General features: G+C 40.8%; 1 protein-coding gene and 1 long non-coding RNA gene across 7 annotated transcripts; one reads left to right on the top strand and one right to left on the bottom strand.

Moving 5' to 3' along the window:
* Nucleotides 1–58,569: 58,569 nt before the first annotated feature.
* On the top strand, nt 58,570–65,898 carry LOC148356548 (uncharacterized). Its single transcript, XR_015852043.1, has 3 exons — nt 58,570–58,745; nt 62,408–62,444; nt 65,548–65,898. It is a non-coding gene; the product is annotated as an uncharacterized LOC148356548 (long non-coding RNA).
* Nucleotides 65,899–131,118: 65,220 nt separating this feature from the next.
* Nucleotides 131,119–254,828, bottom strand: pcdh7b (protocadherin 7b). Of its 6 annotated transcripts, XM_088347587.1 has the most exons (4): nt 251,113–254,828; nt 190,387–190,582; nt 135,658–135,676; nt 133,859–134,006 (listed from the first exon to the last, which is right to left on the bottom strand). In XM_088347587.1, the coding sequence occupies exons 1-3, from the start codon at nt 254,179–254,181 to the stop codon at nt 135,660–135,662; spliced, it is 3,282 nt and encodes a 1,093-aa protein (XP_088203713.1). In that variant the 5' UTR covers nt 254,182–254,828; the 3' UTR covers nt 133,859–134,006; nt 135,658–135,659. The 6 variants fall into 6 exon arrangements, 5 of the variants coding, with proteins under 5 accessions (XP_088203710.1, XP_088203711.1, XP_088203712.1 ...); XM_088347584.1 differs by lacking the exon at nt 135,658–135,676 and having other exon boundaries at nt 131,119–134,006; nt 190,363–190,582; XM_088347585.1 differs by lacking the exon at nt 135,658–135,676 and having other exon boundaries at nt 131,119–134,006.
* Between the last annotated feature and the right edge of the window lie 33,530 nt (nt 254,829–288,358).

Genomic DNA, 288,358 nt, shown 5'->3' with positions numbered 1-288,358 from the left:
TTTACCTGCGCTTAGTTACAGTCTCCGTGCAAGTGACGTCAAGGAAGGGAGAGGAGGAAATGCAGTGTTGATACTGTCGCATCAGGAGTGGCTAACAACATAACCGCGGTAAGTATAAAAACCAAGATTTAATATGTGGTCTGTTGAGTTTTTGATAAAATAAAGAAAAATATTTTTCTTCTTTCTTATTTCTTTTGATTGCTTTTTCACAACATGTAAGCTGGTGTACATCATAACAACACCTGTTTAGGAAACAGCGGGAAGCAACAAGCATGCATGCTTTTCTCCTAGCTGCGCTCATGTTCAACCTTTTCCAAGGTTAATCTGTCACTCTTGCTGTGTATTTGCATCCATTCTTATCTAAGGCCCACCACTCAACCCGCTCACTATCTGGCCCAGCCTCTACTCAAACTTAATCGTCTTTGTCCGCCACGGATGAGTCAAGCGGCATTGCTAAGATGGCCGACAAGCCATTTCCCGCCCTTCAAATGGAGGTTTCGGTTTAATGTCAGACAAGATGTGGACTTTTGTGTCGGTGGATGATTATTGTGCTCTCCACGACGAAATCCCAATGCCAAAACTTGAATTTAAATAAAACGCTTCATCGATGTGTCAGTTGGTCGCTCATTTGGTTAGGGTGGGGGAGCAGTGATTTTAAGAGGGAATCCTTTATGTCCTCTTCCCCTAACACTTTGTCGAGATTCTCCAAAAGTTATCTTGATTACTTGGATCACCTGATCCTACCCTTGATACCTTGGATTGGCCGCTTGCATCCAGAATATTTTATGAGCAAGAGACCTTCCTTTGCCAAAACATGGTTTACCACTCTTCAATAGGTCGAAGGGGTTGAGAGCTTAGTGTCTCAAGAAAATACCTCTTCTAGCAACCACTATGAGATGAAATATTTCTCATTCATAGTCATTCATTGTGTAATTCACAGCCATATTTACAAATTATCTCCGTTCTTGTAAATTATTCTGCAGATTACATATTTCAAACAAGGTCAGTAACCTCAATCCACTAAAGGGGGTTGTTGAGGTTTCTCCAGCGTGGCTGCTATCTTACTGCATAGTGGTGTCAAGGTGTCACAATTTCACTTGTGCAGGTTGACTCTGGATGAAGCAAAATGTCCAGCAAAAACAAGTAGAGATGGACACAATTCCTTCAATTGTGCACTACTTGGCCGGGCCAAAGACCTGCAGGACGTTTATGCTGACATGTGAGCAATTGAGCATGCTGACATTGACTGCTAGGTGTCATCTTCCTTCGTCTCCATCCATTGGGGCGAGCTCAGAGAAGTTGACAAGTTGAAGGATTGAAACTCGGCTCATTCTTGTCCTGGCTTAGCCAAAGCAGTCAACCGTGCCCACGCAAGTCAATCACTGACAGACAAGGCTGTCTGAGACTTGCTGCTATGTATCCTGTTAGCAATATATCTAAACGCAACGGGGGCGGGACCAAGTTAAGCTGGTGTATGGTCGGATTTTACGCTTAGTATTTTCTAAAGAACCGTATGGAAATGTTCCTTTCATGTTGACCGTACCAAGTCAAGATTTAATGTGAAACGATTTAAAAATATTGTAACATTAAAACAACAGCTGATCATCCTTTGCAAAACGGCCCACGCCCATGCAAGATCTATTAAGAATTATGAAAAATAATTCTACTCAAGTACCATATTTTACAGACTATTAGGCGCACCTAAAAAACCCAAATCGGCCTTATAACCGCAGCATTTGCTGGATAACATTAGAAATGCATACAGTATTTGTAGATGTATGTTACTACACAAGCTTTTGCGGTATACATGAGTATTTGAGCTCGAACTGCAATACATAGTAAGCAACAGGATTCCAAGCTGGGTTGTGTTGGTGAGGGCACCAACATGTTACCATTAGGTCATCAGTGGTGCTGATGACACATAAAAAGGCATTCGAGCCTATCATCACACAATTTTTACTTCTGATGCCAGAAACACAATGTGTTTAGTGTATTTTAATCTTTTTTTCTAACCTGTGTGTCAGCAACATTGCAAAAGAGAAATAGAAAACAGAAAGTCTTTCAACAAAATACTATAAGAGCTTTTTTACATATGAATACATATTAAACCGAGATGTTATTGACGTACAGGTGCAGAGGTGAAAAAACTGTTTAACCTATCAGAATGCACTGTGCAAATCATTGTTTCTGGCAACGAGAGTAAAAATAGTGTGATAAGCAATGTTCCCTCTAAGCTGCACGCGTGCGCAATCGCGCACTGCCTGCACATTCTCAGCGCACAAGAAAATCTATCCAGCGCAATGTTCCCTCTAAGCTGCGTGTGTGCGTAATTTCGCACTACCCAGAGCTTTTCCGTGCACAAGAAAATCGAGCCAACTCACAAAAATCAGGGCTCGAAATTGCTAATTAAGAAGGGAATTAAGTCAAAGTTACAGTGGATGAAGGTAAAAGTACACGGGTTCCCCTAACGTTGTATTCTAATTGCGGTATTTGGAAGTCAACGTCGAAGTACAAGGAAGTTGAGTAAAGTCAGTCGAGTTTTTCAAGAACCGGCTTCTTCGGCTCAGTTCTTTTGGTCCTAAACGGCTCTTCAGGTTGTTTTTGCTTCTTTATCCCTATATGACCAAATATTATGTAAAATTATGCACAAAATGACTTAAGGGAAGGGGGAATAGAACAAAAGATAAAAATATACCTAAATGAAAAAGTAGAGAAAAGCTGAGAAAAAAAGAAACAAAAGGAAGTGAAAAAAGAAGGAACAATTCAGAAAAAAAGCCAGAAAAAAAAGAAAAATAAACAAAGGAAAAAAAGGAAATAAAGAACAAAAAGAAAAAATTAACAGCTAGGAAAAAATAAACATAATGAGATTTAAAAAAAAAAAAAAAAAAAAAATGGAAACAAATGGGAAACAGAAGAAAAAGTTTGTGTTGCATTCAAATAATTTCCAATTATACCAAGTCAATCTTGTTGCCAACATTGTACTTCCACTAAAAAATGTGATTAAATACAGTTGTGTATCATGCAACCGACTAAATAAGCATGTTAGCATTATGCGACAAAAGATACCAGGAAAAAAAAATTGAAATCTTGTGGTATAATTGTTGTAAAAACAAATGACATTCATTCATTCATTCGATTCATTCAAAAATGAAAAACATTTTTGCATTGCTGGAAACTCAGCAAAATGTAACGTGATGTCAAGTTTTGGACATGTTTGGTAATGATTTAGTTGCCACATTTGGAGTTTCTGTTGCTCACTGTTGTTTCAAGCGTTGCTCACCGACTTTGTGTGAACGCTCAGACCCGTGGAAAATTAGAGGGAACATTGGTGATAAGCTCAAATGCCATTTCTTATGTCATCTGTACCATAGGTGCTCTGGTGGTTTAAATGTAGGTGCCTTCACCGCCGCAATTCTGGTTCGATTCCCTTTACAAACAATGTTTGTTGATTTTGAATAGTGATTTTCTCATCGAATAATTAATCTATTGAGTGATCAATCAATGCACTATATGCACTGTTACATCCTGTAAACGTATGAAAGCGCACGACTAAACACAGTAGCTCTTACTGTAGTGTCAATTTACTTCGCCTTAGAGTCTGGTACGCTTCGTGTATGAAAATTATATAACAAAAAATACTATTTTTGAAGGTGTGCCTTATAGTGCGGAACATAAAAAATGTTTAATACTTTGCTTCTAAACCTATGTATTTTAAAACCATTGGTTTTCTTTTATAAGAAGCTGCTGTGAGATATTGATCAGTGACCCTCAGCATTGTAAAACATAAAGCCACAAGGCCCATGCGATACAATACAGCAGTTGAATGTGAAGTGATTCTTTCTTTTCCCTGCTAATTTTTCTTTTCTAATGGACGCACCTCTGGCCTCATTGGTATTTTTTCATACTGTATGGAAAGCTGGTGGAGCTCTCTTAGCACAGATTCTACTTCTTCCACATAGCCTTGGGCAAAAAAAAGGCCATTGCCTGTTTGGCCTTTATTGATTCTACCCGCTTGCCTGAATGCCATTAAGGCAAATTAAACGGCAGACTGCTGACGCAAATGACGACCAGAGGTAATATCGTGTCCAGATGAAGTGGAGCACTCTCAGCCAATGCGGAGGTGGCACTTTGTGACCCCGCGTGGGCTCAGGCAATTACAATTGACAAAAGTGCAAAATCTCCAAAATGGCCCAAGTGCTTGCGCCGCACATCCCTCCCATCCTGGGAGCCCTGCCTCCCCCCTTCCATTTCTATGAGACCGCCGGGAAGCAGGTCAGGGATCTTGAAGAGGCAGAGTTGCCGTCAGTTTGGAAATTGCAAACGTCTGGACTACTCCCAAGCTCAAAATTATCCTGATGTTGACAACGTGATCATTGTTCTTCGACATATGTTCCTTCACTTGTAGAGTAAATTGTTTTTGACCCACTACCCATGGGTATATTTTTACTACCATTGGTTACGCTACTGTTTCCATCAATAGCGTTAGTGAAAACTTGGGAAGTGAATGCAGTAATTAACATAAGAAAATATTATATGATCTCATAAAGCAGAGGTTGGGAATCTTTTTGACTCAACGAGCCATGAAAGCAAATTCTTTATATATTTTTTGAGACCCACACCATATATTTTAAGGCAAAGTTAAAAAAAACCACCAAACCTGCTCTTCAGACAAAAAGTAATTCTTCAGTGCAATTTATGTAATTCTTTGTAACGTTTGATGATTCGATCGAATCTATTAAACAATAATCCTGCCAGAGCCTGTGTTCCATATCAACATATTTACCACTTAAAATTTGTCCCCTTTCCGCAGTTACTTACGATTGTTGAGGCTCGTTTAGATCGTCATTTTTGTAATGAATAATGGTTTCAAAACAAGGTGTAAGCGGCGTTCTCTGTAAAAATGTCACAAAATACTGCAAATGAGAATGATACGATAATAATGTATTCAGAGGAGTGCACTATGTGGGCAGAGTGCTCTGTGTTATGGTCTGCACGCAACCGGGTGTGGGCCCAAATCTCTAGCTACATTCATTTTCAGGGATAGTTGATTTGACAGTTGGGTTGTTTCACACTCTTTGGCGGGTTCTGACTTCCCTGGGGACCGTCCTACTGTTTATATTGACCAACACCTTCACTGGGGTTTGAGGACTTTTGGCATCAGGCGCCCTAACTTCTCGATTGGCCAAACCGGGAGCTTGCACTCCACGCCAGGCTTCATGCCAGCAAGCCAGGGTCTTTACCCATTCAGTTTGAGAACAGGTTGAGATATTTTATGCCCCAAGGCCTCTATTGCAGTGATTTTGAACCACTGTGCCGTGACACACTAGTTTGTCGTGAGAGATTGTCAGGTGTGCCGTGAGAAATGATCTAATGTCACTTTTTAAAATTCAAAATTGTATAAAACATTTACTAATCATTTTCTGCAAATTATTATTATGTCATTGTCAAGTGTCTGTGCTGTGAAAACTGGGTGTATTATAAATTATATTGTAATTAAACATACTGTTCAGTGTCATTTTATGACATTGTTGGTTTGTGGTGTGCCGCAAACTTTCTCCAATGTAAAAAACATGCCCTGGCTCAAAAACGTTTGAAAAACACTGCTCTATTTGTTGGCTCTACTGAATAAAACTGCTTCCTTTGCAAGTACCAGCTATCCTGAAGGAAACTTTGGAGGGAACCAGCAACCAGATGGTTAGATTAGTCTTTTACCCCTAAACACAGGTCGGTCAACCGATTTGCATGCCAGGACTGCTGCAGTCCTCCACCAGATTTTCCATGGTTTTGTCCTGCCCGGGTACAGTACCCCATCTTTTGTGTCCTATTGCGCACTTCGGCTCAACCTTTCCAACACCGTGGGCATGGTGTGCCGGTCGTGCGCCCTGTAGGGCCCACCTGTGCGTGTAAGACTCCTGGTTCCTTTTACAAGACGGATTGGGTGATCAGCAAACTTTGACGCGGACCCCTGGCACCTGCTTCAGAGATTCGAGTCCTTCTCTGACCCTAAACTGCGAACATTGTCACGAAACAGCTGTGGGGGCGAGGGGGCAAGCCCACTTTATGAGCTCACCCATCAAATTGCTCTGGGTGCTTGATTAGCGTTTTTGGGTGTTTACAGTTGTTTATAAAATGTCTCTACAATGTACATAGATTGTTTAATGATCTTCCATACAAAGTATTCCTTGGAGACATAGAGCAAAAGCAGGGTATGTTTGTGTAACACTGTGAGTGTAAACTGCAGTTCAAACTTTGCACATTATATTTTGGAAATAACTCAAACACTATGGTGTCGCTTTGACTTCCGTAAACACCAAAGTAGGAGACTCACAGGAACAATTGCTTAGCTTGTTTTTCTCCAAGCCAGCTGGATCTACTTAGGGTAGATCTATATCCGAGCCGTAATTTCCCGACCCGTCATAAAGTGTTGAAATACAACTTTATTTTTTTCTGAAATGTAACCGAAACACCAGTCGAGAAGTAACTAAAGGATCAACAGGTCAAAACTCATCTTTATGAGAATTATGTATTGTTCTTTTCTGGGGAAAGAATGACCGGAAACAGCTTCCGTAAAATCCGGACTATAGAGCGCACCTGATTATAAGCCGCACGCACCACATTTTGCGGACATTATTGGTTTTGTCCTTACACAACCCGCACCTGTATATTAGCCGCATGTAACACAGTCACAAGTTTATCCCAAACCTGACCTTAGGTGCCATGATTGTAACTGCAAATATAGTATACAATCCATCCACCACAATCGGCAACATGAACGGAAAATGATATTGGTAGTTAGAATTTAATGCAAACCTTTAAAGTCCAGGTCCCGTTGAAATAATAATAATAAGTAATCCAACGAAAAAAATGTATATTTCCAAAGTTAAGTGAACCGTCTTCGTCTTTCTCCTCATATCTGTCGCCATCAAAGGCGTTTTCCTCATAACCGGAATGAACCTCTGTCCTCTGTCATACGGACAATTCGAACATAAACTAAGAGGATGCAATCTACCTCGGCGCACAATTCCACCGGTCTAAATTTTACCTTTTGTGCTCCAGTGCCGCTGGTGGCCGTTAGAAAAAATTACATAAATTGGCCGCTTCACTGAATAAGCCGCAGGGCTGAACATTTGGGAAAAAAGTAGCGGCTTATAGTCCGGAATTTACGGTAATTAAAATTCATAAAACCAATTATTTATTCAGCCCTGCTTCCCAAATACTTTACAGAAGGACAGTGAGTTTCTGCTCAGGACAATGCGTTGACCATGCGCTGGGCTAATTGGAAGGAATGTTCGGTGCGAATAGAACCCTCACGATCCATTATCTGCACCACTTATCCTCACTAAGTCGCAGGGGTCCTGGAACTCATCCTAGCTGTCTCCTGGAAGTGGCCATGGGGACATCCTGAACCGGTTGCCAGCCAGTTGTAGGGCACACAGAGACACACAACTATACATACGCTCACTAACACCTAGAGAGGATTTGAAGTCAACTATTTACCTGAAATGCATGTTTTAGTAACGCGGGATGCAAATGCAGTAGCCAGAGGCAACCCACACAGGCATTGGGGAAAAAAGGAAGGCTGAACGCTGGATTTGAACACATGACCTCAGGACTGTGCCGCATCACGCTAACCACTCACACACCATGCCGCCCCAATTCAGTTAAAATGTAATTGCTGAGGTAAGAAGAAATTCAAATGAGCCCTGTCACGCACTCTGCTTGACAATTCATCACAAGCTTTTATGCAGGAGAACAATTCAGCGATAATACGTAATTATGCACAATCTTACCCGCTTAGCAATCTTTTGACCTGGCCCGATGCCGGCAGGCAGAGAAAATGTCGTTTAGCTGGTGTGTCAGGTGGGTCGAGCTCCTTTCGGGTTCGTGCATTCACCGCCGGCAGCCGTTTCTATTTTATCAGCCACGTCTGCAGGGACCGGACCATCGGAACCCGGTTGACACCGAGCCGTGACAGCCCGACTTCTCCCTGACATCGGCTGACATGACTTCTGTTGGCGGCGGCCTGCCCCGTGACACTAATCGGATTGCAGTCTATAGGGCCTGTTTTGCGCCCGCAGGCCGCCACGAAAAATAGAAGTGACCAGCAGAACTGCCTTCATGCGCGACTCGCTGCTATTTCAGTAGAAACTTAAGAATATTTATTTTTCTGCATTCTAGATCGCAGTCAAACAACATGTAATGCAAGGGTCCTTTTTGATAGCACTCTACAGACATGGGACCAAGTCACACATGTGCAAGTCTCAAGTAAGTCTCAAGTCTTCACCTTCAAGTCCCAAGTAAGTCCCAAGTATTTTTTTCTTGGGCAAGTCAAGTCACAAGTCAAGTCCCGAGTCTTAGATTGCCAAGTCCAAGTCAAGTCACAAGTCATAAAAACAGCGACTCGAGTCGACTCGAGTCCAAGTCACTAAGTCTCAAGTCCCCATGTCTGGCACTCTACATTGAAATTTTCTCTCAAAGTAAAACTTTATATCTTAGGAATGCACGATAATTATCGAGTGTGATAACACCACGAAAGAAATCACAGTTATTGGCCCGATAGAGAAAAAAAAAGTGATAATTAGTCACCTGAAGCCATTTTAAATCAACTTTCCAAGCATTTATGTTCCTCTTAATATTGGTTAGGGTCTGGTGCACATCCTTCCACCAAGGAACGTTGAGCGAGTTTGGAACTGGGCATACGTCTGTCCAAAATCCACGCACCTGTCCATAACTATCCTCACCCTTTATAAGTATATTTGGAGGGAACAGGTCATTTTCATCTTGCTGCTCTGCCAGCTGTATTTCCTTTTCTTCCTGCTTTATTGTCTGGACATTTTGGGAGTTTGTTAGTTCATGCCTTATATTTAAAACTTCTGGTTTGGACTTTGTCTGGCTTGGTTTTGCTTGGACATTTTTTTGTTTTGTGACACATTTTTGTTTGTTACTTTGTACATCCTTTTGTTTTTAAATACCATCTCTCCGTTTTGAGCACCCCTGCCTCCAGTTCCTGTTTCCCCACCCAGGGTCCTTCACCTAAAAACAAATTTTCATGTAGTGGCAGCACAGCTTGGCCGTGCCTCCTCTTTACCTCTCGGAGAGCCAGCCCAAGATCAGTTCCATGCCTCAGGCTTCTGTGATGTTACGGGATTCTGAACTTAAGTGAGTAAATTGAGTATTTCTTTTTCCATTTAGAACGTTTTCCCCCCGACATCTGTGTGTTCCACAAGTTATAGAAGGGATTTTTCTATCAGTGCTCACAACATAATTTTAAGGTACTTAATAATCGTGTTCATTTAACACTCAAGCATGTTGTAAAATTTCTTAGCAAAAATGTATTCTTTATCTACAAAGTATTACATTATTATTGGTTATTTAACTGTGGATACTGTGTAGATACAACCATATGTACCATATGTTTGTGTACAACATTACTCTTAAAGTTTTATATCAAATACCTTAAAATAGTGCTAAATTAACACTAGAAGAGTAACATTTAAACACTACCTCAGTGAACATATGGTCTTTATCTAAGAGTGTTATTTTAGCACTGTTTATTTGTGTACCAATATCATCTGATACGGTTTCTGTTCCTTTTAATATCTTGCTCACTGGAATCTGTATATTTTACGTTTAAAATCAATCTATGTAATCCATGTGAAGATTATTTAACACCCTTTAAAAGTAATCTGATCTTTATCCTCGCTGAAGAATTACAATACTATTGTCTAACTTTTTTTTTTTGTTTTTCAATTCACCAAAGATCATTTTGACTAACATCTTCCCAATGCCTATCCGTCCAGTCGTATTTGCTTCCTCTCCTCCTAAAGAACACAAATAAAAGGTATAATTCAAAAAAGTATTGGACCTGATCTCATGAAACCGTTTCTACTCATGGTGCCAGAAATACTGATTTGGTTGGTACAGTTTGATATGTTGAACAGTCTCTCCACGACTTTACCTGTGCATCAATATTGTTACAAAAGACATAAATAGAAAGCAAAAGTCAAAATACTATACAACACATTTTATACACATATATTGGAACCAGAGGTTATTTGCATACAAGTGAAGAAGTGCGTAGACTGTTTAACCTATCAGATTGCCCTATTTGAATCAGTGCTTGTACTCAAACTAAATTGAATGCTGTTTTTAAACCATTTGGAGAATATGGACAATTTTGGTCTCTTTTGAAAGGTAACACTCTGAAGTTCTGTTCTAAACTGAAATAATCCCTGCAAGTTCTACTATCATTGAGGAATAAATGCCTGCAAAAGAGTGTAAAGTGAGCATCTTAGCTGGGAAACGTGACACAATAGCTTGAAGCCTTACCTAGTACATTGTCAAATTGAAAACCTATACATTTATCTAATATTTGGGGTAGGCATTTCCAATAGTGGTCATTTAGAGACAACCACTTCAGAGCCCTTAAAATATATATTCTTGTATTTTGCTTTGTCCAATTTTTAGAAACTGTGTAAGAGTTTCTAGATGTTTGACTTCTCTTTCTAACTATAAATCCATGATTTTGCACACTTGCGCATAAAAATGGAGCATAAAAATGATTCATGATTGGCTTTGCGCATGTTTACCTTCAGCCCGAATTTGAATACACACCGTCAATGTGTACATATTTATGTTGGGAAATTCTTGGCTAAACAATATGTCAATCCACATTTGAATTGGTTATTATTGCCTGAGATTTTTAAAGCTGAATTGGTCATGACTTTTTTTCAATACAGGTCCTCAAACTTTGTCAGATGGTAAGTACAGTGAAAGAAAGGTCGCAATTGGCTAGAGATGGCGCCAATCAAAATATCATAGGCCAATGGCTATGCCGGAATTCATCTAGCAAGTCTGTTTACATTCAAAGGGATGTTATGAAGCCATTCAGAGGGATACAACGTAGCTCACTAAACATTGCAGGAATGCTTTTAGGTGGATTTTTTTCTTTTTTTATTAACTATTATCATGTGTTTTGGAGAAAAAATATGGTTGGATTTTTGTGAATGTAACTACAGCATATTTGTCGGGGATCGTTATAGGTGAGAAACACTGGCTTTATAGTTTTTGGGTATCATGTTTCAGACTGATCAATATATTTCTGCGTAATGGTCATCATATTTAAAATCCCAAAAGTTTAAGCTTTCCAATGATTTGTGGCATGACTTATTTCAGTCACTGGTGACATCGGGCCGTCGGAAGGTTAGGGCCCGGTCACACAGCCGTTTGCCTCTGTATCGAGGCTGAATCACGGCCAGAAATTTCTGCCTGTGAAGCGGACGCTATTGGACGCTTTGAGATCGCCATATAGACGAGATACAGCAGTGCTTTACACGCGGTCGGAAATTCACACACGGTTGGCAGCGCGAAAAAGTTTTGCGCTGCTCAAAACTTTAGGGCCCGGTCACACAGCCTTTCACGGGCATATCGAGGCTGAATCACGGGCAGAAATTTCTGCCTGTGAAACAGACGCTGTTGGACGCTTTGAGATCGCCATATAGATGAGATACAGCAGTGCTTTACTCGCGGTCGGAAATTCACACGCGGTTGGCTTTAGACCACGTGTTAACCGCGGGCGGCACACGTGGTACACACGAGGTAATGACGCAGGAATGACGCGGAACGACGTGCTATGGCCACGGCCAGGGCGTGGGTAGGACGCGAAATTTCAGCGGGTAATCGTGGGTGGAGCAAGGTCATAGCATGTTCTGCGCTTGTATCGCGGTGTTATTACGTGAAATTAGCGTGTTACGCGTGTGACGGTCAAACGCCTTTCTCCGCGTATATACAGCGCGATTTGCCGAGCACACGTCAGTTGTGCTCGAGACGTCAAGGGGTGGACATGGATCCCCGTCACCGTAGTGACCTCGTCTTAATCCATTTTTTATTTCTTGACATTTATTTTTATTTCATAACAAGATAATAAAATAAAAATGAAAAACTATTACAATAATAACATATTGGCTTCTTCGGTGCCATAGCTTGAAATCTTGATCTTCACGGGACTGTGTCTTGAGCGGTTATGATTTCTACAGCCCGGTGTTATGCCGAGAAATACATCCCTGCCGAGATTTGTATCCCCTCGCTACTACAACCACTTTTACCTCGTTTTATCTCACTTTTATATCACTTTTAGGGAATGTAATGGTGAACATATAACCAAATCCACTTTGTCTTGCATTTGTTGGGAATGTAATACAACTTAAACCATTCCGTCTTTGTTTTTGTTGTGAACATAATCGAACGGTAATGCACCCCGTATATAAATCACTTTTGAGAACTGTTATGCACTCTACCGTAAAGCTTATTATGCAGAAATAAGCTTTATGGTAGAGTGCATAACAGTTTCAATACGAGCGATTTGAATAGAAAAAGGCAAAATAAACATGTTACCTGCTCAAAAGTGAATTGTATATGGCGTGCATTACCGTTCAAATACATTCACAACAAATACAAAGACGGAATGGTTTAAGTTGTATTACATTCCCAACAAATGCAAGACGAAGTGGTTTTGGTTATATGTTTGCCATTAAATTCCCTAAAAGTGATATAAAAGTTAGATAAAACGAGGTAAAAGTGGTTGTAGTAGCAAGGGGATGCAAATCTCGGCAAGGATGCATTTCTCGGCATAACGCCGGCTCGGTAGCTTTTATACCCGTGGTCCACACGAGAAAATGACGCGGAAATGACGCGATGAGGAAGCGGAACAGTCGCCGGCATCTGATTTGCGGGCATACCACCGATGAACAGCGGGTTGGCCAATTTTGCGCATTTTCCATCGCGGGCAACCACGGGCAAAAAAAAACCCGCAAAATTTTACCCGCGATACAGACACAAACGGCTGTGTGACCGGGCCCTTAAGGGGATAATCAGTGGCACATATTGACTGATTAATCATTGCTTTCCATAAGTGAATAACGGTCGTAAACAGATACATATGGTAGCTCGTACCATAGTCTCAATTTCATGCGCCTTATGTATGACACTAAATGACAAAAGACTACTTTTGGGGGTTAGCTTTAGAATTGGGCGCACTTCATAGTGCAGAAAGTACAATACTTGAATCTTGGACTCTCTTGAATGAGGGAATTGTCCGGTCCTTTGCCTCCGTCCCTTCCAATGGAAGCTGGCAAGGTGACTATGCATCGCAGGCTCCTAATTGGATATCATCTCTTTCCGCTAATTAACACTGATACAAGATGCAGGAGTGATGATCATTAGAAAAAAGGTTATTTTGTGGCATGCTTGCATGTGTTTTTTCCTCTGTGACGCCATGTTCTACACAGAAAATTTATAGGGTTTAGCATCTTTTAATTAGTTCTTTGTGTGTCAAATTATGCAGGCAAGCAAACAGAAGCTAGAGTGCATTTGCGGAAAACAAAACTTCTGACCCTTTGTTTTTTCTCTTTCTACTGAGCCATTTATTACATTGCCAAGGTAGAGTGCGTGCGGCTTATGTGGGCAGCCAAGAACCAGCCCAGATTAGAAAGTTCCGCCGCAATTTCACCTGACACTGATTATCACTTGTCCTCACCCAAGGCGCACAAGCGGCAAAGAGCTCGTGCCCCGAGCTCGGTGACATCCAAGAGATTTGCGAGACTCTCAAACGCTGTGCAAATTGCCTGCAATTCAGTTTGTCTTTCCAGTCTGAAATTACCATCAACCATTCAAATAAATGGAAATGCCTTTGGGCCATTCCAGCCTATGAAAAAGCGATGACATTTCTGTCTGCTTTTTTGGACGATGTAACTCAGAGCCTCATCCATCTGTATTGTTAAAAAAAATGAAAGCGATTTTCTGCCTTCCTTCAGTGGAATTATTTTTTGTGCATTACACACAGTGGATGGTTAGCAGGATTTCCTCATGCTTCATAGGTCCCAGGTTTGATTCTAGCTATGGTCCTCACTGCAGTTTGCATAACTGTGCAAGTTTTTAATACTTGTTAAAAGCAAATCATGAAATACAACATGCTCTGATTGCCAATCGCTCACAATGAAAGATACAGCTCTTAGTCCCCTACCAATACATTTAAAAGGGAGGGCGTGTTTGTATTTAACTACAGACTACAACTGAATATAGTTATGCTGGCATTGTTTCTAGCACAGAGACTGATATATTATCCTTACCGTATATACTTGCATCTAAACCGTATTTTCAGGGTTGCATAGGGTTACTTTAACTGGATTACTTTCAATTACTTTTGGATTACTCCAATACCAAATATGCTAATAAAAGACAATGAAACTAAATATGAATAAAATGACTAAATTTTGCGCAGGCTTGGGGAGTAACGGAATACATGGAACAGCAAAAATGATGTTGGCAAGCTGTTTGGATTTATTTTCATTTTGTTTCTGTCGTATTTTATGTTAGTTTTGCCGGAGATCAAAGAGATCAAAGCCAGGAGAGAAAGCTTACCAACGTGTTGTGAGTCATAATTTTATTCATATTTAGTTTATTTTGTCTTTTATTAGCATAATTGGTATTGGAGTAATCCAAAAGTAATTGAAAGTAATCCAGTTAAAGTAACCCTACCCAACCCTGCGTATTTTCAACTTTAAAATAAAATACTGACATAAGGGTGTTATGATTTGCGGTGGGCCTAAACTCAGCAAAGCAGGAAACAATGCAAAGTACTCCGAATTTATGGTATTTACCGTATTTTCACAACCGTAAAGAGCGCATAAGAGTCTCAGATTTTCCTTCACATTCACCAATCTGCACCCTGTCTCTAATGCAGAACAGCAGACGTAGACCAGCTTTGTGGCCTTAGGGTTGGGTATCCGCTCTCAAAACTAGGAGGTTACAGGTTCGAGCCTTGGCTGAGTCAAGACTGGCATCATTTTGGGATGAAATTCAATGTTTTTTGTGAGATTGTTAACATTTCCAACTTAATGCCACTTTTATCCATCCCCTTGACTTTTAAGCGTTTTTTGTTTGATTGCCATCATATCATGGTTGCACGGAAGAGGACGTGTGACATCACAATGCATTGTTAGCTGAAGTTCTTATACGCCGCAGGGTGTCTAGGATTTTCAAAGTTATTGTGCTACCGGAGGCTGAAGAGAGTTGTCCCCTCAAGTATAAAATAAATCCAAAACATCATTTTCCTTCCATTGAATGCTTTTTGTGTCTTTGTCCGGCATGAAGTGTTGATTTCTACACCACGCGGATAAAAATGAAAACAGAGATTGATGATACTAATTTGAAGGTTCACAAGTGGAGGAAGCTGAATAACAAACTCAGAAAGGTTTTTATCCATCTGTTTTTCTTTAAAATCAATCCTTAAAACCCCAAACAAACTCAGTTTTTAAACAAGTACACTTGTATGCTTGTATTTGTTGTGCCGAACCCCCCCATCCTCTGCAAGAAATGCCCCCCCTGCGCAAAAATTACTAAATTGTCTTTGTATCTAATTTTTGGGGGAATGTAATAGAACAGTCAAGCATGAAGCATTTGGGCAGCAGTAGGACAGGAAGTAAAGCGCTCGTCTTCGAATCAAGAGATCGCAGGTTCGATTCCCGGCTCCTCTGAAGTATATGTCTAAGTGTCCTTGGGCAGGACGGTGAATCCCTAATGCCCCCGATGAGCAGGTAGTTGGCTTGCATCCGTGAGTTAGTGTGTAAAAAAAGGGTAAATGTGAAGCACATTGTGAAGTGCTTTGGGAGGTCTTCATTTGTAGTTGCCTTGCACCATTTAATGTGTAAAAAAAGGGAAAGTATGAAGCACATTTGGGAGGTTTTCATTTACTTGAAAAGCACTAAATAAATGCAGAACATTTACATTTCACCTTGTATGCGCGAAGGGAAACATTTTAAGCAAGCCGCCTTCCAGTAAATTAAAAAATAGAACCAGCTACTGGGACTGCGCCCTTTCACCTGGTGCGCCCTAAGCTCGTGAAAATACAGTAATCACAAAATCATCAACAAGGTAACAAAACAATGATCTATGTCAGTGACATTGGACCATTCCATATAACTGTAATGGTGGTATGGACGGTTATATTGATGGAGATGACCCGACAATGGGTGCTGTCCAAAGTGTCCCTATAGAAGAAAATTATGAACATGTGTGGAAAGAAGCACACCAGGCCCTGACAAAAGGGCCAGTTAATTTGCACATATTTGGTTGTGTGTCACCAGCAGCGAATAGTAGAACAACTCTCAATGGGTTAAAAGTGAGCATGTAATTTAGATTAAGTGTGCTGAATTTTTTGTCTTTTCATGTGTAAAAATAGTTTTGCAATACAGCAAACCTGAGGAAAAAACAACAACATTTTTATGGCGCATTTCTGATTTCATAATGTCCCCATTACAGTGACAAAAAAAAAATAAAATAAGGATAGTGTCCTGAAATCATTTTCAACGTAATAGTGAAATGCAGTAGCCTATAGCAGAAAATGGTTTTATACATTTTGACTATAAAGGATTTTATACGATTGACTCAGTTTAAAGTTTTCACTGAGTGGGCTTTAGTTCAATAACGGAAGCTGTTCGAAATGCCTAATATTTTGTCTAGTTCTGTTGATAACAGGACGCGTGAGTGTACTGACACAGAATGTTCCAGACATCTAGGTGCTCGTTTATGAGATTGTGAAGCCCCACGCTGGGCTTCCTTGGCACGCCGATGGGAGGAGCCGGCACACTATCTTGCGGGGAGACGTGGGCCAGTAAGAAAAAGCTAAAGGATTTCAGAATAAGGCTTCCCACAAACCCCAACGTCACTTCGGCCGTCTTCGAGTTCACTTAGTTCTTTAGTTAGGGAAAATAAATCTGCCCCTGTGTGAAAATGTCGGCTTTCCTGTTCATTTTTCTCTCAATAAACGAGCGAGCATAAATTGTTGGGTGAATGTAGGTTGTGTTTGGTTAATGGAGTCAGAAAACTAATTAAAACAATTTGGTAAACGGTACATTTTGATAATTAATTCCTAACAGCGGCAAGATTACTTTCAAAATCATAATTTTACAGTACAGAAACTATGTCCAAAAAGTGTATAAAGTACAATACTTTCATTTGTTAAATGCATGCTTGATCTATTTGGAACGTAACCCTTACCAAAACAGGATTACTGTATACCATCAACATTTAGGACTGTTCATATTCACTCAAATCAACTATAAACCGTGCAGATGACAAACACAAAACATTGATACGGTCATTCAACATAACACTGGTCCTAAAATGAAAACTATTTGATGGAGCAATACGGCATAAAAATGGGATATAGCCTAGGAGTAAGCTGAAGCCGCTGTTTCCTCTTTCCACTTTCTCCTCCGTCCTCTGCTGCAACAGCGCTCAGGTGGTAGTTGCAGTTTTGCCCTCAACCAAAAGGGGACAGTGCGGAACACGCCATCTCGGTGAATTAGTGATTCAAATTCTGGTTCCTTCAGCTCCCAAACGGTTCTTCAGCATCTTTTTTAAATGGTGTCTTACCAATATTAATGAAACATTGTGTACCCAATGAATGACTTTAAAAATGCATATGCTACAGTATTTTAAAAGCATTTAATGTTTCAATATGCCGTGATTTTTTAATAATTCATACTTTCAAATTATTTTTACAAAGAAAAAAAAACTGCGATATTGACCAATCACAAGCACATTCAAGAGAGAGAGGGACATAAAAAGAGAGATATAATGAGGGAAAGATAAAGAAGGAGCCAGAGAAAGTTAGAGAAACGGGGAAAGAAGGAAAGTAAGAAATATGAAACAGAAAGGAAAAGACAAAGGGAGAAATAAAGTAAAAGCGTAAGAAAGATTGAGACAAGGTAAAAGAGAGAGAAAGAGAGAGAATAAGAGCGGAAGAAAGAAGGGTGAGCTAGATAAAGACAGACATAAGCAGGATAGAACAGAAAAGAAGAGAGAAATAATTTTAAAGAGAGAAAAAGAGAAGGGAAGAAAGAAAGTGAAGGAGAGAATAAAAGACAGTGAAAATGAATAGCGAGAAAGATGGAGAGAGAAAGAGCTAAAGAAAGAGAGATGAATAAGTAATTGGAGAGAGATCAAAATGAAAAAGTAAATAGAGAAAAAACTGGGAAAACAGAATGATAAAGAAAGAAATGAAGTCCAAAAAGAGAAATGATAGAGAAAGATAGAAAAGAAAGAAAGAAATAGGGGAATAAAGGGAAATAGTGTGAGAAAGAGAGAGAGAGAAGGCTACAGAAAAGGGGAGATAGAAAAAAAGAAAAACAGTAACAAAGAAAAAGACAAAAGGAAAAAGGAGGAAACAGAGAGAGAGATAGTGAGAAAGAAAGAGAAAGAGAGAGAGAAAGCGTAAGAAAAAGAGAGCGTTTTGAGAGGAGCCATCCGTCGTCACTGACTACTCAGAGCTTGCTCATGGAGCCGTTTTATTTCCGAACTATCTATCACTATGGAGGGTGGAGGGGTGCTTATTAAAGAAGCAAACTTTTAGTTATGCCTCATTTTTACCTACACTGCACTTGCCATATAAACTGTTTAACAACAAGATGAATCCTCAGGACCGTTGAGGGTCTCTGTGATTGAGAGAACACGCAGGGCCGATGGACCTCGCGAAGGAGGGATGCAGAAGGGATGGGGGGTGTGCAGGAAGGATGCGGGAGGGATGGGGGTGAGCCAGAAAGAGCTTGATGGCAAAAGACAAAGTGCGAGGGGAGAGGAGGCGACGCAGGAGGCCGCGGGAAGCCGAACGGACAGCTGCGTGAGTCTCAGCCGAAGAGGCAGCAGCCAGGGGAGACACGACGGCGAGTGCCCAAGTGAGGCGATCTGACGCGTGGCTAGCCGAGCGTAGGGTGGGGGTTGTGGGGCGAGGGGCGCCGCCGGGCATCCTCGTGTACAGTACGAGCTCGCTTCTTCAGGTCGACGGCCCCCCGCCTCGGCGCTCGCTGAGCTGAGCTCAGTGCGGTCTTCTTGACAACCCCGCCCCGCAAACATTCATCTGCGCCCCCACCACCATCTGTCCACTCTGTTCTAGGGTCAGATCGCAGGAGCGAAAAGAAACTAGAGTTCACAGATGACGTCTACAGTCTCTATTACGCACCCAAAGTCAACACAGTACTGAAAAACTACATGACTAATTATTTGAAACAAGATCTCAGGCCCGGAAGATCTGCTGAATTTATAGTATAAAGAGGGGTCGGGAACCTTTTCGACATGAAAGCAAATTATACAGATTATTTTTTTCAGCCGAGCCACACTGTGCCAGAGTGGCTAATTGGAAAGAACGGGATATTTCCCGAAGGGTCGACTCATGTCAAGGTGAAGTTTGGGCTGGCTAAGTGAGAAAAATAATTTCAGCATGTATCACTTGCACGATTTCCCCTTATATCGAGCATTCCTTCTCTAGTCAGCTAATTGGCCACATTCAGCGCAACAGATGAGGTGAGTTTTACCATATTAAACCATAATTTACTTCGCGGACTGCGCAAAGTTATTCAAGTTGCACCGGGATACAACGTACAAGTTACCCACCAGAAAAACAGTTATGTCCTAAATCCAGAACCTTTATGACAAGAAAAAAGCATAAGAAATGCATTGCACAAGGTACTTTATGTTACAATTATCGGAAAACTGCTTCTTAAATTATTTCATTCACAAGGAATATCTACATAAGCTATTTTTGGCAGCTTTACAGCAAAGTCTACGGTTCTTCAATGGTTACATAAAGAACTTGAATATTTTGTTTATGGAAGCTTGACACTACAATGTTTATGCACTTTTACTTTACTTGGTATCCATTTTCTGTTAAAAGAATTATAACAGCTTTCCCAAAAAATTAAGGTTAAACAATGTTTATATAAAGTACTTGAATATATTTGTTATGAAAGCTGTCTTTGGCATTTTAATCCATATGCATTTACTGTAATTTTGGCATAACAAATAAAACCTTATTTTTCCATAATTGTTTTCATATTCACTGCCATTTGTAAAATATGGATTTAATTGATTAACCGCAATGAATCACAATTATTTTATTCCAAAATCGAGATTAACGAGATACTTTGTTTTCATCGATTCCCAGGCCTATTATTGTAATGCCCTGCTCGATGGTCTTCCTAAAAAAGTATTAAAAGCTTGTAGCTATTACAAAAATAGCTGCATTGGCATTTAAGGTGCTTTTACTTGTTTTTACAGGTTTAAATGGTTTTGGACCATCCTATCAGTCTGATTTGTTTTATTATATCAGCCCTCACGGTCCCTGATGTTCTCTGGAAGCAGCTTGTTGACTGCTCCCAGGGTGAGGATCAAAACCTACGGTGAAGCAGCATTCAGCCAATTTTGGTCCTCATCTATGAACAGTCTGGCAGAAGACATCAGGTCTGCAGGGACCCTTGATATTTTTTTTAAGAGGAGACTCAATACCCAAGACCTTTTTTAATATGGCTTTTTATTGATCGTTTTTATTTATTTATTTTTTGGATCTGTTTAACTTCTAATTTTGTTCTGCAGTTGCTTTTATTTTTCATTTGTATTTTAAAATTTCAGTGTTTCCATATTTGGGGTACCACACTGGTAGGGTGCGGTTCATAGGCTTAAAATCCAAAGGCCATCAGCTGCCATTGCTATCAGTGTGGATAAGCCTCCCTCAGGTCCCTTTCATCACATGGCTAGTCTGTGCCTAATCCTATTTTATCTCTATCACAATTATTTTGCTTCTGTTTACCCGTCTACATGCAGCTGAGAATGTATTTTTTCCAAAACTACCAGAATGCGGGATTTGACATGCAGGTCTGACGAGGCAATGAATTGGACACTAGCTCCTTGGACATGGCGAACCAAGCTTCTGTACTCTCTCAAACGTGTTCTGTGTTGTTGGCAGGCAAGTCACGTGCCCATAATGCGCTCATCATGCAGCTCTCGCTGCACTTTAAAGGCTAATCAAGCAACTAAAGACATCTTTAAGCGGCGCCGTTGTCACTATGGCAACAGCAAGCCCGGCGATCCCCCGACTGTAGGCCTTTTATCCTCGAAGGTATCCAATGTTTGGTCATTTGATGTTCCGTGTGGTGTCGTTCCCTTCAGAGAAAATGCAAAGCAGACTTGGACTTGAACGGGAAACGTGTTGACGTTGGCACAGCGTCCGGCAGATATTAGCTCAGCAAAAGAGTTCATCTAAACATGTGTGCTTTGGCCCTCAGCCGAGGGCCGACCATTAAGATGACTGCCGAGCAACCAACTGAAGTGAGAAACCGTCGCCGATCCCAACACAGTCGTTTCCACAAAAGCTTCCGCGATAGTCAAAACCCACGAAGTAGGAAGCTTTATCTATTAAGTATTCAATTATACATTGAAACAAAAGAACAAGGGTGAAGCATTCGTTAAACAATAAATATATATATATATATATATATATATATATATATATATATATATATATATATATATATATATATATATATATATATATATATATATATATATATACGCAGACTGGTACAGAGTCTGCACCCATCCATTTGAGATCTCCGGTTACACCCTAGCCTGTGAACAAAAACCTGAGACATTTGAACTCCTCCACATCGGGCAGGATCTCATCTCCAACTTGAAGAGGGCAAGGTACTCTTTTCTTTTTCCCATTTCATTGGGACACAATTCCCCTCGGGTTACGGGGGCCCCCCTCTGGTGCCAAGCATGGAGGTGGGGTCCGCTGTCGAGAGTCTGTTGGCCCATTCTGCATTCCGCTCCAGGATGTAAAATATTATAAATTGAAACAAGCAGATTTACAAAATTACAGATAAAAAAAAAAAACGTTATAAACTAATAAAACACATTATCATGACTTAATATGGGCAGTGACATACTTCAGCATTACAACATAGGCATTGAAGCGCTTGCTTGCTTATCTTCAAATATCATGATGTTCCTTGGGCACTGTGGTGTCATCGATATGACACCGAGCTAAACAACCAAAGCAGGACAGTTACTACGGAGGACTTGTCATTGAAGGTTTAATTCCTTCTTGGGTTGGTGAACAATGGAAAGTACAATAAATTGCATTGCAATATATTGAGACCATGTGCCAATAATTCACGAAAATAACCTTCATAAACTTTACATCAGTCTGAACTGGTACAGTTGTTTATACATCCTATAACACATTTAAAAACATAATACATTGCCTTTTTAATACTTCAACATGGATGATGACGAATTGGACTGTCAACTATTGTCTTAGTCTCTGTTTACCAGACATGGGACCAAGTCACACATGTGCAAGTCTCAAGTAAGTCTCAAGTCTTCACCTTCAAGTCCCAAGTAAGTCCCAAGTATTTTTTTCTTGGGCAAGTCAAGTCACAAGTCAAGTCCCGAGTCTTAGATTGCCAAGTCCAAGTCAAGTCACAAGTCATAAAAACAGCGACTCGAGTCGACTCGAGTCCAAGTCACTAAGTCTCAAGTCCCCATGTCTGCTGTTTACGATAAGAAGTGACACTGGAAACCTGAAAGTAGGAATATTTTGAAACACTTTTTAGCTCAAAAAGTACAGATATATATAAAACACTTTTAAATGATTTTTTTTTCTCATTTTTAGCCTTGAATTAACGTAACTTATTGCTGCAAGGACGACACAGGCACAATTCTGTATGACTTTTGGTTTTCAGAGCACAATTGGCAGAAAGCGACTGAGTGGCATTTACCTGCTGCAGAGACTTTTATTTTCTTCCCAACTATTTGGGACTAAAGTAGCCACATTTCATTTGAAAGTTCCGTGCTCTGCGCAAAGTCATGAACTATAACATAATTGCGCTTTCGCGAGCACATTTTTCCTTTCAACTTAATAAGCAGCCAGCGGTGACTTGTAAATGTTAAAATGATAAGCTTCTCCCCGAGAACAAACACCGAATCCTTCCGCCTGGCATCTGTTGGAAAATTAGGAGATGCAGGCTCAAAACGTCTGCAGTGTGACGAGTCATTTTCAAATATGAAGAGTCACCTGCTTTGCTACCCAGCAGGGCTCTTGGCAAGCTCATAACTTCTCCCCCTCTGGTGCCACGTTAGACATCAACTGAACTCTTGCACTCGGGGCGAGGCCGGTGCTCTACAATGATAACGTCCACCCGCCTTCCTCCTCCAAATGATTTCTCCTTGGCTTCTCTAAGGGGTGAGGAGACGTTTAAAAGGGGCCTACTCGGCTCCATTTCAACCTTTAATTAGACTCCTTTTGTGCAGGCACTCACGCCAACATTATCCTTTGACAATTTTTAATTAACAGCCGCCTCCGGCTTTTTTGCCGCATCAAAAGAACAAGTGTGTGTTGCGAGTAACTGTGCCCTTCCTGAGCAAAGGTGCCAAGGCGTGCAGATTGTCATGCAAAGTAGTCTGAGTCAGATCATCATTGTCGGTTGTGCTCTTTAGCTTTGGATAGGATGCCCAAAATTTGGCTATTTCAAACTTTTTTTTTTACCTCGATTGCCTGTAGTTTGACTAGTTTACTTAATGTACACAAACTCCAGAATGGTTGCAGTCTAGAGGTAAGATCAGGCCTAAAAAAATTCTAGCCGAACCCAACCAGGCTTGTGGGTATGTTAAAACTAAATATTATATAAACTCTTTGGTGGCAGTATTACTCAAGTAAAAGTAGACATTAAGTTAAATAAATTTCCCTAGCGGAGGAGGCCATCTCGCCAAATGTACTCGACAGAACTGGCTCTTACCGGTCGGGGGTGTGGTTTATTTCTCGTCAGTAGAAAACAGGAAAAGGAACACACACACGAGCGCGACTTCACAATAAAAGGTTACAAGATAGAGAACCGTATAAAAGAGGAAATTAGACTGATGTTTGAAACGTGACTATATGTGTGTGTGTGAGAGAGATTGTGTTTATATTTAGGAATATAAAAACTGGTGCATTGAAGTCTGAGAAATGCACATATCAACTTTACAGGGTATTACAGCCCGGCCCAGCCCGAACTCGACAAATTGACTTGATTTAAGGAGCCAAGACCGAAGCAAACCCAAATGGTATTTTTATCTTCTGTGAGGAGAAGAATTTTAGCCAAATTAAACATCGTATACTGGCTGCGAGAGTGACATGGAATCCATTGCACGGATCGCCAACAAAGAAAAAAAAACAGAACAGAACAATGATAGTTGTGTCAGGAATTCATCGATTTATGGAAGATGGACACTTTTGAAACTTCCAACATGGCATCACGTACAACTGGATTTCAATAACATGTCACTGTCGTAAACAAGCATTGGTGCTCATTCCTAAAGCGATAGCTACATTTAGTGGTAGTTAACAATACTTACATTAAATCACACCACACAGAGGATAATTAATTTTTTCGTATACTTCACTTAGTCTAACAGATTCAATTTAAGTGATTTCTTGACTAGACACAGGTAGTGGCACTCAATTTAGGGTGAATTTAAACTCAGTTTTCCCAAAACTGGGGTTAGTTTACAGAAACTTTGTTTTTGCGCCCTAATGAATGGAATCAACATTTCAAAACTGCACTTTGTATTTACTTTGTTTGTCTCTGTTTTGTATTAAAATTGATTTGATGATTTGAAACCTCTGTGAGTGATAAATATGCAAAAAACACAGTAATCGGTAATCGAGCAAATACATTTTCACAGCACTATATGAGCACAACAGAGCCAAATTGTTTAAATTCAGATTCACATTTACATATGCATTTTGCAATCCCTTCCCCTGACAAGGGTCAGTGAGCAGAGTACAGTTTCACACCATATGCAAGCCTTACTCCTGATTAACACAGCCAACTCACGCCCACCCAAGCGCTTTTTTGTCGTTTCTGTGAGCAAATGGGACTAAAAAAAATATCAGCCATAATTCCCCAGCTGATGTGCAACATTGTCTGCTTTTGACACGTGAATACATCTGCCGTGTGATAAGGCATTTTTTTCATCGGGAAGAACGAAACAAAAGAAGCAAAAGCGTTCACATTCGTCACAGGAAAGAGCGCGTAAAAATTGCTTCCAACCAATAATATGCTTTGGATTAACATTCTTTAATCTCAACAACTGCGTGCCAGACAAGGGAATATATTCAAAATCATTCTAACTTCATTTTTATTGTGTTTTTTATCTTTTTTTGAACATACAAAAACAAAAACAAAAAACACAAGTTAAACAACATTGCAGTATAGGGGAATATCCTTCATGCTCAAGTCATTATTCAAAGTACAGTCCCTATTGTTTTGAGGTGGTGTCCTTATTTTTCCTATAGTCTATCCGTTTCTCCCATTTGTCCATGAAGTGGGTCTCCTGTATTCTTATTTGGAAGGTCGTCCTTTTCCATAACAAATAAGTTGTCCACAGTGTATACCCACTGCTCCTCGTTGGAAAGCTGTTCACACCATCCATTATCTCATAATATATATATATATATATATATATATATATATATATATGAATTCCCCCTCTATGAAAGGTTTGCAGTGCTTGCCGATCAGCATCGCAACGTCTTAGTTTTGCCTTTCTAGCATTGTCTTTTGAGTTGCAGAGTATCGTGAACGGGAGTGCCAATAAGACAGCTACCGGTTGCTTCACCTTTTTACAGCGTTCGTTTTCTGTCACCGTTTTTGGTCTGCATTTTTTGTCTGGCAGTGCGGCTAGAGTCTTTTGGCAAATTAGGCAGACGCAGTTTTTCGTATTTCAGTGAAAACAAATACTCACATTTTTACTTGTTCATGAAGCTGCATCCCTGAAAGCCAACTTTCCTTTTTTATTTACATTAGCCATGTTGTAAATTTCCAAAGAAAGCCAAGGGCAAGGTGGCTGAAGGGCTACTGTCATGATCTAGTGAACTGGTGATTGGCTGTACAGTGAATACAAAGACATCAGCAACATCAAAAATAAGCAATAACAGAGTGACTTTATCATCAAATAATATCAGTCCTTAATTTAGCTACATTGAATCAAATGCACCAATGATCAGCCTAGGTCAACATTACTGGTGGGCCACTGTAAGGGAAAATATAGTTTGATTATAGTTTGAATGTGCCTTTGTATGATGTTATCCTCAAAAGTGGCTTAACGAAGCCAAATTTATATCGAAGTGCTGTTTGTATTCTTGCAACAATTGTATCTTCTTGTGGCCTCCTAACCATTAATCAAGATGGCCTTTGTTTTGGTGCGGGAAGAGCTTACAATTGTATCCTGTTGGGGCCTGCTAATTGCTATTAAAGATGGCCTTCGCTTAGGTGCCGGGAAATCTGCTTAAGAGCTTTCCTCCCCACATTCCTTTTCTTTTTAAAGTGTACCTTTTGTGTTACAACGTTTCACTTTCCTTACTGCTCATCACACGCCATCTGGCGGCCAGCATTATTCACTTCATTTAAACATGTGTTTTCTGTCTAAACCAATCAGATTATTTTTCTTGTATTCATAAGACCTCACTTAAGCCAATCAGATGTGTTGTGCTAGGCCTGTGCTTTCCAATAAATGAGGCTCTTTACCATAGGTTGAGCATGTTTTTCCTTCCTTAGGGGCCGGTCACACAGACATTTGCGGCTGAATCACGGCCAGAAATTTCTGCCTTTGAGGCGGACGCTATTGGACGCATTGAGATCGCCATTCAGACGAGATACAGCGGTGCTTAACACGAGGTCGGAAATTCGCGCGCGGGCGGCAGCGCGAAGCTGTTTGGCGCTGCTCAATACTTCAGAGCGCGGGTACACAGCCTTTCACGAGTGTATTGAGGCTGAACCACGGCTAGAAATTTCTGGCCGTGAATCAGATGCTGTTGGGCGCTGTTGGACGTTTTGAGACCGCCATATAGACGAGATAGAGCAGTGCTTTACTCACGGTCGGAAATTTTCACGTGGTTGGCCGCGCTCAAAACTTTTGAGCTGCTCAAAAGTTTGAGCACGTGTTAAACCGCGTGCCGCACACGTGGTCAACACGAGGAAATGACGCGGAAATGACGCGGAACGACGTGCTCTGGCCGCGGCCAGGGCGTGCTTACACATGGGTAGGACGGGAAATTTCAGCGGGTAATCGTGGGTGGAGCATGGTAATAGCATGTTCTGCGCCTGTATCGCGGTGTTATTACGTGAAATTAGCGTGTTACGCGTGTGACAGTCAAACGCCTTTCTCCGCGTATAAACAGCGCGAATACCGAGCACACGTCAGTTGTGCTCGTGACGTCAAGGGGGTGAACATGGATCCCCGTCAGCGTAGTTTTTCTTCATTTCGAATAAATCTTTCGGTGCATTCGCAATGGTCGCAGCAAGGCTTTAATGCTAGGACCTTAGCTTGGCCTTTTGGCTGAGAGTAAGCGTCCCGGATCCTAAGCTTTGTAGCGAATCATGAACTGATCGATAATGAATAAAGAAGATAGACCAATAACACCTAAACCCCCCCCCCCCGTCAGCGTAGTGACCTCGTCTTAATCCACTTTAATTTCTTGACATTTCTTTTCAAGATAATAAAATAAAAATGATGCCATAGCTTGAAATCTTGATCTTCACGGGACTGTGTCTTGTGCGGTCATGATTTCTACAGCCCGGTGCCGAGATTTGCATCCCCTCGCTACTACAACCACTTCTACCTTGTTTCATATCACTTTTAGGGAATGTAATGGCGAATATATAACCAAAACCACTTCGTCTTGCATTTTTTGGAAATGTAATACAACTTAAACCATTCGGTCTTTGTTTTAGTTGTGAACGTAATCGAACGGTAAATCCTCCCCCCCTCGCGTGAACGCGCATTCTGCTGCGCTTCCAACGAAAGCGATCGTGTTCTGTATAAAACGCTTATTAAAACTATAAAGCGAGCTAATTATAACAATTGGGAGATCCTAGTCTATATAACGCGTTTATTTAAACAATAAAGTGCGATCGTATTCTACAAAATGCGTTTGTTAACGTGGATGAAAAAGTCACGCGAGGGGGTGGGGCGGTGTGGGTGTTGCGTAGGAGTCGGATTTGGGCACAACACCGGCTCGGGAGCTTTTATACCCGTGGTCCACACGAGAAAATGACGCAGAAATGACGCGATGAGGAAGTGGAACAGTCGCCGGCGTCTGTTTTGCGGGCATACCACCGATGAACAGCGGGTTGGCCAATTTTGCGCATTTTCCATCCCGGGCAACCACGGGGAAAAAAAAACGCAAAATTTTAGCCGTGATTCAGCCGCAAACGGCTGTGTGACCGGCCCCTTAGCCGATTCTGGAAGCACGCGCCCCTGATGGAAGGGCTATCAAAAATATATCCCCCCCCCCAAAAAAAAAAAAAAAAAAAAAAAAAATATATATATATATATATATATATATATATATATATATATATATATATATATATATATATATATATATATATATATATATATATATATATATATATATATGAATTCACCCTCCATGAAAGGTCAGGGTCGCCACCACAGTATATAAATAATGTATATGTATAAAAACAATATTGAACTTTCTACATAAACAAAACTTGGCTTAACCGCGGCCAGAAGAATTGTTTGTGTGTTCTTTTGACAACATGACAAATTTCTGTGCAGGCCAAAGAAATCGGGATCATTTGGTTCGCAGCGGCTTCCTTGATGCTTCTGCTACAGCTTCGTTTTTATTGCATTCTTCTTTGTTTTGCCAGCGTCAAAGCTTAACGCCAGATTGGCTTAGCGCAACGCTAGCATCTCTGTGGCGCCCGCACAGCAAACCTTTCAAAACGCATGACATCATTGATCTGCCCATGCACTTTGGACCACGTGTCGCATTGAAGGCGAAAAGCCTTCAATTGCCATCGCCCTGTTTGTGATGATCATGCCGTGTGAAGGCTTCAGTCGGGAGAGTCAGAGGGGGGCATATTGAGGGGTTACAATCACTAATATTATGCTACTATGCCGTTGGCTGACCACATTCACCCTCGTTAGCCTTCTCCAATTGGGCAGCGTCCTGAGAAACCATGACGGGACAAGCTTTCACCGCTTTTATGCAGTTGAAAATGTTTGGGAATGCCAATGATGCTGCTTTGGATCTGGTGAAGGAAAATGTTTTTTTTTTTGTGTTTGTTTCCATCCATTATCTGCTCCGCTTATCTCCAGTAGGGTCACTGAGGTGCTGGAGCCGATCTCAGCTATCTTTTGGCAGTAGGCATGGGTCACCTTGAACTGGTTGCCAGCCAGTCGCAGGGTACACAGGGACAGACCACTCACTTGCTCATTGACACCAAGGGAAAATTTGAACCGGCAAATCAACCTGACATGCATGTTTTTGGAATGTGGGAGGAAACCAGAATGCCCAGAGGAAACCCACGCAAGCACGGGTAGAACATGCAAACTCTGCACAGAAAGGCTGGTGGCTGGATTTGATCCACTGACCTCAGAACTGTGCCGCCTATGTGCTAACCACTCATCCGCCGTGCCGCCCGTGTTTGTTTCCTTTTCTCTTTGAACACTGAGCCAAAATGCTGCCCTTAGTATAAAGAGTTGCTTTCGTCCCGTTTGTATGGAAGTGAAATATGAATCATTAAAAAAAAACTCTCCTATTTTTCCGACTACTTTTTACATGGTCTGTTTTATTGAATTAGTGTTTTTTTCAAATAGTTTTTGTTTGTTTTTACTAATTGAAAAAGTGTTACAAAAAACTATTCAAAAAGCAGAATATTCACATTTGTTTTCGTCACTTATAGTTTCTTTTTTTCATTTTAGCACTCATTTTCAAAAAAAAAAAAATCATTTTGAAAACAGAAAGAAAATATTCCATAAAACAGAACCCCCAAAAGAAAATTGGTCAGAAAAAACAAAGTTTTTAGTTTTTCAGGTGAATGCAATACACTACCGTACTTTTGAGCAGTGTAAATGTCCTTCCCATAGCAAAATCAGCTGGAACTGTTTTCCGACTACCTTTTACATGGTCTGTTTTATTGAATTAGTGTTTTTCCAAATGTTTTTTGTTTGTTTTTACTAATTGAAAAAGTGTTACAAAAAATATTCAAAAAGCAGAATATTCACGTTTGTTTTTCGGAGTACTGTAATCCCTCGCTGTAGCGCGGTTTACCTTCTGGCGTTTCGCTACTTTGTGGATTTTTATCGTGCGTTTTGTTCTGCATTCTGATTGCCCCTTGCCCCTTTTCTGCCTGTGTCTTCCTGTGTGTCAATAATGTTGCGGTCTAAGTTGTACACAAAGAGCTCGATGAATCAACATTATGCACCAGCAAATCGCTTTCTATTTCGATGAAGTTGGACTTCCCAACATGCTAAAAGGAACGTAAAAAGCTTCTTAATGCTACATTTTTGTTTTCCCAATGATGTCCACATGATGGCGAGAAAATATCATCGACCATAATCCGTTCCAGAACCCTGTTCGAAAAACGATTTGATCACTGAAATCATTTTTCCCATTAAAAATAATCGTTTTAATTCGTTCCAACACCCTGAATGTTTACCCTGAATGTTTAATGTAAACTTAAAGCTAACCCAGGCTAAACGTACGTCCGCGTTATCGTAATCTTTGAATAGGATTTCTTACCTTTGTGGTGGTCAGCAGAAGGCGCTCGCACATTTCCTTCATATTTGGCTATTATTTCTTTCTTAAATGCAATAGTTGTATGCACTACTTTTCTTTTTTCACCTGTAGCCACTTTGCTGCTTGCACTGACTTTCCTCGGAGGCATAATAAGGGGCTAAAACACCCGTACGCCGCTCAGCATCGCACCCTAGCGTACGCACTCACGCATTACCGGCGTTAGATCTCCGATTTTTGGGACCGAACAGCGAAGCAAGAATTTCTCGAAATTTTTGGTCGGACACCGATTTGTTCGAACTGAGAGGCGTTCAAAAACCAAGGTTCCACTGTACTTCAAATCTCTTGTGTTACTTAAGACAATGCTGTTTATGAATAAGGAATACCAAAATGTCTGTTGCGTCTTACCCAAACTTTTGAAGAGAAGGCAAACGGTGAGCAAAAATGAGAAAAAAAGGAACTTGCGGCAGCAGCCTAATAGGCAAGACATTTTCCAGGCAGTACTTCTCACTTTTATTGTACATTTATCCGTCTTTAAAGATCCCGGGAGAGGAGAGAGTACACTAATTGGCAGCATGAGGCATTCATGCAAAGTTCACAAGCACTTTTCCCAAACATGGGAAGGAGAGCACCTTGTTATTGAAATGATCAAGTGCGCGCTCCCAAAATAATTTTAGGATATGAAAGTCATAGAAAGAAAGACGGCACCACACTCAAACTCACCTATACTGCGTTTTTTTTTCTCCCTGCTTTATTTAGGCTTCACTGTTGCTTGACTATGGCAGAATTGCGAACGGTGCTGCCCAAGATGTTGGCAGGACAATAAACTTGAATTTACTTTAATATACAAATCTTGCTAAAATATTTAAACACAAACATGCTAACAGAAGGAAAATGATTTTCAGTTAACAGAATCCACCCAGTGTAAAGTTATTCTTGTTCATAAACTTACTGTTCATTTAAGAGACAACATGGCGCTGTCCCTTTAAACACGCGCAATGTTCATTTGTGGAAATTGTGACACGAGTGCGACAGCACATCTCAGCCTTGCTGCTTTAACTCTTTTGTAATTTTGTAATTGACTTTGTAAGTATGTTTTTCATCTCATTGTTTGTATATTATTTTCAGCTGAGTTTCAGCCTTTGTTGTGTCCCTTTGGCTTTGTTAATATTATTGCACGTTCTGTGTTAAATGTCCTTGCAGCTAAAGTTCGACCAGGCTTATTTAAAACATAACTGTAAACAATAGAGACTACTGTTTTAAGTTTAATCCGAATATCTTGAATTTATGTTTCGGTTCATGCTTTATTTGATCTCGTTATAATCAGTGAAAGAAAACCTCACACACTTACAAACTTGATGTCAGTGTTTTATCCTATTTTTTTATCTTATTGCCTTAACTCATCTTGAGTTAATCTTGTATGTTTTATCTTTTTAATATTCGTAACTTTCTTTTATGTATACATGTATGTAGTTTCTTAGTTCTATTACGCTGGCAAGTGTGTGGACAGCAAAGTAAGAATTTAACTGTGCATATGACAATAAACACATTGAATTATAATTGAATTGAATTAAAGTGCTGCAACTCAGTTCAACAGTGACTTGTAAGACAAATATGTCATTTTATGGTGTACATAGTGTAGAGTACAATGGTTTTTGCAGATGAAAATTCAAGCACCAAACCTTTTCAGGACCTTTATTCTCACACATATTTCAAAGAATCGCCTTTTTTAGCCCGACTTTTTTCGACATTTTAGTCACTCAGGTTTGACATACATCCACATCCCCTTTTTTCGCTCATCTCCTCAGTGTGGTTTTTCGAGGGCACTGTCATCGTTTTTGTGACCTGGCTTAAACCGCAACTGGCTCCTGATAAATTGCTTCCTTACACCAGTTTTTTTTCCAGTTTAAACTGCCTCCAGTAGACAATTTAAAGCCAAATTAGGCTAATTAATAGTTTGCAAGCGTAGTGTTGCATTCTGTGGGTATTGGAAATTGTTACCTGATTTCCTGCTTATCAACGCAGCCAGCTTGTGCTGTTTTCCCCCGATAAGCCTCTAATTGCATTCCACGTGTTTCTAATGACAACTGTCATAAAGCAAAGCATTTCTTTAATAATAATAAAAAAAAAGGAAAAATCTCAGCAATACTCAAGCAAAGATATTTAACCAGCAGGAAAAAAAGATATTTACCAAGAGAAAGGGAATGCTTCAATATACTGACTGCAGAACATTTAACTCATTCAATGCCAGCCATTTGTCTCCAATGGAGAGTGCGGTTGGTAGCAGATTTTTGAGGGCCTACGGGACATTTAGTTCTTTAGCTGTAGAGGCATAAGAAATATCAAAAGAAAGCTTCAAACCTCAACCTTTATTAGAAAACACATATATGTTTACAGCTTTTTCTATTGTTTGATAGACAACAGTCAAACATTGCTAAGTTTCTTAAAAATACTCTCAAAAACTTCTGAGAAAAACAGCTTTTAGTAAAAGGACACATTTTAAGCAGAAGTTTCACTTTGGTGGTTTTTGTTTGCATTTGTGATACTTCCAATATCTAAACAACACTTTCCATAAAAACAAGGGCACTTTGCTTGCAAATTAATATTTTCTTGCAAGAGCACTGAACTTATGCAAGAATGATGCATAAACTTTTCGAGAGCTTATCAACGCCCGGTGTTTTAAGTGACGTGATCAAACGATTTTGGTCACTTGGGGAAGGCTCACACACTCTCATTTGCTGGATAGAGGAAGCAACACGAGGAATTCGGGGGCTTCTTGATGTTCGGACAAAGATCTTATAAGTCATTCCTGCCATCTAGTGGTAAGTTATCGTACTGAAATTATTCCCAAATTAATACTTACTGATCAGCATCAACAAAGTCTGTAGAATATATATTTTTAAAACAAATACTACTAACACACACAAATTATATATACATATATATACATATATATACAATATATATATATATATATATATATATATATATATATATATATATATATATATATATATAATATATATATATATATATATATATATATATATATATATATATATATATATATATATATATATATATATATATATATATATATATATATATATATATATATATATATATATATATATATATATATATATACATACATACTAGAAAGGACGGCACGGCAGCTGAGTGGCTAGCGCGTCTGTGACACTGTTCTGAGGTACAAATCCAGCTGACTACCTTCCTGTGCAGAGTTTGCATGGTCTCCCCGTGCTTGTGTGCTTTTCCACAGGGCACTCAGCTTTCTTCCTGCATTCCAAAAAGAAAACATGCATGGCAGGTTAATATATGACTCAAATGTGTCCTTTGTTATAGGTGAGCGTATGAAATGTTGTCTAAAAAAGGTTTGTTTTACCTTAAATTAAAAAAAAGAAAAGCTTAATGATTCTCTGTGAAAAAGTACTAGCATCATGCATCTATGTAGGTGAGCCATTTTCAGCGAAGCATGAATAAAATAATTTTAAAAATCTCAAATTTGTCTTTTGTAAAGATTTATCAAACAACTGCTCAATGATTGTTTACTGACCCTAAAGAGCATAGCAGGCCTGAATATAATAGCAGTGTTCATTTTACCTCTGAAAAGTGATGGGTCCCGGGGACTCACATGCTCAAAAATCTATGGGTCCCAACAGAGATCTATGGGTCCCCAAAATGTAGTGTTATCGAGGTTGAAATTGTAAATCGGCGACAAATATATAAATAAATCTATAAATCTATATACTCATTCAGTTTTAATCATCACACTTAATTGGTAATACAAAGCAGTTATCACTTCAGACTTTTCAGTTCACAAAAATATTGTACATTATACAAAATAATTATGCTGAAATATTAGTCTATATATTCATAGAGTTTTAATCACTTCAGATTTTTCAGTTCATATATGCTTCGTGGTTTGCTGTCCCGCCACAGTTGTAATGCCTTCTCAAGGTCCAATTGCAGCCATGGAATTTCCATAGCTAATTTGTGGTTTTCATTGCCGATCCAATGTTCTTTTCTGAAAGTTCGCATTGCGAAATGATTTATGCAATCCAGTTTTTTTGTCACGCTGGGTGCACACATCACAGAACATGTAGCCTCCATTATCATCCTCCTCATAGCGTAACCAGGAATATAATTGAGTCAATTTTGGCAGAAGAGTCCTTTTCTTGCTCAGAGTATTCTTTTGTTTATCTTTCGTCGAATCGTTCGCTTCAAAACACGTGTTTTCCTTGCTTTCGCGGTCTTCTGAAGAATTTCTCCGCCGTTTTTTCGTGCCGGAATTATTGCCGTTTTTACCACTTTCTGTATTATGTTTTGACTTATTACCGACACTGAAGAAATTACCATTTTTTTGTCAATTTGCACCTAATTCCAACTATTTTTATGTAGGGATACTTCTCTTTCACTCGACAACCACCAAAATAACGACGTCATCTCGAAGCAACGAGATCTCGTTTGCCGAGATCGGCGCGAGACCAAAACAACAATGGTGCGTCTGCCTGACGAAAAGTTTGGAGTGCGGTAAATCTTTCTTAAAAAAAAATAATTGGGTAATAATGACAATTTGGTCTTTTGACAAAATGCGTCCCCAGCAAAAATGATGCGTCTAGGACGAGAACAATGTAATTGTAATATTTTTGTTGATGATTTTTGGAAATAACTATTTTAGGCCACATCTTATCACACAAGTTGTGGGACAGTGTATCCTTTATCTTGTTAGTCCATTACAAACAAGGTTTAAAATAAGACTTTTCATTTGGAGTGGTTGGTGACACATTTCGCTTTGGAATGCTCCAACAATTTCTATTTTTGCCTCAGTTTTGGAGCCCTGAACACCATAGGGTGCATTTGATGGAGCTGGATTAGAACCGGCGACTAGAGGACCAAATTATACATCTATAGTTTCATATACACTCACAATAAAGAGAAAATACATCAATTTATTTTGAGTTTGGAAGGAGAACAAGACAGGCCTGTGTAAGAACACTCATGCTACAAAAATCTCAATCGGTTATGAGGCTTTCATTTTTATGACATTTCCTAGCTTAAGAAAAACAGATCAAAACGAGAATCAAAAAGATGCAGTATAATATGCTAATAACAACAACGGTGAAAACAGTGCATACTAGTCAAATTAGTCAACAACAGCTCAGTTTTGTGTTTTTCCCTAAAAGCACCTCCAGTTTTGCCCCGTCTCCGGCTCCTTTCCGTGTCACACCGGATTTAGATAGATAGATAGATAGATAGATAGATAGATAGATAGATAGATAGATAGATAGATAGATAGATAGATAGATAGATAGATAGAAAGATAGATCGATACTGTATTCATCCCTGAAGGGAAATTCACATTTCCAGCAGCATCCCTGAGCTGAGAACAATACAAACAATACAATAATAAATTTGACTTTCTTATTCATTTACTCAGCTGGTGAGATGTTGCGTCACAATTGTCTTCCATTAAAAAAGTGAGGGAAGCCTGGCACGCTAGCATGTGTGAGAAATTTGGCTCAGTATGCTGAATCATTTTGTTAGTTATCTCAGTACATTGTGCATTGGGGGTATGAATTGGAGGGTGAGCAGAATTTACTAAATTGTGAGCAGCATTGTCGGCAAGAAATATTCTTTCTTTCTCTCACTTTCTCCTTCTTTGAACTTTGTTTGATTGTTTATTTTGTTCTTTTTTGTGTCTTTCTTACTAAAAAAAACCCTAAAAACTACAGTAATACTTAAAAAGTAAATAATAAATGAAATGCTTAAAACAGGGACTTAATATACTATGTTGCTCTAACTGTGGTCGTTTCAAAACAAATATGATGAAACAAATCTATTTGAAAAGATGGACAACATGGCTCATCCAGCCCCTGACTCCAAATAGTTGCCCACCCCTGGAGTAGAACATGGAATGAGTTCTCGAAGGTATAAAAATGATCAAGTAATAGAGGGTTCCAAATCTAATTTTGCTTAGTGCCCCCTGAAAGCTTGGGCCAGTCCTGCCCGTATTGTGCCCAATAGCTTAATCAGAGGTTGGTAGAGTAGCCAAAAAATGTACTCAAGTAAAAGTACTGTTACTTCAGATTAATATTACTCAAGTAGAAGTAAAAGTAGTCATCTAAATACTTACTTGAGTCAAAGTAAAAAAGTACTCGGCGAAAATGGCACTGAGTGACTGTAGCAACGTAGTAGATCTTTTTAAAATAAAATATATTTAATTATGTGATGTGAGAATGGCTACAATATAAAATACATCCATCCATCCATTATCAGCACCGCTTATCCTCAATGTTGCCCAATGTATCTGAGTAAATCAACCCTTTTTCTTAAAAAAAAAATTAACCCAAGTGAAACTAAAAGTGTAGGGATTAAAAATACTCATAGAAGTACAAAACTTACTTGAGTAAATGTAACAGAGTAAATGTACTCCGTTACTACCCACCTCTGAACTTAATACATAGAAGGAAAAGTCAAACATGGATGGAAACCTGATGAATACATGCCAACAACTCTTCTTAATGAATGTCATGGGTTGGGAAAAGTTGGCTTTGTTGTGGATTAGTAGAGGTTTGACTCGCCTATGTCCCGACAAGGCTTCCAAACAAGGGTAAAGATGGAGCTTATCTGCAAAAAGTGAAGGATGACAGTTTGTGACCTAGCTGTCCAATATGATGTAGTGTGGCTGCAAAAGACTTGCATGAGTGGCAGGTGTATCAGAGACAAGTGACAGCCATTTTTGGGCTACATTGTGACAACAAAAATGCTGGTTTGAGCACAGTAAATAAACACGTGTTGGCATCTCCTACTTTGGAGAACTGAAGGTTAGTGTGTCCTGTCAGGAATCGGCTTCCTCAGTATCAACAGAGATGCCTCGCTACTTAACTTTTCGGTTATTGCTGGTTCGCCGTTTCGCAGATTTTGAATCAAATTGAATTTTCTTTATTGTCATTGATATCAACGTTTCGTGCATTGTGTTTTGCAGTGGACAGCACAGAGTAAATGCTATCATAGAGGCAGGTTGTATGTCTGTTTGTTGAGTGGGCATGACTGTCATTGTGCACGACTGTGAAAGTCAGAAGACTGCAAAAAAATGTTGATCACCAGTGGGTGCTCCATGGATTATTATCGGGTTCGGGAAGAGACTGAAGCAGTGTTGGGAGAGCTCCGGGCTCCTCAAGCTTGGCTACGTAACAACTCTCACAAGCTCCCCCCTGCTTTTTATTCCCCATTAACCGTGATAATCGAGTGATTATTTTTTTCTCCGATTGATTTTCTCGTCTTGTGTTCACAATTTGCAGATCCGTCAATCGCATGGGTCGTACTGGCCCTAATGAGGACACAACTCTGACAGCCTTCTCCACTGTTGATGGTCCCTAGCCCGTTTTTGGGTCGTGGCAAAGTTGGCACCAGTCCATTCCTTGATGTTCCTTTTTGGTGTTCCTCTTGTCCTGCCTTCTAGTTGGAGGTTAATCCCGCCGCTAATTGTAGCATATTTTTTATGTGGACCTACTTGGCTCTAATGGCTATGTTAAGTTAGGTCTCATTTGCATTTTGGTCTGAAAAAATATCAATTCATGAGGCTCTGTGGTGAATGCCGTCGTCACGCTTTCCTCTGCAACTTGAATAAAAGCAAAAGCACTTTGATCACTTCAACAGAAGGGAAGCAAATGAGGAGGAAAATGGAGAGATGGCAATTGGGACAAATGGCTTCGAAAATTGAACATGACAAGCGTCTGATTGTAATCTCCGTGTGGACTTTTGGGGCCGGCGGGCGTGTCTATGATGGCAGGGAATATGAATAAATATGAAAAAAAAATTACAAGGAACCGGGTTCACGTTTGACTAAAGCGGCCGTCCTGGTTGTGGCAGGGGATGATCCTGGCCTAAGCCTTTTGCTTTTGGGATCATGCACGTTTAAGTGCCAACTTTTTGCACACACTGGGGTAGCAAGGTGAACTGACTTAATCCAAAGGTATGACCCCTTAGATGACATTTGCAATATGAGGTCGTTGACTCCACCTCTGGTTTTGGAAGGCACTTCATTCCTTCCCTGCAGTTTCAAAGGGAACAAATTGTGGAAAACTTTGCACTTGCTCAAAGTCAAACTGAAAAGACCAATTTCGCTCCTTTTGAGCTTGGTTCTTATATAAGTGCATACGGTAGCTCGGAAACAAATGCATTTTGGTGCTGCTAAATAATTACTGTATAAGTATTTATCACAGGTTTGCAGTGCTTTCCAAATGTTTTAACTCCCCAAGAATTTTTCGACATGTTGCTATATTTTAGGCTTCAAAGATGAAAAGATCAAAACATTTTCTAGGAATCAACAACGTGTGAGACACAATCGTGAAATAAAATAAAATAAAATAAAATGAAATAAAATTATCATCCAACATTTTATATTGTGCTAACAATTAAAAAATTGAAAAGTTGGAGTTGCAAAAACATTGGCCCCATTTGAGTTAATGCTTTGGACACCATCCTTTTGATGCCATTACAGCCACTCCTCTTTTGGCGTATGTCTCTCAGGTTTTGCACAATTTGAATGATAAATATTTGCCCATTCTTCTTTACAAAACAGCTCAAGTACCTTAAAGGTTTGATGATCGTTAGTGCACAGCATTTTTCAGATCCCTCTACAAATGAATTTAGGTTTGGAATTAAGCTTGGCCATACTAACACCTTTATGTTGTTCGTTTTAAACCATTCCATTATATATTTTTCTTTATGTTAAGGGTCTTTGTCCTGTTGGAAGGTGAACCTGCGCCCCATTTTCAGATTTCGTACAAACTTCAAATAATGTTCTGCCTTAATCACCCTGTATTTGGCTCCATTCCTCTTTCCATCAACTTTAACAATCTTCCCTGTCCCTATTTATGGTATTCCTTCAGTAAGGACTTTCTTATTGCCACTATTCCGTGAATGGCAGAATAATAGTTAATAACTAACAGTTGTCTTATGGATAGATGGTCCCATGTCAGCTGTGTATGCCTGCAAGTCCTCCAATGTAATAAATACCTCTTGGTTGCCCCTCTGAATAGTTTTTTCCTTGTTTGGTCCGTAGGTTGACTGTCTTTAGGCACTGTATGTGATATGAGTTGTTGACAACATTTTCAGGTGTTTATGCCATGCTGGTCAGTTTGACAAACCATCTTCTTTGTCAAATGATGCTAATGTCTGCTCTACTTGGCTATTGGAATATTTCTCAATTCTTTTACCCATGTTTAATATTATTCATATTATTTTAGCACCTTTTCAATGTCAGTGGCTGTTGTTTCACCACCCGTATATCTTGAGCTCTAATTTGTGGGTCATCATGCCATTTTTTAGTTTTTAGGCCAATTAAATTGTGCGTTCAACCTTTATTTTTTTGTCGCCAAGTAAGATCTTACTCATAGTTACTGTTGTTGCCGTGTGATCGTGTGTGATTTTTGACTGGCACTCCCCAAATTAGCACCTCCATTTTGGTTGTACCATTCTCATGCTTCTGTTTCCCCATCGTTTTAAGACTCCGTCTGTCAGATAAGTGAGCACCTATTTCAATATTCCACTGATCTTGTAACAAAATATTTATTTATGTCATGTTTTCATTTTGATAAATTATCAAATCCTTTGAGATTTTATAAATTTTACTGATTTTATACAAACAATACATAAATAATTTCCATTTTATATGTCAGAATTATTCAAAATGTCTGATCTCTCAATTTACCAGTAAAGCTACATTTATAGAATCACCTACGGTCACCAGGTGCCAGTTGTGACCGAAAGATCAAGATCCCGGATGCAGGTGGCTGAAAATAATTTCCTCTGCTGTCTATCCTATAAAGAAAGTATTAGAAGCCCAGTCACACGTAAAGGTCTCAATGAAGAACCACTGCTTTTCTATATTGAAAGGAGCCAGTTGAGGTGGCTCTGGCATCAGGGCCAGATGTCCCCTGGATGTCTCCCTAGAAAGGTGCGCTGGGCATGTCCCACGGGCATGACAACTAAGGACACACCGAAGAGACTGTCTCTTCGATGGGTTTGGCACGCCTTTGGGTCTTTCAGTGGTTTGGGACAAAAAGTAGAAGGTTGCAGGTTCTCCCCTTCTTATTTTCTACGTTTGCTTCCATTTAATCATTTAATAGGAACAATAGAATGTATTTTAAGAAGAGGGCATACAGGAGTCAAATACAGTTATTAATAATCTCAATGCTGCCTTTGTCCCAATTAAGGAGCCGCAGATGAAACTGTCTGGTTTCTATGAAGGAGCCTCTGTGGTTGGCTTCCGCAAGGAGCGCACTTGCTTCTTCTCATTCTCTCTAATAGATCAAAAACAATTCATATCCCTTATGTGACTCTGCGCATAGGCTGACACAAATCTGAAAGTGGAAGCTGTTTCCATATTTTCCATGTCTGTTGGGGTGATCATAACCCAGATAACGTTAACAACATCTTTGTTTTTAGCTCATAAGAACAACTAAAATCAGGACTTGTCATCTATCCATTACGTGCACTGCTCATCCTCAGTGAGGTCACAGAGGTGCTGGAGCCCATCCCAGCTATCTTTGGGCAATTGGCGGGGAAACCCTGAACTGGTTGCCAGGCAGTTACAGGGCCCACACGGTCACAAGATTCACTCGCTCATTCACACCTAGGTAAAATCTGGATTGGCCAATTAACCTAAAATGCATGTTTTTTTAATGTGGGATGAAACCGCAGTAAACCCATGCAAGCATGGGGAGAACATGCAATCTCTGCACAGCAAGGCTGGTAGCTGGATTTGAACCTATGACCTGTGGACTATGCCGTATGCACCCAGGACTTGTCTATTACATTATGTTTTAATTTTTTTCAAAAATAGTAGAACACTGACCATTACGAAGTTGTTTGGAAAGCTTAAACAAAACAAAAAAAATGTCACTTAGTATCGACTGTAAGTTGTAAATTTAATTTAGCTAGAAAAGCTCTGTTTGTTTCTTTTGTCCTGTTTTTTTTCCCAAGCAAAGAAAGAGGATTTGGTTTCCAAGCGACATGAAGGCAACGAGCGACATGACTGCACAAACTGCACGAGCCACCCCTGAGGGCTGGCTTTTCTTCTTGCCCGCTAATATCCTGTGAAATCCAGCAAACTTCATTTGAAGGAGAAGAGCTGAACCTGAACTAAGCCGATTGAACTAATAAATGTATTTTCCATTTAACGCTTTCATTTTTCCCAAAGCCTGTTTACAACCGACGAATGATCTGCCTCTAAGTCAGCCCCCGGGCCAAATCTGCTTACAGTTGCTAAATCTATTATCTGTGCTCCACCTTATGGTGAGTGGCTGCATCCGTCTCGCAGAATAATATTGAACCAAACTGATGCTTGTTACTTCCTCAAAATGTAAAAATTAGGATGGAACTAACTAGTTTTGGAAAGTCCAACAATTGTAATTTGCATCCTTAATGTGAGAACTAAAACATTGAAGTATTCTGAATTAGTTGTTACTAGGTAGGTTAGCTGATCTCATTAGTACATTTCAAGGATGGTGGAACATTTGAGATTCATTTGATCAAAAAAAAAAAAAAACTCAAAAAACAGCCTGTACTTTAAAGTCTTTTGTGAAATCAGAGGGCGATTGTCGTGTATTTGTGCAGTCATGTGCCTAATCCGCTTAATTCCTCAATTTTCCATTGCCTTTTAAAAAAATATATATATTTTAATTTCATCCTGGAGGGGGGGTTACCTCATGTGCAGTGCCTTCTCAAGGTTTCTTCATTTTCCTCATGTTGAGGTTTTTGAGTTTTTCCTTGCCCTCGTGTAGGTTTTGAATCAGGGGATGGTGTAATAATAGTCTGTGGTTTGCATTAATTTGTGTTCTGTGCTGCCCTTTGAGACTCTAAAGGCTATAAAATTAAACATGGGTTGACTTGACTCAAATTGACTTCACTTCATCCATCCATCCATTATCTGCATCGCTTATCCTCTGTTTCGTTGCGTTGGTGCTGAAGCCCATTACAGCCATCTTCAGGCAATAGGTAGGGGACACCCTGAACTGTTTGCCAGCCAGTCGCAGGGCACAAAAAGACAGACAAGTCACTTGCTCATTCACACCTAGGGACAATTTAAAACGGTGAATTAACCCGACATGCATGTTTTTGGAATGTGGGAGATAACACGTGCAAGCACAGGAGAACACGCAAACCCCACACAGGAGAGCTGGTAGCTGGATTTGCACCCATGACCTCAGAACTGTGCTGCGGATGCGCTAACCACTCATCTGCCGCTTACTTCACTTCAAAACATTTTTTTTTGAACTAGTTAAAGATAAGCTTGAAGAAAATACAAGTATGGCACCAGTCAAGAACTACGCTTCACTCTTGTTATTCTTCCCCTTGACTGCAACCACCTTTCCTCCAATTTTGTCCTTTTCCTAGTCCCACGGCACTCTTTTCAGGAATATATGTTCCACAACAAAGCACAATATAAACACATCTAATTGGCTCGTTCTCCCCAGATTGCTTCCAACTGGTCTGTAATGCCGAGGGGGCGTGGCTAAGAAGAAACATGCGCCCTTGGAAACATATTCTTGAAAAGGGGCTTTACACTATGCTTTGCAGAGGAGTTCGATTCTCTCACCTTTATTGTTAGTGTGCGTTGCTGGAGTATAGCATACAATTGGTAGGAAGGAGGGGGTACAGGGTAATATTGTGGTGATGGAAAAGTAAACGGATTGAGCCTTAGTGTTTAAGCTTAGTAAATGAGCATCACAACGAGGATATTTGGCAGATCAACGTAGAAAGTGCCGCATCAGCTCACAAGAAAAAAACATGCCCTAAGTCTGTCCCATAATAAACTCAGCATTTCCTTGCACCTGGGTCGGTCCTTGTGGACACGTCACCTTTAAATTGGACATCCCTGAATTTTGATTAGAAGTTGAGAAGACAGCAAGTTTTTCAATCAGGCAAGAATGTCCATAAAACCCTAACATTATCACCCCAATTGCTTCCTGAGTTGCATTAAACTCAAAGTGTTTTATCTATTAGCGCCTTTATCATCCCTAGTGGCAAACTCGCCCTTCGAAATCCGTTTGTGACAAATGTGGCTGCACTTTTACACGTACTAAAGCATCGTCCAGCCTTGTTAACACAAGCGGCTACTCAACTATGTTTTGGAGAAGGGTACTTACACTTGCTTGGATTATGATTTGTTTATTTCCTTCCACCGTTTTCTCCTTTGTTGCCGTAGCAAGGACATGTTGATCAAGTTCAATTTGCTTGAACTCCTTATCGTTACTGTAATTTTTTTGACTCTTCAGCCGTCCTTGTGTATATAGTATTACATTGGTGCTAAAATGTTTTCTTTCTCCTCAGTTTGACTTTTTGAACGTGTCGGCAAGATTTGGAACAAACATGCTTTGCAGAAAAACACACACACAAAAAAGACATTTTGGTCAAAATCTATTCACGATAGATGAATAAAGTTTCTCCATGCTCATTTCCTCAATACATTGCTCAAAGGTGAGCCCTGACACTTTGGCTCTAACAGATTAAAATTCTTCCATTTTAAGACGTATCCAGAGATTTAAGTTAGAGAATTGAATCCTCGTTTTACAATGCCAACGGTGTTCTTGGGGAGTACCATATTTTCCGCACCCCCAAAATAGTTTTTTGTCATATATTTTCCATACATAAGGCACACCCGACTATAAAGCGATACAGTAGGAACATCAACAAAACAGTAGGATAGTTCACTCAAACTTGTTAACCCCTTAACATTCCGACAGCTTGCAAAGAAGCAAATACGTGTCTTTGACACATACAAGCGCGGTGTCTGTATGATGTCCCCAATCACTGAAACGCGTCATTCCACATATCATTAGGAAGGTTAAACTCTGAGGATTCAAGAAATGCCAACCATTTCTTAGCTTCCATTTTAGTTTTCACTGGCAAATGTGTGGACAACAAAGTAAGAATTTAATTGCGCAGGGAAACGTGGTTATTTACTGTGCATATGACAATAAACACTTTGAAAATAATTGAATGTAAAAATAGACTCATCACAGAGACATCCAGATCAGTCTGAAACAAGATGGGAAAATATAAAGCCGGGCTAGCTCACTAGCTGTCTGTTTAGCCCCTGTTTACAAATACAGACTTGTAAAAAATGTTTTCTCCAGGCCATAGAGCAACCTAACAGTGATTCACATATTTTTCGGCCAATTGCAGGCTTTGTTTTCCCCTGCTTTAGCCTATGCAAGCCTGTAAATGCTAAAAAGGACCCGCCTCCTTTACCTACAAATAACTTTAGCCAATAGTGACTGATTCAAATGAGGATTGACACATTGGTTAGGAAATGAAAGGACGGTATATAGATCCCTGCATACACCGCGGACTACTTTGCCAACAGGGGAAAATCTAGGGGGCGGCAACTTAATTGCGAGACCTTGCGACTCAATATTGATCCATTTATAAGTCAAGTCAAGTCAAGTCAAATTTATTTATATAGCCCTTAATCACAAAAATGTCTCAAAGGACTGCACAGGATTACAGTTACAAAATTACACAATTACCTGATCTTAAACCAGCATAAGGTGTACTGTATTATAAAGCGCAAGGTCAGCTTTAAAAAGAAAAGGCTTTTGGGTGCACCTTATAGTGCAAAAATTACGGTACATGTTTTTCCTGTGACGATTTTGAGTTTGCGTGTTATAAATTCTTTGTTGGTGATTGGAAGGAGTGGAGAGGTGATGTGAAAGGATAGTGGGGTTGTGGACGCGTTCTTAAGGATGGGCTGGGCACCCGTATGATGTGGCAGGGGTAAACCAGTGAAAGCTGTCTGGCCCTGCTGTGTGTTGTGTCACCTTAACCCGAGTGACATGGACGCTTTCTTGTGTCCCATTTCATCTGGAGGGACGAAAGCATGATTAACTTAGGTGCCGAGGTGCCTAACTTGTTTGGGTGTTTGGGCAATTGGGTTGGCCATGGCCCAAAAATATTTGTATTTTTGTATTTTAGTTATTTGTATTTTTTTCCCCTTTTATTTTCTTTGTTATTGTATGTGTTTGTCTTGCTGTCGGTCACCCCTCTTGAGGGATATGACCAAGGTAGACAGATAGATAGAGTGCTATACATTCTGGACTGCAGTCATGTGAACCAGTATAAGGTTCGGAACAGCTCTCAGGTTTTTAGCTGGGCGAGCCCTAAAAATGGTCGGTTTAAGATGAGGGCCAAAAGGTGTAGGAAGGGTCTGTACCAGCATTTGCTCCCCACATCTATTAGATCTCACTATAATCTCCAAAGCGCTAATCCTTCTGGCCGATTAGGAAGCTTCCATCCTTCCATATCGCTAGCGTCGCTCAGCAGCAACTCAATGATAGCACTCGGCACTGGCACTCACTCTAGGTTTATAGAAGAAATTCATTTCTATCGCAGCTGCAGAAATGTTCACATCTGGTAAAATGATAAAACACAGACTCTTGTCTCACAACCAACACCAGCTATCTGCCTGCATGTGTTTGTTTGCCCAGACTGTTTGATTAAGAGGCCGATGCTCTCGACTGAAAACGCTACTTTCTGCCCGTCTCTTTCAATTGAAAGCACAAATAAATGTATTCTGTATATGATAGGCTGGCAATGGCAATTTCCATTCCTCTTTTAAATTTGATATGATGCAGAAAATATGTACCCTGTACACTCGTTATGACTTTTGTACATTTTATTCTTCACTGTTTTTACTCCCAATGTAGGACCTTTTTTATCTGACGTGAAAATGTGTTCTTATCAAGTAGAATGCAACCGCATTGTCCCAAAAACATATATATTACTCAAGTATTGGATACTACCTCATACTGAGATAATCTGTAACCAAGAGCATTACGCTCACACCGTTCTGATATAAGAAGATGCATTTCACAAATCAAACAACAAATGGCTTGTAAATAAGACAAAAAACGCGCTTACATTTTGTATGTGAAAATAAATTATTCTGCCACCACAAACCCTTTGCCCGTATTTTTCGATATGCCTCAAAGTTACTCTTCTTCTTGATGTGAGCTTTTGCTCAAAGTCACCTTTTTCTGCTACAGATAGCTTAGGAATATAAATAACTACAAACAATCTTCCTGAAAAAAGAGAATATTTTCTTTCTTCTTTTAGTCTTGGTGCTTACACTTTCTAGGACTTCAAATCATCCCTTGAAGAACATTAAAAAAAACGCAAAGTATTGCAAAGTCGTTTTAAAGGATTGGCCATGAATGAGTAACATTCAATTTAAAAACAAGTAGTGGATATAGTTAAACAGCAAAGTTAATGATATTTGACTGACTGTCACTAAATTGTGTGCAGGAAGAATATTTGGCTTTGTTGTGTTTGTGTGAGTGCTCGTGTTACAGAAAGACTGCATGTAGGGTTTGGAAAACAGATGGGATGTCAGGGATTGTGATTTCCATCTTTTGCCTCCACTTGTTTCATGCTCAACTCGCCACAGTGAAAGCAAACAGTCCAGGATAATTAGCAGCAAGTTCACATCTGTCTCAGCCCTTACATTTGGCAACACTGCTTTATTTCCATAACGCACACAGTTACTTGTGAGTAGTCATTTGGTCAAGGGCTACCGGCGGCATTTGTGAATTGTTCACAATATTTTTTCCCGAAATTGTCCAGTCAGGTGTCCACATTTGCACCGTCAGCATTATTTTGCCTACTGGCGGCTTGATAGTCTGGGTCAAAGCCAGACGGGTTTGCTTAGGTACCGGCAACAAAGAAAAAATGGTAATCTAGTGTGAATGCCGCCTCAGCACTATGCCCCTGGATCTAAGTCAGGACTTTTGCATGCTGGCCCTGGCGCTCTTAGAACTGCAGGAGAAACGGGATCAGCGTTTGTGAAGAGAGATGTGTGGCTAAAGCTCTCTCAGCCACCGCCGCAGTCTGCAGTTTCTTTTATTGTTTGTTTATGCTTGCCTGGTGTTTATTGCTGAATTCTCTTTGGAAAGGTTGCCCTCCAACTCGCCTATCATGTCCTATCTGAGCACCCTCCCCACGTTACTGATTGCAGATTTAGGAAAAAGAAAGTGAGACAGGCATACTAAGACATCAACAAAACGTTTTGTGCTTGGCCCCAAATCCTTCTATCTTCCCTCGCCGAGCTTTCTCCTTCTCCAAGTGTTCTGCGGAAATTCAGGCTGCCTCCACGGGGCAATTCTGCTGTTCCTCTTCATCATGAGCAATTATGCAAAGCCTTTTTGTTGCTGCAAATAAATACAAACAGGGTTTTAAAGTAAAATGTGAATGCAAGCCACATAACAAATGTGAACGCTGAGGCCGTGAGCGAAGTGGCAGTCTGACTCAGCACCACGTTTAATTGCTCTTTACCTGGGCCAAAGCCTAATGGAAGGCTTGGAAGCAAGCCCAGACAAACAATGTTCCGCTTGGCATTGACCGACAGAAAATCTTGGGCCTGACTGGTACTGGCTTGTTTATGCTACAATGAAACGTTACAAGCGTCTGCAGGTGGTGGCGCAAATACTCCACTTTGACCAAGCATTTAATTTCAGCTGATCGTCTTTTGGGCTTCGATTCCAGACATGTTTAATCTTCATCTTTGATTCTACCATCTTTGATCTGAGAGTGCCAGTAATCTTCTGTTATCTTGCTTGCCAAACAGCATTATATTACTTTGCTAATTTTGTTTGGTCTTGCAGTTCCATTTGCGTTTTTGACCTCACCTTTGGTTCTACGATGCCATTCATCTCTGTTCCTACACTTTCAGTCGTAACTATCCTTGGGTCTACAGTGCCAGTCATTTTTATTCCAACAGTACCAGACTTAAAAAATATGTCATCTTGAGTGATGCAGTAGTCTTTGGCAACGCAGTTGCATTTGTTATATTTGACTACAGTGGCATTCCTCTCTTACCCAACAGTAGCAATAATGCTACTTTAGACCCTTTCTTATGTCCTTCTATACTTGTTTCCCACCACAAGAATGTGTTTCAATACTATATCTTTCTATACGATCCTTCAAGTGCCACTCAACTTTGGTTCTTTGGGACATATTATTTTCCATAAGTGATATGATTCCAATACCAGTGAAGGACAATTCATTTAATTAAGATAGCAGACTAGCAATGCCAATTGCATTTAGCGCGAAAAGGCACCAGTGGCTTCTTAATTGAAAGTGTGTGTGTTAGCATAGTATAGTGTAAGTTTCACTTCTTCTGCTTTGCCAGTTATTAATTGAATTAGAACGTTCTCTATATGCTTTTCAAACATTGCTGCCTGCCTGATTAGAATTCTAGCAAGTGGTGGTGACAGATATCAAACAGAGTCAGCATTCCAGTCTTTCATTTAGAGTCTGTCCTATTGATTTGTCCCATTAAGTCTTGATTGAAATTACAGGGAAGGCGGCTGCTATAAAATACTTGATAGCCCTGCGCCCATCAATTACAACGACTAGAGATTGTGGAGGGAAAAGGCTGCCTGTGAGAGGACTGATAATTCCTATGCTATAAAATGACAGTATTTTTTCTAAGAGGAATGGGAGCTTTATTCTGCAATGTCCAATGCATAATCACAATCGATGAGAAAAAGAAGGACCTTTAATGGAAGTAGTACAAACACAATTCATGATATATTGCTGCAGATTGAACTCACAGAAAAATAATCGAGTCCACAGTTCCAATTCTGTTGTCTGTGGCTCTACTAGGTACACAACATAATGGGAGAAGTCGCTGGCACTCAGTTAATTTCCAATGGAGGAGGTGTAACGAAGCGAAAATCACCAAGCCTCCTCCAGCACTGTGACAGGCAACATCTATGCATATAATGCAAATCTAGGAGGATGGAAAATGTTCAACTTCCATCACTGTCGCCAGTGCCTACAACCAATCACGAAAGGTTTCATTGATGAGCCAATGTATGAAGAGCATACTTGGGTGTGCTCCACAACAAGTAATGCATGTATTTCCCTGGGGAAAAGAGTGGAGTCTGTGTGGTGCAACAAGGGTTGCTGACTAGTTAAAATGTTATATTTTGGGATTTTGGTGTTGTTTTGTAAAGCAGAAAAAGTGAAGTACCAGGATCACCACTAAATGACATAGTCTCACAGGTCAGAGAAGGGTGTTTTGGGGCAAGTCTCACAAGAACTCACATGATTTAATGAGACTTGTTCAATAAATCACTCTTAATGTCAACAAGTAAATGGTGTCGTGTGAGACTGACATTTACCATCTATTTTGCAGGTGAAATGTTTATACTGGTAAAACACTTACTGTGAGGATGATAATATGTGAAACTATGTTTGTAAAGGTTGTCTGTGATGTCTGTAAAGTTTACTAAAAGTGAAATAGTACGAGTGAGTCGTCCGTTAGCATAAGCAACAGAGTGAGGTATGCTACGTTATGCGGGGCTGGGTTAAGAGTGTACTGTGATGTTAATATGTATATTTGGTTACCATATAACACAAAGTGAGTTGTTTTGGAAGGTACAGTTATGGTGTTTTGGTTAAATGATTCTTGAAAAGTACCAATTGATGGCAATGTTATTTTGTATTTATATGTTAAAAGGGAACTAACGTGATTTAATGAGACGTGTTCAATAAATCACTCTTAATATGAACAAGTAAATGGTGTCGTGTGAGACTGACATTTACCATCTATTTTGCAGGTTAGGTAAAAGAACAACAAACCCAAAAGAAAAAAAAACACAAATATATAAAACAAATCTGTAACACCAGCTGGAGCTAGACCATCCACCTGTGTCCCGTTACATCTGCAGGTAACAAACATGTGACACAAATATACGCACCTTGTCGGTTTGGTTTCTCAACTTGCAGACTGGGACCAATGCTGCGGTTCTAATTGAGTTTGACCTAAGCTCTATGCTGCTTTTATGAATCAGTTGAAGAGATATTCAGTCCAGACGTGCGCTTGACAGGACGGAAGCGATAGGTTTTATAAGTACACCTCCTGCCAGATGGTGCTCGCACAACCGTGATCATTTGGCATTTTTTTCACAAAAGGTCTCTGGGGCAAAAAACAAATGAAGAAATGGTTTAAAACAAATTTACCAACACCAATACTTGGATGTGAAATGGGTGCCCTGAGTAGTGTAGACCTTCCAATTGCATTAAACACATAAAGGACATTCTATGTAGATAAGATCACAACAAAAAATTGGAATTTTTAACCCTGTGCCATACGTATAATAACAGATACAGCAACTGTGAATACTCAATTTTGGTGCTGTATTATCATGTTATGTTTTTAGTAGGGGTTAAAGGATCAGTTAAAATGTTGATATTATCAATACTAACCACTTAATGTTCATGCCGTTGGGATGTTGGTAAAAAAAAAGTTGTGTCTTCACAATGTCATCAGTCCCTGCAATACGTCATGGCACATAGAATTGAAAAGCTTAAACTCTTTGGGTCCAAGATATGAGGACCATTTCAAAACATACTTATCATAAAAACATCACGATCAGTGTAAAACAAGATACTCCAAAACTTTAAAGTCAGCATAGCTCACCTATAATGTCTCTTTAGAGTCAGCTCGTGATATGATTCCCAGCAAATAAGATAAAGTCCAATGAATCAAACCGTACAAAATTTTGACTCTAAAACACACTACAATGCTGACAGATTTTAAAGAAAAAAAGTGCCTGAAAGCAATTTTGCAGTGTTTTACGATCCTTATTTCATATGTATAGTTGGCACAATCACACCCCTTTAAAAAAGCAGCCAATGAATTCCCAACCTAAATATGTACACATTTATAGTGTGTATTCAAATCAGATCCGAAGGTGAACTTGGGCAAAGCCAAAAGTGATTCGTTTTTTGCATCGTTATTACATGCAAGTGTGTACAATCATGGATTCACTTCTAGAAAGAGAAGTCATACATTTACGACTCTTTCACAATGTCTAAACAATGGCTTCAAAATGCACAAATGGAAAGTTTTAAGGTCTGTAAATTGGTCGTCTCCAAATGGCCACTTTTGGAAACGCCTAGACCTACCATTATAAATATGTGTAAAATGCAGTGTTTTGTTTTTCAGATTGTGATACAATTTGACAAGGCACCAGGTCAGGCTTCAAGCTATTGTCCCACCTGTTTTTCAGCCAGGATGTCCCTGCTAAACTCATCTGCAGGGATTGAATTGTGAAAAGAAAAGAAAAGAATCAGCCAAGAATAAAAACCTATTTCCAACTCAGATTACGCAATGTTAGTAGCACTTGCAGTGATTATTTCAGTTTATGACAAAACGTTACATTTCAAAGGTAACGCAAAAACATCCATATTGCCAAAATGGTTCAACAACAGCATTCAATTTACTTTGGGTATATCTTGGATTGGGCTTTTAGGCACAATTTACAGAAACGATGAGGGGCTGAGCAAGTTCTTGGATCTGATTGACATTATTGCCCTGGGATCAATACTTTGCTAATTTCCCCAAAACACCATTGTTTTTCATACATAGTGCAGTCCTTCTGTCTCTCCCCCAGTGCCAGTGGCCACTATAGGTTTATTCCCGACAAATACACCTTTTGCACCTCTCCCTACCTCGCCTGCTGGTGCATCCTGTCTGCAAAACAGAGCAGACCTAAGCAGCCTCCCTTCCCAGAAGCTAAAAATGACAGAAGCAAATATAAGCACGCTGCAAACTTTTTTTCAACTCATGCAAAATAAAATACCAGGTGTAGTATGTAATTTCAAGTGTGGCAACACCACAATTGTACATTAACACACAAAACTGTAACCCAATTTGTTAACATGTTACTGTTCCTGAACAAAAACCTTGGAAATCCATTGTGACCAAGGCGATGGAGCCAATGGGTGACAATTGACAGTTTATTTGCATTACTCACTTTATTTTCAAAATATTGTTCAATTGAAAGTACAGTATTTAAGTTTCAAATATGGTATTGTTATACAATATTTGTGTTTTCAATTACATTTATGCTCATGGTTTGACTCTCTTGGCTTACGTTCTAAAACAGTTGCAATATAAATGCTTTTTATATTTGAACTTTTAATGAAACAATGTACCATGTTTAGTGCACATACGTTTTTTGTAATTATAAACTAACTCGAGCGAGGCAGTATTCAATTATTAAATGATCATGGCATATCCAAGCAAAAAGTATCGGATCAATATTGATCAATACTCCGATAAATTTACTTGGCTTGGGTCGAGAGGAAATACCCAGTATTATCCTAACCCCAGTTTTTACTGCATGGCAAAAACCTTGATTTTTATCAATAGTATGTACAGGGTTGGGTAGGGTTACTTTAACTGGATTACTTTCCATTACTTTTGCATTACTCCAATACCAAATATGCTAATAAAAGACAAAATAAACTAAATATGAATACAATTATGACTCCCAACACATGGTAAGCTTTCTCTCCTGGCTTTGATCTCTTTGATCTCCGGCAAGATAACATAAACATAAAATGCAACAGAAACAAAATGAAAATAAATCCAAACAGCTTGCCAACATCATTTTCGCCGTTCCATGTATTCTGTTACTCCCCAAGCCTGCACACAATTTAGTATTTTTTTTCATATTTAGTTTATTTTGTCTTTTATTAGCATATTTGGTATTGGAGTAATCCAAAAGTAATTGAAAGTAATCCAGTTAAAGTAACCCTACCTACCCCTGAGTATGGATAATTATTATAGTTTCTCATTCCACGCAGCTACTGTCCACAATTACTCATGAAGGTAACCACAAACCGGTGCAGCCCCAATTTTTTCATTTTTTTCAAAAGTTAAGGCTATCGCCAAAATCATTTACATAAAAAAAAACGTTTGATTAGATACAAAATAGATGTAATACGTTTTGAATTGAGCAGGAAGAAATGGATTGCCCTCTACCCAGTAATAAGCAATGTGAGCTATAATTACAGATTTGGGTCAGCATTGCACAGCCGGCTTTCTGTATTCCCCTCAAGGTAGTTGCAGCTACCCTTAATTCTTAGCAGGGAGAAAAAAAAAAACAGTGATCAACATAATCTTGAGCAGTCGGCAGGAAAAAACAAAAAGTGCATTTGTTGCTCAAGGCTTCGTTCGCTTCCCATCATGCAATTATTATTAATGTATGCCTTATGGTTAATCCGAAGCAAAGCGTCCTTTATTCGGTGGACCCTTTTTCCCCATTCAATTTTTGCCCCTGTTTTCATTCGTTCTTTGGCCTCAAGTAAAAGGAGGAGGTCAAGGTCTGGAAAACCGTTCCTCCTCGGGCTATAATTAGTGCTGCGTACAATGCGGCGGTCGGTACAAGAAAAAAAAAAAAAACTGCAACTTCCCCATGAGGGGGAGTGATGCCAGACGAATATTAGCTGTTATTAAAAAAGAAATCAATAAACACACGGTTATCCGATGTTAAATGGGCATTGCCACATGCCCATCCCAATTAGGAAGGAAATAACAAACTGGAGCTGGTCTTCTTCAAAATCTGATTATGTATGAACTGGGGGGAAAGTGGGAAAGATGGAGGATGGAGGATATGGCGCAGAGCACCCCTCGTCTTCAATAATTCTTCTCTGTGGAGATTGAAGACGCACGCAAGTAATTCTACTTGATGGAACAAGGGGCTCCTTTTGGAAGCAATTGGAAACGGAACCAAAGTCGCTTACAGGGAAGTTAATCCCCGTTAATGGGTTTGTTTAAATTCAATAAAATGGAGAATATGCACGAAAAACGATTAATGAATGCTTCAGCTAGTAATCATCTTCTGCAGAAATATGCATATGCATATTCATATCCACTCCCACCTTCAACCGCCATCCCATTTCGGCGTTACACCAGCCTCGTCAGATTTTTGTCCCTGTAGCCTATAGTAGTGTGTGTGTATGCGTGTGTGTGTGTGCATATACACATATATATACATTATATATATATATATATATATATATATATATATATATATATATATATATATATATATATATATATATATATATATATATATATATATATATATATATATATATATATAATCCGCAAAGTAGCGGCGCACCTTCCAAAAAAAAATTATTATTATTATTTAGACCCTGTCAAGAGCTTTGTGTATCTGGGGTCCATGATGACACACAATGGGGACCTAAAACCAGAGATTCTCCGCAGAAGAGCCCTGGCAGCATCTGCTCTGCAGTCTCTCTGGAAACCACTCTGGCGGCACCAGACCATCGCACGCAAGACGAAGCTCCGCATTTACAACCTCGCCGTACTCTCTATCCTGCTTTATGGCTCAGAAACATGGCCCCTGAACGACACCCTGGCCACAAGAATCGACGGTTTTGATAGCAGGGCTCTCAGAACCATCGAGAACATCAGGTGGCCCCAACGAGTCTCCAATAAAGAGCACAGAGCCCGCACGTGCCAGCCCCGAGCATCTTCCTTGGTCGCACAACGCCGCACCCGCTGGTTTGGCCATGTCCTTCGTCTACCACCAGACCATCCGACACGAGCCATTCTCCAGTTTGACCCAAAGGCAGCAGGCTGGAGACGACCACGAGGGAAACCCCGCACTCGATGGCTCGACGTCGTTGCGGGCGACCTCCAACAACACGCAGTTGCTGTAGAGGATGCAGAACAGCTGGCACAAGACCGCCAGCATTGGAAAAACCTGGTTCATCTGGTCGGCTCAACGCACAGGGACGGGACCCCCCGACCTTCGCTGGAGCAATAATCAATCAATCAATCAATCATTTAGACCCGGGTAATGGAGAACAAAACCACCCGAGAAGAGTGAAAATCTGCGAAGTAGCGACGACCCTTCATCTCATTATCTGCACCACTTATCCTTATTAGGGTCACGGGGGGGCTGGAGCCCATTCCAGCCATCTCCGGGCAGTGGGCAGGGGACACCCTGAACTGATTGCCAGCCAATCACAGCTGCAAATCACATTAGTTCTCGCAGCTAGCGAGACACACGAGCCGAGTGATCCACCGCTAAGAGTCGTACAGCTGGGCGATTTTACGTCCGCCCGGGACGATCGGAGACAAATTCACGACAGGGTTTTTATTTACGCCGCACCGCGGGCGCCGTTCGGTCGCTCCCGCGAGCGAGCCCCTAACCCGCGGCGCGGGTACTTTCGGGCGCGATACGCACGACAACGACACAGTTACGGGGGTCCCGCGCACGTCCGCCGCCTGTCGTCGCGCCGCGCTACTGGGGTCGTCGGACGAGCGGGCTCCCCCCAGTTACGGGGGTAGCCCGATCACGCCCGCCGCCTTTTCTCGTGTCGCACCGTGTGACACAGCGTCCGCCGAACTCGCTCCGTCGCGCAGCCCGGGAGTGACCTCCGCCGACTCCCCCCTCCTCCCCTCTTATTGTTGCCCTCAAAAAACTCAAAATATAGCCATTAGTAGCTAAACCGCTGGTAGGAAAAGGAGTATACCCTCAAGTAGAAGTTCCTGAAGTTCAATATTTTGTGTGGCCACCATGTTTTTGCAGAAAAAACTTTCATCATCCTGGCCATGGATTTCACCAGAGCCGCACAAATTGCGTCTGGAATGCGCTTCCTCTCCTCCATGACCACCTGACTAAGCTGGAGGATATTCTACATCTTGTGCTTCTCCACCTCCCGCTTGAGCATTCCCCAAATGTGGTTTAGTGGATTTAGATCTGGAGACATACTTGGCCAGTCCATCCTCTTTACCCTTTGCCCCTTTAGAAAAGCCTTGGTCATCTTAAAGGTGAGTTAAGGGTCATTGTCAGGCTGGAACATTGCCCTGTGAACCAGTTTCTGGAGGAAGGCGATCGCTCTCTGCTCCAGTATTTCAGAGTACATGCTAGAGTTTATGTTTCCCTGAAATGCAACTACTCAATTCCAGTTTCACTCATGCAGCCTCAAACCATGACATTCCCAACACCATGCTTAACAAACCTGTTTATTCTTGTCACTTGGTTGCTGCCACACATGCTTCATACCATCTGAGCCAAATAAATGAATATTTGTCTCATCAGACCAGAGGATATATTCCCAGTAATCCATTGCCTTTGTTTATATACATTTTTATTATTGTGTCAAAGTGATGTTTCTTGAAACATTATAGTGAAATCTCTGCGGAAATGTGATGAGTGAACTCACTTTTGTGGCATAATGCATTTTGTCTTAATTTTCTTTAGTTGTTTCCTCATTTAAATTCACAATTCTTGGATTTCCTTTTTCAACGTTATATTGTGAGTATTAATAATATAATGAGTGCTGAGCTCCTGCAGATGTAGAGTGAGGCATGCAATTATCTTGCCTCCTGGCAGAGGGCGATAGTGCAACATGGGGTTTCAGATTAAACCCCAAACAATATAATTAGTGATCGAACTAGCAAGTTAACAACAAGTCAAACATCCCGTTTTTCTAGTTTCATGCACCTAAAGGAGGGTTACCTATAACTTGTAGCTTTTGTTTAAAAGGAGCATCACATAGACTTTATTTAAAACTTAAGGCAATACAATGTTTTTTTTTCTATGCTACAGTTTATACATTGCCTCCTTGCCCTGCCTATCAATTCATGAATATGGAGTTTCATCTATCTGTAAATGTGACTATTCCTCACCAGATCCTAAAGTTACTGCATGTCACTGGTTTACAAGTATTCATACATTATTTTTTTAACACATGTTTGGGCCTGTAGAAAGGTGCTTTCTTTGTTTTCAATGTTTTGATCATTTTTCTTTTATTGTTTAAAAATGTGGGCATTACTTCATGGAATTTACCCATCATGTTTTTAATGAACCCCTGAAACAATAGGGATTACTCTCTCTTCTCTGTCTATTTATCTATAGAAATGTAATATATTATAGTTTGGTAGACCACTAACAACCACAATATTGCAATTTTCTTCATAACAAGTTGTGTACACGGCAATAGTGAGCAGCGGTGCCTCCAGTAAGCAAGCCAAGCATTTTTTCAGTGTTCCTGTATCAAGGGAAATCTCTCCTGCGCTGTCAATTCAAACACAACCCGTTCCTTCTAGATCAGCACTTCCATTGGCCTTTATCATTATTCCCATGCATCATATTTACAAAAATAACACTCAAACAACACGGTGGCTCCAATGAGTATCTATTTTCACAATGTGCGAGGGTTGCACTTTCACTTTTTCATTTTAACCGAGGGCCATTTCGCACAAGTGGCTGCAAAACAGAGCACGGTCGTTTATGGATTTTTACATGCCTTTAAATCTCTGAAATCAAATGTGGTCTTCTATCCTTAGAAATTACACAACATTAATTATTAATGGGCTACTAGTTTTCTGAATCACAATTCAAAGTTTGTACAGGTGTTTGAAATCTTTGAAAATTCTTGACTTTACTGTTGTGTTACCAATGATTGGAAGGTGCTCAAATTTTAAAGTGCAGTGGAACCTCGGTTTTCGAACGCCTCTCATTTCGAAGAAATCGGTTCTCGACCAAAAATTTCGAGAAATCCTTGCTTCGCTTTTTGTTCAAAAAAATCGGAGCTCGAACGCCGGTACGCTAGAGGCGATGCTGAGCGGCGTACGGGTGTAGATTGCCCCCACCCCTTGTGAAGAACTGTTGTCACGTGAGCGCGCACTCCTTTTTGCTTTCGTTATTAATATTGGTGAACGGAGTGTTTTAGCCCCTAATTATGCCTCCGAAGAAGGTTGGTGCAAGCAGCAAAGTTGCTACAGGTGAAAAAAGAAGAGTAATGCGTACAACTATTGCATTTAAGAAAGAAATAATAGCAAAATATGAAGAAGATGTGCGAGTTTCCCTTCTTTCGAGGGAATAGAGCATGGCTTCTGCAGACCACCACAAAGGTAAGAAATCCTATTCATAAATATTTTCTTTATCCTTTAACCGCTCACCGCTTGTTTTGGAGACTCGGGTGCTAAATGACGTGTAAACGACCTGATTTTTTTTATTTTTACACATTCATGTTAGAGTAATCTTTCGTACGGAAGATTACGCTAACGCGAACGTACGATTAGCCTGGGTTAGCTTCATGTTTACGTTCTTGGTAAACATTTAGGGTGTTGGAACGGATTAAAACGATTTTACATTACTATTTAGTGCGAAAAACGATTTTCCGTGATCGACCAAATTGGTTTTCGAACAGGGTTCTGGAACGGATTATGGTCGAGAACCGAGGTTCCACTGTACATGTAAATGTTTTCCATGTTTACACAGGTCTGCTTAAATATGACAGCGGCACTGCCCTCTGTTGTCTTTTCATTGCCATTGCATTTCTTCCCTTGTGATTAATGGCAGCAGGCATTGGTTTGAATGGCATTGTCCTATGAAGTGTCATCACCTCCATGGGCCACTCCCAAGAGGACAGATGCATGCTACACCTAAACTGGGTAATATGAAATGTGTATTCATGTGAGGATCACATATTAATTATGGACATTCATTATGGGCCATGCAAGAAGTAAATGTGGTGTTCCATGGTTTTAATCTGAAATGGGAAGAACTTCCTGCACCTAAAAATGTAAACTACATAGTCCCATCATTTTGCCCCCTTCCCTTCCTGATTTCTGTGTTGGTTGCATATTACCACCCACTCAATGTTTCACATCATCAAACCCATTTAAAATCACACAAAAGCTACCCAAGAAAATACAAAATGTAGTTTTGAAATGTTGATTCCATTTATCATGGGACATCAATAAATATCAAAACATATCCTGCCCTATGTGAAATTGTAATTGCTTCCCCTTTTTTGAATCACAACTTAACTGTGATGAGCCGCAGTTTAGGGAAAACTGCGTTCAATTCCACCGGCCACACCCAAAAAGGATTGCCACAACCTATTTAAAGGCAAAAACACTTACATTGAATCTGCTAGACAAAGTGAAGTAGGCTACAAAATATCAAGAACACAATTGACTTGCAATAATCCAAACAAATTCCAGAAGAAATTAGAAAAAAAAAATCCATCAGTTACAAAGCCGTTTCCAATGCTATAGGGCTCCAGTGAACCACTGTCAGAGCCATTACCCACAAATGGAGAAAAATGGGAACAGTGGTAAAGCTGCCGAGGAGTGGTCGTCCAACTAAGATTGCTTCAAGATTGCGACGATGGCTCATCCGGGATGTTGCAAAAGAACTTTACAAACGTCCAAGGAAAGGCAGGTCCTGCTGGTCTCAGTTATGGTTGAGGTTCATGACTTAACTGTGAGAAAGACACAGGTAATAAAATGGCATCCATGGGAGAGTTCCCAGGCGAAAACCAATACTGTCAATAAAACACAAAGAGTCATCTCATATTTTCCAAAAAGCATTTATATTATCCTCAAGACGTTTGGAGAAACATTCTGTGGACTGATAAGTCATAATTTGGACTTTTTGGAAGGTGTGCAGCCTAACCGTTACGCCTGGTGTAAAAATGTCACAGCATTTGACAAAAAGGACATGATGCTAAAAGTAAAGCATGGTGGTGGTAGTGATGGTCTGGGGCTGCTTGTCTGTCTCAGAACCAGGACAATGTGCTTTGGTTGATAAAATGATTAATTGTGGAGAACGTCCTGCCATCAGTTTGTGCCCCCAACTCAAGCGCTTTTGGATCATGCAGCAGGACAACATTTCGAAACACAAAAGCAAGTCAATTTCTGCATAGCCCAAAAAAAAAAATCTAAATTAGGGTTCTGAGGTGGCCAAGTCAAAGTCCAGCTTTAAATCCAATTGGGATGCCGTGGTGGGACCCCAAACGGGCAGTTCATGCTAGATTTGAAACAATTTAGCAAAGAAGAGTGGGCCGATATTCCTCCAAGGTGTTGTGAAAGACTCACTAATCATTCTAAATGTTTGATTTCTGTTATTGCTGCCAAAGGTGGCCAAACTCGCTATTAGGTTCAGGGGTGATTTCTTTTCTCACAAAGGGATGGGTTTTGATTTTTGTGCCTTAATACATAGAATCAACATTTATAAACTGCATTTTGTATTTCCTTGGGTTTTCTCTGTATGATATTAAAATTGGTTTCGTGATAGTGAAACCTTTATGAGTAATAATCATGCAAAAAAAAAGAAACTTGAAAAGGGGGAAATAAGTTTCCACACTACTGTATATCGAGAGATTTGTCTCTAAAATATTGTCCCACAAATGTTCAGATACACAAATAATTTTGCGTTTTAATCAACATCTAAAAATCATGTCTTGATGAATCCACACGCAAGAATATAAATTGCATATGAAAATCACTAATCTATTTGTGGATCTGCAAACTACTTGATTCACACTGGATTTTGTCTTTTAATGGTAGTGGAGACATTGAAAAATTGACTTTGGAATTATTTAACAAGTGCTTAAATCTGGCCATAAAAAAATGTGTTCAAACCATGACAATTAAACTGCGATTGTATATAATAAGATTGATAAAATCTATGTGGAAACTTTCCACAGAACAAAATCTGGTCTATTTTTATAGCTCTCACAGCGCTTAAATTTTTCGCTTCTGCTCTTATTCCGCGTACATATTCCAGACAAAAGCTACTTCACAGAAACATCGAAATGGTTTGGAATAGAGGGGCTGTTTGCAAAGAACATTATCTATGCTTGAAAATCCTTTTACGTCTCAAGTGGGAGATGGAAGTCACAGCCGTGCTGTCCTAAGATTCAGAACCAAATGTGCAGGAAGGTACAACGGAGAATAAAAATACAAATCCGTTGGGTGGGTGAGAAAAAACGCAGCCTTTCTTATCCATATGTATACCGTCGTATGCGACGAAGGAAAATATATGCCTCCGTGCACTGGGAGAGCTCTTGGAAATGTAAATATAAGCACAACCAAGTAGAAGTCACCAAATCCAGAGAAAAATAAATCCCAGCCCTTTAGCTTGTTCATGCCTGGATTTAAGTTAATGACTCAATTAATTAGTTCTGATTACTCCTCTGCAAATAATACCGTAAGTTGTGTGGCACTGTCCAGATGGACTCTTACACCATGGATGAAAAAACACCGTCTATGACTGGTCAAGTTTCAAATGAAGCATCCCTGGAACAGGAATTCTTAACTTTTACAAATGTTAATCTTCAGTTTCGCTTCATTGATTGACTGTTACACATTGATAATGTCCATTTTCTTCAGTCATCATGCTGTTGTCAAAGAAGGGTGATTAATAAGAAATAGCCTATCGATCTATCTACCCTGGTCATATCCCTTGAGAGGGGTGACCGACAGCAAGACAAACAAACAAACAAAGAAAATAAAAAAAGGGAAAAAGTAGCAAAAGACACAGACAACATTTTGTGGACCATGGCCAACCCAAATGCCCAAACACCCAAACAAGTTAGGCACCTCGGCACCTAAGTTGGTCATGCTTTCGTCCCTCCAGTTGAAACGGGACACAAGAAAGCGGCCGTGTCACTCAGGTCAGGGTGACACAACACACTCTTCTGTTCAACACTAGGGCCCGGCAGATTTCCCTGGTTTACCCCTGCCAAATCATACATGTGACCTGCCCATCCCTTAGAACGCGTTTAAACATCCCACTATCCTGTTACACCACCTTTCCACTCATTCCAACACCAACAGGAGCTCTAGCTTTCACTATATTTAGACCTCTTTCCCGCAGTGCACTCATAACACCATTCATCCATGTCAATCGCTGCCTTTCTCTTGGCCTCCTTCCATTTACTCCTGCTCTGTAGATCCTCTTCAACATTCGCTCCTCATCCAACCTCTCCATGTGTCCAAACCAACCGAATACTCTTTTATGCACACGCTTGCTCAGTTCCACTACTACTCCAGTTCTGTCACTCACAATTGCATTTCTTCTTCTATCCATCCAGTTTTGTCACTCCTAACATACTCCTCAAATATTTAATCTCAAAAACATTTAATTTCCTTCTCAAATCTGCAGTCAGGCTCCAAGAAATAGCTTAAGAATTGAAATTGGGTGCCCCACGTCCCTAACACCTTACTTACAAATACTATAACACATTCCATTATTACAACACCACCAAAATATAAAAAGGCATTGTTCTAACCACCTTTCTGTTTTTGTCTTTGATTTGAGGCAGATGTTGAAGTTACTGTCTGATTGAAGATCAAAACCTGGTCAGTAAGCAAACACACCTTTTGAAAGAGTGCTGAGCGGTTATCGATTTGAAAAAAATCTTCATGGATTTGCCATCCCAGTTTTTCTACTGATTCGTATAAATGATAGGTATTCAAAGAAAAAAAAAACATATTTGGAACTTCGGATTTAGGTTGAATTCACATTTTGTGAAATGTTCTATGTTCTCAGAGAAAAAGTCAAACATGTTTGCACAAAATTGACAAAGTTCAGTGGTTAAATGCACAATGTCATTAAGTTTTTTATTTTGTGACAGTCGCTAGTGGGATCGACCATTTTCAAATACACACTGCATTTTTTTCCAAACTAGAAAAAGGTCATCACTTAATTTGATCCTTAGATGAACCCTTTGCCTTTTGTATCTGGCAAAAACAGCAGGTATGGAGATGGCTTTTTCAATTAAATCTACTTCTTTCTTCCTCGGCTGCACCATCATGTCCGCAGTTTGATGGATGGCTTAATTAGAGCGTCTCGCCCACATTCCAATCACCTTGTAGAAATGAGCCGGCTGTCATAGGCGCCAAGTGGATCGATCCCCCAAGTCGACCCCGCAGTCCAGTTTTGTCTTGCAGACGCACTGCCTGTGGAACAGAGCTTGTGGGGGACAATTTATAATCATGACAGAATGATGATGCATTCAAGTGCACTTTGCTTGCGCTCGACCGTTTGCAGTTTGAGCTTGCGGACCAAGTTGTTTGCACATTGACGTTTATAGCAGGCATTTGTAGTAAGAGCTCTTTAAAAGTATTCCCGAAGACCACATTTTTTTTAATTAGGCACAGAGTTTGTAGTGTTCTTTTCCGCGAATGCTCAAATATGTTACAAAGTGTTGCACAGGGGACTCGAAATATGTAGTGAAAAAGTTGACCGATTCGGCTAATTCCCTTTAGAGCTGTGATCACTTTTGGCCCTTTTTTCAGAACAACCAAAACTTTCAATATATGGCCATTTCTACCATAACTATGTCTTAAAAAAATGTAATATTAGTTAAACATGACAAAGGAAAAAAAAACATACTTTTTCAGGATTATAATGAAGATCAAGACTGGAACTGACGATGAACACATTTTTTTCTAACATAAAATGGAAGAATGAACTGTTTTATAGTGTTGCTCGTTCAGTGTCCATATATTTCACTGGATCTCTGGTGCTGATTCTTACCCTGAATCCTCTCCAGGACAGTAGAGTATGGTGTTCAGCAGTATCCATCCTCTAATATAGGCATGTATTAGTCTTAAAGGAAGCTTACTAATGGAAAGGTAGGTCCATTGAAATAATAACAATAATAAGACCCGTTTACTAATAATAAAAACTTACAAAAATATGCAGATAGAAACTCAAAATGCACAATATAATAATGACGGATGCAAGACCCACCAATTCATTGCCACTTCGACAATAAAAACTAATAAAGTAATGTTCTAAGTATTCAAATTTTTCTATTGGTTACAGATAACAAAATTTACTTCACAAAAACATGATTTACTCTGGTTGAGTTCGATCTGCTCCAGAAAAACGTGTTCCTACATCCAACCCTCCACGACCAATACTGAGAGCTTATCCATTGTGGGAACTTGCTGTCACCTTGTGGGTATATTTTAGAACTACTTTGATATAATTTTATCAAAATCAAGGGTTTTATCCAAAGCCGACATTCTCTTCTTTCAGCAACCCTTTCAAATTTCTCTTTTAGTCCAATGTTCACTGAATTATGTTTATATAGGACTTGTCAAATGGGGGCGCCGGCACCGCCATGGTAACAAAAAGCTAGGCATCTACTAAAAAATTTAGATTTTGAATTTAATTTGTGTGTCCCTTTAGGAAAATTTGCCTCCACTTACTGCCGAGGGAAAACAACATGCATTCAATTACAAAAACAGCATTGTCCACATAAACTACAAAAAAAACTTTTTTTAAAACACTCGTGAATCTCTTTGACTAATTAACATCATGCTGACTGGCTTGCTAGGGTGCTTGTGTTCCTCTGATGATGTCACAGCTAAGGATGTCAAAGACGAAGACATGCTGTCATGAAAATGCATTAACTCGGAAAACACTTGGAATATATATATATATATATATATATATATATATATATATATATATATATATATATATATATATATATATATATATATATATATATATATATATATATATATATATATATATATTGTCATGATATGTATGTATAAACCTCGGTGCAGAAGTGCGCGTTATAGCAAAGTGCAGTAAATGAAATGGCACGTATAAAAAAATCATATTCTGCAAGTTACAAGCTGCAAATAGTGAAATATTTGGCAGAAAAGCAGAAAGAAAGTTTGTAAAGCTTTTAAGCTATTGGCAATGAGCGGAAATTACGTCTGATGTGAGGGACGTCGAGGTGGAAGGAGGAAGCTGTGCATCGAGGATGAACATACATTTAGTGTTTGTTATTTGGAGTTAAGCTCATGGTTTGGTAAGCATGTTGTATGTATTTGAACTATATAACTGGTGCCGATGTACACTGCAGCGGCGGGGTGTGTTACGCGAGTTTTTTTACCTTCGAAAAAAATTTCCCAAGTACAGAAGAAAAGCAGTCATCTAGAAGAAGGAAGCCTAACAGGGGCGGCAGTAGCTCAGGAGGTAGAGCGATCGTTTTAGGATTAAGGGATCCCAGTTCGAATCCCGGCTTGTCGGTGTTACATGTCGAAGTGTCCTTGGGTAAGACATTGAACCCCCAATTACCCCCAATAAGCAGGTTAGCGACTTACATGGCTGCACAGATCACGGCCGCTATTGGGAAATGTGAAGCACTCTGTAAAGCGCTTTGGGAAGTCATTGACTTGAAAAGCGCTATAGAAATGCAGATCATTTCATTTCATTTCAAATAATTACATTAGTAAAAGTTAGTGCATGGTTTGCTCATCCTCCCAGCAAGGCCCGACTTAATGATTGACCCTTTACCTCTAGTAAAGAGAGGAAGAAGAAAAGAGAGAGAGATTATATAAAAACAATGTACTATTTTCTTGCATTTAACATGTTTTAAAATATGGGAACAACTTAAAATTCTTCAAACGGTCAGCTCCATGGGTTTGGTTTTAGGTTCTGCAACACAGAAGGCACTCCTGCTGACATCCCTAGCTGTCCAGCAGGCTTCTTGGGAGATGACACCTTAGCAGATGTTGGCCATTCTGCAACGACGGGAAGTGTTTGGTGACATGATGAGCGATACAGTGACCGCTGCACTCTGTCCTTTTTCATCACGCTTCGCCTTCCCAGCACATGCTTGCCTGGGGCCTCCGCCAATCTACTATGTATTTCTGAGGCAGGAACTGGCAACGTTGTGGAGTAAAAATCATGTTCACCCTCTCCACCAGCCAAGAGGTTAAGGAAAGCACCAAATCTCTGGGTTTACCTAGCTTACACTATGACAGCAAAATTAAACAATTGATCAATCGGATTTATTCCACCTTTGCGTGGCTGGCCAGTGACCAGTGAAAACCGGATGGGGCTGCAACTGAGCCGAGCGCAGAGTGAAAAGGGTGTTAGGGGCAGCTGGTGCTCAGTGCAGTGTTTGGCTTGGCTGCAATCGTTGGTCACTCATCCAGAAGCCCTGCAGCCATGACGGACAGGCTGACTTATATTTTTTCCCTGGTACAATTTCTCAGTGTGTGTCCGTGTCAATTGAGGCCTCCGACTGGTGACTGCAAATGGGCTTTGGGTGTTTGTTGAGGCGTATTGTAATTGGATGGTACATGACAATGAAACATGTTTTTGGACAAAAACACCAGATCAGGTGCGCACGGTTAACAAGCCCAAAGCATTTATTCAATATGAAGCCTTTGACATTTGGCTTTACTCAAGGTCATGCTGCCATTTGTTGAAATAATTGATCTGCTTGTTTGATGTCAACTATAACATTGAATTGACGGCACAAATGAGTGAAGGTATACAGTGGATGCTTTTTATATGAGATTAATTTGTTCCTGAATTGAGTTCATATCTACAATTTCTTGTACGTATCTCGAACAAACGTTTTCAATTATAAAGATCTGAAAACAAATTAATCCATTTTCAGCCTCCCAATATCATCCGAGTTGAACTAACTAGCTGTAAAAGTGATAGATTTAAACTGTAAATAAGTCATTCTACTGTTGCATGCTGTGTATATTCTTGCTTAGTGTGCCATTTTCACCTAGTTCAATAGTAGTAATATTGTTGATACGATAACATGTTGTTGTAACTTTAAACAGGTGTTGATATGTTAAGATGTTGTTGTGAAAACAGATCTCAAACTGTTTTTTTGTCACTCCCCATCCCGTTAGCAGAATAAACATATAAACTAGGGGGTTCCTAATACAATAAAAAGGCAAGGACAAAATAAACTTTTTCAGAGTGTCTAGTAGACTGTAAGAAGGCAGTCTATGGTCATTCTCCTTACAAGTAAGTCATACCTACGTCCCTGTGTCTTCTTTGAGTGCAGGTTTTTATTCCAAGTGTTGGGGTTAACCTAACAAAAAGACATTTTCCTGATTCATAAAAATGCATTCAAATAGTAATTGGACATACAAATGATTAATAAACTCATTAAGATTAAACCAGGCTCAAAAAATGCAGCCTGACCTGACCCGGCCCGTGGGTATTAAAGACCGGCCCAGCCTGAGCCCAACAAATTAGCTGGATTTGAGGGACTGAGCCCGAAGCGATCCCAAATTTTCATATTTTATTTGTGAGGAGAAGGAAGAAAGAAGTGTGTTCTTGCCCAAATATGCCACCTCCCATGGGTGTGTGGACGCAGGCTGCGAGAGCTGGACAAAATTCATTGCGTGGATAAGATACAAAGCACAATGGCGGGTGTGTGATGAATTCACAGTTTCCTGAAAGATGATTTATTTATTTATTTTGTAACTCAAAGAACAACTAACAGTCCATTGCGTACAACTGAATAGCGATAATATTCCACAAAAGGTTGTAGTCACTACGATTATCAAAGCCATGGCTACATTTAGTGGTAGTTACATTACTTAAAGTCAATAACACAACAAGGTGGATGTATAAATGAATAAAAAGTCAAAGAGAGAGAACTCGGCCTGGCCCAAACCCAAACATAATGAATGACATTTTGGGCCCGACCCGGCTTGAATTTTGGGTCAACCTCGCTGGGCTAGAGCCTAATATGTACCAAAAAGTATTTCCCATACTTTTAATTTTGTGGATTGTGCAACTATGCGGCTAATTCATGCATTTTATTTTATTTCATTATTCCTATCAGCTGATAGGGGTCCCCGAACATTAAAGGCAAGCGTGAGACATATGGAATATATGTGTCAAGGAAGACTCAAGTTTAGTGTAACCTACTTTGTGCACAAATAAAACTAGCATGGACAGAGCCTCAGCATGGGAAAGGTGTCAATGGAAAGGGGATGACTAACTACCATATTGGGACTAATTTTATTGATCTCTTTATTTGTAAACGGAATTATTGTGGTGAAACAGCAGATTACAAATAGCGGGGTCCAACGAAATATAAATGTTTCAGGCTGATTTCTATTTATCTGTCGGCATTATTGGGTGTTTTGAAGTAAATGTTTTACACCATTAGATTCTATGCATTGTCCTTGATGTAACTTAGCCATTTTTGCAGACATTCAAAGAAGATGGGGACATAATGGTGAGTTACACCTATTTTATAGATTCCGGGTATCTCTTTTCAGACTGATTTTGATGTTTCTCTTATAAGTATATTTTTAAATGGTCATCATATCTCAAATCCCAAGAATTCAAGCTTTCCAATGATATTTGGCATGAGGTATTTCTATTGTTGTTCACTTGTTGATCAAAAGTACGACAGGGAATACAGTACCCTGTATTAATAAAACTCTTTCTTTTTCTCTTTCTTCTTTTTAAAGTACCCTGTATTATTAAAAGACTTTCTTTTTACTGTCTTTCTTTGTAAATATCTCATATTTCAATGTGGGCACATGGGCTTATGGTCAGGTCCAGCTTATGTATGTACGGACACATTGTTTTATTTCGCTTTTACAATGTACTTGGTGTAGCTTTTAATCAGGTGCACCCTATAGACTGCATTTTATTGTAATAATAATATAATATTAGCCAAAAAAAAATGCAAGTTTGTTGTGACCACTTACCATGGAGGAAGTTGGCAATCACTAACAGAGGTGTATGTGTCATGGAAAAGGAATAAGAGTGAGATGTGCAGAACGAGTAAGGAAACATCAGACAGCACAATAAAAAAAAACAAAAACAAACGCACCCTGGATCAGGTCCGTGTGGTGGGAAAGGCACGTGCTTAATGGGATGAGCCAAAACTGGCGGTGAGCAGTCTCTAGCTATCGGCTGTCAATCGAGTCTGGAAATTCTCGTAACTCTTGTCTGTCGGGCAAGATTTTTGCTCCAAAGACATCTTGTATCGGGCAACAGAGTTCTGAGGTCATGGATTTAAATCTAGCTACCAGCCTTCCTGTGCGGAAATTGCATGTTCTTCCCATGTTTGCGTTGGTTTCCTTCTGGCACTCCGGTTTCCTCCTACATTCCACAAACACGCAAGTCAGGTTAATTGGCTGGTTCAAATTGCTCCTAGGTGTGAATGAGCGAGTAAGTTGTCTGTCTCTGTATGCTTTGCGACAGGCTGGCAACCAGTTCAGGGTGTCCCCTGCCCACTGCCCACAGAAAATTGGGATGGGCTCCAGCAATAATGGATGGATGGACATTTTGTTTCTCAAATCCTCCGAACTAAAGTAACAGTAGTAGTAAGAAAGTAGAATGACCACTGCACACACACACACACAGACACACACAAACATTATATGACATATATATATATATATATATATATATATATATATATATATATATATATATATATATATATATATGTGTGTATAAATATAATTTTTTTGCAATAAATGTCTTTCTTCAAGCCTTATTAGTGTGACGAGACGTAAATGATTCCATTTCAGCTTATGCTCCCGAACGTAATATTGTACTATGTGTTGATGTGATGACATTTCAGCTTGAGTGCAAATCTGACCGTGTCCCAGCAAAACCTAATAAGAAAATACCTAATTAATTACAGGTCTCGAGCATGCGTTCACTCCTTTTGTCAATTATGGGTTTTTGAAACCTCTGGGCAAGCTGTTTGCCTGACAAGGAAGACAAAATTGGCTCCACCATCTAGGGAAATTAAACTAGCAGCCAACTAAGAATCGATGTACCTGGCACGTTTTTTAGAGACAAATGTCACGTGGGCCCAAGATCCCACGTGGATGAAGACAACGCTGCAAGGTAATACGAACTTAAACCTCTCATAATCTTTACTACACAAACTCGGGTCTATCCATTGATGTTTTTGTTTTTTTTCGCTTACTTTGCTACTTTGGGATTTCAATTCTCACCTCCTGAGGTAGATTCACCAACAGATGCATAAAAGGTAGAAATTGTGTGAAATCTAGATCCCACAAATGTAGACACAGAATACGATTTGGAAAACAGATTTATCTACAATGCATGACCATCAAATCAAAGATGAACATTTTCAGAAATAACTTCTTCCTAACAGTAATAATAACCTTCAATGTGGCAGATAACATACTGGTTAAGTCAAGTCACATTCACACAATTTGTATAGCCTTCAATAACAAAAAAAGGCTCAAAGTATGCTGTGCACAAAACGGCAATTGAGCAATTATGACAAGTGATGATTTGGTCCTTTATTTTATTTTTGTAATAAATATTATTCATTTTTAATCATCACATTTGACTCATTATTGCAATCTACTCTCACTGCTAGTAAGCTGCCTTAAGCGCTTGAGCACTGTGATATTCTATCTTATTGAAGTACTTTAATGCAATTAGAGCATGAATGGTGTAGCAAGCTGCTATCATTCGAAACGAAAGCAGCAACATTTTTTTTACTCTAATTTAAGCAGTTCAGTTAATGTATGATCATTGAATAGCTTGAATTGATACGTTTGCCGGCATGGACAGATCTATCTATCTATATACCGAAACCATATATAGATGGATAGATACATTAATCCATTCCTAATTAATGGCATTCTTGCAGTGCCCACGAATATTTCCTTGGTTAAGAAGAATTTCAAACTATAGTGTGATCATAAAACCAATGAAATCGATTTTCAATCTTAATATGGACCTTTCCCACTTATATCCCCAACATTGCAAAATGTTCTGACAGGATGCATTTTAAAATATTGAATTAGCAATAGCAAAAATAAAAAAAAATCCTTTGCACTGAACAATTGATTTTATTCAATGTATAAAGACTTTTAAAACATCCGCCCACCAAAAATAGATCTCTGATTACTTTTGCTGATGTTACTTCATGAAAGTAACCTTTTGCATAGGTACAAGTGATGCAATGTGTATTGCATATTGTCACACTCAAAATTATGGAAGGAAATCGTCTTTCCCCAGTGATTAAGGATCTTGTATTAGTAGTGTCACACGCATCTGTCCGTCATAACCAAAAAATAACGGCGACCAGACGAAGGTGCTGTATCTGAGTCAGATTAGGAGGCTTCTCCTGCGACATGTTACCATGGAAACCAGTACTATCCGGTTCATGTAGGGGAACGAAACCCCACACCCCCGACAAGCAGCCTAAAGAGTGATGGGCGCTGCCAGGCTGTACTTGCCCAACACACACCACAGGAAGTGTTACCCCTACAAACAAGGTGATTGAAGTATCCGTGAGTTGTAAATAATCTTTCACCATCATGATGACATATTTTATTGTTATTGTGCATTCACCTTGTCTAAATGACAATAAAGTATCTTAAATGGTAAATGGTCTGCATTTATATAGCGCTTTTCAAGTCAATGAAGACCTCCCAAAGCGGTTTACAATGTGCTTCACACTTATCCATTCACACACACACTTACACACCAATAGGGAGTCAGCCATGCAAGGCACCTAACTGCTTATTGGGGGAATTAGGGATGCAGTTTTTTGCCCAAGGACACTTCGACATATAACACGGAGGAGCTGGGAATCAAAGCTGCAATCTCTTGATCCTAAGATGAGCGCTCTACATCGTGACGCTTCTCCTCTCTTTTCTTTTCTTTTCTTTGCTTTGCTTTTCTTATATTTTTTTTCTTTTCTTTTCTTTTCTCTTCTATGCTATTTTTTGCCACCTTTGTGACAAAGTGAATGCATGGAGAAATTCATTAGTTCTTTAGAACATGAGGGAATTTCTATCTGAGGGCAGGGTCATCTCCTCTTATCCTTGCAAGTTCAAAATCCAGCGATGTCTTCCCTACTTGTTTTATGTTCAAACATATGTTTACACTCTATATTTTGGGGCGACATTAGCTCAGGAGGTAGAGCTCTCGTCTTGGAATCAGGGGATCCCAGTTTGAATCCCGGCTCGTCCGTGTTACATGTCGAAGTGTCTTTGGGTAAGACACTGAAAACCTAATACCCCCAATAAGCAGGTTTAGCACCTTACATGGCTGCAAGGCCGCTATTGGGAAATGTGGAGCACATTGTAAAGCGCTTTGGAAAGTCATTGACTTGAAAAGCGCTATATAAATGCAGATCATTTCATCATTTAATTTCATTTCATGTTTAAACTTATTCATTCTAGTCTTTTTGGTCTTGACGTACAGCTGGTTGTCAGACCCGGGGGTTCACTTTTCAACAATTGACCCTGACAGACTCTCTGAGTGAGCTGTGGGTCGTCTTTGACAGAAGCCGTCTGTTGGGACGTGCTTTTGTTGCAGGGACATCAAATGGAGATTATGTTAGAGTTTTGCTAAGCAATGTGACAACACTGTTTATCAAATGGGTCTTAAAAGTATTGCACAGGATGGGTGATTCTATAAAACATAATTATCGCATTTATTTGCATTAGCGTTTAAACAGGGTCTTCCATCAGAATTAGAATCCGTTTGTGATGTTTCACGAACAAAATAAATGCCACAAAAAACATGTTTGTACTGTATTGGATTGACAGTTTGCCTAATTTGAAGTTGAGGTGCGTTGGTTAAGGTGTCTTTAAAATGTTGAAAGTAGTATGCTTTCTCTGTTAATTATGTGTTAGCAATGCCCAACTGAGTTCAAGACTCCTTTATATTTTTTCAAACTGTGTCTATCTGATTTAATCTGATTTTTTTTACTTTTATTCTGGAAGGCAGGGTGGAGCGGAGGTGTGAATAGTGATTTCATGCTCGTTCCCAGGTTTTTTTGTTAGTGTAGCCTGAAAATGGCAAACGTAATACACTCTTAAAGCAATCCAAACACCCAAAATATGAAAAAATAATAGTACTTAAAGAATGAGCTGATGAATAGGATTTTTAGCCAGGAGTAGGCGACAGAGCAAAAATTCAAGTTATCACACCATCTTTAAGGCTTTTAGGGTTTCATAAATTTACTAAACTATTCCTTTTAATTCTCAAATAAAATTTTCTTTATCATTTTATGAAAAAAAATAAAAAGTTGAAATCTGATATTTTGTGTAAACCTTTTTTTGCTTATATTTTATTTCCATATTTAAATAAGAAAATGTAAATCACTATACAAGAGAAAAAAACAAATCTTATTTTCCCTGTTTGATGTATTTGTAATAATAGAGCCTATTATTAGAGAAAAGGATCAAATATTACAGCTGATCAAGTGAATATTATTATTATTTTAAAATATTTTATTTAGAAATAAAAACAATAGTAAAATACAAAAATAAATCTTTTTAAATCATTCTACAGAAGAAAAGATAAAAACAAGTTAAAATAGGGAAAATATATGTTGGAGATCCTTATATTAAAGACCATTTATTTGTTTTAACTTTTGTCTCGTATGATGAGAAAAATAAAACCCATTCTTGATCATTTTTCTGGGGGTAAAATAACAGATATTTGTAAACGTTTATCATTTCAACAGATAAATAAGTTCAGACAAAATCGAATCCTCATATATGGCAGATTTTCATTTTTTTCATTTTATAAATCCCTTTTTGTTAAGATAAGATGGATAATATCATCAATGAGTAGAGTTTTTTTTCTTCAATAAGATCTGTCAACTAACAATAGGGTTTCAATTAAACGCTAATGAATAAATTGTTTTACTCCGAGCGCACTAAACACACCATAGTGCATTCAGGAAGCTTTAACAATCTGGAAAATGTACTGTGCTTCTTGAATTTTTTATTTTTGGTTTCTTTCAGTGAGTAAATAAAAATCTCGATGAAAATCCGATTCATCTTCCAGCCCGACAAAAAACAGCCAATGTCGTTATCGAGGGCTTTCCGAAAGGGCATAGAGGCTTTATTGAATGTCTCACCCCCGAGTGCTGCAAGTTGGTCATGCTTCCTAATCCACTTTTAGGTAATACTGCACTTTATTGTGACAATTTAGTCTTCCCCAGGGGTTCTTTCGAGAACATCTAATTGAACGGGAACCTCACTAATGCTGCCACACAAGCTTACACAATCTAGATGTTGTTAATGCACTGCTAGTGTCATCATGCATGACAGAGAAAGGCATTCACAGGAAGTGATGCGATCAGATTTTCATGGGTGACAACAACTCAATGATTTAAAAATACAGTGGAACCTCGGTTCTTGACCATAATCCGTTCCAGAACCCTGTTTAAGAACCGAATTGTTCAACCACCGAAATTGATTTTCCCATTAACAATTATGTAAATCGTTTTAATCCGTTCCAACACCCTGAATGTTTACCATGAATGTTTAACGTAAACCTGAAGCTAACCCAGGCAATCGTACGTTCACGTTAGCGTAATCTTCCGTACGAAAGATTACGCTAACATGAACGTGTAAAAATAAAAATACCAGGTCGTTTACAAGTCATTTAGCAACACAAGTGGCTAGCGCTTCATTGGAAAGGGGGCTCCGTTCCAACACCCTGAATTTTGGGCTCAGTTCCTACACCCTGAATGTTTACCTCGAATCATAAAGCTAACCCAGGCTAATCGTATGTTCGCGTTATCGTAATCTTTCGTACGAAAGATTACGCTAACATGAACGTGTAAAAAAAAAAAAAAAATAAAGAAAATAATTATGAATAGGATTTCTTACCTTTGTGGTGGTCAGCAGAAGGCGCATGCTGTATTCCCTAGCAAGATCAGAAACTCGCACACCTCTTTCATTTTTAGCTATTATGTCTTTCTTAAAGGCAATAGTTGTACGAACAACTTTTCTTTTTTCACCTGCCCTGCTTGCACCGACCTTCTTGGGAGGCATAGTTAAGGGCTAAAACACTCCGTTCACGGATATTAAAAGCGGAAGCAAAAAGAGGCAAGTGCGCACGTGATAACAATTGGTCACGAGGGGTGGGGGCGATCCACACGATCTACACCCGTATGCCGCTCAGCATCACACTCTAGCGTACGCACTCAGGCATTACTGGCGTTCGAACTCCGAATTTTTGACCGAACAGCGAAGCAAGAATTTCTCTAAATTTTTGGTCGAACTCTGATTTGTTCGAACTGAGAGGCATTCGAAAACCGAGTTTCTACTGTAATGATAAAAAAACAACATTTCCAGTCTCAGATTTGACTAAAAGTGTCATGATTACCCAAGTGGAGCCACCTGGGGTAATCATGTGGCGCGCTGGAATGTGCTTCCTGATTGGTTAATGCTCCCTTTTTAAACCCGTTACGCGGAGAACTCTTGGTCGGAGGATACTTCTGTACCCCGTAAGACTCTCCCGATTACATGTGCCTTCTTGTTTACCTGATTCTGCCTGCCTGCCTTCGATCCGACCTGCCTACGATTCGACCTGCTTTCGTCCCACGCTACGATCTTCTCTTCAGTCCTGGTAAACTCGACCTGCCTTCGTCCCACGCTACGATTGATCACGTCTCCCGCTAACCCTTACGCTTCCCCAAATAAAGAACTGTACGAACGCTCTGGGGTCTCCTGCTCTGTTCTGGTCCTTCCTGACAAAAAGTGGTCCATTAAGTTTTATTTTAACATGTGTCACTGTGTGTATAGTCATAAAGGTGTGAGTTTTCCAGTTGAAACCTTTTACATTATTTAAATCATTTCATGGATATTTTAATCAATTAATGCATCTATATAAACATAATGTAGTTTTTTACTGATTACTTTGTTTCAATGTATCCATTCATGTCATCGTTATACAGTCTCTATTTTGTTTTAATAATAATAATAATAATAATTTTAAGAGGTGTGTTGATTTTACTGTAGGAAGGGACGCCTTGAGTCATGTCAAACCCCCTGCAACAATCAGTCTGGACAAAGGACTAGTGTGAAGCCGGGATTCTGGGAATTTTACACTAACTTCGTTTTTGTTTTTGTCATAGCCCGTGGTGTTCTGTCGCTGTGATATATAAATGATTTTCAGATATTTTCAAGGCACACTTGTGAAACATCAGAATATATATTTTTTTTAATTTGGTTTTATCTTTTTGTTGAAATAACAAAAAAAAAATCAATGGAACTTTGCCACTTGAGCATTTGTTCTACCTGTTGCAGTGCACAACAGGGATGTTAATTTGCAGATGACATTGAGAGAATTTCTCTCTTTTGAAGTCTTTATTAACACCTTCACTGCCAATGAGGGATATATGCGGCAAGAAACTATTTTATATCCAGTGCCGGTGACAGCTTTAAATGTCTACACTGCATTTTTATTTCAAGAATGCTAAATTTGTGTTAACTGGGCTGGCAGTAAAATTCGGAATGACCAAAATCATTTGAATTGTGACATCACAGCCCAAAATAGATTTTGATAGAAATTTTCACCGGCTCCGTACAAAATCGAACATGGGCTGAAAGTCGTAGCAATTTTGATGCACATTTCATTAGACTGCATAAAGTTGTGTCCTTGCATTAAGCTATCAGCTGCTTGAAAGTAGCAACATTGAGTTTTAATTTGGATTTTAATCTTACAGTCCCCTTTAAATGGGAGGTTCAATACACAGACACACCAGCATCCTCTGTTAACTGACACTTGATTTTGTCTCTGTTTTTCTGTGCAGTCGAAGTGACAGCTCAATTCTCGCATTTGCCGATGGGGCTCTAATTTATTTAGTTCTTTTTTTTGCGTTTTTCCGAGCGGAGCTGACCTCAATTGACCACAGTGAGCGTGTTTTCCATTGGCACCTTATCAAGATTTTTTTCCCCATTATTTATAGAATGTCCACATGCTTTCATGCCAGGAAATTTCATTTCGATGTGCAACACAGTTGAGGGTCTCTATCTTTGTTATTTTCCACACTCGAAACTGTGCAAAATATTGAACATCTGTTCCCAATGTGGGTACTTAAAGAAGAACGATCAAATAATGGCACATTTTCGTTATGTGTCCCTTTGAAATAGAAGTAGCCCAACCCAGCTTAAACTCGACCAATTAACTTGATTTGAGGGGCCGAGCCTGAAGCAAACATGAATTTTCATATTTTATTATTGAGGACTTGGGAGGAGGGAGGACGGGGGATTTTGGCCAACCACACCACTACCCCTCCCTCATCTCCAATGCTGCAAAAGTGACAATAATCGCATCTTAAGACGAGAAGAAAATGACAGACTTTTTGCAGGTCGTTAACTACGGAACAATTTCATCAATTCGATCACACACAGCACAAAGTGTGACCACCAGGAGCTGTTCCATGGAACGTGATCAGGTTTGGGAAATGACTCAGGCGGCATCAGGAGAGAAGGCGAAAGCAAGGCTGCAGGTTTGACCTACTGCTATGGCTGGGCTAAAACTTATCTTAAGCCACCCCTGCCGAGAATGTAACCAACAAACGGCAGATCCATTACCCATGAAACGGATGGCCTGAAACAACATCTTCCGAAAAACCGCTAAATACGGGAAAGTTGTACAGTTGTACTCCCAACTTACGTACATTTGACTTACGGATTCCGGCAGATCCTATATTTTTTTTCCGTGATGTCGAAAAATATCCGGACATTGCTATACGCTATATTTTGTATTTTGTACACCTTTTTCCGAGTCGAGGACAGTACTGTAGTGCTTCTTCCCGGCACGTGGCGCTGTGAGAGGTCACCCAGCATTCAGATCTGGCTTTTACTTCCTAGTTCGCATGTAATCATAACAACGTGTACTGTATCGCTAGCGCGCTAAGAATGTTTTTATTGTTTAATGTCTAGTGCATCCATTCAATATGGGTGGTGTAAAGTGTAAGAAAAATGCAATCTGTTTCTTTTCAAATTAAAGTGGAATAAGACAGCTTGATGCTCTTGAGAAAATTATCGAACGCTTTTTTTCAGCCAGTTTTTACCACGGAGGAGGACCTCTGGAAGCGCAAGTCTCAAAAGTAAGTAAAACCTCTTTTTATCTTTACAGGGCATATCATTTTATGATTGTTTTTTTTTTTTCGTAAAAAAACAATACAGGTTACTTATACAAGCCTTAAACATACTTATACAAACCATTAACATACAAAATAGAGCACTGAAGCAACTTACGAACAAATCGTCCGGAACCTAACTCGTTCGTAGGTCGGGCAGCATCTGTATTTCAATTATAACTGACACTTGGCACAATTCGAGGTTACCTGAGGCTAGCATGAAGCAAGCCAGCCGCTCTTTAAATCGCTTTCTTGCACTAAAAGGATACTAAAATTGTACTTTTGTATAATTACATGAAAGAGCATCAATTCAACTGCAATTATGTGTTTTGTGATTTTATTTGTTGTTCTACAGTTGTTATTTAGTTACAGTCATATAATCTCAGTTGGTCAAGACGTCATCTCAAGGTAAGTTTGCGGGCTTTTATGAAGGTGACACGCCTCTTTGCAGATTTTCACTTTTCGGAGGGGGTTCTGGTTCCCATTGATCGCAATTTCAGAGGGATAACTGTATTTGAGGTGAAGGTCCAGAAAACTGCGTTGGCCAAGGCGGCTTCCTCACAGCTGTCACTCATTGACAAGCTCTCCTCTCTATTGCCACAAAGGGGATAACGTTCGCATCTTGCCGTTGCCATGGCGAGGGAAGAAGAAAATGGCAGCCAATGCAAGGGTGTTTACCATCACAAATGATGAACTGCTCTCTAAATAGAAATATCCTTGTTTTGCCTTTTTCAAAGATTTTTCAGTTCGTTTTGGCCTTTAAACATACTTTTAATGTTTTTTTTTTTTCTTTAAAGCTTGTTTTAATATTTTCTCCATTTTCCCATATTCTTTTCTCCAACCAGTATGCATGCCCATCATTTGAGTAATCCCCTAAAGCCATACCAAATAACCCAAACAACTTGTATTTTTGGTACATAAACTTAATGAATGGTAGATATCTTCTAAAATTTAGTGTGAGGCTTGTGTCAATCTGTGACCAAGACTGGCAAAAAAAAAAAAAAAAAAAAAAAAAAAAAAAAAAAAAAAAAAAAACACATTCAAAGTTCACATGGAGCTTTACGCATCGTCTTGACACATCAAATAAGAAAAACACAATTCAACTTTACCAATAGAACTTCACAATCCATTATCTTTTTAACATTGGGTTATATCCGTCAAATCAATACAAGCAAAAAAAAAAAACAAATCAATATTAGCCAATACATTTTTTATATACTGTACTACAAAGGCATATGAAGCAAATTAACTGAAATTATTAATTAATGGGTTTAGCTGGGTCATGTGACACACTGATTCAAGCAGTACTAGCAAGAAAGTCTTTTACCATTTCTACAGCTGAATGTTTGTTTTTTTTTGTTTACTGTTCAAGCACTGGAATCATTTTTGGTTGTACGTCTGCAGGTTTATTTGATGTCAAGACCTGTACAATGATGATTTAGTGTGTGCAATTATGATTTACTGTCGAGGACTGCATAATGATAATTTTGTCATGTGTTGATTGATTTGGTTTCCTCCAAAAATAAATCAAATTTATAGACCTAATTGTATTCATTTATGCTTTTTCCACACTGTCTGCAACTGTTTCTGGAAGGAATAAACAATAAAGAATCGAGTTGACTGGTATCTAATGGGTTATTTCATCAATGAATTATAGCTTTTTGTTGAATACATGCTGCCACATTTCAGGAGAACAGCATGGTAGCAGACAGTGAATTCAATACAAAATTATTTGTTCACTTGAAGAAATAGCGCCGACACACAGGCATCTCTGCAAACGTCCTCACTTCGAGCCACCGTGGCTTGCATGGACCCAAGGTGAAAGCCTGATAATTGGTCATATGGGACGGGGGTTGTGCTGCTGAACAGGCCAGCAATGAAGGCCCGCCATCTGCACTGCAACTTTTCAGCACATATCGCCTCTAATTTCCACAAAACTATTTTAGTGGTTGGATGAAGTGAGAATTGTCAGGCTGTTAATTAATCACTGATTGCTTGGGGCTACATGTCACTTCTCTGATTCGCACTAGACTTGAAATATAGCGATTGAGTTTACATGGGGCTAATTCTAAGCCTTATTTCAGTCTGTTTTGTGCTGAATTATGCAGTTCAACAGGGAAGTACATGGATGCTAAATATGTATCACAGCAAAAAGCCTTTTGCTTGCTTTTTCTGTGTTTTGTTTTCACTACTATGAATTTTTATCATATTTTTGTCAAGTTTTGGTGTTGTTAAACTCGGGGTGGGGGGGAGTTCTTTCCTGGATTAAAAATAAGATACATTGAGATGCAGGCTGAGGAATCTGCCGCATGCTAAAGCTAAGCAGCAGTTCTGCGTCACCATACGCAGTAAAGCGTGGATGTAGGGAGGGATTATGCAGTTACTGCCGACTGATGTTGATTTTGTTGTTGTTAGCAAATCTCTTCTGAGAGTACATTTCTCTTGTCAAAGATCCTAACTCATTAGTTCTGTGCTTTCACTTTGGTGGCATCTTGCACGCACATTTTAGATGTCACATCACCTAAAACCAGTTTTTTTTGTCAGTGATTCTCCCAATCACTGTATTCATAGCTATAGATTACAATTAATATAATAAAAAAAAATATTTGGGGCAGCATGTCAGCGGTTAGCGTGTCTGCGGTAGAGATCTGTGGTCATGGGTTCAAATCCAACTACCTGCTTACCTGTGCAGAGTTCGCTTGCCCTCCCCATGCTTGCATGGCCTTGCTCTGGGCACTCTGGTTTCCTCCCACATTTGAAAACATGCATGTCAGCTTAATTGGCCAGTCCAATTTGTCCCTAGGTAAGAACGAGCGAGTGTGGTGTACGTCTATTTTTGCCCTGTGACTGGCTGGTAACCAGCTCAGGGTGTCCCCTGCCTACTGCCCTAAGATAGCTGAGATGGGCACCCCCTCGACCCTACGGAGGGTAAGCGGTGCAGATAGTGGATGGATATTTTCTTTGGTTTTAAACCTAATTGGCCTCTGAGAGTTCTTGAACTTGCAGTCTTTAGCCTGCTGTGAAGTGGCTGGGATGAAAATCGGCACCTGCACATCCTGGACCATAATTTACGGGTGAAAATGGATGGGTTGCTCTTACTATGCCAGGGATGATATCCTGCCCCTAAAGGATAGGTTGTAGAATATTAAGGTCGTGTTCACAAGTCATGAGCGAATTGGTGCAATGTCTTTTTTTTCATGTAGTCTGTACTGGTACATTGTGGTAATTAGCTACTGATTTACCATTTAATCGTGATTCCTTTACGTATAGTCTCGGAAAGAAAAATATGCTGGATAAAAAACTCCCAAATTAAGTTTCCTCTTCAAGGTATCTTCCCTCTATCTAAGAGAGGGGTTCAGAAGCACCTTTATCCGGGAGTGGCTCAGAGTAAAACTGAGAAATCTTTCATGTTGAGAGCCTGATGAGGTTGTATCTTGCCCTCTGGACATCTCCCTGGAGCGGTGTTCCACGTATCTCCCAATGACAAGGTGCCACCTGGATGAGTGGTTCTTTACCTAAAAAAACTTTGGGGTTTTGTCGGATGATGTGGATGAAGTGGCTGGGGAAAAAATGGTCTGAGCTTTTCTCTAAAGTGTAACATACAGACTAAAGTTTTAAGTGTAATATTTCATTGGAAATATCTTCCTGTTCGTGTATTTTATTTTCATTTATCTTCTATGTATTTTTTTGACCACAATAGACTCGTGCGGGACATGGAGAAGAATCCGGCAAGCCTTACCATGTCAATATTGGCTTTAGGTCAACAAAGTAAGAGAATGCCTTGCATCCCACATGCACTTTTGTGTCCATTTCAAACAACGGATTGAACTGCTGCAGCAATCGACCAAAACTGCACACAAAGAAAGTCAGCACTTTCAGGGAAGGTAGGTGCTGTTTCCGTTTTCATAACTCGAAAGGGGAAACACGCCGCAAGGGGAGTTATTTGACTTGCAGACGTCGACAGAAGCAAGCAAGCCAAGCCGCCTGTGCCCTCGCTGGAAATTTACATCTACGGATCCATTTTCACCTTGGGAAAAGTGGTGATGTGCCGGCGTGTGTAATTTCTTCTTTCTGTGACGGGAAGCGCGCCGCAGGAGCTTGGGAGCGCATACAAATGTGTGCGCGTTTGTCATCCGCTGCCCCGCCAGCCTTCAAAGTTGAATTCAATGGCATTACCTGCGGTCGTGCACCGCCACAAACGAATCCACTGTCTGCTATCCCATTCCACTGGCAAGCAAAGTTAGACATGTCCTTTTTCGACATGTGACCTGGCCCAACAAACTATCAAAAAAAAAACCATTTGCTTTATTCTTCAAGTCACATATGTGAGAATGTAAGCATCAGTCGGATTGTCACAATTAAGGGATTATCATTAAAATAAAAATTGCCACAGTATATGAGTGTAATGTCAATACAATAAAAGCAGTACATCTGCTAAAGAGTAGAATATATTTATTGAGCTTGAGCATCTGGCGGGTATATTGTTAGGGTATCCACATTTAATTTAGGACTGTTTGGTCAATGCTAACTCCAATAATTAAATCACACCTGTAAGTATTTTTTCATCACCTCTGTTATCAATATGTCTTTTTACCTGCATGAGCCAAAAACTGCTTTGTGAATATTGATCAGAATATTTGGCGCGTATAATTTATAGTTGTAAGTTATATGATGATATGTAAATAATTGTGAGAATTGTCCTTACTTCTGTATCCATTAGCACTGCTAAAACCCATGACCCAAGAAGCAAGCATTGTTTGTGGAAAGAATTCCACTCACAGTATTACCCTGCTCACTCATTGAAATTATGTTGTTTTTTTCCAGATTCTGCATTGAGAGGAGATTAATGTGATTAGTGGCAATTTGTTTCTGCAAATTCGTGATACTTCTCTCCAACATTAGATTCACGCTCATCAGCCTATGCATGTACGTACGTCACTAACCACTTCCCTTCCTCAAGGGCATAAGCAAAAACACACGAGGGACACAAACATATTGCTGGCACAAGATAAGTGGAGCAGGAGTGGACACAGGGCTGGGTCTCATCGGGGGGCATAGTCGGCCCGCCCCATCTACCTTCGGGGACAGCCGAACAATGTCAAGGCGCTGAGGCAGCAGTAAAGTCAGCCTCATGATAATTCACTTTTGCACACACTCACCTTTGTGTTTTGTTGTGTGACTTCCAAAGGAATCCAATGAACACAGTCTGTCATCGGAAATAAATGCTCAATTTGTTGTCGTGCTCTTAACCTGGACAATGGTGAAAGGAGGCTGAAGGCAGGTGCCAAGTAGACGTCATCCTTTCCTGCCACCATGAACTTTTGTTTCAGCTCCCTTTTTTCCTTTTTTTTTTGCTACATTGCATTCGAACTTGAACATTTTCCTTTCGCATCTGTCGCTTTTCTCCTTGAGCTTGTCAATGCTGTACGCCCTTTAATGACACGAGCATCCCAAGGCTCCAGATGGATCCCCCAGCCAGACCACAAATATTCTCAGTTTTATCTTGTCAGATATTAAAAAAAAAGAAAGAAAAAAAAAAACATAAAAAAATAAATATTGACTCTCAAGGGCACTCACACAATCATACGTAGGCGTACGCGATTCAGCACCATGGACAGCTTCAGTAGTCAGCAGCAGACTGAAACTGTTCAGACGTATACAAGCACAATAAATAACATCAAAATGTATCTGTGTAAATCTTTTCAGGCAACAAATAGCAACTAAATTTCCAAATGTTTTCAAACCAAGAAACTAGAAGCTAAATTGAAATCATTATCTTCAGAGTCTGCTAAACGCAGAGATCTTAGCAATCGCATGCCCATTTCCCACTCCATCTTACGCTCACAGAACAAGACCGGGGCATACTTGAACACTTCCACTTTTGGCTGGAGAGTGCATGCAACCCTGTTCCAGCCAAGGAAACAAGGTAAGGCTGCTTCTTAAATCTCCAAGACCGCAACTCATTGTTCCGCACAACAAAACCTGTAGAGATAAACTGTAAAGCATATTTTCACGCTGAATGCATAAAAAATAGTGACACTACAAGAAAACTTGGAGTTCAATTTACATGTGGTATTTTAGGCATTGAGCCTATGGCTAAATCAGTGTGACAAAAAAGACCAACCTGTTAAGAAATTGTAACACCTTTTTAATTGCTGAGTTTTGACTTAATGTCTAAAAAAGATCTCACTCCACTAAAGTCCTCTACATAGTGCACACACGCACACACACATGACAAAAAAAAGAACTGTGAAAATAAGATGAGGCACGGATAAACCATGTGAGAAAAATAGAACAAGAAGGGGACTTATTTTAACTCGGTGAATTGACAGCCACAGGCCCCTAATGGACCATAAGGAGCACCAGGTTTGCATATCTGGGCTAAAAGGAAACAATCACCTAAAAATACTTTGTGGATACTACTGTACGTGCAGGCATGCAACTTTGACATAACATAATTGTGCGGAATATCTAGCGATAGATGACAAACAGACTCGCATTTGGCAATCGCTACTCTGGCATTTCCAAACAGATTTCAGCTTACTGTTTCGCGGTCACGCTCAATTATTCATTGACTTTGCCCCAAATGCCCGAAAACAAACATGCTGTTGGCAGTTTTGAGTTTGTTTGTGACACTTGGTTGCAATGTTGCTATTGGGTTTTAATTCTCAGAAAGAAGTACTTGCAAAAGAAGAAAATATGAAATGAAATAATAGATAGACTGGACATTTCCAACCTGATGTCACTCATCGTTTCTGCCACAACTGCTGATCTGTCTTCCAATTGCCTCAAACTTGCCGTGGCCTCTCTGCACATATTTTAGCTACTTTCAGTTGAGGCTCCACCCTCTTGAGAGGTTTATTGTTTCATAAACGTGCATGTCATCCTGTCCAGAAGCAATCCCACGCAACCTCATAACCTTTTACAGGCTGCTGCTGAATGCACAAAATGTGGCTTGACATTAAGGAACACGTTGCCGTTGGGGGGGCCACAGGCCACAGACCAAAAATTGACTTGTGAATATTTGTCCAAAATAAACCTTTTGTACATACAGATACTTTGACAATCATGTTTCAGATTAAATTGCTTCCATTAAAACCAGAAGGTTACGCTTCGGCTCCTCTCTGTTGCATACTCAATACTGATGTTGAGATATTTTGCCAAAACTCGTTGGCAAAGCGAGTTCTTCAACCTGCCAAAGTAACAGCCAATCTGGACATAGCTTCAGAAAACACAGATGAGTCCTGACTGGTTTCAATTAATGTACAGATACTGTGCACATTATTTTACTTTATTAATCACACACAGGTGAAACATATTGTGTTTGTGCACAAACATGCTCATGTAGTTTTGTTTTTCCATCGTAGTTGAGATATAATGCATTCCCTAGCCCCTGAGGGTTGACAAAGTCAAATGGGTGGAAGGGCCAAATAAAAAGTTAAGCTATACGCCTGATCAAATGATGGAAGATTTTAAAATGACACATAGCATATAGCGAACCTTATTTAATCCACTGAAAAGCTAACATATAAGTTCCAATATGATCGGATAAACAAAGCAGTATTTTTGTATGGCTCAATCAGTTAACAAGCACACACGACAGAATCTCCACATAATGAAAATTTAATTAAAAAAAGCTAGTATTTTCCAGGCAGCTTATATTTCATATTTTACAAAAGGTGGGCTAAAATAATTTTAAGTACAAAAATAATATTAATCAAATATTATCAATTTTATAATCATTTAATAAACTACAATGAATTAAAGTGAAATACAGTGAAAACAACTAAACAATTCCTGGTGTATGATAAACTAATAAATGAAGATCATCTCAGGGGCTGAAGAAATCCTTCTCGGGGGATGTGTGTAGCCCAAAAGCTTTGTCCCTAGATGTATGTGGCATAAGATGGTCTAAAAGAGCTCCAGCAGCTCAGCATCTTGGGAAAAAACTTGCCCCTCATACACACGCTTGCAAATGGGAGAACGTTGGCGTTTCAACTATTCAGCTTCCTTTATCTTCCACTGAAAAGGGATTACATAGCCTTCCCGTGGCTCATTTGCCCAACATGGACGCCAAGCGCTACGTCATTAGCTTTAAAGGCGGCGTAATGCTCGGCTTTATTGTAACCCTCAGGCCTTGTAGGACTTTACGAGCCCGTGTGCTTGTTTGTGGACGTTTTTGGCTCACGGCATAGCTCTGGAGTGCAGTCATCCATTAAATGCTTCTTTTGGAAGCGAAGAAAAAAAACACCGAATATACCCATCTTTGAAATGGTAAAATAGAACAAAAATACATCTTTAAAAAATGGCTCAGTAGAAAAGAACAAGTATAGTTAAACAAGTATGAGACATACTTAGGTAGCCTGCCACATCATTTAAAATGGCTGAGCATCTAAAAAAATGTGTTTTGACCAATAACAATATTTCCCTCAATGCCTGTTGATTACCATATTTGCAAAGTAACAGTTCAGCGCCAATACACACACCAGTATTTCCATATTGATGCCAATGAGTGGAAATAAATAAATTATCCTACGATTTTCCAAGGAGATTTGGTGATACCTCTACATACAAGATTAATTTGTTCCTGGATGGAGTTCATTGTCAGGACCAAAACGGAAACAGGACCCAATTGCGTAACGTTTACCACAAGTTTTATTGAAGGAAAGAGGAAGGGCTGTGACCACAATCCGGTGTTCGCTGGTCGCGGGAAGCAAATCACTCTCGTACTCGAATTGTGATCTGAACACGGAAGTGGATCTTCTGTAACGAGCGATGCCGGTGTAGGGACCGAAAAACTGGTCGGTAGCCGGGACTGGGAGAGCAAGACGTGGTCGGAAACGAGTAATAAGCCAGGACAGGAGAGTAGACGTAGTCAGGAACCAAAATGGGTTGTGAGCCGGGACGGGAGATCAGACGTGGGCGGGATCAAATCAGGTCGTAGCGGGAGACAAACAGGAGCAAGAATGGGACAGGTGGGAGTCAGGGTCGAAAAAGGCTTGCCTTGTATACACAGAGGTTCACAGGCAGTTCCAAGACGGACTGACAACAGGGGATTGACAGGACTGGATTTAAATAGGGACAGGGAGCCAATCAGAGCCCGCAACGATTGGCGCCAAAGGAGCGGGCATAGGTGATTCACATCGGTAATTATGACGATCATATCTAATGTTGCCTGTATCCCGAGCACATTTTCCAAATATGAAATAATTGAAAACCAATTAATTAGTTCTCGGCCTCTCAAAATAATCAAGGTTAACCTTAGCTAGAAAAAGGACCTTCCTGATCACTAAAAACAAATTCAAATATTAATTGAACATACAAATACAGTAAAACGATCTATAAGAGAGATCATAAAATGACTTTAAAGACCCGTTGTCTCGTCTGGAAATTCATGTAAGTTGGATTTCCCTCATTTTGTACATTTATCTTCTCTAATTTGTCAAAGCTCAAGTAGCTTGTATGTTGAGGTATCACTGTATTAAATGTATACCATAATCAGGGTTGGGTAGGGTTACTTTAACTGGATTACTTTCAATTACTTTTGGATTACTCCAATACCAAATATGCTCATAAAAGACAAAATAAACTAAATATGAATTAAATGACTAAATTTTGTGCAGGCTTGGGGAGTAACGGAATACACGGAACAGCAAAAATGATGTTGGCAAACTGATTGGATTTATTTTCATTTTGTTTCTGTCGCATTTTATGTTAGTTTTGCCGGAGATCAAAGAGATCAAAGCCAGGAGAGAAAGCTTACTACGTGTTGTGAGTCATAATTTTATTCATATTTAGTTTATTTTGTCTTTTATTAGCATATTTGGTATTGGAGTAATCCAAAAGTAATTAAAAGTAATCCAGTTAAAGTAACCCTACCCAACCCTGACCATAAGTAACTGAATACTGTATTTTTACTGAATTTATTTTCAATGATAATGCAATGTTTGTGACATGAATAATAAAACAATTCAGAGTTAATTTACATTAAGGAGTCGTTACATTCATCTTACATGCCAATTATATTTATTACATTTATAACTTACACCAGACCCTTTGAGGGCAGCCGTTACGCTGCTGTGGCCTTCTGTGGAAATTAGCTTGACAGCCCCTAAGTATGGGATGTTACCTCAGTCGGATGGTTCATTTTCACAATCTAACAGAACTTTTGATAAATCCATGGTCCTTTTTAGACAGTTTTGGAATTTTACCCACGACACATAAGTGTGTTTGGCACATACTGTCCTCATCTGACAGTGACACCACGTGAAGTACACTTCCTCTTGGTGTAAAAAAAAACCCCACAAGCCTCATCCGGATGGAAGTCATCACTCGTGAGAGATGAAAGGCAAAAGTTTCCTGGGCAAATCTGCTTTGGGATTGTTCTCTCCTCTGCCGCCGCCACACTCCCGCTGTTGGAACGCTGTCACTTTTTGCTGCTCTCAGGAGAAAGTACTGTCAGCACTCACCTTCAAGTGCAGGGAAATTTCACAAAGCTTTAGTGAGTAACCCTATCCTTGGCGCATCTTAATTCTTTGCAGATCCACCTTGAGAATAAGAGCAAAAAATACACATCATGCATCTGACACAACATGCAAACATACAGAGGTAAATGTTCATTAAGGTGGATATTATTTTTTCTCCTAGAAAATATTTAGCAATTGTTTGTCAGGGTTACAGATTTTTTTTAAAAGTATAGTTTCTGCCGGGGTACTTTGGGTCTGCGTGTAATGCCATTGATAAGACTTGCCTGCGTTTATGAAAAATGTCTTATTTTAGAGAGTAGTCGGACTGAATCCAGAATTTAAGTCTTCGGACCTATCAGAATAATATGTGACGAGCATTTACCCTGCATACATGACGTTTGGCAATAATTCAATTCAATTTGGTGAAGCAAAAGCACGATCATTAGTAATGTTTTTTTTTTCTGGAATTCACGCTATACATTAAATGACGTGATTTTTTTCGTATCACGATACACAATCAAAAAACAATTCAGTACCAGATATTCCTCTCACATTAGAAATGCAGGTGTCAGCCATTTTTTGCCATTTTGACTCATTTTTGAAGGACTGCACAAAATGTAGTTCTGTAGCTAGAGTATAAGGCGAAGGCTATATGAAAATAAAGCTTGAACCGTCATCTTTCATTTGAAAAAGTATGTTTCTAGCTTTTACCATTGTTTACTGAACAACAGTGAAACATTGCAATATTTTTTGTCAAGAAAACTTCAGAGAAAGAGGGCTTTCAGTGAAACAAGGCACTTCAAGCAGAAATTTCACTTAGTTGTTTTTTTTCCACATTTGGGATACCTCTAAACAATGCTTTACATGAGCCCAAGGGACACTGCTTTTAAAACATGTTCATACATTATGGCACTGAATGAGTCAAGTACCATGCATGCTTTCTCTTAAAAAAAGGGCGCTCTGTCACTGTTTTTTATGCATTTACAAGTTGTGCTTATACCTGGCTTGCCAGAAACATGGTAAAGGCTATATGTAGATATATTATCACTGTGGTTACTGAAAATAAAATGGATGTCCTGGAGATATCAACCAATTCACTTGAAGATGGATTAGTGGGTTAGCCAGGGTTGATATGTATCATTAGTTTCTCTGCCCCAGTGCACTATTTTTTGTGTTGCCGACTAAGAAAATTAAAAATCACGGAATAAGAAAATTTCCCAACTTTGAGGCTTCTCCCAGCAATGTCTACAAGAAGAAATATGTATGTATGAGCGATTCATAAGAAATTGAAAGAACTAGGTGAACTTTCTTAATCAATCAATTCACAGTTCAATTTGGAACATACTCTGAGTACACCCGCAGAATATTGTAAATATTCAGGGTTTGATATTCATGTGTTATATTTGCAAGTCCCATATCCATTTTGGTTTTTGTCTATCCAATTTCAAATAAATTCCGCATCTCTAAATGTAACGCCTGGGCCATGTGCATCCTTTTCATGAGCACACAGCGCCATCATAATTAGCTTGAGTGTTAAGCATTTCTGTGTTTTTTGTGGGAATGCCAGCGAGCAAACAAGGATGCAATGGGAATATGAGGTTGGGGCGGGGAGGCCTCTAGCTAAAAGATGCCAAACTGGTGAATAATTTAGCAATGCTAACAGATGCAGAAGACAGAGAGAGGGAACCAAGCCCCTTGGTATATTGGCTTGTGTACAGCGGGCAGCGGCCACCAGCTAAGCGCCGGGATTTTACTCTGAACGCATTTGACTTGTCACACCCGGCGTTCTGTCAATTGCTTGAATTTGAAATCCATCATCCATCTCTACCATGCTCTGATTGGCTTAATTTCCAAGATGAGTCATCTTTTTCCCTTTACGTGTTGACATTTACAAAACGATCAAGTGTAAAAAGATTACTGCTGGAAATCTTTTCTTCTTTTCAAGTTATTAATTATGTAAATTGCTCATGCTAATTTCTCTGATTTTTGGAGATCAGTAGGTGTTTTTGCTTGATTGTTTTTAAACTTGACTCTTTTGTGTTTCCAAACTCATGAAGGCATGGGAGCCAAATAGAGCATCTAGATTCCGCCCAACTGTTCTGTTTTTCTTTTTGTGATATTGACTAGCGTGGAAATCACTAATGAACATTTCCCTAAGACTCCTGAATCAGTAATATTGTCTGTGAACTTTTGAATTCGTCTCTTTCTCTCTCTTCTGTTGAGGCTCTCCTTTATTGTTTTTTTTCAACATTCTGCGAAAAAATGTTGCTTCTTGAAGATTGTTGTACAATTTATTTTTTTGTCCATAGGATCAGTGCTTTTTTTGCTCCTTATTTCTTAACGGTTTGCTTTGTCCCTCACTAGACTACAAATCTACGGATGGGGAGTTCTAATTAAGATGACTTTTTTAAAGGTCACACAGGCAATACTGCAGGCAAATGCCATGGTAAACGGCAATGCACAATGCTTTCTGCTTGCTAACCTGTTTCTGTTTTCATAAAGCTGCAGCTCAACACAATTAATGATGGTGGTTTCCCAATTTTCTTTCGCGACACTTTGTTCCACTCCCTGAGCACCTTTCTCTACAATGGCCCAGTGAATCACTCGACCAAACGTCTTGAGCTCCAGTAAAAATGCTTCTTTTGCACCCAGCTTCAGTACTTTAAAGACCCTCCAGCATCAGGCCACAGAGGGGCCTCAATGTGCCATCCCCCTGCGGACTGACACTTATATAGGCCGCAAGCTCCAATCTTGCCTCTCCCCAGACATTCTCTGTGGGCGACACTCTGATATTTTACCGTTCGCCGGATGCCGCCACCGCTGCCGCCCCTCGCTTTTGCCTCCCGGGAGGAGTGAGGGGGAGGGGGTCGGATGTGAGGAAGATCAAACGATCCATAACATATTAATATGTCAGTCGAAAATAACGTCGGCGGCAGCACCGCTGCCTCTGTTTTCCTTCAAGTAGAGTTTTCTACATAAAACCAAATCTGTCGTTCTTCCACTTGAAACCATGCAACTATAAATTAGCTTTATGAGACGGGATGTAAATGTTTTCACCCATTCACTGTAGAAATGTTGCAAAACTCAGAGCAGTAAGAAGTTATAATAAATTTAGAGCAGGGAGCTTGCTTGTCATCCAAATAATTTACAATTGAGGGCGTTTAAGAGCCAGATCACTTTTCCCAACATACCTTTCATGATCATCAGAAAAAGCTGATCACAATGTGATCTGAAGTTATTGCCATTGTTATTGTCAAATTAGCTACCAGATAACCATTAGCTTTGCTTCAAAAATAGTTTTAGTGCATTTTATCAAAAGCTAATAACATGCTAAACATGTGTCAATATCGAAGTAAAGGAGCTTGTCGGAAGTAAGGAAAGAGTAAATTAAGTTGCCGAGGCTCTTGGTTTCTCTTTCATAGACATGTTGCCACAGCCGGACATTATCTCTGCATCGATCGAGCTTCTAACCTTCTGCTTTAAGAAAAAAAGCATCGTCCCCACCTGCCTCCTGACAACTGCCCAGTGTCATATTCCCTTCTCCTACACATCCGTACATGAGAGAACAGGTGGTATTATGTGATACCTCGTGCTGCTAACACAAGATCTTATTACTTGGAGTTAAAATGCCAACCTCCTCAGTTGTCTATAAAATTGAGTCATCTTTAAAATCAAAAATCATTCATAGCCTGTTCATGTTTCTTTACTGGGAATTCTTTTCAACACTTTTTCAGAAGACTCACAAAAAAATCCCTCCCAATTAAAGCTACAGTGTTTGCTTGGCATGCCTTCATTCCAAAAGGACTGAAAAACTAAGTTCAGCCTGAAATGCTTTGGGCATCATAGCGTTAGATTTGAACAATTGAATCCAATTAAAAAAAAAAGAAAAAACATTGCTCTGTTTCCTTGGCAGGATTTCCTTGAATCCCAGTGAATGGTAATCATTTGTATGCAGCTGTCAAGGATTATTTCTACTATGATCGATATAACCCAGAAGTGTCAAATTCCCCGGCTCCACAAAACCAGGACCTCGTCCTCATCAGTTTAACCATTTTTTATCTCCGACCTGATGTTTTCATCCCTCTGTGGAAAGTCTCATTTAAATGGAGGTTGGGGTCATCCATTTATTTATCTGCCTTGTTCAGGCAGGTGGACGAGGAGTGAAGCCGGGCTTTTTCATGGTTCGTGATTCTCTGTTGTCCTCGTTAATTCCCCAACATGGAGATATAGGCAGATGCAGCGCACCTGCCAGAGAGACACATCTGTACGCAGTGAGAAGGAAATCCAGGCAAGAAATGATATTCTGCGCACTGCACCCCCATTTTCCAAAGTAAATGTTTCTTGGCACTCGCAGGTGTAATTTACTGGAGATTGCGTCTCGCCGAATAGTGGATTAGTTTGAGAAAAGTGTGCAGTAAAGCGTCCCCAAGGCAAAACCTGTCAAAGTTTGAGGCAGCCATTGCAGCGTTTTTCCGTGTTGTTGAGCAAATCAGTGGTGGGCGATTATCAGTTATTTAAAAAATGATTTCTCAAGAGAACTTTTGTGATTGCCGCCAAATGGTTTTTTTGATGAATCGCACAATTGTGGAAGACAAATTGTCTCTTGTCCGCCCATCCCTTGTCGTCGTCGTTGCGCTATTCTTTATTAGTACACGTTTCATTTCCCAACTATGCGGCTTCTCCCAGCAAATAATTGCAAAGCGTCCCGCTGGGAGCTGCACACATTTTAATCAGAGCTAACCTCAAACTTTGACATCATTTTCTTATTTCTTTTTCTCAGTTTTTTTTTGCAAACAGCATACATATTCCATCCTGATCTATTGTCTTTCTCCTTGACGTGAACAAAGGGCGCCTCTCAGATGTGTGGTTGGGATGCAGTGGGAGACATATGCACAAGCTGTTCATACAATATTCATCAGTCAGCAGTGACTTATTTTTCTGTATTTTACCACTGCCAAGCGTTACAGGCCAATTTCCGTGGAACTTTGCCCAAGTGTGGTCCAAAGGCCGTGAAAGGGCCTGCACAAAATTGGCTGTAGGCTAAAATTGAAGATTACAGAATGCATGATCATATTTTAATTTTGCTAGTGCAGTCCACTTGGCGCCAAGAAATGTTGCCGTCTGTTCGTTTCTAATTGCTTTGATCTTCATTGCTTTGAAGGTGTATTGGATGTCTGATGCTAGAGTCCTGTAAAGCTTTTAGGTCCTATTTTAGGGAAGGGCTCAGTTTATTGAAGTTTTGTCCTAAGTAATTCAAGTAAAAATGATGTTTCAGGTGTCTTTATTTAGCAATACTGGGAATTACATAGACATACATACATAGACATTCATTTTTGAGGCTCATTTACTCTCGAGACCTGGCAGAAACATGCCTCGGGGTAATGGGTGAACTTCCACCTCTGGCTATAAGAAGCTCAACTTAACTGATTCATCTCAAAGTTCAGCACCCCTGTACTCTCTGAAGAAGTCTCGCATCCCTGAAAAACCTTGACTGACATCTTCAAGCCAATGATGTAATAAAAAAGGTAACTTTTATTGTACCTTGTATCCTGACACAACCTAATATTCTTGTCATCGGGATGTGGAGAAAGTACGTTGAGATAATATGCTGGACGGGGTGATACCCAAAAGATAATCCTCTGTCAGGTTTTCAATGTAAATCTCTTGATTTTCTATCTCAAGGTAATTAGCTTGTTTTTATATTACTAAATATAAAAACAATGTTTCTCATACAAACACACACATAAAGTAACGTTTCAACAATGAGTGTAATTATATCTCTTGTACTTTTATCAATCTTGTATTTTTTTATTTTGAAGTCGTGTTCTGGCTCTGTACTGTTTCCTCTGACGTTACGAATAAACATTCCCTCTCTTTATGTTCGGAACCTCAGCCAAGAGGGGCGTGATTTTTTTGCTCCCACCATCATGTAAGATTAAACTATATACATGTATTTTATCTGTGCAAATATAGCCACTAAATAGTCATAATGATTGACTTTAACATCCTCTCATCTCTAGCTGTGTCTACGCTGCACGTGCCTACTTGCACAGACCTTCTCTGATGCCAATGCAGGTGAATAGACTGCCCCCCTTGTGTGTTTGGCGTTTTGCGGCGTGCCCAGCCGTACCTAATGCCATCAGAGCATGGTAGAGATGGTTGATGGCGTTCTGTCTTCCCTTCACTGAGCCACCACTCTCCTTGTTGCTGCCCAATGACCCGTCCCCTTGTGCTTCGTCACCTGGCAAAAAGTGTGGTGGGGAGGTGGGCGTTCTTCAGGGGATGCAATAGTACACAATGACAACTGAAACAATCATAGCTTTGTGTGCATTGCTAAAAAGACTCAGTTTAGTTTTTGGGGCCAAGAGGGCAAGCCAATGCATATGCTAAGCAGGTGTGATTATTTAACAGCACTTCTAATGAGAATCCATCCATTACAACTGTGTTGGTATTGTAAAGCCATTTACACAGTGTAGAGCAGATGTGGGCACTCCAGGATTGAGGGATGCAGGTCCTGCATGATTTTGGAGGTTTCGCTTCTTCAAATAAGGTGACACACTTTATCAGGTTGTTATCAAGCTGGTGGGGGCTTATTGACGATCCTGGTGATTGCAATCCCCTGTATTGGAGCCGAAAAAACACCAAGTTATAAAGGACCGGAATGCCTACCTCTGGTGTAGAGAGAATTAGCTACAGCTACCATGTAACAGCCTTTTGATGGGAAAGAAACACAGCTGCATTCATCAAAGTTTGAACGGAAGTCAAGGTTTAAAGTCATTTTGCACACCAGATTTCTTATGTGTCACGAGAGATACCAAATATGAACGCAGGATTTCTGTGTCTGGTCATTGAAGTCTTAAGTGATGGCATATTCCCCTTTTTCATAATACCCGATGGAATGGATGAGCAAACACAGTTTATACTTTTACTGCGCCTGCATCCCAACACTGGACACTGGACCGAGCAGTATAAAATACATGATACCGTCTTAATGATGATGTTTGATATACTGGACTAGCAGTGTTTTAGATGTTTTATATTCGCAAAGTAGTAAAGTCGGTGGAATGGATGGAGTGCCTGCAGCAGCTGACGCAAAAGCAGGCAACGGACTTTAACCATACGTGTAATTAAAAGACTCATTGATCCTTTTTCCCATTGTGTATATCTCCAGACCCACCCCCTTACTGAGCCAGTTTCTGATTCCCTGCAGCTTTTATTTACCCACAATCCCACCGGTGCACTATAGAAAAAATATGTATTCATTTGGCTTGACCCACTGACGACCCGACAGTAGAACGTGGAGTTGACATGTGCCCTGGAGGTGGTTACCCCGCCAGCAACTTTAATCCGGGATCGGACACGGAGGCGTATGATTAGCATCAGCCGCAGCTTTTGAGCGCATCAGGGCCGAATGAATAGTGGGTCTCTGGAGATGGCGGCAGGAACACTGAGGTGGAATATTCATGCCACTGAACAAAACGGGTCAGCATTATTTGAAATGCTAGACAGTTGACATTTTGCATTTTTCTCTAGTCAAGTCCGAGTTCTCCAATTACAAATCATAGTGCCGTTTACGGTCAGTTACATAGAACATGTGTTCCATTAAACAGTTTTCCACATCATACGGGCTCGCTCCCTTCATTTTCCAGAGAATGCTTGAGGCCTTGGAACTTGAGGCTAATCTTGACAATGTTCACACGAGAAATTTTACCTGATCGTCACTTCTAAAGCAAAAGTAGTAATCCGGGGTCAAAGTCTTACATATTTAAAATTCACTATGTTAACTCAAATTGCATGTTGTTATCAGAGTTGTGTATAAATCTTTGTCTTTTGGATGTAGATTTCCTCAATGGATCCTCAATGACAAGAGTAGAGATGCCTGTCAAATAGGAAAACTAAAAGCAAACCATTTTTGACGCATAAACAGATAATAGCAAGACTGCGATGGGCTAAGGTGAGTTAATCATGGACTGTGGATGACTGGATGGAGGTTATCTTTAGTGATGAGTCACAAATCTGCATTGGACAGTGATAATGCTGCAACTTTTGTTTGGTGCCGTTCCGGTACGATTTACCGAGAGGACTGCCTAAAGAAAACATCAAAACTCCCAAAGTCCTTAATGATATGGAGCTGCATGTCATGCAAAGGCAATGGGGAGATGACTGTGGTCTGATCTGCAATAACTGCACAAGTTTACATTGACGAATTGGACAGCTTTCTTATTCCTTCAATTGATAAAATGTCGGGATCATGAACTCATTTTTCAAGATGATCATGCCACAGAGCAAAAACTGCGAAAGCATTCCTTGGAGAAAAACGCATCCAGTCAATGTCATGGCCTGCAAATAGCCCAGATCTCAACCCATTTGAAAACCTGTGGTGGAAATTGAAAAAAAATGTCCACAGCAAGGCTCTGACCTGCAAAGATAATCTGGCAATTGCAATCAGGAGAGTTGGCACCAGATTGATGAGGAATACTGTTAGTCACTCATCAAGTCCATGCCTCAGAGACTGCAAGCAGTCATAAAAGCCAAAGGTGGTGCAGCTAAAAAATAGTGATATGGTTTGATTGTCATTATTTTGTCTGTTTTTCATGATACCTTATTTTTCTCCTCATAATTGTGTGATTCCATATTTTTATCCCTGTGCTTGGTCTATAAAAGTAGCATTTACTGACCACCACAAACTTTTTTCATTCATTTATTTTAGTATTTCTGAATGACAAAGAGTTGCACTTTTGAAAAATCTGAGTTTGTTCTACAGCCTAAAATGTCAGAGTGAGTACTTGTCCAACATTGATGATTCCATACTTTTTGCTAGAGGTTGTAGCATGCCAACGTTTTGCTTAGAAGGCCCCATTGCAAAGTGAATAATTTGGCGCCAACTCAGCAAAATATGACAAGCCTGTCAGGTTAGGATTTTTCGCAGCATTGTTCTCCCAGAGACTTTTTTTGTGCTGGCGTCTGGAATTTGCATCATTTAAAATGTGATTCAAGGCCCGGGATGTAGCGTGTCTGCTCATAAAGCTCAATCCATAACTTGTCATTTGGTTTTTAGCCATATGGGCTGGGAAATTCTGGTGATGCAGCAGTTTCCGGCCCACTTCACGCACAACCCGGATTCCTTTTCCGCTGCCAACAGCTGGGCTTGCAGACGATTCTCGCACCTTTTCGGACGGTTTCTCAGCGCAGCTGTTGGGGAGTGGGAGGGAACAGTTGTTTTTGGGCAGGCTCATTAAGAGCTGCTGACATTTTCACAGTGCTGAAAGCCAGCAATATAGTAATGAGTGTTTGATGCTCTTTGCACTAGCAGGATGCAAAGTGAAAGTGAATGGCATTTGGAAACATAATGTTCCATGCTGCCCATTTTGCAAGGTTGCCCTTTACGGCTTGAATACCTTCTCCTGGCTCGAACTTGGTCTCATAATGCCACCATTTAGAATTCGGAGAAGCACCAAATCCGGAAAGTATTGAGGCTCAAATACCGCATGGTTACTTTGGAATTCTCCTGGCTCTGCAGCATCTTTGTCAAGTGCTACTTCCAGCACCATGTTGACAGAATTTGCAATCATTCGCTTCATCAGCGACGCTGTTTCCAAGTGTTGCATTTTTACCCCCTGATTAGCATTTGGGGTTGTAGGAAAGGTACAAACAGCAAAATGCTGTACAGCTGATACAACAAATCCGACACGGATGCTGTGTGTACTGCGGCCACAGCAATCATGTCATAAATTGGCACATAGCAGCAAGCCAACGGTAGATTTCATGAGCCTGATTTCCTCAATGTAATAAAACACAGCATACAGAAGGGTAAAAAAGAAATAGATTGAGGTCTTCCAATGGGAGCTGCCGCCGAACAATACAGCTCAACAAGCGAGGCGACCATTCGTGGAAGATCATATCAGCATGCAGGATTATGGCTACATTAAATGAGATGACATTCATTCCGACTAATAATTTCCTCCTCTTGTATACACGCGGGGAAAAGGGAACATATTTGAGTTGCATTTGTACAGCGACGAGGGGAAAGTGGAAAGCAAAGCAATCAATCTGCCCCTCGAAAACAATGTATTGCATTTGTGTCAGGATTGTGAATAGTATCTCCTCCACGTAGAACTGTAGTTTGTCTGTAGGTATATCTTCTCGAGTGGTTTGCCACTGCTTGCTTTAAAATGTTCTAGATGTAATTACAGTGTTGTTCAAAATAATAGCAATGCAATGTGACTAAGAATAGCGTCTGATTTAATATATTTTTTTATTGTTACATGCCAAACAAGTTACCAGTAAGTGCAGCAGATTTCTCAGACAACAAACACTCATTTGGAGCATTTCTATTATGAATGCTGGGTCTTATTTGTTTTCTGTGAAAATACTGCTCCTACCTGTAACTTGTTTGGTATGTAACAGTAAAAAAAATATATAAAAACTTGAAATATTCTGGACAGTCACATCTCACTGCTTTTACTTTAAGGCCCGGTCACACAGCCTTTCGCGTCTGTATCGCGGGTAAAATTTTGCGATTTTTCTTTGTCTGTGGTTGCCCGCAGTGGAAAATGTGCAAAATTGGCCGGCGACTGTTCCGCGTCCTTATCACGGGTAACCGCGGCTGCATCGCTGTGCCGCCCGCGGTTACCCGTGCTCTAAATTTTTGAGCAGCGCAAAACTTTTTCGCGCGGCCAACCGTGTGTGAATTTCTTATGTTGGAGAAATTGGAGGTTCGATAATCGAGAGAAAAGTCTTCTCATATGTGGATAAGGAAAATGGACAGGAGCCAGCCTCGTACGGAGGGAGATACAACTTTATTGATGCGTCAATGAAGATCTCACAGAGCTGGGAACATGACAGTGTTTTTAAAGCTGGTAGCGACGATTAAGCTTCGATTACACCCCAAAAGGCGGTCCTGTATCACGTATCAAGTACAGAGCGTCCCGTCCCTTGCACGCTATCTTCAAGGAAACTTAATGTCTGCCAAGAGTATCTTCAAGGATGTCTACCCGACCTTTTCCCACAACTGTAAGCAAGTCTTTCTAAATTTCTACATGTATGCAAATCTATTCTACAAATGCAAATGTATTTACCACAACACTTACCGCGTGTAAAGCACGGCTGTATCGCGTCTGTATCGCGATCTCAAAGCGTCCAACAGCGTCTGCTTCACGGGCAGAAATTTCTGGCCGTGATTCAGCCGCGATACGCCCGTGAAAGGCTGTGTGACCGGGCCTTTAAACAGCACTGTATAAAAACAGGGATTTTGGTGATTCTTTAACATACCAACAGAAGGATACTGCAAAGCTCTAATGCTGCCCTGCTTAAAAATCACTGATATAGTCAAAAAATAATATTTGGGTTGCTTTGACCGAACTGATAATGCCAAGCTGTTTGCCACAACTGCAGTTTGATGTGCGTAATTTTGCATTTCGAGCCCACCATGTAAAAAAACAAAATAGCAAAATACAGTTCACTTTCTGGGGCCTGTCAGCATCTATATAGTATAGAATAGAATATGCCTTTATTGTCATTGTTACAACATGGGATATGCTGTGACATATGGTATTCTTGTAGAAGGTATTCACTTTTAAGAAAAAAAAAATGTTGGGTTAAACTTGTTTCAACACACGTGAAGACTAAGGGGCCGGTCACACAGACATTTGCGGCTGAATCACGGCCAGAAATTTCTGACTTTGAGGCGGACGCTATAGGACGCATTGAGAACGCCATTCAGACGAGTTACGGCAGTGCATAACAGGTCGGAAATTCGCGCGCGGGTGGCAGCGCAAAAAAATTTTGCGCTGTTCAATTCTTGAGAGCGCGTGGACACAGCCTTTCACGAGTTTATCGAGGCTGGACCGCGGCCGTAAACTTCTGGCAGTGAAGCAGATGTCGTTGGGCGCTGTTGGACGTTTTGAGACCGCCATATAGACGAGATAGAGCAGTGCTTTACTCGCGGTCGGAAATTTTCACGTGGTTGGCCGCGTTCAAAACTTTTGAGCTGCTCAAAAGTTTGAGCACGTGTTAAACCGCGTGCCGCACACGTGGTCAACACGAGGTAATGACGCGGAAATGACGCAGAACGACGTGCTCTGGCCGCGGCCAGGGCGTAGTTACACATGGGTAGGACGGGAAATTTCAGCGGGTAATCGTGGGCGGAGCATGGTAATAGCATGTTCTGCGCCTGTATCGCGGTGTTATTACGTGAAATTAGCGTGTTACGCGTGTGACAGTCAAACGCCTTTCTCCGCGTATATACAGCGCAATTTGCCGAGCACACCATTGTGCTCGTGACGTCAAGGGGGTGAACATGGATCACCGTCAGCGTAGTTTCTCTTCATTTCGAATAAATCTTTCGGTGCATTATCAATGGTCGTAGCAAGGCTTTGATGCTAGGTCCTTAGCTTGGCCTTTTGGCCGAGAGTAAGAGTCCCGGCTCCTAAGCTTTGTAACGTGTTATGAACTGATCGATAATGGATAATTAGCAAAATAGATAAAACAATTACCCTAAATAAACCCCTCCCCCTCAGCGTAGTGATCTCGTCTTAACCCTTATTTACTTTTTGACCTATCTTTTCAAGATAATAAAATAAATATGGTGTCATAGCTTGAAATCTTGATATTCACAGTATTGTGTCCAGAGCGTTTATGAATTCTACAGCCCGAGAAATACCTCCCTGCCGAGATTTGCATTTCCTCACTTCTCCAACCATTTTTACCTCGGTTAATCTCACTTACAGGGAATGTAATGGCGAACATATAACCAAATCCACTTCGTCTTGCATTCGTTGGGAATGTAATACAACATAATCCATTCCGTCTTTATTTTTGTTGTGAACGTAATCGAACGGTAAATCCTTCCCCCCTCGCGTGAACGCGCATTCTGCTGCGCTTTCATCAGAAGCGATCGTATTCTATATTAAACGCTTATTAAAACAATAAAGCGAGCTAATCATAATAATTGGGAGATCCTAGTCTATATAACGCGTTTATTTAAACAATAAAGTGCGATCGTATTCTACAAAATGCGTTTGTTAACGCGGATGAAAAGGTTAAAAGCGATCGCAGCAGAATGCGCGTTCACGCGAGGGGGTGGGGGGGTGAGCCTGTTGCGTAGGAGTCGGATTTGGGCACAACACCGGCTCGGGAGCTTTTATACCCGTGGTCCACACGAGAAAATGACGCAGAAATGACGCGATGAGGAAGCGGAACAGTCGCCGGCGTCTTTTTTCCGGCCATACCACAGACGAACGGCGGGTTGTCAAATTTTGCGCATTTTCCATCCCGGGCAACCACGGGCAAAAAAAAAACGCAAAATTTTAGCCGTGATTCAGCCGCAAATGTCTGTGTTACCAGCCCCAGATAAGATACGTTTAATTGAATTTAATTTGTATTTTGTGCAGAACTTTATTTCGGGGAAAAAACGAGTTTTATTGTCATCCTGTTTCCTCACATTGTTTTAAAGAATGTGTGGCGGCATCATGCAAAAATGTCACTTTCACTGATTTAGTGCCATAGACGGCTATACAAATCAGTGATTTTTACTGACTTTGTAATAAGGTACAGTAAGTGGCGTTTGGGGTAACTCTGCACTTTTGCTGTGATATGGCATGGTCATGTTGTTCTTTATCACCCTACTTCTTTTTAGTGGGACTGTCCCTCACCCTGCTATGTATTCAGTCAATTATTACCCTGTTGCTGTTTATTACCACTGTTTATGGGGCGGCATTGCTGGCATTTAGCATGGACGTCTCCCTGATTTAACAGCGAATAAATAACGTGTTAACATCAATAAAGTCATTGACTCGAACTTCTAAACTTTTTACAAGTAGGCTTTATTGTCGGCGGCTCACATAAATGCCCCGGGGCTCCGATTTTATCAGCACATGACAAATGTCCTGCCACAAATACAAGCCACAAGCTCAAGTCACTTTATTGCTCCGGCGCCCAAGTAAGCCATATATAAGTAATATCAGTTTGTGTACGAGGACCCCGTTTGTGAATAAATGCCAGGGACTGTACAAAATGTATTGAGCATTTTCTGCGCACCCTGCCGCTGATTGCTGAGCCAAAGGGATCTGAGACGAAAGAAGACAACGTCGGAGTGCCACGAGCCGCCATTGCTTTTGTTTCCTTTCAGCCTCCGCCGGCTGGCTTTTCCTATCATTTGTGAAATCAGGTGTAGCAGCGGGAAGAGACTTTGCACAAAATGCATCTCCTGGAGATTCCGCACCGCATCCAGAACGCGGGGGAAAGCGAGCGAGGCAGAAAGTTAATGAATAGAACCGTCGGAAGCTGGCTGGAGACGGCCCCCAAACATTTGTCACCTCAACGGGCGTCGTCTCGCTTGTGAGATTGGATTTTTGCTTCATTTTATTTTATTGTTGTTCTGCTAAAGAATGGGAGTGGGGGAGGGGAGGGGGTTCATCATTGCGTTGCGGCTTACCTGCGTAGCGTCGTTTGTAAGTGGCTTGCTGCAGTGCTTTTTCATGTGAGAAGTAACAGTTTCCTAATGATAATGCTACATTCCTGTTTCTTGCCTGACTGCACAATCCCGTTCGTCTGCCCACGCAGTAAGGCATGCATGCAAAGTGTGTTTTTGATAGAACCTGGATAAACCTCACCTAGTTTGATCTTATTTTTCTCAGGGAGTTAAAACAAGCACACATATAGAAAAAAAATGATAGATAGATAGATAGATAGATAGATAGATAGATAGATAGATAGATAGATAGATAGATAGATAGATAGATAGATAGATAGATAGATAGATAGATAGATAGATAGATAGATAGATAGATAGATAGATAGATAGATAGATAGATAGATAGATAGATAGATAGATAGATAGATAGATAGATAGATAGATAGATAGATAGATAGATAGATAGATAGATAGATAGATAGATAGATAGATAGATAGATAGATAGATAGATAGATAGATAGATAGATAGATAGATAGATAGATAGATAAAAAGCAATAAATCTGTCTTTCTGCCCAACCAGAGTCAGGCATGCACATTAAAGTGTGTTTTGGATGGAACCTGGATAAACCTTACCTAATGTGATCTTTTTTTTCAGGGATATGAAACTACTACAGATACATAACAAAAAAAAATACAAATTTAGACGGACAGACAGACATTCAGGTAGACAGACAGGTTTGTAGGTATATACTGAAGGTACAGTAGGTTCGTAGGTAGGTAGGCAGGAAGGTACATAGGTAGGTAAGTATGTAGGTAGATAGTTAGATAGATCATGAGCAGCTTGACAAGACGCATCACCAGACAAAACACAGTTTTGGGGGGAGGGGATACTATTTACAATCATTACACAAATATAATATATTGTCTTCGATAGGCAGATTTATTGCTTTTTATCTATCTATCTATCTATCTATCTATCTATCTATCTATCTATCTATCTATCTATCTATCTATCTATCTATCTATCTATCTATCTATCTATCTATCTATCTATCTATCTATCTATCTATCTATCTATCTATCTATCTATCTATCTATCTATCTATCTATCTATCTATCTATCTATATAAATTTTTTGTGGGTTCTCTAAACGCAGTGAAAATCTTTTGTTGTTGTTGTTGTTGACACTGTTTTTGTCAAACCTTGATTATTCTGTCCTTCCTCTAAAGCTGCAAATAAGTCTCTTTGGTCTTGGTTCTCCTTTGAACGTTGAGCCGACGTCCTTCTTGTCCTCTTGTGTCTGAAGAAGCCCTTGGCCAGAAGCATTCTCCGGAAAATGAAGGAGGCAAGCGCGTGTGATGTTTAAAACTGGTTAATGGCGCACTTGTTCCACGTAATTGGCCAGGAACGGCACTGTAATTTGTGATTGGAGAACCCGGTCTCGACTTGAGGAAAATTCAAATATTCAGCAAAGCAGCACCTTGGTTAATCAGTTCTGCACAAAGAGAATACTTTGAGTTCATTAACGTTACATTTGCATATGCCCTCCGTAAAGGATGGCAAGATACACTTGGGGGCTTTTGGGTCTATGTGAGAACAGATGGAAAAACGTCGCAGAGATGACATCTGATGAGGGCCATGTTTTCTACTATAGTGGCCAAAGCTATTAAGCACTTGTATTGTGTGGGTTTCTAGATGCACAAAAATATCAAGGCCTTTGTATTAGGATGTTGCCCAATAACATGCAGTCTCATCACAATATGCCTCAGAAAAATAAAATCATAGGAAAACACTGTAACAAGATAAGACCGTGGGTTACAAAATAAATCCTCCAACAGTGCGACACAAGGCAGGCACTAAAGAAAAAATGAAATAGCCCTGGAGGAGCAGACAAGTATCGGACAGTCAACAAGAAAATTATAAAAAGCTTTAGGGAAGCAATGGAGAAATGGGTCGAAGACCAATGCTCAGAGTTAGAAGAGTGCCTCAACAAGAACAATTCAAAGAAACTCTTCCGGATTGTAAAAGACCCCACGCAAACAAAACAGGCACAAGTCAGCAGCTTTAAGGATGAGGCAGGGAATAAGCTAACTAAAGAAAAAAGAGGCCGGGAATTGATGCACAGAAATTTGCTCCAAACTCTACAACCATTCGACACTGGGAGACCCCGAAATCCTTAAGGATTCCGGCCCAGGGGGAAAGTGATGACTTTCCAATCCTCAGATATGTAGTAAAGGCAGCAATTTACTGGCTGAAGATTAAAAAGTCCCCAGTAATCGACAATATCCCATTAGAACTTATTTGAAATGCTGGTGAGCAAACTATAGACATCTTGACAAAGATTTGCAGAAATATCAAGTTGTGGCCATCTGTATGGACAAAATCATTAGTAAGTATGCTACCAAAAAAAGGAATCTATCCTCCAACTACAGAACCATTAGTCACATTGGACGTGCAAGTAAAGTCATGCTTAAGGTCCTACTGAACAGACTTAAACCACAGGATGAAAACATCCTAGCCGAAGAACAGGCAGGGTTCAGGGAGGGAAGGAGCACCACAGAACAAATGTTTAAACTGTGCATCCTATGAGACGTCTCTAAATCGTTTTTTTTTATTTCAAGAAGGCATTTGACAGAGTATGGCAAGCTGGTTTATGGACCACCATAAGGTATTACAACATTGACCAGACACTAATTCGGACCATTGAACAACTATATGCCAACGGCACCAGTGCAGTACTGATCAATGGTAGCATTGAAACGTGGTTTCAAACTACAGTTGGTGTGAGACGAGGCTGCGTTCTCTCTCCAACTTCGTCCAACGTCTTCCTGGAAAAGATCATATCCGAAACTGGAGAAACATGAAAGTACAGTCAGTATTGAGGACACAATCTCACTAAACCTCCGTTTTGCTGATTACATTTCCGAAGGAGACAAATAGGAACTCACATATCTGGTCAATCGCCTGGACAAAGCATCAAGACAGTATGGGATAGAAATCAGCACAGAAAAAAAAGAATAATGACCAACAATCCCCAAGGTATTACCATAAACATCAGCATAAACCACAGAGAGCTAGAACCGGTCACCAAATTTAAATATCTTGGTGTTGTCATATCAGAAGATGGGTCGGAACCAGAAATCCTGGCGAGGAGGGATCGAACCATAGCTGCGTTTTACGGACTTAAACACATCTAGAGGGACAAGAACATAGCTTTATAATCAAAGATCAGATTCATGCAAGCGGTGATTTTCTTCTACGTTTGTGAGACATGGACACTCACAGCAAAGCTAGAAAAGAAAATCCAGGCCATGAAGATGTAATCCTACAGGAAACTTCTGGGTATCAGCTTCTTAGCCCTTGAGACAAATTAAACGGTGCGCAACACCATCAGAGGGCACATTGGACCCTACGAGGAACAGTTGTCAACTCTGCGCAGATGGAAACTTCAGCGGTATGGTCATGTCAAGCGATCATCAGGACTGACCAAGATAATGATCCGGGGCACAGTCTAAGGGGACGGGAGGAGAAGGACACCAACAAAGAACTGGGCCAACAACATTATGGAATTGACTGGTGCCAACTTTGCCATGACCTATAAACAGGCCAAGAATCGTCAACAGTGGAGAAAATGGAGAAAGGTATCAGTGAACCGTAAACCGTGAAGTAGGGAGTTCAGACAAGACAAAAATGCTGTTCGGATTGGCAATTTCATTGTGATTAAAACTGTTTCTAAGTAGGAAACGGAAGTACGTGTTAGTTGGATTTGCTGGCCGTTTTGTGAATACCTTGATTGAGAGGTTTTCATCTAACATCTGAGAGTTATCTTGTATACATACCAATGACTAAACTTGTTTTTTAATACAATATTTTAAATATTAGAATTTGAATTAGATCAGTTCTTTGTCAGGTTATGTTTTTTTCTCAACGTACCCTCTCAGTCAGTCTTTTTCAAAAGCATGCCATAGCAGTACGCTACACAACTTATGCTACGCTGTTCGGAATTGAAGCGCTTGAGACCTCTTTATTGGATACGCAAAATCAATGGTTCATGTTCATGTTTTCAGATTTGACAACACGTTTTTATTTCATTCCGCGGGTAACTGCAGAGCTCTCTGTATCGTCGAACCTATGCAATACGCTCCAAACAAATGTATTCCACATACTATTGATTATCATCAGGTATTCTTCCATATTTGAACATTCTAGCTCTTAACCTAATATATTGGCTTTCTATCCAGCAATTATAGCATTCAGCATCATATGTTAAATTTTAATTTTATTCTAACACAATTATAATCATCCCACGAACTTTATATCCATCCATTATCCGCACCGCTTATCCTTAGTAGGATCGCGGGGGTGCTGGAGCCCATCCCAGCTATCTTCGGGCAGTGGGCAGGGGAAACCCTGAACTGGTTCCCAGCCAGTCGCAGGGCACACGGAGACAGACAACTCACAACGTAGGGACAATTTGAACTGGCCAATCAACCTGACATGCATGTTTTTGGAATGTGGGAGGAAACCGGAGTGCCCAGAGGAAATCCACACAAGCACGGGGAGAACATGCAAACTCCACACAGGAAGGTTTGATCTTATGACCTTACAACTGTGCCGCACACGCGCTAACCACTGCGCTGCCGTGCTGCCCAATCTCTCGACCGATTATTTTTTTTCATAAGAATAAACATTTGTATGTTAAATGATTTTCTTCCTAGCATTGAAATCAACGTGCTATTTATTTTATATCTATGTCTGTTGATATAACCTATTTGTATTTCTAAGTTTGGCTTTTGAAGCCAATTCACACTGCGCAACATACATTTTTTTTCAACTTTCACATGTTGTTTGTCTAGAAAATGTATTTTCCTGGTGTTTCTGTCACTTCGTAAAGTGATTAAATTTTCTTACCTGACTGACACTGCCCCTCTAGATTTATCATTGTATTGCAATCGAATTCCCGGATCTCGTCCGAAAGGTAAACTGGGTACTGGGCTCGGCCGGATCTGGCTGCTACGATCCGTCCATTTTGTCTCATCATCACACGTTGACGCTGGAGTGCCTAATACTGGGAATTTTGTTATTGATCAGATCCAAGTGAATACATGGTCGTATCGCTCGACACGGATCTGACATTGCTTGGAAATGTTATGATCATTGAATAACAGAATTCTCCTTCCTTGAGTTAGTATTTGCTGACGTCAAACACAGCACAAATATTTTAGGCCCTAAACACATTACATTTTTTAAAAGCCAAGAATGCTAAACCAAAATTGCAGCAATGTAACAAAAATGCAAATACTGTGTAATAGTATCAACAAGAACGTTTAATACCTTCCATTGCACATTTGTTTAAAAAATGAAGTCAGTGATGCATTTAAAATGTCAATTGTCTCTCATTAGCTCTATTGCCATAGTGACAATAACTTAAGTTTTTTTGTTCAGGAACAATTTCTATCCATCTATCTATCTATGTACCATGGTCATGTCCCTCGAGATGGGTGACCGACAGCAGCACTAACACATACACAAAAACAAAGAAAATTGAAAAAAAAAGGGAAAAAATAGCAAAAAACACACATCCTATGTGGCTATGTCACTCGGGTCAGGGTGGCACAGCGCACTCTTCTGTTCAACAGCAGGGCCCGACAGCTTTCATTGGTTTACCAGGAACAATAATATGTTTATATTTTTGGTTGCTGCTCGTTGGTCTCTTTCAGATGAGTGCTGTTTCATAAGTGTAGGTAAATCAGTGGTGTTGCCACAGTATCAGACCGATTAACAACACGAATTAAACCTGGAATTTTATTTGTCTATAGGCGAAACAAGAGTCCACACTGTTTGCCTCTTGTCATTTTTAGCTTATGGTAGGTGCAGGCGCACAATTTGGCCTTTTCTTCAGCCTCGCAAGCAGAATGCAGCAGCAGGTAGGCTAAATGTGTCCCTGCCAGTCTATCATTCAGGCGTAAATTGAGAGAATGGCCCATGACGCTGAGTGAGAGAGCGGAGGGTTGTGCTATCTGCATATAGAAGCGGCATTTTGGAGACATTGGTGGATGAGTGAAGTTTTTGATCGATCCCACATTGGTATTGATATGATCCATGTTCTTGCTTAGTAACAATAATATCGATATTTGTATCAATCGACCGTACCTAAGCAGTTACTTCCCCAACTGAAACGATGCTTCTAACCAATGTTCCCTCTAAACTTCCGCGGGTCTGAGCGTTCACACAAAGTCGGTGAGCAACGCTTGAAACTACAGTGAGCAACCATAATCCCAAGTGTGGCAAGATAATTAATTATCAAACATGTCCAAAACTTGACATCAAGTTACATTTTGCTGAGTTTCCGGCAATGCAAAATTATTTTTTTCTTTTGAATGAATTGACTCATGTACTATTGCAAAGGTTGTACGGCCTACAAAGGTCGTTTGTTCTTACAATTTTTTCACAAGATATCCATTTCTTTTTATTTCCTGATATATTTTGTCACATAATATTAACATTTTTAGGGGCTTATTTAGTCGGTTGTAAGATACAGAACTGTACTTAATCACATTTTTTAGTGGAAGTACAATGTTTACAACAAGATTCACTTTTTATTTACACGGCTCCGCCCAATATTTATTTATTGAAATGAGAATTGGAAATTATTTGAATGCAACACAAACTTTTAATTATTTTTTTCTGTGTTTTTTTCCTACTTTTTTTTAAATTATTAAAAAAAAATCTCATTGTGTTTTTTTTTCCGAGCTGTTACTTTTTTTTTTGTTCTCTATTTACTTTTTTCCCACATTTATTTCTCTTCTTTTTTTCTGGCTTTTTTTTTTTTAATGTTTCCTTTTTTTTTCTCTTCCTTTTGTTTCTTTTTTTCTCAGCTTTTCACTTCTTTTTCATTTTTTTTCTTTTTTGTTCTATTCCCCCTTCCTTTAAGTCATTTTGTGCATAATTTTACTTGCTAAGATAACAATTACTTATTAAGAAGCGACTTAAGTCAAAGTTACAGTGCATGGAGGTAAAAATACACGGTCTCCCCTGACGTTGTGTCCTTAATGCGGTATTTTGAAGTCGAACAAAGTTGAGTAAAAATAGAAGAGTATGTCGAGAACCGGCTTCTTCGGCTCGGCTCACTAAAAGGAACCGGCTCTTTCGGGTCCTAAACGGCTCTTTGGGTTGTTTTTGCTTCTTTAATCCCAACATGAACAAATATTAAGTAATTTTGAGCCCTCATTTTTATGCGCTGGCTAGATTTTCTTGTGCGCCGAGAATGTGCGAGCAGTGCGCAATTGCGCACGCACGCAGCTTAGAGGGAACACTGCTTCTAACCCGTATGGCTCTTGACCGCAGAAGGGTCAGTCTGGACATCCATTTTCAGGTGGCATCTCAATTATACCATTGAGATGATGTAGAGCACCGTTGCTAGTTTCTCCCACCACTCTGCCTCCACATTTCAAAGTATCATGGATGAGTGGCCTTTCATCATGTGACCTTTCCGGACCTTTTTTTTCAAACCTCGAAAGTAACTTGTAAACACTTCTGTGTTCAAGTACAGAACTGACCAAATGATGGGAGGAACACATCAACTGGATATATTAATTTTTCTTGGCGTGCCAAAATGACAACAGAAAAACTACTCACATCCACATGCATTATTCTTTTTTTCATATACTTTTTAAAATAAATATCCACCTGACATTATTTCTTTGTGTCTTTTTTTTTCATTGTGATGGATTGATCCCCCATATACGCTACACATTTGGGTATTAATGTTCGCCTTATAGTCCATACATCAATTGATCGATCATTCCATTTTTATTTTATCAAAATTAGCTATAATAAGTATCAAATTACGAATTTCTTCCAAATTTCAGGCAAATTCCCATGATTTTCCATTTCACCTATTCACTTCATGTTGTTTATCTTTCTCTCATCCTTCCACTTTTTTCGCACTCGAATTCAGGACAACTTTGTTATGCCGATGTCACTGGCAATAGAACTGTTAGACGTCATAACCACCACTACTCGTAGATGCTGCCAACTCCATTGTGGATTTCATGAAAATATGTCGCGACTTGACCAACCTTAGACGTTAAATTGTCATGTTTTGATAAAGGCCTGTGTTCTCAACTAAGGCTGGTATTTATTAACAAAACCAGGAACAAACAAAACCAAACAAATTAAAACAACTAGTGTACAAACCAGAAAAGGAAAACACATGCCATAGTAACCTAAGACACGATTGATGTGCACGGAAATCGCCATGACCCGTCTGCCGTCTGCGTGTGCTGTTCAAACAGTCTTCATAAAGGGTCAGGGTAATCACCATCAGTTGTGGGGAGACTGGGGGAGGAATGCCCAATTCTACATACTCTGGTTGGCGTTCTGTGGTGAAGGTGGTGCGCAAAATCCTGAAACTACCTCCACCACAGAAGACAGCTGAAAAAAAAACAAAAATAAAGATTATGGAGGTTTCAGCAAACAGACGTTCTCGACCAGAACACGAACACCTGAAGATCATCGTCCGTCCCTGTTAAAATAGAGCCAGAAGCTGTCGAGGAATTCTGTTCTAGTTGCTGCTACTGGGACCTTTTTGCCACCCGACAGTGGCTGTCAAGGATCTTTGTCGTTCCCTTCTGGAACAGGAACCAGAAACGGTCAAGTGACTTTCGCCATGACAGGGACCAGGAGTGGCTGAGGAACCCTTCACTTGCTGCTGGGATAGAATAGAAGTGGCTGGGTGACGTTCTTTTTGCCGCCAGGAAAGTAATGTGTAAGCCTCCCGTAGTCAGGACATTCTGTCAGGTTTTGCACTGGTGTATCCAAAAGCTGGAATCGTGGCAATATTTTTCAGAAAATAATGATATTTATTAACAAAAATCAGGGACAAACAAAAACAAACCAGAAATGGTAACTGAACATAGGACGGAAGTGCATATAAATGACAATAAAGGGTCAGGGTAATCACCGTCAGGCGTAGGGAGATTGCGTGCAGGCGGGCCCAGTTCCACACCTCCTGGTTGGTACCCTCTGGTGAAGGTGGCATGTCAGATCATGATCTAAATGGTAGTTTGAAATGAGTAAAAATCAGTAAAAAAGTCTCTAAAAACTTTTTTTTATCGACAAACTTTAAAAATGATCTACCTCTTGCTTCATTATTGTGCAATGGAAGCCATTTTGAGGGTTTATTGTTGAGAAAGTCCGAGGGAGCAGATCAACACCACAGCTTGGAGACCAGCATGGGTCCCTTCCGGGCGTTCGTTACTCGCGCGGGGCTCGACGCCTCTTTAGCGGCCAAGCAATCTGCTCAGTGGGGCTAAAGACACTGACAAATGTCCAACATGCCCGCCTGAAGAGACAGGAGGCGAAGGCCTTCTTATTGAATCCCCAAGTTGCGTTGTGCGCGGATGAAAAGCTTCATAAATGAATCCTGCAGGAGTTTATCAAAACAATGTCAGCAGGCAGATTGAAAGGAAATGCACAACTGGACCCCGACCAGAAAATTTACAGGAAGAAAGGGGAGAAATCAAATCTTAATGGAGAAAAGTACTGTAGAAGATGAGCTCCTCTCTCTCAATGATCATTCTAATCTCATGTTTTTAAGTCAACACAAATTCGACCCGGGCAGCACGGCGGCGCAGTGGTTAGCGCGTGTGCGGCACAGTTCTAAGGTCTTGGGAACCTCCTGTGTGGGTTCAAATCCAGCTACCGGACTTCCTGTGCGGAGTTTGTATGTTCTCCCCGTGCTTGCGTGGGTTTCCTCCGGGCACTCCGGTTTCCTCCCACATTCCAAAAACATGCATTTCAGGTGAATTGGCCGGTCCAAATTGTCCCTAGGTGTGAATGAGCGAATGAGTTGTCTGTCCCCGTGTGCCCTGCGATTGGCTGGCAACCAGTTCAGGGTGTCCCCTGCCCACTGCCCGAAGATGGCTGGGATGGGCTCCAGCCCCCCCGCGACCCTAATGAGGATAAGCGGTATGGCTAATGAGATGAGATGAGAAGATTAAGACACTCATTTGCTGACTACCTGCATAGTTGTAAATCTTAATCAACAATGCCGCAATCAATCTTAAATAAATCCGTGGTGCATGCACAAACACACAGGTGTGCAAAGAAAAATAATAATAACAAACCACTCTCTAAACCACAACTAACTGTACTCATTCAAGTTCCAAAGCCCATACAGTCACTACAGCTAATTGTTTTCATCATGCTCATCCATGTGCGTACTTTCCAAACTAAGCACACTGCATGATGCAGTGGATGATGGCAAGGCAACTAAACGTCGTGTTTGAACGCTGGAAATAACTGTTATTAAGCGTGCCATATGGTGACATCACTCGGCAAGTGAAAGGAAGACTGCCGCTTCCTAAGACTTTGTCAGGACCTTGATAATAGATAATCGCGTTTGGCGGGCGACTTAATTATAATCTGGCCCTGACACTTTGCGTCAGCGGAGCACAGCCATCTGAAGTTAGCAGGTTACAACTGTAATCCAAACTGCCACATTTTGAAAAGGAACGATAATTGTCGAGGCACCTGCGCTACACACAAATACAATTCTGCGGACGCTATCAGAACAAATTAACAAAAAAATGAAAACATAGTTCTTTCTTACAAGATGTACTTGCAGTAAAAGTATGTTTTAAATCATCCATTTCAAGATTGTTGCGTTTATTGTCATCGATATCAACGTTGTGAAACATTGTATGCCTCAAGATTGGACATGGCAATCCAGGGTAAAGTTGCAATAAAAACTTTAAAGTGCGTAGAGACTGTTCTAAGTTAGAATAGTAGTGCCCTGTCCGTTAATGAAAAAGAATAGTGCATCATAACCAGGGTTGAGTAGGGTTACTTTAACTGGATTACTTTCAATTACTTTTGGATTACTCCAATACCAAATATGCTAATAAAAGACAAAAGAAACTAAATATGAATAAAATTACTAAATTTTGTGCAGGCTTGGGGAGTAACGGAATACATGGAACGGCAACAATGATGTTGGCAAGCTGTTTGGATTTATTTTTATTTTGTTTCTGTCGCATTTTATGTTAGTTTTGCCGGAGATCAAAGAGATCAAAGCCAGGAGAGAAATCTTACCACATGTTGTGAGTCATAATTGTGTTCATATTTAGTTGCTTTTGTCTTTTATTAGCATATTTGGTATTGGAGTAATCCAAAAGTAATTTAAAGTAATCAAGTTAAAGTAACCCTACCCAACCTCGATCATAACAATAGTCCAATGAAAAGAAGTGCGAAAAAATGTCGCAAAAATATTTTTTTTACAGTTTTGTGCGCTTGTTTAGGGTGGTGATGGTCCTGTGAAAGAAGCTATCCAGCCTGTTATTCCTTGATTTAAGGCACTGTAGCGCCTACCAGAGGGCAACAGGTCAAAGCAGTGGTGGTCGGAGTGGGAGTATGTCTTTAACTGAAAATATGCGTCGGATCTCCCATCAACTAGACAAAATTAATTGACATCTTCTTGATCTAGTTCTGGTTCTCCACATTATCCTTGTGGTTGTTTTAAATAATAAAAACACTTTGAGAAAAATGGGATCTCAAGTCATTAATTAGGATGTTGCTGTTCCTTTAACACTCCCATCCCAGTTAAAATAATATTTGATGTCCATCGTTTAATTGGCGTCTATGGTCATCAATGGGAGTGAATGAGTTAAGGGTCGTAGCTAGCCTATTGTTGGAGAAGAGTATATTTTCCAAAATAAAATCAATGGATCAAATATACTTGAGGACTGGCAAGTAGCGACTTCAGTTTGGTACAGGTGCCAACAGGAAGTGTTCAATAACATTTGTGTTGGGCATAATTGTACGTATCAGTAGTAATACGTGATTTTGGTAATTAATATCAATACTGTTCACGATTGAAACCAATATTTGCCTGAAAAAAAATATATAGGATACATCCTGATGTAGAATGATTTAACATTCTTTGAAGGTTGAATTCCATCTCATCTCATTAGCTGCACCGCTTATCCTCAGTAGGGTCGCGGGGGTGCTGGAGCCCATCCCAGCAATCATCGGGCAGTGGGCAGGGGAAACCCTGAACTGGTTGCCAGCCAATCGCAGGGCACACAGGGACAGATAACTCGCTGGTTCATTCACACCTAAGGACAATTTGGACCGGCCAATCCCCCTGAAATGCATGTCTTTGAAATGTGGGAGGAAACCGGAGTGCCCGGAGGAAACCCACGCAAGCACGGGGAGAACATACAAACTCCGCACAGAAAGTATGGAGCTGGATTTGAACCCACAACAGGTTCCCATGACATGAACTGTGCCGCACAAGCGCTAACCACTGCGCCGCCGTGCTGCCCTGTCTTAATCTTGTCAGAAAAAAAAAAAAACTGATTGAAGTGTGCATATATACATTTTTAGTGTTCAGTTGTGCAGTGGTCAGCACATTCCCTCAACATGCAAAAGGTCCCTGGGGGAGACTGGGTGAAAACATATGTGGGCCTGGAGAGGAATGGGTGCTACCAGGCTGTGCTTGCCCAATGGTGCTCCTACAACCCTAGTGGTTAAGGGATCCTTACAAACAAAAAAAAACACAACTCTTTTAGAAAGTCAACACTGCCATTACATTGCTTATCATACATCGCTACGAGACTTCCACAGATGTAATTAGCCAAACATTATTTTTTGCCTGAAATAGTTACCCTTATATGAATCAGCAACTTGGATTTTTTTTTTTTTTTCGAGTTCTAATAGCCTAACCTGAAATGTATGTCAGGAATGTGGGAGGAAACCGGAGTGCCCGGAAGAAACCCACGCAAGCACTGGGAGAACATGCAAACTCCACACAGGAGGTTCGATCTCATGACCTCAGAACTGTACCGCACACGCTCTGACCACTGCTCCGCCTTGCTGCCCAGGTTAATTGGCTGATCCATATTGTCCCTAGGTGTGAATGAGCGAGCGAATTGTCTGTCTGTGTGTGCCCTGCGACTGGCTGGCAACCAGTTTAGGGTGTCCCCTGCCCACTGCCCGAAAACAGCTGGGATGGCCTTAAGCACCCCTGCGACCCTACTGAGGATAAGGGGTACAGATAATGGATGGATAATGGAGTTCTGCTAGCTACAAATATGCACACTTAAGATAATGTAACTTGCCGACCACGGCAACCAGCTGTAACTATATCCTTTATACAATACAGCATGTTTACAAAGTCACATTGACCGCTCTCCCAAAAGACTCCCCAGAGTTGCTCTAACATGATTTACTTTTGTACGTGTGTGTTCACAAATGCAAAACGGCTTTTTATTTCATCCAGATGGAAGGTTTATTCCATACGGAGCTGTTAACTTGCACTAATCTTGAAAATTTGGATATTACTGGTAATAGAATTCTAAATAGAATGCTTTGCCAATCACATTCACACACGGTGGATCAAGCTAAGGGAGCTATTTAAATTGAATGTCACCTGTGCAGGTTTCATTTTGATGGAAATGGTGGGTGTACGACACAGATGGATGGCTGCTCAAGTCACAAGGTGTTTTGGTTCAAGAGATTTAAACGTGTTTGCGTTTTTCAAAAGAAAATGCCAAGGCGTTTGTGCCAACCCAATATAGGTAAGCTCCTTCTGGGTCGTGTCGCGATTCTAAACTGTTTTCTCTCTGCCTCTCTTTCTCTCTCTCTCTCTCTCCTCTTTCACATGCTTTTACCTTCATTGGTTTTTATTTATTTAGTGTACCGAACCCCTGTCTGCCGTCCTCAATGATGATAACCAGCTGACAAACTATTGGACTTCACTGCTTGAACATATTGGATATACGTACCTTACACCTGTCTGTTTGCCTCTGGTGTTCTGGGTACAGTTGCTTCGCTGCCTGCCTTTCTGTGTTCCTGAACCCTGCCCTAATAGGACTTATGTTTAATTGTACTACTCTGTGCCCCTGCATTGTGCTTTCGCACCATCCCATGTGAGTGCATGGCAGGTCGTGCACTGCCATCTCTCCTGACAGGGATGCTTTTATCCACTGTTGCAGTTCCTCTGTTATTATTCTGCTCTACAATTACAAATGAGTCACTCCTGAATATGTCGCTTGGACGCAAAGCGATGAAAGTGACAAAACAACGTGCAGGTTTGAAAAATCGTTACGTCAAATTTATTATCTCGGGTATTTCAACTTTCCCTGCATTCAATGTCCCAAAAAGTTCCAAATCTCCTTCAGTTTGACTAAAGAATGCCTTCCACTTTGCAGTATCATCACAACGCCTGCTTAAATGCTTTGTTTTGTTTTAGGCACAGGCCATTTGCCTAAGTGCAAATCCTTTCCTTCTTATTATGATTATAATAATAAAAAGTAAATTGCATTGCTCAACGGAGACCTGTTCTTTCCAAATCCTTGCACCGCTAACGCCATTTGGCTTATTGTTTTCGTTCAAGCACACCTGCTTAAGTATTCACTCTGTATAGTATTAGAAGTGTATATTTATTTGATAGAATATAGCTCACTGTAAGATAAAAAGTAAACTGGCTCACTAAAAAAAGACGAAAAAAAGGGAAAATTAAGTCAAAACTACTAATAAGCAAAATTCTCCAGGAGTATATTTCCTATATTAAGTGGAATCTTTGCTAGAGGCATTGTGTGGCCCATTTGTTTTGGGCGTTTGTAACTGTCCCCTAATGAGTCCCAGCATGCACCCCCACTGTGAAAACACCAACGCATTCATTAGAATCTTAGTAAATAGCCATTAATGGATCTTTGCTACTCTCCAAAAGGAAATCAGATCCACGTTGAGGGTGGTTGGTGTTTTGGGAAATGGAAAACGATGGAGATTAGGGAGATGGAATAGTTCGGCGTGTTGGGATTGCTTGACCTTTAAGATTTAATTTGAAACACCAAATGATCTTCTTCTGGAAACCTCATTCCGTTAGATGCTGTCAAAGACATGCAAAACAGGTGGCGTGTCATTGGCATTCTCCTGAGAGTAAATGGACGCACACTGGGCATACTTTTGTGCTCTCGGGTAAAGTTTGATTCATTTCGCTCATTAACCAGGTGGATGAAAAGATATTTCAATATCTTCACACTTCAGCTGATTTATTGAATAATTTCTAATACATTTGCAGAATCGCTCACCCAAAGGCTAAAATACGTATTTTCTTTCAACCAGTTACTTAAAGATAAGAACACACGAGTCATATGTGAATATAGAAAAATTGAATGTATACTTTGATGAATTAGTTAAATTACGATATCCAAAATAAATCCATTTAAAAATTAAAATGCGTTTTCAACTCAATTATCATGTTATTTATATATATTTTTTCAGGTAATTAATGAAGCTAATTGAAAAAGCTAGATATTCATGTGATAATCAATAAATTCAGCCAATTAATGGCACAATGACGTATTTATAAACACATTTGATTGCAAGGGTCTCAAACGTGGTGCCTCTGGGCACCAGGGTGCCCCCTAAGGACAGCTGACCTGTTCTGAAAATACCTCACCAGTCCTGGGTCATCAAGATTTTCAAGTAAAAAAATGTTTTAGTCGTCGAATGACTCTATTAAACCATCTTTCCAATAATGTACCTGGTTATTACATAGTAACAACATAGTAATAACATTAGACATTGCTATCTCAGAAATGCATGTGATACTGTGTGCTCTTTATGCTAATTAGTAACACATAGTATGGTTGGAGACCCCTGTTTTAGCGTATGAAGGGTGTTAAAAAGTTTAACGGAACTGGCAACAAAACTGGCAACAAAACTTGTTCATCGAAGTACTTGGAGGCATGATTAAGAAACAAGCTGGGCGAATGTAGACCCAGGGCCTCCTATTAACCCAAACACCCCCCGACACACACACACACGTTAAGTTCTTCAAAGGTAACCATTCGGACCTGGAGGTGCAAAACTGCCCATTGAGCGGATTTCCCCGCTACCTTCTAATAACAACCTCCGCTGATGGTCATTAGGGAATTTCATCTGGAGGAGATTCCCTTAAAAGCAGAGAAAAGACACAGTCTGCATCTCTAAGCAGACGGCACTAATGCTTACCGGGATTATGGGCCAATTTGCTGAATGTGGAAAAAAAGCAACGTGGGTACAAGCCATGGAAATGTTCCAAATCATCAGCTTATTCTTTCAAAATATTTGATTTCCTTATACTTTTAAAAGTGTGAAACTGTGTATTGAGTCCCCTTCTCTCCAGTCTATATCCATTGGACTGCACGCCGAACCATCCCTCGAATACTCATCAAATTTGCTGACAAAACCACCGTGGTCAGACTAATCTCAAGGGAAGATGAGTCAGACTACAGGTATGAGGTCAAAATACTACTGGTGTGTTGTTTAGTGAGCAACCTCCCACTGAACACCACAAAAATGTAGGAGAACATCCTGAACTTCAGAAAGGACAGAGCAGCAACAACCTTCTTCACATCAACAAGGACAGCATAGAAGTGTCCACGCCATCTGGTTCTTGGGTGTGCAGATCAGCGACGACCTCTCCTGGTCGGTCAACACCGCAGTGGTGGTAAAGAAGGCCCAGGAGTTACTTCCTGAAAGTTCCCCGGAAGAACAACTTTAGGAAGCTACAGGTGATTGTTGTTTGGTCACTTGAGGCGCCTGAGGATGATCATCAATTGCGCTAGACTCACATGTGGGAGACTTCCTACATACTGGATTGTGAGGCACCAAAGCCGGTTTGCAGGTCCTGGGAATGATTGTGAGAAAAGTCTAAGCTTCGGGCGGGGCCGTTGTTTTGGGAAGATAGGAACCGAGTCTGGCTTGCTTATCTTCTGGGGATATTAACTTAGACATGTTACAGCGCCACCATAGAGACCCTCATAACATACTGCATCACAGCATAGTACGCAGAATGTTCTACAGCAGAAAGGAATGCCCGGCAGAGGATTCTAACCAAGGCCCAAAAGATCAAAGGCTGCCCCCCTGCCCACCCTTGAGGACATTACCAGATCATGCTACAACAGCAGAGCTAAACAGATGGATAAAAGGACTAATTCCACTCAGACAACCGCCTTTTTAAAACTGTTACCATTGGGCCGTCAGTTCAGATACCGCAAGGCCCGAACAAACAAACTGAGGGTAAACTTTTTCCCAGGATCTATCAATACACTAAACCACATTTTTAAAACACAGTTTTAGGTGCAATACCCTGTTTTTTATTTTAGATGTTAATACTTTATATAAGAGGTGAATAATCTATATTGTTCAATTTTTCTTTATTTTGTATTGTATATTCTGTCAACTGGAGTCCAACCCTAATATCGTTGTAGCAACACAATGATAATAAAGGCTATTCTGTTAAGGCCATAGCTTTGACCCTGATCCTTCCACACGACTTTGAGAAACTGGCATTCCCTAGTTGTGGGAAATTCACCGACATTTTTCTCATTTGGCAGGTGCGAGGAGCCGGCACTTTCCCCCGCCATCTTTCATCACCGCCCTCGGGGGAATGAGCTGGTCGGCCGGCATCCGAGGCCACGCAGGCCGGCAGACCGGTGGAGAGGTGTCATTGTCAAGAACGCCACCCACGGCGCTAACATAATTAGGCAAATTGCCCGCTCTGCTGCAAGTAAAGAAGGTAAAGGACTCGGGATGAATTTCGTCCTTAAGTTGACACAGAAAAATTACTTTAGGTTAACTGTTGGGAGTGAAATAAACAGAGATTTCGATTTTTCGAAGCCATCCAAGTAAAAGCTGTCAATATTTATTTGTGTTGATGAAGCTAGAATATTAGACAAAGAACTTGACAAAGGCAGGGGGCTACATGGACCCCTGCCACTTTACACTTCAATTATCGCTGGTTTACTGGTTTGCGGATTTTGAATTGAATTGTATTTATTGTCATTGATAGCAACGTAGTGTGCATTGTGTTCAGCTGACAACACACAGCAAATGCGAGCACTGGGGCAAGTTAGCGAGGACTTTGTGTGTTGGGCTTTGTGTGACTATTTGTGTGTGCAACTGTGACAGGTTAGTTTATGCTGTCAGTTAAACAGATTTATTACTCATGGAATGTTGACCTGGAGCTACAACCTGTGGGAAACTTGGGACAATTGTATTTTAGTCATCACAGAGACCTGTCTCAATTTGAAGACAATGTGCAGCTAGCGAGCTGCTCTACAAAACAATTTCTTACACTAAAAGGAGAATCCCTCCAATTTAGTTGTATTTTTGTAGAATGACAATAAAGAACGTTCATTCAACTGCAATTCTGTATTTTGTATTTTATTTGTACATTGTACACACAGCTGATGGTTCCTGGTCTGGGTTTGGATTGTGGCAAAGTTGGCACCAGCCTGGTACTTGAGTTCTTTTTCTATCTTGCTCTCTTTCTGCTCCGCTCGTCGACTGTGCGCTGGAGAATACTCTTGGCCAATCTGATTATGCTACGTTAGCACACTACTGCAGTTTTAATTTGTGCAACACGTACAGCATGTTATAATAGTCCTGGATACACATGGATAGCAAGAAGACGAAAATGCATTGCACGCTGTGGCAGCCAATGATTTCAAAATGCCTCAAGAGATGAAAAGAGCTCTCTGTTCTCCAACAGACTCCTGATTTAGCGAGTGCACTCACCTTGGCCTTTGTCCACTGCATCCACACCTACCAATAACCATGAGAACTGTAAACCTCTATCGTCCGACATAGCCCGTCGCTGCGTTTTAATGGGCCACACATGCCCTCATCAGCATCTTGATATGCATCAAGGTCGTAATTGTCTGGCACTTCAGCCCACTAAACAAATCTACAGACGCTTGATTAGTCCCTAAATAGCTTTGTGTTGTTCAGCACAGAACATTTTTCCCCAAAAATGCTTACTTATAATAATCCAATGCTAATCTAATCATCTGGAGAAATTTACAAACCATGTTTGATAAACTGAACCCAAACACTGGGAAGATTTTGGAAGAGTACGCCAGCGGAGAAGACTGTCTGATCTCAGGGAAGCTCCAGGGGTACTATGTCCCACCTAGTGGGAAAAGAGGAGAAGAAAAACAAAACAAAAGCATGGCTTTCAGCTCAATGTGGAACAAACCATTCTCTTGCTTTTCTTAAAAATTCACCAACCTCGTAGTTGGGAGAGAAAGCATGGCAAGAGGAAGCCCGCCATCACATCAGTGCAACGATTTGAGAAATGCCAAGCCAATTAGCACTTTCTCGTCTGGAGCTCCTCACCCCAAATATTCCGCAAGGGACAATGACTAATGACAAGCCCCCTCCAGATGCGAATGATCCCATCAAACTGCCAGGGCCAAGCCCAGAGAAGTAGCAAGGTCAAAATGAAGGACTCAACATTTTCTGGTCAGCACTTCCAAACGAGAAGATGGGAATTATTTTTAGATGTGGTTTGCACGTTTGCATTTCACAGTTGGAGATGATTTATCTGAAGAGTATGCCACATGAGTGTGTGCGCAACATGGCCTGCGGATATTTTCCACACGGGTAACCGTGAAGTCATATTGACACTAAACATATGGTGGGCAACCCGTTTGCAGATATACTTGTAGCCTCCCAACGTTTCACTTGTCTTAATGAATGATACCGTGGCGGATTCTGTCATGTGGAATGTGGATTTTTTTTCCCCCAATATTCATACATACAGGAGTTTACCGCTTTTCTGCCTGCTGTCACGGTACAAGACAATGCTTTTATAATTTTATGTTGACTAAGTCAGGATGTCTAATGGGGAGACTGTCTTTCTCCGATATTATTTGTTCTTTGTATCCTCTCTCCATTTACTATTCTTTCTGCTTCCAGAGTGTTACGTTCTTAGAGCTTAGAGACTTTCAAACTTCTTAATAAAATATGCCAACTAACTATAAACAAGTCAATGCCGATGGTATGCGTGAATTGAAAGTCAGACAAATGATGACCTCACATTGCCCTCCAAAAAGTTAAGTGTCACTTTAGATTTTATGCTGGCCATATGCCTCTCATCACCGAAAGCCGTTGACCGGTTGACAGAAGTGCAATGTACGGGTTAAAGCCAAAGTCTGCTGTCAAAGGTGGAAGCGCCTTGCACCGAGGAAGTTTGGAAGGACGAACTAGTGTTGGTCAAGTGGCAGGCCAGATGGTCTGAAGCCAAAGTGACTTTCCTGCCTTGGACTCTTTTCATCTGCTTGCTGCGCCCGTAACTGGATTTCCTAGTGGCCCTAAGTAGGCACTCGTGTCAGACAGTCACCTTGCACTGGATTGATTTTTGGGATTTGTTTGTGTTTTACATGGAGATATTGAAATGCCAGTAAACAGCAAAAATCATAGACTGTCTGCGCTCATGTGCTCCTATCATGCGTTTGATTTGCCGGATCTGAGTGCACAACAGTGAAGTGAAAAAAAAAAAAACACCCCGAAGGCTGAGCCACTCGTTGTAGCCTGGAGGCTCATATCAGATCGTCTTTCCAGAATTATACTCTTGCAGATTTTTCTTGCTGACATTTATCTCCGGTCTTATTTGATTGACAGATGGTAGTCTGCTTTAAAATGTTTTTATTAAGTTAGTAGAGACACTCTCTTAACTCAATTTTATTATTCTGGAATTGTATTATTCTGGAAATTAGCATTGAGAAACAGCACACTGGCATGACAGTCATGAGTGCACTCTGTTTTTTTTTTTTATTTTCAAAATACACCCGCGAACAATTAAGAAAAAATAGGCCTTTTCCCTTGTGAGAATGTGTCCGATTAACCTCACAGTAAAGCATCGTGTTGGGTTTGTACTAACCGATTTTCCTTCACCAATTTAATCTAAAACTATCTAAGTCCCTCTAACCTTTACTTGACAATTTGACCTTAAATTTCAAAACCTCGGATATCCGAGGTTACCAATCTCTAACTCGTGGCTGAGGAATCATTATTTCCCTCTGTATCACATTTTGCTCAGAGAGGAAGACTCACAACAATGGTTGGTGCTGTGCTAATATTTGTAGGGTCACTTACCCTGGAAAAAGTTCACTCTATTTCTCCAAAGAACCGGGAATCAAACTATCGCTTGGCTTCAAGTCGTGGGCTCCACAAAATGACCAGATAGATATTGATGATGGTGCAATACCAGGTGCGTATAAATAATGTTCGGCTTATACAGAAAAGACATTGACAGCAATGCGAGTCATTTATCACCACTGGGCTCATTCTGGCCCCATTGAGCTATCGGAACAGCATGCCGGCTGAGCAGAATCTTAATTGCAGGCTCTGCTCAGCATGCCTTAAGAAGGGAGGGACAAGACCGGAAAGCCAAATGGTCCGCCTGGGTCTCTCTCCGCCTTCTGTTTTCCTTTGGCCCACACCACTGCACACGTGTAACGTGGCAGGGAAAGCACACATACTTCTCAGATAAGCCGGCCAGCGACGTATTAGGGGAGTCATGCTCATCCCAGACCTGATTCAGTAGAAGATTTCCTCACTCCAGGGCAAATATTGCTTGTCCACTAAGGAAAATTGACCATGGCGACGTCCAATGGCAAACATTGACACGCTGCCTGCTTGGTGCGATGCCATGAAACAGGGACTCAACAGAAAGCTCGCTTGCTAAAACAGCGAACTATTCATACCCATGATTGGATGGATCCGAAATTTGTTCCACTACTTGATGTCCAGAGCGACGACATTTTTAACCACCCCCCGCCCTCTTACCTCACCTGCAAGCCAAGTCCGTCTATTTTCCTTCCCACAAACACTCGCAAGAAGCTGTCAACATGCAGCGCTATGGTTTCAGCCTGTCCCTGTTGCAACAGCAAGATCCACACGCAAAGCCGCAGTTGGGCGGCCTGTATCCACTCGATTGGCACGGCAGCAGTAGCAGAAGACATTAATCTGGTGTGCCAGGTAGGACACCTTGTGCAGGCGGTCGTCAGTCCCACTGACCAACCGAAAGGCCAACAAGTCCACGGTTAAAATCTGGTGTCAATCATAGCAAAAAAGGCTTAGAGAAAGGAAAATGTCATGAATAATGTCATTTTGTGTATGTTGCGAACACAAAACCTACACAAAAACATCCTAAGAAAGTTCAAGCCATTTGAGGTGATTTCATTCTCAATGAAATGATTTCAACCGTTTGGCGTCATAGCATCCCAGTGGGCTTGCTATTCTTTCTTTGGGTGATGCGACCATCGGTATTACCACTCGTGTGCGAGAGGCTCATGACTGCAACATGATTCCTTACTCAGGGAGTAAGCAAGCCCCAAGGGTTTTTGCCTAAGCTTAGGAAGTGGCAAGTAAACAACTAGGCCACCGGATGACAGGATGAAAGGCGTTGCAGGGGCAGCTGTTTACAACAATACAATCCTGCTAAAACACCACATTGTTGGCTCGTGTGCCAATTGGCATTTCACATTATGCGCTAGCTTTCAGTTAGAGAATACTAAGTATACATTTTTTATGTTCTAGTAGTAGTATGAAACGTTAGCCAAACGTTGAGAAACGAGCTTTTACCAAGGCAATTTAACTTTTAAAAATTGCTACTCAACACCTAAAGTGCATTGCATATATAAATCGTTCAAGTTCAAACAGTCCATAAATACTGACAATTGCATTTATTTTAGTGTCACAATGTGATTTTGTATACTAATGCGGAAACTCGTCAAATGTCAGAGCTGAACGTCTTGCTTATAGATTTGAGGCCGAGGCTGGTCTCTATGTACTTCATGTACATGTGCTGTTGATGAATTATTCACTAGCAAAGAAACACCTGCAGTGTAAGGTTGGCCTGCAAATTTGACGGCCGCATGCAGCTTGGTTTGAAAGTTCACGGAGGGCTGAGTTGTTTCACAGTGAAGACATGTGTCTATTTGTTTATGTATGAACATGTTTGTGTCACTTACAATGATAAGTACAGAATTAAAAATAGAAAAAAAAAAACTAATATCAGTTGCTTCACAATCTAAAACTCACAAGCTTTTGTTAACTGACCCTCTCAGTCTTATTTGGCTTTTTGGTGTCGTGGTGCCCCCTACATTACATGGACAAAACTGCATTTTTGCGGCATGATTAATCTTGTTTTAATCAACAGCTGCATAATAATTTGCAATTGTTATATTATGGATGTCTGCCACTGGCTATTTTTGCACTTTAATTGTATTTATCTGATTCAGGCGCTGTTTTATTCATTAAAAAAAATCACTGCCATAACATTAACATTCAAATTAATTCCAATTTATCTTAATTCCCTTCCTCCCCACTCGTTTTCTTAAAACACACTTTCCACTGTTTATTTAGAGAAAATGAATGAGATTTTCACACCAACAAAAGGTTTTTTTACAAGTGTTGTCTTTAAAAGGCACATGCTGAGAAATGGTCATTAGTGACATTTTCACTTTGCTTTTGAAAGCTTCAGTGTGGCTATATTACAAAGAAAGCATAAATGTTTTCTATTTAGGAAAGAATCACATTTTTAAGATTTAAGGTCCATTGTGGACATCATATCTTCACCACTGTGGTCAAAATGATCGAAATTCACTCTGACTTTTGAACTTAACTTGCGTGTGAGCAAAAAAAAAGTGATGAGCGAGTGAGTTGTATGTTTTCGTTTGCCCTGCGAATCACTGGCAACCAGTTATGGGAGTCCCCTGCCCACTGCCCGGAAATGGCTGGGATGGGCTTCAGCACCCCAGCGACCCTGGTGAGTATACGCAGCACAGAAAATGGATGAATTGATGGATGATTTGTGCCTTCAATTTTCAGCATTTTTCAGCAAAGTCCATATTGATTGGCCTCTATTGTCTACTCTAATGCCATGTTTGGGCGCATTACTTAAATTAAAATTACCTTATTTAAAAAGTCATTCCATGAACCCCAAAATTACTGACACCAAAACGTAGCGGGTTACTCTGTAAAACTGTCTAGTTACTCATTATGGTATAGTTGTATTGAAGATGACCTCCTAAAAATAAATAGAATAGAATATGGATACCAACCTTTGTACGAAGTGAAGCCTCCATACTCTTAGGCTTGCAAAAATTAACTTAGCTGAGCCACTCCATATCCATTTTGTCTTAGTTTTTCAAAAGACTTAAAGTCTTCCTCTTCCTTTTTTGGGTACTGTCCAAGACATTTTTTCCACGCAAAGTGTATTGCTAAAGTAATTTTACAGATAAAATACAACAATTCAGCACACTTTTACTGTGCATTCTGTGCTCACATTTGAATGATTGATTTATTTGTCCCTGTACAAGCCACGCCCCCTCCCGAGTGCTGCCTAACATTTGCTACTGGCAACACACAACCGAATACGCACATACTGTATAAACTGACCCCTTGATTTTAGTATTCTACTTTTAATTAGTAATACAGCTTAGTTGGCTGTATATATCATATGTAGAGCATCTCTATAAGGATAGGTTCAGTATTTCCGTAGTCTGTGCTTGACACAGCGCTACATAACTGTTTTTGTTGTATTTCATAGGCAGATATAAACACGCCACCATTAATAGGATATCACTAGCTGATCTAGGTGTTTATGATATATCCTGAGCAAAGGAGGGACAGTTAATGATTAGAGTACGTTTAATTGTGAAGTAACGCAGAAAAATTAATTGCGTTCCAAGAATGTGTTCCTTCCTAACGCATTAGTCCCAACTTTGCCCTTCTGGAGTAGCTTTTGAGTGCTATCTTCGTAGTAAAACCTAAAAAAAGGTGACTTATTCTATTTCCTGCAGTGGTGGGCTGTGAGGGCTGTTAAGGTCCTCTCTGCTGACTTAAAAATAAATGTGAATCATGTGATGTAATTATATTTTGTCCATCAATACGTTTTAAATAATTCTAAATTGGCGTTTAGCTTCCTTTCTTTGCTTCTCCCTGGTTGGGCTTTTTCCAATATGTGCCTTCATATTTAAGTGTTTAACCAATCACATTTCAGCCATTAGTTATTACTAGGCTAAGAAATCTGCTCGGAGACCTTCACAGAAAATTATGAAAGCCCTAAAAAAATCATGGAAAAGCTGTTGGTCTAACGGCGGCCAGGGGTGGCCAACCCAGACCTCGAAGGCCGCATGTCCTGCATGTTTTGGAGGTTTCTCTGCTTCAACACAGATGATGCCAATTTTCAACTTGTTAGCAAACTTAGTGAGAGCCTGATAATGATCCAGGTGATTGGAATCACCTGCATTGGAGCAGAAAAACTCCAAATACATGAAGGACATGCGGCTCTCGAGGACCGGGTTGGCCACCCCTTGTTTAGCCTTTTAGATTCCAAGTTGCCGGTTAAGGGTCACCGGTTTTACAAACTATGACTGGCTAAAGGACGTAATTGACTAAAATGATCACGCCAAAAGTCGTTAAACAAGAACATAATACAGTTGTGTTTATTTGCCGGCGAAAGGTCGGACAAGTCTGAAGCGAGCAAGCCTATCACAAGCAGAAAGAGGTTTCGTTAGCCACTTTTACCATAGGGGTAAGTTCTTAAACCTGCCCCCATCTAATTTTCGGTGATCGCGCTTAAAATGTCAATCATTACGTGCGGGTTGGGGCAAGCTTCTCCCCGCTCATCCACCCGTTATTGTTCATTGTCTATGTTTATTGAGTTGTGTTTAACTTACATTGTATTACAAAATACAGGGTCGCATGCAATGTTCCCTCTAATTTTCCATGGGTCTGAGCGTTCACACAAAGTCGGTGAGCAACGCTTGAAACAACAGTGACCAACCATAATCCCAAGTGTGGCAAGATAATTAATTATCAAACATGTCCAAAACTTGACATCAAGTTACATTTCCGGCAACGCAAAATTATTTTTCTCTTTTGAATGAATTGACTCATGTACTATTGCAAAGGTTGTGCGGCTTACAAACGCCGTTTGTTCTTACAATTCTTTCACAAGATATCCATTTCTTTTTATTTCCTGATATATTTTGTCGCATAATATTAAGATGTTTGGGGGCTTATTTAGTCGGTTGTAAGATACAGAACTGTACTTAATCACATTTTTAGTGGAAGTACAATGTTGGCAACAAGATTCACTATAATTGGAAATTATTTGAATGCAACACATACAGGGAGTGCAGAATTATTAGGCAAATGAGTATTTTGACCACATCATCCTCTTTATGCATGTTGTCTTACTCCAAGCTGTATAGGCTCGAAATCCTACTACCAATTAAGCATATCAGGTGATGTGCATCTCTGTAATGAGAAGGGGTGTGGTCTAATGACATCAACACCCTATATCAGGTGTGCATAATTATTAGGCAACTTCCTTTCCTTTGGCAAAATGGGTCAGAAGAGGGACTTGACAGGCTCTGAAAAGTCAAAAATAGTGAGATATCTTGCAGAGGGATGCAGCACTCTTAAAATTGCCAAGCTTCTGAAGCGTGATCATCGAACAATCAAGCGTTACATTCAAAATAGTCACCAGGGTCGCAAGAAGCGTGTAGAAAAACCAAGGCGCAAAATAACTGCCCGTGAACTGAGAAAAGTCAAGCGTACAGCTGCCAAGATGCCACTTGCCACCAGTTTTGCCATATTTCAGAGCTGCAACATCACTGGAGTGCCCAAAAGCACAAGGTGTGCAATACTCAGAGACATGGCCAAGGTAAGAAAGGCTGAAAAAACGACCACCACTGAACAAGACACACAAGCTGAAACGTCAAGACTGGGCCAAGAAAAATCTCAAGACGGATTTTTCTAAGGTTTTATGGACTGATGAAATGAGAGTGAGTCTTGATGGGCCAGATGGATGGGCCCGTGGCTGGATCGGTAAAGGGCAGAGAGCTCCAGTCCGCCTCAGACGCCAGCAAGGTGGAGGTGGGGTACTGGTATGGGCTGGTATCATCAAAGATGAGCTTGTGGGGCCTTTTCGGGTTGAGGATGGACTCAAGCTCAACTCCCAGTCCTACTGCCAGTTTCTGGAAGACACCTTCTTCAAGCAGTGGTACAGGAAGAAGTCCGCATCCTTCAAGAAAAACATGATTTTCATGCAGGACAACGCTCCATCACACGCATCCAAGTACTCCACAGCGTGGCTGGCAAGAAAGGGTCTAAAAGAAGAAAAACTAATGACATGGCCTCCTTGTTCACCTGATCTGAACCCCATAGAGAACCTGTGGTCCCTCATCAAATGTGAGATCTACAAGGAGGGAAAACAGTACACCTCTCTGAACAGTGTCTGGGAGGCTGTGGTCGCTGCTGCACGCAATGTTGATCGTGAACAGATCAAAGCACTGACAGAATCCATGGATGGCAGGCTTTTGAGTGTCCTTGCAAAGAAAGGTGGCTATATTGGTCACTGATTTGTTTTTGTTTTGTTTTTGAATGTCAGAAATGTATATTTGTGAATGTTGAGCTGTTATATTGGTTTCCCTGATGAAAATAAATAATTGGAATGGGTATACATTTGTTTTTTGTTAAGTTGCCTAATAATTATGCACAGTAATAGTCACCTGCACACACAGATATCCTCCTAAAATAGCTAAAACTAAAAAAGCCCCACTCCAACTTCCAAAATATTCAGCTTTGATATTAATGAGACTTTTGGGTTCATTAAGAACATGGTTGTTGTTCAATAATAAAATTAATCCTCAAAAATACAACTTGCCTAATAATTCTGCACTCCCTGTACCTTTTCTTCTTTTTTCCGTGTTTTTTTTTCCACTTATTTTAAATTCCTTAAAAACAAATCTCATTGTGTTTATTTTTTCCGAGCTGTTACTTTTTCTTTTTGTTCTCTATTTACTTTTTTCGTACATTTGTTTCTTTTTGTTTTTTCTGGCTTTTTTCTAAAATGTTCCTTCTTTTTTTCTCTTCCTTTTGTTTCTTTTTTTTCTCAGATTTTCACTACATTTTCATTTTGGTATTTTTTTCTTTTTTGTTCTATTCCCCCCTTCCTTTTAGTCTAAGTCATAATTTTACATAATATTTGGTCAAGAAGCAAAAACAACCTGAAGAGCCGTTTAGGACCCAAAAGAGCCGGTTTCTCATAGTGAGCCGAGCCGAAGAAGCCGGTTCTCGACAAACTACTAACTTTACTCAACTCCGTGCTACTTCGACTCGACTTCAAAATACCGCATTTATGACACAACGTCAGGGGAACCCGTGTATTTTTACCTTCATGCACTGTAACTTTGACTAAAGTTACTTCCTAATTAGTAATTTTGAGCCCTCATTTTTGTGCGCTGGCTAGGTTTTCTTGTGCGCTGAGAATGTGCGAGCAGTGCGCAATTGCGCACGTGCGCAGCTTAGAGGAAACACTGGTTGCATGTCCCTTCCAAGAGCTGGCTCATAAAGATGGTCGTTCGATCGTGAACGACACATTAATAAATCAAGCTGAAGGCGTCGTTGTAAAATCCAAGGCACGCCTCAGGTCTCCTATAATAAGTTTTCAGCTAAAAACAAAAAATAAAAATTTAGATTGGTCAACATTTACATAATTGCAATGTTTAGAATTAACCAAACATTGCATATAGAGTTGATATTCAGCAGTGCTGTGTGTACCTAGAACGCAGAAGACAGAAACTGTGACACGGGTAAGATTTACCATGTTATATTTTAATTTCTGGAGGGACAAAAATGACAAGCGATTTATTTACACAAAGCTGTACAAAAGCAAATGAACTCACATAAAATATCTCATAAATAGAAGTGGACTTGCGTTCAATACATGTTGCCATGTTCAGCGAAGCTGCGTGCATAGTGACTCATATTTAACGATGAGAAGTCAAGTTGCCTTGATTTCAATATCAACATCCGCAACAGGTCTCAGGACAAATAGCACTGGTTATAATATTACAAATCTGGTTACACACGTGAATGCTCGAAGGCTCGGGCTGAGCACGCACAGCGGAGCCGTCATCTGTGGGCACCACGGAAACAGGAGCTATTTTTAGTTGTTTTCATCTTTTTCTAATTATTTGTACCCCTCACCCTACTACCACCTAACCATTGTTTGCCTTCTTAGTCAATCCTAGAGCTCATTTCATGCAAACAATTTCGGATGCCTGACACACCCACTTGTCAATTTATCTCAAAGCAGCGTTATCGTGTACAAGACATTGAATGAGACTTTCTCTAACCTCACACGACAAATAACCGTTTTTCGATACGCGCTCGATAAATTGCCAAGTGAGAGTGCTTGCATCAGCAGAATTGTAACAAGTAATCCGTTACACGTTTATGATCACTACCAACAAACAACTTGGAACATACCAGGAGGTGTTCATATGCACTAAAATAGGAATGGATGTTTTAACATGATAATTAAATCCAGTCCAATTTTGACTGACTGACATCTGGCTAGAAAATCCTCAAACGGAATCAGGGCCCCGCTCCTTCCATCGTAGCCATTGGTAGAAAAAGGCACAATTGCAATTTTGCATTCACGCTATAGATAGATTTTTTTTTTTTAAGATATACAAAGTGGCACCAGAAAAAGAAGGGAGAAGAAATAAATCAAATACAGAGTACAATTTTATGATAATCTCTACAATTTCAGTTTACGTTAACAAAGTGATGAAAGTGAATTTTGTGTTTGAACTATGGGATCATTTTGTTTTAAGGTGAAGTCCCGAAAAGAGAACGCAATATACTAAGTTACACTACATGGCTAATGCTTGATTAGTTATAAAGTAAGCAAGCAACACGGTGGAGTCCAATGATACAGGGGCATTGTTTTACATTTTGATTTATCTTTTTTATCTTATTATCCAAGTAAATTCCATACAGCGTGCAGTAAAAAGTAAATTTTTCTGTGTACGATAAGTAACTATAAGGGCTGTATTTTTTTGCAGATGAGTAGTACTTACACACTGTGGAGAGCCCAAACACAAAATTGACATCTCCATTAGATGCCTTTCACTAACTTGGCAAACTGACTTTAACACTTTGCTCACGTCATAAACAAAATGAATCCTTAGAAATTCAAATGATTCAATCAGCTGCCAATCGAAAAACTCATCTGGAAAAAAACAAAACTGTGAAGTCAGTCATTGGCTTTCTGATTATTTGTGAGCGCCATATAGTACTTATTTGGATCACTGCGCATTTGTGACCTTCGAATGCTAAATTGGAAAAAGTGGGACTCAAAACCGATGATTGCTTGATGGTTCATGTTTATATGGTGATCCTTATTGCTCTTTAAAAAAAGGGACAAATCATGAACTCCAGGTTGTACTGTCTACACACGTGCACATCAATTTGTATACACACCACCTTCGTATTATTCATTATACATCTGCTTACTAGCAGAATAAGACCAGCTTTGTTGAACTTATGAATCCATTTCGACAACAGCGTGCCGTTAGCAGGCCCAATGCTGCGCCTCGTGTGGTGGTTCGACATCACCAATCGCAGCTAAGAATCTTGGAGAGGAAGAGAAAAGGAAACAGGGTTTCAAGTGTTTCTGTACAAGGTTTGTTGTCGTTGTCCATGTGGGGACATAAGTACAGTCTTGGCAGAAGATTTTAAATATCAGTCTTTGCCAGCGTCCATTTTGTGGGGTCCTCCTGACAATTGGGACCCTTATTCAGTTTTTAGTTGCAGCAAGATCCAAAGACATAAAACAGTCAGGTCCAAAGAGTTTGTTCTTTTAAAAAAAGGTATCTTTTTTGTTTTTCATTTTTATTGGAAATGTTTTTCTAAGGAGTCTCAGTGTGGTGATGGATGTGGATGCATGCATGTACGGATGTTTTGTGTAAATCAAGTTGGGTATTCTACAGGCTGACTATCACCAGCAGACCGTTTTGCAAGAGCGCAACTCCTTTCGCTTGAAGAAAAAAAAAAAGGCCACGGACTTCACATTTATCTAGTTTAAAGTCTTTGGAGTCCGACCCCATCGGGTGCAAGTGGTTGGTAAAATGAACCGGAGCCGACAGCACAAAACGGATTCTCCTTTCCACTAATTTCGGAAGGGGCAGTGGCTTACAGGTACACCTCCCGCCTGGTCAGAGTGCCACAGGAGGTGGGCTTGTATTCCCCTTGGGGTGCCATGGGGATCTCCTCAGTGGGATGGCCCAGTGTTTCCTCAACGGCCGCCGGCGAGCCGTACGGAGGCGAGCCGTACGGAGGCGAGCCGTAAGCTGGCGAGCCGAAAGCTTCGTAAGAGGAGGAAGAAGCCATCTTCTTACTGAGCAGGTTGCGATTGCGGTCTCCCAGCAGGTGTCCGCCAGACGGCTCTCCGTTGGCCATGGCGGCCGTGGCAAGGGTCTCTTGGCTTCCGAGATGCTCTTGGCTGCCGCTGCTGTTGCCGCTCATGAAAGTGGAAAGCTTTGGTTGTTGGGGGATGGTTGTGGTGGTGGACTGGGAAGGCCGGCGCTCGGGCGAAGTGCGGACCGGCATCCAGCAGGAGTCTGAGTGGCCGTACTCGTCGCATTCCCGGGTGCACTTGCCGGTCATGGCTACGTCAGGCAAAGGCCGCGAGTCTACAGGACAAGACAAAACAGAGAGAAAAAGTGTAAGGATGCAGTGTTCTCTTTCGCCAGCATTGGATAATCATTGGTGAATGGATACATCTAACACTTGACTGTGTTAAGTGTTGACAGTGCAAATGTAGATGCCAAAATCTGCATTGATGTGTATGGTTGGGCCAGGGAGACTATTTCAGTGATTCTCAGAATGCCTAATTAGATCTTTACCAAAGGAAAGCGTCAAATTGTACATTTCGCCAGGAAAAGTACACTTCAGTTAAATGTCCCTGAAAGCACACGATGTTCAGTTTGTATCTTTCATTACTTTGGGTGAAATGTTCATCTACATTTGATCAATTTTACTTGTAGATTTGTCAAAAGTTACATTGTTTGCATGTTTTCTGGTCGTCTATTCATTTGTTGGGCATATTATGGCACCCTTGTGAGATGTTGCTAGCTGGACAAAGTATGAGAACCACTGGAATAGTCTATGATCACACATAACATCCAGTTTTTCGATTCTAGTCGACTAGCTATTTATCATACATTTCAGGCATTGATAAACATCCGTTGCTGTAAGAAGTCACTCAAATGAGTCTGGTAAAAGGCAGATTCTGAAGAACCTTAAATCATAGTTTGAAAAAAAAAAACAGCAAGTTTTTGTGGTCTAGAATGCAACCATATTTTTTTCAGCTTTTGCCTGAATTGAGAAACTGTTAGCAGCAGTAATTTAATTTGTGTAAGGTGAAATAAAATTAGCGCCTCACTTCAGTTTACCGCAAACCAGTTCCTCTACAAGTTTTAAAAAGAAAAAACACTGTGAAATCAACTAGTTGACTAGCATTCTCCCGCAATGTTATGATTCAAAAGACAATTATTAAAAACTATTTTCGCTACCCCAACTAACTGCTACTGTGAATTTAATCCGCAAGGGTTGAGAGTCACTTCTTTTATTTATTGTTCTTGCAGCACTCAGCTCGCATGGATAAAAGCAACGTTTTGTCTTCATGCATGCCACAGCCAGAATGAGAAATGAGACAACCGTGCTGGCCTCTAACTAAAGACACTCTCACATTGGTGTGAAGAAGGCTTGGAAATCATGTCATGCTTTAAAAAAGTGTCCTGCGGGAGCGGGGAGGAGCCATGAATCACTGAATATGTCAATTTGAATTCAATTGACATTGTATTGTAAGAGTGCATGAGGTCAGTTTTAAGAGAGGTCTGCCCCCTTTCCTTATCTAGGGATTGACAGCTGGCAATCACGTATTGATCTAAGTAGCTTTATGGATTTGCATGGCTCAAGTGCTGTGGTCTTCTCCTTAATCCACTAATTAGGGTTTCAACCAATTACCTGCTTTAACGTTTGTTTCAAGATTACCTCTGGTATTATGAGACGCTTGCAAAACGTCCAGGTGCTACTGACAACAAGTTAGTGGGAAGGTAGCGGTCCGTGATACTTCTATGGACCAGCAACTCTTAAAGAAAAAATGAACTAAAGATGGATGTGCTGTTTTTAGCTTCTTTTGTTTGCTTTTTTTCACTTGAGATGTTGAATGATTTTTGGACATGAAAGGATGCATGGGAAATCAAAATCAAGCAGCGATAGAAGGTGCAAAACAAGCCAAGCATGCCTTTGCCCAAAACAACAGTTGGTAACGCCGCTTACTTTTAATGTTCTTTTTCTCCTGTAAAAGAAAGAATACAGTACAGAAATCACTGATTCTGCTCGTCACATGGAAAGAACTGCATTTACAAAGTCCGAGTCCACAAGACACACAAATTAGATTAAACGGCAGACAGAAAGGTATGAGCGCAAAACTTTGTTTTAGAGTGCCATTCTCTTACTTTCTAGTCGAATCGAGTCGTGGCTTGTCCGAGCGCTTTTGTCTAACAGACCCTCTTGGACGCACACACATAATTCCCATTGTCTTTATATTTATCGGATACGACGCAGGTGTTAACAAATCCCAAGTGGCAGGGCCAGCGAGCTGAAAGATGATAGAAATTTACAAAACAGGGAGATGTAATGAGGTGACTTGATGGACGAATAGTGGCGTAACAATCTCCGGAATTTCTCCCCGCTTTAAAGAAGTCTACGGTGGAGACGAACGGATATTGACAGTCCGCCTCATTTCAACCAACCCAATGAGGTACAGGCCAACTCACACTGCAAGGCGGTGGGCAAAATAAGTCAACGGGATGTCGTTGTCAACTCACGTCGAGTCAAATATAGAACCGTTAATTTGAAGGAAGTGAGTGAAGATTCTGATGGTAGCTGATCTAGGCCAAACCCAATTGAAATGGAAACTTAATTTCCCCTTGTCACTAAACCAGCAAAACATGAATGTTTCTGACTCGTCATTTCTATTTTTACCTTCCTTCCAACAATGAGCGATAGCACCATTGTGGTAGAAAACAAAAAAAAATATAATTGAAATCACAACCTAAAATGTAGTCCTTTCAAAAATGTTTCCTAAAACGGTAAAGAGTTCAATGTTTTATTGGTTTGGTGTTATGATTTTGGTGTCACGGTCCGAAAACATTTTTGTCAAATGTGTTGCTTCAACAGCACACTCTAGATCAGGTATTTTGGATTACAACAACCTAAGATGAAATTAAATGATCTGCATTTATATAGCGCTTTACAATGTGCTTCACATTTACCCATTCATACACACGCTCACACACCAATAGCGGCCGTGCAGCTAAGCAAGGCGCTGGCCTGCTTATTGGGGGCATTAGGGGTTCAGTGTCTTACCCAAGGACACTTCGACATGTAACACGGAGGAGCCGGGATTCGAACTTCGATCTCTTGATCCCAAGACGAGTGCTCTACCTCCTGAGTTACTGCCGCAAACTGGCGAAAAATAATCAAGTGAATATACGAAAAAAAGTTTCATTTTAGCAATCGACAATATAGATTAATTTCTGGTACGGAAATTGAGACTTTGTTACTCTTTGCCACCGTCTCCTGGCTTGTGTCAGAATTGCATTCTCAGTCAGTTCATTGATAATCCACTTGCATGTACGTACATTTCTTAGACCCGCTAGAATCAACTCTTTTTCATTATTTTTTGTTGGGGTTTGGGTTGGCGTTTGGACTCTACTTGAAGCAGGCCTTTTCTTACTCTTACCGTGTTCATGCTACACTGGTAAATAAAAAAAATGAAAAAAACTGCAAAGACGAGCATGACATAACTCTCCAGCACTCCCTCGAGCCGTAATTTTTCAACCCTAATGTATTCTGCTCGAACAGCTCGGCTAAGAGTAAGATAGAAGCAGTAGGAGTGAAAAATAAAGTATAAGGGCTCTTTGAACTCAGTTGGGCATTGTTAACACATATTTAACTTTTAACTCTTCAAGGACACCTCAAACGACGCTAAAACTAAGAACCACTTGAAAAGAAACACTACAAAAGCTGAGCTAAGTCTATTTGTGCCTCCGTGCAAACTGCTTAAAGGCCATTTTTAGCCTCGATATGTGTTAGGTGAAGACGCAAATTTCAAGATTATTTGCAAGCTTGCTTTCATCTGGACACTATTCAATAATTAGGACATGGCAAACAATATCAAAGAGAGGCCCTGTGAGGACTCTACATTGAGAAAGTGCTCTTTTGTCACTGGCACAATCGAGTGCTGGACGGTACAATGCGAGCTCGGTCGCAAGCGACGTTACTTGGCAAAAAATCCCAAGAAAAGTAAGGCTCTTCTATCGTTGATTCTACCCCCCAGGGCAAACGCCTTATTTGCTCGCCACAGACTATCGCAGTCGCTCGAGGGGGAAGTGCTTTCAGCTGAAAGGAGTTGCTAAATTTATAATGCTCGACAGCACAGCCCATTTGCCCTCCTTCAGGATGGATTGCAATGCTGCAAAGAAGAAAGACTTGTCGCACAAGTCACAACTTTGGCCGCCTTCATTGAAGCGATCGAATCAATGCGACGCAGGAACCTTCGCTCGTGCCAAGCGTCTGGTCGGCCATCAGTTTAGGGCATGCCACGGACAAACAAAGGTTGACGCTGCTGGGACACGCAGAAGGAGAATTAAAGGAGAGTGACAATGCTGCGAGTGTTGCGAGGTCATGACTTGGCCAAGCAACACATTGAGCGGACAAGACAATGCCATTGCCAATGGGCTGGCCCAAACGTGCTGCCAAAAGACAGCAGCTATAAAACTTTTGTGCAGAACAATCACAGGCGCATCAGCTATGACTTTCACAAATGATCACATTCTGCACCGCACTCAATCCAGACTTCTTCTCATTTGTGATCTCATCCATCCAATCACTCGAATTTGACAATGTTAGGGTTTTGCGTGATGAAAGCAGCACCGTCCTGTTTTGGGGCCACATCAATGATGAACATATATACCTTAATTTCACACTATAAGGCGCACCAAATTATATGGCGCCCCATGATAAAAATCAAATAGTTTTCATACCTAAAGTGCACTGGACGATAAGGTGCATAAATTGAGACTACAGTAAGAGCTACTGTTATTATTGGTGTATAACTGTTGGGCTTTTTATACACGTGCGGTATCTATTAGTGCTATCAATTGATATATGTCGCCAACCAAAATCAAAAATCATCGTATGCAACCGACATCAGCACCAGGATGTGTCGGTGAGAGCGCAGACACTTAACCACTAGACCACCTGTGGTAAAGTTGTCATATGGAAAGACCTTCAAAGTTATCTCTTTATCACACTGAAGTTACTCACAGTGCCAAAACACTGATTTGCCCTGTCCATGTTTTCCTGCATTTTGAAAGGTTAAGCAGTCTCTTCACTTCTTTACATGTGCATCAACAGAAATGCCTTTTCCATTTGTATAGCCACATTAAAGAGCTTATACAGGTTTTTGTTGAAAACAATTCTCTTTTCCCCATTCTCTAACATTCGTTTCTGGCACTTTAAGTAAAAATAGTGTGATTATGTGATCAGATCAGCCGTGTTTGTCAATTGATCAATTATTACACAAATAGTCTAATATACAGTAGAACCTTGAGTATAAATGACACCTACAATTACGCTATGCACTTCCCATCTTATTCACCGTTTTCTTCAGTATGTAAGGTGCACCAGGTCATATGACGCACTTTCAATTTAATGGCCAATTTGGTGTTTTAGTCATGGTCTGGAAAAATATGGTACACTCCTAATGATAACAATTTTATATTTTTAGAACATTGTTAAAGGTGCTCTAAAACAATTTCAGGATAATTTCCATTGGAACAAAAACATGAACGAGTAAATTTGCGCCTAACAGTGAACTCCACATTGTACAACAAAGACTTTTGGGCCAGATGATTAGATTTACTTCCACGCCGCCCTATTCCCAAGAGCTTTCTAAAGGCTTTAACCTCTAAATGTAATTTACACGCCCCCACATGATTTGGATTTGAGGGCAAAGAGTAATAACGGACTGAGTTGAGTGTAAAATGCGCAAGAAGGGCCCTTGTGGAGAACAAAGCTGGGGAAATGGGCTGGCAATTGCTTCCAAGCCCTCATCAAAGGCTCGGATGCTCAGATGGATCTATCTGGCGCGGCGGCGCAATCAGTGGCAAGATGACAGCGTACATTGCCGCTTGTCCAACAGATGACTCCAAGCAGCTGAAAGAGCTGAATGAAATATTTATTTTGCAAAAACCAACTGCCACAAGTGAAAGCCAGCGTCCCGAGTGAAAGGAAGAGACGTGTCGACGAGAGAGGCGGCTGTTCGGGTAAACCCTTGCTTTGTCTTTTCATTTTCATATGTTTGTCTTTGTGACAAATTCTGACAAGTAACCCTAAATCAGGTGGTAATTTCAGAGAGAAACACATAATAAAAGGGTGACTTTTTTTGCAAGCTCACTCTCATAAGGCCTTAATTGATGTTTAAGCATTTGTGCTGGGATTTTTCAACGCAGTATTTACGATGCCAGCAGTACCTTATCACATCCACACTATCAGAATCTATCAAAAAAAGCTATTTGCTGCGGTAAGCATACAACACAAGGGGAAACAGTCAATTTTAGTAATACGACTGACCCCAGGAAGGCAGCATGGGGCCACAAGGCCAGAAAATCAACTGATGGAGGAGCAATTGAGGCAAATAAAAATGGATGTGGCATATGGATTCTTGATCACTAAACTCTAATTGAGTTTGTCACATGTCTCAGTTACCTGGAAATTCATTTATATCTCGCCTAAGCTTCAAGAAAGGAAAGGAAGAGTTTTGAAATCACAGAAATACCATATTTGTTCACTCAGAAGGTTTTTCATTCACGATCCTCAAATAGGCTTAGCACTGCCTAACTAGCATGGTTATTTCAAAATGTTAAATGAACCTTAAAATAGGGTGGCACTTTTTTTTCTGCCAGACAGACAATAAGACAGACTTTCATATGAGAACACAAACACAATATGCATGAAGCACTGATGCATGTTTAGAAAATGGTAGGGCTTTCTGTGCTTCTCTTTCAGCTTGAGTGTGTAAGTGTGTTTGTGTTTGTTTGTGCATATTACAACCCAAAACTGCTGCCCTCTGAACACAATATTAGCATTGCTTCTCCTTCCCCAGTTGCTCTTATCGCCCTGGCCCAGGTTCTTTCACACAATAGGCATTTTAAGGTTATTTGTCAAACTATAATTTCTATTAAAGTGTGCCTTGGAAATCAACTTGAATAGGAGCTTGAGCGCCAATTGTCCCCTCGAAAATAAATCCCACGAAAAATGAAATCAGTGACTATGAGTTAGGGAAGTGTAATTTGAGCCTTTGATATGATTTACTAGTTCACTGTCATTGAGGACTACAGATGTCAAAGATTCATCGTGACTCTTATTGAGTTGACATAAACAAACAGAGCCTATAAAAAACAGAGGATACAATGGAGATTCATGAGACATTCAAAATAAGCTTCAACAAATATGGTCAGTCATCCTAAAATGAAAAGACCATATCATGCACCTCACCTCCTGTCAATACTCTACCAAAGCATTGCTCTACCCATCCTCCTGTACTGCCCTTGTGTTTTTTCACTACGCTCTCAGCTACCAGCCAGACCAAACTCACACGTATTATATACCCAGCAGATGAAATCATCAGCAAACCCACACCTAACCTCTCAGACTTAAATAACAGGTCTACTATCCGACTGGATAACTAGTCCAGGATATCACATACCCACTACACCAGACCTGGGCGCTCCGGTCCTGGGGGGCCGTATGTTCTGCATGATTTTTGAGGTTTCTCTGATCCAATACAGGTGATTCCAATCACCAGTATCGTTAACGAGCACTTGCTAGCTTGCTAACGAGGTTATAATTTGTATCACCTGAGTTAAAGAAGAGCAAACTTCAAAATCTGGCAGGACGTATGGCCCTCCAGGACCGGAGTGCCCAGGTCTGCACTACACCAATACTTCCCGCTACTGTCAGGGTACAGATACAGAACAGTAAGCCCGATTCCCTCTGCCATCACCTTTCTAAACCACAAACCTGGCTGACCCATTGAATCAGTCAGCCCGTTTCGTGCCACAGTCATGAATGTTTATTATTCTGCTGTTTTTTTGTGTTTAGGTGTAATGTAATGTAATGTTTTTTTTCCCATTGGTGCAGTAGGTAGAAATTAATTTCCCTACGGGAACCCATATATCAAATTTAAATCCAAATAAGCATTCTGTGACAATTCAAATCCACAACATTTTTTTCCCCGTTTCGGTTGTCCTCTGCTTGGACCGCAAATTTTTTTGTGTCATCAGATGATAGATGCTTCAAGTTATCAAATAAAATTTCCTAACTCAAAATAGCACAGCAGGTTGAAAGCAAGCACCATCAGTTTATTTTGCCTGGATGAAAGTACTCAAAGGATGAGTCTGTCTGCAGATGAGTTCATCTATGAATGTATCCTTGCCAGAGTGCCCTTGTTGTTTCAAACCCTTGGACGAGTGAAAGCTTCCGGGAAGGCTTCCCGCGGTACTTTCAAAGTCATCTGATCGTCATTTCAATTCGGTTGAGAACCTATCAAATATCAATGCAGTCTGTCTCACCTAAAAATTGCAGGAGGTTGAAATGGACATTTTTGATTTCTCAAGACCCTTAAACATGATCCAGGCTTCTCAGCTTGCGGTGCGATTAGGCCTGATATTGTCAAGGTGTCCTGGATTATGGACAGATAGGCAACAGTTCTGTCCCCTCCATGAATGTCGCATTGGATTTTCTGCAGAAATGCTGCGCTGTCACCTTTTTTGTTGGCCTGCTTTCTTTGAGGCTTTTGCTGTACCTTTGAATCAACTCCCATTTTTTAGTCCACTGAAGATGAGAAGAAGAGGGCCTTTTGCTATAATCCGGCTTTCTGGTTATTTTCCACTGTTCTATCTGCCTTTTGTCCATACTCATACCTTTAACGTCCTTGGTTTTATTATGAATACTGAATATCAATAGTGTTAAGGCAGTGAGAAAGCCTGAGCTATTAAAACACCTCTCGTATTTATTGAAAGTTTGTACTTTTTAACAGAGATGACTTAATCAGTAGCTCTTCTATCATTTCAGTGTGTAGCGCTATGCTTTACTATCCCACGATATTCTGCGCTCTAATAGTGAGGTTGAGAAAGAAAGAGGTTGATTCTAAAATCGCAAGGTAATGTAATATATAGCAGATTTAAAGTGAAAAAAAGCTATAAAATTGGATCACAGTATTGTTTTTGTGCACATAGGTGTTGAAAATATGCCTGATTAAAATGAAACGGTGCTAATGAAATGACCACTTGGGGGGTTCTTGTGTGGCTTTTAACACGCATGCTGCTTTTAATTTTGTAGCATTTCGCCGGTTTATGTAGTTATATCAGGCACCACTGATTCTATTGAAGTACGGTTCCAGGCAGTAGCATATAGATGCTAGAGCCATAAACAGAGTATTATTTAAAGCACAGGGGGCCCAATTTGTCACTCTAGTGGGCCCATCATGGGTGAATATCCTTTCTGAAATGTATTCTTCACACCGTCTGACCGTTAGATCAAAGCGGCAGCCGCCCTTGCGGTTCATCTCTCTTTTTCTAGGAGCTGATTCCCACTGACAAAACCATTTCATTCAAACCCAGCCCTTCCCTTTTGAAACAACATAAAGAGACTAGAGAAATTGGCCAAAAAAGGGGAATAATATAGTTGGTGTCTAAGCTCTCCACAGGTAAATAGGTCAAGATTACTTGTCATTATTTGGCGTTGTGTTCATGACTCCATAGTGATGTTCTCTTTTACTGCTGATATCTATGTGAACTCTACGATACAACACACATCATGTCACATGTCTTGCCTCCTCTCCCCCAGATGCACAGAAAGCTAGCCCGTTTCAATATTTATCCCCCCAAACCCCACGCAGTCCCTTTTTAGCAAAGCTCTTGACCAATTGATTTTTCCTCTTTTTTCTGTGGCTACCTTTTTCCCCGGGTCTTTGATTCTAATGCTTCTGGGTTGTGGGAAATGCTTATTCCTATTGATCAGATGACCAAGCGCATGGCTTTTTCATGAGCGCCTGCAGTCAGTCAAAGAGTTTTCCCTGACTGTTTGACCCCGGCTTGGAAGCATAAGAACCAGACTGCACATCTTCACCAGGGTTTGTTCTTAAAAAATATGTAAGATATTGCTTGCCACTTTGTGTTTGTAACTGGACAATTCCTTTCTCAAATTGTTTGATTGTGCTCATGTTTAAATATTGCAACACATTTTCAGTTTAACTCCCTCAAAATATTTAACAGATTATTAAGAGTGCCATCTTGTCTTTTTGGTATATTGCATTTCATTTTTCCTAAAGAAAGAGACAAGAAGTGTCAAGTGGAAAGCAGCTTGCTGGCAGAGTGTTCCGTGTGCTGGGTCAAAACTCAGTCATTATGATCAGATGGTCGCAGCAGGTAGTGTTGCGTCTTCCTGACTGTTAGTCATTGACACTCAAAACAAGTTTGCAATCACTGACTATGTTTATATGCAGGCGTTATTTCTTTGGAAATGGAGCATTTGATTTCCGTTCCGAATTGATGCTTTTTATGCAAGGAGACAAAGGATTCACCCTGTATACATGGCGTTTATTCAGAGTATTCTGAATACAAGGGAGACAAAAGAGTGGTGTCATTACACAAATATAAATTGTTTTCTGCATTTAACTTTTAACGTAAGAACAACTATTAATGAATTCATGTCACTTAACAAATTTAACCAAATATCAATCTTGTTCCCTATGTGCCCCAAAAATGAGCTCCACTGCTGCTTCTTGTGTGCTTTAAAAAAATGGTCATACTTTGATAGCTAAAAGCATATACTTATACTATAGATTAATAAAACACAAACTGTGACATCAACTATATATAAATGGACACTCCTTTGGGCTTTTCGGCGTGGAGGATAAAAAGAAAACAGGAATCTAAGGAAATATACAAGTTTTTTCAGCAAATAAGCCAAAGTTTAGCATGTAACATTTGTCTGTGTACTAAAAGTCCCACAAATACATGCACAAGCAATTGGAAAATTAGAGGACTAACCCAACAATTCCAATGGGAAAAGTTCCTTTTGGAGTAAGACCTTTCATTCATTCATTCATTCACTAGCCTCTCATGCTCACTAGGGTCGCAGGGTGCTGGAGAACATCACAGCTGACTTTGGGCTGTGAGCGGGGAGGCACCCTGGACTGGTTGCCTGCTAATTCGAATAAGAACATAGTTGCATTATTGTGTTCATTTCCAGTCTGATTATTGCCTCCATGTAAACATACCCTACAGTCATTTTCAGAGCTTAGATGTTGTTCCTTCCATCGTTTTCATGTCCAAAAAGAGGACATTAAGTCAGTTTTTGTGCTCAAAAAATGTGGACTCAAATTGAGAACAAGAGGGAGAGAGAGAGAGAGAGAGAGAGAGAGAGAGAGAGAGAGAGAGAGAGAGAGAGAGAGAGAGAGAGAGAGAGAGAGAGAGAAGGAAAGAGAAACCTAATCAGCAAGTGTTTGAGCGATCCGACTGCGAGAGTTAATAATATGCTCGGGAATTTAATAAGGCTCAGTACTCCTCAATAATATCACCCGCTTCACACAGTCCTCTGGGAAACATAAAATGTGCCGATAAGGGATGATGCCGTTCCCTGACAAAGTGTCTTTTCTCAAAGCACTGTTGCCATAACTAGCTAGTGCAGATCCCAATATGCTTCGGGCAACACTTTCTTCTCCACAATAAGGCCAAAACACTCTCTGAACAAGATCATCTTTGTAGGTGCGCAACAGCATTTTACAAAACGCCATAGAGTGTTAAAAAAAAAACACAGTTGAAATGTCGATCTAAATCATTCACGAGACCTTTTGATGAGGAGCAAAGGAGTTTTGCATCCTCACAAAGTCTGTCATACCTTGTTGTCTACTTCCTTGATGATTGCAGCTGCCAGTCAACCTTGACCAAAACGTTAACATCTCTAAAACAGACATTTTGCTTTGCATTTTGAGGTTCAGTTTAGGAAAGTTCTTCCCGATGGTTTGACCGTTTTTCCCTAGCCTAAACCTAAGTCAAGTTGGGTTATTCAAGGTTAATCAAATGATTAGTAGGGACTAGTCCAAAATGGACGTATCTAATTAATCATAGTTCACAGAACCCAAAGCACCCCATCTCTTCCTACTCGTCTGAGTTCTGTTCATAAGGGCTCAACCTCGTCCTTATTGTTTAACTCCGAGCCACACCGATTGACTATAGCACTCGCTGCAAAGCAGCAATAGAATTCACCTGACCCGTGATGTCCTGTCAAGGCAGCTGAGACAGACAGCCTTTCGCCCCGCTGATTTCCTTGACATTTACATAGCGCACTGTCTGCTAGTGTACAAATCAGCCTCGGGCTGTACCAGACCTCAAATTTAGGACAAGCTCCCCAATCAATGTCCCTTGCCGCTACTCATAATAGGACTTGTTCACCCTTTACGCAAAAAAACACAACTCAAACCTTCACCTCACTCTACAGCAGTTACAATGCGCCTTCAACTTTTAAATTTGAAAGGCAAGAAAAGGAAAAGAACAAAAAAAAACATTGTCCATTTTCTTCCCTCCCCTGTCTCGCTAAGCTCTTTCTTATCGAAGCTGACATTGATGTCGGCACTCCCTGCCTCTGTCTATCAAAGCTCACCTGCTCTTTTGTCTTCTCTAATCCATCCTCATGCTCGCTCAATCTGACTTCGATACCTTTGAAAACGTACTCCTCTCTCCCCCGCTTCTCTCATTATCTGCTCGCGTCTCTGCTGATCAGCCAACGACTCCCAGTGGGCAAATTCATGAGATTGATCTTTTCTTTTTTCCCTTTTTTTACACGGGTGGGCGGGTGTACTCAAAGGGTCCCTCCTGCCTCTTCTCAGCTACTGGTGTGCTTATTTGACTCCGGAAACCCCCCATCCGCCTGAAGCCCGGCCGACCCACCGACCGACCGTTTAACATGCATGGGGTTCAAACCCTCCCCCTGGGAGCTACACAGGGTGAAAAGAAGCAAAAGTAGAGTCGGAGGCAGAATGCTGATCAAGTGTGGCACTCGAGGGAAAAAAAAATGTCTTGAGAATTACATCTTAATTCACCGCGGCACTTCAGGATCTCGAGTTCCTTTTATGTTTGTACTGTACGTCATTACATACTGATCCGACCGCGGCTTTCTGCCAACTGGGGAAAAAAAAAATCCACTTCATATACAGTGGAATGCTCTCGCCTCACTGAGATGCATATTTCAGCATGTATGTGAGAGTATTTCTTTAGTGGTAGTGTATGCTTTTTTCATGAAAAATACATTGCAAGTATGCAAGACTTTTCCAATGGAGAAGTGTTTTTCAACCTTATTTGAGCCAAACCATATTTTCTTTTATCAAAAATTCTGGAGACACACTGTTCTTTTGAAATGTTTACGAAATAATTTCCGGCACCAGTTTCATTTGTGTTTTTATTTGTGTTTTCATGTATGTATTTATTTATATCCTGTTTCCTAAATGTACAGTTTTTCAGATTGTTTGTTGTCATTGTGGCTTATGAGTTAATACAGTTTATTCATTTTGGTTAAAAAAATTGCTGTAATTTTTTATTTTACTATATTTTGTACCTGTTTTTTCAAGTTTTGTGATAGTTTTATCTTGTTCTCGATAAAAAGAAGAAAACAAGAATAAATACAACTAATTACCTTCGAGTGGAATTAAAAAAAAAGTTATGTATGTTGTTTTCAGTAAAGTAGTACAATAATAATTAAAGTTAGCACAATTATGTTATTATTTTTTTTTAATTTATTTGATTTATAGCAAACCCTTGTTTATCGCAGGGCTTTGTTTCCAAAAATAACTACTGATTGGTGAAATCCTGGACCATAAATGATTATACAAATAAATATATATGATACATTGAAACCAAAAACAAACCTCTTTAATAGCCTCTAGCATTTTTTTAATGAATTCAAGTACAAAAAAAAATGTTTTTTTTTCGGCGGTTTACCACAAATTAATAAACAGAAGGTCTGTTTGGCCATTCAACATGAGAAAAAACACGGAAACCACAGCGTCGCAGTGGTTAGCGCATGATGTCTGATGTAGTGAGATCGAACCTCCTGTGTGGAGTTTGCATGGTCCTGGCGTGGGTTTTCCTCCAGGTTCAAATTGTCCCTAGGTGTGAATAAGCGAGTGTGTTGTCTGTCTCTGTGTGCCCTGCGACTGGCTGGAAACCAGTCCGGGGTGTACCATGCCCACTGCCGAAAAATGGCTGGGATAGGCTCCAGCACCCCCGCAACCCTACTGAGGATAAGCGGTGCAAATAATGGATGGATGGATGGATGGATGGATGTTTCCATTTGTTTTACTTGCACTGAAAGGATAAACTCCAATTCTATACATGTGTGATGTCAAGAAAATCTATTAATTTCATTACATATTCAAATTCATATTTTTTTGTTTTGCATTTGAATCAAAATGTATGGTGTGATATTAATTTGTGTTTAATAAGGAAGAATACAACGGTTTGTAAGGCCACAGGGCCTCTGAGGTTGACAGGTATGTAATAGGAAGAGGACAGTAACAAAACTCTGTGGTCTAGCGGTCGCCGAGTGCCACCGGCAACTTGAAGCACATTCTTTGTCCTCATGTGGCCGTCTCACCATGTTTCCTTCTTTGATTCTTTTTGCTGTTTGTGGTTTGTTGAGAGGTGGCTTGTGACCGTGCATCAAATATTAACAAGCTAGCGCTCCCCTGACTGCAACCTTTAGCCATCAGTCACATATTGATTTTTGTCAGTAATTGTCCTTTTTTCCGCCTGACTTAAGCCAGAGGAGGGCGTAAGACTTTTAAAGTCAAGTCAAGTCTCATTCATTTGTATAGCCCTTAATCACATGAAGTCTCAAAGAACTGCACAGCCCACAATTAATTCCCCTGAAATGAAACCTGCATGAAGGCAAGGAAAAAGCAAAAGCCTCCGGATAAGGAAAATAAGAATCCTTGAAAAAGAGTGACACAAGAGGTAGAGGTAAGATCTTGGACCCAGGCTTAGCCCGAGCCCAAAACTCAGGTCAGGTTGGGCCTTAAATATGAATCCTTACTTTTGTGTATCGGACGTAACTCTCTCTCTCGCTGACTTTTGTTTTTAATTTTTTTTTTATTTTCCACCCTTTGATGTGATTGAACGTATTTTTAACTACTAATACATGTAGCTTTCCCTTAAAGAATGAGCGCCACCGCTTGTTTACGGCAGTAACGACGACCTTTTGCAACATTGTATTGAAATACAGATTTATGCGATGCCATGTTGGTTGTAATGTGAGTTACAAATTCGACTAGTGTTCATCTTCCATGAATCGGTGAATTCATGCTACTTCCGTCAATGATCATCGTTTCTTTTGCTTTGTGGAGGATCCCCGCAATGGAATCCGTCTCCCTCTCGCATGACACAGCCCCTTGTGCTCGAGTGAGTCGTCCAGAAACACCCTCTCTCCTGCCAAGTCCTCACACATACAATATGAAAATTCAAGTTTGCCCTGGGCTCTGTCCCTCAAATCAAGTTAATTGGTCGGGCACAGACTATGCTGGACTTTAATTTTCATGGTTGCCAAGGCGCCCAATTGGCCGCGCCTGTGTGTGTCACGGTTGCCATGGTGCCCAATTAGCCCCGCCCGTGTGTGTCACGGTTGCCATGGTGCCGATTTGGCCCCGCCCGTGTTGTGCCACCTGTGGCTCGTTGAGATATTGACTTTCTGTTTATATAAAGCTCAGTGCTCTCTTGCTTCGGTGTCAGTCCGTCATACGAAGTTCTGCCCCACAGGACGTGGGTTTTGACTCGGTCCTGTTTTCCTGCTGATATCTTCAGTCCGGTATTGTTCCCGTTTATTTTTGTCCTGTTTAATTTCGGGTTCCAGTTTTGTTTCCGTCTATTTTGGCCCTGTTTATTATTTTCTCCAGTTTCCGTTTCCGTTTAGTTTCTCCTGTTAGTTATTGATATCCTGATTTGTTGTTAATTCTGTCTGTCCCCTTCCTGTCCAGTATCGACCCCATCTGTCCGATATCAACTCAACTTGCTTGGGCAAGAACACACGAAACGTAAATAATTATTTAGATTATTCAAGAATTCCTAAACAGTGCCGAAACACCCAGCTGGTCAAGGCAGATGATGACATTTCTCAGGTTTGATTTTGATTTTGTGTGACACATCAGAGTAAGAAGGCGCTTCTATTTATGCCCGTCTTTATTAATATTAGAGGCAGAGAAGGGATTGTTCTGTACTCGAGCGGTCTTTTTTTTTTCTTCTTTTTTTTTGACATGTTGGGTGTGTGTCAGGTGCCGGCGGTGGGACGAAGCTCTTTCTCGCCTCCCGGGATGAATTTGAGCGGGGAAAAGCGCAGACGTGCCGCCATGCGTCAACTTTGCTTTGAACCTTTTAATTTGATGTCTTGTTGTGGCAGTGTGTCACTTCACATAGACTTCAGATCTGACTTGATGGGGAGGGGGCGAGGAGTGTTTCTCTTCTGTTGAACCTTTGGGTAGACATAGAAAGCTGTATTTGAATGAATTATTGAAGCCTACTGCGTAAATCCCTGTTATCTACCAGGATCCTGTCTTCTTACTTACAACCAACTGCAATTACTGGACAACATCAGACAAACTGTGTTTTATTTTTTTCCTCCTCTCCTTCTTCTTTTCCCAATCAATACCATTTAATCGTTGCTGGCCCCGAGTATGAGATTATCCTTTGGTTGCAGACAGTGACGTGACGTGAATCCGGAATGGGTTCCCAAGCCGAGCCGTTTGACGGATCCAAACTGCTTTGCGTAAGGTATTGCAAAGAAGAAGAAAATAAATCGACGGGTTTTGAGTTGTGAGCAGAATGAGAGGGATAAGCTTTGGCTAGGAAGCATCTATTCTTGGAGTATATTTGTCCTATATTTTGCTAGTGCTGCTTCGCATGAATACAAATGGCCCGGTACGCTCGGGGGCTGGAAAACGGCTTATTTTGCAAACAATAAAAAAGGAATGACACATTGCAATGCGCATCGTTATCATCCACAATGTTTACATACAGTAATAGTGTCGACTGCGTTATGCCGCAAATGGACTGAAAGCTTCTGTCTGATAATCCAACTGAAGAATAGTAAATGTCTTGGGCAAATATTGATCATCATAGGAACCAAACATAACCTTATAAACAACATAGGTCAAAATCAAGGCATGCGGGCCACATCCGTCCCCCGAGAAAGTTAACATCGACCCCTAAGATCATCCTGATTTATCGTTGAATCATTCGCTAGGAATTGTTGTATATTTGTTTTCACTCTACGTTACATTTCCTTGCACTTTATTTCATTGCTTTTTACTGAAATTGCAATGACTTTATTCTTTGAAGTGATTTTAGCCAACTTTTGCCTAAAAATATAAAATTTAGACTACAGATGGAGCCTGAATGATACCAGCATCTTTAATATTGGTGTGATGGAGATTTCTATACTTAAATATTGCTTTATTCATATCTTCATATCAGAATATATTTGTTAGCTTTTCAGTACATACAGTTAGGTTCAATAGACATAAGGTCTCCAACGTGGTGCTTACACGCACAAGGTAGCCCCCTAAGAGCAGTAGGGGCGGCAGTAGCTCAGGAGGTAGAGTGCTCGTCTTGGGATCAAGGGATCCCAGTTCGAATCCCGGCTTGTCCGTGTTACATGCCGAAGTGTCCTTGGGTAAGACACTGAACCCCTAAGACCCCCAATAAGCAGGTTATCGCCTTACATGGCTGCACGGCCGCTATTGGGAAATGTGAAGCACATTGTAAAGCGCTTTGGGAAGTCATTGACTTGAAAAGCGCTATAGAAATGCAGATCATTTCATTTCATTTCATTTCACATGCGTAGCCTGCAGACTGGTTCTGAAAATAGTTCACTAATGAAGGGTCATCGTAATATTCTAGGAAATTTGATTTCTAACGGGCATGCTAATTTATTGATGTGATCAGTGTATTTATAAACAATCTGTGCTTATTTTAACCATACTTCTAAAAGTGACAACCTGGTAATAACATACTAATAAAATTGTAACAACATAATAAAAACAAAATATGCTATTTTAGAAATGCATTTCAAACAATTAGCCCTTACTGCTAATCAGTAACAAAAAGTAGCTCGCGGGTTTAATAAGTGTTCCTACACTAGACTATATATTTTAAAATATTTTTACATTTCATCAGTTCGGCCCTCAGCTTGCAGCTTCATTGTTTATTTGGCCTGTCCATCTCTTTGACTTTAACTCTCCTGTTATAAAAACATTGGGTTGTAAGGGTGCTTGAAATACTTACATATGATTACATTTCAAAACTGTTTTCAAGGATTGAAGAATGCTTGAATTTTGGATAAAGTGCTTGTAAATGCTTGAAATTGTTGCCATGTTTCTCAACAAGTCTGCTAAAAATGACACTGCTTTCTGCTTCACTTTACCATTACATTTCTTCTTCCCTTGTGATTACCGGGAGCTGACATTGGTTTGCATTGTGCTTTGAAGCGGCATTGCCCCCTTCAGGTTGCTACACCCAAACAGGGCGATATGAATTGTTCATTAGTGGAAGGATTAAGCAAAGTATCAATTATGGAAATTTATTATGATCGTGCCAAAAAAATAAAAGTAGCATTTGTGGTAAATTGTAATGGGAAGAACTTCCTGCAACTGAAAATATAAGCAACAGATTACTCATTTTTACCCAACACAGATAGGGGAGAAAGGTTTGTCTCAAAACTATTAACACACATATCGTTCAGATACACAAATATATTCATGGTTTACCCCCGATCTACAAATCATATGTCTTGATAAATGCACATGTGTTTAAAGAATCCATATGTAAATCGCAAATATATTTTGACTGCAAAATGCATGACTCACACAAGATTCATTTTCTTAATACTACTGCAAAAATATAAATTGTCATGGAAATTCCTTAAAAAGTTCTTGAATATGGTCATAAAAAACATGTATTAACCCTGCTATAAGTGGTGCCACAAGATTAATTTAATGCGATCATCACTACAACATTAGTATTTTTTCCCCCAAGGATGAATAATACTGTATATTACTTAAAGTACAGGCATTTTGTTTACGTCGGCACCACAACAAAGTTACTGTTCGGCAGGATTATTTGCTGTTATTAAATAGTTTTTTTACCTATCAGTTACTGGCGATTCAAAAAAACAAACTGAACTAACCATAACCAGCTTTGAAGACGATTTCCATTGACCACCGCACTTGGCTGGTAAACGCAAACAAAAACAAATGGGCCCCAAAGTCCCGAATGCAATGGGCCGATGTTACTTTTTTTCCCTCATTGATTCCCGCGCTAAATAAGGTGCTTGTGGCAGGGAGTCTCCCCACACACGGATGCATTATCGATTTGCGAGCACGAGAGCACGGGTACGTAAGACGGTCAAGCGTGCCGGCACAAAGAATTGGAATGCGGCCCATTACCTGCGACCTCCGACACCTCTCATTATCGTCAGAGATGCGAACCGTTTTTCATTAATGGTAATAGTGCGCTTGCACATTCCACAAATTGGCCCAATAGAGTCAAATCAACTTTTAGGCAGGAAAAAGACTCATTGTGTGGACCACCACTTTTTCTCTGCTTGAACCCTTGCAGTTAGCTGAACCCACCAAGCTGTGGCTATATGAAATTAACATATTCTATCTTACTATGAGGTGCAATTGCATACAACTTCGAATGCAATGGGAAATGAACCCTGATGGCGGCGTAGATTGCACCATCTACAGAGCTCGCACAGGTGCTTGAAATCCTTAAAAAATGCTTGAGTTTTTATGTTGTGTTTTCAATGTTTGAGAAGTGCTTGCATTTTGGATGAAACACTTGTAAATGATTGATGCCTTGCTTTTTAACAAGTCTGCTTTAAGAGGACGCCTTTACTGCTTTCTGGTGGCTTTCCCTTGCCATTGTATTTGTTATTACTACGTGATTACCGACAGCTGCTATTAGTTTGTATGGCATTATCCTACAAAATAACATGGCCCATAAGGGTCACGCGACGAGGACATGTGCTACACCTAAACAGAGCACTATGAATAGGGTATAAGTGCAAGGATTACGTGACAATTATGGACATTTATTATGGGCCATACAAAAAAAACATTGTAGCATTCCACAGTGGTAAATTGTAATATAAGAACTTCCTGCGACTGAAAATGTAAGGTACACATGATCATCACGTTTTCCTAACGACTCTGTGCAGAGATATTTGCCTAAAACTATTAACAAGTATTCTTCAGATTCACAAATGTATCCGCTATTTACTCACGATCTAACAATCATGTTTTCATTGATGCACAGGCAAGATTAAAAATTGCCAAAATTTAATTGCAGATTTACATGTGTGATGGGAAAATTGGCAATAAAAGTCATAAAAAAGCTGTACGAACCCTGCATATAAGACACCCCCCCAAATCAGCAAGACTTAACACTGACAAATCGTGACAAAATACGCACATGCAAAAAAAAAATAAACTCCTCGTTCCCTCTTACTCTTCTTACAAAAATCTCAGTGTTTCTTTTCCGCACTCGCACCTCCCAAAACGAGAGTGAATTCAAGGGTAATCGTGTACCGTCGAGCAAATCACAGCTGTCGTGTCCTGGAAATAAAAACCAGGACAGCTCAGTCGACTTGGAAAAGGTATGACGTGAATCTGCACGAATCCCCTGTAGAGCTTTTGACTTATCGGCACTGTGGTTTGTCTTTTCCACCATCTCATGCAGACTTGTACTAGGAATTGTCCTTATTTGGCACAAAGTCTCTTTTGGCTCCGGGGAGCCTTGTGTACTGCATCATTCTCTGCTTACATTTTAACATAGAGCCGAAAAAAAAAGTTTGAGAGAATTTCTCCTTACTTGGTCCGACCTTATCCAAAGTTAACCCGAACTCATCTTTAAACAAGTTGGAAATAAAATAGCTGCACGCTCTTTGGCAGGAAGGGAGCGATGTGAATCTCCGAGCTAGCCAGCCATGTTAGCTTTGGCCGCTACTGACGCGGAAAGACGATCAATCCTTCCGAGACTCCCGGGAGTACTCATTGTTTTGCCTCACTCTTTCATCCAACTTTGGGTGGCCCTTGTTGCCTCTTCAGATTAAAATATCTCCTCCACAAATCATCGATTTACCCCGGATGACAATATTCATAGTCAATGTTTGTCCTGTTTCACAGTAGGGAAAACCAACATGTCTTGGTCAAATAAATACTTTTACATCAAACACAGTCAAAATTCTTCCAGGCATCCAAGATTTGGATTTTGCTTACTTTCGTAGCAAATATGTGAAAATGTTCAAATTCTAACGGATTTGCTGTGTGAGCTTTGCATTTTAGAATGTTTTCTGAGTGGATCAGGGAAGCAAACTCACTCTTAGCATACCCCGTTTTACACCATAATCATCCAGAGTAACCTTTCAATGATGTCTAAAAACTGGGGAGTTTCTGACTTTGTTATCAAATGCTCATTTCGTGCACATTATAAATTAACAACTCTATTTGACTACCCAACATTCCGGCCTTTACCAGTCAGTAGTTATAAACTCAGTAAATTAGGCATTTTTGTACATCAGTGAACATTGGTTGTCGTAACTTAGCCCTGAAGTTTAACCACATACTGTTTATCAGAATAATATTGAGATTAAAATACCGGTTGACATCAGACCCGCATAGTTGCCGTTGCTTGGGTTGCCCGGATGTTGTCACATTATTAGGAATGGTCAATACGTTTGTCCAGTATCAATTGTCTCAAGCTGGGTGACTGCCGTTCCAAGGGGGATTTGGCAGATACACGCAAGTTGTCCAAGGGGAGCAACTGACAATAATGGCTGAACAATGGGCCTTACGGGGCAATGAGTTCTTTCCAAGCGATGGATTTCCTATTCCCTCAACTTTTGTTTTTTTTGCAATCTTGATCAATGTGAACCCCGTTGCTTAGGCGATGTCCTCATTGTCGGTTAAGGACAATAACCACAACCTTCTCTCACTCGATCCCTCCCTATCTCCGTTTTGCTTTTTCTCTGCTGCTTTCCTGTCCATAGCCGACAGGTTTCTTTGTGTCCTGTCTAAACAGCTCTAATTGAATGCACGGCGTGCGTTGCCTGACAGTAGCCTTGTCATTCCAGCCCGCCTGATCACAGGCCCGGAGAGTGGGAGATGCCACACTGTGCACAAAAGGACCATTTGAAACGAAGACGGCGATGAGCAGAAGAGAAGCTGCTATCTTTGCCTGCCTTCTGTTATCTCGCTTGCTGCCCGCATTTTTCACCCAAAATGATTATTCACAAGGCGATGATGCAAACGCCTTCATTCTGCGTCGGCGTTACGCCCGTGCTATCAGATCACGCAGGGAGCGACTCGGTGCGCAGCGTTCCCGCTGATTCCTTTTTTTTCCCCCCAGTTCCTTTTGTCTGGACCAAAATCCATTTTTCGTGCCATCTGAGCACATTCCAACTATGTGTGTATATATATATATATATATATATATATATATATATATATATATATATATATATATATATATATATATATATTACATATATCGGGAAACTCACAGCAAAACTGGAAAAGAAAATCCATCCCATGCGATGCTACGGGAAACTTCTAGTCATCAGCTACTTAACCCATGTGAACAACAAAACAGTGCGAATCACCATCAGAGGGCACATTGAGCTCTATGTAGAATTTGAGTGGTATGGTCACAAGATCATCAGAACTGGCATCAGGACTTCTCCAGGGCACAGTCCAGGGAGGCAGGAGGAGAGGAAGATCCAAAGAGAATTATATATATATAATATATAATTATATATACTGTATTTATATATCAATTGTATTTTTATCATAATAAAGAAATGTATTTATCATCATTATCTGTTTCTTTATTTTTGTTTAATTTTTGGTAGAAACTGATCAAGAACGTACTATAAGCTCGGAATGTAATAGTGTGCCAAGTGACACATTATTTTTTGTTATTGGACCAATAACTGATAGATAATGATAGCGCATCACTTGTCTCCACAACTGATCTATGAAACACCATTGGCCGCATCACGCTCCATTTATTTGTCCTTGTTTTGCATCCGTCCGTGAGTCTACAGAGATTGAATAGGTCGATTTTGGAACTGGAAGTTTTACTTGATTTTCGGACTTGCTTGAAACTCGAAGGTTACAATTTGGGTTGTTGTATACGACTTTCTCCCGCTTCATTTAGCCCCCAATAGATATTTGTTTCGGAAGACCAGTAAGTAGACATCGACGGACTGAGCTGGCAACAATTAACAGGCATTAACAATTTTGGTGCAGAAAGGCTCAATGCCCTCCTGAATCAAGCCAAAATGGACAATCTTGGTGCACTTAAGAGATCAAACGATGCCACCTAGAGATATCCGTTATTGTTTTGCATGTCTGCACTTTTGTTTAACTCTGATTGATGCCATGCGCTGGTTAAGAAAGGAAGACTGAAATGTTGACCTTTTCATTTCATGTTAACATATTATCTCCATCTCCCAAGGATGCAGCAATACACTGACACTCTGGCTAACAAACAAGTGGTAAATTGTATCATGCCAATTGCATTCCATTCATCCCAAATATGAGTGGTTTGTGGTCTATGCACAAATGTTGTCCTTACACTTGAAAATAAATAACTAAATACAGTCGAGTTCTTTAAAACAGCCACCAGACACACTTGCGACCTTTTGCTCATTGCTAAGCACTGCTTAAGCTGTTAAGGCTAATGACGGCAATCAAAACACAGACGCTAATGCTGTTAATAGTGACGATAGCGCTAATGAGGAGGCGACCTGGGAGGCTGTTTGCGTAAGCTGTTTTCCTGACTCACCCCCCGGGGGCCGCCGATAAGAATCCCTGATATCCTGTTGTCGCCATCCCCAGGTGGTCCTCCCCAAAGTCTTGGGCTCTCATCTGGGCTACGAATACACAGCGCTAATTAAAGGCAGGGGGAATGAGGTAACTCTAAGTGTCTCACAAGGGGCACTATGAAGGATCCTACTGCTGGCTGATAACATATTTTGGTTCGAAAGAAATTGGGATGTCTACAATTTACTCTGTCAGCAGAAACGGACGGAGAAGAGTGCTTGAGCTTGTCTTTGTTGAGGGCTCCAAAAACAGCGGGAATGAGGGAAGGGATTACATCTTTTGTCATGTGAAATCCCACAACTAATCTTCCAGTATTGATTAGCCGTTCTAAAACCCGGTTATTAAATCTGGGATTTGAAGTGAAAGGACACAGTGCTCCTAAATGGTTGTGTTTGGTGGTGTCAGTTTCTCTCCGAGTAAATTATTCCATGGATGAAATGTAAAAACAATGAAGGAACCACGAGTCTCCAGATGGAGCTTTTCCCCTTGTTTAGTAAAGACAACAACAAATATATTATTGAAGCCACAAGACAACCTGAGCCCCCGCTGCCTTGAATTTAGTGCTGCTATCTACCAGTTGCCCTTTAAGGGTCGCTTGAGTTCTTTCAGGAGCCCCATTCCCTGTCTGGTCATTAAAAGTGCTTTCGAGAATGGCATCCATCTGTTGCTCCCTCATTACAGCCGTGAGTGATGGCCGTCATGTTCCCAAACACGTGAATTGTTGCCACGACCCTTGGCCCAAGAGCGGACGGGAGCCGGCTAATGATGCCAGTGCCTGGACACAAGTGAGCTGCCGACGTTCCAAATCGGACTCAGTGCGAGTTGGAGCATCATTAAGATGAAAAAAGTGGCCAGGATTGAAGAAAGTCAAAGATCGTTTGTCACCGGTGCCCTGCCTATCAAAAGGAGCCGATTCCTTTTTTGGCTTGTTCTCAAATGTGTGAAATGAGTAATAAAGCGCTGATAAAGAGCTAAGCCCGTGACTCAGCGAACGGCGCATTTACCGAGGATAAACGCCTTTTCCACGGCAGCCATTTTGATTTTGCACGCGTGGCATCAAGGGGGGCTACGTTAGTTTCTATTTTTTTGGAGGGCTAGCTTTGCTTTTTATGAAAGTTGCCTTTCTCCTCCCTTTCAACGTGACCTGTTTTTTGCAGCCTAACGAGTCTCATCCCGTGTTTAGGCTTATGTCTCAAACACACACACACACACACACACAAACACAAACTCACACACACACAGCAAACCGCAAATGAACACCTTTTATACGCACGGGGCCGAAAATTCGAATATGCAAATAAAAAGGCAGCTCTGGAATGGCACTCGTGCAAGCCTAGTTCATGAGCTGCCTTCATATAGAGTAGGGTAAGTACTAATGAGCTCATTGTCTCTGCGGACCAGTCCCTCAAGCGTCTCACGTGCACACACATGTGCGCACACGAGCCGTCCTCCACACCTGCAATCCACCATTTTGCTCTTTTGCCACTCTTTGGGCTGTGTCCTTATATTCTCTCTTTCCCCAGAGACATAGCCCCTTGTGTCCTGTCCAGAGGCTACTTACTTTCTTGTTAGCTGACTGGTGACAGGCTTGAATAACTCATCCAACACCATCACGAGCCCTAACAACGGTCAAATTTTGTTACAAACTTAGGTGTTATCAGTGTCTGAAACTCATGGCAAAAAGTTACCGGACACCAGGGCAGACACCCCTTAAAAGTTGCCTACCAAGCCATAAAGTTGCCTGCCCCATTTTTCACAACTTGAAACACAATAAGACGACTCATCGCAAAAAAAAAAAAAGCATCATTGCAAAGTATTAAGAATTGATGATCAGAATATATAACAAAACAACACTTTAAAATTAAGTTATAAATATACTTATAACATTCATTGCATGTATAAAACATCACTGTTTTTCATCTGCCGACAGTATTTACCTGTATTTGCTCTTAATTTATTGAATCTTTATTCATGCAATGTTTGCGTTGCGTCGTCTGCTACAAGCCACGTGAACTCCTCTTTCCACAATGCTTTTAATGTACGTTTAGGTTTGTAAGCTTCTTTTGAATATATCTTCTGGAGCTGAGGTTTTACCTTGATTCTTAACCACTCATCCATTTTCTTGTGTTCTCTGAGCGTCTACTTTGGAAAATGAACTGCAAATGTATATGACCTTATAACACACCGGACCCACCTTATAACGTTAGGGAAAGTCCGGAAGCATGACGTTATTGGATGCAGGCTTCTTATTGGCTGCCAAGTATGCAAATTGCCAAACGAACCGAAATTCCGAAATTTCCAAACGAAACGAAGATTTCGAAATCGGTATAAAGCAAACGTTTGATTTAAAAAAAAACAAAAAAGCAAAAAAAAAAAAAAAAAAAAACCGAAAGATTTTTATTGAGTCATTCATGAAAAAGTTGTCAGCCACCCGGGCGCAAACTTTTTGTAAGTTGTACACTCGACGTAAAAGATGCACGCCCCGGGCGTCCGGGCAAGCGTTATTTCAGACACTGGTGTTATATTTGACCCTGAGCATAATTTAATTCCACATATCAAGATATAACTGAAATCGGGTTTTATCTATAAATAATATTGCCAGTGTTCGCCCATTTCTTCCTTGGACAAACAAGGAGGTGCTAATGCATGCACAGATCCTGATACAAATCCTCTTGTTTCGATTATTGCTATGCCATGCTCTCCGGTCTTCCAAAAAAGAACATTGCCAGCTTGCAGCTACAACAAAATTCAGCAGCACGTGTGTTTATAATGTCCGCACTAGGATGGTGTGGTTAACTGGCTATAAATCCCGAGGCCATTCGCCGCCATCCCTATCAGTGTGGATAAGCCTTCCTCAGGTCCTTTTCCTCAAATGGTCTGTGCTTTGTCATAAACATATTCTATTTCTATTACTATGTATTTTGGTTTCATTGTATTTCAACCATTATGTGTGTCTGTGTTTTAGGTGTTCGGGCTGTTGGATGGGAATAAATGAGAGCAATCTATTGACTCATTGAATCAATGTTTTCATACCACACTTTGATTCGCAATTTATTGCCAGAAAGGTCCCTTACAAATACATTTCATTTTATTTTTCCCACAATTTAGTACCGACAGGTAGGCTGGAACGAATGGTGCTGCCCTCTGCTGGATATTTAAAATACCTGAGACTCCTTGGTGTGCCAGCTTTTCCGGGACGGACTTTTTCTTTGTGCTAGGAAAACAAATCTAAATGCCCACTTGTTTCGCACGACGGGTGCGCAATAAAAGGGCCACTCTAATCCCATAAAAGGTGTCTTTGTGGTCCACGCAGCTGCTGCACTGCACTCCACTGCACTTTAACGGATAATTATCAGCGTCGAGCCAGTCAGACGCAGACATTAATGCCTCGTTACGTAAAAAGTAGAGCAGAAACTGAAGACGGAAACACCAAGACTCAAGTAGCCAATGGAAGAAATATGTTTTTGCCGCGGGACTTAGAACATTGAGGCAATCGGTGCAGTCTCAAGGGAACTCCCATCTGTCAGGGAGAAACAATTGTGACCATAAAATGAACTCAAATTTGCTTCTCCAATTCTCCAACGTTATCCTATTATTCCAACTTTAATTACTTAGCCGTTTTAGAGCTGTGACGCTACTTGATTAAAATGGACACTTTTTTAATAACCGCCCCCATCCCCAAAAAAAGAACCCACCTCAAGATGGAATAATTAAACTAGCCCCGAGATAAGATTCATATCCTCTTTTCGGCAAATTAGATGGGCTCAAACCAGATAGTGGAGTTGACGATTGCATTCCGCGTTGCTAATGATATTTGCTGTGACATTTTAGTTTGGAGGTGTGCAGCGTGATTTTATTTTTTGAAAAATATTTCATGCTTTGCTTCAATAAAGGTTGTTGGAGAATAAAAGGCCTTCAAGGTCGATACTATTGTCTCGAGGTGAACACGGGATAAGTATCGCTTCTGAGTTATACGTCCGAACGTGCCCCGCAGCCCAGCGGGAGGGAATCTATTTAAAGGGAGGTACGGGCGGCGTGACTTTCCTCATCATGAAGTGGGGCAGAGCGTTTTCCGTACTTTATAGAGAACATCATGAGCAACATGTACGTTTAGATTGACCAGAAGCCAGCCTTTTTAAACCGTTTTGAGAGGCCATAGTTTGGGGACCACTGTTTTACCTGATCCGAAGGCTACTTTGTTTAACACGTGAAACTGATGCAGATTTATTGATCGTTTGGGCTTACAGTTACATGTACGTTACAATGTTTTCCCAAGCATTTTATTTCTCAAATCTGCTGGTATGTTTTAGAAGCCCCAAATGGGTGATAACATCCTTTGTTATGATCCCCGCCTGCATCGCATCGCCGTTATATGTGCTTGATTTGTGGGGTGATGGTAGCCTATTTAATAAAGTAGCAGCCGTCAAAGTAGGTGCTGTTGCGCTCTAGATTTTTCAGCGTGTGTCTGTGCATGAAGGCTAAGCTTGTTTGTCAGTGTTGCCAACCTGGGTGCCCTTTCTGGCCTCACCTAGTGAGAACGCCACGGTTCGTTAGCCTGCCAAAGACGATGGGCTTTGACACATATTTAACAGAGCCACGCAAACAAATGGCCCACTTTTGCCAACAGCATCCCCTCCGGCCATTCTCAGACTCTCACGCGCAAACTCACTTTATTCCATCTCGCCACGGCCGCCCTGGCGTCTCTTTTTCATCCCCCGGTGCTGCCATGCCAGTCTGAAGCCATTAGTGTCGTACCTTGCTATGAGCTTCAAACACGGGGGAAGCGTCCTTTTCATTCTGCCGTAATAGCTTCTATCTGAGAACACAGTCATCTTCAGCATTCACTCAGGTTTCAGACAAAAAGCACTTTCTTCAAGTCCAACCATAAAATGGCTTTACAGAACAATAGCCACTTTAACCATTGCATCTGTGGTTTCTCAAACTTTTTCAATAAGGCTTACTTTTGCCCTTGAAGTACTGTATTTTCTTGGGCAAAACCCACATTTTTACTCAATAACTTGATTACTCAAGGCTTGGGTGTACGTCCAGGGGTGCTTATACTTTTAGGCATAGAAGCTACTCACAAAGTGACCAAGAAAAATGATCTACCTGCCTCAAAAATGGATATTAAAGAGTGTTGCATTTAAAAGAACTATCACAATATTTCTCAATGCAAAACTACATATGTGAATTATGATCATTAAAATGCAAATGTTAATACTATTACAAAATAACTGTCAAATCCATGACGCAATTTAAGTCACTCCTTTTTTTCATTGCTAATGTTTTTGTCCAATGATACGCTTGCAAGAAATAAGTAATCCTATATTCAAAACAAATATATACGCAGATCACAGTCAAGGATAATGTTGTTTTACTGTGTATGAAAAATGTTAAAGCAACATGGCTCCAAAGAGTTGAGGAAAAGGCCTCAGGGTTCATTTAATTTGCATCCAAGCAATTTAAAAAGTCCAATTTCCATCAGATGTCCCATTTGATCCACTGTGTCGGTGTCATAAAGTACATAAGCGCCATTTAAGAAATATTTGGGCGTTATACACGCTATTTAGCCCGCTTAAGCGTTTAGAGGCTCGCTCCGGGACTCATCTGACAGGATGGAGCTAGAAACGCAGCTAATGCAAAACGACGGGCGCGCAGAGTGCGCGGCACGGCACCTCCGGCGCAAGCAGATCGGCCCGAAAAATCACTCAGACGAAGCCCGTGGACAGCCATGACCTTTTCTGCTTCTCGATTCAAAACTTTTGGTTTTTCAATCGAGACTGGATAAATCAAAAGAATCAACTAAGATGTCCAAGCATTTTTTTTTTCAATTATTGTCAAGATATGTTCTGCTCCTTATAACCTTGCACGTATATTGCACAATATTCCAATTACCCGAGATGTTTAGTCTCAAAGTTCTCCTTGTTTGCTGATGAGCTGCGAAGTCATTGAAGGAACACAATACTTTCAAAATGACGAATCCCATTAACCAACCATTTAAGGTGAGCTCTGAAACAGACCGTGATTGAAGGAGAAGCTGCTGATGAATATCCACATTCTAAAGGATTCCTTACAACCAGCTGATTTTTTTGAAATCTTACCAACGGGCCAACGTCTCAGATCCCACACAGTCTGAACGCACAGTGATAGCTTTATACCCACACTTTTCTATACTTGTATATTTTAGAGTGCAACAAAACTTTTGTTGTATAAACAAAATGACAATAAAAGGGATTCTAATTGCAGTTTAATACCGCTACTTTCTGCTTGGAAGTGGGCTACTCTTACTTTTAGTTTGTGTTGTTGCCACCTGTGTCGCGGTTGGTATAATTTAGTCTGGCTTGCTCCCCGTTAGTGTCTCGGCTGCCGAGGCCTTTCCTGTTTTGTTTGCTCCCAGTAGGCGCTGGTTTAGTGCTCACTGCATGTTTTTTTGATTGGCTAGCCAGGCGTTAGCGCCAATTTTGTCTTATTCCTTGGTATGTTTATTCCTGTCTGGCTTGCAGCTTTTCTTTGTTGGTTTCTGGTTTGTCCAAGTTCAAGAAACTCCATCAGGTGGAGTTATTTCTTCATGCACGACGCGTCTGGTCTGGCAAACCTGTGTCAGACGAGCAGGTGGGGCTGTCATCAGCCAAGACAAATAAACACCTCGGAGGCACTCGGCCAAAACTGCCCTCTGTCACTGTTTTTTCTCCGCTTGGCTTGGACTGAAGAATGATGCGCTCCTCTCAAAAAGTTTGATGTTGTTTGCCTTTCACGTGGAACTTCGAGATATATTTCAAATTGATGACAACTTTTGTAAATAATTTGACTTTTTCAGTTAAAAAAAAACACCATTTGGCACCGCCAGGCTGTCTCCATTTTCGGGCATTAAAAAAAAAAGATTATAAAAAGATTTTATATATATACATATATTTCATTGTATCCCTATTCCATTGCAGTAAATATAAAAAAAGACAAATATAAGTCTTTTAGAATAGCAGCAATATATGCATTTATAAATAAACACAAATGACCTTTTCAGGTATGAGATTACTTCCTGTGCATGACTTCAGATAAACATGATAGTTTTTTTCATCTTTAAACAAAATGAGAGTTTGGAGTTTGTGCATTAAATGGAAAACAATAGCTACTGCTTCAAGCAATTTTTTTAATTCTATTGTAAATAGGTCCTGTAAATCAGTGTTTCTCAACTGGTGGGTCTGTACTTAAAAGTTGGTCACAGACGCATTTTCAGTGGGTCGCCGGCCTTTGTCTCGGCAAAATAATGCTAAGAAGAATAAAAAATGGAGGGTCAATTACACTCCTTAACAATAGATGGGGACAAAATGCCCTGCTCGATCTCTTTTACATAATTAGATAGAATTTCTCAGTTGTTTTCCCTACTTAATAACAAGTCATAAGAGAGTTAGCAATAAGGGAAAGAAAAAGTAGAAAATTGTGACACCTATTGGGTTGAAGAAGGAAGCGAATGTGACAAATGAAAAGCTACTAGAAGGTAACGTAAATGGTTTAAAACTAATATTTTTAGCATGCACCAGTACAATCAAATATATTAACAACATAATTATTTATCTATGTTTCGGTACACACTTTATTAATATTTTGGACTTATTTTAGTATTTGGCTATTTCAAAGCCGTTTAGGGGGTCACTTGTATGCGATTTAGACTCAAATGCGAGTATATTTGGTATTTGACGTCATTTAATTTTATTTATTTTTTTTTTTTTTTGGGGTCATCTGTTTTGTTGTTTAAAAAAGGTGACTACAGTTTATTATTTCACAATAATTTCATTGGATACATAAGGGTGAAGGGCAGCACGGCGGGACAGTGGTTAGCGCGTGTGCGGCACAACTCTAAGGTCTTGGAAACCTCCTGTGTGGGTTCAAATCCAGCTACCGGACTTCTTCTGCGGAGTTTGTATGTTTTCCCCGTGCTTGCGTGGGTTTCCTCTGGGCACTCCGGTCTCCTCCCACATTCCAAAGACATGCATTTCAGGTGGATTGGCCGGTCCAAATTGTCCCTAGGTGTGAATGAGCGAGCGAGTTGTCTGTCTCTGTGTGCCCTGCGATTGGCTGGCAACCAGTTCAGGGTGTCCCCTGCCCACCGCCCGATGATTGCTGGGATGGGCTCCAGCACCCCCGCGACCCTACTGAGGATAAGCGGTGCAGCTAATGAGATGAGATGAGATGAGACATAAGGGTGCAATGATGCTTTCTTAAGTCAGACCAGTTGAGAACCAGTTCTGTAAAACATACCATCATTATTTTAGCCACTTGTACTGAAGTTTTAATTATCATAACCAGCTTCGAGTGAACAAGATGTTACTCTTAACCTAATTTTTACGAGTTAACAACCTTTTGTACTATTATTTTTTTAAATGTCGTATTAGTCCCTGGGCTAATATCTTTGCTTTGCTTGAAATAACCAGGGTAAAGCTCTTGAATAGGAAAAAAAATATCAAATACGAGTTAATCGCTTAATGGTAGGGGCAGACCTACCCATTAATGATTTGATGGAGGAAATTGGGACTTTTCAAGGACTTTGACTTTTGCTCAGCAGTACCATCACTTTTGACACAACCTTAATTGTACGCTGACAGCCCTCAACACACAGTTCAAATAGTCCATGAAGCTTATGACTGTTTTTGTGTCAAATGTAATTGCGGGGATATTCGAAAAGGAAAAAAAAGACACGTTAATACTCATACACCCTCAAAGGGGGATTATACTTCCGCACTGGAGTCACAAATGGGGATGGACTGTCAGGCGGACTAATTATGACTGTTGAGAAGCACAAGTCTCATTTCCGGGCTTTTTTAGCAAGGGGGATCATTCAGTGGACGACCTTGTACTTGATGACATGAAAAGAAACATGTTTCCCACCGGGGCGTCTCAATTTGACGACTACATAAGGGCAGGAAGGCGCAAAGCCAACCAGAATGTGCCTTGAGACCATGTCACATGGGCGGTATAGACCTTTTTGCATGTTTGTAAACAAGTGTTACCGCTGGTGGCCTTCAGGGCCAGGCAAGGCCTTCTTCTCTGCTGTCATAAAAAAATATTCGAATCAAAAACTGTAATTATACTTTTTCCATTCATACTTATTAAATAATTCCAAATCTCACAACTTCCTTTCATCACTTTCTGAATGATCACACTGCATCCAGATCTGTGCCTTCATACTTAGTCAAGTCAAGTCATGCTTATAGGCTTGAATCACAATAGTCTCAAACAGCTGTGCTTATCATTATTAAGCATATAAACAATCACATTTCAGCCATCACTTGTTGATTGCATTAGAAATCTACCCTTCACAATAACTTTCAGAAGCCCCTGTAGCATACAATAGTTTCTGTTGGTTTAGCCAATCAGATTTCAAGTTGGAAAAATAAAGGCTTTCTGGAAGGCCTCGAGAAACGTCAGCTAGGGGGCAGTAATGCACCAGTGTTTATTAATATACTAAACTTTAATAGTATTTTTACACTCTATAGGGAACTTTTGAATCACTTAAACTTAGATTTGTTTTCTATACTAAGCAACCCTAATGTCAAGTAACCAAGAATCTCTGAAAACACACACAACAAATCGTTCATTGAAAATATTGACTTTTCAGTGTAATGACAAATTGATTGTGAAATAGAAGAATAAACTTGACAAGTGTTATGTAAAATACATTATCTCTGAAAAACACAAACAACAGTAATTAAGATATTAAGGGATTTACAAAAATAGATCCCGGGACCCTACTGAGGATAAGTGATGCAGATAATGGATGGATGGACAAAAAAAGATAAAATACAAAACTTTTTTGGCACTTAACAAATTTAGAGTTAACATCACAGAATCCCTGAAAGAAAAACATACATATCGACCAATCACAAGAGAAAAAATAATCTCAAAGGGAACTAGCTCTTGATTGGAGGATGAAGACTCAAAGAGCCCGGCCGTTCATGCAAACACATACATTCCTAATGAAGTTCTTGGTCCAGTCGGTTATTTTAATGACTTGAAGCCACGGTGTTCTACAGTGCTTGTTTAACTCTTAAAATCTAGATAAAAAGGGTTCCTTAAAATTTCGTTTTTTGAACCTATACACCCAACAGCTGACCATTTAGTAAATTGTGACTCTAAAAAACAGTCAACACACAGATCTTTTCGCGCTCCATTTAGACTCCTACTGCAACTCCTGCTGTTTTGGGGAAACAATGCGCATGACGTAAGCTGGGCAAGAGGGTATTAGCAGGTGTGCGGACGTATGGTGCAGGGCAGCTCGGGACGATGCGAACATCAGATACTCAACGGTTGCAGCAAGGTCAAAGTCAGGACAGCGGTGTGATCGATGCTAACGTGATTAGCGTCACAGTAAGGCGATGGGCGGTTAGAGGTTGTCATCGGAGGTGTGAGGGAGCATGGGAACAGACATGTGTAGGTTAACGCACAGCTGTCGTGCACTGTAATCCATTTAGGACTGTAAACACGGGGGTGGGGGGTGGTCCAGACATTTATTACTGAGCCTAGTATATCATTTTCTGTAACGGCCACGGTTGAATATATGAGTTAAGGCCGCTGAAACCAACTGAATGAGCTGAACGGCCGCAGTGACTGACCAGTGTTTTAGAAACTAAATTGGATATTTAATTTTGTTGTATTACTGCAGTTGTATTTTTTGTGTTTCTGCCCTATTTATGAAGTAAGATTTTTGTAGTATTTCTGTAGCATTTTTTAGTACTAATTTAGTTGTATTCTGTATTCGTATTTCTTTAGTATTTTAATGCAGCATTTCTGTTGTATAATGTCTGTATTACAGTATTACTGCAGTAGTAATGTTGTAGTGTGTCTGTAGTAATTTCTTTTCTTTTCTAAATGAACAGAAAAAAAAAACATTAAGTCCCTGTTTTCAAGTACTAAATTTGATATTTAATTTTGTATTAGTTTTGTAGTATTTTTTTGTATTTCTGTAGTTGTATTTTTGTTTTGTTTCCGTACGATTTATGTGGTAAGATTTTTATAGTATTTCTGTAACATTTTGTCGTATATCCTATTCTTTCGTATGTGTTGGGATTTTTTTCTGTAGTGTTTCTGTTGTAAAATGTCTGTATTCAACTATTATTGCAGTAGAAATGTTGTAGTATTTATTTAGTATTTTTTTCTTAGGCCCCTGTTTTCAAGCACTAAATTTGATAGTTAGCTTTATATTCCTTTTGTAGTATTTTTGTAGTATTTTAGGTGGTAAGATTATTGTAATATTTATGTGAAAGTATAATTTTAGTATTTCTGTAGCATTTTGTAGTATTAATGTAGCTGTATTATTTTGTATTTCTTTAGTATTTCTTTGTAATATTTCTGTTGTATAATGTCTGTATTACAGTATTACTGCAGTGGGAATGCTGTAGTATGGATCTTGTATTTTATTCTTTTCTACATGAAAACAAAATAATACATTAGGTCCCAGTTTTCAATTTAATGTTTAATTTTGTAATCATTGTGTAGTAATTTTGTTGTATTTCTGTAGTAGTATTTTTGTAGAACACACTCCAAGGAGCAATAGGGACGAAGCTGGTAGAAAAAAATGCATGTTTATTCGTAGTTCTTTTTTTACTACTTCACATGTATTGTAATTTACATTGACTATCCTGTTCAGCCCCCCGATTAAAAAGCAATCAAATATATTAAATATAATAATATATTCAATCAATCAAAAGCAAAACGCAAAACCTGCGTCAGTCACAGCTCACATCCAGATCTCACGCATTATTTTGCATTTTAATACTGTAATTTGTGTTGAAAGAGTAGGGTCCAAATATGTTGCAAAGACATCTTAATGTGACCTAATCAGCTTTATAGACTTCGCCATAGCTGTCAATCTATTCTTAGTTAGCCAAGTGAAGGAGCGTTTCTTTCTCTCACTCACGCTGCTGTCAGCGCAGATGACAACCTCCTAATTGGCACACGATGACAATCAGCATCTCAGCAAATTCCTCGCCAATGCTTGCAGTCTGATTTCAAGGGCTGGATGGTTGGGGGGTTTGACTTAGGCGGCCATATTGGACGGCGCTGAAAAAAACAGTGAGAGAAGTTTGCACAACAAAGAAAGGCCCTTGCTTGGCCGTCTCTCTGTGCTTCAAATAGTTGGCATCTCCCTTTTTTCTTTATTTTTTTACTTTTTTTTATGTCCTCCCCTCGTTGGTGCTGGCAGAACAGAGAAACAAATATGCAATTGCACGCCCTCACACAGGAGCGGGGAGAAAGAAGGTTGAAGCAAGGCTGCATCTATGTATTAGAACTGGCATTTATTTGTAGTCTTACTTTAATCTGGAATCCAAACAAGATTTTAGACATTTGTCTCTAGCCTGAATTGGGCTATAGCTATAGTTTTCTGAGCAGATTGATTGAAAAAAACAAAACAAAACAAAAAACAACATTTAAAAAAGGATTTATCACAGCATGTGTTGATGACTTAGGATTGAAAGTTTGCCGATTTTAATCACAAGTAAAAGATAAATGGTGGAATTCCATACATGCCAACTTTTTGACATGACAAAATGGTAGATGTTATTTTATATCCTATTTTCAAACGCGAGACCCGATCTTTATCCAGCATATTAAACACACAAAACAACAAGACGTACCTGTTTGAAACCAGATGTAGCGAATTTTTACCTAGACAGAAATCTATTGTGATTGTTGGAAAGATTTTTTCATGCATTCAGGCTTAGTGTCACTTCAAGAGAATGCAGGTAGAATACTAGTCCCAAGTCAAGTAATTTTTTTTTTTTTTTTTTAATTCCCATCCATCCATCTATTATCTGCAACACTTATCCTCGGGAGGGCCGCGGGGCTGCTGGAGTCCATTCCAGGTATCTTCAAGCAACTGGTTGCCAGGCAGTCACAGGGCACACAGAGACAGACAACTCATTCGCTCAATCACACCTAGGGACAATTTGGACTGGCCAATTTACCTGACATGCAGGTCTTTGGTACGTGGGAGGAAACCGGAGTGCCAGGGGGAATCCCACGCAGGCACGGGAGGAACATGCATACTCCACATGGGGAGGCTGCAGTAGCTGGATTAAACCCTGAATCTCTGCACCGCAGGGCTGCGTGCTAACCACCGAGCCGCTGTGTCACCTCTTTATTAAATTTGAAAAATATAGATATATCTTTTTATTTTTTTATTATCATCAGAAGGCGTTTTAAAATCATTTAATGCCAGCCATTTCTCACAAATAGGAAGTGCAGGGGTCAGCCCATTTTTAAACATTTTTAAGGACAGCAGACAATGTAGTTCTGTAGCTATACATGTATAGGACATATCAAAGAAAGCTTTGACCGTCACCTTTCATTAACAATAAAGAATATCTTTAGCTTTTACCATTGTTGAGTTAACAATAATTTGACAAGGCTGAAGTTCACAAAAAATAATGTTTCCAAAAAACAGCATTTTGTAAAAGGATAAATTTCAATCTGAACTTTCACCTTCGTGCTTTTTTTTTTGGTTGCTGTGATACGTTAAATTTCTAAACCATGCTTTCCATAAAAGCAGATGCACGCTTGGCATTTTATTGCAAGAACACTGAGCTTATGCATGAACAATGATTGAACATGACAACAACTTTTCAGCCTCCAATGTTTCCAGCGACATGAACACACCATTTGAGTCACTCTGGATCAGCCCACATACTCACAATCATTAGATATACGAAGCAAAGTAACACAAGTAAGAGGGGACTCCTTGATTTGAGGACAAATAACCATCTAGTGTTGATCAGCAGCTTCAAAGCCTTAAGAACAGTTTTGTTTTTTAAACAAACACAAAATACATATTTTTAAGTTTTGACACTTAAGGACAATGCTTCTAAAATGGCTTGATATGTTTTGGCACTCAATGAGTGAAGGGGAGAAAAGGGGTGGTCCAACTCATAAATTGGTAGTGTTGGTAAGTATGGAATTTGACTGATTCTTGTCACGTGTACACCTCAGATTCACACATTTTAGCTCTTGAAATAAAACTAAATTGGAATCAAATAACTCCTGCTACCGGACACCCCTTCTCATGATTGCAACTTTCAGATTATCTTTCACAGCAGTTTGATATGTTTAAACTGAAACTCGCCACTGCCGCCATCCAGGTTTCATTGAAATGTTTGTGCCAGAGCCCCACCTAGATGGATGACAGTACATTTCTTCACTATCAGCACCTCCAAGGAATTTCATTATGGAAATGTGCACCACATAAAAAAAGAAAGAAGAAAAACTCATGTCGGACTTTCTATTTCATTTGGCGAAGTGCTCTCGCCTTATTTGTTTCTCATTATTTTCACCCTCTTCTATTTGCATTAGCCGCTCCTCAGATTAAACCGGTGGTCTGATGGGGCACAATTAATCTGGGGAAGAAAAAGCCCAGGTTGCAAATTACAATGGCTCTCCTTTCCCCAGGACAAAAACACAAGATAAAGGGATATATTGTTAATGCATGCTGGCTTCTTTGCAGCCAATGCTTCCATTTGGCGCTGGGAAGACTCCACCTAAGATACTCAGAAAACACACCGCTTTGTTCTCCCTGAGTTCAGCCAAAGAACATAGGAGGGGGGGCGTTAGGAGGAGATTAACGTCTGCATGTATGTATTGGCATGGATTGGGACGTGGAAGCCGTTAAAAGGTCAGGAAGAGAGCATTTGGGGAATTGGTCAGCAGGGTCTAAGCCCGGATAATGCCCCAAAGACTGTTGTAAAGTTGCCGCAAAGCAAGGGTAGTAATAAAAAAATCATACAAAGAGGCTAGCGGACATCATAAACAATCAAGAAATGCCGATTTTATTCCCAAAACCATCTGCTCTCGACCTAATCTGTACTTGCTTTGCACTAAGATTAAGCCGGCCCCCTGTGAGCTCAACTCAGTTAAATCTGCCTTGGGTTTCTCCTCTCCCAAGTTTGTATTTATAAATCAAAGAGTGTGTGTATGTGTGGCAATAAATCAAAGATTTAAATGACTTCCCCCGATTGAAAAGTGAGATAATGGGAGGATTTCTACATGAAAGAGGACACTTATTCTGCAGTGAAGTGCATCAAGTGAATGAAAAATGAACCTCTCGATACACCAAAATACCAATACGTTGCTCAGGCTTCATTTGACAGAGGTTGTTTAGTGAGAACCCCAAATTATTGTTTAACCCTGAAATGAGGGAAATAATGCGTTTTCTGTTTTGTAAAGAAAGGTAACTCAAACAACAGAAAGAGGGATTACTCTTGATTTCACAAAGAGAGGTCACTTTAGATCTTGCTTACTTGACATAGTAACTTTCAAACTAACCTTCTTTGTACCAGCTTTGTCCTATGTGAACCTCAAGTTTTTACTATTTTTCTTTGTCCCCGCCCCGTCAGGTGCCGGTATTAGGTGAGGGGGGGTGACCCTTACTTCCTGCACAAGCAAGAATTTATTGTACGCGCAAAGCAGTTATGGTCTCTTGTCATCTATCCCTAGAAACCATGGGGCCCATTTGACAATGGAGAATGGAGATATTTATATTTACCCTTAATTGAGGGAAACACTGAGTTTTCCGTTTTGCAAACCAGGGTAACTCAAACCACGGTTTCAGACAGAGAGGTCATTTGAAACCTCCACGAGTTACTACCAACAATTTTATTGAAATTATAGTATTTTGCTCAGTTTCAGGTTTTATCAATGATTAACCTCAGTTTTTTTCTGTCTCTGGCTCTTTTCCTTGAGGCACCAGATTTGATAATTTACTCAGCTGGTAAGATTTTGCGACACAATCGACTTTTATCAAAACATGAGGGTAGCGTGGAATTTTTGCATGTGAGGCACATGGGTCAGTATACCGAATACTTTTGTTAATTTCGTTCGTAATTTATGCATACAATGCTATGTATTGAAAGTAAGAATTATTTTTTTCTTTCTGTCTTCCTTGGTTCTTTCTCGGTTTATATTTTTCTTTCTATATTTCCTTCGGTATTTTTTCCTGTAATGTCATGTCCGAGGCTCCTAATAAGCATACTCGGTAGAGTCAAACTTCCCTGTTGCTTATGTGTCTCATCAAAACAGGGATTCATTTAAAACTCAATGTTTCCTATATAAGGGTGGCACAAATCAGAATTTAGAATTAAATCCAACACTTTTACACATTTCTTTGTGAAATAAGGCCCAGACTAGTGTCCCAAGAAACCTCCGAGTGGTAATGTGGAACAACAAAACAACAATGCACGGACGCGTTTGAACGTGCAGATCGTCGGCCTGAGAAGCTTTTGCGACCTTTCCGGCCAATCTACTTCAGTTGGCCCCGGGCTAACGTTAAGCCACAGACAAAGACCAACAATTTAGGTTTAGCCCTGTGGCTGCAGAACAAGAATCAGCTAGAAAAAAACATTTTCCCAGGTGCGCTGCTGTTTTTTTTTTTTGTTCTAAGTGTTCTACTTTGTTAACCTTATCCCAAAACCCAAAGCCAGCTGAACGTTACTGGGAAGGGCACAAGGCTTGTCAGAGTAAGCAGTGCTACAGCGAATCTTGAAATAGAAATACAAAAATAAATAAATACAACTGTTGAATGGTTTAAAATCCTCATTATCCAAAACAACAGCTATTCCTAAAGTCAGTAGTCCCACGGTTACTGTATATATATATATTTTTTTTTTGCTTGTTTTAAGTACTGTACCTCAAAAAATCTAATCTATACCCATTGGCTAAAATCTAGTTCATCTTAAGTACATTTTTCTCATTTACTTAAATTAGTTAATCTTGTGTTTCTAATAAAATAAGAACATGCATACCAACAAGAATCTAGTCTTATCTTGAAATAGGGAGATATGTGTGCTAATCAAGCATTATTTTTAGTTTAGGTAGAAAATATTTTCTAAAATGAGTACAATTATTTAGATGAGACATTTTTGCTTATTTTCAGGATATTTCTTCTCGATTCATAGTGTGTGTCTGCTTATAACATTGCTGAAAGGCAACATTGACACACAGCATTGCAAATATCAAGTGCAATTTTTTTATCATGAAAAGGAAAGAGCAATTAAGTTTTTATATTAAAAAGTACCACAAATAGAATGAGCATAAACTAATACATTTTCTCATCTTCTGAAAAGCTTTATGCTGCTTTACAAAATCCACTTTGATCCATTTAAGTCTGATTCTATGTGGATTTATTTTCAACATTTTGATTTGAAAACGGTTTTAATCAACTAGACCAAATTGGATCTGCAAAGACCTTTTACACAGAGTGTCTTTAAATGGTGAGGTAAATAGTTGAAAATCCAAACTGCAGTAAACTTAGCAAAGACATGTCTTATTTGGAAAAAAATAACTGATTGATGTAATATTTTTCCACACTGTTCATCAGATACAAGTTCATAATCAATTCAAAATCATCAACTTTGATGAACAATTGACCAAACAGAAAACAATCACACAGAACTATGAACTATGAAGAACTAGCATGCATATGGAGGGCACCCAAATTACTAAATGGTTCAAGCGTATAGAGTGAGACATGCACATTTATAAAGGGCCGGAAAATACATCATCAAGTTGTCTCTTAAAGGCATAGCAAGCTGAGGAGCAAGCACAACATGCCTGAAAACTAATAGTGAATGCAAATTATATATAATTCAACTCACACTTTATTGTCAAATATACTACCTGCACAATTTAAGGGATAGATGCAATTACTTCCTCTTCCCCGTATGAAATTCTAATAGGCCAAATTACGTTTGCAAGGACCTTTTAAACCTACATGTCTGATTTGTTATGACATATTTTGGCCAAAAAAAATAGTATGACATAAGACAAAACTGTATATATAGGGAGGGCTGTACCAGCTTTTGAATGCATATTCATACCAAGATGGGTATGCCAGGCTCTGTCGAATGCACCACCGCGATCACTCCGGATCTGTCAGCACGTAAAGCTGCTCGAGCGTCTTTGCATACTGCTGACGGTGTTTGGCTGCGGCTTCAAATCACAGAAAAGAGGCCACAGCAGCGTCGACGACGGCTGAGAAGGCATTTCGTGTACTCGACGCGCCAGGCAAAATTGCGCCACACCGTAGCATTTTAAGTAGGTCAACAATGCCAAGTAGCAAATGTAAGAAAGTTGTTCATACACCTTTTTCATGGCCAAATTCAAGCACTTTTCTATGGACTTTCAAAGCCAATTTTCCAATTTCTCAAGTACCATTGAAAACATAAAAAAACCTGGAACCGTGCATTTTGCATACCCCCAATTATATCTGTGAATTGTACTTGTGATTTTTAAACTTGTTTTTAGATCTTAACGAATTCCAAATATAATGGTTTTTGAAACAAATCTGTCCCGATGTAGGTGTCAGGTTAAAATGACTGCAGGCAGTTCTCCCCATTTTGATTTACCGCCGGGAAAGGCTACCTTCTTTTTTTTCCAGGCCCATAATAAATGTTCATAAGTGTTGTCATCCCTGCACTAATAAACATTTCATAGCGCCCTGTTAAGGTGTTGCATGCTCCTGTCCTCTTGGGTGCAACTCATATGGCTCGGTGACCCTACATAGGACAAACTAATGCCAGCTGCAGTTAATCACGAGGAAATAAGCAAGGCAATGGAAAACCGAAACAACCAGAGAGCATTGTCTGTGTCATTTTTAAGGAGACTTGTTAAAGAAAATGACTACAAGCATTTTTCAAGTATTTCAAGCACCTATATGAACCGTTAAAGAAGACATCCATGACCAATTGTAATCGCGCTTCCCTAAAACAAAACAAAAAGCCGCTTGAACAATACCCAAGGAGGACAATATGTTGATCATATTCAAAACCAGATGTTCTAAGCTCCCAAAGTGATCCCCTATAATATATATATAAGCTTATAACAAATGTTGACCTAATATAATTGTTTTATTGCCCTTTCCAGTGGCTGAGTTAAACATGTGCCTGGATATTGCACTGTGCACCGGGACCTGATGCGTATCATATTCTAGGACAGGGTTGGGCAAACCTCATGTGTGGAGGGCCACGTTGGGTTTACAATTTGGCAGAAAGGCCTGGAAGGAAAATACATATATTTTATTTTACTGTGTCTGTTAATAGAGTATTAAAAACCAATGCATTGGCAATACATGAAAAAAAAAAGAAAATGAATGCCTACACAAACTAATGCCAGCTGCAGTTAGTCACGAATGAAGAAGAAATGCAATGCCAAAGCGAAGCCACTAGAGAGCAATGTCAGCGACATTTTAAAGCAGACTTGTTGAGAAACATGATCCAGAGTTTAGTCATTTACAAGCACTTCACCCAAAAATCAAGCATTCTAATTTTAACATCAAGTATTTACAAGGATTTCAAGCACCTGTACGAACCCTTATTATTAAAAGCACACGTAGTTAATTCTCTGCATCACGAGCGTCTGCAGGGCTCGGAGTCTTGTCGGACACAGCACACGTCGCCATGCTCTCGAAACAGAAGGGAATTAGCGCCATCCGCTTTTTTTTTTTTCATTTGTGGGGCGGGGGGGTTGCTCGAGGTCGGGAGATAATGAGCATCCTGCAATATTTAGATACTTCTGTAATCAGCCATCTTCTTGCAGAGGATTTCTTCAGCCAAGTAATTGTCTGCTCCTTGAAGGAAATAAACAAGTGGGAATAATGAGATCTCGGCTCCAAAATAAAAGAGGATACTTTGTGCTCTTCTGCTTGTGGCCACTGTCGTCCTTAACCCAATGGGGGACCTCAAGGCCACTGCGTCATTTTTTGTGATGCATATCGTTGTGTTGCAAGACTAAATGAACAAATGTATCTCCATTTTTGTCATTTATTTCAAAACAAATGTTTGCCTTCATGGGATGTTTACAATGTAAACTAGAAAACACAGAAAACCATCCATCCATTATCTGCACCGCTTATCCTCAGTAGGGTCGCGGGGGTGCTGGAGCCCATCCCACCCTGAACTGGTTGCCAGCCAGTCGCAGGGCACTCAGAGACAGAGAACTCACTCGCTCATTTACACATAGGGGGAATGTGGAATTTGGCCAATAAACCTGAAACGCATGTTTTTGGAATGAGGGAGGAAACCGGATTGCCCGGAGAAAACCCACGTAAGCACGGGGAGAAGATGCAAACTCCACACAGGAGGTTTGATCTCATGACCACAGAACTGTGCCCCTCGTGCTAACCACTGCATCGCCGTGCTGCCCATATATATATATATACATATATATATATATATATATATATATATATATATATATATATATATATATATAGACATATGTACATATGTCATATTATTGACAGAGTTCCATGTACTGGCTAGTTAGTGGCAGTATTAAACTGGCGAGAAGTCTGGAAAACCAAAGGAAGACCACATGCTTGCCTGACACAAACCAGCCAGAGCCCGGCCAACTAACTTGATTTGATGGACCGGGCCCACAGCACATCCGAATTTTCATATTTTATTTGTGAGCACTCAGTAGGAGGAGGGGTGATTTTGGCTGCAGTAGAGCGAGGGGAGCAGCAACATGGCCTACACGAGAGGTGGACGGAGTCAACACGGCACTTAAACCACAACAGTAGTACGTCCCTAAGACATAGAAAAATAAACAAAACACAATGACGGGTTTATAAAAAAAAGAGAGACGACCAGACCAGCCCAAACCCCAACATAATGATTGGCAATTTAGGCCCGACCCAACCCGAATTTCAGGCTGGATTAGGCTCATGGTTAAGATCTTGCGTCCACCGTAAAAATCATTTTTGGTTATATTCAGAATGATCATTTAATGAGGATCGTTTTTTGACGAATTGAGTCAGCTAGGAGCCAAAAATACATGGGAATGAAACAGGTATAAACACACTCACACATACACAAACTTATAGACAAAAATAATGCTACAATGCATGGTCTTGGATAAGATACACTGAACTTTTGAAAAAACAAAAAAAAAAAAAATATATATATACATATATCTCCTGTTGATTAAGAAACCGTAGACCAATGGTTCCCAAACGTTTGCAGGTTGGCACCCCCTTTGGCTCTCCATTGTGTTACTATCGCTCAACACCAAAGTAAATAACCCACACCAAAGTAAACAACAACAAAAATAAATTGTGCACACTATCAAAATGTAAACATTGCGCACTAAAAATAGTCCACATACTTTTAAGGCTGTAACCATGACATGTCTGCAGTAAGTGTAATATAAAATGCCCCGTGTGCTACTGCAGCATGCTCATCAGTGCAAGAAAGGTATTAATTCAAACCCACCATTCCTGCTAACTTATTAACACTGCTGCTACAACTATTTATTATTCTTATTCTAACATTTCACTTATTAACTTAAATAAAACATAAATAAAAATAGTTTCCTCTAATCGATAATGCAGTTTTGAGGTTGGACACTATTAGATATGTTTAGCTAGTCGCAGGATTGGTTATTTCTTTGTGCCTTTGCAAACTTTTTTCGTACATGTGAAGGTCACAAATGCCGCTTTAATGGAGGTTTGTTTACCTCCCAGTCCACTTGTAGATGCACCTTCTTTGTCTCTTACTTGTAATCCTTTTTACATGCCGTGATCATTTTTAAGGTGCTGGTACAAATGACTTGTGAGTCCTCTGGAGCTAGTGACTATGCAAAAGAAAATTCTGCAATCGGTGTTTTCTTCTGTTGCACGTACGCTTCGTCAAAACCAAAATAGGTCCAAACAAGTGATGTACCGCCCTTTTTTGGTGCAAGCTTCGTTTCCTTCTCGTTTGTTGACTCTGTTGAGTCCGCCATGACACTCAATGACCTTGCACGGTGGGTGTGGCATAGTGTGGTGCTTGCAAACTTTGAATTGAACTTATTGGATTGTGCTATTATTAAAACTTGCCTCTGATTGGTCGGTGCTTTTAAAATTCGAACAGTAACAATTGTGGTCGGCCAAAGCTCCATCACTCACTACAAAACCTTAAAAAAACGCAGTGCTTTGCAGTTTAACAACCGCACTACATTCAAACTTATGACTTCGACTTCGAACGGCCGCCCCCCTCCCGCCCCTTTAGCGCTTTCTTCTTCCTCACGGCCCCAAGATCTTTCCTCTGGGGGCGGTACGGCCCACTTTGGGAACCACTGCTGTAGAACAATCTTTTTTTCTGGTTTTTCGCAGTAATTAGAAATGCATTCATATTGTATTTTTATATGCAGAAAATAAAGAGTGTCATGTTGTCAGTATACATGTTAAATTGACATGGATATTCTAATTATCAGGAGCCACCTTTTGGTATTCTTTAAAATGGTGAATAACAATACATATATTTTTGGGGATGATTTGATCCCGATTCACAAAACTTGCTTATTTGCAAAAAAAAAAAAAAAAAACAACAACAACAACAACAAAAATCTGTCTTTTCTCTACACTGAACTTTTTGCTTATTTCAACAAGTATCTCAAATGTCAGAGGTCGAGCAGCTAGCGGGCTCGCTTTCTGCATGCACGATACAAACCCAGGGCAAGGGCGAGAACAAGCGCAAACATCGGTGAGGGGTTGGGGTGATGCGTCTACATATTTCAATGATTCCTCTCTCTTAAGGTCAAAATGGCAAGGAGGTGTGAATATTCACAGATAAGGAATGAATCATCGCAATGGGTGTGTAAAGAAGTGTGTGTACAAAGAAGACATCCCTGACCATTTGTTATTGCTCTTCGCTAAAACCAAACAACATAGCCGCTGGAACAATACCCAAGGAGAGCAATATGTCATGTTTAAAACCGAACTACCAACTACTGTCAAGAACAGCAGACATGGTAGACCCAAAGGTTTTAAACCCACAACATAATCCATCTATAGTATAGCGTATGAGTGATTTTGACCACGTTTTATTGTCCTTTCCGGTGGCTGAGTGAGGAAGAAAAATGTGCCTGGAAATTTCACTGAGCACCCGCACCTGATGCATAGAACAGGGTTTTATGGCAAGGGCTACACCGACTTTGAATATTTGGCAGTAAGCTGCATCATTTTCAGTTTTGCCCCCAGTTGTTTACATCCTTTGTTTTTTTGATTATGTGACCATTCAAGATGACGATAACAAAGACGAGCACATATTTACTACTGCACCAAAAGAAAACGAGAATGAGGGCTGAGCCCTATAGTTTTAGACGACAGCGCCATTGCCAGATTGCAACATAGATATTGACTCTGCATTGCCAAGTGCAGCCAGGTTATCCTGGAAGAGGGACTACTTCATGTGCCACCCCTTCTCAAAGTTTCTTAATTTTCCTTTCGCTGAGTTTGTCTTTGCCCTAATGTAAGTTTTCGATCAGGGAATGTTTTAATGGTGGATTCTGCAGCCTTTTGAGACTGTTTGGAATTGATGATTAGGCTACAGCTGTCAAATTTTACGTTTTTCTCTAGTTTTCTCTTGCCAATTTTAGCTCTATTCTGGATCATCTTAGTCAATGGTAGCAGGCGAGGTCATCATAGTTTGCTAATGAAGATGAAGTCTGCAAAATCCTGTTCTGCTGTGTCTAATAAAACAATAAAACAATAAAAAATCCTGCAAGTGAGGAATGAACTAAACAGGATCATCCATTCATTATATGCATCGCTTATCCTCACTAGCGTCGGGAAGATAGCATCTTTTGGCAGGGGGCACCCTGAACCTGTTGACGGCCAGTCGCAGGGCACGGAGTAACGTACCTACTCATACCTAGGGACAATTTGGAGGTCATTTTAAAAACATGTACAGTTATTCACTTGCTATACATGTTTTTGGAATGAAGGAAGGAACCAGAGTGACCGGAGGAAACACGCGCTGGCAGAACAAGCAAACTCAGGGCAGGAAGGTTGCTAGCTGGATTTGAACCCAAGATCTTAACACTGTTCTGCAGATGTGTTAACTTTAACCAAGGAGGATGCTGAAATAATTATTGAGTACTTGTTACATAATATATACTTGTTTCGATAAATATCGTTTGTTTTCAATTTTACATGGCCTGTCTTGCTTTGAGTAAATCAATGCCGTGTTGTGTTTGTAAAGTTTATGTTCAAGGGAATTGCAATCTAAACTACTTTATACATCCCAATTTGTGTCTTTCGGTTTGTATACGCCGTATAGGCCTCGGAGCGACCGAACCAAATTACCTGAAAATGTACACAGTTGTACTTTAGGCATTCAGGAGTGTGTTAAGCTAGGTTTCGTGTCAAGGAACCCCTAAAAAATACCAACAAAATCGATTAACATCTGCTTTCGTGTGGCCTGATTTCATGTGGTCTCCAACGACCCAAGGCGGCATAATTGGGTGCTGCATCTCCCGAAAACTGACCACTCGAACTTTAATCTTCGGCTTGGCAACACTAGGCCATTTTGCTTGTTATTAATAAGGGGAGCTATTGACTGAGGTTGATGAATCATATTTATATGATTTGAAATGAGAATTTTCGCACACGCTTAGCAAACAGACGGCCACGTCACTTTCCCCGCAGATGAGGAGAAACTTGTTTCTACGTTATTATGCTCAAGCCGTCTGTGCCTTGTGCTGTGAGATATGTTTGGCGGGCGCATGAATGAATGCATGAAGCGGCGTCGTCCGAGTGTCAAACCTAGACAACGTGTGAACGCCTCCAGTGCGTGTTCTTGCATCCGTCGGCGCTCCTCCCCACCCGAGTGCAAAGAAAATAATAACAAAAATAAAATACTATTGTTTTGCAATTGTGAAGTCAGCAACATATGCACGACACTGACATTATTAGCTATTCAAAGCAACAGCACTTTGCCGCTTTTATGCCACATTGTGTGTCCTTCACAATAAAAGACGATGTTGGTGGGAGGGAAAACCACCAAAACGCGACACCTGGTATGCGCTTAAGCTGCTAGCATAAAAACAAAATAACAAAGAAAAAAAGGCAAAAAAAAGACAGGACGGCGATTGTTTGATTCGGAGCCAGATTTGTGCTTCACTGCACAACAACATGACTGCGGGCCCTCATTAAAAACACAATCATGTCTCGGAGCTGCCATGACAAAGTTTTTGTTTGAGTGTCGTGTAGCAATGCCAAAATCACTTGGCGGTTGAGGACATTTTAGCGAGTGTTATTATTAAAGGCAAAAGGCAATTCACCAATGGGTTTTTTTGGGGGTTGCCATGGAATTTTAATTTTGGCTCCAATTTGGTGGGGGGAGGACGATGCTTCATTTCAGATGCCCTTTGTAAAGGTCAGAATTTGATTTTTTAAATTTTGTATTATTGTTATTGTGTATTTGTATTACTATGTAAGTGTGTGGGTAACTGTGAAGTACATTGTAAAGTGCTTTTGATAGGGGGGTCCAGCGACTGTTTAAAGCACTGGAAATGCTGTCCATTTGCCATTTACCATTATTAGCAGGGTTTGTGCTTGAAATTGTTGAAGATGCTTGAATTATTATCTTGCATTTTCAAGGAAGGAAACGTGGTTGAATTGCTTGAAAATGCTTGAAATTGTTTGCAATTGCATTGTAGCACTGTTTCTCAACAGGCCTGCTTAAAAATGACACTGACATTGCTCTCTGGTGGCTTCTTTTTGTCATTGCATTTCAGCTGGCATTAGTTTGTATGGCATTGCACTATGAAGTATCAGTCGTCCCTGTGGGTCAGTGCATGCTACATCCAAACACTGAAATGTGTACTAAGCAAACTCCTTTATGGGGAACTGTTCTTCCAAAATATGTATATGTTGTTCAGATCCACAAATATCATTGTGATTTACACAAATTCTAGAAATAATTTGATAAATGGACACGGAAGATGTTCATATGAGAATTCCAGATATATTTGTGGGTTTGTGAATTTCACACTATATTTCTTTTAGTTGTACTAGGGAAATTGGTAAACTTGCTTTGAAGTATTTAAAAAAATACTCGGAAAACGTGTATGAACCCTGTATTAGGGCCCTACTTGTGACTTGCTGATGATTATTTTCTATTTTATTTTTCGTAAATACATTGGCTGTTATGCTAAAAAATATACAGCAGGGGTCGATTTTAAAGCTGAGGGCTACTTTTTGTTACTGATTAGCTTAAAGGGCTACCAGTTTGATAGCCCTTGCTAAAATAACATGTGCTATTATACTGTTGTTACTATGTTATTACCAGGTTGTAATTATTAGAAGTAAAATACGCCAGCCGACTACTAAAACATCATGCCAGTTTGGATCAAATTTCCTAGAAAGTCACAATGACAAATCACCCGTGAGCTATTTTCGGAACCAGTATGTGGGTAACTCAAGTATGACACTTAGGATATATAGTATACTTTAAAACACAATACATTTTACATACCTATCAAGTCCAGTGAAATTGTTTGTATTTTGAAGTTGACATGCAACAAAAAAAAGAATGTTTGTGTAGCAGCCCGAGGGTAGAAAAAAAAAAAATCCCAGCATTTGACCGAGAGCTACAGAAATTGGCACACACGTCTGGGGTCCTGATAAGCACAAATCAGTCTATCACAAATAGATCCTAGAATTTACAGGCATGGACGGTGATGTTGGGCTAATTTTGGCCCGTATTTCTATATTTTCTTAAAATTTTACCACTTTAAAAAAGCAATGACCTAACACAATAACTCCGAAATATCTACAATATCTCTTGCTAATCAGGACCATAAGATATTCTTGTGATAAATTTGTTTAGTGGTGACAAAAATGTATGCGTGCCGGCTAACATTGATTTCCGTGAACCAGTCTGCTTGAAACCTCGTAAAAATGATCTTTAAAGCATGAAGAAACCTTATATTACATCGTAGTAGTAGCGGCACCTACTGGTCAAAATATATAGTCTTTTCATTCCGAGCGATTAGACCGAATCTTCCTCATGTTCGAAAGAATGTTCAGGTCTTCATACAAGGTCAATGTTTTTGGAAAACCCTGAGTCGATGGTAAAACAGTATTTGTTAGGAACATGTTGGGCTCCAGCACCCCGCAACCCTACTGAGGATAAGCGGTGCTGCTAATGAGATGAGATGATAGATGTTTTTTAAAGATTAAACACATGGTGGCAGATGCACGTTGGTCTTGGGAAAAACACCACCATTGTATTATGTGCCATTTTATGCAAGTGCCCCTTACTTGCTGGAAAGAATACCATTATATTTTCTGTTTTCCGTGAGGTTTTCATTTTTTAGACATCAAAGTTGTTTTTTTTTTTTTTTATGCAATAGTTTTAGGTTTCTATGAGAAGGTGCACTGATGAGATAGTGTCCCGAGCTGTTCGAATCCGTGAGGGCCCTTGGAGCTGTAGTTTCATCCGGATAGCATGAGAATAATTATCATGTCTTACTTGTCTGTACTTAACAGATTGCTCTTTTTGCTCCCAAATGGTTCTTCATGTTTTTAATGATTAATTAGCTATGAAAATTTATCATACTTTATTATTTATCAAACTACTGTGTACCAATGTATTATATTAACCTTTATTGTTTGAATATGCTGTTAACTTTTACCTAATTTAAACTTTCATATTCTTTATACAAAGCAAAAAAACAAACAGATGACACCCATATCGGCCAAGAGGGAGAGGGAGGAAGAGAGAAAGAGAGAGGGTGGGGGGGGTAGGGAAAGAGAAAAAGAAAGAGAATGAGAAATAGAATTGAAGAGGGAGGAAAAGAGAGACAGACAAAAATAGAGAGATCAAGCAACAGAGAAAGAGGGAAAGCGAGAGAAAGAGAAAAAAAACGAAAATTTAGAAAGAAATGCAGAATAAATAAATAAATAAAGAGTGATGAAGTGATAGGTATTGAGATAGAGAGAAATTGAGAAAGACAGAAAGTATGAGAAAAATAGGGAAGAAAAAATAGATATAGAGAAATAAAAGGACAGTTAAAGCAAAATAAATAGAATGAACCAAAAGTGAGGTAGAAGGGAAGAAACAGAAAGAAAGAGAGAAAGAAAACAAAGACTTATATAGAGAGAGAAATCGAAACCAATAAAATGACAGCAATAATAAGACATATAGAAAGAAAAAAGAGAAAGCGAGACAAAGAAGATAGAAAAAGATAGAGAAGAGAGAGTAAAAGAGAGAGATAAATAGAGATGAAAAATAAAGAGAGTGAGATGAAGAGAGAGGGATAACGAGTGGGTGTTTGGAAGGGAGCCTGCTCATTATTGAATAGGAGCTGGCTCCAATCGTTTACTTTCAAAAAACGTTTTTTTGTTCACAAACGACACATCACTAGTCTGAATCCTCTCTTACTTTGATACCTGGAAATTGTATGTCCAAATGGAGGTATTTTTAGGGCGCAGAGGATGCCGGACCTTGGAGAGGATCTCATTTTAATACCTGCCTGCTCCAGCAGAGTAGTGATCAATCACTTCTCTGTCAGCAGCCACTCCCCACTGATATCTTATCCGACGATGCCGTCATCCAGATCCCCGCCACCCCCTTCTCCACGACTTGCGTTTACTTTTTATGCATCCATTAATGATTTTTCTCCAGGCTTCCCCTCACGCTGCTCCATCTGCTTCCCAAGCGTTTGTTGCGAGGCGTTAGTCATTCGCTCGACGGCTATCACGCCGCCATCATGTCCCTCGCTCTGCGTTATCTGGCTGGCTCTTCTTGTTCACCCTATATCTGACTCAATGTCGCCTCGCCTGGGGAAGGGATATCAGAAAACAAGAGGCAGTGTGATGCCGGTGATGGATAAGAGACACGCAGTGCAAAATCTACTGAAGCAAATATAAGTTGAGTTGAACATTTATCCAGACCAACAAAACCTGAGCCTGTCTTTTCAACATGATCAATTTGATGCTATCAAACAATGTAAAAGACGAAGTCCTCGCAAAAAGAAGCCAGAATCGACATTGCCCGGCAAAACAGCTCAGCACGCACATTCAACACGCATTCTCGAGGTTTATTTTTATTCCAGGATGAAATATTGCTTCAAATACAGTCCGAATGCCAACATAAACCCCATAAAGATGAAAAAAAAAAGTTTATTTAGGCGCATCTACGATGGACACATACATGCACGCACCACTGAAGTGGCTTGATCAAAAGCTGCAATGATGATTTCAGCCAGGAAATGGTTTCAGCAAGTCTAATATTTGGAAGTTAAGTACGCCACTTTGAAATTTGCATGTGCAGTTGTCAAGACTAATTATATTTAGAACATGTCTCAATCGTTAATAAATGTTTTTGAGACAAATATCTACTCATATAGGTTAGTGATTCTTAATTAATCTTCTTGCGCACCCACAAGAAGTCCGTCTCCTTGTATCTGTTGTTTTGTTTTTATTTTTTTGATAGCGTCACTTGAGGGTTTGCACCTCTTCGTATCTATGCTTCATATCCAATGTTTATCCTCCTATATGAAGGACGTGGAGGTTAAATCCAAGCAAAACACTGGAATGAGAGCGCTACTGCTCCCTAGCGTATGTGAGGTGCAATTGGACTTGATTCTCTGAAAAAACAAATACAGTTTGCCGAGGTCCAAGGCACCCATGCCCCTTCTTGACGGAGCCTCACACCCTTGGAGGGGGGAACACTCTAAGAACCACCGATATCGATGTTGGGTAAATATGACATTTTCTGTTTCTTCTCAATCCAGATTACCAGTGGTAAACTCTACCTTAATTTGTTGCATGGCCCAGTAAATTTATATGATACAGATGTGATCCTTAATACGCATATTATAGTGGCCTTTCTAGGTGTAGCTTGCACTTTTCCTGTAGAAAGCGATTGGACAAAGCTGTACAAGGAAATGCCAGATGCAGTTAATATTGATCGAAGACGGAATGCAGGGGGAAAGCGAAGCCACCAGAAAGCAATGTCAGAATCATTTTCAGAAGGATGACAACAATTTCAAGCATTAACAAGAGCTTCAGCCAAAATTAAAACACTTTTTAACCACTGCAAACATACCATTCAAAGTCAAGCATTTTCAAGGATTTCAAGCACCTGTACAAACCCTGAAAGACGTTTTGTTTGTTGCTTTCCTATGAATGGACCACAATTTTGCAATTAAAAAAAAAACAAAAAACAAAAAAAAAACGCACTGGGTTTCTTTTCAGTCCTGATTGTTTTTGTCTTTGCATTTGGGTATTTGTGCACACACGGGGGCCATAACCTTTTCAGGACGGAGAGTATGCATGTCTTCTGCATCCGCAAGCATCCCTCCACTACCATTAGGGAAATCAACCCTTAGACCGGAGCCTTTGCCACTCTCGCTCTTGAAATATGAATGGTTTTAATTAAACTCACTTTCTTCGCCATCTGGCTTCACAATCGCGCCTTCCTCGTTAGCGTACAAACACACTTATTATTAACTGGGTTTTGGAAATTGCCAGACGCAACAACAACAGTTTTGTAAGGAAGTACACTCACACAAACCAAACGTAAATAAAATAACGGTAAAATAACGGTAAAATAAAGGTAAAATAGTAAACTAAGCAACTGTTATTATTTTGATTTGAAACTGCCTAATTCGACTCGTCTGTTTTGTCCCTCATATGATCTCCTCATAAGTAAATGTTGGCTTCCTTGTCGGATAGCCCGTGCAAAAGAGTGTGGGAGGGATGCACGGACGAGCGATTACTCTTTCTAGAGGCTGCAATATATTTGCACTTTTCATCCATCTTGGCAGTCGGTGTGGATGAACTCTTAGTGATGTCCATGCCAGTAAAAGGTTCTTCTATCTGCAAGCGATCATCCTTAAGGTTCCGCCTTGTCTTGCAGGAACATTTGAACGATTTTCTGGCTGCTGGCAACTTCCCTGGCCTGCAAAGCTGTCAGAAAAGCAGCATATGGACAACCGTCTTCCCTGGGTACTCTAAATTCTGACCAAACAAGTTAAGGTGGACAAATAGGTGAGTCATCATGGTGTTTAAATGGCACGGACCTTGTCAAGTGGGCAGTGTACTGCTGCAAAGGTGGGAGTGAGATGAAAGCTAAGTCACAAGCGCTAACCTTCTACTGTCAAGCAAGTCCCGATTCAGTACGGCCACAATCAAGCTCTTAGCGATATGATGAAAACAATAAAACCAGATAGTTCTTTTTACAGAGTAGTTCAACTTCACTACTACAATTTGATGAATAGCTCTTGTCATGCTTACAAAATAAAAACACACCATCAACTATCTATAATTTACCTTAGTTTCCATGACTCTGTATCCATTCGTGTACTTCAGCTCACAGCTCACCGATTCAAAGTATCTCTAGTAAAATTTGATGTTTTAGTCAAACAAGTTGTAATTCCTAACATTGGTTCTGAATCATATCTGCGGACTATCGACATGAAGCGTAGAGACAGTGGTGATTCTCACCCTGAGGTTTGATATTGCTTGCCCATTATCCAGATGACATGGCAGCATGTGTGTTTGTTTGGAGATGAATTCCAAGGGGGAGGGATCAACCAACGTCACCCTTTTCAAGACATGTATGAGGCTCGTTCCCGGACAAATTTGATTAGCCGTTTGACTCGATCTCTCGCAGTTGATGAATGTTTGATGGTGTGTGGGCTTGAGCTCATGAATAAGTGAGAAGAGTCCAGCTATGCTTTGGTTGCAAAATTCCTGATGCCATATGCTCAAGTTATCGCCTATGGTCAAGGTGCCCTGTTTTGAACAAGGTCTGTCACCCGTGAAAGTTTTCGACAACTTGCTGAACGTTGGCTTAAGGTCAGAGGGAACAATGTAGGCAAATACAGAACTCAACTACATCACCGGACAATGGCAAAGTTCAAGCCAAAGGATAGAAAGCAACAGAAACCCTATATATAAGGAACAGTGTAGATAATGGCATTAATTAGCTACGCCTCCACAGAGGCTTGAGCAGTTAGCCAATAATTGTGCTAACTGATAGATAATTGCATTTGTTTTGCACTCAAGGGATGAACTGATGACCTCTTAAAGGAGTGGCCAAGCATAAATGGTTGACGAAAGGTCTTCCTCAAGGATGCTTTAAATCTGTGTTCACTCTCCAAATAACTGAGTTTAGGCTTTTGACAGCACTCATTTTAGGGTTTCGATTACTGCTCCGATCACAAATTATATCCCACCTAATTCATGTCGGAATGTTAGTCGGACTGCTTTGCATTCAGTCCCATTTTCCGAACGTTATTCATTCGCTATCTGCCCAGATCACATCCCAATTATTTCTCACTTTATGTTAAAGTCAGTTGCATATCTCACATACAACATCGTCTTACATTTCCCAAGTCAAGCCGCAAATATCAATTACTTATATTTGTCTTAAAGGTTCGCCAGTTCAGGACAATTGTGAAATTGCCGTTCCATTGCTCTATTATGACATTAACGTAGCGTTTGAGTTGTCCATCCCGGACTAAATTATGTGAACCACATCTGAACTCAACGTGTTGTCAAAAAGTAGGACGATTGCATTGACTCAAATGGAATTTGCTCCAATTCAAAGCATTTGAATTAACTCACAGTCTCACTCAAAGGCTGTCTTTACACATCAAGGCTATCCCACGTTTAGAGGAATATTAGCTCTTTCATGTGAGCCTTCAGGCAAACACACAGCAACTGCCAACATAGCTTCTTACCAATTCAAGTGGGATATTAACCCCCCGTGGTTGCTACCCCCATTCACGTTATTTTAAAGACAAAGCAGCTTTCTTTCAGAATCGTCCAAAGAAGCTTCAAGAAAAAACCCTAACATTCATTTGAGAAGTTTGAATGTCATGGATTTTAGTGGGCAGCACACTGGCCAAGCTGTTGGCAATCTCCTAGTGATTGGCTGGTAGCCAGTTTGGCCACTTTTTACCCTTATGTGAGCTTCGAATAGCAACGGGATAAAAACATAGCTTGAAATTGAATGGGCGGATGGATGCCTAACCTACAAGCGAAAGTGCTGTGTCGTCTGGATGTTAGTGTGGTGCATTTAATCTTCTATTTTGAAGTATAGCAGATATTTTTGCATATCTGTAATGAGCTACCTGCCATCCTAAATGAGGGGCCTGGGCAGTATATGGTTGTATGTGTTCCCTCTATCTTATCTTATTCTCCTTTCAGTGTTTGCCCCTACCATTTTCCATGTGCTCTGCCTCACCGACACTGCCATCCGGTGTCGTCCTCTCGTAGCTGTCCTCGGGCAGGGGCAAGGCTCCAAGTCGAGGCCCCGACGAACTCTTGCTGCTCGGTGTCTCCGATTCGTCCAGTCCACTGTCGTAGCAGCTCTGCAGTGATCCTTGCTGGTGGGGATCCTGGGGCTGGCTCACCACCGAGAAGGTCACTCGGCGAAACGGCTACAAGAGAAACCAAATGGCCGGGGGTCACTAAAAGAGGGATGCTCAGAGGGACTTTGTGTCCTGAGATTGGAGTTCAGGGCAGAAATAGAGCAGAAAGGCGTAAGGAGGCTTTTTGCGGTGATTCCAGAGAGTCAAAGGGCTTTGACGGTCATACCAAGAGGCAAAATCTAGCCAAGGATTTCACAATAATTCCACAAATATTAGCAAACTTGTGTTTGGGTCTGACATGTTCTGGGAATTGTCCCTTACTGACACAATTATCAATTCACAGTCTAGGCCTTGCGACATGTAAATGTTGTTATGCCCAACTATAAATTTTCACGGCTGTTTTTTATATGTTGCTTTTGTTTAGCTATATATGTGAGTAAACGGGTGACTGTATGTTTTTGTTTCCTTCCCCATGCATCTTTATATAACTTTGCCTGCATCCTGTGATGAAACCAAAACCTGTGTGATAATTTGTGTGGTATGCTCCTGCTAATTGATGCTAACGATCGAGCTAGCCAGCAAGTTGGTAATTGGTATTGGAAGGTGTTCTCTACAGGTGGTTTGTTTTTGTAGAATAATTACATGCTTTGGTGCTTTGCAAACAATTGTTCATCTGTGATGTAGCAGGCCACAATAAACACTTAAAATAATGATTAGCAGCCGCATTTTCCCACTTTCCCATGCATTGCTAGTTTTCATGATCCAGCCAAGTGAAGAATAAATGTTCATCGCCGGCAGGTTCTGACACATCTCATAACTCTGAACACCCGCATTTGCATCAGTAAGACTCTGCAGACAGACCTGTAAACATGGATGCCCCTCAGCCTTGGTAGTAGCCTGCAGGGGATGGAATGTTTTTCACTTATTTAAAGAGTGAAGGAGACCTCTGCCGGCCCGCCAGTCTTCTGCCAAGGTAAAGATAAGAGCATTCTGATCCGGCAGAGTCTTTGCCAGAGGAGCCCTTGTCAATATGTGTTGCTTGATCGAAGGCCTTATTGAGCAGTGTCAGTGAGTTAAGCAGTAAGAGCATTTCATTAAAGTAGAAGCCTGTTTCTTTCCCTCCTCCAACGTCTGGCTCACTCGCTCTCTCTCACTGCCTCTCTAGCTCTCTATCCCTGTCGGGAAGTGCCCTAAGTCATAGATTCAGCACCCGCTTTGCTCTTATCATAATGAATGGTTCACAAATGATCAATGTGCCTGGAGATGCAAACAGTCCCAATCCATGTTTGCCACTTCCTAAATTTATAAAGTCTCACCCCAATAAATTCTGCCACTATATGTTCACAGGATATCAAATTCAAGTACATTTGTCAATTTCCTTTTAGTGATGCCAACTCACCTACCAACAAAGTCTGAAGGAGAGGTGGTGAAATACAACGTAATTTGAAGCATGCAATACGGACTCTTTGCCCCACCTACCCCCCAATCACCTGTTTATGTATGAACACGCTTTTATTTAGTAACTTCCACCTAGTTCACTTTCTCTGGCTGACTAGTGCTAGCGGCAATCCTGGCAATAAATCATTTCGTGTTTCCATCTTTCCCATGTAATTACAATCAACACTCAACAAATGAAACTGTATAAATATTCATGCAGATCTCACTTGGATAGCCAAACATTTGTTGTGTAATTAAAAGTGTGGACCCAGAAGGAAAACGACTCAGTGAGTAAAACAACATTTGAGTAGTTAGATTTTTCTTTTCTTGGTTTGTTTATGTACCAAAACATATTTTTTGTGTGTGCGTGCAGCCCTGGGGTGTCGCTTGTAGATTTGTCCGGCGGAATTACACGACGCCCTGGGAAAAGTCGTCACAATAACGCAATCAGTGCTACCTAATGGATTGGAAACACTCTGGAAAAATTAGTTTGTGGAAATGAAGCTGAGGGAAATATTTGATTCACCTGAATTTCCCCTTTTATTCTCAACGCGAAGATGGCAGGAAAAAGCTCATTTGTTTGCAGAGTGGCCACGTCGAAGTTAATGCCAGGATTGCCGTAGGCTTTGGATGAAAATCTGCTGTAAGCACCATCTGCATCATGACCTTCGTTCCCTTAGTTCCACAAAAATTTTGATCCTTCCTGGTTAAAGTCAATTTAGAGGAAACGAGTGTTTTGACTCTTGCTCCACTTATCCCTTCAATTTATTCCAAAAAAAAACAAAACCAATAAAGCTTTTTCTTAGCCAATTTCTGAAATAACTGATGATGACCAAGGCGGCACGGCTGCGCAGTGGTTAGCGCGTGTGCGGCACAGTTCTGAGGTCGTGAGATCAAACCTTCCTGTGTGGACTTTGCATGTTCGCCCCGTGCTTGCGTGGGTTACCTCCGGGCACTGCATGAAGTTAGCTGAGATGGGCTCCAGCACCCCCGCGACCCTACTAAGGATAGGCGGTGCAGATAATGGATGATTGAATGGATGATTATGGCTGGATGTAATAAAATAATCTTGTTCCAAGAAATGAATAGAAATCCAATTTCCCTTCCTGTAAAAATGAAACAAAGCTAAAAAAACAAAAACAAAACATGAATTAATAAAAAAAAAAAGAACTGTGCTGTAGGTCCTGCCTTGTGCAACAGATTGGCTAACAACTCTCTTGGGCCTTCCCTGCCGAGCCTGTATTCCAACAATACCAAATCTCTTATCTCTGAAACGGATAACCTGAAGCTTCAAATCATGGGAAACTGCTTCATTTGTGACTCTTGTGTTTGAATCATCACATAGACGTGCAACGCTACTTCTCTGTTTTCTTACCTATTGCGGAGGGTCTGTAGTCCCCTCAAGATGTTTCTGTAAACATCAACATTCAAGCAGATAAAAATGTACAAGAGGTAGTTTGCCAAAATGTGAATATGTGCTTTGCTGTTTTATCTGCAACGTCTAGAAAAACAAACTGTCGGTCACTGTAACGGTGGAACATCAGCTTGGACGTGACACACTCTTAGTGCCCTTTTGGGATCCATGCATTTGTCAAGGCTGGCCGACAATGTGGCCTCCTTCCTCCCCCTGGCCTTAAAGTTCACCAGTGTGCCAATCATGTCCTGCTGGGGAAGCACTCGCACAACAAAAGCGCAAACATGTAGCACACGTCCAGCTTGTAAAGACAGAAGCTTTTATTCTCTACCGTGACTTTAGTTTTACAAGGCAGTCCTAGTGGGAATCTCGTAAAAGTACCACGACAAAGCAGTTTTTTTTGCTTAACAAGTTTGTTTATGCTATTGGTCGTTCAGGAAATAGTCTTTTGTCTTTGCTTGTATAGCAAAACACCGGCAAAGCCACAAACAGGGCGTATTGCTAGGCTCAAGCTGCGTCAAGATAGAACGTAGTATATATTTTAATGTGTGACTTTCATTACACGTTAGCACTCGTTTGCTTTATGGTTAACAGATGCTACTACCTCTCAGAGGAGGCTGACTTCTGCGTCGGCTGCCTTTGAAAGGGGGTGTGGGTTGGTTTGCCTGTGATTGAAAACCAGCTGTGAAAGCCATGGGTGATTGAGTAAAGCTGCCGTCCTTCAAGATGAACAACGCAAACAAAGTCGCAGGTAGATATGAAGGCCTAAGCTAGCCTCTTTCCTGTGGGGGATGGGAAAGAAAACTTGCGGCTTTTTGGACTTAGGTATGGCTCACGCCAGTGAAAACATAATGTGGTATTCAAGCCAATAATGTGTGACCTCTTGGGTTGGGTTTTCATTTCCTTTGACCTTAAACTGTCATAGAGACCCTCTTACTCCACCCTTCAAATGGTTACCACATTGTTATAATTTAGTCCTACCCTAACAGCTTAGTAAAGAGTCTAGCGTTCACAACTTCAGCTGTTAATACGATTAACAGATGGCCATGAAAATGAAGAAACGGAAGTAAGCTGAAAGAAGCAAGTAAAAATTGGGCTGAGTGAGTGAGAAAAAGAACAGCATTGAAGTTTGAAATGAAGAAACCATGCTTCAATTTTAATGGCTGGACAGACGCAGTCCGAGGAGACGACAAAGAAGAATTGACAAGAAACCGCGTGACACAAGTCGACATGAATCCCGATTCTGACTGATAAAGCCTGGTGTAATTCCACTCGTGACAATCATCGCTGAATGATGGGAAAAATACACTTAAGGTGAATGCCCCAAGGAGGGGAGGGTAATGGAGGGTCATCAACTGCAACCTGATCATAGTGGTTTGCAGCTCACTTTATTACAGGTCAGCTTAAAGAGACAGTCCTGCTATTGTCCCAAATATTCAAAACTGTCTGTTGTGGAAGGTCTCTTTGGTGGGAGAATAAAAAGGGTCCCTGGAATGTGAAGCAATAAAAGCCGCAGCTTCCCCTGAACGGACTCCCGCAGACTCCAAAGTATCACGTTCGGGGTCGACTAAGAGCTCCACCCGGCAGCTCTCACCCACTGCCGCCAGCAGCTTTTTTCATGGTTCCCTTCTCGCCTTCCTTCTTGCTTCCCCAGTGCGCTAACGCCTCCACATGCACATTCCTCCCGTTAGGGAAGGCAGCATGAGCAGATGAAACCGGGGTAGCGCTTTCCAAAAAATACCCCGTATTCCCGCAGAAACTATTTTTGCGAGTTTATCGTTTGAATTCTAAACTCAAAGACATGGTGTCCTGCTCTACTTTGTCTCAAACAAAACATCATTCAATGTCCCTCCACTCAGACGGGTATATGAGGACACACACGGCTTCTGTTGAATTGCTCAACTTTGCGCAAAACAGACTGTGAACCCATCGATTGTAATTGTGGAAAGGAAAAAAAAAACAGATGTGCAGATGGTCAGGAAAATAAAATATAACACGGGTGAATTGTTGAAGTCTTTGTGAAACATCTAATTGCTTTTCAAGTGGTGGATTGGGTCACTGGCGGACAAAGATAAGGGACACATGTTTACATCACCACAGTATTAACCCGAATTCTTATTGGTTTGGTTTGGAGTAAGTTGAATGGGTTAAGTGATGTTAGCCAACCTTGGTGTTACCTTTTCGCTTTGAGGTAGACGGCAGACATCTAACAAATTAAGCTTTTGTCTGTTAGTCTTGAGTATAGACAGCTTTTGCATCAGTTGAATCCATTCTGGATATTATGGGACTCCATATACAAGACTTGACTTGGATCAGACTTTAATTGGCATTTGTTTTTCAACAGGAAAGACTGAATTTCAGCTCAGGTGCAACGATAGCATAAACTAGAGCACACAACTCTGAACGGCACAGAACTTTTGTGTGCCAGTGTCATGATTTTTGCCATTGTCATGTTAACATGGCGGCTAGCCATCACGGTGGGGCCAGTACATAGGTGTCATGTTCAGAGATGCGTCACGTCGTCAAAGCAGTGGCCCGCTACTGTCAGGTCACGGCGAGCCTACCGTCGCGGCCAACGTCAACTTGTTGTGACGCGGCCTCGGGTCTGGGCAAGGAGGACAGCTTGCACTTGATGGCCCTGTGCCACTTTCTGTATTTGCCCTCGAACATATGAGGAGATGCAAACTTGTCTTGCTGCAGTGGAAATTTTGATGCCAATTTAACATGGACTGTCAAAAATGCAAAGAGACCACCATCCAGACTTATTGTGAAAATATATTTATTGATTGGGCCAAACATTAAAGACCTGACCATGGGCCATACTTTGCCAACCATCAGTGTTGATCACATGTGTCAAACCCATGGCCAAAGAGCCAAATGTGTCCTGCCACATTATGTTAAGAGGCCCATGAGAGCTTAAAATGCCTGAGTGTCTAAAAAATAAAAGAGGTAAGAGTGCTTTGAGCAAAATGTACATTTTTCACAATGCCTGTCGACTATCATAACGGCAAACGGATGTACGGCTAAGTGACACTACATGCCAGTGATTTAATATCAATGCCAATGAGTGAAATTGATAAATAAATGATCCCAAAAATGTCCAATATTTTGTTATTTTCATATATTAAGTTTATCATACATTACATGTATGTAGCAATGTATTGTGTGTGATGAGTTGCATTGCATTACACTGTTTGGATACCATTCAGTTACATTTAGTTACATAAATAAGTTACGCCAGGCCCTTTCAGAACAGCCATTACGCTGATTGGTAAAATGTAGTTGACACCCTTCATATAGATCATATGTATAATCCTTTGTCAAATCAAATATGTGGTCAAATAGAAAATAAAAGATGGATTGGTGTTGGACAGAGCACACATTCTGCTCATTACCTTAAAAAAAAGGAAACCGTTATTCCCTCACGGCGTTATTTATTTTGTGAATTGTCCTTATCGTACCATATACACACACTCGAGATAGAGCTTCCATCTGCTACACTTCTGATTATTATGCACAGAATGAGGAAATAGTGATTCAAATCTCTGTGTCTGTAACCTTTATTGAGCTGAGGTGCTTGTTTAATATGAGGATTTTTTTTTTTGCAGGACGTTGCCAAACAAAAATCTCATTAAAAGTATTATTACTAAAAATGTTGTCATTCTCATCTCTATTTTTTGACTTAAGTATGAAGTCTGTGCAATGTATGGTTGGCAACAGATTCTACATTTTGCCTTCTAATGAAAGACACATGGGCTGATTTTGCCTTGCACAAATAGATAAACGAGGAACGCTCCTAAATTAAAAGTAAACCAATAACGGTAATGTGGGTTAGGTGGATGGGGATCAAAGTCATACTAGATACAACATTTACAAATGCGCACTGATCATCACAATTCAATCGGGACTTCTTATATCACAACTCACTATCTCTGTCCCAGCTTGAATATCTCAGGCTAGATCAGGCAAGATCAAACCTCCTTGTTGCTCAATGAATGAAAATAGATTTTAAACAAAGATGGCATTTTTTATCACCAAGATATAGAAACACGTAGAAGTTGTAGATGTGCCGACCAAACGGAGGCAGCGCACGCTTTGAGTGTGTCTGGCTCAGACATTTGTCTTCAACCACGTCTGTTGGCGTGACGACACTATCATTTACAAGGTGTATGATATAAGTGAGAACAAGAGATATGCAGACGTTACAATTCAATCTTTACAATCTCCTTTGGCTCCAAGGAGCCGGATAAGTGTGGTTCGGAAGACGGGCCAAAACGGTATAAAGAAACCCGTGTGCCTCACGAGGCATCAAAGACACGACGACTATCAAGCCGTCACATCAGCCAGCGATGACTGCGATACGCACACTAATCCGCATGTAAAAAGCACGTTCCCTCACGGGCACGTGGCTAGCAATTTAGCCCTGTGCCTCTCTACTAACATGTAGAAAGAAAATGGCACTCTTAATCTTTTGCTATGTTAGGCTTATTAGATCATAAGACTCGGTTGTTGACTGGCTGCCCGCTATGCGGGTGCTCAATCGGTAAACTGGAGAAGGCTCTGTTGAGTTGTTTAGATTACTCTTGCTCCTTGCCACTTTTTATGGCCACTCGACACAATTAGTGATGATGCTCAATAATTCTCACTCGGCATTACACACAATAGATCAAAAATATATGAAATAACAATGGGTAGGAAACAAACTGTTCTCGTAACACCTCTTAAATTTTCTCTTTCGTAAATCCTGACGAAACTGATCTTATTTTTAAGAGTTTTCTTCACATATTTTGGAGACAGCCCAGTTAAATGTTGCTGTTAGCATCTTTTGCAAGCAATTAATAAAAAACTTGTATCAAGGGTCTTAGTGAGCATTATCCAAACAGTCATCCCTATCCCTGGCCTGAAAAAAAAGAGTAGATTACCTAATATGAGGTAATGATGAGTTTGCCCCTCTTGATGAGTATGCACCTGTGTCTGCGCATCCGGGAGTATTTTTCCTCATGTGTATGCATGCCCATCACCTTTGCAGCTGCTACTACCTGAGGAATACTCAATTCATCAGTGAAGGTGAGTGGGCCAGCACAAGGAATAACTCAGGTTACACAAATGGATTCATTGCTGCGCCCTGCAAAAGAAGGCGGGTGACCGCCCCTTAATGTCAACCCAAGGCACCCGTGACCTAAAGCCAATTTGCCCTTCTCTATCCATGGTATCGAGCACACTAGCGATGAAATGCTGCCGGTGATCTTAAATATGGTGCCAGTGACTGCAAGATGTTTATTGATTCCAGGTGGCACAACGCTGACACATAATAGTGACAACAGCTGAGAACTGGACTATGTTTGATGTGAAATCAATACAAAGCCATGGAGTCAGCGTTGCTGCTAGCCAGTGTCCTTCGCTCAAATCTTCAGCGACATCAGACTACACAGTTACTTTCTCAATCTTGCATGGATTGCAAGAAGTGACGCTCTGAGGCACAGAGGATGACATCCATTGAGTCAGAAGTAGTTTTTTTCTTGTACCACTGCTTAACTTGCCTGGAATATTTATATTGGTCTTCCTGTTCTTGTCAAAATTTACTCTTTTGAATATATCATCTATAATCTGTTTGGACATTTTAATCGTCCTGCACTTGATTCCATTTTTTTTATTGATGAAAAAGCCATGCAAATCCAGCCAGTGCAGTTGCTGACCTACCGCCGTGCGTCTCTCGTGACTGAACTGTGCAGTGCTCCTCTTCAGATCTCCTCCATGGAAATTGAGAGGATTGCACCCGCTGAACTTAATAGGACATTGAGCCCAAAGCTGATTAGTACCAAATAGATGCAGCCTGATATTTATTTCTTCGAGGGAAATCACTTGTGCTCCCTTGACCTCGTTATTAATAATTTAGTGCCAGAATGTTAACGTTCGCCTGCTATCATGTTTCTGGCATGTCTTATGCCACGGTGTTTTTCTTCTCAAAGGAAGGTCAAGCTTAGCTTACAAGTAAAAAAATGTGTGATTCAGCGCACTGGCATGCAATCCCAAAGGTGTCTGTTGTGTACATTTGGCTCCCTCGAACTGAATCCAAGCGCTCCATTCTCATATCAAAGCATCTTTGAATTGTTTCACCATTTTAACCATTGTCTGTGGAAAGATGCACACTCAGTTCTGACTTTTTCTCTGGCTTCTCTGAGCGATTTAGCCCATGCTATTGAAGCTCAACTTGAATGTGACTTCTTCATAAACCTTTCAGATTCTTTTGTGACCATTAACTAGTTTGTCACCTCCTAGTGTTTGATCTGTCAGGGCTATTACCCTATCGAAAATCCATCCATCACAGTCACTCGTACTCCCTAATTTAGCCGTCTCGCTCTCCTTATCTCAATACTTTGGAGCCGAGGCGTAATACTAACAAGGAAGCCAAAGAGACGAATCGCTTGTTGGCTCGTAAATCCACACGATAAGGTTAGCGCTACGTATCACATTACGCTTTTATGCCACATAAGACCTTGGAGGAGCTTGTATCCACCGCGCACACCAATGAACAAATGCCCCCCGTCGCTCTTGGCTCGCGCCGCTAACGAGCTCTATTTAATTCCCGCATTCCTTTACGTGACCCGTTGAACCCGAGGCGTGCCGGGTTGCAGCCGTCGCTCCGTTCCATTAAATATCAACCTGAGTGTCACAATCTTGTTAAAATTTCATCAGGTTGGCGGATTCTCACATCTCGTAGGTGACACGCTGGCAAACTCGGGCAAATAGCAAATCAAGCAGGCGACCTGGGCTCGCTTCTTTTTTTTTTTACTCCCTTCTTTCTTTTTTCAAAGAGAATTAACAAGTTGAAAATTAATTTGCGAGCTGGCTGCGGAGAGCAGCAGGCGGAGGAGCTCCGAGAGGAAGGGTGGGAATGGGGAGCGATGGAGATAGCGAGAGAGAGCGCCGGAATCCACATGAATAAAATAGGATTTCCGTTTGAACGCATTGCTCTGCAGAATGAAGATATGCCGGCTCGAGGTTCTCTTTGGTCTTGGACAAATTTTTCATTTAGGAAACTGACACTGCTGTGGAGTGAGAGAATAAAAAAGTACATAAACGCCGCTCAATTTGCTCGAGGTTTGTTTTGGTTTGAGCTAACGGAAGAAAGGACATCTGGGCAAGGCTCATCACGTGCCCCTTGTGGGTCTTAAGTCCATGCACGGATTCTGAGGGTTTACCCTAGATACGGAATCTGAACTGGATTAACAATGCAAGATCTTTGCAAGTGACCCTGCCTGTTCCTTGTGGCTTAGCGGTCAGTGGCTTTGCTGTTAACCACAAAGTGAAAACAAGTCGTTAACGGTCAAATTTATGAGGCTTCCTCCTGTAGTTTTTTTTTTTTTTTTTTTTTTTTGTGTGTCAGACGTCCATCAGATGGTTCATTATACAAGGTTCATAACGCCCTAATCCTGGAAAAATTCAAGACTTTTATAGCCATTTTTTCAATATATCTACTACCACAAAAATAAGAAATATTTTGTGAATTATGTATCTTGCAGATCCCCAAATACATTTGTGAATTACATATACAATTTTCAATCTTGGGGGTGCATTTATTAAGACATATCAAGACATAGCTCAGGAGGTAGAGCGCTCGTCTTGGAATCAAGATGTTCGCGGCTTCAATTCCTGACTCCTCCGTGTTATATGTCGAAGTGTCCTTGGGCAAGACACTGAATCCCTAATGCCCCCAATAAGCAGGTAGGCGCCTTGCATGGCTTCATGGCCGCTATTGGTGTGTGAGTGTGTGTGTGTGTGTGTGAATGGGTAAGTGTGAAGAACATTGTAAAGCGCTTTGGGAGATCTTCATTGACTTGAAAAACGCTATGTAAATGCAGACCATTTACCATTTTTAGATCTTGAGTAAGTCGTAAATATATTTGGTTTTGACAAATCTCTCCTTTAGCCACCATAGAGCAGTGACAACATAATTTATGAGTAAGCTTGCTAAAAACATTGCAATGCTTTTTAGCGTTGGAGGATTTTATACATTTGACTATAAAGGATTTCATACATTTGACTATGTAGGATTTTATACGGTTGACTACAAATTACATTTAATGCAAAAGATATTCACTGACTGGGCTATAGGACAAGATCAGGGCAGGCTGGTGGAAGATGTTGTTTACAGGAACGGCAGGAACGGGACATACTGCTGATAAGATAATCAGCACACCCAGAAAGGCCCTGATGACGCAGAAATGCTGGGTGTCGTTTTGAGGACCCCAGACATCGGGGCGCTCGTTTATGAGATGGTGAAGCCCAGAAAGCTTCCTTGGCACGCCCATGGGAGGGGCCGGCACACCGTTATGTGGGAGGAAGATGGCTAAAAGGAGAAAGCTAAAGGACTTCAGGAAAAAGCTTTCCAGAGACTCCAACGTCGCTTCTTCGGCCGTCTTCAATGGAGTTCACTTAGTTCCTTTGTTAATTAATTAATTCTACCCCGTGGGAAAATGTCAGCTTTCCTGTTCATTTTTCCCTCAAGAAACGGGCACGCATAAATCGTTGGGTGAATGTAGGTTGTGTTTGGTTAATGGAGTCAGATAACTAATTCGAACAATTCGGTAAACGGTACATTTTAATTATTAATTCCCAACAGCGTTTACAAGCACTTCACCCAAAATTCAAGCACTTTTCAAACCTTAATAACACAACATTAAAATTCAAGCATTTTAAGGATTTGAGCACCCGTACAAACCCTGTATACATTTTTTGGAGTCTGCTTTTTTTGATTACTAAAAAAGTCACTCTGACTAGCCTCTTGTTTGAAAGTAGTTGAGCTGATTTCTATCGAAAAGACCCATTACCCTCCAGTCAGTCATCGAAGATGGTCCACTAGGTTTAAGTGGTCACCACACAGTCCTTTTTTCGGGCGACCGAGGTTTTGAATCCTTGGGATTCACCGGCGCATGTGCAGATGGCAGCTTTGGGATTGTTTTGGAACACTTTCATGGGATATCTGTCCTTTATCGGCTTAGGCCGACTAATACGTAAAGGGAAATTTGGCTGCAGCCATCCAAGTCATGTTTTTGACCGCGATCGTTGATGGCTATAAGTCAGAGTTGCTGATCTGGGTCTGGCAATCATTCATGCTGGCCTCCCACAGCTGACAATGTAGTAGAGCAGCAATTGCACCTCTAACCAATATATATTGATCAATTTGTTGTGACACAACCGAGATACAGATTAGCTTGGAAGATTGTTCAATTTTTTTCTTTGAAAAGCAATTCTCTTTGGCACAGGCATGTCCCTGCTGGGCTAATTTAAGCAGGAAACCAACACGGGCAGCCCAGTAATCTGGCAAAATAAAATAAAAACACCATGTTCTCCAATGTTGCCACCCACCATACCGCGTCTCGGCCAGAATCATCTCTTGAGATTAAAACCCGAAGATCAACAGAGAGCGCTCGTATTTCTTTTTTAACAGGTGTCCAAAAGATGATAGCATCTTAGCATCGGGGGGGCGCTTTGACTCCAGCCTAGCCGGAAAAAAGAAGCCGCGGCTTGTCAGTCACGCATTAGCCGCCGAGGCGAAGGAGGAGGAGACCAATGCTGAATGCTCATTAGTGGCTGTGAAATCTGATCCCCCAAAGCTCCTCTCACGGGCTTTCAGTCAGAGATGCTTTTCATTTTGCAGCCTTTCTGTTTTTCCACCAAAAAAGAAGTATTTGCTCTAGCAAAGAAGGATTCACTGCCATGAAATAGTTCAAGTCCCTCCAAAATATGCAAATGCCTCAAAGCCCATCTGTTCTTGTCCCCTTGTTCATTTTAAAAGGTAATCTTACAAACACACACATTTGCACATTCATTTTGGCGCCCACGCATTGAAAAAAAAAAAAAAACATGATGCAAGCTCGTTCTGCTGGGTTGTGTGGACGACTGACGCGGCGCCTAAATAGATTTGACACGCAAAAGCGGACTTCCGCGCTTTCGGATTGCAGCTGGTTTCCGGATCCGTCCTCGTCAATGTCCAACCCAGAACGTCGCTACGCATTTGTCAAGTGGAAGATTTTGAAAGCCGTGATTGCAATAGCCTCTTTGGCATCACATTTTTAGGAGCTTCATCAAGCTGGTAGATTAAACCGTATTTGAAAAAGCCTGGAACCTGTTTCTCCTGATATCGAACTTCTAAGACAGATTTTTAAAATAACCTAAAAAATTGGGCAGGCCCATCAGTCATTCAATAGAATTTCAAAAATGGTGACTGTACTATGGATGGAGCACATCATTTGTCATTCTTTCACCATGAAAAAACAGCGGTTGTGCATGACAGTTCCTTTTCCTTCCGTCTTCATATTCCAACTAGGCACTGTCAGTTGGAGCTTGACCGCGCTTTGAAAACGTCCTCCCACCCGCGAGTCGGCTTGATGGCTTCGGTGACTCACCGGCAAATCTTGGAGCGATTCCTGAATTGATGCAAGGGAACAAATTGGACTATGAATGCCAGCTCAGATTAATCGTAGCTTTTGTTGGGTCTTTGCTTGGATTGTTTTTGGACCATGCTCCTACTGTAGATTACTGATATTTTGACAAAAATAATTCCATTTTCAGGACTAAGATGGAGTAAGGGTTAAGGTTAACCCTAACCCAAATAAGTAACAATTATTGACTGAATCAATCTATTGAGTTAACATTTTAAACATATCTATTTTAAAGGTGGGATGTGTCATCTTAAGTGTCCTTAGACAGTTGAAAGTTAAATATTGTCTGTATTAATTATGTGTTAACAATGCTCAACTGAGTTCAAAGAGCCCTTTATGCTTTATTTTCCACTGTGCTTATAAGCTTCCATCTTGCTTTTATCAGAGGTGTCTAGGGCAGAACAAATTAGGTCTGAGGAATGCGGGCAAGGGGGAGTACTGGAGAGTGACGTGTACTCCACCACACTGTTTTATTTTTATACATTGTATATGTACTTTTAGCATGAAAATGGTGAAAGTAAGAAACAGACTGCATCTAGTAGGGTTCAAAGGCCAACCCAAAACCAAAAAAGATAACGAAATAGGAGTTTATTCCAGTGTGTCTACTAATTGCAAGTACTTGCACACACACAATGAAGCTGACTAAGGCTGCAATCATGACTCTGAACCAATAGATGGCAGCAGAGAGTAACAAAGTTCCAAAATCCGTACATCTCATTTCAGTGAATACTCAATATTATCTGATGCTGAAAATATTAAAAAAAAATTCACCAAAATAAAGTATCTTGTGCTGATGTCACATCGAACATTAGGCGAGCCTCCCCAGGCTCGCTTTTGCCCGTGGAGAATGTGTGCTTAAAAAAAAAAAAAAAACTCCTTATTTTCCGTTTTGCGCACGGCAAAGAATAATCTAGGGAGTGGTGGAAACACTGACTATTGTTTTTTTGTAGTCACTAGCCAGACTATGTCCAATGTTTAATTGCTTACATTAAAGACCTAGTATAATATTGCCGAGCAGTTTCAGTTCGTAAAAACGTGCGTGACATTCAGTCCGCTTGTCCCTGGAGTTGAATAGCTTGCTGGTGCATCCCTAATTAGCTTCAAATGTGATATGTATTCAGGCCAAAAATATGATCTTCTTGTTATCGTCTTTTTTAAGACTTGTGATCGGTGGGGTGAAAGCTCATCTCATCTCATCAGCTGCACCGCTTATCCTCAGTAGGGTCGCGGGGGTGCTGGAGCCCATCCCAGCAATCATCGGGCAGTGGGCAGGGGACACCCTGAACTGGTTGCCAGCCAATCACAGGGACAGACAACTCAATCGCTCAGTCACACCTGGGGACAATCTGGACCGGCCAATTCACCTGAAATGCATGTCTTTGGAATGTGGGAGGAAACCAGAGTGCCCGGAGGAAACCCACGCAAGCACGGGGAGAACATACAAACTCTGCACAGTAAGGTCGGGAGCTGGATTTGAACCAACGCAGGAGGTTCCCACGACCTCAGAACTGTGCCGCACACGCGCTAACCACTGCGCCGCCGTGCTGCCGGGGTGAAAGCTAATGGTTGGTAAATTGCTCAAAATATCGATATTATCACTACTGAAGTAGTATAGGATGGGATCGATACTATTGTCTTGGGATCAATACTGTGTTCCCATTACAGCTATCACTATGAAAAGGTTGATAGTAGGTCGTGAGGTGATGCATACATTATACCTTTGAAGTTTGATCCAATTGTGTTTTACACTTTTGATGCACTACCGACGTTAGTTTCAATATATTGTGACATGGAAGGTATTCTAATAAATCTTATTAACATTGTAATACAGTATTTCAATTTTTCTTAAGTGACTGCTAGTCAAGTTTAATTTGTCTTTCTTAACTTTTGTTCTGGAACAGTTGTAGTAAAACTATTGCATTTATTTTCTATTAAAAGTTTCTGTAGAGTAATTTTAACACAATTTGCACTTTGACTTCATTTTCAAAATTGTTTTAAATGGGAAGTCCTTAGTTGTCTTGTTGACTTTGTTAAATTTGTATTTTTGTTAGAAGTTCTGCATTATTTTGGTTTGACACTCTTGAGCTTTTGTTCTGAAACTGTTTTAATAGAAATATTTAGTTATTTTTATACTGTTCATATTTGCAATGTAGTAATTTTAAAAAGTGAACATTTTCTAGTGCTCAAAATTGGTGTTCTGTGTTTGGCGTAAATAGAAACTAACATAAGCGGAAAGGGCTTCAATAATTTAATGATTCTGATATTTCCAGGCAAAAAAATATTGATATCCGATTAGTATTGACCGATACTACCTTGTATTTACCTGAATAAGATCAATACCAAATTTCCGAGTATCACCCGCTCCTAATGGAAACCCTCAACAAAGTTGGATTGAGGTAACCCTGTAGTTCGCCGGTTGTGTTCGTATTCTATTCCCCACGTAACCCCGCACAAAGCGCTACCCGGTTTCTCCTCCCTCTCGCCGGTGCGTATCAACTGGAGGTTTGACCGCGGATGGCGCCTCAATCTGCTCGCTGTTTGATCTCAGCACGCCGGCGCCAAAAGAACAAACAACAAAATTGCGCTAGGATTTTGCATACAAGCGCCACGGCAAAGAGATACAAAGCAAACAAATGCGCGTGCCAACCCGTGCGGAGCGTTCCGGGTTGGGTAATTAGGCAACATTCATAATACATGACCGGAGGGGAGAGGGTGAAGCAAGCAAAGGGCGCTTGGGTGGTAAAAGCGTGATGCGCCGTCATCCATCACGGTCGCCAGGGAGCGTGTTTAAATCACGTGGTCTATTGTGATGTCCAAGTGTGAGTGCATGTTCGTGTGCGATGGAAGGAGGAGAGCCCGTGGCAGGTAGAAAATGGCCCGGGCCTTTTCATTTGACACCGCTGCGCCTTCAAACAAACTACCCTGGGCCCCTATAATCCATTCAAGGTAGCGAGCAATTTTCATTATTGACTGGTGAGAAACACAAGCAGAAAGGGGGAGCGGGTGGGGGGGCGTGTGTTTCGTGGGATGGGAAAACAAAAGCCAGAAGCACGGCCGACTGGAGAGAGATTGAAAATACCGGCCGGGGAAAAGAGGGGGAGAGAGTGACGGCGGCTTTTGGCAAGGAAGGAGGTTGGGGAGACGAGAGAAAATGGATCGCAAATAAGAAGGGCAGGCTGGTGCGACACCGAAGCTGATGGATACGAGTGGAGAGGGCAGAAGAGGGCTTAGACATCCAATTCTGGTTCCTGTGGACAGCTGCACACTATATTTTGGGTCCATAAAAAAGAAATCCTTTGGGTGATGGAAAAAAAAGATCACACTGTTCATTCGTCTCAGATATTGACGGTTATCCCTTTTTTAATGATGAAGGTAAAACATTTTTTTTAGCAATTTGCATAGGGAAGTCAAGAGGAAGTTGGACATGTTGACTAAAAGTAACTTGTACCTGGGTGCATTCTGAAGAAAACAACCCCTTTACACAATCTTCCACCCAGGTTCCTGTTTCTCTCTAGACCTTGTCTTATCTGCCCGCTCACATTCAGGGTTCATTTTACCTCCTCACAGCCGCAGTCTTGATTTCCCTCCTATCACAACTCTCCCTCATTGCTATTCCAACACTGTCTCCGTGGCTATGTGCCAGTCAATTGTCTTCCTTGTAGCGCCCTCTAGCTTGCTTGTCTTCTTTTGTTATTCAAGTATACAGAAGAACCCTTGCCTGCCCTTTCAAAATATGAGTACTGCCTGACTAGTACACAGACCCCTCGCCTGCCCTCTGGAGCACGTTTGTTGCTCCACTAGCCTATTTCGCATGTAACAAACTCAGCCTCAATAAGAGACCACCATTATGGTACTAATCTGAATCTTTCCACCTTTCTTCTCTACAGCTACCAGTGCGTTCTTGACAATCAGTCCCTGAACAAAGTGAAATTTTTTTATTGTCGAGAAAAAAATTCCATAGACCGAAGCCGTTTGAATTGTATTTCTGTCATTTGGCACACAGTTGGAAAACAAATACAAAATGCCATTTGATTATTAGTTTAGCTGGCCAAAAATGTTAACCCAATTCTCAATTTTTATGACAAGCCTGTCTCGACACCACATTTGGTGTTAGAAAATGAGAAATGTTTTTTTTTATTTTTTTGCTTGAGGCAACAATTTGTTGCTAACGGTGCAGGACAATGAATGTCTAACAGACGAGAGATTTGAGGGAAACGCTTCATTGTTTTTTGTTTAGCGAGGCACTGGCATTTTTAAAATGGCAAAAAGCTCAAAAAATGGATTCAGCTGGCAATGCTTCCTTTCAGGACCCCTGCCTGGAACGTGGCCATTTTTCAAACGCTTGTACGAAAGACTTGATGGGTAACAAACAAAGAAAAAGGAATAAATAAATAAATAAAAGTAACAGCTTTTTGCCTTCCTGGATCTCAAACTCAAATTCATCAGTGATATCCACGGTGCATTTTGGGACAAGCGCATTGAAATGCAGCTCAGCAAAGTGGTGAGGAAGAAGCCAAGTGAGGCGCAGACAGATAAATAGAGAGCGGGAATGGCTTTGAGCCGGCCAAACTTGCTAATGCTCCTAAGAAAATCCCCCCCACCCATTTACAAGGAAACTAAAACGATTTGTGCAGTTTGACCTCCTGGTGACTTCTTTTAACCCTTGCACTCATTTTGGCAAGTCAGTTCCTCTTTTACGCCCGGAGCAGTTGGGAGGGGCTTAGAAACAGTCGGTGCATTGATTACTGCTCTGAATTTCGATCGGTATTAATTTACATCCTGAAATAAAATTAAGTTAATAACACTTAACTCACTTTTTTGTGTTCTTTCTGTAACAAGCCGGCGGATCTTTGCCCACTCGCTAACCAGTCAAAGCTCGGCGGTCTTCTCGGATACTCGTCTTTTCTTGTCATCTCCCTTGACACCCACAGCTCTTACAGAGAGTGGGCTTCTTCTTTTTTTCCCTCTCTCTTAATGGCCAAGACCAGGATCTGAAGCTGCCTCTGTCAGCACAATAAGGCCCTTTTAATGGATGGTAATCATTCAGCGCGCAAGGCAGCTACAGCAAGCTCAGAGAAAGAAGAAATAAAGTGAACAGGAGAGAGAGGGAAGCTGAGGCTCTTCCTGTGCTAATCTTGGCTAATGGCTTCTGCAGAGGCAGGAGAGCGCAATGCGCGCTAATAATGCAGTATGGGAAAGAAGTGAGAGTTTTGTCATGTGAGGGGATGGAGGCATTTCCAGTTAAATGGAAGACATTGAATGTGCTGCCAGGGGGAAGTGTGCGGGGGTCTGCCATTTTAAGTCTGGGTAGTCAAAGTCAATTGCGCTCAGAGGCCATATGGTCTCACAGAGGTCAGAGAGAGGGAGAGAGAGAGATAGTGAGAGTGATAGAGAGAGAGAAAGAGAGATAAAGAGAGAGGGACAGAGAGAGACAAAGAAAGAAAAAATAGAGAGAGACAGAGTAAGAGATAGAGAAAGAAAGGTAAAGAGAAAGGAGGAAGAGAGATAAAGGTAAATAGAGAGGGGGGAGAGAATTAAAGACAGAAAGAGATAAAAACAAAGTTAAAGAAAAAGAGAAAGACAAAATGAAAGAAAGAGAAGGAGGAAAATGAGAGAATGAGAAAGAGACATTTAGAAATAAAGATAGACACAGACAGAGAAATAATGAGGAATTTACATAGATATAAAGAGAGAGAGATAAATAGAATGAGTAAGAGAGGAAGATAAATAATGAGAAAGAGAAAGAGAAAGAAAAATATAGAGTGACATAAAGGAATTGAAGGAAATGAGAAAAAGAAACTTTCACAAAGAGAAAAAAAAGAGAAACAGAAGGAGATAAGAGAGAGAGAGATGGAAAGAGAAAAAGTCAGGGAAAACGAGAGAGTTGAAGAGAGGGAGAGAGAGAAAGTTACACAGACAGATACAAAAATATAGCTGGCCTGGATTTTTTAGGACATTAAGTGGGCATATTTAAGTTATATCTTCTCTTGTGTTTCTCAGCATTGTCTCGCTATCTTATGTGAAGGATTAAGTAGAGCCATTACTACAGGGGTCACAGACACGCACAGCCAATAAGAAGAAGTCCATTTCGAGACTTAGATGATCAATCTAGCATAATTGTGTGATTTTTCATTTCACAAGAAGCATTCCGAACGAGAAATAAAAAAAGCGTGAAATGAATGAGATTCCGTTGCCAATATGTCATACATAGTTTGCGTGTCGCTCCAGAGTGGACATACTGCTGATATCCTTACAAATCAGTCATTTCTTTAATTCCGCTGCTCATTGTTCAAGAGGCTAAATGAGAAATGAGTGGAGATAGTGGGGGCTTGGGGTCACCCGTGGCTCGCCAGACTCTTTGTGAATCACATTGGAAGATATACTTTCCTTTTTTTTTCACTTCACTTCAGTGCCAACGGCTGCAATCGAAGTGAACAACCTAATTGTTCCAAACCTAACCAGAGAGAGGTCTCAAACGTTCCTTCAGGCTGTCATGAGGGAGTCAGCCCAATGGATATTGTGTTTTAATCGAGTACCAAAAGTACCAAGAAGTAATTTAAATAAATAAAAGCAGAGGTGAGAGCAAAAATAATACCAATCAACCTCACCTTGAACACCAAGAGAGAGACATTGACATTCAACAAATCCATACATCTATCCATCCATCCATTATCTACACCGCTTCTCTTCAGTAGGGTCACAGGGGGTGCTGGGGCCCATCCCAGCCGTCTTCTGGCAGTGGGCAGGGGACACCCTGAACTGGTTGCTGGCCAGCTGAAGGGCACACAGATTTCACTCACTCATTTACACCTAGGAACATTTTGGACCGGCCAGTTAACCTGACATGCATGTTTCTGCAATGTGGGAGCGAACTGGCATGCCCAGAGGACACCCACACAGGCACAGGAAGAACAGGCAAACTCCACATGGGGAGGCTGCGGTAGCTGTACTTGAATCCTGAACCTCCGCACCCTGGGGCTGCGCGCTAAACACCCATTCGTCGTGCTGCCCGCTATACACACATTCAGTTTTTAAAATGTTTATAGCTGGTGTAAAAATGGCACAGCGTTTGACGAAACAAACATGATGCCAACAGTAAAGCATGTATGTGGCAAAATCTCAAAGTTCAAGAAGTTTGACACCAATGGTTATTAATCAAACCCAATTCAATTTTCTGTTTAACTCCCCAAAACCTATTTTCAAATGAGGAGTGAGGATTTTTATCCTGATTTGTTTTGCTTGACTGGCTTGGAAAAATCGAAGCCGGAGGAGTGGAAGAAAAGATGCTTCGCAGTCTCTGAGCCAAAATAGGTCACATTGGAGCATCCGGCACAGGGACAAAGCAGGTTTTTTTCGTTTTTACTGCCAATAAAAATCCGTCCGCGGACCAAGACAACGCTGCGGCGGAGTGGCGGGGAGGAAGGGGGCTTAAAAATGCGACACCAAAGTAGATGAAAGTCGATGAAAAGAATGAGATGAAAAAAGATGAGGGGGAAGATGAAGAAAAAGGCAAAGAAGAGGATCACAAAGAAGCTTACGGCGCTAGCGTGTGAGCTACTGACTGTGTGTGTCCAGTGTGAGCGATCCTCCTTTCCAAAATTTAGCCGAGCAGGCTGCTGGGTCTTTCAGACCACTTTGATCCGCTGTCTAAACGGCCGGAGATTTCATTTCCTTCTTGATCTTGATCTTTTAATTAATCTCTAATAAGATGAGAGCTTGAGTAGATCCAAATGGGCCGTGTGGAAATCATGACTGTGATTCCTTGCAAATTATTGTCTTGATCATGAAACACGCTAAGGTGATGGTTTGATTGCATGTGTAAAAATAAAAGGTGTATCAATGCACGCATGCCGCTGAGATAGGACAACGGGGATTGTACATCTATTTCATGGCCAAATTAGAGCACCATTTCAGGACTTTCAAAACGTACTTTACAATTTAACTAGTACCATTTAAAGAACAAATCCGGTGTGATTTAAGTACAGTGGAACCTCTGTTTTCGAACGCCTCTCAGTTCGGACAAATCGGTGTTCGACTAAAAATTTCGAGAAATTCTTGCTTCGCTGTTCGGTCAAAAAAATCGGAGTTCGAACGCCGGTACGCTAGGGTGCGATGCTGAGCGGAGTACGGATGTTTTAGCCCCTAATTACGCCTCCGAAGAAGGTCGGTGCAAACAGGACTGGTGAAAAAAGACAAGTTGTTCGTACAACTATTGGCTTTAAGAAAGACATAATAGCTAAATATGAAAGAGGTGTATGAATTTCCGATCTTGCTAGTGAATACAGCATGGCTAAATCTACTATCGGTACGATAGTAAATAATAAGGAGGCTGTGAAATCGAGTGATGCGGCTAAGGAAGTTAGCGCTATAAGCATGCAACTACCACAGGTTTTGGAAGAGGTTGAAAAACTTTTGATGATTTTTCTCTCCCCACCGTGAACCACAAGGGTAAGAAATCCTATTCATAATCCTTTTTTTATTTTTACACGTTCATGTTAGCGTAATCGTCCGTACGGAAGATTACTCTAACTCGAACGTACGATTAGCCTGGGTTAGCTTCATGTTTACGTTCATGGTAAACATTCAGGGTGTTGGAACGGATTAAAACAATTTTACATTACTTTTAATGGGAAAAACGATTTCGGTGATTGAACAAAACGGTTTTCGAACATGGTTCTGGAACGGATTATGGTCGAGAACCGAGGTTCCACTGTATTTTGCAAAGCCACAAATACAACCGAAATGTACATATGCGTGTTTTAATAAAAACGATGCCATACATACGAACAACTTGGGTTCCAGACGATCGTGAGTTGAATTTGTTCGTAACTTGCTTCAGTGTTATATGTCTATGTTTAAGGTTTATATTAGGTATGTTTAAGGCTTGTATAAGTAACCTGTATTGTTTTGTACTAAAAAATAAACATTTTATGAAACAATATGCTCCATAAAGATAAATAAGGTTGAGTTTAACTTACTTTTGGAAGATGGGTTTCAAGAGGTCCTCCTCCGTGGTAAAAAGTGGCCGAAAAAAAGCGTTCCGACCATTTTCTCAACTGCATCAAGCTTTCTTATTCCACTCTCATTTCAAAGAAACAGCTTAACTCTTCTTTCCACTTTACACCAACCATATTGAATGGATGCACAAGATATTAAACAATAAAAATGTAAAAGTTCTTAGCACGCTAGAGATACAGTGTAAAATGTTTACACACAAATTAGGAAGAGGAAGCGGATTTCTTTCTTCCGGGTGGATGCTGGGTGACCTCTCACAGCACCACGCGCCAGTAGCAGCGGAAAATAATCCAAAATCTAACTTAAAGCAATGTCCGGATATTTTTTCGACATCCCCCAAACAAAATGATCGTATCTACCGTTTTTCGTAAGTCTAATGGTCTAAGTAGGGGAGCATATGTATTGCGTGCACATTGATCAAGACACATTATTTTAAGATCTTGAGTAAATCACCAATATATTTGTTTTTTGGGACAAATCCCTCCCCATATAGATGTCGGTTTAAAATAACAGTAATATGTAACCTACATTTTCAGGTGGAGGAAGTTCTTCATGTTTTAATTTACCACTGGGAAAACCCTTAGTTTTTACATGGCCTATGATACATGTCTGATATGTAATCCTTGCACTAATACACATTTAATTATTTTATAGTTCCCTTTTTAGTTGTAGCATGAGGCAAATAGTTATCTCCGTGCTGAATTAACTTTCATGTGATTGGAGAGAGCTGACTCTCCCATTATGAAGAGTCAGATCTCTGTTTTTGCATACTTTACAGCATGCTGTGTGTGGATTTGTTCCATGTTAAGGCCTCTGTTGGTATTTTCTAGCTATTGTTCTTTAAAATGGCTGCATTCCGACGTCTTGCACCTCTTGGGTTGGGGCAATGATGCTTGCCATTACAGCGCTAATTACAAACTAATGCCAGCTGCCGTTAATCACGATGGAAGATAAATTAAATGGCAAAGTGCGGCCACCAGAGCAGGCGTGATATTTTATTTATTTATTTATATGCAAAGACTGCCAAGAAACATCGCGACAATTTCTAACATTTACAAGAAATTCACCCAAAATTCAAGAACATGCAACACTAAAATTCAAGCATTTACAAGGATTTCAGGCACCCGTAGGAATCCTGATAAAGGAGCATCCATCAAACAGAAAATGCCAGCATGTGTAAACGCGACTATAATAGCAGGTGCTCGGCATCGCCTTGAACTTAGCGTCTACCTCCCGTGATTGTCTGCAGGCGGCATGTCAAAGAGCACACGCTGTCTTGTTGACATTGGAACGGCGGAGTCATTTATTTTCTTTTTCTGTTTTGAGAGTCAACTGCCAGAGGTGGTATCCATGCAGTTTCATTCTGTATTTCTTTGATTTTATGTTCTAGGTTTGGTGAGGCTTTGTATTTATGTATTGGAATATCCATCTCACTAAAGTGTATCTGTGCTTTCTTCTTGTCAAGTCAAGTCACATTTATTTGTATGGACCTTGATCTCAAAACGGCGGGGCAGTGGTTTGCGCGTGTGCAGCACAGTTCTGAGGTCATGAGATCAAACCACCTGTGTGGAGTTTGCATCTTCTCCCCGTGCTTGCGTGGGTTTCCTCCAGGCACTTCGGTTTTCTTCCACATTCCTAAAACAAGCATGTTAGGTTAATTGACTGGTCCAAATTGTCCCTAGGTGTGAATGAGCGAGTGAATTGTCTGTCCCTGTGCGCCCTGCGATTGGCTGGCAACCAGTCCAGGGTGTCCCTTGCCCACTGCCCGAGGATAGCTGGGATGGGCACCAGCACCCCCACGACCCTACTGAGGATAAGCGGTGCAGATAATGGATGGATGGATAGATAGACCTTGATCTCAAAATATTTGAAAAGACCACACAAGCCACAACTACTTCATCCACTGATCTGAAACCACCATGTGGGCATGGAAAAACCCAAACACCTCAGCATGAGGAAAATAAGGCACCTTGATACGGGGGCCACACAAAAGGTGATTCCTTCCAGGATGACTAGGCTGCAATAAATGTTAGTTTGTCTCAATGTACATTTAGTTACGGGCTTTTTTTCAGTTCATGTTCTTGTTAGGTTCTGTCTCTTGTACATTTGTTCTGATATGTGTTCTGTCATGTCATGTTTTGCCATGTTTTCACCAGATGAATACATAATCTCTTCAACATATGATCTATTGTAAAATAAATGTTCATAGAGCTATACATAAAAAAACATCTGGAGACATTTGACCTTCAAACCGTTGCGAATGGATCAATACTGAGAGTGAGAATTGGTTTTCACTTCACAAGTTTGGCAAAGCAATTTTGGTTGTGTAAAAGTGAGCCATATCTGAATTGTTATTGCTTTTATCTCCATCCCCTCTTTGACATTCTGGCAAAGGGATTTGCTGGCTCTCTGCATCTACAGTTTGATCCGACGGGTGACATCCCTCCGCTGGTAACGAGGACCCGTTCACTTGGAAGGAGAAGCCAAGGTCAAAGAGACAGCAACAATTCCACCAAGGCCTTTTATCTCCAGCGCTGCTCCAACCTCTGTTTGAGGAGTGAGATAAAAGGCCATCACAAGACAGAGAAGGGTTCAATGTCAAAAAAAAAAAAAAAAAAGTAGCTGTCAAGGCATGATGTCGCCGTGACTCAAAAGAGAATCGCTAATTGCTGGTGGAGGTAGGAAAACTTTCTCTTTTCTTATTTTCATTTTCCGTTAAAGTTCAAACTACAGTTTACAAACAATACACCCCCCGTCCCCCATTCACCATCTGCACACGGCCGGGGATTAATTCCAGCATGATTCCAGAGCGAGCAGGGACAGGGTCCGAAAGCCAGCTGTGGTGTTCAGCTCAGCAATTTGGAGGGATTCAAAACAAACCCCGCCACCCCCCCCAAACCCCCAACATGGGATTAACCTAGGAAGCCGAAGACCCCCGTGATAAATTTTTGTTTCATTTTACTATTATTAACTAGTTGACTGAGAGGCAAGTTTTTGGTAGTCAACCAATTGGAAGGCGCAAATTGAGTTTTGAAATAGCTTATGGAGCACTATGCAGTTTGATCAAGTGGTAAAAAACATAATCTGTAGTTTTTCTGATGCTTACTTTTCACATACTTTAGATATTTAAGCTTAATTTTCTCTTATATCATCCTGATATTAGATGAAAATAAAAAGGACCTATCGAGTTAAATGTGAACGAAAGGTTTACCTGATTAATAGCTTGCAATCTGGCCTCTGCCCCTTAAAGTCGAAGAGCTCATCTCATTTCTCTTAATCGTATCATACAGAGCATCTGCACAGTGTAAAGGTAGCATGAGTGCATGTGGATGCTATTTATTATATCCACCATTATTTAAGACATTTGATGCTTGAACATGGGAGCAAACAAATGCACATTTTGCCGAACACCAATGATGTAAAAATACTTTCACTTCCTTCAATATGGGCGCCATGGCGGCTAAATGGTTAGTACGTCAGGTCTGTGTGGGTTTCCTCAGGGCTCTCTGATTTCCTACGGAATTCCAAGAACATGCATGGCAGGTTAACTGGCGGGTCCAAATTGTCGCTAGGTATGTATGAGGGTGTGTATGGCTGTCGGTCTCTGTGTGCCCTGTGGCCGTCCGGCAACCAGTTGCGGGTGACCCGTGCCCACTGCCCTAAAACAGCTGGGATGGGCTCCAGCACAACTGCTATCCTAGTGAGGGTAAGCAATGCAAAAATGGATGGATGGATGGATGCATGGATGGATGGACAGATGGATGAATATTCAATATGTCCAATCTAATTACTACTGAAGTACTGATCTTCATTGTTTGCATTGAAAAATCCATCAATATTCCCATCCATTTGATTCTGTGAATCCAGGGTCAGGTTGCAGTGACAGCAACCCCAGCAACTTCGTCCAGCCATAATCTTGCTAGCGTGTCATATGTTGCAGTCCTGAGGTAAGGGTCCAGTAGGCATCCTTAAAAGATGCTCGGGACACCTAAACTGGCTCCCCTCAACGGGTATAATGTAAGTATTTCTCTGGATAACAGAGCTTCTAGCCCTATCTCTACAGAGGAAACAAATTGCAGGTGCTTCTATCTGGACTCAACAACACAAACTACAGAAAAATGTGTAGATAGTAATGTATAAAATACACAATACATACAATAGATTTGTATTAGATTGAATCTGAAATGAGTTGAAATTGTATTGAGGTAGAAGCAACCTCCAAAATTTGTTCCTAAGCTATCGAACCCCTCATTTTTCCATTGAGTTTCTGGGAAAGAGGCTAGGACTTTTAAAAGAATAAGGTAAACTCTTTCTAAACTTCTTGGCTAGCTCGGCAGCCTGCATATTCCAAATTTTGGCTAGGCAAGTTTTTCTGACACGGGCAGCTCCAGATTTTTCATGACTAGTTCAAACTAGGTAAAACTCAACAATCATTTGTGATTTATTTCTTAGAATGAATTTTAGTGTTCGCAGAGTCGCTGAGAGCCTTGGGGAGGAAAGAAAGACCATTTTTGTGAGTTTTTTTGGCAAAGATTTGGCAATGGCGCAGCACGGCGGCGCAGTGGTTAGCGCGTGTGCGGCGCAGTTCTAAGATATCGGTAACCTCCTGTGTGGGTTCAAATCCAGCTACCGGACTTCCTGTGCGGAGTTTGTATGTTCTCCCCGTGCTCTCGTGGGTTTCCTCCGGGCACTCCGGTTTCCTGCCACATTCCAAAGACATGCATTGCAGGTGGATTGGCCGGTCCAAATTGTCCCTAGGTGTGAATGAGCTAGCGAGTTGTCTGTCCCTGTGTGCCCTGCGATTGGCTGGCAACCAGTTCAGGGTGTCCCCTGCCCACTGCCCGATGATTGCTAGGATGGGCTTCAGCACCCCCGCGACCCTACTGAGGATAAGCGGTGCAGCTAATGAGATGAGATGAGATTTGGCAAGTCCGATGACCAGGGAAGGTCACCAAAATGTTGGTTGTACACATCAGCCACCTGGGAACAATAAACCCAAAGCCTTTCTCCGCAACAGCACCCCCCCAATGAACTATTCAAAGCGTTGACATGAAACACGTTGTCATCTGGCCGAAGCTTTCGCTCTCACTCAAGCAAAACAAAACAGGCTGTCATATAAAACATTTGATGATGAATATTTTAGCGGGCTTCTCCAGCAGCAGGTTGAAAGCTGCGTTTTGCCGCCCGCCGCTTGTCTTGGGAGCGGCAGATTGTTTGGTTTAAGCCCTCTACTTGTCTGACCTCCCACCTAATACTTCAGTGGCAGATTTACTTTCTTTTTGCCATTTTGGATATATGACTAAATCCTGCAGGCTTTATCCAGATGGTCACTCTCCAATTGTAAAAAAAAAATGCAATAAAAGGCAAAGCGAGGATTCACCCAGATATCTATGTGGCCAGTAATATTCCAAACGTAATACTTTGGTCCAGAAACACACTTCTAAAGAAGAGCTGGTAAATTGCAACTGGGCCATTTGGATTCCTTTGAAGTGTGATTAAGAGATCCCTTTGCATCAACTTACTCGGACTGACAAAACACAACATTTCTTGAAATTGTTTGGACGATTTTTTAAGCTTTGAAAATCATCTTTCTCATTTCTCATGTAGTTATATGATATACACAAAAGCACATTAATTAGCAACTTCAGAAGGGACCTAACATGAATACAAGAATAGCCAATGATGTCAATAGAATTAGCGAAGTTGATGTTTATCCAACATTTATTTGGGAGTCACAGGATGCTCGACCACTTTGATAGGTCACAAATATTTAAGAGAGAAAAATAGGTCAAGTGGACAATATTTCTGTCAAATATTGGATAAAAAGAACAATAGTTTCTACTTTGTTTATAAAGGATCAAGATATGTGTGTTCCCTGATATGAATTGGTTGCCAGCCAGTCACATTTAATTCACTCGCTCATTCACACCGAGAGACATTATGAACTTAACTGGAATTAACTCATCTGTTTCCATTTTTTTGAGGGTTTGGGTTAGCGTTTTGGACTCTACTTGAAACAGTCCTCCATTTACTTTCACAATTTACATCAGTGGTCCCCTCTGCCATTACCCTTCTAAACAATTTGCCCAAATGACCCATTCAATCAGTCTGTCCTCATTGACCAACCGTTGCTGTTTTTTTTTTTTTTTAATGTAATGTAAAGTTACTTTCCCCAGGTACAGTCGTTGGAAATTATGTTTCCTAAGGGGACCAATGCATTTAATCTAATTCCGATCTAAAAAGAGCCTTTTTTTTTTAATAATTGTAAATCAAGAAACATTTTATTGTAAATAACATGAGGCTCACCTAGAGGGAGCTGACTTGATTGTTCTTTATATTTTATGCAACCTCAGTGGAAATGTTTAAATCTAAGCTTAAAACACACTTCTATTTTACAGCATATGAATATTTTGTGTTGACAATATCTGTGTATTATTTGCCCTCATGAAGGTTTTAGATCAGAAAAGCCAGCTGTACATTTGTGCAAGCCATTTTCCCTGGACAGTGCATCGGTTTGTCTTGCTTCTGTTGTGGCATCGACATACTGGACTTCTTCTTTCTCCAAGCCGCCATGTCGTGATCAATTTGCCGCTTGGCACATGAAGGCCTCCGAGGATTTGAAAGACTTTGAGCGCCATCCCAGCTTCGCTTGCTCTCGCTCTCACGTCAAAAAGGAGAATTTGTATTCTCAACCCGCCCTGGCATCCTTGCAATGTCAGCCATGGTTTTGCCTTTTGGATATGCAGGTTATTGTTTGTCTTTGGTATCGCTCGGAAGCTCGATGAATGAACGGCAACTGGCGACTGATCTTTAGGGCAATTGTGCGAGCTCAAATTATGTGTTATCTTATTTGATTTCATATAATTTATGTATAAGGTTGGTTTTACAGTGCAGCTCAATAATCTATTCACCTAGATTACTTCACAATAAAACAAAAACAAAAAAAGAAAAAAATAGCTAAGTTGAGAAATTGAGCAGAGCCATCTTAGTAGTTAAGGCGTTGAATTTGAATTGCCTGAATCTGCTGTTAATTATTAAAGGCTTTTGCACAATTTGCATAATGATTCATGGCAGGCATATCAACATTAAATGATTTAATCCAGCCCACTATAAATTTCGGAGTCTTTAGGTCATTTTTATAAAATGTTATGACCTTTTTAAATCAAAGGAAACCAACTGCTCCCTGTGGCCACTAGGGGGCAAAAATATGTAAAAGTGCTGACATCAGGCATGTGGACTGAGCAAGTTAACCCCAGCTCTTTTATTTTGTATTGCATTTGTATTTATTTTAAACCAGTACGACAATTGAGGGAAACATAATTTCTTTATCGTTCCGACTTGAATTTGTATAACGTAGTGAGTTGGTTCAGGGATTGACTCAACAATCAAAATGAACCAGTTAACACTGTCCACGAAACTTGAAAATCATTGTTTTCCCATTGTTTGTGAATCAATGTGTGATGCTTGGAAAACATACGTTGTCATCCGTGATTATAATATGTAGGGTAGGCTACTAATAAAGGGTGAATAATAAAGTATACTACTGAAAAACAAAAGGCGGCACAGGGAATGAGTGGTTAGTGCAGCCATGGCATGTTTGCGAGTTTGCATGTTCTCTTCCTGCCTGCGTGTGTTTCCTCTGGGCACTCCAGTTTTCTCCCACATTCCAAAAACATGCATGTCAGGTTAATGGGGCGATTCAAATTTTCCCGCAGTGTGAATGAGCGAGTGAGTTGTCTGTCCCTTTACAATAATTAACACAACAATAAATAACTACTATAATTTATTGCTTGGCTCATCTCAACAAATATCTGTAATTGATATGTAATTGTTGCACTAATAGACATGACATAGTCCCCTGTTAAGCTGTAGCATACAACTGTCATCTTGGACGCTTCATAGAACAACGTCATACAAACCTAATGCCAGCTGCTGGTAATCAAAAGGAAACATTTTGTGCAATGTCAAAGTGAAGCCACCATAGAGCAGTGTTGGCGTCATTTTTAAGAAAACTTTTTGATCAATATGGCAACCATTTTAAGCATTTACAAGCAACTCAGCCAAAATGTAAGAATGCTTCAATCCTTAAAACACAATATTATAGTTCAAGCATTTTAAAGGACTGCAAGCACCCGTACAAACCCTGCAGGATGCATTTTCAACTTCCTCTTTTGTTGCATTTTTTCCCCGACACTGATTTCTATTATCAAATTTGGAATGCAATTAAGGCACATGGCGACCTTGGCGTGGTGGAACACACTAAAATAAGTAGCGGCCTTTGCCCTCTGAGCGCACGTCGGCCTTTTTGACTCGGGGAAATGAAGCAAAAGCTAAATAGCCGCTCTAATAACGCAGCCGAGCGTGAACACGCCGCGGAGGACATTTACAATTCAACAACTGTCATCAGCGCTAATGTGAGCGCTCCCGCTCTAGCAGAAACGCCGCAATATTATCATTCTGCTTTCATATGCAGGTTGATGGCAGCGTGCGTAGGCGGCCCCCGGCTGGCAAGCGTACGCGCCGTCCCTTCGCATTGTCCCTTTTCGATAAGAGTCCCTTTCTTCCCGTCCTCACAGCACGTGTCGATCCAGCTCGTCTTGGATGACTTTCCAGTTCCGCCTTATTTTTTTGCGGCAGACTTTTTCTCCGCCGTCTAATTGAATAATGCAGCGCCCTTCATTAAAAAGGGCCCGCTCTGGATGAAAATGCTGACGCGGGTACATTTTGTGCACGCGGGCGTGACTTCATGAACGTGTGCACCTCCTCGGTAATGAAGCCAAATGTGTGATTTGGCCGCTGGGGAATGAGTTATGCGCTTGCCGGCTCTTGAAACGGGTACATGAGCAGGTTTTTAGGACGATACTGACACTCTAACGATGCTAAGTGTCCGGGAAAGCCATCGAGTGAGTGCATTTTTCCTGAGGCTTTTTTATAAGTCTGTCTTCTCATCGCTAAATGCTACAAGTATTCCCAAAAAAGCTTTTTGTTGCTTTGATATCAAATTTGCTACTTTGTAATTAAAAAATAATCATAATAATAAAATGATGTGTCAATTCTATAACCCTATCTTCCGCTCAATTTTACCCCTTAATCTAGTAAAGCGCATTCACAATGAGAGTAAGAAAGTCAGAATCCTTTACAAAGTGTAGAGCGAAGGTGTGAGGAATACGAGGCCCTTCTCATCATGTTAGATCAGGTTCGCCCAAACTTCTCCCCTTGGCATTCCAAACCAACCAAAAGCAACCGTGGGAGGAAATTACCATTTAGAAGTCTTTATGTTGTCTTATGTACAGTTTTGAGACTAACATGTTTTAAAATGGTTCATGGAACATAATTATTTTTCTTGTTACAAGTACTGTAATGCGTTGACAATGCAATTTTGCAATTACTGCCACAACTACTTGGTGCGGTACCATTTTACTGCACTACATTATACATGCAGATCACTATTTACAATGTCCTCTCATTGTTGAGTGCTCTTGCCTTTCTTACATTGTCACATACATCCTTCCATCCAATATGTGAGGTCCTTAAACACTGTTTATTTATTTAGCTGCAAAAATATAACTGAGAACAAAAGTGCTGAATTCCTCCTCATGTAGATATTCTCACTATCATATATAGTCACATCAAAACCGAATTAATAACCCTAAAATAAGATACTGAAAATCAGGGAGTAAGCTTTATGTCATCAGTAGGGAACATTAGGAAGTGAGTGGGGGGAGCGTTAGCCCAGCATTTATTATAAAAGTGTGCTAAAATTTGTTCTTTTCATTTATAAAATAATAAAATGACCAACTGTCGTGTACATTATGTCAAAACATGAATTGTTCCCCCATGCAGGGGAGAAGAAAGATTAGACAATGTGGATAGGTGAAACTGAGGGTCTGTCATGGTTTGGCACCAGCGAGAGATGGCAGCATTGTACCATATGCCGGTCTGTCCACTCTCCGTTCCATTTGCACCCAATCACCAGCCGCCCTTTGCTATAAATACTTCGGTCTTCCCCTCCATGTTGCTGGTTTGTCTTTGTACTCATTCCAAAATATCATTCTTTAGACATTTCACCCAAAGACGACCTACTCAAGTTACTCTCCCAAGATTCCCCTCCTTGGAAGTCCTGGTCCCACTCTTCTTCGTCTCAGTAGTGAGTCTCATATTGTTATAAAAAAAAACGCCCCCTGACAGGGTTTGATTGGATCCATGTTTTATACCTTTTGTGTTTCCTTGCATTTGGGTCCCTCTGATATGACCTGACGCAGTAGTTTCTTTTTCTAACTTGAATTTTAATTGGAGAAAGGAATAAAGTGGGAAAAAAAACGTGACATAAGTCAAAGCATAATCAAATAGTCCTGTATGGGCTACCGTTGCTCTGATTGGCGACGCCTGCAATCCCTGCGGTGCCTTTTTAAATGAGCCTGCCTGCTTCAACCATGGACATGTGTTTTCTCATTATCCCAAGCTAATGAAAGTGCATGGAAAAAAGGTAACAGATGAAAAAGGCAAAGTGTGTTTAATTTATGAAAGCAAATTATTTTTTTTCTCTAGCGCTCGCAGCTCCATTTGCTGTTGTTTTTGAGAGCAGGAATCGTAAACGTACGAGTGCAGCGGAGGAGCACAACCTTATTTGGACTTTTTGGGATTGATGCAACGTTGCACCGCTGAATAGAGATATTGGCGGGGGCGACACAAGGAAGAAAATATAGCTTTTTTGAGCTATGCCAGAGGTATTTTAATGATGTCTTGGTTTACACAGAAGAGACATTAGCTGAGATAGTGCTGGCAAAGTCAAAGCCTGGTCCCGAGACGTGTATACATTATTTAGAAAACATGCCGTGAAAATCAAAGGACTGATATACAGTTCCACTTTGTGACAAAACAAAGACCATCTGGCATCATTAGGATATTTGCCTCAGTTTACATGCGCTCTGAATAGGGAACACCTCGGAACAAATTTAACCTAAAAGGATGTTTAGGTTAAAGACATGTTAGACCATAATTGTCCATGTCATAATTCACATCACTTTACATATATCCCCTCCCTAGCAGGGTGTGAAGGCCTACCATGAGTTCCTTATCCTCACATGGTTAATATGTGCCTTTACTTTTGTGTTTGTGTAGATGACCTTCTAAGATTTTGAGTGGGCAATTAATAGTTGATTCATTTGACAAAAAAATCACAATTTAGTCACATTACTGGCTAAAGTCGCTTTAAATTGATACGAAAGACCACACTGCAGCATTAGCTCAGTATTTATTTATTTAATATTTTGTTTTAAATAAAGTATATTATCAAGAGTTTTTTTGTTTTAAAGATACATATAAAATGTGTATTAATTTATGTATCTTATATGTATGTATTATCTATATGTATTATCTATTTTTGTGTGAATTAATCTATACCATTTTTGTTTCAATTTTCGATACATGTATATATATTTTTTCATGAAGTCCTTTTTTAATAATCTATATTGTTTTTGCATTAATTAATATCTTTTAATATTGTTTTTTTTCTATATGTTTTTATAATCTTTTGTTTTATTTTAAACTATACATCCCAAATATCAAATAAGTAATTATGCCTTGTTTTAACAAATTCATATCATTATTGGTTTTAATTCAAAAAGATACCCTAAAATAGGTATTTATCATGTATTTTTTCAATTGGTTTCTTTTACTTGGATTTAAAATGTTCATACTAAATGTGTATTTATTTTGTATGTTTTCAAATACTGACTGCTAATTATTTTATTTAAATTTAAATTTGAAAAGATAGTTTAATCATTTGTTTGTTTGATCAATTTGCATTTTTCATTGTCTTCCTATTTTCAGTGTTAATTCTCAAATATACATTTATTTATTTACTTATTTGTTGAGCCATTATCTCTTTATTTCAATTATACTAAGTGAGGAAGTATGGACACCACCTACATTTCTGAATGATAAAAGTGACTGATAACAGCAAATTTTAAGTTAAAAAAAATGCAGCAGTCGTCTTCCAGATCAGATGATTACAGATTACCTTAACTTAAAGCTCAATTTTCATAAGCACCCTTCAAGTGGCTCTGGAGGGGTATGCGGCTCTTTGGCACTCTCTAGTGGCTCCCTGGCTATTTTTGTAAAATGCTTGGTAATGGAAAATTATATAGTTTTTGTAGGAGGACAAAATGGCTTGAACATCCTTAAAGTTTTCGAATAAATCTAGATGTATATATATGTTTGTATTAACTTCTTTATAGGGCTTTTAATAAAGCTTTTTATTTTTTGGAGCTCCTAACATATATTTGTGGGGGGGTTTTCGGGGTCTAATATAGTTTTTTGGTTGCCTACTCCTGTCTTAGCTGATGCAACATTATGATGAATGGAAAACAAAATGCTATAAGACAGAAGGCTTTAGACAAGGCCACGCCCAGTCAGGCGCGTCGTTACATCGCATTAAAAGTCGACACCAAGGCCTTCCTGCCCCTAGGCCACCCCGCTGCTAGCGACAGCCGATCATTACACTAACGAAGCAAATGATGGCCCAGATGAAGTTTTTGTGCCTCGCACGGAACTCGACTTGCGTAATTGCTGTGTAACTGCAATAGGAGATGTTTCCTTCTCCCTCCGCTGACTCCGGTTACCTGCACACAAGTGGCAGGTAACAAAAGTATATGTGATCGTGGGAAGACCAATTTGTGTCTCTCATGGGTGTTGTTGCCATGGAAGCAGCACCCCTTTCATCGCAAACAGACCTGGGTGACTTACAAAAAGTTATCTGCGACAATTTTATGTTTTCTGTCACCTGACGTTAAAGCTGCAACGAAGCCTATTTTAATAGTCAACAAGTCACCAACTATTGAAAGAATTAGTCGAATAAAATATAATGAATATTTTGCAAGAATGTAATTTAACTAGGTAAAAAAATGGGTTACAATTAAATATAAATATTTTTTGACTCATTTACAACCAATAGGGGGTCAGTGCTCAGTGATAAGGGACACTAATCCATAAATACACTACTGTCACATTTTTTTGGGGACATGCAAATAAATGACAAATTTAAATCAAGTAAATATTCGTATCCCTGTTGACCAAGAAGAGGCGCATTGGCAACAGCAGAAAAGTAAATAAAACATAGTATGTGCATTTATATGTGTATACTAAAGGACACCCCTAAATTTTGATTAAAAATCAATATAAAGTGGTTTCACTTTGTCTCAGCTCAAACCAAGCATTGTAAATGACAAACATTGAATATGTGCGACCATGTTTAAAAATGATGTATTGACGATGTAAACTATGAACACAATACCAACGTAAAATTCCCAAGATCCTTCAAAGTCTGATTAATCATTAGATTTGCCAAGAGGTGTTTCCCCCGCCGTGCCTTTTGCATTTATTTATAGCTTTAAGGAAAACGTTCAATTTTCTCCATTATCTAACATTAATCTGATACCGACTAAATAATTATTATTATTATTATAGCGTGATATTGAGATAATGAGATGTTACCTTTACCACTGGTGATATAGTAGTTAATATTCAGCACTCTCACCACCATGACCATCTGAATCCTGTTACATCTGATGTCTTGCAACTGTGGTCACCAATATGTTTACCTCGGTCATTCATTCCTCTGGTACGAGAATATAGTAACATAATTTATTGTGTATAACGTGCACCCAAACTTTGAGTTATTTTATTAGGTTAAAAAAAAGTACATTATTAATGAAAACATATGATATGTGTATTTTGTGAACTGAATTCTGTAGTCAGCTGCAAAGTGTGTAACTGGAGTACTTAACAATTATCAACAGTTGTCAAACAGTTTTAACTACTGACATTCGTTCTTCGCACTGCATGAATTTATGTTCAAATACGTTTGTCAGGCTTTTTCTGGCATATTGCACAAGGTCTTTTTTGTTGCAAAATATGAGATTACAATCCACAATACATGTTATCAAAACCGTATCGGCTTGAATGTCACTTGAATCAGTTGTGTTTAACTGTCTTGACTTGCTTTATATTAAAATGTTTGTTAATCACCGAGGTACTAACATGATACGCAAGGTCTGCTTTGCAAACTTTGCAAGTAGTCTTTTTATTCACTGTATCTAGGCTAAAATGCCTCTAAACGTAGACGTTTTGGTATGCGTACATGATGCTGACGCTGTAGTTTTTGTATGTTACCGCTCGAGAGACACTAACTCTTAGAAGACATTACAATCATGTAAGATGCCTTACTCTGTTGGAAAATCGTGTCCGGCAAAAATTCTCGACATTGTCCATTATTAATATTATCGATCTGTGTTGACAATATCGTCTAATCATCGCATCCCTAGTAAAAACACAGACAAACAAAAACAGTTTGATGGCTTCTGCGCGAGCAGACGGCAAGCCCTGAGCTTTTTGCACTGTGAGTTATCATCAATCCTCTTGTAAACGTAAAGAAAACAAGACGGGGAGTACGGATGCAATGACCGATAAAATGCCGATTACATCCACCGGCAAACCCGCAGCCTACTCCCTTGATCTCACAGGCTTGTATATCGACAGCAGTTGGGTAAAAGTTTACAGGCGCTCCTCCGTATGTCTGAAAAAACACAGACCATTCCGGTAACAATGGTCTAGACAGGCTGGGGGAGCAAGGCTGCATTGGATAGCCAGGTGCAGGGGAAAACGCTCCCATCCGATATTAGACCTGGCGCTTGTTTGAATAACATTCCAAAGCCAAGGCCTACTGTTTATCCAGCATCGATTCCCGGCCCGACATCCATTAAGGGTTTATGGGAGCGCCAAGAGTTGTCAGGAGCTGCCATTACTGAAAATCCATACCCTATAGCGTATCTGTATGGACGCTCAGTTTCAAACTTTGATGCAGGCGAAATACGGCTGGTCATTTGAGCTTCATGAGCTGTTATGTGTTCTATGCTGTTCTGTTTTATTCTCCAGCAATAAGAAGCAGCAGTGAAACATAGTCACTTAAGCCTCAAATAAGGTTTTTTTTTTTTTTTTTTTTTTTTTTTTTTTTTAATGGTCACAATCTAAGAATCAAAACCGCTTTCTACAATTGTTTTTTGGACATAAGATATAGCAGTGATGTAGCTTATGTGTGTTTTACCTCAGGGGGCACCCGGTAGAAAAACTATTCTCCTGAGTGGCAAAAGAGTTAATTCATTGCATACAAAGATTGCCTTAGCTGGAAGGCTGAGGGAGACTCAGAATTAGGTTGTGATTCAGGTATGTAACATTTCACTATAAAACAATTGATGGGGATTGTTTTCCTCAATACGTATTTTCCGTTTTAATTATTCAATCTCTTGTGGTTTTTAGCATTTGTGCAATTGTTAAAAAAATATAAATAGATACAATAATTAATTTCCACTACAGTTTATTTAATTAGGAGAAACTCATGCAGACTGGAAGGTGACCAAAATAGCTTTTTTTTTTTTTTTTTTTGCTTGATTTAATTATTTAAAAGTTGTTGGCTGACACGCTGCTGGTCATCTTTGTCTTGTCATTCTCTCAGCATTTTCTTGTGGCCCACGTACAATGATGTAGCAAGCCACATGAGTTTGATACAAGTAAATCATAGGATGGATTATCACCTGGATTATTTCTTTTAACATATTGCTGGTCAAGGTGTTGACTGATTGCATGTGCATTAGCCTGGACTAATGCAAAGTTATTTTTTTGCTTGAAAAACAAGTAAATAGATTTAACATTATTCTACTATTTTAAGGTGTTTCCAAAGAGCAATTGAAAGCTTTCACCTTCTGCTTTGTGGAGTTGGAAATAATGTATGCCCGAAATTCTTTGTCCGACTGAGAACTGGAGCATTAGACGAGAAGGACTTCATTTCCAATGATTATTATATGGAGTAAAAGGTCTAGATTAGCAAGGCTAAGGACAGAACACTGTAAACATAGGGTCTGTAGAATGTAACCAGTATTTGAGGGGGACTTCAACAACAATAATTGTTAAATCATCCAAGACTCAGGAAGCAAAACATGATAGCAAGACTTACCCGCTTATAACAAGATGTCTGGTCGACCTGAATTTGTCTGATGTTGTCAGCTTGAAAAATGAATTGTGGCTAACGCTCATCTCTCTGGCTTCAAAAAGCTCTCCATCCAGTCGGAAGAAAATGCTATTAAAGAAGGGTTATTTGTTTTGAAGGAGTTCATTTAACTGTTAAACTAGCACTTAGTGACACGCAATGACCTGGGAGCAGACCTAAATTAGCATCAAGTAGCGTCTCCCAGGATGCGTCTCCATTTGGGCCGAGATGGCAAATGTGACCCTCATCTCACCACTCCTCACCTCAAACTAATTAAATAGAGCTGCAGCATGCCATATTATGTATGAGAGAAGATGTGAATGTGTGTTAGAATTATTCAATGACATAACGTATGAAAATGTTTTCAGGATCATTGCCACTGAGTGCTAAAACGTAAAATTCATTTTTCTTGTTTTGTTTTGAAAAACTATTATAAGGGTTTGGTGCTGCTTAGCAGGCTGTATCAAGTTTCTTTGTAAATATTTCAGTATGATGAATCACCGTTATATGGCATAAGTGGGTTTCATCAGATCTTTGTCTGCACATAGAGGAAACTTACACTTCCTAGTTATAATTCCTTTTTCCACCGAATGAGTGTGTGTAAGCGGTCCCATATGGCAAATGGTAAGCATAGTGAAGCAGTGTGATTTCGAGGCATGGACAAATTGGCAACATAACTTCAACAGAGCTTTTCCCCTTAAAAAAAAGATGACAAAGTCCCATCGTCATCGTCTGTTCAGAGAAGGAAGATGTTCCATATATACCTAAGGAAACGAAATCACCATGGTGAACGAAATTGTGTGATCACTTCACCGGAAAAATCAAAAAGTTAATGCATAGTTCATGCATCAGTTCAGTGTTCTTACAATAAAATGTTACCTTTCAAGAAAATTGCCCATGTGTTTATGGATAGAATTGTTTGAATATTGGATGTATCACAAATGCAAAATAAAGCACCAAAAGGAAAGTTCTGCTTTAAGTGCATCTTTTCACACATAAAAAAAAATCTGAATACTGCTTGGATAAAAATATGTACTGTTGCTTACTAAACATTGGTACAATATAAGCTAAAATGCATACTGTTGTGTCCAGTGAAAGATCACACTTTCTTTTGATATGTACTATATCTATACAGTTACAGGCAACATTTTCTGTAGGCCTTCAAAAATGAGTCTAAATGGCTCCCTATTTGAAAGAACTTTCTGGCATTGAATGAGTTAACCATAACATCTATAGAACAGAAAATCATTTCAGGAAACATTACGCGTTACCACCGACTCCACAGTTTGCCATAGTTCACCCAAAATCAGGATCAGGTTGTCAACAAAGATTGGTGCCTCAATGAACTCCAAGAGTCAGTTATTAAGCATTAACAGTAATGACCTCCTCAAAAGGTACCATATTGTAATCAATCAGTCACTGAAGTCAGTACTGATCTATTAATCGGCTCCAATGCTAATCAATAAACTAGTCGCATATTTGCTCCGTCTGTCGAGCTTCTCTTGAATAGTTCACGAAACGTGTTTGCCAGGTCTTTTGTCAATGTCGACGGAACGCCCCCCTGTGCATTTCAACTTGCTAATTAGGGCTGTTGTCGTGTGATCGACCACATAGAAAAGTAAGCTCCAGGCGGAGCGACCCGGGTTTTGCTCTCCTGTCTGGCCTTAGCGCTTTATCAACAATGCCCAAATCCAGACCGCTGCAGCACCCCTGCCACATAATTAGTGGAGTGTGTGGTTAAAGGGCCTTGAGGTAAAGCGAGGCAGGAAGGAATTTGACAGAGAGATTGTGGGGTTTTAATCAAGGTTTGTACAAAAGTCACTGAAAAATATTGCAAAGAACTTTCGACTGGGGTTCATGTGTCCATTGCAATTTTTCGTCAAGGGACAAACCTTTGCATGATAACCCACACGGCTGTTCCCAACATGTCCTCTTGGATTAATACACCCACTAAATTAGTGTTGCTAAAAGTTGTGTTGTCCCATTTTTTTCAACATTTTTGGGACAAATATATTTGTGTTACAGTAATTAAAATGGTTTGTGGACGGTTCTGAGTAAAATTGGGCTATTTAGCAAAGAGCATTGTTGGGTCCAAAAAGATCATAATATACATTTAAATAAGCGAACAAATCTAGACCATGGCTCAATCCCATGACTTCTTCTTTTGTCAAGCCACTTTATGCGCTTTTCTATGTCTGATAGGGACTTTTGCGGGAATGCATGCGCCATAAGCAACATCAACTCACGGATTCTGTTCATTCGCTCCCACGATTGCTTTAAGCAAGGGAATGTGGCAAGGGCCAAGCTCGGGCGCCCCGGAGCTGACTAGGTGAAAAGGGTCTTTAGTCCGTCACCTCATTCTACACTATGCGTAAGATTCAGACTTTCTTACTCTCGTTGTAAATGTGCTTTGCTAGTCTTAGCGGGACGGGGTAACAATTGGACTAAATCTTAAACTTGACCTTCAATGTCTTAAGGTTTGATATTTTGAACATTTAATTGACTTTTAAAATAAGTTTTTGACCTTCATTTTAATGCAAAATCGTATCTAATCTTACACATTTGACATTCTTTTGATGTCCACTAAAATGATTTGGATTACACACAATATTTAGCTTCAGTCCTTTAAAAACATTAAAATGGTATGTATAATGGTATGTATAATATGTTTCCACCCAGATGCATAATTGTAACAAGTTATTCATGTCATGTGAAAAAACAAGTGTCTACACGTCTCTGTCTATTGTCTACAGATGTCTACCAGACATCAATGGTTCGTTGAGAAACAGTTTGTATCACTAAAAACCTGGAGTTGACATTGGCAATTGTACTATGTTTGCCAAGGTGTCGGTTGACTGCAAATGCTGTGAAAGTATTTGTCTAAGTCTGCATTATAAGCCTTCAAGCAGTTAAGTCAATACCCCTGCAGGGTGTGTCCTTGACACTTTTCTTTGTGGAAAGGCATCCGGAGAATGTCTGCTCATTTCTCCAGCTAATTGCCGTCCACGCTGCTCCAAAGCTGCTGATTGAGGGCTAGGAGCCTGACCTCGTCTCCGTTGCGAGCCGCAGCAGAGTTCTGCTCACTGCCAATTCGGGAAATACTCCAAAAGCAAATACTTGACAATCAGGTCTGACCACCCTGAAGCTTCAGGCGTCATGTCAGACTGCATTTTGTCTTCTGAACCATTTCAGTTACTCAAATGCAAATGTGATGCAGTTTTCAAAAAGTGTGGGGAATATATGTGATTGAGTCATCTACAGGAACAGGAGCAGAAAACAGGTATTCTTGCATCCAAGCCAGCTCTTTTCTCAGTGGCTCAGCATATGTGAGGTATTTTTTATTTATTTTATTCCCTCCTGCTGCCTGACGGGCGGTGCAAGGATGTTGAGAACTGAGAGCGGCGGAGGAAAATGTGATTACCAAGCAGGGCAGCGACACTTCATACTGAATCTGATGAAGTGTCGTGCCCGCACGTCCTTGGATTTTGTAAGCCGTCGCCGCTTATTCACACAAGTCATATTTCCCAGCGTTGGTGCCATCCTTCAAAAGCGCTGTCAAAAATGCCGTCCATGCCGGAAACAATAGGCGGCATCTCCACCTGGGTGCGACTGCTACATAAAGGTCTATGTGATGCATTGTGACGACAGATGTGGGAGGGGGCGGGCGACACGGTGTTTACCTTGCATCAGCACAATGACAACGACGGCGGCCTTTGTGCAGCAGCGCACGCCGATACACGAAAAGGGAGTGACGACTTTGAAAAATTGGCAAGCGGCTGCTCGCTGCCGGGCTTCCTTTGGGATCGCTAACCTTTGAAAAGGTGCAGGAGGATGAAAAATGGTCCCTCCATCTGCCGGTTTCAAATACGTGTGCGGTTCCTAGCCAGCCTCCTCGCGTTCTTGTCATTTCGGCCTCTCTTTGCTTTATTCGCTTTGACAAAAGAAACGCGGTTCTGGTTACCTCCCGCAGGCAACCTCAAACACAAACCAGACCCATGTTAAGCATTGGCAAATACGCTGCCAGGAGGCTCCTACCTAAGAATATTGACTATTTACCAAACTAATTGGTCAAGATGTGCATTGTGGCGTGCAAACATTTTAACAAAGTCATGTTTATTTATATGAGTCCTTGATCACAAAAAGTTTCAAAGAGCTGCACTGATCTTTATCACAACATCCCCAGATCTGAAACCTACAGAAGGGTAAGGAAAACGCAAAAAGAAAAAGGATGAGGAAAATGAAGAAACCTAGTCAAGACAAATACACTTCTGGCGTCTGAGCTTCTGAGTCCAAGCCACAGGGCATATTCCTTCCACTACTTCTACTACAGCCGATTTTTCTTTTTTTTCTGGATGCAAACAATGAATCACGCTACGAGTAGGCAATATGAGGATATTAGATAGTCAAATATTTATTATAGCGTTTCCCAACATTCTTTAACCAAGACACTTTCTGTCCTATTAATCTATCCTATTATGTCAAAAATGTATTCAAATATATAACACTAAAATTGAGAGGCAATGTAGACCAAGTCAACAAAAAAACAAATCAAAATGAATCAATAACACAATATTTTTTTCTTACCTTTTTTTCTAGTATAATATGAAACATTATACTTGAAATGAGCACGGTTTTTTGCCAGTATTTTTTAAGTCAATCTCTTGAGTCAAAACACGATTACTTGTTAAAAATAAATAAATAAATACAAATAAAAACGTAATGATAACACAAAAAATAATAACCACCTTTAGTTGATATGATATATGTCACAAGTAATTTAGCCTGTTATTTTTATTATTTCTGGGAAATACCCTGCGGCAGTTTAGACAAGGTTTCACAGCACACATAACATTTTGGGACCAAATTAAATGAACATAAAATGAGAACAAAATATTACGAGATGCCTTCTGGGGTACCTGATTCCATTTATTCCTAAATTCCAAACATGCTTCATTTAATTTCCACTGTTTAAAGACAAACCTGGCCTAAAATTTAAAGTGGAAACATGTTAAATAAGCAACAAAATGTTAAACGCTTGTTCTAAGAATTGTGCTTAGAACTAGATTATGATTTTATTTTTGTAAATGTATATATTATTTCTGTATCATCAAAGCAGTGACTGTTCTTTTTTTCGTAATTGCAGGAGATAAAATAAATTGGGCTTTGCATCTTAATGCAAGCCTTTCCAAGGCTTTTCCTATCAACAAACTGATAACTTTGTGTAGGTTTTAGACATGCAAACCAAATTTGACTGGTTTTACATTTGGGTGCCAAACTAGCTGACATTTTGTTCAATTTGTGTCCGATAAACTGAATATCAACACTCTCCCTAACAACAAAAGTTGACCTATAAGTCACGTAGTAATCTAGTGGTGTTATTTTGGTGTTACTCCAACTTTGCCTGGCCTTTTTCCATGTGTAGGTTTTTTTTACAATCTGGATTTATCAGATTGGCCACTTAGCTCTTTCAAGGCATCTGTCGCTTGCACGCTTCAAAGCAAAACTAGAATGCTTGTTTTACAGGACACTCACGCTTGTGTATTTTCGGGGATGTTGAACACAGATGGAAAAGGAATCAAACCGATTTTAAGAGGCCCTTATGACGATATTGGAAGTGACCAGCCACTGTCTGCAAACAAAGTGATGCAAACGCTAGCAGTGGTTTCGGACTGGATTGCATACAGTTGGAGTGCTTCTTTGTCACTGGTGGTCAGCGGTTGTCCAATTCAATCTCAGGAAGCCAGAAAGCTTAAAATGGACAACACTGTATTACCGTTTTCTGCTGAAGCTCTGACAGGCCAATGAAAAGAGTCCGTTGTGGGTAGGCAACTGCTGCCAATTTAGCGATCGGAACCTCCGCGTTTGGAATGTTCATCGCTTTCCCAGGTGGTTTTATCGGAAGATTTAAATGGAACACAGCGTTCTCGCGCCTCATCCGGCCGTGGGCCAACTTGTGAGAGTGTGGTGATATTTTTTTCGAGGGGGATGCTTCTGCCATTGATGGGAGAGCTGCAAAATTGCTTCGTCCCCTCAGCCCCCTTGCCAGAATCTAGGCATATTGCCAAGGGAGAAGTTGACAGTGGGCGGGAGAAATGTAGCGCTATATTGCCATAGTAACAAAGGATTGCCCACCAAGGATTCCTGGGCAAACACAGGCATACGCTTTAAACGGCGACTGAGCCCCCTTGCCAGAATCCTGTCTCTTGTTCAAACAAACCGTGTTGGCACTGATAATCCCGACGTTTTAAACATAAATTACAAGGTCTCTGATTGTCGTGTCAAGTCCCCGATTCTTCCAGAGAAAGGGTTTGCCTAGCTAAAGAAAAGCTTATTCAAAGTGGTGGACACACACATACATGCGCATGCGGCCAGACATAAATCCGAGTCCCTGCACCCCCAGAAACCATGGAGGATGAGAAGGGAGGTGGCAAGGTCTGCACGCTGAGCACATTTACCCTGACATCAAACAATCAGCCCCCGATTGGCCCAGCGGAGGCAAAGTCATTGGAGCTGCTCAAACATTTGCCGCAGCGCCGGTGGAATTCCTTCGGCGGCTAAACGGCAAACGTCCGACTAGGGAGCTCCACGATACACATTTAAATGTCAAGCGAGCTGCCGCTTAGCTGCTTGTCAAAAGAAAGTGATGGGCTTCTGGTATTCACTTGCAAAGGCTTTTTCCTGATGCAAATTCTCTAGCCGACTTCATTTCAATAAGTCTGCATTTCATCATTTTTAGGAATCCAAGCTTTTTAATGGAACGTTGACCATTATGGTGATACATGCAAAGGCATTTCTTCTTCTATATTCCAAAAACTTTGAAAAACAACTAAATGTCAATCTCATAATTTCAGCTGCCTTCAGGAGCAAGAATTCAACGGGTGTCATTTCCTTCCCCCAGTCAACCGGAACAAAGCATACAACAGCCTTCTCTATGGTGAGATAGAGACCTGACTTGCGCCTCCTTGAGGCGCTTCCCACGACTCAGTCCAGACTCTTTAGGATCTGGTCTTTAGCCCCCATGCAAGACCGTCTGCAGCTAAACAAACCGTGTCAAAGACCAGTATTTACGCCATGAATGTGGAAGGACACTCGCCCGCCCAGCAACAATACTCATGTCTCTGCCTTCGTAGTAGCAGCAAACAGTCTTCTTTCGTTTTCACTTCAAGATGGCTGTTGTGCTCCATCCCGGTGGCCCGCTTGATTTACTGCTTGTTGCTAAGGACTTCGTTGCTGGGGAGAGGTTCGGAGAAGAAAAGTCGCTCTCTGGAGATAGCGCAAAGAGTAAAAGGTGATTTCAAAGCGAAATCCCAAACTAGTGGGAAAGATGCTACAAATCCATTGCCTGGAGCTAAATTAGATGCCTGGCCTTCTTCAATCCATTTATCTGACGAGAAACAGAATTAGAGAAACCGTGTTTTTAAAGTCCACTCTTCAACAAATGGGCTTTGGAGAATACACAGTAGTCGTCGTCCCTTTTGGCCCTCTTAGAACTTTTATTGCTGGACATGCTCGCTCAGATTTCTCATTAAAAGCTTCTTTTTAAGTCATGTTTAAAAATTAAAGCAGTTCGTTTCAATGGTCTCAAATATTTACTTTGGATCTAAAATGATCTTATTGCTGGAAAAAAATACTCAAAATATAAAAAAAAACTACTGTTTTTTTAATTGGAAATTAAATGATCTATAAAAAATCCCAGCTATTCAGGAAAATAAAAAGATAAGGTATGGTTGTAATTTGTTACTTGCTAGTTTTAATATAACATATTTTACATCCTTATTAGGTATACTTGTATGTCAACCTCAGCCAAGTGCTCTCCTTGCTTGAATTCCCCCTAATAAGCAATAATAAACCTTACAAACCCAAAACTGCACCTATTTACTTACAGCAATGCAGACTATGTAGAATAAAACAACATAATTTGTGTAATGTGTAATGCTAGAATGAAGACATTTACCAGTGTTCTATCCATCTATCTATCTACCTTGGTCATATTCCTCAAGAGGGGTGACTGACAGCAAGACAAACAGATACAATAACAAAGAAAAGAAAATAAGGAGAAAAAATAGCAAAAACACGCACTAAAATCTTTGGACCATGGCCAACCCAAATGCCACCCAAACAAGTTAGGCGCCTCGGCACCCAAGTTGGTCATGCTTTCGTCCCTCCAGATGAAACGGGCCACAAGAAAGCGGCCATGTCACTCAGGTCAGGGTGACACAACACATTATTTTGTTCAACAGCAGGGCCCGACAGCTTTCACTGGTTTACCCCTGCCGTATCATACAGGTGCCCTGCCATCCCTTAGAAAGCGTCCAAACATCCCACTATACTTTTACAACACCTCTCCACTCATTCCTATTACCAACAAGAGCTCAAACTTCCACTAGATTTAGACCTCTTTCCTGAAGTTTATCCATAACACCATCCATCCACGTCAATCGCGGCCTTCCTCTTGGTCTCCTTCCATTTACTTCTGCTCTGTAGATCCTCTTCAACATTCGCTCCTCATCCGTCCTCTCCATGTGTCCAAACCAACCGAGTACTCTCTTATCCACACGCTTGCTCAGTTCCACAACTACTCCAGTTCTGTCTCTCACAATTTCATTTTTCAATCTATCCAATCTTGTCACTCCTAACATCCTCCTCAAACACTTCATCTCAAAAACTTTTAATTTCCTTCATTCATTCCATTTACCAGTGTACCGTGACAATATGAGCAATCTACGATGGGGTTGTGGTCTGCTTCCAGTGACCCAGCTGATACTGGCAAAACAATATTGTTGACATTTTTATACTGCATACACAATTTTAAATGACTAAAAACCTGGGGGAAAAATGTAAAAGTTGACAGGTAAATTGACACTAGGTGTTGAGGTATTTCTTAAGGGCCAAGCCTTAAGCCCCTCTAGAGGCAAAATCTTTAGCCCGAGCCCGGCCAGGGCCAGCTCGAACACGACCCAAAATTTGGCCAAAAACACCCCTCCTCTTCCATCCTCTGTACAAATATTATATGATATAGCCATCCATCCATTATCTGCACCGCGTATCCTCAGTAGGGTCGTGGGGGTGCTGGAGTCCATTCCAGCTATCTTCGGGCAGTGGGCAGGGCACATCCTGAACTGGTTGCCAGCCAATCGCAGGGCACACAGGGACAGACAACTCATATGAAATATAATTACCTCTAATACAAAATGACCAGACACGTATTGTAATCTGACCACTAGTGTTTCTTGGGAAAATATATCACAGAATATCGTAACCGTCTCAGGTACGCCGCTGCCTGGCATGCAGAATGACAGAGACGTGGCACGGCAACGGTGGCTCACAGCAATAGTGTACAACACGCATTCGCAGAGCGCACAGGCACCGTTTTTTTTCCAATGCGAGGCCAAGCCTGATGGATGGCCGCAGAGCGTGGCACCTCCTGCTTCATACAAACATAATTCGTTTGGGGCGTGGGGGTTCAGCACGTGACCAAAAAGGAGGCATTCTATTCTGCAGTCGCAAAGGAGATGCCTACGGACTGCTCACGGTAGCGGGCAGCAGAAATGTAAAGCTTTTGAATGCATTATTTATCTAGAGTCGGACCTTAATGTGTCTTATAAAGTCAGTCGATTCCAGTACTTGTTAATATTTCAGATATGTTGCATAACAAAGGAGGAAGGTCAAAGTCAGAACTGTGCCGTCACAACCGGAAGAAAATCAATAGGAACCTCAACCTAGGCTGAAAGTTGGTGTTTTTTGTTTTTTTTTCACCTTTCCTTTTTTTCTACTTGTTAAATAACTGTGGTGAGGCTAGCTTTTCTTGGTCAAGGTCATTTTGAACTTTGCCTTTGCTCCAAGAAGTCGGAAGCTCATTTTAAATGCAGCTTTACCATTGCGCTCACACACAACTATCGACCAAAGTCTCGCCTCTCTCCAAAGGTCGGGCCAGAAGAGAGATCTGGTAAAAGCTTTGGCAGGGTGTGGACATGAATAGCATTCACCTCTTCACACCTCTTCATAAAAAGTCTACTTTGTGCTGACAGTTGACTCCCAGAGCCAGAGGTGTCTCTTTAGATCAGTGGTTTTCAACTGGTATGACTTTAGTACCCAAGATCCCACACTAAATACAAGCAAGGACCCGAATCATGAACAAATTCCAACCCCCAAATGTAATGAATAAAATGTGCAGTTTAAATCAGAGATAGTGGATAGTGTTGGGTCTTTTAAGGAATTGTCCAGCAAAACATTTTTAATGAAATCCAAAAATCCAAAAATTCAACAATTCACTGATGTTCTCTTTACCTGAATGTATCCAAAGACTCAAAACATTTTAACAAAAGGTACACTTCACGTATTTGACTACACATATCCAAGTACACAAAAAGATATAATTCTTCTGATTAGCCCATCAATTGGTAAACACAAAAAGAGTTGGTCTGTTGAGGAAAATGTGGTCAACCCGGAGATGTCCTTGTCATGGAGGTACTGACGTACATGTCTCAGTTCAAGCCGAGTGAACTCAAATACAAATACTCAATGGTGAAAATAACTTCAGTTGTAGTAATAAGGAGCTTTATTGTGCAGATACAATGTTCATCCCAGTCCCATGCACGCCTTGCATACACTATTAAAACTGCTTTGTTTAGTAACTCAGTAGATTTACCCATTTGTAAAGCAAAATGACCACCTGCTTTAATGCAAGCTGTAGTCTGTTTGATGTTCTCCGAAATGTTCTCAAACCAGTGACTTATGGTGTCATTTGACAGAGGTATCGTTTTTCAACTGCAGATTAATCCAAGACTTATCTGACCATGTCCAGAGCTGCAGGTTATATGAAGTAATCAGCAATGCCGTGATGCTTCTTAAATGTCTCAATAGAAAAAGTGGTGCCACCTGGTAAGATGCATGCAGCATTAACTAAAACACCTTTTGATGTCCTCAGCTCTTGACGTAGTCAACAGTTTTAATGTGACACTACCACACTTCTTTTCTCTATCTTCAAGATAACAAAATACATATTTTGTTTTATTTGCTGTATCTGCTTTGGTATGCCCGAACATTTGTGAACAAACCTTATTTATGTTTCTGTGGTGTAAAATGGCGGGTGTCAACTCACGTTTGCAGGGCATAATCGCCATCTACTCTTGAAGAGTAGAATTGATGCCAGGTTGTTTTCTTTCTTAGCATTAGTTGGATAAGGCAAAGGCGCTCGACTCATTGAAAATGGGTCCACGACCCAGATAAATGTTTCACGAGCGCGTCTAACTTGGACAACGTGAGCCTTTCAAATAAAACCAAAGACAAAAAGGTTTGTTTGGTTTATCAACCAAATGTGTCGAATGCCTACGTTATGGCTTTTGGTACAATGAAAAAGAAGAGCTATTGCCACCCAATGGTTAGGTGGGGTACTATTTCTTGTGCATGGCCATGAAATATCTTAAACATTGCAGAGTGTAGGTACAAAAGTGCTTTGTGCCAGAAGTGGGTGGATCGAGCCAAATATCGATATTATCGAAAGTGAACGAGTAATGGGATTGGATCAATACTGTTGCCCGGAGGTCACATAATGTCTTAACGTAACAACTGGCACAATAGTAATGCGCATAAATTGTAACATACATTATAACTTTTAAATTGCATCAATCTTCCATCCAGCCATTATATGCAACGCTCATCCTCATTATGGTCGCGAGGACGCTGGAGCCCATCCCAGCCATCTTTGGGCAGTAGGCAGGGGACACCCTGATTTGGTTGACAGCCAGTCGCAAGGCACACAGAGACAGATAACTCAATCGCTAATTCACACCTAGGGACAATTTGGACCGGCCAATCAACCTGACATGCATATTTTTGGAATGTGGGAGGGAACTGGAGTGCCTGGAGGAAACCAACGCAAGCATGGGGAGAACATGCAAACTCGACGCAGGAAGGTTTGATCTCATGACCTTGAAATATTGTGCAATGAAATTATTAGAGTTTTCTTGTTGACATTGTTGTACAGAAAAACTATTTATATGTATAGTTCTCAAAGGGGCTTTGTGTATTATTTGAAAACTACATGTCGCTGTACTATGTAGTGCATCAGAAAACGTTTGCACAAGTAAGAATACATACTACGAAGACTCAAATTATTTAAATATCTTTATTTTCTTATTGTTTTTGTCCAGCCTTTTTGAGATTTTTGGGTACCTGTAGCAGCAAGATAGGCAACAATGATGTCAGCTCCCTCTTAACCTAAGAGTGCTTTTAAAAATTCACTTGTTTTTGAAAGTCCACGTGTTTGTGATTATCATGTATACAAATATTGTTAATTATTAAATTACTGTAGTTATTTTTTATGACTTGGAGATGCAAAATAAAACACAATGCAATAAAGTTTGCATTGTAGGTTTTTAATTAGAAAACATTTTTAGTGCTTACATTCTTGCGTTGTGTTTATCATAATTGTAAATTATTCAATGAAAATGACCTTTACAAGCAAAAAGTATCAGTATCGATCAATGCTACCATGTCTTTGCTTGGATCGGATCGATACTAAAATGTATATTATCACTCACCTCTACTACGTGTTCGCGGTCAAGCCGAAACCAACAAAAGCCCTCAAAACTCAAAACCTCCTCATAAACTCAAAGTGCGTGACTTGTGCCCACTTCTGGTAAACAGCAATGAACAGAGATGCAAACGGTTGGAATCCAGGGACCAAATTGCCTCAGGCTTTCTTCTTACAAAACGACAAACTAGCCACAATAACAACACTCAAGTCTGCCAGACATTTTTTTGCAGTTTTGATGAGGTACCGTGTCACAACAAACACCAAACCGCCGCCGTATCCATTACTCACACAAACAGGACTCGCATCTTGTCTGTGCTGCCTGGCTGGCGTACGGGAAAGCAGTCCCCCGAGTTGGAGAGCGCCGAAGCTTCATCGACATCGCCGTGCAGCCGGCCTGAACTCTTACTGTCGATGCAGGACGACAGCGCCAGGATGCAGCGGCACATCATAGACCCTAGGAGCCTCGTAAAAGTCAATTTGCTGTACGGTTTCTTGCTAACGATTGCCGACGATAAACAAGTGAAAAGAGGACCTGGCAGAAAGCAGGGCCGTATACCTTTTGCGTGGCACAAATCAAGCAATTTTAAGGACTTTCAAAGCGAAAATTTCAATTTCTCCAGCACAGTTATCATGCATTTTTCAGAAATGCAAAGGTATCTGGGGATTTGGTATGCGAGTTTTAATATCTATCTATCTATTTATCTGTCTACCCTGGTCATATCCCTCGAGAGGGGTGACCGACAGCATGACAAACACGTACAAAAACAAAGAAAATAGGGAAAAATTAGCAAAAAACACACACAAAAATCTTTGGACCTTGGCCAACACAAATGCCCAAACACTCAAACAAGTTAAGCACCTCGGCACCCAAGTTAGTCACGCTTCCGTCCCTCCGGATGAAACAGGACACAAGAAAACGGCCATGTCACTTAGGTCAGGGTGACACCACACACTCTTCTGTTCAACAGCAAGGTCCGACAGATTTCACTGGTTTACCCCTGCTGCATCATACAGGTGCCCTGCCCATACCTTAGAACACGTCTTAACATCCCACTATCATTTTACAACACCCCTCCACTCATTCCTATCACCATCAAGAGCTCTAGCTTCCACTATATTTAGACCTCTTTCCTGCAGTGCGCTCATAACACCATCCAACCACGTCAATCGCGGACTTCCTTTTACTCTCCTTCCATTTACTTCTGCTTTATCAAGGAATATGATTTTAAGCTCTTGAGAAAATAAAACATAACTGTGGATCTGAAAAATATGTGTGTAAATATTTTGACAACAAATCTTTCCCTATATAGGGGTTAAATAACAATGACAGTTGTATATACAGTATAACTGTTTCAGTTGCAGGAAGTTATTTTCATTACAATTTAGTAGGAAGTAGTACCTTAATTGTTTGCATGGCCTATTTTAAATGTATTTAATTGATAGGTAATCATTGAACTAAAGGGAAGATAAGGCCTGAAAGATCAAACCGGACATGACCGGGCTCGTGGGTATGAAAGCCCAAGCCAGCTCTTAGCTGACCAATTAACTTGATTTTATGGACCGAGCCCAAAGCAAACCCGATTTTTTTTTTTATATTATTGAAAGGACTCGGAAGGGGGGAGAAAATGTTTTTTTGGGCCGACTCTGCCTCCCCACCGCGCACCCAGTTTTCCATGTCTAACAGCGCCACCGAGCAGCACACGCGCCCACGAGCTAGCATGCTGCCCTGCATGGATCCTCCACAAAAAAAAGACACAATGAATACATGATGGGTGGATGGTTAAAAAGGAAAGTCAGCAAGAGAGAAGCCCAGCCAGGTCCGAACCTGGCCTAATGATTGATAATTTACTCCCAAACCTGGCCCAAACCTCAAGCGTATTTGGGCCTGGTTTCAGACCTGGAACTAAGTGGTTACTTCTACCTTGCACTAATACACATCTCATAGGGACCTGTATGGGTATTTAGCATGACCTTGTACTCTTGGGCGTGCCCCGTAGAGGGCTATGACGCTTCATAGGATAATGCCAAAGAAACGAATAAGGGTTTCCATTCATCGTGAGGGATGAAGGAATGCAATAGTAAAGCAAAACCACCAGAGAGCAGTGTCGGTGTCATTTTTAAGCAGACCTGTTGAGAAACACAGCACTTTCGAATTACAAGTAGATCACCCAAAATTCAAGCTATTTTCAAGACTTGAGAAAACAATATTAAACTGAAGCATTTTAACTGATTTCAAGCATTTATACAAACCCTGATAAACTGCAACAAATAATCGGCGGTGTGCGATCAGACTCTTTGTTTGATGAGGGAAAATTGAAAAATTGGCTTCGATGTGCAGGCCAATCGAGGAATTCCAATGGCGCTATGTTTCAACCTCCTCACGCGCCACTCTTTTCTGAATTTTTCGTCTCGTGACAGATGTCGAGAAACAGAGCGGCTGCTTCAATTTCTAGTGTCTTTTTTTTCTTCCCGGAGAGGAATCTCCAGCTCACTAGCGCATTTGTCATAGGAAATGAAAAAGGCTGAAAAGAAAGACAAAGCTTTGTTTTTCATCGGTTTCGGTCTCCAGTTCAAGGTCTGTTGGAAAGAGACACTATTTCTCTACCACCTCTCGTGAAATGATTGAAAACAGATGTAGAGGCAATTTTGGATATTGAGCGCAGCAAAACATTTTGAGTCGGAATCCTTTTCTTGTTGACTTGACTTCGAAATGGGCTGACAACGTGCGAAACTTGGGGGGATTAGCAGTAACCTGGCAACATGGGGTAGATAAAAACATGGCAGAAACTCCAATACCATGACTATTTTACGACAGGAGAACCAAAACAACTGCGTCTATATATACATACATAAAGGGTAAACACACTGAAAAAGGTACAGACATATTTCATATTTTAACAATCATAGAAAGGCTTATCACCAGAGGATACTTCATGGATTCTTTCCGGGTTTGAAGGCGACTGAGGCTGGGTCAGGAAAGAAAGCAAAAGCGGTGCTGCAGGTTAAGTTAGCTTAGGTTATGTAACCACTCACGCAAGCTACCCTTGGTTTCTCACCATAGCCTGATCCGTTACCTATGGATCAGATGACCTGGAGCTACAACTCAAGGGAAACAGCTACTTATCGGACAGTTGCATCTTAATCATCGCAGACACCTGGCTCGACTCCACTTGAAAATACCCGAAGTCGCAGCTAGCCAGCCGCTATCTGAATCGCTTCCTTACACTGAAAGGACAAGGACTCCAATTTTATTGTACTTTTGTATGATGACGATAAAGATGTTTTATTATTTGTATTCTATAGATGTTTTTTTGCTACAGTCGTGTACTCTCAGTCGGTAAGGACGTCATCTCGAGGTAAATTTGAACCTTGGGGGCTTTTATTCTACTTTAAGGATTTTCACTGTTGGCGAGAGGGTTTGGTCTCCTTTAAACACGATAACCGAGGGAATACTTTACAGCTAGTTATATTTTTTTTAAATGAAAATATGCAAATATCCACAAACAGAAAAAAGAAAGAAATGAACGGGGTAACCAATGCGCTGAATTGTGCTGTGGAGGCTCTGGTCCAAAACATGCATAAATACAGACTAGACTTTATATTGTGAGCACCTTTTTCCGAGTACAGTACAGCACTGTAGTGCTTATTTCCGCCTCTACCGGCGTGTGGCCCTGTGAGAGATCACCCAGCATCCACCTCTTCCTAGTTTGTGTGTAAACAATTTTATACTGTATCTACAGCATGCTAAGAACTTTGTCATTTTTATTGTTTAGTATATCGAGCATCCGTTCTATAGGGTTGGTGTAATGTGTGAAGAAGAGCCGAGCCATTTCTTTTGAAATGAAAGTGGAATAAGAAAGATTGATGCGGTTGAGAAAATTGTCGGAACGCTTTTTTCAGCCACTTTTTACAACGGACGAGGAAGTCGCCTGACTCTTGAAGCTCATCTTCCTGAATTAAGTTAAACCTAACTTCATTTATCATTATAGAGTATATTATTGTATGTTTATTTTTTAGTACTAATCAATAAAGGTTACTTATACAAGCCTTAAACATACTTGTTGAATATGTAATATTTTAAAAAAAAATGCACTTTTGTATTTAATACACCAATCATGTGCTCTGAAATGTTATTGACGCAGTCTTTAAATGTGTTTTGGATAGACATTTTGGTCTTTATCTCAACACAAAACAAGTCAACGAAAGTTATATTTCAAAACAACTTGTTCAACTGTTTCACCTCCAAAAATCTCTTAAATCTCAAATACTGGTTAAATGTTCTAGAGTGAGACACACTTATGAAAGCAGTCATTCTTGAATAGCATTCTTGACACGGAAACATGGGAGCAGAACATTTTTCAGACAATCCATAATTATACCTATTACCGTCTCCAAATGTCAGTTGTTTTTTTGCTGTTGTAACCCAGCAACCGTAGATGAGATGCAGAGTCAAGCAAACACATCACGAAAAGTAAATGTAGAACCGATCGACAAAATATATCAATCGTTTTGGGTCATTTTGCAATTTTGTAAGTTTAGTTACAGAGTTTCTCCGTTTGGTAATTGCCTTACAGCAAATCCATTCAAATGACCAAAGGGAATGATTGTGGAAAATGGCTTATCCCGCTTGCATTTCCCCTCCAGCATGTAAACAAAGGCGAGGAAAGCATTGATGGAATTTATGTCGGATAGATCCAAATGCGCTTTTATCAGCTCGGCCTCAGCGGGTGGCAATAATGTGCCATTCCATTAACAAGCTTTTTATCCTCTTTTCAATCAGCATGCCCTCCGACCCCACCCCGAACTTTCTTGGTCGCTGGGCAATGACAATGACCTCGATGCTTGCGGGGTGAAACTGGAGAGCCCCTGAGGAATGTGTTCTATGGTACTTTATTGGATCTGATGAGTGAGTGACCACCTCGAGCGCCTTTCAAATAAAACAATCTGATAGCCAGCCTGAGAAAAAAATGACTACCGTAATTGTTTTTTTTTTCTGGATTGGAATGGCTGTCCACTCACTTTTTAATTTAATGTTTCAGGGTGTTTACACGCACAAAGCCTTGCAAAATAGATGCTTATTGGTTACTCATCATTTAGTTTGTAAAGGGTTATTATCCAAGGGTAGGCTGCCAGATATATCAGGGCTAGGGAACCTATGGCTTATGAGCTATAAATTATTCTTTTCATCATTACATCTGGCTCAGGGATAAAATTTACTTTTAAAATGCACTTTGACAAAGAATGGAACACTGTTTCTACCACTAGTGACAGGGATGCTGCAGCACTTTTCTACCTTTAAGGCTGCTTAGAAGAAATGTAATTAGGATTTTATCCGTGTCTCTTGGCACTTTTAAAGAATCATAATAGAAATAAGTGTGAAGACTGTCTTCTAACATTACCTGGAACATTTTTCAGGTGACTGGTTTGTGCAAGTTGTGAAAAAATGACGAATGATCAACGATGCATATAAGGACTTTTAAGACAAATGTAGATTCCAAGTTTGTTAAAGATTCACAACTATAAATCCTAATGACACATTATGACCACTTACTGTCCAAGGTTAGGGCTGTGGCTGAATAAATATACATCCATATTTTTTTCTTTTGCAGTATTTTGTTACATTTTCGTGAAGGAACTCTGCTCACACCTTGTTGTGAAACCATTATTCAGAACAAAGATTGCATTTAAATTGAACCTTAACAAGCTTAAGTAAAATGTATGTGGGATATTTGTTTATATGGGACATAAGCTCAGGAATTGTAATTATTGATATAGTTTATGAAACCTTATGTCCAATTGTGAAATCAAATGCACAGTCGAATTAAATTTTGTCTGGAGATCAGGTATGGAGAATTTGTTTATTATTTTCTTAAAATATACGGTGCGGCTCTCACTGAAAATAAAGTCTAAATAATTTGCATTTTCGGCTCTTTGAGCACACAATATTGGCGACCCCTGATTCTTATGAACCTACAAAAATCAGTAATTGGTGACTTATTTTTTAATTACTGACCAATGTAAAGTGTTAAAATAGGCACACCAGCTGGGAATAGTATATAATAATATTTGTAAACACTAAGCCATGTTTTTTTGTGGGATTTTCAACCCAAAAAGGACCAGGGATAGTCAAAACCTGCAAAATACAACCAATTATTTATTAAATAATCTGTTATAGTATTAAACAAAAGAACAGACCCCATTGACAGCTTCAAGCCTTTGTTTATTAAATAAAAGTACTTTAATGTATGAATATTTTCTTTTTTACACAGGACTCCTACAATGTGAAAAAAATAATACATAATTTAAAGCATAATCTCCCTCTGATATTGCACTACCGATTGTGAAGGAGTTGAATTTATTTCAGAACAACTAATTTTTTTACTTCAGATGAAAGTGTGTCTCCCTCATGTGGAAGTTATTCGGAAAATTAAAACTTGGCGTGACAATGCTTCACTTTCCTTTAGCAGAACTACCAACTTTTTTTGCGATAGAAAGCATCTTCCTCTGCTTTTCAGTGCTTTTGTGGGTCCAGAGCATTTTGTTGGCATGATGGCTTTTAGAGAAACTTGAAATTGAAATAGATCCGCCCATACGGATTATTGGTGCGTAAAGATGTACAATTTTGACCTTGACGCTATAGAAGCACCGGCAAACACAGGCAGAAAGGGGAGGGGCAACTGTTTAGTCATTCGGAATGCATAGCAAATGTACGATGGAATTCTGCAAGGTCACGAAACCGTGGATACAGTGAAGGATTACTGTACATATTGAACTTATGTGTATACACTGCTATACATTAAATTGGATTTCTGTACAGAAAATAACAAGTTAGCTGTGTTTTAACACTGCCAAGCTTGTGGTCAATAAATGTTTGCTTTTCATTTGCTGTGTGAATAAAAACTTTAACATGTTGCCTCATTTTACAGTTCAAATTGTACAAACTGGAAATAATGCTGACAAAGTATCTTAATTTGAACAGACATTATACAGTGTCCTTTTACCTCAGCAAATAATGTCTAGAAACAGACAGGTTAGTACTGTTGGAAAAAGGTACTAGGTGTCATTGTTTTCCTTTAATTAAATAGTGGGATGGTTCTGAAATCTCATTTTTCCTTTCACTTATTTGAAGTTGGTAGAAGTTGGATTAGAGAATCATCTCTTTGTAGATAAACACAAATAACCACAGCAGGCTAAGTACCACATTTCCATATTGGTTTCCGTTGGATATTTACATAGCTGGAAATATGATCTGTGTGGTCACGCGTAAGTTACAGGAGCAGGGGCAAGTGAAGCATTATTTATGTTTGAGTTTGGGGTTAAAAGTCTACACGTGCCTGCTGCGCTTGCCTCAAGGATAAAAATCCTGATGTAAGCGTCTGGACTGAGGCCTCACTAGCCCCCAGGGTGTTGTAGGTAGGGGAGTGGGCTCTGTGAGCAGGAATATTAGAAGTGATCCTTTATACAGTAGTTTCAACAATATGCCAAAAGCAGATGATCTTTGCTTATTTGATATTAGGTGATTGAAATCCTCGCCACCGTAAAACATGCCTGCCTTTCATTATTATCAGAATGGGAAGCAAATCCCAGAATTGTCAAAGTATGGTGTGTACGAAAAAGACCATACGGTAGCTCTGCCTTTAGAAAGTGTGTTAATATTTTAGCAGCCTGAATGGCAGCCAATGTCCTGATCCGTGTTTTTTGAACAACTGAAAGCCTGATAAAGTCGCACCGTTGCCTGGTTACCCACTTGGCCAGGTTGCCTCTTCAATTACGCTAAGACCAGGAGAATGAGGGAACTGAGAGAAGAAACCAGATACCGAAAGGTTACTCAGAATGGTTGCTATTATCCCACCAGCCCTCCGGCGGCCCCCTCCTCTACCTCCCCGAGGGCCCTTGTCCAAACAGTAGGGGCCTTTCTCTCAACCTTCTAACAGGCCCGGCTTTCTTGTGCCTCTTTATATATCTTCCTAAAGACAAACCAGGGAGAGAAGGTCATTAAATGTAGGATGGACCTGCACCCGAAATATATCAACACTAATTAGCGATAACATAGCCACTTTAAAAATATATTCAAATGTAAATTTCCTTTTAAAAATAATCAGAAAACACAGTGCCCAACAATGTGGACAAAGGCGATTAGGCCCGGTGTCAAAACAGATGCAGAAAGCGCAGCAAACATGCGGCGGTAAATAATTATATAAGTGACACAGTGACACACAACATACAATACGGAGGATAGAGTGCCCTTTTAATTATGCAGAAGACATCCAAACACAACAGTGCTCCACTACGCCAGGGGAGTTGGCTGTGAAAATAGACAACATTAAAAGTGTTGGGATGAGAACTAGCGGCCATGAGATTATATATATATACATGGTTAGCGCACAGCCGCATGGTGTGGAGGTTTAGAGTTCAAGTCCAGCTACCGCAGCCTGCCCGTGTGAATCGCATGTTCTTCCCGTGCCTGCGTGGGTTTCTTCCGGCCACTTAGGTCCCACATTCCCAAATACATGCATGTCAGGTTAGTTGGCCGGTCAAAATTGTCCCTAGGTGTGAATGAGCGAGTGAGTTGTCTGTCTTTGTGTGCCCTGCGACTGGCTGGCAACCATTTCAGGGTGTCCCCTGCCCACTGCCAGAACATAGCTGGGATGGGCTCCAGCACCCCCGCGACCCTACTGAGGATAAGCGGTGCAGATAATGGACATATACATCCATCTATCTTATAAATCTATCCATTATATATATATATATATATATATATATATATATATATATATATATATATATATATATATATATATATATATATATATATGTGCAAGCACAAGTTTTATAGGAAGAACAATTGAAGCGTTTTAAAGGGAATAACTGAAGCGCTGCAAGAGTGATGGGGTGACAGGCGGAATGAGGTTGGAAAAAATATAAAAGGTTGAACGGCACTGGTGGGCTGAGAAAAAAGATCTACTCGACGTCAGATAAAAGCAGAAATGGATCGATAATTCATTTCATTGCCTAATCAAGCCCGACGAAGCACTACAGCAAATCACCTGACTTTTATTCTCTTGTCGTGCTGCTGTGTTTTTTTGCACTTGGGGAAGCAAACAGAAAGGTGTTAAGACTTGCCGGAGGGCAGGCGAGACGTATAAAGTGGTGCGAAGACGAGATAAAGAAATACAGAGTATGGAGGGCAATGGAAAGGAAAAGGTACAAATGGAAACTATGTGGAATGAAACAGGCACCGGAACGCAAGCATGACCCGACGACCAGATGGTGCCGCTTACTGCACACGGACAAAGCGTGTTTGCTCTGTCATGAACTCTCATCTACCTGCCTCCACGTTATAGGGGAAGAATAGGCAGCTTTGTCAGTCGTCCACGCCCTCTTTCTCTGGGATGTATTAACTGCAAAGCAAAGCCTTATGTGAGCTGTCTGCAAGTCCCTAAACGCATTAGCAGGCAGTGAAAAAAGTTGCCCTCCCCTGGCCCAAGTGGTCACAATCCTCATTGGATGAGCTGATCTAAAGCCTTTCAATATTGCATGTGAATGGCACTCCAAACCAAAACAGATCAATACTGCTAACTTGACACACATTAGCACCATAAAGGCAACACGACTACTGAGACCAGCCCTGTCAGAAGACATTACGCCAGACAAAACGCAAAAGGGAATACATTTGAGAAGGATGGGAGGAAAATAAATTCTTCTAACCTGTTTGTTGTACTTGTTGATGGTCTGACTGCTGTAGTCGGAGCAATGGTCGGATCCCAGGGAAATGTTATCTCCGGTGCCGACAAACGTGTTGGCCGGGGGCAGGTCCTGCACTGCCTGGTGCTTTTTGCCGGCTGTAGGTGACTGCGGATGCAGCTGGACGGTGGGGAGCGGCGAGCTGGACTTGTAGTGGCGTGCCAGGTCAGGGCTGCCGGGGCCCCCATTGACGGAGCGGTAGCGGCCCATGCCAGGGCTGTCGGAAAGCTTCTGGTTGACGCTGTCATATCGCTGACCGTTAGGTTTGGAGGCCTCTACTGTGACGATGCTGCTATAAAGGGGCTGCTTGCACTTGGGCCTGCGCTTGTCTTTCTTGGGCTTCTTGGACTTGTCATGTTGCTGCGGCGTGAAGAAGTCCTCATGGTCCTTCTTGCCAGCCTCGTAGCCGTTCTTGTTTTTGGGGCGGCAGTAGCGGGCCGTGACCACCACCAGGATAATGAAGATAACCGTCATGATTCCTGAGACCACACCGATGACGATGCTTAAGCGCTGTTTGCTCAAATCGTAGTCAGGGTCGCCTGCGATGTTGGTGTTGAGCGACGTGCTCAGGCTCCGTGCCACCTGCGCTTCCACCACAGTGGAGTTGGACAGAGTCTGGTTCACATAGACATGGACAAGTGTCGTGGTGCTTTGGGATGGCTGCCCACTGTCGTTGACCCGGACCACCACCCGGTGCAATCCGTAGTGCTTCTGCTCCAATTTTTTAACCAATGAAATCACACCGGTGCCCCCGTCGATGTCAAACAGCCCGAATGGGTTCCCACCGACAATATTGTAGCTCAGGTCGGCGTTGACACCTGTGTCAGTGTCAGTGGCAATGACTGTTCTGACCACAGTTCTGACATTGCTTGAGGGTGGGAGGAGGGTGTAAGAGCTGTTTACGGGGAAGGTGACAGTAGGTGCGTTGTCATTGTCATCCATTATAAAGAGTGAAACCGTGGCAGTGGCTGAGCGGGGTGGCTCGCCCCCATCCACAGCCTTAACGCGGAACGTGTATGTGGTCTTTTGCTCTCTGTCAAACGCCAAAGTGGAGAAAATGGTGCCTGTGTCATTTTCAATGGAGAATATATCTTCCTCCTCCTCCACAAAAAGACTCATTTCTGCATTTTGACCTTTATCCGCATCAATGACTGTGACCATGCCGACCGGGCTGTTTGGCTCCAAGTTCTCTTTGACATAAAATGTAAACACGTCTTGCATGAACTTTGGCTCATTGTCGTTTTTGTCTGCCACAAGGACTACGACGGTCGCGGATCCCTGCAAAGTATTCACCCCCTTATCTTTGGCCACTACTTTGAATTCGTAGCGTTCAGTTTGCTCCCGGTCCAGGATAGCGTTGACGCGGATGTCGCCGCTGTCTGAGTCAACGGAAAAAATGCCGTTGACTGATGAGTCCAAGGAGTAGCTGATTTCTGCATTCTTGCCGCTGTCTGCATCGTCCGCAACCACTGTGGTTACCCTCTCACCAGGGGCATTGTTTTCAGAAAAGGACACCTCCACCACATTGAGATTAAAGACGGGAGCATTGTCATTTGTGTCCCCTACTTTAACCAGCAGGGAGTTGTTGCTCGCCAGGCTGGGGCTGCCAGAGTCCACAGCTACAATGACCACATTATATTCCTGCACGGCCTCATAGTCCAGCGGGGCTGAAGTGTGGAGAAAGTATTTCTTTTTGTTCTGCTCACCCTCCATTTCACTGGCCGGCTTAAGCTGAAACGGCACATCCCCAACCACCGTGCATGTCACAATGCCATTCTCTCCCTGATCTCGATCCGATACCTGCACCAGGGCAATGGGCGTGTCCACCACCACATCCTCGGCAACATTAGCCACGCCATCCTTAAGAAAAATGCGACCGATTTTTCGTATCTCTATGGCGGGGACGTTGTCGTTTTCATCCTTGATGTTCAGTACCACCGTGGCCTTGTCCATCTTGGGCGGTTGACCTCGGTCCCGGGCCATGACGGTGAACCTCAGCTGGCTGACTTCTTCGCGGTCGATGCGGTGCAGGACACTCAGCCAGCCCGAACTCTCATCCAGTCTCAGCAACCTGCGAACAGACTCTGTGGCCGCTCCAAAGACGTACTCGATCTGACCATTCACCCCCACGTCTGCGTCGGCTGCCTTGAGCTGCAGAATAGGGGCGCCGGGAGAACTGTTCTCCAGCAGGTCGGCCTCGTACACGCTTTTCTCAAAGCGAGGGCTGTTGTCATTCACATCGGTGATCATCACTCGCAGGATGGCCTGGGAGGAGCGCGGGGGATCCCCCCCATCCCTCACGCGCAGCGTGAGCTCGTAGGAGTCTCTCTGCTCCCTGTCCAGCGCCCCCTTAATGATGAGCTGGGGCTGCTTCTCACCATCGGTCGTGTCGGCCACCTGCAGCTCGAAAACGCTGCTCCTGCTTGCGCCTTCGTCGAACCTTCTCTTGCCTGAGTAGGAGTCTCCGGAGGAGCGCCTGGGATTCTCCCCGCTGTCCTGAATGAGCTCGTATCTCTCAATTCCGTTCCTGCCGAAATCTCTGTCGGTGGCTGTGGGAAGCAAATAAAGGGTCCCAATGGGTCGGTTTTCCTCCACAGATAGCGTCAGAACAGGTGAGGGAAAGGAAGGTGTGTTGTCATTGATGTCAGAAATGATGACCTTTCCCTCAAAGAGGTCAACCCAGCTCTGGGCTGGCCCGATGACTGACACCTCAAAATCGATGAAGCATTCGTTCTCGTCAAAAATCATCTGGCACTGTTGTAATTTTTCTCGGTCAATACGTCTCTCATTGGTGGTCAGCTCGCCTGTGATGTTGTCAATCTTGAAGAAGTCCGAGCCGGACTCCAGCGTGAACGTCACCTCGCCCGAGCCAGCAACGATGCCCAGGTCGCCGGCAACGTTGCCCACCCGCACGTCCGGCGGCCCCTCCTCGGCCAGGCGGTACCTAAGCACCTGCTTGGCAGCAGCCTGATGTGCCAGCTGCAAGATGAGCAGAAAATAGTAGAAATAGTCCACTGCACCAGTAGTCCTCATTGCTCCTTATTTAAAGTGTCCACTAGAATGACCAAAAATATGACGTAGAAAAAAAATTAAAAATCTTTGTGGTCGTCTGGATGTGGGAATGGAACGAGACTTCTTCTACATTGCTCCTGCTGCAGTGGAAGGCAGAAAGATCCCCTTTTCTCCTGTTTAAATTACGATGATGCCCCAGCAGTGTGGAAAAAAAAGGTTTGAAAAATGCTTGATCTCAGCGCAGCATTGAATTTTCAGGCGCGTAAAAGGCGCCGGTTGGGGCAGCAGCAAGTGCAATCCCTTCGCATTTTCACTCACGTTTCTCTGTGCGGGATCCTTCCTCTTTTGGGGGATAATATCTATCCGCCGCGCCGATCAGTCCGTGCAAGGAGTCTCGGACAAGTGTGGAGGGACGAGGGAGAGGGAAAAAAGAACGCCACCTTGCTCGGGTTGCCCTTATCCTGCAAGTCACTTAGTTGGTTGCATTTCCTCGTGCAGTTCCACACGCAAATAAATAAAGAAATAAAATCGAGATCAGCAGGGGCGATCGCAAACACTAGATTGATGACAGTTCCCCTTGTGAATTTTGATGGGTCAGGGGGGCACTGATTTCCTTCCAGAATGTGGCGACCTGTCCGCTCGCCTGCAGTCGTGCGTCGGCAGCTTCACTCTGCAGCACCCGGAGAGGGACACGCAAATCATATTCTGCTCGCTTCCTGTGCGCACTCTCTCTCGCACCCTCCCTCCCTTACTCTTATCCCTCCCATCCCTTCCTCTCAAACTCGCTGCTACTACAGCTCTTGTGGTGCGCTTAGGTCCGACACCCAGACCGATGACACGTTTGGAGTCTTTTGTTCGGCACGTAATATGAGGGTGATTATTTTTTTCCCATTTTATTTTCTAATGAAAAAAAAAACATGCGCATGAACATCAACTTACACTACAAAAGAGTTTAGTGCACGATATGCACGAGGTTGTCAGAAACTGCAGCAAAAACATTTAGCGAGCAAGAACCAGAGATGCGGAGAGGAAAGGAAGAATTGTGTGGATTCCAGCAGTTTGTACCTTGCTTACTAGCACCCTCTATCGCCATTTTGTAGACACGCACGGGGGTCTTGTGCAGCGTCAAAAAGGTCATACGTGTTGTAATGAGTGATCTATTTTTTTCTTCTAAGACCTTTAATGTGCATCCTTTCACTCCATTTTGAGACAGTTAGGAGAAAAACTATATTAGGTGAGAGGACAAAGACATCACATGATCCATTTAAATATATACTGCATATTTATTTGATATTTCTACTTTTATTGTTTCAAAAACATGCTTTTCAGGTGAATTGGCCGGTCCAAATTGTCCCTAGGTGTGACTGAGAGAGTGAGTTGTCTGTCCCCGTGTGCCCTGCGATTGGCTGGCAACCAGTCCAGGGTGTCCCCTGCCCATTGCCCGATGATTGCTGGGATGGGCTCCAGCATCCCCGCGACCCTACTGAGGATAAGCGGTGCAGCTGATGAGATGAGATGAGACTTTTATAGTTTCTAACTCTAATGTCTAAGATTGGAAACCAAATCCACATTATTTTCTGCATCCCTTTAGTATGCATCAAGTTGGACTATCGTTTTATGCATTAGACTAGCGCTATTATACCCTTAAAATGTCTACAATTTAAAAATGAATACATAAATCTACTGTTTTTTTTTTTTTAATTCAAACAGCAAAAGAAACATCCTGCCTCAAGACTAATATTTTAGTCAAAGCTGCTTTATCTTGAAGCGAGACTTTAAATCTTTGTGAGTGAATAAACCGCTCCAACAATCGCATGAGATTTCTGTTTTGGTAAAGGTTTGCCATTTTTGGTTTTAAACAATAATCCATCCATCCATTATCTGCACCGCATATCCTCAGTAGGGTCGCGGGGGGGGCTGGAGCCAATCCCAGCCATCTCCGGGCAGTGGGCAGGGGACACCTTGAACTAGTTGCCAGCCAGTCGCAGGGCACACAGAGACAGACAACCCACTCACTCATTCACACCCAGTGACAATTTGGATCGGCCAATTACCCTGACAAGCATGTTTTTGGAATGTGGGAGGAAACCGGAGTACCTGTAGGATACCCACGCAAGCAAGGGGAGAATATGCAAACTCCACAGAGGATGTTCGATCTTAAATAAAACGGCACGCCTCTTCTTCACACATTAAACCAACCATATTGAATGGATGCAGGAGATATTAAACAATAGAAATGTAAAAGTTTTTAGCACGGAGGAGATAGTGTGGAATGTTTACACACGAACTAGGAAGACCAAGCCGGATTTCTTCTTCGGTGTGGATGTGTGGATGCTGCGTGAGCTCTGACAGAGCTACAAGCCGGTAGCGGCAGAAAGAAGCACTACATTAATGTCCTGTACTCGGAAAAAGGTGCACACAATCCAAAATGTAATTTACACCAATGTCTGGATAGTTTTCCACATCCCGAAAAAAAATGCTGGTATCACCATTTTTCATAAGTTGAATGCTAATAAGAAGGGGAGCGTCTGTACAGTGGGTGCTCCGGGTGTGGCGCCTGGCTTTGGGGGTATCCAGTGGACATATTTAGAACTGCAGGTCATCGTGGCTCTTTTTTTTCCTTGTGCTTCTCTCACAGGCCGCATAAAATGATGCAGCGGGCCGCATTTGGCCCACGGCCCATGAGTGTAACACAAATGTCTTCGGAGCTCACGTATGTGTACCTAATGAAGCATCTGCTGAGCATTGATCAATGCCGTAGTGTTTGGATCAGCAGGATGATTTATACGAGGCACCCGGTCTCCTTAAAAAAAATAAGAAATGAAACACTGCAGTGCCGCTGTCGAGTCCTGCGGTTATCAATCAGTCTAATCAATCTGTAAAGGGACATAGTGTATTATTTAGTGCCCCCTGGTGGTGGAAAAACTACAGTGATTTAGACATTAGGTAAATATACATGACCTTCCACATGAACAAGCTTTTTCTTTAAACATTCGTAGGTCCAGATATTTGCAGTCATTTTGCATAATGTGAGCCTTACCGACAGGGAGCCGAAATATTTGGCTCACATCTTGCTTCTATGGGGTACACCCAAAAACAAAACGTGATTGTTTTTCTTATTTTCTGTTTAATGACTTTATCATTTCACTTTTTTTTCTCCATTACTTCTCTCTTTTTCTGCATTCTCTTTTTTCTTTAATTTTCAATTTTCTTTCTTTTTCTTCTTCTTTATTTTATTTTTATATGGTTTTGTTCTTCATTTCTTTACTATTTCCTCCTTGCGTTTTCCTCACGTTATTTTCTTTGCTTTTAATTTATTCTTTACACTTTTTTTTCTTTGACCTTTTTTTCCCCCATTTCACTCTTTATCTTTATTTTTTTCATTTTCTTTTGTTCCTTTGCTTGGCAAAACTAATGAGAAGAAAAATGTTGCTTTTTGGTCACTTTGAGTCCACGTAGTTTGTATGTTTCCTTGTGGTCTTTAGCACTTGTTTTTGGTTGCATTAGATGATGAAGCGACATCTAGGGGTCAAATATTACACACTGTCCCTTTAGAAGGGGGGTAGTAAGTTCATACTAATGTTGCCTTTGGGACAGTATCACAAAGCAACAACGGCTGCAATTCCCGGGCTCCCTCGGCAGTGAGTACATAGTACGCTGTTATAACTCGGATTTTCGCAATAAAGCCTTCCAATGGTTATCAACAGTCGCTTGAAGTAGATGACTGCTCCAACAAAATGTTGGCGTGGAAAGTCTCAGCGGGCATGGTGGCGATTATTTTCAATTAAAATTGTAATACGGGCTCTAGAAGTGGTCCCCAGCACCTAAGTTCAATTTGACATGCCATATAAGTGGTGCTTGACTTTCCTGTTGACTGTCAGTTAGCAAGTTGAGTAGCCGCAGGAGATGGCTAAAGCTTTCCCTCTACAAAGTGGAAAAATATGCCGGACAGAATATGGCAGGCTCGCTCTAAGGCGGGTCTTTGTTGCCCTGTGTCACAGCATGACTGTATTTCTTATACAAAAGAGTAGGAAATATTTCAACGTGGCGTGACATTAGCGCCCCAGAAAATCCCCTTGCACGACAACTCCCTGCGGCCGTTGAACTATCTCCATACTTTGAAGGCGGCTGCTGTGCCACCGTCCTACAAGACTGATCTGAAGGGCCTGAAAAATTGATCCAGCCGAAGAACCTGTCCAGGAACTACAGATTGAACCAGCTATGAGTCAGAATGCAAAGGAACTAATGCTAATTTGTGCAATAAGGGCAAGATGTTGCCGTTTTTACAGCTAAATAGGGGTGGGGTGGGTGAATACGGGTCAGTTGAGTGTGATAAATGAATTATTGGACGTTGTTTTTCATCAGGACAATATTTTGACCCTTGGTGATTAATATTTACGACATCTGAGATGAACTCTGAACACTCAATGGCAGAGGTCAGGAACCTATTTTACTCAAAGAGCCATGAATGCAAAATATTTTCATGTATTTCTTTTCAGGGGGAGGTAGCAAAACCATACATTTTAGCACAAATTCATGAAAACCGCTAAACCCAGACTCCAGCCTAATGCTAATTCTTCAGCACATATTATTTTACTGGGTGATGTTTTATGATTTTATATAATATATTAAGTAATAATAATAACAATCATGCCTGTAAATAATCTCTTCAAAACGAGGTGCAAACAGAGTAAATTTGTAAAAAATGTCACCCAAAACTGCAACAGAGAAGGATGCGGAAGTATTTACCTTCAGCTTCGGGACGTCATCATAGTTCTAACTTTGGAGATCAAGTTTTAATTATATGTCCTCCATTTTATAGATAAGAATCTTTGACATATGTTTAAAAATATTTCAAGCCCGTTGTTAATTGTTCCTTACCTTTCCATAATTTGCTCAAACTATTCAGTTGAAAAAATGTCTGGGAAAGTTAAAAAGGTGGAAGTCACAATTCAATGCGTGTACTGGTGCATCACATTGCCTAAGGGACGCGGAAAAAATCCAAATGACATTTCCGTCTAACAGCCTTAATGTCCTACGACTTGGCATCAACATGCATGGACATGAATGCTCATAGAAAAAAAAAATACTCGGGTCTTAGGAGGTGAAACTTTGAGGAGCGTTGTAGTGCCTCTAACGCTAGTGGTGGTATCAAACCCCTGCATTAGTGCATTAAAATAGTGAACTTAATATCCGAGCCAGATGTTCTCTTAAAAGGAGCAACACCTGGCTTAATAGCCCTACGTTCCGGACCCCTGCTCCAAGGGCTGCTAACAGGTGAATTCTAAATCATAAATTGGATGATGATGCTCTCAAGTGAAATTTTAGAATACCGAGGACACAAAGTTTGATATGTTGTACTTGAACTCCTCAAATAGAATCTTAATTGTGATTATAAAATCCATCCGTCCATTGTGTGCATCACTTATCCTCACTACGGTCCCGGATATTTTCGGGCAGTGGGCCAAGGACACCCTCAACCAGTTGTCAGCCAGTCTCAGGGCTATTGTAGTATGTGCAACAAGTGCAAAACCAGTCAGTACAAAATCACAATTTTTGAAGTGATATAAAAAAGAAACAAAATATGTTAACTATCAATGCTTTAGAAAAAATAAACCTTGGTAACATATTTCCATTCATTTAATAATTGTAATGTCTTCCTGAGCAGCCAGTGTTATATGGCCATTGGCTTAAACTGTCTCTAGATCTATTGTTTTAACTTTAATTAATATGTACTGTAGGTGGCACAGCGGCTGGGTTGTCAACGAGTTTGCTGCACAGTTCTGAGGTCATGAGATAGAATCCTCCTGTGCGGAGTTTGAATATTCTTCCCATGCTTGTGCGAGTTTCCCCCGGGCACGCCGGTTTCCTCCCACATTCAAAACACAAGCATGTCAGGTAAATTGGCCAGTCCCAATTGTACCTATGTGTGAATGAGCGAGTGAGGTGTCTGTCTGTCTCTTTGTGCCCTGTGACTGGCTGGAAACCAGTTCAGAGTGTCCCCTGACCACTGCCCTAAGATAGCTGGGATGAGCTCCAGCACCCCCTGCGACCCTACTGAGGAAAAAAAGTGCAGCTTTTGGTTGGATGAATGATCAGTACTGTCAGAATCACAGCAGAACTCCTGTGTTGTGGTGTTTCTCTAAGTAGCATTTTTAATTTGTGTTCTGCAGAGAAGAGGCACAACACAAAAACAAATTGAAACACTCGATTTGGCTTGTCAGGAGTTGGAGCTTTGCTTGCGTGCCATGTTGACGTGTTTCCAAATTTTCCATTTGTATGAACAAGATTTTGAATAAATATGTGAGAGTCAAGAAAAACAAGGCCTCAACCGATTCAGTGTTGAGTAAGGTGAGATTCTGATGTGTTATCAAGTATTGGTTGAAAGGTGTGTCTTTGCAACAACTAGCTCACGTCATCCCTAAATCTGATCAGTGTCCCGTATGTTTTTTGATAGCACTCGGATATTGTAATCAAGGGCGTCTGATTTGTCTTGGCAATGGTTGGGGACCTAGCACTTGTTTTAAGAGATCACATGATATTGGTTGATTATTGCTTGATGTTGTTTTGGACATAGCACATTTTTTTCAAGAGATCAGAAAATATTGGTGGGAAAAAAAAAATCTATGATTGCTCAATATTGGTAGGGACACGCCCCCTTGGTCCCTTATGAGCGGGTGGACCGATCCAAATATCTACATTACCAATATTAAGCAAGTTCTTGGATCAAAATGGCCTAATTCTGTGGCAACATCACTAATTTGCATGAACAAGTAAAGAAAGTTGAACTTGCAGAGAGCAACAATACTGACTGGTTTCCGTTTGTTTGTAATGGAATGCACTTTAGTTGCTTTATTGCAGACATGGGGACTTGAGACTTAGTGACTTGGACTCGAGTCGACTCGAGTCGCTGTTTTTATGACTTGTGACTTGACTTGGACTTGGCAATCTAAGACTCGGGACTTGACTTGTGACTTGACTTGCCCAAGAAAAAAATACTTGGGACTTACTTGGGACTTGAAGGTGAAGACTTGAGACTTACTTGAGACTTGCACATGTGTGACTTGGTCCCATGTCTGCTTTATTGACATTTTTATACAATATCTGTGCTTTTTGTTACATTGCTGCTGTATTGGTTTGACCCTCTTGGGTTTTGTTCTGAAACCGTTTTAATTTAAATATCTATTTTAACTGTTAAATCTTGCACAAAAATGAAACATTTGCACTGTGATTAACATAATTATAAACTAACTCAAGGGTGAAAGGTTGAATTAGTCAGTGATCATGACATTTCCAAGCAAAAAAGATCGCTATCGGTATCGACTGTGTATTTACTTGGATCGAATCGAATATCAATTGGCCGAGTATCAACAACCCCTACCAACCATGCCAAAACTACGCCCTTGACTTTAATGTATTATTTTGTTGATAGCCTGTTAAATTGTGACAAGCCTCTTAATGGTTTCACTCCCCTAAGTACAAGGGACAACTAGCTTTAGACACTTGCCTCCCAGACAGACAGTCAGTCAGCCAGCCGTCCCATTTGAATCAGACTAGTGACACCAAGGGCACCCGGCCTTTTCAAAAGCCCATCCAACATCAAAAGAGGGGCACTCAAAGAAGCCATTCAGAGGCTCTTTTTCAATGGGTTGAGGCCCCGGGGTAGTAGGCAGGGGTTTTTGGGGGGCCTATTGTCAATGTATTGAAAGACAGCGAACGTGCTTCGAGGCTTTGGGATGATTGCCAGCGTGAACAGCAAACGTTCCGCTCTGGATCCGACAAGCCGGCCACTTGCAAACGGGAAAAGGGACGCTACTGTCCAACCATCCAGGAGCAAAAAACAAAGCGACTGCCCTCCGAACACCTTATAAGGAACTGACGAGAGTCTTTCCCGGCGGGGCTTAAGCGCTTTTGTTAAAGCCTCAGTGTGTACTATTTAATGACATTTTAAATCAAATTCAACCACTTTAAAAGCCAATATCACATAGATATCGGCTAAGTTTATTCAGTTAATAAAATTGGACAAATGCAAAGAAGTTTCATAGGACGCCAGTTCCTTATTTTGACTCACCGTGCGTGATTTTGCCGTACTCAACATCATAGTTGCTATCAGCCAATCATTTTGTAGGTATTTGATTGCCACATATTTTAGCTCATCTTTTTTTTGGGGGGGGGGGCACTTTGAAAAATCAATGAAAAGAGAAGCTTGGAGGAGGACCTCAGGAATGGATGCAATTGTTTTATTTGTAAGCCCCTCTCCTGGTCCTCCATGTAAGTTCAAATTCCATTGATGTTTATTGCCTTGTTTTGAGTATCTACTAACATTTAAACATTATTATTATTTTTTGTTATAAATCTCTGACTTTATTTTTACATTTCAGAATTTGACATATTTTGCTGCTTAGGATGCCCTGATGTCACATTTAACAATTTAGCTGGTCCCGGTGGTGCTTTCAGCATAGTTAAAAGTGGGGTTTGAGGTAATATGCATTGTCTCCTAGCTTACCTCCAAGCTTTTAAAGTGGGTTGATGAGCTGATTAGAGTCAGGCATGTCTCATTAGAGTAGCAGCCAGCCACACCCCTTGCCACACACTACCTGTAGGAAAACAGACAAAGGAGCATAAAACACAAACAAAAAACAAAAAAACATGTTTTTTTTTAATGTCATTGGAAAGCTTCAACTCTTGTGATTCAAGATATGCTCACAATTTTATAAACATACTCATCACAGAAACATCACTGTGAGTCTGAAAAGAAATACCAGAAAACTATTAAACCGGCAAAACTCACTAATTACGCCCTATGATAGTACGCAACCATGGCATCCTTACATCTGCGGTGGCGAATGAATGCAACCATGTAGAATATTTTCTCCAAAACAGACAACAATTCCAACAGTTTAAAAAAAAATGGATGTACCTTGTTACTAGGTGCCCGTTAAGCCCCATAAAATACAAATAAACAGACTAGTAAAATCATGTTCAATAGCATGTGACCCTGTATATCTTTTTTGGCCTATATTGCTAAAAATCATAATTTCAGCTTTATTTTCTCCGTATAAGTTTAGCTCAAAGTCACCAATTCAAAAGATAATTGACAGATTGGTAAGCTGATACAATTCTGGATAACTTAATATGGAGATGTCCCTCATTTCATCAGCTGCACCGCTTATCCTCAGTAGGGTCGCGGGTGTGATGGAGCCCATCCCATCAATCATCGGGCAGTGGGCAGGGGACACCCTGAACTGGTTGCCAGCCAGTCGCAGGGCACACAGGGACAGACAATTCGCTCGCTCATTCACACCTAAGGACAATTTGGACCGGCCAATCTACCTGAAATGCATGTCTTTGGAATGTGGGTGGAAACCGGAAGAAACCCACGCAAGCACGGGGAGCACATAGCACAAGAAGTTCGGTAGCTGGATTTTAACCCACACAGGAGGTTCCTAAGACCTTAGAACTTTGTCGCACACGCGCTAACCACTGTGCCGCCGTGCTGCCCGGAGATGTCCCTGTTTTATTAAATTCAAAGCTAAAAATAAACATGAGCAATGCAATTTGTGGTTCATTTTCACGCAATATTATTCGGGGCAGATATGGACAATTATTGAATGACATCAGGAAAGAGAAGTCAACTCTTTCAAAATGTCCAAAAAATGGCCAAGTAAAATACAGAATTGCACAGTTTTTAGAACTTCTTATATATATATATATATATATATATATATATATATATATATATATATATATATATATATATATATATATATATATATTTTACTCCTGCACTCTTATACATAAATATTTAATGTTTATACGCTGCTAAGCACTTCTGGTTGGATGATAACTGCATTTTGTTGCCTTGCATTTGTGACTTCTGCAATAACAATAAAGTTGAATCGAATCCATCCATTATCTGCACCGCTTTTCCTGAGTAGGGTCGCGGGGGAATGTGGAAGGAAACCGGAGTGTCTGGAGGACACCCACGCAAGCACGGGGGAGAATATGCAAACTCCAAACAGGAAGGTTTGATCCCATGACCTCATAACTGTAACGCGGATGCGCTAACCACTCACCGCTGTGATGCCCCTAATTTAATCTAATCTAATCTATTTCACTGTACCCAGTAAATTTACCAGAGTTAAATCTGCATAGTCAAAACTCTCTTAGTGTTTTTCAAAAAATGGACATCATTAAATGGTGTCAATTTCGCCTACCTGCCATATAAAGTAACTTTTGAAAACCAAATCAGCTTCCGATTCTGTCTTTCTCGATGCTATGTTTATCTGTTTACTGAGCGTTTGTGTGCGCGCTGCTGCGGTTTTGGCAGAAAATAAGAAAGCACCTGCTCCGCTATTCACGGCAGCCTGTCAAAAACAGGAAAGAAGGTCTTGGTAGGAGATGGCAGGGGGGGAAGAGCAGTCAGGCAGGCAGGCCGGAGATATATCTATTCTGGCTCCCCGCTTCCCTCAAGCAGCCGTTGTGAGACTTGAAAATGGCCCCCGCTCCCTGCCACAGAGCGGGCTCTGACCTGTCAAAACGTCTTTGAATGGAAAATACGGACTGAGAGTTTCTTCCTATCCTCTTGCTCTCTTAGTTTTTGGCGCTCTAAGTTCTCTCTTGCTGTCCATTCTTCACCAAAAAGGCCTGTGGACATCTGGCCGAATGTTACTATGAGCAATGAGACCCCACCCTACCAAGTCTGTATTCAGTATAATGTCTTTGAATTTCTCTCATGATTTATACATTCACATCATTTCACCTGAATCCTGTGGCTCTTTGGGAAAAGTGCAACATCAGCATATAGTCTTATCTTTGGAAAACTTAGCAACTTTATTATGTTTTCATCTTATTTCTTAAGTCCAACATTAACATTTACCCGTGAATATTTTGATAATTTTCAATCATGAATAAGCGTCCAATTTTTTTCTATTTGGTTCCAATGACTTGACAATTTGGGCTGTTCAAGCCATTCCTTAAATTGCACTGTTTTGACCACATTATATTATTGAGAGGGGGAGTCCCAAAAACTTTTTTAAGTGGCTAGCCCGTCCGCGGCCATAGTTCTGAGATCATTGAATCAAATCAAGTTACCAGCCTTCTTTTGTCAAGTTTGCATGTTCTCCCCGTGCTTCCATGGGTTTCCTCCAGGCACTCTGGTTGCCTCCCACATTCCAACAACATGCATGTCAGGTTCAATGGCCAGTCCGAATTGTCGCTAGGTGTGAAAGAGCATGTGTGTTGTCTGTCTGTGTGCCTGGCGATTGGCTGGCAACCAGTTCAGGGTGTCCCCTGCCCACTGCCCAAAGACAGATGGGATCCAGCACCGCTGCGACCCTACTGAGGATAAGCGGTGCAGATAATGGATGGATATTATATGTTCTTATACTTATATATTCTTACAATATGGAGATCATAGCACTTGTCTTAAAACAACAACTGTATTATTTTGGTTGGCTACTGATCATTTCTTGCTCAAGAGGGTTTCTTGGAAGATCCACAAAACCAAATGAGATCCCAAAGGCCATTTGCATTTAAGGTTAATCTTCTACTTCTCCCGTGACAAGGTGTCAAATCCCGTTCCGCCTCTGCTTTTCCCATTATTGCAGGTGGCTTCATCAACTGCGGCCAGAGGGAACGCTATCTAATGGCTACTTTCGTCTGATAATTGCTTATCTTGACATTTCCAAACGCTAATTTGTTCATATCAGATGTAAAAAGGGAGGCTGCTTAATTAGGGCGCCTCTGCTTAGCTCATCATATTGGCAGCGGACGAGAGGTCGCTACACATTTGTACGCTGACATTGTCAGGTGTGTTTGTTAAAGACCACAGGTGTTTAAAAAAAACACAGCTCACAGCTTTTTTTTTCAAAAAATGTCTGACATTCCTTCACTGAAATGCAAAAATCACATTTGCTCTATTATTTCATTTTTCTTAACCATAAGACTTGAAGGGAACCTATTGGTGCACTCTCTGGGACTTCCAAAGTCAATCTAGCAGCTAGATTCTAGCTGATGACAAATCCAACACCTATTTAGAAACTTTAGAGCACACAATAAATGAAATAAATTTTGTAAGACAGTCCAGAGTGTTTTATGATAGATATTACACTTAAATGAAGACTCGCTAATCAGCTTTACCAGAATCTTCAGTACCTGCATTACAAGTTGGTGTACCTCTCTAACCGCACTGGGTCGATCTCATACAATCTCACATCTCCCTTTTTTTTTAAATTGACCCACCACATAAACATTGAAAGCAAGGGCTAATTAGGTAAACACAACACAACACAACAGTGTTTTACCCAATCCAACATTTTCAGGTACATCATCACATTGGGTTGAACAAAGTCCCAGAGGGGTGCAGGCCTCCTAACAATCCTGCTGCATCTGATGGTGGCGAAACCAGTCTGGGCCATCTGAGGATCTGGCACAGCTGGTGAGCAGGGTTGAGGTATGTCTGTCACGTGATCACCACCAAGAAAGGCTGAGGTGGGCGGGACGCTGCTGACTGTCTCTGCTGATGGCGAGACCGCCGGTGCTGGCCTCAGGTGTCTACGGTTGCGTCTCAGCACAGTCCTATTATCCAGCTCCACCGAATAGGATATACTCTGGTCCTGTCGTACCACCAATGCAGATGTCCAGGCAGTGCGTCTGGCCACTCGTGACTGTACTCGCACCTGTTTTTCATTCTACAGAAGCCGTAATCCCTTAGCCCCTCTATTGTAATAGCGAGCCTGTCTGAGCTTGTGTTCCTGCACAGCGTTATAAGTGTCCACAATTGCAGGTTTAAGCAGATTTTTACACATGGGCAGTAATGTCTTTGTCCGTCGGCTAATCAATCTTTGTGCAGGACTGGCCTGGAAACACTGCGCAGGAGTGTTTCTGTGAGCCAGTATGGCTAAGTAAGGTTCCGACTTTGCCTGGAGGGCTTTCCCCTATAATCTTTTAGCCGTCTTGACGGCAGACTCTGCTTTTCCATTGCTTTGGGGATATGTGGGCGATTATGTTACATGTTCAAAATCCCAAGACTGACTGAATCTCTGAAACTCCTGTGAGCTATATTGTGGGCCATTGTCCGATTACACCACATCAGGCACACCATGGCGAGTGAAATGTGCCTTTAATTTGTGGATGACTAGGGTGGACTTGGTATCGGGCAGATAATCAACTTAAAGTAGTATTTATTATTAAAGGTGAAAATGTCCGTGCCCACGTTTGCCCATGGCCTCAATGGGAAGTCATGGCTCTGTAGTGTTTTTTTCTGTTGTCAGGTGTCTAATTCTCTGCACACTTGGCACTTCCCAGTATGTCTTAAGCTGTTCATGCATACCCGGCCAAAACACACATTATCTTGCTCTTCAGATGCAGTTTTTAAGCCCTAAAACTGAGGCAAGAATCTTTTCCATGATTTCTTGTCCTGGAGCTGTTGGGATGACAGCCCTTCCTCCCGGAAAGATGACATTGTTCTGTACAGTTAGCTTATCTCGCATGGAAAAATATGGCCTCAACTCTAGCTCAACCTGTCCTTTATCGTCCGGCCATCCTTTCAGTATTCTCAGTTTCAGCACCTGGAGGGCCTGGTCCCGTTCCGTCTCAACTTGGCTTTTTGTGTCGGCTCTCCTCTGAAATGGGTAAGAAATTAATCATATTCACTGTTTCAATTTCAGCTTCAACAGAACCCTCATCTCCATATTCGGGTAGGTACACTCTGCTCAGCATTGCCTGGAACAAACACTATGTCTATGTCATATTTCTGAAGCCTCAATAGCATTCTTTGTAACCTCTTCGGGGCACTAAGCAGTGGCTTCCGTGTCATGGTTTTGAGTGGTTTATGGTCAGAGTGTACCACTACCTTTCTGCCATATGTGTATTGGTATTTTTTTTAAATTCCAAATAGAATGGCGAGGCACCCCTTTTCTATTTGTGCATATCTTCGCTCTGTAGAGGTGAGTGCCCTACTGGCATATGCTATAGGTTGGCCTATCTGCAAAAGTGCTGCGCCCAGCTCAGTTTCGGATTAATCACTTTAGAGACTGAGTTCCTCCATAGGATTGTAATACTTCAATACTGGTGCTGTGGCTATCATCTCTTTTACTGTCCAAAAGGCAGATTCCTGTATGTCAATCCATTCCCAGATCACATCCTTGTGTCTCAGTTGGCTCAGGACCTCACAGCTATCCGATAGGTGTGGGCAGAATTTTGCGAGCTAGTTCACCATTCCGAGCAATCTCTGTAGGCCCTTGATGTCGGTGCGTCTAGGCATCAATGGCCATGATACTTTCTCTCTGTATCCTCAATACTGCTTTGTTCTCCAGCAATGGCACAGATGCCTGCCCGTCAATCACCAATTCAAGTTTGCACAGTTTCCTGTTTCTCCGATTTCTTATTTTAATCCTGCATTTGCCAAGTGCTTTCATTGTACATGTCAAGGACCTGTTGCGTCTGGTCCAATTTCTTGTCGGGATTCAGCAGATGTAATGGAAGAATATTGCAAATTGTCCATTTGAAACGGATTTATCCCCCAGCAGAATGGTCACAAACAGTTGTCTCCCCTGCGCGTTTGCCTGTCCCTTTGCGTAAAGGCTCATCATTTCCTCATACACCTCGGTTTCTGCCATACTGTGTATTTGTTTAATTTGTGTATCTGCCGTTTTGCGTTTGGAAGCAAAGTGGTTGTGTTTCTTGCATTTGCAGCAGACTTTCCCAACAGCAGGACAACTCTTTTTTCCACTCATGTTGCTTCCAACAGTACCTGCAGTTCTTAATTACCTTTGAAGAAGAAGAAGAAGAATTTATTTTATTGTCATTCTTGTGCCCATGCACACAGAAGGAAATGTCGATCCATCTGACCCGCAGAGTTAAACTGTAACGAGCCGATGCAGCCGCAGCCGAACAGGGCGCCGCTATTTTAGACCCAACGAGCTTTGGCCTCACTCCCTGCGCTTCAGTCATTTTCTTAACTCCATGCGCCTCTCCGTCTACTTTTCCCTAAATTTTTTTCACATTTTCCATCGATAGATCCGCTGCTCTGCATATTTTGATGCTTCTTTCAAACGTCAGATCTGCCTCGTGCAGCAAACGCTCTCTCCCGTGCGAATTGTGGATTCCGCACACAATTTTATCCCTAATCAATGAGTCTTTTGCGCTCCCAAAGCTGGAAGTGTCCGCAAGAACTGTTACGTTGTTATTTGGAGAAAAACCTTTACCTCTCAACCGTTTCATTTGGTTTAGATTTACAGTGTTTGTCTAACAACGCTATTAGCTTGATGAAAGTTTCCTCCCTTTGCTCTTACGGTCTGAGTGTAGTCCACAACGTTTTCCCCAGTTCCCTGCCGGTTTCTTTAATCAAGTATTTGAACACTTTTGCCTTTGTCTTGTCGTCTGACTCCGCCAAAGTTATGTCCACATACAATGAAAACTCATCTTTCCGCGTCTTCCATGTTTTTGCCAGGCAGTTGGAGTGCCAATCCAATGTAGTGGGAGGTTTCAGACCGAAAGCATCCATTGACTTTTTCCGTTTGATTACGCTGTCCTCTGCTTCTTCTTTCACCTCACCTTCATCACTTGACATCTGTTAGCGTCTATGAGTTCGATAATACCGCTGCCACCATGTTTTATGTTAGATATTAAATTTGAATGAAGGCTCGCACACATATGTACGTTCATCAGCTTTACCGGAAACTTCCCTGCATTACAAGTTGGTGCAGCTCTCTAACCGCACCGGGTAGAACACATACATTGTAACACAGAGTACCACTTACTGTGCAACGCCGGACACATTGGGATAATGTAGCGGGAAGGTGAAATACTGTTGTTGGCAGCAGGCGTATGCTTGCCGCGTTAACATTGCAGAAGGAAGTTGACGTCCTTGTGAAAGTCTAAAGATAAGTGATGCCTCAGACCGAGCCTTCAATCTCTTCTCAATGCTCATCTCAGTAATAATTCATTCGGTATCCGCAGAAATGGAAAATATTGATTTTCAATGAATAATACCCTCAAACCAGCCTGAGCTTCTTATTGTCTAGAAAGTTAGAATAACAAACAAAAGGAATAGCAAAAGTATTTTTATGTCATGTGCGGAAGGCTCCTAAAACGTGAATGTCTTCGAGCAAGCTAGTAATCTAATTTTGGTTAGAATCCTTGTTGGCTCGAATAGTGTTAGATAGACCTAGTAACATTATGAGCCAATCATAATATTCTTTATAATTTAAAATCAAAATATAATTAATATAATAAGAGTTATGTGTGCTGAAGAATGGAATTCAAATCACCCAACTGTTTAATTGTTAAACAGGCCTCAAAACCTGTCTAACAACATTGTATACTGTTCAGTGATGAAATAGATACAACAAACAAAAATGGCCCAGCGTTGCCAAGCCAATGGAAGATTGTATTGGGATGTTTGGAGTGGTCGGTGCTCAGGAGCTGCAATACCCAATTAAGCTGCCTGAGGGCATTAGAGACCCAACAAAAACAAGACAGACAAAAGCAAACCAGACGAAAGCAGACGTTCATTGATTATGTTAGTATTTATTGGGGGTGCCTTGACACGAAACCAAGTTACGACTCACAGAGGCTTTAAAGTACCATTGTGCATTTTCTTTTCCAGTAAGCATTCGCACACAAAATGGTATTCATTAATTAATTTAGATAGATGGATTGGATGAATCAAATATACAAAGGATTAAACTTGCCTACAATGATACACAAAGACTAAGTTCCATTAATGCATACAGTAGTGCCAGTTAAATGTTTGCGATTAAAGGGGCACTGTTAACATTTTTGAATTTTAGCTTTATGACCTGGATAGACCAAAAAAAGAACCACACATTTGAAATACCAGTGAGCTCTGAAAAAACATTGTTATAGATTAATTTCTGTGAGAAGATAGCATCACGCTACTTCAGGACTTCCTTCTTGTGCATCACATTAAGAAAAACAGACAAAAACATACATGCTAGTTTAATCACAGTCGACAAGTCATTTGCCTTTTGCTGATTGCAATCCATCCTGTGTAATTAGCTGCGCTTTCTCCTGGTTCTGGACTTCGCTACTCTACTGGAAGTCATCCATCACATGGCCGCATTAATAACGGTGTATTGGGCACAACAGCGCCATCGGGATTGATGGAGATTTCATCAGAGATTCGGACAGACGATCGTTTCATATGTTAGCCATCTGCGTTTTGTGACCTGTTTTATCCTCCACTCCTGTTGACACAGCGACAGCACCATTTCCTCCCGCTGTCGAGATTCCAATGAAAAGGGATTAAAATCAACACGTCTATTAGCTAAAGCCATTTCTCATGAATGCCTAATGAGGGAGATTTCTTCATTAGATTATGAAAATTCAGACGGATTAGCCTCACGGTAATCGTTTGTCACAACCACGACGAGCTAGACGGGCCTCGCTGCATTTCAGTTTGCAGAATCACGTCTGACCTTGCTACGTTTAAATCACTTAAGCGGTCCCCTGTTACCACATGGGCTCCCTTATCTGTCGTCCCCCCGCCCCCCGCTCAGCGATACACACCTCCAACCTCCAGCCGCTCTCCCCAGGAGTGCAATCTGTTGTCCACAAGTATCGATCAGCTGCGCCAGGTTTTGATTAGCGCACTTGGCCGAATAAGATTGCGCTCCTTCATCCCAGTGTCTTACCCCTCCGTAGGCTAGGGACGACTTTGACTCAGTCGAAGCCAGCCTTCGTATATACACCCCGGACCACCCGTCCGCCACCTGCGATGAAGGATCCGATGATGCTCTCTCACTTGACTGAGTGTTTTTTCTATTAGTTTGGTCACAGAGGGGGAGCGAGTTAAATGAAGTAAAAACAGGAATGAAGCTCAAGCAAAAGGTTCATGTGAGGGTATTCAAAGAGACATTTTCGAATAGCTGACCAGACAAAGAGGTGAGATGGTAAGTCGATACTGCACTTCAATCGCTAGGGAAGGTTTTTTTCTCCGCGGACGACTGCTGGTTGTTAAGTTGTGAGACCTAACAGCCTAAAAGCCGGCGGCCCATTGGCCTATTCAAATCTCAGCCAATTAGGTTTTGCGAGTCAAGAATTAATACTTTATGATCGCCATTGTGTGCGAACCAAAGCAATTTCAGTTTTTCGCTCGCTTGGAGAGTTTTCATTAAGCCAGATGAATCAAGCTTTGGGTTATACAGAGCAAGGCCCTGCTCTTTGATTTCTTTAAGGAGAAAAACATTCCGCCAAACCCTGACCCTCAGCCAGCCCTTAACGAAGATGAACCGAGATGACTTTAAGGTCCTCCGAAGGTGTTTGTGCTGCCCTGCCTGAGGAACTACTGAACGAAGATGTGTGTTATATCTAGCTGCTTCTGGCGCTGTTTCTCCTTGTTGAGGATGGACGAATTGTAAACAGAGTCCCCCACTGAGCGCAAAACTCGTCAGAGGAAATGAGGCCAGGCATGGAACTAGAAAAGATTCCACTTCTCCTGTTCATTAGCTGCAAGCTTGCTGAGACACATACTGAGGGGTTGTTGGGTCTGACTTGGATGAGCACTCCAGCACACTCTCCAAACTGGCCACTAAAGTTTGGGTTGCGGCGGGTGGTTGCGGGTTTGTCAATGAATGGAGTTCTTTCCCAGCGGTATCACTTTTGCAGTTTCACTCCACTGGTCTTTCTAACGTGCCACGCTCGATAGATTGACAGACTGTGTAAGGCGAGGAAAGGACAACATGAGGCAGATTCGCAAAAAAAAAAGCAGCGATGTGTTCGCTCCACCGTTCTTTTGGTAGTTTCTTTCAGATTGTACATTCAAAAAATTAATTTGAATCTGTGACATCTGGTAGTAAGTGGGCTGGTGGCGTTCTGGGCTGCAAAATTGAGAGGGAGACACCAGTACCACTTAGGTCCGATTTACGTATGAGTTTCACGTGTACGTGTCTTGCCCAATTACTCTTCGACCCTGCTTTTTTAACAGTGAATATAAATAAATTTGCATTTAACTTGATTATTTTCAGACTTTTATTAATTGCTATATTAGTGAGGTTTGATAAATATTTTTAGGATTACATGGCCAAGGGGGTGGGAACAGGATAAACTTTGTTTTTTCCTGTAAACATTTTCTATTTTCCAATTGATTATCAAAGTTGTTGATTTTGTATTAATTGTAACCTTATATTTGCCAAATAGTGGAAAAAAACAAATGAATATCACTCAAGATCAACAGAAATAAGAATACACAATAAATGTATAGACCTAAAGAGATACCAAACAAAAACAACAATTTCTTTTAAAAATCTGTTTAGAGAAAATAATGTTGAACAATGTTTGCAGTCAAAGTCAATTACTGTAGTCAAGTGTCTTATTTCGTTGACTGTGCTGTACAAAATAAAGGGTTCGCTGTTGAGGATTTCAAATATGTTGAGCATTAAATGTTTAACATTTTTTTGTATTTTATCTTTTTTTGTGGATTTACAAATATTTTAACTATATTTCCTGTATTTTTTTAATGTCAATGCATTTATATAAAAATCTAAAGTTTATTGTTTTCCTTTTTTTTATCTCTTTTTGTGTTATTTTCTTTTTTCTTTTTCTTTTTTTTAATATGTATCCCTTTTTTGTTATTGGCCTACCTTTCTAAGTCATTTTGTGCATAATGTCACATAATAATTGGTAATGTAGGGATTAACGCAACAAAAACAACCTAAAGAGCTGTTTAGGACCTGAAATAGCCGTATATTTTGAGCCGAAAAAGCCGGTTCTCCAAAAAAAGTCGAATTCCCATCTCTACACATAAACGCTGTGTTTCGTAGTTGCTCGGAATATTTAAAATAATTTGACATACGGCAACTTATTTTTAAAGTAACGGAAATCATTACTTTCCCTGGGAACTACTTACTTTTACTATTGAGTAGTTCAGTTACTAACTCAGTTACTTTATGGAAGAAATAGTAAGTAACTATCCATCTATCCATTATCTGCACAGCTTATCCTCAGTAGGGTCGCGGGGGTGCTGGAGCCCATCCCAGCCCTCTTCGGGGCAGTAGGCAGGGGACACCCTGAACCAGTTGCCAGCCAGTCGAGAGCACGCGGAGAAGGACAACTCGCACGTTCATTCACACCTAGGGACAATTTGGACCGGCTAATTAACCAAACATGCATGTTTTTGGAATGAGGGAGAAAACCGAAGTGCCCGAAGGAAACCCTTGCACGAGGAGAACATGCAAACACAGGAAGGTTTGATCCCATGACCTCAGAACGTTGCCACATAATTATTACAGCAATTCTGTATCACAGTATTCTTGCAACGTTTTTGGAGATTAAAGAGTGAAAAAGTAGATATGTTTCCCTGACCTCAGACCTTTAACAAATGGTCATTGCGTTGCCCTCATTACAACTGATTTTTTCTTTGAATAATAAGTTATTGTGTCCAAATACAAGGCCAAAAAGCAAATGTATGTTCAATAAGTGTTCTACATGAACATTTTGTTTGAGCTTTAAAAGTTGAAAAGTGGACCAAAATAATACTACTTCTGGGTTTCTCGCGTGATTTCAGGTTGCCCAAGATCAACATAAAAAGATACAGACAATGGCTCACAGAACTGTATCCTGTTCAATCTGTCGTCATCCATGTTGAAGGATCAACGAGGCAATGCGATAGGTTTCTAAAAGTTTGTATTTTTTATGCATAAAAAAACAATATCTTATAATAGTTCCGAAACAATCAAAAGTTAATGCACCTGATTTCCGTGAACTTATTGGCACATGGACTCAATGCATTGTATTTTACTTTTGTAGTTTTAACCATTAAAGTTTCATTAAAAGACCCTTGTGGTCGAGGTCCTTCTTTGGTGGTTTAGTTCGATTTGATATCAATGACACTACAGTCATATTTAGCAAAACAACATAAATCCTGAATAGTGTAGGACATATGATTTGAGTACTATTGTATGTTCATGTTCAAAACACATTAAAATCATCTAGTTTGGTTGAGAGGCGAGGTAGACCCAGCACTGGTCGCCAAACAATCACATGGCAGAGCATATGCTTAATAGTTTTTTTTTTTTTTCACCGTTGTTGGAGCTTGCAGCATGATGTTTGCTAAATTAATGATCCAGCCCTCTTAAGGTCGTTAAGTGTGCTCTCACACTGCCCATCAAGATTTAATGATCACACTCACTTGCCGAGTGATTTTTTTGTTTGTTCGGTAGATAATGGGTCGCCGATGCGTAATTCGCTTACACCCATTTAAAGGGGCTCATATTTGCCTTCATGCGCTCCCTCAGGTCGATTAATCACAGCACCGCTGGAGCCTTATATGAACGCCATCGGGGTTTCAAAATTCCAAAGGCCCTATAGAATCAACAATAGCATGTGAAAGTGGCTACGTTAACAGCATGATCACCGGTTTTAATGATTTGTTTTTAACCTAGGAATCAACACTCAGTATTGTTCGTGCTTTATTCAAATTCTAATCTTGGTCATTTTAGAAGTGGTGGCCACAACTTGAAATTTTGCTACGTTCTGTTGTCATCTCCTGGCTTACAGTGAAGGATTTTTTATTTTGTACGATCAAATACAAATTCCATTTGTCGAGTGAAATGAAGATTTTCACTGAGTGGGCTTCAGGTCATTGCAAGTGCTGAGTGTTTTGGCTGGGGAATTTTGAAAACAAGGCGCTGACAAAGGACGTCAGGCATTGTTTTGATAAACGCTTGGTGTAGTTTTGAGTTTCTTCAGACATCGAGGAGCTGTGGAGCCCACATGGGGGGATGTTTCCTGACGCGGCCATGGGAGAAGCCGACACGCGAGCTTGGGAGAAAGGCATGGGCAGAGTAAGAACTTTTGGAGATCGAGAAAGGAAGAAGACCGGAGAAGATAGATCGAGAGGGACAATCGAGAGAGGAGGCTCGATGAAGACTAATTCGACTAATTCTTCTAATTCGGAGTTCACTTTGTTAAATACTTTGAGAAATTAAATCTGCCCCCGTGTGGAAATGCCGGTCTCTTGTCCTTCTTTTCACAAAAAGAAATGAGCATGCATTGTTAGGTGAATGAAGGTTATGTTAGGTTAATGGAGTCAGATAACTAATTTGAACAATTTGGTAAACGATACATTTAAATAGTTTATTTCCTAACAACAGTCAAGATCACAGCCTCAGTCATCTCATTCCTAACGTACAAATAAACCCTTATTTTGGGGATTTTAGTTTGCGTTTGTACTATATCTGAAACTGGATTTTTTTTTAAATTGTTTACCATTTATAGGCTACACTAACAAAAACAACCGGGAGGAGAAAGAAATCTCTCAGCAGTTTCAAGTTACAACATATTTCTAGAAATAATCAAGTATGTTCCTTGTTGTAGAGCATTGTTGCTTTTTTGCTGTGGACAACAATTCATTTGACGGGTTCAGTCAATAGCATTCCCAATCATAATTCATATTCACCTGCAAATAAGAAACTAGAGGGTTCTGTGCCATGCCTTTTCTGTACTCAGTGTTTAACTTTCTACCAAGTGAAAATGCACTCTCACTGTCTGCATTGCTGCGAGGCAGGCATGGTAAACCAGCAAACAGTCTTTGCAGCAATGGAAATAGACTCAATCAGATTGAGTCTATTTTAACTCTAATTATCCTAGTTAATACTAAAAACATATTAATAAAATGATAAGATGTTATTTTAGATACTTATTTCAAATTAGTTGCCCTTTGCACCAATCGTTAAGAAACAGTATGGTTGCTTGCACTAGACAATGTTGTGCATGTTTGTTTCTAGAAAATATTGGGTATTTTACATTATGGTTTGGATTTTTACGTTTTGGCCCACCTCTAGCTTTTGCACTACTCCTGATTTATTTTTCTCATTAGTATTTATTCGTGTATAATGCACATTTGTATTTGACCTTAAAAAGAACTCAAAGTTTGAATGCAGGTGATACACAATGTTTTACTGGAGTATATTACCGTGTCTGTGCAATAATTATTCTGTGTAGCACTATTTAGTTATTCTATATAACACGCTACAGTGGGCATTTGCATGTCACACTGGTTATTTGTATATTGTATTCTTTTTGCTTTATTATTGTATTGTTCTTAGCTCAGGGATGCTGCTGGAAATGTGAATTTACCTTCGGGGATGAATAAAGTATCTATCTATCTATCTATCTATCTATCTATCTATCTATCTATCTATCTATCTATCTATCTATCTATCTATCTAATTGGTCAATTGAAAAAAAATCGCTGACCACAATTGCAACAGGAATGGAAACCAGGTTGCGGGAATAAAGTGATTAACTCTCACCAGTTGACCACCAAGAATACAGATGCTTTACTGAAAGGCATTAGATTTGATCTCATTATCGCAACATTTTTGTTTAAACCCACAAAACACCTATGATCTATTTTTAGGAACAATATTGAAATTACTTGCATGGGCGTTCTACAATAATTACAGTTAATGGTTCGAGCGCAGAGGCAGGGAGCCTATTAATTGATTTATTTGCTTCGCCCACATTGAAATGTGAGGTAAGCATGCATGTTTTTCTCAAGTACAAATATCTATATGATATGGTATCAAGTTTCAATTGATTATTCTTTGTATATTTAATGATATATTGGTACCTGTAAGAGAGTAATTCGGACTGCGGAGAGGAAGCCTTCCGTATATGATGTCACATTCAAGCTGAACGTTGCAAATCATGCTGAAATCTGAGGAAATCGAGCCATGAGCTGATAATTTACTGTGCCAGAAATTGAAGTTAGAGAATGGAAAAAACAAAAAAGTTTTTGTAAAAAAAAAAGCCAAAAAGCACGCTGAGGGAAACTAATCGTTGGTGTTTTTCATGATGAATCAGACATTACATAAATATTATAAATTGTATTTTGGTATTGTGTTTATAGTTTACATTGTCATTAAGTTTTTTTTGTTTTTTTTTTATCATTGCCATAATTTAGAGGAAAGATTTAGCTTAAAAAAAAAATACAGCCCGACCAGATCCGGCCCGCGAGTTTTAAAGCCCAAACCAGCTCGAACCCGATTAAATCACTTAACCCATAACCAAAATGTGTATGTTGTATTTGCAAAGGGAAGAGGACTGGCCAAGTGACCCCTTAATTTAGTCCAACTATGCCTCCTCTGCGCAACACAAAAAAAAAAAGAAACAAAGAAGAATGAGGGGTGGATACCATAAAAAAACAGCAAAGAGAAGCCTGACCCAAACTCAATAATTGACAATTCAGGCCCGACTCGAATCTTCTTTTTCGTGTTTGAGCTCAAGACCTCATCTCTAACGTACGTATACAACATATTTTTCACTTACACACTTAGCTTGAGAAAATAAAAAAATAAAAAAATTATAGCAATTTTTAATATGCGCAGGGTATGCAAATGAGCGTTAAACATTTCCTTGAGCTTACGCACGGTGGAAGTACAAACACAGAAGTAACGTTTTGAATGTCGACGTTCCAGAGATACGAGCAGAGTTGGGTAGGGTTACTTTAACTTGATTACTTTCAATTACGATTGGATTACTCCAATACCAAATATCCTAATAAAAGACAAAAGAAACTAAATATGAATAAAATGACTACATTTTGTGCAGGCTTGGGGAGTAACGAAATACATGGAACGGCAAAAATGATGTTGGCAAGCTGTTTGGATTTATTTTCATTTTGTTTCTGTAGCATTTTATGTTAGTTTTGCCGGAGATCAAAGAGATCAAAGCCAGGAGAGAAAGCTTACCACGTGTTGTGAGTCATAATTGTATTCATACTTAGTTGATTTTGTATTTTATTAGTATATTTGATATTGGAGTAATCAAAAGGTAATTGAAAGTAATCCAGTTAAAGTAACGCTACCCAACCCTGGATAAGAGTAAGAAAATGTTTGATGCAACATTTGCGGTGGCTTCCTACGTTTCACCCCATTCAGCATAAATCATGCATTCAACTGTCGGCTTTCCTCGTTCTCATTATCGCCGGTAAATCGGCCGCCTTATTTAGATTTATATCCCACTTTTGGTAGTGTAAAATGCACCCTTGTCACAAGTAGTTAAGGAGGCCAATTACATCGCACGGATTAAGCGGCAAATCCCGAACACGATGAGAACCCATCACAATATCGGCGCGGTTACCTAGCAACCCTCAATTCGCCGAGGCACGTTGTTTGTGTTACGACAGGATGTTGGTATTGTTGTGATGGCGGTAAAAATATGCCCGGGAGGTAAAGAGGAGGCTCGAGAAAACAAACACCTCAAGTGACGGACCGGCTTCAAGTGGAGACATACTGATGAAGTGTGAGAGCGCTGGAAGCATACAGGGCTCTGGATGGAATTAGGCAGCTTAGAGGGCATTATGTCAGTGTACACAGGATTTGGTGTTTAAATCTGGATTACGGCCTTTCTCTTTGATAGGAAAATGCCACCTCATAGGCAAACGCAGCGGCTTTTGTTCTGCAGGCACCTTTCAAAGAGCCTCCCCGTTGCTCTTAGAGAAAAGCAGCTCACCCACCAACTCAAAATTGGATTTGCCGCGGCCGAGATTCTTCCTTGTTGCGAGCGGGCATACCAGAACGGTGAGGATGCAACCAAAAATCCCTTTGAATAAGAGTGTCTGTGTATTTGAGTGTGATTATTGTGAGAACGAGATTGAGTGACAACGATAAAGGGACATCAACTCCTGTATTGTCTCCATATTCTACAGAAGCACCATCCAGAGCACCCTGACCAGCTAAATTATTGGGTTGTTTCGCTCCTCCACCGTGTCCTGCCGAAAAACTCTGCAGTGCATCATAAGAACAGCGGAAAAGGTCGTTTGTCTACCCCTCATCCCCCTCCCGGACATCTAAAACCTCCGTCTTTACCCTGTTAGGGAAAAAACTATATTACAAATGAAGTGTTTACCAAATTGTTCGAATTAGTTATCTGATTAACCAAACACAAACTTCATTCACCTAACAATGCATGCTCGTTTCTAAATGGGAAAATGAACAAAGATAGCCGGCATTTTCACACGAGGGCAGATTCATTTAAGTAAATTTCATTGAATTTATTCGAATTATTGTCGCTCGAGGCTTCCTCGAGCCTCCTTTCTTGATTGTCCCTTGCGATCGATCTCTCATCTTTCCTTCCGTCTTCTGTCCACGTCTTTTCAAAAGCCGGCGCGTCGGCCACCCCCATGGGGCGTGCTGACTCCTCCCCTGCAGCGGGTCAGGTGCCAGCTTCACCACCTCGTCGCTGAAAGGCGTCGCGGATGTTTTGTCCTTGTGCGTCTGGCCTTCTCCCGTCTAGAATCACAGGAATTCTGTTATCAAAAGACTTCTGATGCATTCCAGACAGCCTAACCTTATAATGTACCTTGAAGAAAAACAGTCAGTGAATCTCTCCACTGCATTAAACTGAGTGCATGTACTTACAATTGTAGTTAATTTGAAAATATCCTTTATAGTCAAATGTAAAAAATCCTTCAACCCGCAAAGGCACTAGGAATGCAGGTGACTCCACCCACTCATTTCACAGCCTCTTAAAACTGGTGCAGCCAGGAAAATGACTGCATACTCTCAGGACTAGAATCAGCAGACTGAAGGACTGCGACTTCCATCAGGCTGTAAGGACTCTGATCTCCCGCTCTTACCTATCCCCTCTCACCACTATGTCTTCTTCAAAATCAATGCAAATCTGCTCTATTTAGAGTTCAGATATACTTTTCACATTTTTTTATTCGGAACAATATATTTTTTCATGTGCGTGTTTTTTTAATTGTTTTACACTTCTGTAGAGGGTAAAAATCCTCTCTGACCCAGACATATTGAAGTCTGGTCTAGCCTGAGCTCAACAAATTAACTTGAAACCCAAATGTGCATATTTAATTTGGGAGGATTCGGGAGGAGGAATGGTGATTTTGGAATGACTCCGTTACCCCGCATAGCACTCGCTCCTCTAGGTACAAGTGTCATTGCCGGGCTGCACTGCGCTAGTGCGGGACAGACTCTATGACGCGCATACTACACAATGAAAAAGAAACAAAGAATAATGACCGGTGAGTCGTGAATTCACCCATTTATGGAAGATGCAATGTTGTTTATTTTGGAGCTCAGGTGGATGATGAAAAATCTCATCTCATCTCATTAGCTGTACCGCTTATCCTTATTAGGGTCGCGGGGGGGCTGGAACCCATCCCAGCCATCTCCGGGCAGTGAGCAGGGGACACCCTGAACTGGTTGCCAGCCAATCGCAGGGCACACGGGGACAGACAACTCACTCGCTCAGTCACACCTAGGGACAATTTGGACCGGCCAATTCACCTGAAATGCATGTCTTCGGAATGTGAGGGGAAACCGGAGTGCCCGGAGGAAACCTGCGCAAGCACGGGGAGAACATACAAACTCCGCACAGTAAGGCCGGTAGCTGGATTTGAACCCACGCAGGAGGTTCCCACGACCTCAGAACTGTGCCGCACACGCGGTAACCACTGCGCCGCCGTGCTGCCCATGATGAAAAATAAAGAAGAAAAAAAAAGTAAGGAGGCAAAAGCTCGGCCCGAACTGGAATGCAATGTAATTGACACATTAGGCCTGAGATCTTACCTATACACTGCTGCTATATGTTATTTGCATTGGACTTTATTTATTATTGTTTTCACACAGGAAAGAAAAAAAAGTAATTTAATTTGTGCTGCAAGTTGTGCATATAATGTCATGGTTTGCTACTTACAATGCCTTTTTTTCTCCAAGAGATGGCAGCATTACCCCGTTTTTATGTAATATTCACAATTCCTCTCCCCAGGTGGTTATTATCAGACAATTAACCACTTCTACCATGAATACTCCAGGCTCCCACCATACATTGCTGATAAGTTTTCATTCCTGAAGACATTCACTAGCCAAGAATACACGATTTTCCTCCCACGTGCAAGGTAAAGCAAGGCGGTACAGGGGATTTGGGGGGTATATTAGTTTTCTGATGAGTGTAAAAATATTCAATTGAGATTTTGTGAGAGTATCAGGGAAAGAGGGAATATGTGAGAGTGCTCGCCACACGAGATAAACTGTTGAAATGTTCAGAGCGTGGCGTCTATTCAAGTGATGCAAGCGAGCCCTATTGTCAACCGCCGGATATTTTCGCACAATATTCCGCCCAAAACGGGGCACTGATTTTCTCTCATCCCTGGAATTGCCATCATCCACTTTTCCCGCCGCACAGTTATTGCCGGCAGTGCGGAGGACAGCGTGTGATTGGACTGAAATCCTGCAGTCCTCCCACGCCGGCGCAGGTGCCTCGTAAATGGGACCATTGTTTGGAGCGCATAACCCGACTGCTCATACGGGCGTCGCTCTTTGCCGCCGCAATCAAAAAGATTTTCTTTTTTTGCGTGCTTCCGCCGGACATATTATAGTGTTTGCCAAGATTTGGCAGATGCTTTTTGCATGTTTGGCCGTTTGCCGGTAACAATGTGCCTGAGTGGGCCTTTTGTTAACACGCTAATTGCCTAGCTTCTGGCGATCACACTTGTGGCTTTTTTTTCTTGAGCCAATCAAATTTATGTTTTGAAATCATTTTCACAAGGTACACTGCACTCAAGCATAAAAACTTGGTATTACTCATTAAAAACAGATATGAATTTTGTCGCAATTGCCCATTGCCCTCTCCTGTGCCCGCTCGTTTGGCCAGCTGCTGCTCGTTGCCTGATTGTCTCTCCTATTTAAACGCAGTGCTCTCATTCACTCCTTGTCAGTCCGTCAACAAACCTCTGCACGTGCAAGGCAAGCATTTAGACTCCGGTATCCTGCTCGTAAATCCTGTATCCGGTATCGAACCCTTCCATCCCGTCCTGTCGGGTATCTTGCTCGTGCATCCTGTATCAGGTATTGATCCTGTCCTTCCAGCCCTGTCCATTATCTTGCTCGTGTATCCAGTATCAATCCCCTCTGTCCCGTACTGTCCAGTAGCTTGCTCGTTCATCCTGTATCCTGTATCGATCCCGTCCGTCCCCTTCTGTCCGGGATCCTGCTCGTTCAGACAGTATCCGGTATCGACCGAGTCTGTCCCTTCCTGTCCGGTATATTTCTTGTACATCCTGCAACCGGTATCAATCCCGACTGACCCATCCTGTCCGGTATCCTGCTCGTGTATCTTGCATCCGGTATCGATGCCTTCTGTCCCGCTCTGTCCGGTTTCTTGCTCGCGCATCCTGAATCTGGTATCAATCTCGTCTGTCCCGCCCTGTCCGGTATATTGATCGTGTATCCTGTATCTGGTATTGATCCCGTCTGTTCTGTCCTGTCTGGTATCCTGCTCGTCTGTCACTTGCTTCCTGTTTTCCCGCGCCTGACTTCTCTGCCCAGCGATCGCCGAATCGCTAGCGTTTGTGTCACCTGGATAGGGCGAAGGGGGCTGTGAGGATTACATTTTTGGACTTCTCCAGTGCCTTCAATACCATACAGCCTCTGCTACTGAGTAGGAAACTGACATAGATGGGAGTTAGCTCACACCTTGTAGAATGGATTACTGACTACCTGACAGGCAGACCCCAGTATGTGAAACAGGGGGGCTGTACATCGGACACTGTGGTTAGCAGCACAGGATCTCCGCAGGGGACCGTTCTCTCTCCGTTCCTATTCACTCTATATACATCGGACTTTAAGTACAACTCTGAGTCCTGCCATGTGCAAAAGTTTGTTGACGACACTGCGATCGTGGGATGTATCAGAAACGGGCAGGAGGAGGAGTACAGAAATTGATTCAGGACTTTGTCCGATGGAGCGACGCAAACCACCTGCACCTAAACACCACCAAGACCAGAGAGATGGTGGTGGACTTCAGGAGAACCAGAACTCACCCGGTTCCTGTAACCATCAAGGGAGAATGTGTAGAATTTGTCCAGACCTACAAATACCTGGGTGTGCAGCTGGACAACAAAATGGACTGGACTGCCAACACAGAAGCTCTATGTAGGAAAGGGCAAAGCCGACTTTACTTCCTCAGAAGGCTGGCCTCCTTCAACATCTGGAAAAAGCTCCTGAAAATATTCTATGAGACAGTAGTGGCAAGCGCCCTCTTCTATGCGGCAGCGTGTTGGGGAGGCAGCGTCAAGAAGAAGGATGCCTCTCGTCTCAATAAACTGGCTAGGAAAGCGAGCTCTGTTGTGGGCAAAGAGCTGGACAGCCTAACAACAGTAGCTGAGAGACGAGCACTGAAAAAGCTGAGGTCAATCATGGACAATCCATCGCATCCACTACACAGCATTATCTCCAGACAGAAGAGCAGTTTCAGCGACAGACTGCTGTCACTGTCTTGTACTACGGACAGACTGAAGAGATCTTTTCTTCCTCATGCCATGAGGCTCTTTAACTCCACCCGGCAGAGTAAAGGCCCACATTATTGATACTACTAAGATGGCGGCGCGTCTACTAGACGCTGCGGCTCGAGCTCCAGTTCGTCTTTTGTTTTTCAGTGTCTCCTGATCTCTCTTATTTTTCCCTTCGACTCCCTTCGCACTTACAATAATATCCATTACATCCCGAGGGATATACAGAGACCACCGGATCTCCCTGGAAGATTTGCCGCCTGCCGACAATGACAATGACGGAGCAAAGGCTGAGCTAAGCTAAGAAGGCGACCACACAGACCAGCGCTCCCAAGCATGTTCAACCAACGCCAGATCCATCCGTCCACAATGAGTGAATTGAGCTGCGGATCGCCACCAACAACGTCCGGAATTGGAGGACTTTTTTTTTGCCATCACGGAGTCTTGGCTTCCTGACGCCGCACTACATCACCGGCTCGAACGAGACGAGAACTCCGGTAAAAACAGGGGTTGGAGACTACGCGCTACAATAATAGTCGAACCAGTGATACACAATGCTCACTCGATATGGAGTTTCTAGCTATGTACCGGGAGAGTTAACTGTGGTCTTTGTGTTGTTTGCTGTATACTTTCCACCGCTAACAGTTTCACCAGATGCTAACGTTAGCATAGCGCTATATCTCCTGCCCGCTGCTAAACATCAGCTTGCCCTACCCCAACGGAGCTTTATCGTCGACGGCGACTTTAATCGGGCATGTTTATTGACTGTACTCCCAAATCCTTTCAATTGTGGACTCCCAAATCTACTAATTGTGGACTGAGCAATTCGGAAAAACGCTGGACTGAGCAATTCGGAAAAACGCTGGACTGTGTAATGTAAGATCAAACATTCGGGAACTCTGTTTGGGTCCACCGTCTGATCAGGTTCTGACAGAATTGTAATGTTTCTGCATCATTTATACTGTCACATACAACCCAAGATCCAGCCATACTGTTGAGTGGGCATGTTATAGCTACCTACACAGTACAACAAAACATAATATGGTTCCACATTCTCAAGTACAGAGTTGAGAATGCTAAATTTCTCCTCATGCAGATAATTTCCCTACCATTTATAATTGCATCCAAGCCAGATATATGGTTGTGTTATGTGTTATGACTGAGGGTAACCAGTAGCAAATGGTAGGCGGCACGTGGGGACGGGGAATGGCTTATACAGGAACAACAAAACAACTCAATCAATGGGGAACACGTAAGAAAAAAAATTACGGTAAAATTCTTCTGAATTTTGGTCTTTTTACTATTAAAATGAGTGCAACACACGATGTTTGAAGAAAAAATAAACTTTCTTGGACAGTATAGTAGAAACGGAGAGGGAGAACTTTGAGTGTTTGGAGCCCAGAGACAAAATGGATATGGAGTGTCCCAGAAAACTGATTATTTGCAAACTCTCAAGATTGCATAAGAAATATGAAAGGGTAAAAGCTCCCACAGGTTGACGTAAACCTCTTCTTCTATTTAATTTATTGCATGGCTACTTTTTTAGCAGTTTTAGGAATTGGATTTTATTCGAATATATATACAGTAATTTACAACTATAAACTTGCTTTCCGAGTAACACTCTACTTTTTCATTTAAGTAATCTGGGGGTAACCAAGCTACATTTTAAATGAAGTAACTAGTAACGGTAACTAACTGCTGCTTTTCAGTAACGCGCCCAACAATGACTTAGAAACTCCAGTTTTTGCAATATTGTTGACTTCATAGAAGCAATATTCTGGCACTCCAGGGCTACTTTATATTCATACTACGTGCATATTCAGATTCAGACCAATTCCTTGTCGAATATTTTCTGTCTCACTCTCATTTGCCATTGCTGTTAAAAAAAGACAACAGGCAGCACATGCTTTTTACAAGTGTTTTTGTTTTCCTTATAACGTCTTACTTCCAGTTATGTGAACGTGTGTTAAATACCCTTTTAATAAAATGTCCTCTTATTGTTTACTTTATAAATCAATTACAGCCGAACGACAATGCTCATCTAGTATTTCCGCTAAAATTCATGTGAGCTTCAAGCTTCTGTCTTCTTCTAGTGGAGTCAACCTAATGTGCTGTAATGTACATGATTTAATAAATTGCAATTAAATTGCATATATGTTGCATTAGCATTCAAATAACATTAAGATTGTTTGCATTTGAAAAACATGGTGAAGAAAGGAAAAAGGAAGAAAAATCAGAATAAAACAATTAGCATGGTTACAAAAAAACTGGGGCAGCACGGCGGTGCAGTGGTTGGCGCGTGGGCGGCACAGTTCTAAGGTCTTGGGAGCCTCCTGTGTGGGTTCAAATCCAGCTACCGGACTGACTGTGCAGAGTTTGAATGTTCTCCCCGTGCTTGCGTGGGTTTCCTCCGGGCACTCCGGTTTCCTCCCACATTCCAAAAACATGCATTTCAGGTTAATTGGCCGGTCCAAATTGTCCCTAGGTGAGAATCAGCGAGCAAGTTGTCTGTCCCTGTGTGCCCTGCGATTGGCTGGCAACCAGTTCAGGGTGTCCCCTGCCCACTGCCTGATGATTGCTGGGATGGGCTCCAGCCCCCCCCCCCGCGACCCTACTGAGGATAAGCAGTGCAGCTTATGAAATGAGATGAGACAAAAAAAAACTGGGTGATAGCACTCAAGTAAATTTTTCACATAAATAAATCAATGTTTTTTGGGCAGTGTACATGCCACACTAGTGTGCGGTGAGCAGAAAATTGCCCAAATTTATCTTTGCGAAAAAGCATGCCATTGTTCAGCAACATTCATCCACATCAGTAGGTCGCAGCAAATTACTATTTTTTTTGTTTTTGATCGTTTTGATCTCCTGTCCCGGCTCATGACTCGTTTTTTGACCCAACCACGTTTTGCTCTCCTGTCCTGGCTATCGACCTGTTTTTCCGTCTACAACACTACGATCTCCCACTCCGGAAAACCCACTTCTGCATTCGGAACGCGATTCGATTCTGTGAGCGGCTTGCTTCCCGCATCCAGCGAGCACCGGATCGCGGGCGCTGCCCTTCTTCTTTATATCAATAAACTTGTGGTTAACGTTACGCATCTGGGTCCTAATTCCGTTCAGGTCGTGACATAACGAATTACTGCAGTTTTTCTGTTCCACTGGAAGATAGTTTTTGTTCATTTTAAATAATAATTTCTGTTATTTTTCCGCCAAAAAAAAAAACAAGATGAAAGCATAATGAAATGAATAACTTGTGTTACTTCCTGATCACAAACAAACTATATACTGTTGATTTCAACTTCAAACTGGTGCCAGGAATGGTTTGTTTTAACATATTTTCGATGGTCGGTAGGCCTCAAGATTTTTTGATGGAAATAAAAGTGTGCCTTGGCTTCAGAATGTTTAAGAAACAATAAAATAAGGTATCTAAAATATATACAGTAATGGCACAAAATACATGTATCCCTGTAAATTAAGTGCTTTTAATCACTTAGACATCTTTTGGTTAACGAGCAATTCATAAAATAATGCTAAATTTACACGACTAGACATTTTTCTACCTAGATCAAATATATTTTAAATGCTACTAAGTGATGGGATCGTAATACTTTAGAACAGCACCTAGAAGTTAACATCATCGGTCGTAAAAGTGGAAACGATGCGTTCATTGAATCCATTTCTGGTCAGATTTTAAAAGGAAATCTGTGTGAGAATTATTGATGGTACAGTATATCCTGGATTACATTTTTCCTAAGATTTTAATATTGCTGCTTTGAACATGGCGCCGCTTGTTCTTTATTATTGTGGGAGGAAAATGGTTGACACAATTCAGTGTGTTTACATCTGCAGGGAAAAGGTATATTTAATTTACATTTAACCACAATGTACTGTTAGCTAGCTACTGTAAGTACCTAATTT

The sequence above is a fragment of the Urocampus carinirostris genome, chromosome 11 (assembly GCF_059441175.1).
Source record: "Urocampus carinirostris isolate Australia breed hairy pipefish chromosome 11, RoL_Ucar_1.0, whole genome shotgun sequence".
Classification (NCBI taxonomy): domain Eukaryota; kingdom Metazoa; phylum Chordata; class Actinopteri; order Syngnathiformes; family Syngnathidae; genus Urocampus; species Urocampus carinirostris.
The sequence above is the reverse complement of the archived record's forward strand: the minus strand, read 5'-3'. Positions and strand labels throughout refer to the sequence as shown.

Coding starts and splice junctions, on each gene's coding strand:
- pcdh7b (XM_088347584.1), bottom strand. CDS start 254,181: ATGAGGACTACTGGTGCAGTGGACTATTTCTACTATTTTCTGCTCATC. Junction 190,583..251,112: donor TCAACAAGTACAACAAACAG/GTTAGAAGAATT, acceptor TTTCTCTTGTAG/CCGTTTCGCCGAGTGACCTT. Junction 134,007..190,362: donor GGCAGAGCACATGGAAAATG/GTAGGGGCAAAC, acceptor CTTGTCCTGTAG/ACTCGCGGCCTTTGCCTGAC.